The sequence below is a fragment of the Phacochoerus africanus genome, chromosome 11, assembly GCF_016906955.1.
Source record: "Phacochoerus africanus isolate WHEZ1 chromosome 11, ROS_Pafr_v1, whole genome shotgun sequence".
NCBI lineage: Eukaryota > Metazoa > Chordata > Mammalia > Artiodactyla > Suidae > Phacochoerus > Phacochoerus africanus.
The window spans coordinates 98,063,132-98,351,489 of NC_062554.1; positions in this window are offsets into that span (position 1 = coordinate 98,063,132).

Consider the following 288,358-nt stretch of genomic DNA (forward strand, 5'->3'; position numbering starts at 1 on the left):
TTTAATATATTGTATTCTTTTATTAGCCATAATAGTCTATATAATAAGCATGATACTTTGCCACATCCGTCATACCTTAAAAGTAATCCACACTCCAATATGCATTAAATGTGTGATATTCAAAGTTCTCTACTTTTCTTGATTAGTCATGATGGGTAGGCATGCTAACAAAAAATAACATGGTACTCAGAGTGATACTGTGACTAGATTACTGCCATAATACACCATATGAAGTGATGAGAACAGCAGTTATGGTCTCCATATCTGCTATTAAATTTGCAAGCATAGCAAGAATGCAGCAATGGACAGTACATAAACAAGTGGGTAGGTATATTTTCTTTTTTCTTTTTTTTTTGTCTTTTTGGCCTTTTCTAGGGCCGCTCCTGCAGCATATGGAGGTTCCCAGGCTAGGGGTCTAACTGGAGCCGTAGCAACGCGGGATACGAGCCACGTCTGAAACCTACACCACAGCTCATAGCAACGCTGGATCCTCAACCCACTGAGCAGGGCCAGGGATCAAACCCGCAACCTCATGGTTCCTAGTCAGATTCGTTAACCACTGAGCCATGACGGGAACTCCTATTTTCTGTTAATAATTTATAAACACTGAAATTAGAATTTCATGAGTCACATAATATTACTCTTTCTTTTGATTTTTTTAACCATTTAAACATGCAAAAAACATTCTTTGCCCAGAAGATCATACAGCCTAGATTTGGCTCATGGTAGTACTTTGAAGACTCATGGAGTAGCAAGATGAAGGCCATTTATCAGCTTATTTCAGTAATTGGGCCAAGGAATGGTATAGTTAGGCCAAGGAAGGTGATGGAGATTAAAAAAAAAGGATAGGCTTGAGATATTCAAAGGGTAAATGAAGCTGGCTTTGGATAGAATATAAAGGAAGAGAAGACTCTGATGTTTACGATTTACATAACTGGTTTGGAGATTCTCAGTTAAGATAGGTAAATCTAGAAAAAGATCAAATTTGGAGAGCAAAATTATGGGTTCACTTTTGAACATGTCATGTTTGATATGTCTTTGTTATATCAAAGGAGAGATTTTAAGTAAGCACTGGAGCTCATAGGTCTTGCCTAGGGCTATAAATGTTTTGTAATTGAAAACATGAACTTGGATGAGATTACTTAGCTAGAGAGTAGAGAATTAGAAGTAAGGAGGGCATGGGGCCAAAACTTGAGGAACTCCTACATTTAATGACATGGGGAAGAAGCTCAGCCTGCCAAGGAGAGTAAGGAACAGCTAAAGTGGTAGTAGAAAAAAAAAATAGGAAAGATGTGCCCTGAATGGCAAAGGGAGAGAGTGTTTGAAGAGAGTGCCAGTGGTTAGTAGACTTGAATTCCACAGTCAGGTAAGATGATATTGAAATAATCACTACATTTAGTTAGTGATATGGGGAAAATAAAATCTAATGAGCCCACTGAGAACTATTTTTATTGATGTTATAGGAGTAGAAGCCAGAATGTAGCAGAATGAGGAGTGAAACTGTTAAAGTAGAAACCATTTTTTTAAGATATCTGCCTATGAAACTAAAGACAAAGCAGCAGCAGAACTATATTGTTGAATGATTTGTCTGATGCATTTGGCTTTAAAGGGAGACTCTTGGCTAATTTTACAAACACAGGGGGAGTATCCATTTGACTTGGTGGATAAACATACATGAAAGAGAAAGTAGGAGAAAGATACTAACAAAGTCCAGGTAGAATAAAATTAATCACTTATCAATCTAACCTACTATCTATCAATTAAACATTTAAATGTCTATAGTATTTTTTTTCTATTTTTCTATTTAAAAAATTCAAAATATCCTGAAGTTTTGATTTTTCTCCTGCCAGATTGTACTTTCAACTCTAATCTCTGAAAATCAACAAGTGATTTGAGGGTCCCAATTTATCTGGGTGTACACCTGACAGAAATTTTCTTTATGATTTGAAATAAAACAATATTTTGAAAACACACTATTATTCATTAACATAACATCTCACTATATCAACAGACATGTCCACCAAATAGAAAATCAATAAGGAAACACTAGCCTTAAAAAATACATTAGATAAGATAAACAACATATATGCGTAGAACACTCTATCCAAAAGCAGCAGATTATACACTCTTTTCGCATGAACATGGAATATTCTCAGTGATGTATCACAACTTAGGCCACAAAACAAGTCTCAATATTTTAAGAAGACTGAGATCGTATCAAGCATCTTTTCCAACCAAAACGCTAAGAGACTAGAAATAAACTATAAGAAAAAAATTGCAAAAGAACACAAAAATGTAGGCTAAACAATATTCTAATGAGTAAGTAATGGATCTCTGAAAATCAAAGAAGAAATTTTTTAAAATACCTGGAGACATATGAAAACAAAAACATGACTATCCAAAATTTGGTATGTAGCAAAAGCAGTCCTAAGATGAAGTTTATATGATACGAGTCTAAGAGGAAAGAAGAAAAATCACCTAAACAACTTAATCTTATAAAGGGACCAGAAAAAGAAAACAAAACCAAAAAGTCAGTAGAAGGAAATAAATCATACAGATGAGAGCAGACATATATGAAATATGAAACTAAAAAAAACAACAGTGGAAAAGATTAATGAAACTAAGATCTGGTTTTCTGAAAACATAAATTAAATTGATAAATTTTTATCCAAACTCATCAATAAAAGCAGAGAGAGAAGGAGGATCAAGACCATGGAGGAGTAAGACATGGAACTCACCCTCTCCTACAAACACATCAAAAAAAAAACAAAAACAAAAACAAAACCTATATGTAAAACAATTCACACAGAACAGATACTAAACACTGGCAAAATACCTCAGATTTCCATAAAGGGCAAGAAGCTCTCCAACTTACTGAGTAGAACAAAAGGTAAAAAAGAGAGAGAGAAAATAGAAAAATATGAATCATGGAGTTCCCGTCATGGCTCAGTAGTTACTGAATCCGACTAGGAATCATGAGGTTGTGGGTTTGATCCCTGGCCTCGTTCAGTGAGTTAAGGATCTGGCGTTGCCTTGAACTGTGGTGCAGATGACAGACATGGCCCGGATCCTGCAATGCTGTGGCTCTGGTGAAGGCTAGAAGTTACAGCTTGGATTAGACCCCTAGCCTAGGAACCTCCATATGCTGGGGTGTGGCCCTAGAAAATACAAAAAAAAAGAAAAGAAAAGAAAAAAGAAAAATATGAATCACAACAGTACTAGCATTCCTGAGAGGGATGTGAGAAAGAATAAAGGAATCTGCATCCTGGAAGGCCACCTAACTGATTGAGAATTAGCAGGGATAGAGTGGGAGCCCTCCAGAACTTTACATGATACTATATATAGAAAACCCTAAGGACTCAACCCAAAAACAAATTGAACTAATCTTCAAGTTCAGCAAAGTAGCAGGATATAAGACTAACATTCAGAAATCAGTAGCATTTCTGTATATGAACAATGAAATATCAGAAAAGGAATACAAAAATACGATACCTTTTAAAACTGCACCCCAAAAAATCAAATACCTGGGAATACACCTGACCAAGGAGGCAAAGGACCTCTATGCCGAGAACTATAAAACATTAATCAAGGAAATTAAAGAAAATGTAAAGAAATGGAAAGCTGGAGTTCCCGTTGTGGCGCAGTGGTTAACGAATCCGACTAGGAACCATGAGGTTGCGGGTTCGGTCCCTGCCCTTGCTCAGTGGGTTAAGGATCCGGCGTTGCTGTGAGCTGTGGTGTGGGTTGCAGATGCAGCTCGGATCCAGCGTTGCTGTGGCTCTGGTGTAGGCCAGTGGCTATAGCTCCGATTAGACCCCTAGCCTGGGAACCTCCATATGCCACAGGAGCAGCCCAAAGAAATAGCAAAAAGACAAAAAAAAAAAAGAAAGAAAGAAATGGAAAGCTATCCCATGCTCCTGGGTTGGAAAAATTAATATTGTAAAAATGGCCATACTACCCAAAGCAATCTACAGATTCAATGCAATCCCTAGCAAATTACCCAGGACATTTTTCACAGAACTAGAACAAACAATCCAAAAATTTATATAGAACCACAAAAGACCCAGAATTGCCAAAGCAATCCTGAGAAACAAAAACCAAGCAGGGGGCATAACTCTCCTAGTCTTCAGGCAATAGTACAAAGCCACAGTCATCAAGACAGTGTGTACTGGTACCAAAACAAACATACAGACCAGTGGAACAGAATAGAGAACCCAGAAATAAATCCAGACACCTATGATCAATTGATCTTTGACAAAGGAGGCAAGAACATAAAATGGGAAAAAGGCAATCTATTCATCAAGAATTGCTGGGAAACCTGGACAGTTGCATGCAAATCAATGAAACTAGAACACACTCTCACACCATGCACCAAAATAAACTCAGAATGGCTTAAAGACTTGTATGTAAGACAAGACACCATCAAACCCCTGGAAGAGAACATAAGCAAAACACTCTCTGACATCAACCTTACAAATGTTTTCTCAGATCAGTCTCCCAAAGCAACAAAAATTAAAGCAAAAATAAACCAGTTGGACCTAATCAAACTGACAAGCTTTTGCACAGAAAAAGAAAACAAAAAGAAAACAAAAAGGTAACTTACAGAATGGAAGAAAATAGTTTTAAATGATGCAACTGACAAGGGCTTAATCTCTAGAATATACAAGCAACTTATACAACTCAACAGCAAAAAAGCCAACAACCTAGTGGAAAAATAGGCAAAAGCCCTAAATAGACATTTCTCCAAGGAAGATATACAAATGTCCAACAAGCACATGAAAAAATGCTCAACATCCTTGATTATTAGAGAAATGCAAATCAGAACTACTATGAGGTACCACCTCACACCAGTCAGAATGGCCATCATTAAGAAATCCACAAATAATAAATGCTGGAGGGGCTGTGGATAAAAGGGGACCCTCCTGCACTGTTGGTGGGAATGTAAGTTGGTACAACCACTATGGAGAAGAGTTGGAGGTACCTTAGAAATCTATACATAGAACTACCATATGACCCAGCTGTCCCACTCTTGGGCATATATCCAGACAAAACTTTCCTTAGAAAAGACACATGCACCCGCATGTTCATTACAGCACTATTTACAATAGCCAAGACATGGAAACAACACAAATGTCCATCGACGGATGATTGAATTAGGAAGATGTGGTATATATACACAATGGAATACTACTCAGCCATAAAAAAGAACAAAATAATGCCATTTGCAGGAACATGGATGGAACTAGAGACTCTCATCCTGAGTGAAGTAAGTCAGGAAGAGAAAGACAAATACTGTATGCTATCACTTATATCTGGAATCTAACATATGGCACCAATGAACATTTCCACAGAAAATAAAATCATAGACTTGCAGAATAGAGATGTGGTCGCCTGGCAGGAGGGAAAGGGGAGTGGGAGGGATTGGGAGCTTGGGTTTAATGGATGCAAACTATTGCTTTTGGAATGGATTAACAGTGAGACTCTTGTGTATCACTGAGATCTATGTCTAGTCACTTATGATGGAGCATGACAATGGGAGAAAAAAGAATATATACATGTATGTGTAACTGGGTCCTCATGCTCTACAGTGGGAAAAAAAACTGTGTTGGGAGACATAACAATAAAAAAATAAATTAAAAATAAATTATTTCAAGTATCTTCTCTGACAACACTGGCATGAAACTAGAAAAAAAAGTGACTACATGACAACATGCTACTAAAAAACCAATGGGTCAATGAGGAAATCAAAGGGAAATTTAAAAAATATCTCAAGATAAGTAACAATGAAACACAACCATTCAAGATCTATGGGATGCTGCAAAAGCAGTGCTTAGAGGGAAGTTTATAGTGATACAGACCTTCCTCAAAAAAGAAGAAAAAAATATTGGAGTTCCCATTGTGCCACAGTGGAAATGAATCCAACTAGTAATCAAGAGGTTGTGGGTTTGATCCTTGGCCTTGCTCAGTGGATTAAGGATCTGGCCTTGCCATGAGTTGTGGCGTCAGTCACATTCCTGTAGCTGTGGGAACCTCATATGCTGCAGGTTCATAGCCTGGGAACCTCCATATGCTGCAGGTGCAGCCCTAAAAAGAAAAGAGAAAAAAAAACAAAAAACAAAAAACCTCAAATAGACAAATTAACCTACCACCTAAAAGATTTATAAAATAGGAACAAACAAAACCTAAATTCAGCTTAAGGAGGGAAGTCATAAAGACTAGAGAGGAAGTCAATAAAATAGAGATTCAAAAAATAATAAAAAAAATCAATAAAACCAAGATTTGGTTCTTTGAAAGGGTAAACAAAATGGACAAACCCCTGGCCAGACTCACCAAGAAGAGAGAGAGAACACAAATAAGTAAAATAAGAAATGAAAAAGGCAAAATCTCAACAGAATTTGAAAAAAAAATACAAAAAAAAACCCGTAAGAGAACACTATGAACCACTAATGAAAACAAATTTGACAACCTAAGAGAAATGGACAACTTTCTAGAGACATACAGCTTGCCAAAACTGAATGAAGATGAAATAGATCAACTGAATGATTGATTACTAGAAATGAAATTGAATATGCAATTAAAATATTCTCTACAAACAAAAGTCCAGAACCAGATGGTTTTGCATGTAAATGCTACCAGGAATACAATGAAGAACTTACACCCATTCTTCTTAAACTTTTTGAAAAGGCTGATGAAGAAGGAACACTTCTGAAGATGTTCTATGAAGCCACCATCACCCTAATACCAAAACCAGACAAGGACACCAACATAAAGAAAACTATAATCCACTATCTCTAATGAATATAGATGTAAACATTCACAACACAATTTTAGCAAACAGAATACAACAACATATAAAAAATTCATACACCCTTTGTAGTTCCCATTGTGGCTCAGTGGTTAATGAATTCGAGTAGGAACCATGAGGTTGCAGATTCGATCCCTGGCCTTGCTCAGTGGGTTAAGGATCTGGCGTTGCCATGAGCTGTGGTGTAGGTTGCAGATGTGGCTCCATATGCCATGGGAGCAGCCCAAGAAATGGCAAAAAGACAAAAAGACAAAAAAAAAAAATCCACCCCAGCCAAGTGGGATTCATCTCAGGTTCACAAGGTGGTTCAACATACACACATCAGTCAGTGTGATAGACCACATTAACAAAAGAAAAGTAAAAAAACCCACGTGATCATCTCAATAGATGCAGAAAAAGCATTTGACAAAATCCAACACCCATTCATAATTAAAAACTCTTACCAAAGTGGGTATAGAGGGAACATATCTCAACATAATGAAAACCATTTATGACAGACCCACAGCCAATATAATACTCAACAGAGAAAATCTGAATACCACTAAAACTTTGAATGAGATACTCTCACTACTTTTATGCAACAGAATATTGGAAGTCCTTTCCAGAGCAATCAGACAAAAAATAAAATAAAATAAATAAAATAAATAGATAAGTAAATAAAAGAAAAGAAAAACAGAAAAGAAAGAAAGAAAAGTTACCCAAATTGGAAGAGAAGAGGTAAAATTATCACTAATGTAGATGATATAATACTATATATAGAAAACCCGAAGGAATTCACAATAAAAACTATTCAATTTCAGCAAAGTAGCAGGATACAAGATTAACATTCAGTTGCACTTCTGTATACTAACAATGAAATATTAGAAAAGGAATAAAAAAATCCTTTGAAAAAAGCACCCCCTGCAAAAAAAATACCTAGGAACAAACCTGATCAAGGAGGTGAAAGACTTATACACTGAGAACTATAAAACATTAATCAAGGATATTAAGGAGGATTCAAAGAAATGGAAAGATATCCCATGCTCCTCGATTGAAAAAATTAGTATAATTAAAATGGCTATACTACCAAATGTAATCTAAAAATGTAATGTAATCCCAGATTACCCGAGACATTTTTCATGGAATTAGAACAAAATACCCAAAATTTTATAGAGAACCATAAAGGACCCAGAATTGCCAAAGCAATCCTGAAGGGGGGAAAAATATAAGCAGGAGGCATAATTTTCCCAGGCTTCAGACAATATTATAAAGCTATAGTAATCAGGACAGTGTGGTACTGGTACAAAAACAGACATACATATCAATGGAACAGAATAGAGACCCCAGAAATAAACCTAGACACCTATGGTCAATTAATCTTTGACAAGAGTCAAGAATATAAAATGGTGGAGGGGACAGTTTATTCAGCAAGTGGTGCTGGGAAAACTGGATACTGCATGTATATCAATGAGAAAGGAACACATTCTCACACCATGCACAAAAATAAACTCAAAGCGGCTTAAAGAACTAAACATAACACATAACACCATAAAACTGCTAGAAGAGAACACAGGCAAAACACTCTCTGACATCAACTGTACAAATATTTTCTTAGGTCATTCTTCCAAGGCAATAGAAATTAAAACAAAAATAAACCAATGGGACCTAATCAAACTTATAAACATTTACACATCAAAGGAAACCATAAAAAAACCCAAAAAGACAACCTATATTGCAAAAGATGTAACTAAGAAAGGCTTAATCTCCGAAGTAGACAAATAATTCATACTATTCAAAAACAACAACAAAAACAACCTAGCTTAAAAATGAGCAGAAGACCCAAATAGACATTTCTTCTAAGAAGAGATATGGATGACCAGTAGGCACATGAAAAGATGCTCAATATCACTAATTATTAGAGAAATGCAAATCAAACCCCAAATGAGGTACCATGTCATTCTGGTCAGAATGGCTGTTATTAATATGTCCACTAATAACACCTGCTGGAGAGGGTATGGAGAAAATGGCATCCTCCTATACTGTTGGTGGGAATGTAAATTGGTACAACCACTATGGAAAACAGTATGGAAGAACCTAGGAAGACTGAAAATAGAATTACCAGCAATCCCACTACTGGGCATATATCCAGACTAAGCTTTCATTGAAAATGATACATGCACTGCTATGTTCATTGCAGCACTATTCACAATAGCCAAGACATGGAAATAATGTAAATGTCCATCAAGAGATGAGTGGTTTAAGAAGATGGAGTACATATAGGTAGTGTAATACTACATGGCCATAAAAAGAACAAAATAATGCCATTTGCAGCAACATGGATGAAACTAGAGATTCTCATACTAAGTGAAGTAAGGCAGAAAGTGAAAGACAAATACCATACTTTATCAGTTATATATGGTATCTAAAATATGCTACAAATAAACTATCTATGAAACAGAACAGACTCAGAGACATAGAGAACAGATTTGTGGTTGCCAAGGGGGAGGAGGAAGGGAATGAGATGCACTGGGAGTTTGGGTTTAGTAGACGCAAACTATTACATTTAGAATGGATACTCAATGAAGTGACACTGTATAGCACAAGGAACTATATCCAATCTCTTGGGATGGACCAAAATGGAAGATAATATAAGGAATGTGTGTATGTGCATATGAATAGAAAATGAATGTGATAAATAAATATATATATATATGTATAACTGTGTCACTTTGCTGTACAGCAGAAATTGGCACATTGTAAATCAACTGTATTTTGATAAAAAATAAATTTAAAAAAAGACAGAAAACCTAAACCAGAAAAATAAAAAAGATGTTATTTTTCATGTTACCAATACCACAGAAATACATTTTCATGAGACATTAGTACAAACAATTATAAGCCAATAAAATGAACCATCCAGAAGAAATGGGAAAAAAATTTCTAGAAGTGTATAATTTCCCAATACTGAACCACTAAGGAATGGAAAACATGAACAGACCAATTATCAGGATTTAAATTGAATTGATAATAAAGAAACTTTAATCATGCAGAATATCCACTCTAGATGGGTTTACAGGCGCATATTACTAAATATTTAGGAAAGAGTTAACACCTATCCTACTAAAACTTCCAAAAACTGCAGAGGAAGGAACAATGCTAGATTCATTCTATGAGACCAGCATCACCCTGATACCTAAACTAGAGAAAGCTAACACAAAGAAAATTATAGGTAAATATTACTGATAAATACAGATGCTGAAATTTTCAACAAAATATTAGCAAACCAATTTCAACAATATATTACAAGAATCATACACTACAATCAAGTGGGATTTATCCCAGGAATGGAAGTGTTTTTTTTTTTTCACATTTGAAAATCAATCAATAATATACACCACCTTAAGAACCTAAAGAATAAAATCATATGATCATCACAACAGATACAGAAAAGATTTTTGAAAAAAATTCGATGTTCATTTATGATAAAAATGCTTGGAACCAGTGAGTAGAGAGAGAACATACCTCAATATATAAAGGTCATATATAATAAGCCCATGGTTAACATCATACTCAATGCTGAAAGCTTAAAGGATTTCCTCTAGCATCAGGAAAAAGACAGGAATGTCCAGTTTTGCCACTTTTATTCAAAATTTCATTAGAAGTCCTAGGCACAAGAAATCAGACAAGAAAAGACAATAAAAGGAATCCAAAAGGGAAATGAAAATGTAAAAGTGTCACTGTTTGCAGATGACATGATTAAACATAGGAAATTCTCAAGACACCACCAAAAAACTACCTGACCACACCAAAGAATTTGGTCAAGTTGCAGGATACAAAATTAATATACAGAAATTTGTTGTATTTCTACATACTAACAATGAGTTATCAGAAAGACAAATTAAGAAAACAATCCAGGAGTTCCTGCTGTGGCTCAGTGGTTTACAAACAAACTCAACTAGTATCAATGAGGATGTGGGTTCAATCCCTGGCCTAGTCCAGCGGGTTAAGGATCCCTCATTGCTGCGAGCTGTGGTATATAGGTCACAGACTCGGCTCAGATCCTGCGTTGCTGTGGCTGTGGTGTAGCCTGGCAGTTGCAGCTCAATTTGACCTCTAAACTGGGAATTTCCATATGCCGTGGGTACGACCCTAAAAATAAAGCAAAAAAAAAAAAAAGGTGGAAGAAAAAAAATAAAGTAAAAGAACTGTACTCTGTACTCAGAAATTATAAGACACTGATGAAATAAACTGAAGATAACATAAATAAAGGAAAAGAGATACTCTGTTCATGGATTAGAATTAATATTGTTAAAATCAGCATAATACCCAAGGCATTCTACAGATTCAATGCAATTCCTGTCAAAATACCATTAGCAGTTTTCCTAAAACTAGAACAAACTCCCAATTATAAGATAAATAAGTTCTAGGGATATAATTTATAGCATGATAATATAATTAACACTTTCTGTAAATTCTTATGACTAAATTTTAAGAGTTATCACAAAAATTTTTATTTCTTTAATTTTGTAACTATATGAGATGACAGACATTCATTATACTTACTGTGATAATATTCCCATGATGTAAGTCAAATTATCATGTACACCTTAAATTTATACAGTGCTCTATATCAATTATATCTCAATATAACTGGATGAAATAATATACAGTATTTTGGAAATGTGCCTTATTATCTTTGCTTTGAAAAATCATGAATGCAAACTACAAATTTTTTAAAATATAAAATAAATTTTAAAAATTGTTACTTTTTAGCTTGGACCACATGAAACAAAACCAATTATTCATTTAATTAACTGTCATATTAAGTATCATATAAGCTGATTATAAAAATAAACTATGATTTTTCTATAACATCTCTAATATTTTTTCCTTTAATATCACATTCTTAGCTGTAGATTTTATCACACTGATTACGTTCAGAAATGTAGTGTTTATGATGCTGACACAAAAGCATTCTTCTAACTTTCACTATTAAAGGCAATGCTATTTCATACTATGTGCTGTGATTTTTCAAAACAAACATGAACACACAAATATATACATGTTCAATAATGATATTGGTTATGGCTGTGAGTAAGTAACTAGCATCTTTATATAGTCTTGGTTTTTGTTGTTTTTGTTTTTACTTTTTTTTTGGCTTGTTTGTACCTCTCTTGATCAATTTGTAAGATGTTAAATCATCCCTCCCAAGCTTTCCTGGGCCCTGAACCCCCATCTGTGTCACACTAAGGGTGTCTGAGTCTTTCCTGTTTTCCATTCCCACTGCTGGCTCTATCCAGGATATGAGGTAGTGAAAGGTTTGCAAAGATTACAGAGTAGGATGGTAGCTAAAGGAGGCTGTAGGTTATTAAGAAGTTGCTGGTTAAGATTTGAAAAGCTGTAAGAAGGACCTGAGAAATTAACAGGTATTCAAGAACCATGCTACATTTATGTTTCCCAGGCAATTTTTCCACAGGTAACAAAAAGTTTAGAGCAGATCCTACCGATTTGCAAAAATATTCTTCTGCCAAGAGACAAGAGTCCACTGTGCAATGCCAAAAACAAGTTAAATAAGATGGACACTGAGTATTAATTGGATCTGTCAACATAGAGGCTTTTGATAACTTTTGGGGGAAAAAAATTGGTGTTTGTAGGGGGTCGGAACCTCTAATAGTTTATAGACTGAGTGAAGAAACATACAAAACTCTAGATGGCCCTAACAGATAGTAGAGACAGAGGGGCCAAACTAAAGTGTGCTTAGGGTTAGGGTGCTTTTCTTAACAGAAGATATTTGAGCATGTTTAAGTGGTAGCGCAAAGTAGACAATAGTGAGGGAGTCTGAAAGTGGGAGATAAAAATGCCTGAGAATGTAGAAGGGAGACACCTCCCAGTGGAGAGGGATTATCATTAATAACAAGAAGTTTTTTTCTTTTAACTATAAAGGGAGGGGAAAACATGCAGATATAAAAGGAACTACAGATCTTAGGAAAGAAAGTGAACTCTCATTAGTCTAATGATTTTTATTTACTCTGTGTTGTAAGAAGAGAGATCTTCTATGGGAAGTGAAATAGAAGCGAAGGGCTAAGAGGTTTGGGGGGAAAAGTCAAGATTTGAAATAACCATTGTAGAAACATGAAGAATAAATAGAATAGGACTTGCTTAGCGACACCAATGTTCCAATAAACTAACTCTTTTATTAATTTTCTTTGCAATCAATAGTTAAGGCTAGAACTTTTGCAGTGTCACAAAATCTGACTTTTGTCTAAATGTTGAATAATGAAAAAACTTTTAAACTCAATTTTCTGACTATTTGAGTCAAAGATTACAGATCCCAGTATACTCTAGCACACATTTACTTTACACATTGTTCTGTTTAAAAACATTTATTATCATAAAGTCACTTTTGTTTTTATTAAGAAAAATAAATAAATTTTGGGATATGAACTTGCTTTTTTACAATTATGTATCTCCCTATAATACTAAGTTGGTATATTCAATATAGTAAAAGTTTTGGGATCTCTCATACTTTGACTTACTCTTTCTGGCAGTAAGTTTACATGAATCTTAGGTCTATAGTTTGCTTTACCCTTTGCTTTTACCAAAAGCTTTTATGTATCATCTTTCCTAGATAAAAAACCTCAGCGTGGGATGGAAACTTGAGATATTATTTGACAGAATTTGTTGTTTGTTTCTTTTTGTTTTTAAAAACATTAAAGTTAGGACAGGCTTGTGTGTAATTTTATTTCTTTTTCTCTGTTTTTGGAGCAAATATTGAGAAATCAGCTTCTAGGCAGCTACATTATCATCTTATTATCTTCACCTACACTGACATTTCCTTGTCATTCACTTTAAACCTGATTACATTAGAAAATACAAAAATTAAACTTAGCCGGGCACCCTGTTAAAATTTAAATTTATTATGATATATAAATTTGGTCCACAAATGTATGTGTGTAAGAAGCAGACAAAATTTAAGTGTCATATTACCCAACTTGTGGGCAATTCTATTTGAAACTCATACTCCATGGATTCTAATCACTGCACCCACCCACACACACACACACACACACACACACACACACACACACGAGATATACAAAACACCAGAAAGCATATAAAACAAGTAACTTGATACTCTTCTAAGGCCACCCCAACCATGTTACATTGTAGTCTGTGTTTTTTACCCATGGTCAAGGCTACAGGGAGATTTAGAATATGTGTGAGCTGGAAGTTAATCACAGATGTCCACAGATGTGTTTCTACACGACTTGCTCATGCATGGATGGCCTCATTAGGTCTAGAAATTGGAGTACAGGAATCTTTTTTGAGATTAGCTGGCTAACTTCTCAATGGACAATCTGTCAGTGTACATGTCATGCTCTTTTTGTTTAAGCTATAGTTGCCACAGTCGGTACTGGGAAGTAAGCAAAAGTACTCAGGAGGGACAGGAAAGAAGGCAAGAAGCCAAAAGGAAAAATTCAAAAAATAAGAACAAATAAATAGCTGTCTTAAAATATTATTCCAGCCTAATTGTTCAATCTAAAGTTATTTTTGTTCTGTTTTTATCATATAAAGAGCTAACGAAAGCATCATATATGCTAACTTTTGACACAACATGTTTTTTGCTTCACAGCTACCTTAGAAATTAGTGAGGACTATCCATTATATCAGTCCATTTATAGAGTGAGAGCCACAGACGAGGACTCTTCAAATGGTGACTGACTGATGGTAGGTGGTGATCATTGTTTGAGATGGCAGTGCTATGCTTTGGAGATATTTGTCAAGATTAGTAAACATACTTACTTTGATAAATAGAGCATAATGAACTTGACAATCTAATGCAGTATTCATGTTAATGCCATAAATAACACTTCTAGAAGGCATTTTCTTGATGAGGACAAGAAATTATTCAACTTCTAAAGGAGGTGGGCAGCTGCGAGGAAGATGTCAATGCTGAGCTCAAACTGGGGTTTTGTATTTTGTATTCTATTCAGAATTGTTCTACTTTCTAGCTGTTTCAATGCCACATGTGAATCTGATTATATTTTTTTTGATGTTTCAATATCCTAATTTCTAGATATCTAACTGTAAGAGACTTGCTTGTCTCATAATTGATTCTTGGTTGTAAAGTCTCTTAGACATTTTGGCAAAATAAAAAAGACCCTATAAAGCTCTAAATGGAGAATTTAGCAGGACAATGGACTACAAAAGTCAGCATGCTTACTCTGCAAAAGTCAGCATGCTTGCTCTGCAGCTGTTCTTTTAAAACATGTATTGAATGAGTTTACTTTTAATTTAGTAATTCACAGTATGAAGTAATGGCGCTTCAAGTGACTTGAATCAAGTTATGACTTTACCAATCACCTGTGGTATGATCCTAGGAAAGTCACTTAATCCCTCTTGCCCTTGATTTTCAGTTAACCTTCAGTGATATATGCACTATTGTCAGTCAAGATATTCAAAATCCCTGCTTAAAAACATTTTTTTATGTGTCAGCCAATATGAAATTAATATGAAATTGTTAAGAAATATGACACATTCCTATAAAGATGTCTTTTCAAAAGATTTAAAAGAAAATTTATGGTTCAGCTGAAAATAATTACCAATTCTGTCGTCTGTAGGAATAGAATCCAACAGGTGATTGTTTTATTTCTATTTATTTAGTATTTTTAGGGCCGCACCTGTGGCATATGCAGGTTCCCAGGCTAGGAGTCCAATCGGAGCTCTAGGCACCAGCCTGTGCCAGAGCCACAGCAACACAGGATCGGAGCCATAGCTGTGACTTACACCACAGCTCATGGCAACGCCAGATCTTTAATCCACTGAGCAAGGCCAGGCCTCAAACTCATATCCTCATGGATGCTAGTTGGGTTTTTTAACCACTGAACTACAATGGGAACTCCAATTGTTTTAAAATGTAGTGTTTTGTGAAATAGTACATTGGTAGAGGCTAGATCCTCATCAAAAAATTTAAAAATATGAGGTTCTAATTGAACTTTTCTTTAATCAAGTTTTATCTTATTTCAAAATAAATTTTTTTCATATACTTTTGAGAATAGACTTCTTTACTCTTACCACTTCTCAGGCATGGTGGCAAATAAATAAAAGGTGCAATCAAGAAGATAAATTATAAACTGTATTCAACTGTATTAATATTTGAAATTGGTTTATTATTGTAATTCTTGTTTTCTTTCTAAAAAAATCAATGACAGTGAGTCTATTTTGCACAGTGTTTTAGAGATGTATTAATTTGTAAGATCAGATTTGTTTTTTTTTTTGAAAATTCCCTTAGAAAAATATGCATAGTGTTTATCAGTTCCATAAAAAATATAGCAAATCCTCTGGATGTGCTAATAAGCTAAACAACAGATCTTTCCTGTATTCTGCATCAGTATACGCCAAGAGTTTTAATACATGCTTAATTACTAAAGAGAGAAATTAATCAATGTGAAAATCAACTTTCTACATATTTATTCCTTTACTGTATCTTAATGATCTTCAAAATATCTTTTATTTTGGTGAGAGTAACGTGTATTTTATTTTTCTAGTACTCCATTGAAATACAGTTATCAGAACTAAATAAAGGAGCAAATTATTTTGGAGTGGATTCTATAAGTGGCATTGTTAGTGTCAGAAGCAAAGATTCCTTAGATTTTGATACTGGATATCATGTAATATATATATTTATTGTTTTACAAAGAATTTTTTTAAGTCTGAACTCTGCCTGAAAAAAATTAAACACAGTATTATTTTAAAGGAAGGGTAATACTGTGTGTGATTCATTAATGAAGATTATCCTATTTAACCAGATTTCTAGATCCAACCTTTGTGTATGCTTAAAGCATTGAGATCATGTCTTAATTTTTTAGATCTAGCTAAAGAAGTTTTAGCAAAAATTCTTTAAATAGCTTTCTAATCATGGAAACTTAAATAAATTTTTTTCTTTTTTATTGTTATTCTGAACATCACAGAAATGAAAAAAAATTAGTTTTCTTATCGAAACAATTTGAACATTCATATCCTGTCCCACTTAGAATGGCAAAAACACTTAGGGAGCCAAGGTAAGAGGGATATAAACCTTACAGATGAATTTGAAACTAATGTGATAGGAAAGAACAATAATCTCTGATATTTCCATGAGAAAGATAAGGAAATTGTTGTTGGGAATATTTTTCTGAGTGGGGAATAATGTATTAATATGAACAATTGATTGGAAAGAAAACAGCTAGAGGGCTACTGAGATAATCTGTGCTCACAGAAATGGGGTGTGAAATAAAAGTTATTATTGTTATCATTATTGGTATTGGTGAAACAGTTCCATTTTCAGAAATCCTCTACATGTATTATTTCAGTAAGGTAACTGAGAAAATACTCATTAGAGAGAAAATGCAAGAATTTATAGAAAAAATAGATAATTTGGTGCTGAATAGATATTTAGGGGAAAGAAGTACCAAAAACTGAAGATGATCTCAACTAGCGCCTACAAGAACATAAAGAGCAGAAGAAAGCCATTGATTTCTATTTCAAATTCAATTTGAAAATGTTAAATGACAAGGATGATGGAGAAGCTAATGATACATACATTTTAAGAAATTTGAGTGTTAGGACTACAATAGAGAATGAAATTAGGTGGGAGAAAATGGAGATTATGAATATGAGTTAAATATTAATCAGTTCAACTCCATCATTGCCCTGTCTCACTTCCCCAGCTTGCCTCGATTCACACATTCACAAAGGCCCTTTAAGATCTATTTCATCTTTCTACTATGTGACTAATTAATTTTATGTTACTTTAATATGTTAGTTCCCATTTATGAGATTTAAGCACAATCGCTGTTAGCCTCTAAGCACAGGCTCTTGTACATTGTAAAGGCTTATTGAATGTTTGCTTAAGAAAAGTTTTAGTGGATATCTTACTGCCTCAGGAGTGTTTTTGTTTGTTTGTTTTCTAAAGGACATTTACTGATATGTCTGAATAAATAGTATCTAAAAAGTGAGATGTATGACAGGATGATGAAGAAAATATTTGAGATCTGATGACATTCTCAACTCTTTTCAGAAATTACCTTCTATTCCTGATCATAAAGAGTAACTCATAGTCCTGTTTCCAGGGGTTAGCATTAAATAGTCGGCTTTGTGAATAGTTTTAGTGTATTGTACTTTTGAGTTAATGACTGAATCTGTGATGCCCTTATCTTGTTTGTTCAATTTTATCTATATTTAGGAATACAGCCAAGCTACACCGAATTTTCACTACCTTTGAGTGAAATTTAATGGCTATGAAATGAGGCTACTTTGAAATATATAACTAAACTAGTGAATTTAAAAAGTACTTATATTTCTTATAATTGCTTAGAAGAAAAACAAAAGTCTCTAATTAGAGAACACAGTAACAAAAAAAAAAACAGGAGACACATTATAAAGATATATATGTATTACTAAATAGTATACTGTAAAAGTTTTACAATATGTCTTTCAGGTTTTACAGCTTACACTGAGAGCAACAGATACAACGGATTCTAATTATCAAAATTAGAAACATAAATAATGAGAAGCCTCAATTTGAGTAAGCATATTTATTTTAAAGTGTAACCATAAGAGAATAATTTTAAAATATTCACATAGATTATAAATAATTATATATCTATATAAAATATTTTATGATGTTATATTGAAATATATATTATTATACACATAGTTGATACATATGCTGATAGAAACTAAAATAGAGGTTAGAAAATACTAGAAAACAAATAAAAATGGTGAAATAACTTTTGTGTATCATTTTCCTTTTGTTTTCTTCCCAAAAGTTTTAAAAGTTGTTGTGTTGCTTTTAAAAAAAATGTCAATTTAGAATAATGGGAAGAGTAGACCTTAAAATGTAGTTTGAAATACTTAAACTACTTCACTTCCAAACTCTGAGGTATAATTTTAGCATCCAAAACCATTTTCAGATTATGTCTGTTAGATGTTTTTCTATATTTCAAAATATAATAATCAAATTTATTACTAAAATCTAAGAAAAATAATTACTTCTTATATTGATGAAAAGAAAAAAAATAGTACTATTCAAGTTATTTTCCTTCTGTCACTAAATTATATCTTTGCAGATTGCTAAGGAGTGACATTGTTTGAGTACCCAGATTCATCTTAACTTATCTGAATAATAAAAGCAAATATGGAGCTTAGTTTTTCTCGTATTTGGGGGAATATTTACCCTATCTGTCCACCTACATTTATAGTAGATGTGCCACCAACTTCTTGAAATAATTTTCTGTTACCTTCATGCCATCTATAAGCATGAACTTATCGTTTTGCTTATTTAGTATAATTCACTGCTAAATATTATAAGCAATACCAAAATTATTAAAATACTGCACCCAAGTTTTTGGGTCTCTTAAGAGATATACAGTATGTTATATTACAATTAATGAAACAGAGAAGGGAATGATTTAAAATGGTCCAGAAATGTAAATATTGTGAGTTATATTATGTACAAAGGAGAAACCACACTAGAAAGGAGAAATTTATAGACTGTGGTGTCTAAGAAGGTTGTTCAGAGGAATGGCTAATCTGCTCACCTCCTTTTTTTCTTTAACTTCCTTCAACCTTACACTTAAACCCAGATTTAGTCTTTCCTTCCCTTTAAAATCTGTGGTAAAATTATGGTATATATCACACAGCCCTGTAGTTATTTATACCTGTGTTCTCCACCAGCAATGAGATCTAAAGAGCAGAAGCGGTCTTATTCATATGCATATAAACTGGAAATAACATACCACATACCGTAGGTTACTGATAAATGTCTGATGTTTTAATATAAGGCTGAATAAGAAAGAAATTTAAGATTCAGAAATGGAAATTGATCAGGGACTTTAAATACACTTTAAAGAGATGAACAATAAATTTGTAAGAAATGTCCTGATAACTTGCTTTAATAAGTTATGACTTTGGACAGCATTTCATCATACCAGATAACAAGATGAAAATGAATATATTTAGTCCCTTATGTCCAATTGCCAACTATTCCATACATTTGATTTTTGGAATAATAGAGGTGCACTATTTCAATTTGTTTTTCAATTTTTATCTCTTTGATGTTATATCTTTGATGTCCAGCATAATGCCAGAGACTAAATGATTAAAAATTAATGAGTATGCAAAAAAATCCATAATTCTGTGCCAGAAATGGATTTTTTCAACATTTGAATACTTTAGGAACTCTTAGATTCTTAACATGAAGTTAGTATTATCATAAGTCAAGAGATTTTTTTTTTGTCTTTTTGCCATTTCTTGGGCCGCTCCCACAGCATATGGAGGTTCCCAGGCTAGGGGTCTAATCGAAGCTGTAGCCACTGGCCTACACCAGAGCCAAAGCAATGCAGGATCCGAGCCACATCTGCAACCTACACCACAGCTCACGGCAAGGCCTGATCGTTAACCCACTGAACAAGGGCAGGGATCGAACCTGCAACCTCATGGTTCCTAGTCGGATGTGTTAACCACTGCGCCACGACAGGAACTCCCCAGTCAAAAGATTCTTTACAGCTTATCATAACATGGAAGGTATGCATATGAATTTGCATTTGCAATATTTTTTCATCACCATATTTTTTCTTTAGATCATTTTCTCTGAATTCTATTAATTTCACTGAAAAAAAAGACCTGTTGAAGAAATGAGAGCAGGAGTAAAAGCAAAAGATCGAGATGAAGATGAGAGCATCGCTTATTTCCTTAAAACACAGCAGTAAAAGTTTGTTTTGAACCCTTATAAGTTTCAAAATCATATTTCTAGCCTACTTCTAAACATTCACTATCTAATGTCTGCACTTCCTTTAGAACTCAGGGTAGTTTTCTACCCTTTAAAATTAAATTAAATATGGAGAAGGAAACATCAAAAATGTGTGGCATGTGACAGTTACTATTTTTCTACTTATAAAAATGAACTTGTGAAATAATTACTGTCATGGTACCTTATTTTTATAACTGTCTATTGGCTTTCAATAAAAAATGTTTCTGTGAATCCTTGTACACCATAGGACAAATAATGGACGACATCTGTTTGATTTCACTTGTGAAAATTGGAACTTTTCCTTAATAATTGTATTTTAGATTCTTGATTATGGATACATTTCTACCTATGTGGACAGAATTACTACTCTGAAATAATTCTTTCCTATGGCTTGTTATACTACTTGATGTAATTGGCCAGATTCAACCAGAGAAAATGAACTACCATTTAACATAACTATGAGAGCTTCTTAAGCAGATTCTGTATGGCTACTGTCTCTGTGTCTGATGCTTGAGCTTAAAGTCCACAAGCCCAGAAGTTGAGAAGAAAGATGGAGATAAAGTGAGGGAGATTAAGTGTAGACTAGAACACACAAGAAGGTGCTGGACTCTAGAAAAATGCACTAAAACCCATGTCAGTTCTTGTTTCCCCTGATGGTGGTGGTGAGGATATCCTGCAGAAGCTGGAGCCTTTCATTATAAGGCTGTGCACAAACACCAAGAAGTTTTCTGAAAGAGGATCCAAAACTGCGTAGAGCAGTTGCAGACTGTTGCTACCTCATGCCAATGGTGAGACAGTGGGCCAGCAAAAACATGTAAGAAATTAAATAGCTGATGATACCTTTCAACTCTCCCAGATGACCAAGACTGTAACTCAGAGGCACCAGGGGTGAAGAGTCATTTCTGTCCTCCCAAATTTTCCTAAGTTTGACCCTTGAGCTCATTTTTCATCTTTGTATACAAACAGGAGTTAAGTTGGATGGCAGAAGCAATTCATGGATAGCATATTGATACGGTTTGGCTAGTCTTTTCAGGCTTAAAATCACTAGTAACTCTTTATTCTTACAATTAAAATGAGATGTTGTGGTTTGTGTCTGGTATTTTTAAAGTATAAATGCTACCTATGCTTTGTTAAATCCATAAATTACAATTTAGAGACCTGGAAGAAAATATGATGAAAACATTGTTAATATTAAATTATATTTTTAAAGTAAGCATAAAGCAAGTGGGCACTTTTCAACAAATATTTTCAATGAATGTAGAACTGCTAAGTATCATTTCCTCATTAGTTAAAAATGCGTATTATTAGATGAATTAAACCACCATCAATATAAATATAATTACATATGCTTAATTATTTGAGTTTGGTAATTTTTGTTTTATCTCTTTTCATTAATTTCTGGCATAATCACTCTTCTTCAGCCTTGGAATCTTGACAACCCAAATAACTCTAAAACCTACTCATTGGAAACTGAGGCCATAGATAATGGAAATAATACCAGTAACTGTATCTTTACAGTGTTTGTGGAGGATGTAGATGATCTTATTGACTGTGCCTCAAATTTTTCATCAGGAGCAGGTATATTACAAGTTCATTTTACCGATGACACTCATGAAACAGTAGAGTAAGAGTATTTTAAAATAAAATTTCGAATAGTAAAAGTGGTTGTTTTATTTAATAAAAATAAATAAAAGAACTGAATAAAGTGAGAGATATACTCCTAAAAAGAAAACAAAAAGAGTTGATGTCATTTAAAATGACATTCAAATAATTATTTCTTTGTGTGGAAGATTAGGTGTAGAAGGAGGTACAAAATTATGTTAAGTTTATTGTAACATGTGAGTTAAGAGGTTGCCTCTAAAATTGCATGAACACCTAAACTATAAAATACAATTCTAATCTATTAAATTGACCAAGGTTTAAAAATAAAAGGGGAAAAAAAGCAGTGCTGGCTAAGGTATAAAAAACTAGAAATTACAATGGAATACTATTCAGCCATAAAAAGAATGTGATTTTGCTATATGAAGCAACATGGATGTACTTGGAGGCCATTATGCTAAGTGAGATAAGTCAGAGAAAGACAAATACTTTATGTTATGACTTGTATGTGGAATTGAACAAAACAAACTAGCGAATATAACAAAAAAGCAGACTCACAAATATAGAGAACAATTTAGTGGTTACCAGTGAGGAGAGGAAAGACACAGAGAGGCAATATAGGGTTAGGGAATTAGGAGGTAAAAAGTATTAAGTGTAAAATAAGCTACAAGGATATACTGTACAACATGGGGAATATAGCAAATATTTTATAATAAATACAAGTAGAGTATAGACTTCAAAAATTGTGCCGCTATATTATACCTTATATAATATTATACATCAACTCTACTTCAATGATAAAAGAAATGAACACTTTTATAAATAAAGTGAAATTTTGATTATGAAGAGTATTAACTTACTCATGAAGAGTATTGTTATTACCATTATTGCAATATTTCTATTCCTTTTTACAGAATTATTAGAGATATCATTATTTATGTGCAAAATTTATAGTAGCAAAATATTTGAAATAAAATTTCTAACAGTAGGAAGTTGGTTAAAAGATAGTATATCTATTTGATGGAATGCTGTCTACCAATTAAAAACTATCTTTTCAAAAAATATAATCATGAGAATTTATAAACTATTAAATTTCCTTAATTTTGTTGTATATAATGCCAAGTGATACTAACCAATGATAATAAATATCATTAAATGTATGAAAATTGTTATCTTTTTTGTATAATTATGAAAATTATTCTCTATTCCAAACATTTTTAATAAACATTCTCTACTTTTTTTTTTATGACCACACCCATGGCACATGGAAATTTCTGGACCAGGGACTGAACCACAGCTGCAGCTGCAACCCTCCCTGCAGCTGTGGCAACACAAGATCCTTTAACCCACTGCAGCAGGCCAGGGCTCAAACCCATGCCTCCACAGCTACCCAAGATGCTGCAGTTGGATCATTAACCCACTGTGCTGCAGTGGGAACTCCTACTGTTAATTTTTTTAAATGTTTATCAAATTAAAACTCTAGTTACAGTTATAAAATTTCAACCTCTTGAATAATCACTATTATTACTTGCAGTAGAATTTAACTATTTCATCTGATATTCTTGATCCAAAAGAGTACTTACTTAAAATCAGTTTTCAATTTTATGAATTAGAATAGTTAAAGTAATGTATGGAGGTACCCTTCCATGAGTAAAATAGATGTTCCTAAAATTTTGGTATAAATTAAAATTTTGTCAATTGCATTTTATTTTAAAAATTTCACAAATTTTTAAAGGGAATTCTCTTGTGGTGCAGTGGGTTAAGGATTCACATTGTCACTGTAGTGGCCCTGATTACTGTTGTGGTGTGGGCTCCATCCCCAACCTGGGAACTTCCACATGCCATAGGTGTGGCCAAAAAAATTCCACCCATTTAAAAAATATTCATAATATATTAATTAAAACCATTACACCCAAATGCAAAAAATAATGAAATATGTTCTCATTAGTGAGAAGCACAACCTCATATACTTCTCCCTGACTGTACCCTTATGTGTGTTTGTGTTTTTCATAAATTCCTCCTGAAAATAAAAAATTTTAAACATTTAAATATACTTGAGACTTTTCAGATAGTAGGATCATAGAAAATCCAAGTTGACTTGGTTTGAATTTGGTTGGGTCAACTCGTGCTCATCAGTTATACCTGTTCTGCTGAATTAGTCTTTCCATTATTTTTCCTCCATTTATCTTATCTTATTTGCTTACTTATCTGCCATATTAAAATCCTCTCTATTCCCTTATCTTCTCCTTTTCTTTCTCTCACTGTTTCTATTAGGGGAAACTAACCAGTTAACTGGAAGACAGTAAGAACATAACAAAGTTGAGGGCAAATTAAACAAGGCAAATTTTATCAAAATAGGTTGTTGTTGTTTTTTCTGGATTCCTATCTACTATTGGTCCCCATCCATTTCACACAGGTAGTATTATCCCTTCTCCATTTTTGAGAAACAGCATTCATTTGGAAACTGAAAAGTTCCCCAACACACACACTTCTTACTTTGACCCAAAACATCAATTCTACTATGTGATAAATCTACCTGAAATAAGAGTTTGTATTAAAGGGACTTGTTCACAGAGGCTAAACTTAGGAAAGAATATTCTTCTAGTAGGCCTTGGCAATGCATCACCTTGTTTATGAAAACTTTATCTTTTGGATCACTTTTAGACAATTTAGCTGATGTTCTTCGTAATTTACTCTTTTTGGTCTCCTTCAAATCACAGAAAGCTTTAAAAAGATACACATGGATCCCAAGGAGGTCATTCTGACCTGATTTCTCCCATAAATTTGGCTGACCTAGCATAAGCTGCTTAGGAAGGATCAAAATCCAGATTCCCTTCCCTTCCATCTTGTGAATTTATAGTACTTGTGACAAAGAAGTAGCAGAAAAGAAAATATTATATTTTATCTAAAATAGGGTAACTCTGTGGCTCTCTGTGAATTTTCTCAAGACAAATTATTGACACAATTTCAGGTGGCTGATGTGATACATACAGGTTTAATTCACTTGCTGTGTTAAATTATCCAATGGCCTTAATTAATTAGAACAAACCATTCCTTTAGGGAATCTCTTTACAGAATTCAGTTTGAAACAAAGTTCAGTTCAAAATAAACAAGACCTAACAATGACAGAGCAGAAAGAGAAATTAGGGAAGCAATCCCATTTACCATCGCATCCAAAAGAATAAAATACCTAGGAGTAAACCTACCTAAAGAAACAAAAGACCTGTATTCTGAAAACTATAAGCCACTGATGAAAGAAATCAAAGATGACACAAATAGATGGAAAGATATACCTTGCTCGTGGATTAGAAGAGTTAATATTATCAAAATGAATATACTACCTAAAGCAATCTACAGATTCAATGCAATCCCTATCAAATTATCAAGGACATTTTTCACAGAACTCGAACAAAATATTTTAAAGTTTGTTTGGAAGCACAAAAGGCCCAGCATAGCCAAAGAAAGACATCCTGGAAAAGAAAAATGGAGCTGGAGGAATCAGGCTCCCGGACTTCAGACTCTACTACAAAGCAACAGTCAACAAAACCACATGGTACTGGCACAAAGACAGAAATATAGATCAGTGGAACAGGAGAGAAAGCCCAGAATTAAACCCACACACCTACAGCCAACTCATCTATGACAAAGGAGGCCAGAATATACAATGGAGAAAGGACAGCTTGTTCAATAAGTGGTGCTGGGAAAACTGGACAGCTGCATGGAAAAGAATGAAATTAGAACACTCCCTAACACCATACACAAAAATAAACTCCAAGTGGATTAAAGACCTAGATATAAGACCAGACACTATAAAACTCTTAGGGGAAAACATAGGCCAAACACTCTCTGACATAAATGACAGCAACATCTTCTCAGATCCACCTCTTAAGAGTATTGACAATAAAAACAAAAATAAACAAATGGGACCTAATCAAACTGAAAAGTTTCTGCCCAGCAAAGGAAACCCTAAACGACACAAAAAGACAACCCACAGAATGGGAGAAAATCTTTGCAAGTGAATCGACTGACAAGGGATTAATCCCCAAAATTTATAAACAACTTCTGCAGCTCCATACCAAAAAAACAAACAACCCCATCAAAAAAAAATGGGCAGAATGTCTAAACAGCCAGTTCTCCAAAGAAGACATACAGATGGCCACAAAACACATGAAAAGATGTTCAACATCACTCATTATTAGAGAAATACAAATCAAAACCACAATGAGGTACCACCTTACACCAGCCAGAATGGCCATCATCAAAACCTCTACAAACAATAAGTGCCAGAGAGGGTGAGAGAAAAAGGAACCCTAGTACACTGTTGGTGGGAATGTAAATGGGTGCAACCACTGTGGAAAACAGTATGGAGAGTCCTCAGAAAACTAAAAATAGAACTACCATTTGATGCAGCAATCCCACTCCTGGGCATCTATCCAGAGAAAACCATGAGTTGCAAAGACACATGTACTCAGATGTTGATTGCGGCACTATCTGCAATAGCCAAGATATGGAAATAACCTAAATGTCCATCGACAGAGGAGTGGATTAAGAAGATGTGGTACATATACACAATGGAATATTACTCAGCCATTAAAAGGAATGAAATACTGGCATTTTTAGCAACATGGATGGACATAGAAATTAACATGCTAAGTGAAGTCAATCAGACAATGAGACACCAACATCAAATGCTTTCACTGACATGTGGAATTTGAAAAAAGGATGGACTGAACTTCTTTGCAGAACAGATGCTGACTCATAGACATTGAGACACTTATGGTCTCCAGAGGAGACAGTTTGGGGGGTGGGGGATGTGCTTGGGTAATGGGATGGAAATCCTGTGAAATTGGATTGTGATGATCATTATATAACTAAAGATGTGATAAATTCATTTGAGTAATAAAAAATAAATAAATAAACAAACAAGACCTAATCACACAAATATTGTTCCATTGCATTCTTAGAAATAGTCAAACTATATGAGGATTTTACAGGCCTACCTAGTCTAGACTATAATACAATATTCCCTGAACATTATATTCAAGATTCAAGTGTACAGGAAGCAGGAATAATTTTTAAAAAGTATCATTTGTAGGAGTCCCCGTCCTGGCTCAGCAGAAATGAATCTGACTAGTATTCATGAGGACTCAGGTTTGATCCCTGCCTTGTTCAGTGGGTTAAGGATCCAGAGTTACTCTGAGCTGTAGGTCGCAGAAACAGGCTTGGGTCCTGTGTTGCTGTGGCTGTGTTGTAGGCTGGTGGCTATAGCTCCGATTCGACCTCTAGCCTACTTTAAAAAAATTCTCTTTAGAGCAAACTAAGCTTTTTCCATTTGTTCATACTAGTTTATCGACATCATTTGGAGAATAAAATTAAAATGAAAGCTTATGTGTGTCAGCTTGTTGGAGAGTTTAGTCTACATATCATTTTTCTGGTTACCTGATTACAGTGAGGCATTGATCAATTGTCCCAATTTTATTTCTTTTGCTCATGTGAATTTTAGACTGAGGACGGAAGACGACACCGGAAAAATGTTGTTTCTGGTTTACCAGGTTCAGAAGCTCCGTTTATGTGGGTGTGTAAATGTGGTGGGAGGATAGGGTCAGGAGATGGGGATTAGGTTCATTTAGTATGTGTAGGTATCTGTGTGGGTTTGGGCCAGCATTTGTGCATATGTGAGGAGGATGGAGTTCTGTGTAAATACCAGCTATAACTTTATGTGTTTATATGTATATTTTTCATAACTAAGTATTGTAAAATCTGGATATATTGTAAAAGTCACTGTGAAACAAAAACAAATATCTGGAAAATGATAAATGTCTAAAACAAATCCCAAACTATAATAATAAAGGGAAAAACAAAATAAGATTTTTCCATAAGAACTCTTAAAGGACTTTAGTCTAACATAAGCCAATTTTGGTTGTTCACTTATAGACAAATAAAAATCAGTCAGTATCACCATCAAAATGGCTGTGATGTCTTTTTGGAAATGGCATTGGCTATGTCTCCCAGGTTTTATTGTTTTTCTTTGGAGCAGAAACTGAATGTAAATTTCTTTAAAAATGGTGTTTTTTACTAAGTCCTTTAAAAATATTTAATATTCATCTTGAAACTTAGCCTAGATATAAGCATGGTGATAACAACGGAAAGGAACATGCTGATGCCCATAAAAAATGTTTGTCTGAAGCAATACTTTATTGTGCTGTACAGAAAATCAATACACATGAGATCTAACAGCTTATTCCAAACAATTCAGTGCATGGGCCTCTTGAGTATACATGAGGGAATAACTTTCTCATATATTAGAAAAAATGTGTAAATGCAACACTATAAAATAATTATAAAACTAATGATAGTTATCAGAAATGCTCTGATACTTAAATATTAAAATCTTTGGAAAAATACAACTAAAAATGTTAAAAAGTTTTTAGATTGTTTTTGAAGTTTCAAAAAGAAAGTTTAGCTTTTATTTTATGGGCACTGTCTTCGAAAAATTAATTTTGGTTTAATTAGGTCTTGCCAAATAATTACATCAAAACTGGCTCTTTAAAATCCATGCTTTTAAAATAATCTATTAATCATTTTTGTGTCTTTTTTAGTTTTTAATACTAAATTCTTCAGTTAATGCCACTGCCTACTTTGCTCTGGATTTACATAATGGTGTCATTTCTAAAACCATGAAACCTCTCTTGGATTATGAAACAAATCCTAAAGGTGGGAATAAATATGAAACCTAACATTAAAATAATAAACATATTTAAATACTCTTCAATAATAATTTTTGATATTTTCAAAGATAATGAATTTTTTAAAATTACTTAAATTGAAATGAAAAATACCAAATTTATGTAATTGCATATTTTTATTCACATAGATCAAGCAAAACTTCACCATAAGAAAAAAGTTTATGGAGTTCCCTTTGTGGCACAGTGGAAATATGTGATTGCGGGTTCAATCCCTGGCCTCGCTCAGTTAGCTAAGGATCTGGTGTTGCCATGAGCTGTGGTGTAGGTTGCAGACATGGCTTGGATCCTGCATTGCTGTGGCTGTGGTGTAGGCTAGCAGCTGTGGCTCCAGTTGGACCCCAAGCCTGGGAACTTCCATATGCCACATGTGCGGCCCTAAAAAGCCAAAAAGAAAAAAAGAAAAAAAGAAAGAAAGTAAAAGAAATTTAGAAGTTTATTTGATTCATTTTACTTTTTCAGTTAGATTTTTTTAAAGTAGTATTTCAATTTTTGTGTTTATTTCTTTAAGTGAACATAAAAGTTAGAGAAGGGATTATCGCCATATTCAAAAGCATAAAAAAGTTGGAGAAGGGATTGCCTCTATATTCAAAAGCACAGGACTGAGGCAATGTTCTGGGTAATTAAATAAAATTGTCCTCCTTTACAGTCATGAATGATCTGGAGTGTTGCCTCTATCCTTGGCTTTACCTGACTGCAGAGATTCGGCCTAAGCCCCAATGTCCTTGTCAATTGTCAAATTTGCAAACGTTTGGAAAGAAGAGAGAGGTCTAAGGAGATGGAAAAACCTGAAAAATCACTTTTCCTACAAAGCCATTATGGGAATTCGGACCACTTAAATTTCAAATGTTTTCCAGTGTCTTTAAACACTTTTCAGCGTTTCCAGTAGTATACTTATCAGGCATTTTTAAAAACATTACCTAGATAAAACCTTTAGAAGCTGCAAATATTTTGACCAGGACTTTTCTCACTGAGAGTTAGAGAAAAAATTAAAAGTAACAACTGATGCTCCAGTACAATTGGTTAATGGTTTCTAATATTACTTTTCACTTGGGTATTATGGATCATCTCTCATATTACCAAGTTTACTGTTTTCTAATCATTCCTAAACAAAGTGCCTCAGTTCTATTTGTTTCTTCTTCATATGATGTTAAAAAATTATGAAAAAAGCTCCATTCACACTATGATTTTAATTTCACTGAACATATAAATTAGATTGAAGAGACAGCATCCTTATCATCTATAAAGATAATAATTTCTTAATTTATTCAGAACTTCCTCAAGTTCTTCCATATGTTTCATATTTTCCCCATGAGATTTTATAATATTACATATTATATGTATGCCATTCCTAAACAACTTTTGTTGCTAAATATTCAGTCCCTAATTGTTCTTGAGGGTTATAGAGGAAAAATGATTTTTATATCTTAATGTTTAAAACAGCAATTTTGCTAAATCATATTGATGCTAATAATTTGTAAATGATCTCTTTTTTTCCTTTTATGGTCGCACCTCTGGTATATCAAGTTCGTGGACTTGGCGTCAAATCAGAGCTGCCAGCTGTGGCCTACAGCATAGCCACAGCAACACTGGATCCAAACCACCTCTGTGACCTATGCCACAGCTTGTGGCTATGCCAGGACCTTAAGGCACTGAGCAAAGCCAGGGATCAAACCCATATCCTTACAGAGACAATGTTGGGTCCTTAACCCACTGAGCCACAACAGAAACTATAATCGTTCATTTTCTTTGTGTTAACAGTCACAGTTCAATAACTGTGAAGGGTGACAATTATTTCCTTCTCTTTAATACTCATAATACTTATATCATATGACTTATTTTTCTAATGAGACTTCCAGAACAATGTTTACTAGAAATTGTAATAGGAGACATCCTTGTTTTTTAATGACTTTAAATTTATTACTAAAATGTTTCTAATGAGAATGGTATATCTTATAGGGCTATGTAGACATCTGTATTAAGTTTTTGTTTTTTTTTTTAAACCCCTAGTTTGTTGAGGGTTTCTATCAGGAATTTGATGTTGAATTTTTAATTTTTTTTCCATTTGCTTCAAAAATTAGTTTCTTTTTTAATTTATTAAAGTTCTGAATTACTTTACTACATTTTATGTTATGTAATCCTTGTGTTTCTGGTATATAACCTACACCATATAAGATATTTTTCAATAGATTATATTAAATTCGCTAATGTTTGTATTTAATTTTGGGACTGTAATCCTAACTGTTCCCCCTGACTTTGTTGACTAAACTCAAGGTGGTTTGTTCACTCATTTTTTTTCCCATGTGGAAGTTCACCTGTAAAAGAGCTTTTCCATGTTTACATATTTGAACAGTGTTGGGGAATTTTCACTCCAAAGAGGTATACCTTTTGACATTCCTAGGTTATCATTTAAGGAAATTTTTTTTTTTTTCCCACTGTACAGCAAGGGGGTCAGGTTATCCTTACATGTATACATTACAATTACATTTTTCCCCCAGCCTTTCTTCTGTTGCAACATGAGTCTCTAGACAAAGTTCTCAATGCTATTCAGCAGGATCTCCTTGTAAATCTGTTCTAAGTTGTGTCTGATAAGCCCAAGCTCCCGATCCCTCCCACTCCCTCCCCCTCCCATCAGGCAGCCACAAGTCTCTTCTCCAAGTCCATGATTTTCTTTTCTAAGGAGATGTTCATTTGTGCTGGATATATTTAAGGAAATTTTATACGTTAATTTCATGACTTGTCTAGTCTTAGACCAAATGTGTAGTACAGCCTTACATCTATGAATTTTTTTTTCTCTCTTTCTCACTCACTCTTTCTCTTTTTCTCTCATAATTTTATTTCAGTGGTATTCTGGAAGGATTATGGCAAATTGCTTACTCTGTCCACCAACCTGATCTTTAACAAATCTTAATCTGATAAATATTCATCTTCCTTTGGTTTGATTGTTAATCTTCCCCAATAGAATGTAATTTTCTCAATGATAAGGTTATTTCTAACAGAGTTCTTGTCTCTAGTGTACTGCACAGTGTACCATGTAGTCATTCAAGAAATATTTCTTAAAAGAAAATATGAGCTTTCTCCTAATTTCAAGGGTCCATGTGCTTTGTTAAGACTTAGAGCAGTGGGAAACAACAGATGCAGTAATTTCACATCACTTTTGAATTGCCAAGTATTGTGTTGGTACACTTACTTTGATTTTTAAGACTTTATATATTATTTTTTCATACTTCTTTTCTAAAGAAACGAAACGTTTACAATATGCTGAGTATGTGTTAGGCACCTGTAAGGGGCTTTACAAATAATTGGCCTATTTAATGCTTATGAAAACCCTGTGAGGTAGATCCCAGTTTTACTTCCATTTTATAGATGAAGACAGTAAGTCCAAATAAGTAATCTACTCAAGACCATCCAGCTGGTAATGGTTGGATCATGATTCTAACACAAGCAGACTAACTTTATTATGGGTTCTGCATCACTGTGCTACCTTGCCACTGTTGGTGTGTCATGCCTTCAAGAAGCTGTTACTATCCTCCCTCATGCTTTCATGCTCTGCTATAACCTATATGCAGAAACTATGCACTGCTCATTTTAAATATCAGGGTTTGGTATTTAATGATAGTACTAAGATTGAATGAGCAAATAAATGAATGGTTAGTTCACCACAATTTCACTTGGGTATTATGGATCATCTCTCCTATTACCAAGTTTACTGTTTTCTAATCATTCCTAAACAAAGTGCCTCAGCTCTATTTGTTTCTATTGAACACAACAGTTGTGTTGTCATAGGGAACCCCATTTTTAAGATAATGTCAAAGAAGGGGAAAACTGATATATTTGAGGGTAAACTTTTCATTTTAAATCATCCTTTCCCTTGCTTTTTCAGGAGATTATACATCTTTTTGAATAAGCTGTTTTAATAAGATGTTTTAAGAACAGACCTACCTCAATGGTAATTTGTTTTTGGTCAAGCCAAATTTTTTGTTAAATATTCCTTGTAATTTTCAGTTTCTACTCATTTATTTTAAAAAATCCTGAAATAGAAGGTATAATAAGTTACAATCTTATAGAATTAAAAGCACTTTGAATTTTTTTTACATAATATACACCATAGAATTTAAATTTAATAAAACAAAAATTAAAATCATTCTTTGACTTCATCAAGCTTTTTGCTTACTTCCTTGTTAGATCATGTTTTAATTATTATATTAGTATATCAACATTTTACATAAAATTTTACAACTTTTTATGAAGTTTCTAAAATTCTTGATTTCTAAAAATTTTCCCCCAAATAAGAAAGCTATTTAGCTTCACATATTTTTTTCTAAACACTGAAACTTAAGTTACTCTTCTAGTTTGCTATTTTAACAAATTTAAATTGACTATGTTGCCCTAAATGGAGCATACAAAAACCCATGTTTAAAAACATGGTCAAAATTTCATAAAAATTGGCAGGTAGCATTAAACACAGAAATATGTGTTACAGTGCAAAAGATATCCCTTTTGACAAATAATCTTAAGATGTTTTAAGAACAGATCTATATTCTTATGCTGCAACTTTTTTAAGTTTTTCAATTTCATTTCTAAAGAATTTTTGGTAATGGGAAATTGCACATTTTAAGCACTCAAAAAAAACATATTCTGTCATCTTTTATTTATTTTAGCATTTCCAGATAGTGGTTGCTGTGGGAAAGAGAGAGAACCTGTCTCTGGGGTCATGCATTGGCACCATCACTTTAAACATCAGGAATGTTAATGATGAGAGTCCTGTTCTCATGTAAGCAATGGGTAATCTAAATATTTAAATGCTAAGATTTAACCATTGAAACTTTTAAAATAATGGGGTAGATATCAGAGTTTGCTATTATTTCCATTGTCATTTTTTTAATAAATATTCATAGTGACCTAGAAGCAAATCTCTATTACTGCTCTTACACACAGTGAAAGTCGGTTCATTCATATTTTGTGCTTGAAAGCATAGAAGAGAGGATTTTGTCTGTTTGTTTGTTTGATGGAGTAAGAGTTCAAATCCTTCTATTTTCCTGTTAGGTAATATACTATATAAATATTCCTTACTAAGTAAAATATTGTAGAAAATGCACATGATGCATTCATATCGAAGCGAGTTAGGACCTGGCTCTGGTTTTGGCTTTGGAACATAGGAATGTTGTGAGGCTGGTTTGATCCTCCATCCAGACCACTAAAACTTTTCCATATCAACAATAAGGCGATTTCATTTTCTTATCATTCATGATTCACTGGAGTAGCACTTTTATTTTCCTTAAAAATCATTTCATTTGTATTCACAACTTGGATAACTATTTGGCACAAGAAGCCTAGATTTCAGCCTATTTTGGCTTTCTACATGGCTTCTTCACCAGGCTTAATCATTTCTAGCTTTTGATTTAAAGTGAGAGACATGTAACTCTTTCTTTGGGACTTACACATTTAGAGGCCACTATAGGTTTATTAGTAGGCCTGATTTCAGTATTGTATCTCGCGGAACTGGGTGGCTGAGGAGAGGAAGAGAGACAGAGGAATGGCCAGTCAGTGGAGCAGTTACAGCACAAACAATATTTATCTGTTAAGTTCACTCTCTCATACTGGCAGAGTTTGTGATTTCCCCTCCTCAAATTACAACAGTAATATCAAAGATAACAGATCACCATAACACATATAATAATGTTGAAATTTTTTTGAAATATTGTGAGGATTACCAAAATGTGTCATAGAAACCAAAAGTGTGCAGTGCTGTGGGAAAAATGGCACTGACAGACTTGTTAAGTGCAGTGTTGTCACAAACCTTAAATTTGTAAAAAACTCAGTATCTACAAAGTGCATTAAAGTGAATGCCATAAAAATGGTATGCATGAATATGAAATGAAAAAGGTGATTTCAAAATTGAAGTATTTTGTTATCTGGGATAAAGTACAATTTACCAGTCACTAAAGGACCAGAGAAGGGGTATAGGTAGAAGAAAACTTTTAACTTCACTTTTAAATACTTAAGTATCCTCTAATATATGTGGTATTTTTAAAAAGGAGATTTTTTAAGACTAGGGGCTTGAAACTGTTACAAAATATGTATCATATAAAATTTAAAGTATCTTTTGTATGACATAGATGAAAAGAGATATCTGTTTACCCTAAGTGATAAAAAAAAAATCCCTTTTGTCCCATAGATATGTACCAGATGCACCTATAAATATTTATGAAAATCTGCTTACTGGAACAAAGCTAGTCAAGCTGACGGCAACTGACAGAGACATAGGGGACTGGATACATTATGAATTTATAGGTACACAAAAAGAATTTTCAATGAATGAAGGTATAATTTTGGTTGCTAATAATTTTCTAAAGTATATTATAAAATGTTTTTCACTAGTTAAAATAAGCTTGATTGCCATTATATTAGGATTAAAGAATTTTTAAAATATTCAGCAGCATATTTAGCATATTTTACATGAGGTAAAAATCATTCTTTCCTTCTCAGAAGTATGAAAATAGTCTGCACAATTTGTTTGCTCCAGGGGACTCTCAAAACAATTCAGCTCTACAGCACCATTCCCTGGGATTGTACTGTATAATTTTTCTCTGAGAAGTAATTTTTCCCATGGAAACCATAATACTAGTCAAATGAATATTTATTCTCTATCATACGTTCTTATAATCATTTGCATATATGTAACTTCTTTGTTTATTACCCTAATCGTCATCTAACATATGATGTCTGGAGAGAAATCTTAATTTACGCAAGCTTATGGAGCTAATTTCCATGTCAGAACCTGCACGTGAATTCAGTATACCTGACTGAAAGATGAATAACTGTAAGTACATTCTATATGATCACAAGTTAGGAGTTCATCCCTCTAACCTTAGGCATAAAGCAAGAGGAGGGGAGAAGGAAAGTTTTCTCCTTTTAAGGGGTATTGTACATTTTCATGCATAAAAACAGCAGAATTAAACAAACGCTATCATATCAGTGAAGAGTCCCAAGTAGAGAGTAGAATCTGAGAGGTGAATAAGGACTTCTGTGGAGGAGAAGACGTACACCAAGGCAGAGTTAAAGCAAGAAGAGAATGATGTTTAGGCCAGAAGGGAGTGACAGCAAAAAAAAAAAAAAAGATTAGTTTTATAAAGGAGGAGTAATATAACAGCTATGAATGAAGGATGAAGGGTGGTTTCTTCTATCAGACGAGGATTTACAGAAGAAACTAGAATGAATATTAGGATAAATGAAAATTCAAGGTGTTCCAATAAACGTGTTTTTCATTACATGTATAGGTACAGGAAGATGTGTGTTTATGTTCCTGTGTCTAGTGTGGTTACAAAAATAGATATTGATGCTATTTTATGTGCACATACATAGACACAAATACACTTCTATAGTTATGTTTACTAAAAAAGCAATGGATGCTACCACAATAGGCATCAGCACATCTAGTACCCAGACAATGACTTCTATATACCATTTTACCCTATAAGCACCTGCTAGAGAAATGATTCTCTCTCTGAAAGTGATAGTAGTTAAAATACAAGATGAGCTTGGAACATCTCATTGTGACAGAAAGCAAAAACATACTCAAAGAATGGGAAGGTATGTTTAAAAAAACACAGAAATCAGCTTTTCTAGCCAAGTCAAGGGCAATCTGAACAGCTAATAAATGAAAATAATAGTTGCAGATGATAACTCATTATAAAATGGGGTGCCATGAGTCCACAGAGATATAAATACACAAATAAGTTGACAATTTGATGGAGAAGAGAATGTTTACGTATTTTTAAAATACCTCACCACAAAATATTTATTAATTGTGAAGGGTTAAATAGCAACTTTGGAGTGGAAAAAACTTGTAGACACCACCATAGTCAAGTCATTAAAGTGGACATCACCAGTGATGAGTCAAATCGATAGCACGCCATGAGAACATACTGTAACTTTTGTGATATTTAATCCAAAACTACATAATCCCAAATTTATCATCAGCAGACATCAGGTAATTCCAATTTGAGGAAAACTCTCCAAAATTATCAGCCTTTAATTCTCAAAATGGTCTTAAAAATTAAGGGAGAACTGAAAGACTCTCCAGATTGAAGGAGATTAAAGGGACTGACAACTGAATCTTTTTGCTATTAAAAACATTACTGAGATAATTGTTGAAACCTGAAAGGGCTCTTAGTATTAGGTGTATAACTTCTGGATTTTGTTGTTTTTATCGTTAATGTTGGAGAATGTTCTTAGGAAATATACTTTAAAGGATTTGGAGAGGATGAGACATCAGGTCAGCAACTTATTCTCAAATTGTTCAGGAAAAAAGAAAATTTCCCGTATATTTGTGATTATTCAAAGCTTTTAATAAAGACTAAAAAAATAGAAATAAAGAAGGAAAAAAGATGATTGATATAGAAGATAGGCAGAAAAGAGGCAATACCTTAAATCATATTCTAAACATTCCTGAAGAAGGACATAAAAAGTAAAGCAAAATAGTGAAAAATATCTTTAATTCAAGAAAATGTGTATAAAATAAGATTTGAAGATACATGTTTAAAAAGGCAAACTAGGTTTCTGGAAAACCAATACTGAATCATTGCTTTCTAGAAAACCAATGGCTGAATCTTGGTCATATTCTAGTAAACCATTAGATGTTAACGAAAAAGGAGAAGAGGAGTTCCCGTCGTGGCACAGTGGTTAACGAATCTGACTAGGAACCATGAGGTTGCGGGTTCGGTCCCTGCCCTTGCTCAGTGGGTTAAGGATCCAGCGTTGCCGTGAGCTGTGGTGTAGGTTGCAGACGAGGCTCGGATCCCCCGTTGCTATGGCTCTGGCGTAGGCCGGTGGCTACAGCTCCGATTCAACCCCTAGCCTGGGAACCTCCATATGCCGTGGGAGCGGCCCAAGAAATAGCAACAACAACAACAAAAAAAAAAAAAAAAAAAAAAAGGAGAAGAAAAATTGAACCCATTAGCAAAAAGATTAAGTCCCTTGTAAAAGCGTGATAGTCAGTTTTTAAACATTTTTAAGCAAACTGTTTGTACAAACTTTTCTACAAGTTACAGAGTAACATATTTAGGAAACTTAAGGACACAATTTGTGACTTTAAAAATTTATACATAGGAAAATGACCTCATATATAAAGAAAGCAGATAACATTTTAGGAACACGGAGGCACTCAGGAAATATTGTTCCTATGAGCTCTTCCTGAGGAATCCACTAGAGAACCACTCCAGACAACCAAAATAACTGGAGAATTATTAGCATAAGAAATGACGGTGAGAATTAAATATATATTAATTTAAAAACTAAAAATAAATAATGTTTATAGAGTAGAATACACATAAAGTCTTCATTCTCTGCTAATATAGAGGTAATAATATTAATTGAAACAATTAATTAAAATATTATTGGTTTTTATTTTCATTGATTTTTGTTATTGTTTTCATTCTTCTTTTTCCAGATAGCTCCCTATACTAACTCTACCCTTCCTGAAGGTAGAACTAAAAGCATTTACAGTAAGAAAAAAAATTGGAACAGAGGAGCAATGAGGGGAAACTGCTGTAGTGAATATTATAACATATTATAATGCCTCTGAATAGCAAACTGTGTGATAGTGACAAATAAACATATGGAACAGAATATAAAATCCTGACAAGAATCTCAGATAATCATGAAAATGTAGTATTCAGTAAAAGTGCAGAAAGATTAACATTTTAAAAAATGATGCAATAACTGGATAGCCTTAGTTAAAATAAACCATTTCTGTACTGTATACCAGAAAAATTCATATTGACAAGATATTTTCAAAAAATTCAATCATGTGTAATAGAAGAAAATATAAATGAATTTCTTTATAACTTGGAGGTAGGAAAAACTTTTATAACTGTAACTCAAAATCTGGAAACTACATGGGAAGAAATTGATGAATGTGACATAATTATCATGTGATAATGATCATTATCACCATTATCACAACAAAACCAACAACATTTTTTATGACCAACAAAATTACCATAAGGAAAGTAAAAGTACAAATGAGAAATTGGGGAAATATTTGCATACTGGAAGTAAAAGTAACAATCATATATGAAAATGGACTAAAGTTTAGAGAAGTTGCGAATAACTCTCAAACATCTGAAAATATGTTCAGTTTAACTCACAATAAAATTGAAATAATACTACATTACTATTTGTAACTTATAAAATTACCAAAAATTCACATTTGATAATATCTTCTGCTGGTGAGGCTCCATGAAAAAGATCTCATATAACTCTTGGTGAGTACGAAAAATACTGCACTCCTGATTGAGAGAAATATGTTAGAACCTAGGAAAACTGCAGATGCATTTACATCTTGATGCTGCAATCTCACCTCTAGGAAACATCTCAAACTACATTGTCAAAAATATAAAAAGATGTATGCACATGGTATTTGCACCATTACTTAATAACAAGATTGAAAATAATCATAGGGTACTCATGGTATAAACTCTGATACACACAGACGATGGAATAATACGTCCCTAGAAAAAGAAACAAGGACTCTCTCTCTATATTATTACATAGTGGTCTCTGAGATATATTAGGAGGAAAAGGTGAAAAAAACTGTACATAATGTGTTAACATTAAATTTATCAAGAAAAGACACAATTATATAACTTTTTTTTTTAAATCATGAAGAATTTTATAGATTAAAGAGTTAAGAGACATATCAACCAATTAAAAGTGTGGACTTTACTTAGATAATGATTTGAAAAGCCACAAAATATCATAAGTAATTGAAAACATTTTGTCATTACTAAATATATAATGTTGCTAAGGAATTAATGTGATGTTTTGGATATGCTAATTTTATCATAGTTATATCTTTAAAAAAGAATCCTTTGCTTTTAAGAATAGGTAAGAATATTTATAGAAATTCCTAGTGGCCTAGAGGGTTAAGGATCCTATGTTATCACTGCTGGGGACTGGATTTGATCCCTGGCCTGGGAATTTACACATGCCTCTGATACAACAAAAATTTTTTTTAAAAAATGAAATAATATGTTGTTTGGGATGTTCTTCAAAATCATCCAACCAGGGGATAAAACAGGCAATGCTACAGATGAAACAAAACTGTCATATATTGAAATTGTTGAAGCTAGTGATATGTACATGAAAGTTTATTATATTCTCTTGGATTGAATATATATAAATTCTATATAAAAATGTTTTATTAAGAAAAATAAATGCTCCATCATAATAAAAATATATACTTTATACTTTCAATTGCAATAAACTATATCTTGAAAACAACATAATTTGAAAAATGGACAGTGTATGGTAAAGATATTAAGAATTTCTCTCACTGCCTTCACTCCACTTCTGTTGCTCCCTCCAAAATACAAATGTCCAGTCAGGTAGAATATATGTTTATCAATTCTATCTGCCAAATTTGAATTAAAAATCTTTTCTTTCCATCACTATTTCAATTCAATATCTCTCACCCAGTCCTCAACAATGCAATTTACTTTTCTCAAAATACTCTGATCTTGCATGTATTTCTGCCCTTCCATGTGCTGTTCCATTCACCTGGAATTTCAATACTAATTCTTACTTTTGGGTTTCCCCTTGCCATCTCTTTCCTTGAAGGCTTTACTCCACCCCAATCTTACTTAGATTTCCTGTGCTTGGTTTTTAACACTCTGCATAGGCTTCATTATGTATCCATCATTCCAGCCACCATGACCTTCCTAAGAAATATTTTCTCACCTAAGCAGTTCAGAAAGTTTTCTCCTCCCTGTCACTAACTATTCCACACAGACTCTCAATGGAGACATTTTTACAAGCTTCACCAGGTCAATAACTGTGATTTGTCCTTTAATTTATTCCTAGAGTTATTTTTTCCATGTCACTATTTTAATTTATAGCATTTAATTTTGTCAATGTTGAAAAAAATTTGCATTGTCTGTCTTTTAGATTCAGGAGAGGACACAATTGCCTATCCTTTGGATTATGAAGATGCGGCCACCCCACATTCTTGGATATTACATTTTAGAGTTTATGACAATGAACGAGTGCATTCCACAACTGGAATACTTACAGTGATTCTACAAGATGTTAATGACAATCCATCTCAATGCATTCAGAATATTTACATGTAAGTTATTACAGCAAATTTGGTCTTCAGCTTTTGGCATAGAGAAAAATAAGCAGGTAAGAAAAACAATATTCCCAGAATGAAGAAGGCGGCTTTCCTTCCTTCTTTACTGTATTTTTAGCCATTTGCAAATTCTCTGGTATAATCGGACCTGCTTTTCCCTGTCTCAAAAAATTACAAAAATTAAAGTTAGAAAGTAACCCAAAAGATGATATCTGTCTAGCCCTTTTGCTTCCAGGAATGTAAAACAACTATCATATTTAAAAAATTATATATATGTGTGGATAGTCAATTATAATTCACTTTAAAATATTATTGGCATTAATTTAAAGAGAGCTTTAAAGCCATATACAAACTTACCTTTATTAGTGTGGCTTTTTAATTGCATAGAGATTTTAAAACACAGGTGTGATATGTTATTCCCATTATAAATGGAGTACCAAATCCATGAGATTTCATTTACTTACAAAGTTTATATAGTTAATTACAGAGTTAAGTCTACAGAAAACCACGGAAATGTGTGCTTTATATGTTCAAGTCATAGAAGACAATCTAGATGAAACTAAAATCAACCACGTGGAATAGAACTTAAATAGTCCTGAAAGCTGAACAATAGGAGCTCCGTCTTAATTAGAATTTTCTCTTACATAGCAGAAAAAATGTTTTATACAATACTATAAAAGGATTTTGGTGGTCTGCTCCTAAATAACTTATGTCCCACTTAAGTTATTCTAGGAATACTATTGCTGGCATACATTTGATAATTGCAGAAACAAAACACTGTCCAAAATCTGCATATAGAAACAACGGTATTGGTCTATTGTACTTCAAAAATCAACTTTTAGTTTGTAAACTTTTTGCCAGATATACATTTTTTTAAAAAGAGGTAGAAAGAATAAAACACAATTCCGTAGATAGTCTAACTCTAGTTTTCTTCCACTTCCTATTCTAACTGGTAGTTTACAGATTCTCATTGAAGGAATATTAGAAGTTTTGGTTTCTAGGACATTCCTTCTGTTAACAACTTCAACAGCTCACCTTTTATTCCACTATTTTCTTTTTCCTTTTTTTTTTTTGGTCTTTTTAGGGCCACACCTGCAGCATAGGGAGGTTCCCAGGCTAAGGGTCCAATTGGAGCTGTAGCCACTGGCCTACACCACACCACAGCAATGCCAGATCCAAGTCACGTCTATGACATACACCACAGCTCATGGCAACGCCAGATCCTTGACCCATTGAGTGAGGTCAGGGATTGAACCCACAACCTCATGGTTCCTAGTCAGATTCATTTCTGCTGCACCACGACGGGAACTCCCCCACTATTTTTTCAAACAAAATATATTTTAAGGAATTAAATCCATGTAATACACTACATCAACAAACTGAAGAATAAAAACCATATGGTCATTTCAATAGATGCAGAAAAATCTCTTGATAAAATCCAGCACTCATTGTTGATAAAAATTCTCCAGAAACTTGGCATAGAGGGAACCTATCTCACCTTAATAAAAGCCCTATCTCATAAACCTACAGCTAACATCTTTCTCAGTGGTGAAAACTGATAGCATTTCCACTGAGATCAGGAATAAGACAAGGATGTTCATGCTCACCTCTTTAATTCAATATAGTTTTGGAAGTCCTAGCCATGGCAATAAGAGAAGAAAAAGAAATAAAAGGAATCCAAATTGGAAAAGAAAAATTAAAATTGCCACTGTTTGCACAATACATGATACTATACACATAAAATCATAAAGATGCTAGCAGAAAACTACTAGAACTCATCAATGAATTTAATAAAGTTGCAGGATACAAAATTAATACACAGAAATCTCTTGCATTCCTATACACTAACATCAAAAGATATGAAAGAGAAATTAAGGAGACACCCTCTTTACCATCACATTCAATCTTTGGCCTGGGAACTTTCATATACCATAGGTGTGGCAAAAAAAAACCCCACAAAAAACCCTCAAAAAATAAAAAAAAGGGATCTAATTAAACTTAAAAGCTTTTGCATGGCAATGGAAACCATGAAAAAAAAAAAGACAACCCACAAAATGGGAGACAATTTTTGAAAATGAAGTGACTGACAAGGGATTAATCTCAAAAATATACAAATATCCCATATAGCTTTATATTTAAAAAATTCAAAAATGGGCAGAATACATAAAGACATTTTTCCAAAGACAGACAAATGACCAAAAAACACAAGAAAAGATGTTTAACACCACTAATTATTAGAGAAATGCAAATCAAAAATATAGTATGCTATCATCTCACACCAATCAGAATGGCAATCATCAAAAAGTCTGCAAACAATAAATGCTGTTGGTAGGAATGTAAATCGGTACAACTGCTATAAGAACAGCATGAAGGTTCTTTAAAAAATTAAATACAGAGCTACCATAGGATCTAGCAATCGCACTTGGGCATGTATAGTCAGAGAAAACCATAATTTGAAAAGATACATGCACCCCAATGTTCACTGCAGCACTATAGCAAAGGCCAAAATATGGAAGCAACCTAAATGTCCATTGACAGAGGAATGGATTAAGAAGATGTACACATATACAATGGAATATTACTAAGCCATAAAAAAGAATGAAGTAATGCCATTTTCAGCAACATGGATAGACCGAGAGATTATCATGAGTCCCGTGAGGTAAGTCAGACAGACAAGGACAAATATCATAAGAGATTGCTAATATGTGAGATTTAATGAAAAAAAAAACAATACAAAGGAACTTATTTATAAAACAGAAATAGACTGAAAGATTTAAAAGCCAAACTTATGGTTACAAAAGTGGAAACAAGGGGAGGGATAAATTGGGAGGTTGAGATTGGCATATACACACTACTATATATAAAATTGACAAGTACAAGGACCTACTGCACGGAGTAGGGAAATCTACTCAGTACTCTGTGGTAGCCTATACAGAAAAAGAATCTGAAGAAGAATTGATAAATGTATATGCATAACAGATTTACTTTGCTGTTCATCTGAAGCTAACACAACACTGTAAGTCAACTACACTCCATAATTAAAAAAAAAAAATACACATCCCAGGTTCACAAGGATGGTTCAACATACGCAAATCAATTAGCATCATACACCACATTAACAAAAAAAAAAAGTCAAAAATCATATGGTCATCTCAATAGACGCAGAAAAACCATTTGACAAAGTCCAACATCCATTCATGATCAAGATCCTCGCCAAAGTGGGTATAGAGGGAACATTCCTGAGCATAATCAAAGCCATTTATGATAAACCCACAGCAAATATAATACTCAATGGGGAAAAACTGAAAGCCTTCTCACTCAAATCTGGAACAAGACAGGGATGCCCACTCTCACTACTGCTCTTCAACACAGTTTTGGAAGTCCTAGCCACAGCAATTAGACAAACAAAAGAAACAAAAGGCATCCATATAGGAAGAGAAGAGATAAAACTGTCACTGTATGCAGATGACATGATACTATACATAGAAAACCCTAAGGACTCAACCCCAGAACTACTTGAACTCATTAATAAATTCAGCAAAGTAGCAGGATATAAGATTAACATTCAGAAGTCAGTTGCATTTCTGTATACCAGCAATGAAACATTAGAAAAGGAATACAAAAATACGATACCTTTTAAAATTGCACCTCACAAAATCAAATACCTCGGAATACACCTGACCAAGGAGGTAAAGGACCTATATGCCGAGAACTATAAAACTTTAATCAAAGAAATCAAAGAAGATGGAAAGAAATGGAAAGATATTCCATGTTCCTGGATTGGGAAAATCCATATTGTAAAAATGGCCATACTACCCAAAGCAATCTACAGATTCAATGCAATCCCTATCCAATTACCCAGGACATTTTTCACAGAACTAGAACAAACAATCCAAACATTTATATGCAACCACAAAAGACCCAGAATCGCCAAAGCAATCCTGAGAAACAAAAACCAAGCAGGAGGCATCACTCTCCCAGACTTCAAGAAATACTACAAAGCCACAGTCACCAAAACAGTGTGGTACTGGTATCAAAACAGACAGACAGACCAATGGAACAGAAGAGAGAATCCGGAAATAAACCCTGACACCTATGATCAATTAATCTTTGACAAGGGAGGCAAGAACATCAAATGGGAAAAAGAAAGTCTATTCAGCAAGCATTGCTGGGAAACCTGGACAGCTGCATGCAAAGCAATGAAACTAGAACACACCCTCACACCATGCACAAAAATACACTCCAAATGGCTGAAAGACTTAAATATACGACAGGACACCATCAAACTCCTAGAAGAAAACATAGGCAAAACACTCTCTGACATCAACATCATGAATATTTTCTCAGGTCAGCCTCCCAAAGCAATCGAAATTAGAGCAAAAATAAACCCATGGGACCTCATCAAACTGACAAGCTTTTGCACAGCAAAGGAAACCCAAAAGAAAACAAAAAGACAACTTACAGAATGGGAGAAAATAGTTTCAAATGATGCAACCGAAAAGGGCTTAATCTCTAAAATATATAAACAACTTATACAACCCGACAGCAAAAAAGCCAATCAATCCATGGAAAAATGGGCAAAAGACCTGAATAGACTGTTCTCCAAAGAAGATATACAGATGGCCACCAAACACATGAAAAAATGCTCAACATCGCTGGTTATAAGAGAAATGCAAATCAAAACTACCATGAGATACCACCTCACACCAGTCAGAATGGCCATCATTAATAAATCCACAAATAACAAGTGCTGGAGGGGCTGTGGAGAAAAGGGAACCCTCCTGCACTGTTGGTGGGAATGTAAGCTGATACAGCCACTATGGAGAACAGTTTGGAGATACCTTAGAAATCTATATATAGAACTTCCATATGACCCCACAATCCCACTCTTGGGCATCTATCCAGACAAAACTCTACTTAAAAGAGACACGTGCACCTGCATGTTCATTGCAGCACTATTCACAATAGCCAAGACATGGAAACAACCCAAATGTCCATCGACAGAGGATTGGATTCGGAAGAGGTGGTATATATACACAATGGAATACTACTCAGCCATAAAAAAGAATGACATAATGCCATTTGCAGCAACATGGATGGAACTAGAGAATCTCATACTGAGTGAAATGAGCCAGAAAGACAAAGACAAATACCATATGATATCACTCATAACTGGAATCTAATATCCAGCACAAATGAACATCTCCTCAGAAAAGAAAATCATGGACTTGGAGAAGAGACTTGTGGCTGCCTGATGGGAGGGGGAGGGAGTGGGAGGGATGAGGAGCTTGGGCTTATCAGACACAACTTAGAACAGATTTACAAGGAGATCCTGCTGAATAGCATTGAGAACTTTGTCTAGATACTCATGTTGCAACAGAACAAAGGGTGGGGGAAAAAATGTAATTGTAATGTATACATGTAAGGATAACTTGATCCCCTTGCTGTACAGTGGGAAAATAAAAAAAAACAATTATAACTGCTTTTATTTATTTATTTATTTATCTTTTTATCTTTTCTAGGGCCACACCTGCGGCATATGGAGATTCCCAGGCTAGGGGGTTAATTGGAGCTATAGCCACTGGCCTATGCCAGAGCCACAGCAATGCAGAATCCAAGCCGTGTTTGCAATCTATACACCACAGCTCTCAGCAACGCCAGATCCTTAACCCACTGAGCATGGCCAGGGACTGAACCTGTAACCTCATGGTTCCTAGTCGGATGTGTTAACCACTGAGCTGTGACGGAAACTCCATAACTGCTTTTATTGATCAGGATGTTAACACTAGTTGCCGTAACACCAGCAATTGTTTTTTTTTAAATCAGTGGCTAAACTCAGTAAACATTTCTTTTCCCCTTGTGCAAAGAGCACTGAAGTTGGTTCACATTACTGACTGACACTCCTCTATGCTGGGACCCAGGGGTCCTGGCTTATTGGATCTTCTGTCTTGATCATATTGTTGCCTTTTTCTTCCAAACACATGGAGAGAGAAATCATGTAGAAAGTACCCTACATGTTTAATCACCTGGCCTATATTGAGAAACAGCCTTTCCACTTAAATTTGGATTAGCAATGAGATCCTACTGTGTAGCACTGGGAACTATGTCTACTCATTAATGACGGATCATGATAATGTTTGAAAATAGAATGTGTACACATATATGTGTAACGGTCACCATGCTGTACAATAAAAAAAAATGTATTTGGGAAATAACTATTAACAAATAATAATAATAAAATGGAAAAAAGAATTCATTTGCAGCTTAAGCTGTGCATGGAGCAGATCAAACCATTTGTTCAAGACTAGTATTAATTCAAGAATTTTCTAACAACGAGACAGTTTTAAACACCAAGAAAACAAAAAAAAATTATACTACACAGAAGGTAGGAAGGTAAGAGGTTTATTTTTCTACCTCCAGTTTTTTCTTTTTAATTGTTATTTAAATTTTCTAGTTCTTAGTTTCCTTGATTTTAAAATGGGGACAATGATAACTTATGTGCCTAAAGGCATAAGTATAAAGCAAATAATTTCAGATAACTTTCAGCTCTAGGATTTATAAGTGAAAAATTGTGAAGCTGAGGTATAAACTGCCATTTTTCCAATAATAACATATGTGTCTTACTAAATTTGCTGCTTATTAATCTAATATAACAGCAGTTCATTTTCCCTGGGCAAGAATGCCAAAAATTTTCTTATCTTCCATAATTTTTCACCAACACTATAATTTTATTATTGGCAAAAGTGGTTATTTAAAATATGAGTATATGTTAAAACATATTTTAAGTTAAATATTATCATCTGCATAAATCCAAATTAATATGTTATATCACATTTTTCTCGTATTTTAGTTATTACAGAATTGAACTTACTGAAAACATCCCTGTTGAAACTCTTTTAGTCTCTCTAACTTGTACAGATAAGGATAGAACTATTCCCAATAACAATAAAAAGTTATCATTTTATTGTGGATACTTTTTCAAATGAAACCTTTATCCTTACAAACAATGAACTGAAAGTAAGTATTTTAAAGATTCTCTCTGATCATGGTCCTGTGACTGACCTTAGAAAAACATTTTATTTTTATTATTATTAAATTTTTAATGAACTACAGTAGTTAAAATAGCTGACGGCAGATTTGTCCCTGTATTTCAACTGAACCTTAAATTGCCAACAAAATATTTTAGTTTAGGATGAATGCTGGAATGCAATTTTGATCTTGGGAACTGAACTAGGAAGTTTATAAATTTCCAAGAGCAAATGGTTCTGTGATAAAGTACTGGCTATTCCTTTGGAATGTGTTAAAATTACCGTAATTGCGAAAGGTAAGCATATTAGAAACTATCAAACATTATATAAAATAAATATGCAACTTTATTAGTGAATCTGAGGATATACAATAGCTTAAATATTTTACCAATTCAGTAAATCTCATTATTAATACTTTTTGAGATAAAAATCAAGCTGTAAGTTGCTATATTGACAGATTTTTTTAAAATTTATTATTTAATTTTTAAGTAATAAAAATTTATTGAGAATTCCTGGGGTAGTAGTTACTGGCTATTCACAAATTTTTAAACAGAATTGACAGGATTAATCAGGTATTGGTTCAACCAGGATTTGAAGGTAATTACTAGATGGCATTATGATTTAAAAAAAAAAGTGCTCATCTGACCAATTGGCTAAGATATCAGACATGGTCTGAACAAGTAAGACATAGATAGGTAACAAATGGTTTTCTGGCCCTGTTTTGACACAGCCCTTTGCAGTTGGACTGCTACCCAAGCCCTAAATTGCATTTCATACCAACACTAATAACTTATCATTTGCTGCCTTACACTCTGTAATTGAGGTACACAGAATCACTTTTATAACCTTAAAACACTATGCTGTCAGCTCTGGCTTTTAATCCTGCTATTCACACTTTTCCACTAGAAAATGCTCTCTAGTTATTTTGTTACCCAATTACCCACATACTTTTGCACAGCCTTCATAACTTTGTTTAAACATCATTTCTTTTAGGAAGCTATCCATGGTATTTCTTTCTGTCTTGTCTGGGTCAGGTGATTCTCTTTGTGTTCTCATAGCATTTTATGTCTTGCCCACAAAAGCCCTTATCACATCATTGTCTCCCCCAAATAAACAGGGAAAGAAAAATTTATGTTATTAAACTAATGTCTGGCACATATTCGGTACTTCTTATATATATGTTAATTAATGATTGAATTAATGAATAATGAACAAAATTAAACTATGAAATAGGTTTGTAGTATATTGATAGGATTTAGTAACAAATTACCCCCAAATGTATCAATACCACATTTTCATGCAACTAGAAGATATGTTAACATGAACAGAATGTTAAAACAGATCATTACAAGCTATATATACCAGTTTGGACCTTATAATGATGAGAATATCAAAATACTCATTAGGAATATGAAGATAATGGCACTGTACAACATTTCTTTTAACAAATAATAAATAAAACAAGCTCACAAAATATATAAACAAACAGATTGTTGCATTGGAGCTGCTCTAATTTTGTCAAAACCCATAAATTCTGACATATATTTCCAAGAAGCAAAATTTCTGAATCAGAATACCCATGATGGCTTTTCCTACATTTTCCTGTATATTATGGAATTGAAAACTCATTGGTATATAGTATACCCTCTTCTCTTTTTAAAGACATTATTAAATTACTGGAATGGGAAAAACAGAATTTTTTTCAAAAGGTCATTAAGTTCAGAAAGAGTATTAAAATGACAATATTCTTATCTTCCAGCATCCAAGGAAGAGAAGCTAGTTTGTAGAAGAAAGTGACATAATTTTAACTCTTAGTGAGTAAAACTTTTATTAAGAGAACACAGAATATTAATTGGGTCTCCAACAATGAGTTTTAAATTCAGAAAGGGGTATAATTAAGATACTAATTAAAAAAAATAAAGTTGATTTGTTCTAAGATGGCAATATATTTGCAGAATATTATGCAGAGGGGAAAAATACAGTCTTAGTAATCACTCAAAACTGAGATTTATAATAAACACCAAGAGTTTATGTTAAAATAATGAATAAAGCTCTAATAGATTAGTAGATATCATTAACTCAATGTATTTATCTTAATTCACTGAAGAGTAAAATTCATCAGGGTGATAGCCATGTGATTTTAATGTTGAAAAATGAATTACTACATAACGAATCCAAACTACTTCATATGTAATATACTGAACTTAGTAATAAAATAATGAAAAATGAGTGTTTCTTTATATTACTATCACTAATCACATATTTTATTAGATCATTTCTCTTTAATGAGTATTGACTGAAAAATAACCCCAATATATTTTTATTAGTCAATTCATTTTAACTATTTTAAGATGTAATATTTGATACTTGTAACATATCTACATGTTATTACACATAGGAATGGAATGAAACCTGAACCCACCACCCTTCTTCAGAACTAGAACATTACTAACAGCTGTGCTACGACCCTTTTTCATCCCTCTGCTTGTCCTTTAGAGGAAACAACACGATTTATATTTGTCATTGTTTAGTGGATTTTATAGTTTTCTCACATATATGTATGTATACGTATAGATAGATAGATAGATAGATAGATAGATAGATAGACAGACAGACAGACAGACAGACAGACAGATAGTATTCCTGGGCAATATTTTTGATTTATTTACTTTTTGAGCTTTAAAAAATGGCATAAGATTCGATTTAGTCTCCTGTGACTATTTTTTTCTTTTTACTTACGTCTCCAAGTGTCATCTGTGTATGCTATTTACCTACCTACCTATCTAGATGCTGTGATGTTCCACTACATGCCTTAATATTCATCTATATAAATATAATAGCCATTCTCCCATTGGGATTTGGATTTCCTCCTGAATTTTGCTTAAGGTTATAATAAATATTCTTGTATGTTTCTCTTGGTGCCTATAGTAATACATTCTCAAGGGTATATATTTAAGGACAGAACTGCATTGTCATAGCGTACGTTAAAAGTTAGTTATATGAAGTAGTCTCAAGTTGTTTTCCAAAGGGGTTGCATGACATTACACTCTCACCAGCAAGGTATAGATTGTTCTTGGTCAATATCCTTTTCATGATAGCTGGTACTCTCACACAGTTTATAACATGTTTTCGCCTGATTAATAATGAGGGTGCACATCTCTTCATATATTCATCAACTGCATGAAAAAAAACATGAAATATGTGTTTCTTTTGTGAGAAAAGCATAAATGTGTATTTGTCCATTCTTGTTTGTTTCCCTTTTTCATGCAAATATTTTAACAAGTAGCCTTTCATATTTCAGTTTTCTTAACGCAGGGAGACTAACTTTGTGGTTTGGAGTGAAGTAGGAATTAGATCAAGTCTTTTCTCCACTTATAATCCCAACTTGCACAGTGACATTTCTACAGTGACCTATAGTGGTACCTCTGACAGAATTTCTTTGTATGTTTGTATAGTTGGGTATTTTCTTATTTTTGTTGTAGTGCTTTTCATGCTCATATTATTTTAATGTAAGTAGGATTTTAAAAAGCACACAGCAAATTAACAGGAACACGACCAGTGTGGTTGCTGTCTGGTTCAGTGCCATCACTTCTCTTTATCTACTTAGAAAATAGACTACAGAATTTTATCATTAAAAAGTACTTTAGAAATCACCTAATATTATACTATATTCGTGCAGAAACAATTTTCCCATTTAACAATTAATTTACAGGCCTTGAATCTATAATTCTCAGAACATTGCAGAATCCTAAGAAAATAATGCTATACGCCTATGCTTTTCTGCACCAGCCTATCACATAGTTGCTACATATAACTTTTCTCTCTAGTAGGTGTTGGTTGAGGAACATAGTTAATGTGAGTAAGGCTAAGGCATAAAAAGGACCTTAGAAGAAGTGAAGACACAACATGCAATCACAGTGCTCCTACTCACTCCTTTTGGATGGCCTCTGACCTGCTCTAGCTATGGTTACTCTGAGGAATGTGTGATTATTCATGAGATGAGAAGGAGAAGATTCTAGTACTCTTTAATTTAACATTATGAAAGATCCTGAATGCATCATACCTGCCCTGTACTTACTTCCCAGAAGACTAAAGTGAAAGAACAAAAATATGAGATGCATTGATCTCTTTCAGAGTAGATTTCAAATTCTGTTTTTGCATGATTTCAAAGCCTCCAATTTAGAGCTTCCAATATTACTCTTGATAATATTAACTCATACTAACTCACTTTTGAAAAGTGCAAATAAATCTTTAACAATTCTTTTTACAAATATTAATTATATACAGCAAAGTTATATATGAGGAGAATGTAGGAAATAGGAAGAATACAGTCTATGGCTAATCAATCAGTGTGAACAAATGCATATCAAATATGAAACCCTAATAGTCTTACTATTAGTGTACTTTTACAATATGAGGTAATAATTACAAAGCGCAAGAATATACAGTAATATTATCTTAGTTTTCGCAATAAATCTATAGTTTTTATATTATAAAACTTTGCTCTCCAGTATGGAAATCACTAGCTACATGTACTTTTGAGCACCTGAAATGTGTCTTCTCTGAACTGAGATGTGCTCCAAGTGTGAAGTAACCAACAGAGTTTAGGGAATTAGCATGAACAAATAGGTGTAAACATCCTATCAATATTTTCTGGTGTTGATTACAAGTTGAAAAGATACTGTTTGGACATGCTTGATTAAATATAATACTTTATTAAAAATAATTTTACCTATTTACTTTCACTTGTTTTGTCTTTTTAGGGCCTCACCCACATATATGGAGGTTCCCGGACTAGGGGTCTAATTGGAGCTACAGCTATCTGCCTATACCACAGCCACAGCAATGCAAGAACCAAGCCACATCTGCAACCTACACCATAGCTCACAACAATGTCGGATCCTTAACCCACTGAGCAAGACCAGGGATCGAAGACGCAACCCGATGGTTCCTAGTCGGATTCATTTCCACTGCCCCACAACAGGAACTCCTGCTTTTACTTAAAAATGTAGCTACTAGAACTTTCAGTACAATGTCAAAGAGGAGTGATAAGATATAACATTCTTGTCTTGTACCTAATCTTAGCAGGAAAGCTTTGAGATTCTCACCATTTAGTAGGATGTTAGCTATATTCTTTATAAATATTCTTTATCAACTTGAGGAGGTTATTTTCTAATCCTCATATACTGAGAGGTTTTATCATTGAATGGGTGTTAGATTTTGTCTGATCATGTGATTTTTCCTTTTCAGCTTATTGATGTGATGGTAATGTGGCTTCTAGAAAACTAAAATTATATATGTTGCTCATATTCCTATTGAATGTATCTCTATTAAATAGAATTGTTATATAATATTATTTCACACATTTTTTTAGAAAAGGTTTCACAATTTGTTTTCTTTTTAGGTACACACCTGTGGTATATGGAAGTTCCTGGGCTAGGGGTTGAATTGGAACTGCAGCTGCTGGCTTACACCACAGCTATGGCAACACCAGATTCCACCTGCATCTCCCACCTATACCACAGTTTGTGACAACACCAGATCCTTAAACTACTGAGTGAGGCCAAGGATCAAACCCACATCCATGAGCATACCTAAACCACTGGGCCACAGTGGGAACTCTAGTTTCACAAATCTTAATTTCAGACTTACCTAAGTGCTAAAATAAATGTTTAATAAAAAATAAGAATCAATGTGTTATTTTACATCTGCAGATTGGACCTACACATCTAGATTATGATAATGTTATTTTTGCAGAAATCCAATTCAAATATACATTATTTGTGAGAGTGTCTGATGAAGGAAGTCCTGTACTATCAAGTAAGTTATTAATTTGAAATATTAAAATATTCTGAGTTATATAAAATAACTTTAATAATAGTTATTAGAAGTTATATTTGCAAATATTCTGATTATCTGTTATAATAAAGTATAAAAAATATTACTTAAATATTGTTATTTAGTGTATAAATAACTACTATTGTTTTTTGTTTTTTTTTTTTCTTTTTAGGGCCACACCTGTGGCATATGAAGTTCCCAGGCTAGGGGCTGAATCATAGCTGCTGGCTTACACCACAGCCACAATGGTTCTGAGCCACATATGTGACCTATGCTGCAGCAGCAGCGAATCCTTAACCCACTGATTGAGGCCAGGGATCAAACCCACATCCTCATGGATACTAGTTGAGTTCTTAACCCACTGAGCCATAATGGGAACTCCTATACTACTATTTATAAAAAGAAAAGTCCAAATAAAAATTGAATAATAAGTGAGAGAATGATGTCCAAGTAGTACTTCAGCACATAAGAGCTATTCAAATGCAATGTTAAAATTGAACTTTTTGAAATTTTTGTTGTTTAAAAGAATTTTAAAGAATTAATTTATTGTACATTAGAGATAATACTAATATTCACATTCATAATAAATTGCATTTACTTTATATTATATTGTCATGCTGAAATATTTTAATTATATTTCAACTAACAATGTCTACTTTTGGAAACTATGATCTTTAATTCAGAGTAGTATCGTTATGCATAAACACATTATTAAAGAAGCTTGCTTTGACAGGTATTCAAAATCAGTTAATAGAGTGCTTTAATCCGAGACTTATTTTCCTGTGCTCTATAATTTAAAGGATAACTTAATAATAAAATATAACAATAGAGATGTATTTGTATTATTTACATACTTATACAATATTAGATGTTGTTTTAAAAGAAAAGGAAATATAAGAATTATAGAAGACACATGATCACCTTACAGGTTTATGTATTTTTTTTCTCCATAGAAACTCTTATAGTCATTATGAGAGTGAACAGCATAAATGAACTGAATCCAATTGGAACTACAGCAGCATTTACATTCAACATATTCGGCAAGAGTCCAGTTGATAGCCTTGTTGGAAAAATAACATTTAAAGATGCAGACTGGCCATTTAATAATGTAAAATACACCATTGTTGGAGACAATTTAGGATCACCTCTGAAATTTTACATTGAGCCATACACAGGTAATGTAAAAATGCTGATATCAATTAGTAATAAAAATAAAGAGCTCATACATACTCAGAATTTATTTTACTGAGAAACTGTGAGTATCAGAAAGTTTTAAAAGACAACTTTTTCTTATGGTTTGTTAGCTTATCTTTCTTAGTTACTGCAAGAAAAGCACGGAAACTTTCATGTTTGCTGTAGAGATCTTTAGAAAGCTTATGTGCATGTATTTCTTCATATATTTAAGAATATATAACAGGTGGCCAAGATGGTATGTGAATGAATGTCTACTATAATTTTGCTGATGAATTACATGCTGGGAGTATGAACATAAAAACAAAGTTGACTGTATTAGTTCATTTCTATTTATTATTATAGCAATTAGTTCATTGATATGGTTTATAATTTAGCATAAATTGAAGATGTTTGGTGATTCTGGGATAACAGTTCTCCCTTCACCTTTGTGTCAGGAATGATAAAGTTACTGGATTCACTGGACAGAGAATTTTATCACAGTGCAAGATAGTCGTGAGAATAACAGACTTGGGTAATGATGCTGTCCCTGACCCCCTCAGACAGAGAAGTAGTACTGCCCAGGTGATTGTCAACATTCTGGTAAGAATGAATCACTGCTTGTAATGCTATTATCTCTTAGGAGACATACCCTTGTGGAATAAAAACAGGGGAAAATTATGAATGCTTAGAGCTCAGTCCCCTGAGCATGTTCCTAATTGAGAGAGTAACACCTGGGTTCAAAAACATTCTAACAGTAACAGATAGTGATAAAATTGTCATTGTATTGAAACTGATCTGTGTGAATTATTATTGGAGTATCTCACAAATCTGAACCTTCATTTAGAGGGTTTGATACCTCAAGTTGTATTTAAGCAGTTGTTGGAAGAATCATTCTGCTGTTACACATACTTCCATAAGCGAACAAACAAATGTTCTAGAGTTTTAGGAGTTACTCCGTTTGATCATTAGAGGGGTAGGAAGTGAGATGGATTGGAAGCTTGGGGTTAAGAGATGCAGACTATTGCCTTTGGAATGGATTAGCAATGAGATCCTGCTGCGTAGCACTGGGAACTATGTCTAGTCACTTATGATGGAGCATGATAATGTGATAAAAGAATGTATACATGTATGTGTAACTGGGTCACCATACTGTACAATATGAAAAAAAAAATGTATTGGGGAAATAAAAAATAAGGAAAATTTTTAAAAATCAAAAAAAGAAATTATTTGCTCATCTGGTTGTTCTATCTCTCTCTGGTTTTCACTCAGCAAATATATTAATATTTTCAATAGTAAAGATTTCAAGAGATCAGCCCTAGATCATCAGAATGAAGTATGGAGGCAAGAACTTCTAACTTATAAACAATTTTTAAATATTCAAATTAAAAACCTATTTGATTTGGCTTGTTGAAGACTTACATTAACCCAATTTTGTATACTACTTTGATTAGGAGAACTACACAAAAGGAGAAATTCTCCTTTGTAGATAGTGCCAAATTTTCTTTATCTTATGACCTTATTTGTACCCCTTCTTGCTACTTGAGATCAGGGTGAATTCCAACAGAGATCCTATGAAGCAGGCAATGACTTTTAATAAAATGATTTAAAACCACAAAGCACTGTTTAGAGTATATGTATACTCCTCCATGGTGAACACTTTCATATGTGTTCTTGGTAAGCTAAAATCCTTAGTGGGCCCATGACTCAGTGTTACAATTGCCCCTATAGGATCATTATGTCTGGAAAACACAATAAACCAGGCCAAAAATCTTTGTGGAGAAAAATTTAATGAAGTGACTTGAGTGGTGTCAACCAAGATTCAGAAGATGTCATAAGTTAATGAATGTGCTATCTTTATGAAAGCTTTACTCCAAAAACACTTTCAGTTACAGTCTAAGTTTCAGTAGATGTCTTTTGCATTTGCACTCCTATAACTAATTTTTTCCACTTCTATTTGTAAACTCCTATATTTTTTTCTTTTCTTTTTTTTTAATGGGGGTCACACCCACGGCATTTGGAAGTTGTCGGGCTAGGAGTCGAATTGGAGCTACAGCTGCTGGCCTATACCACAGCCACACAACACCAGATCCAAGCCATGTCTGCGAACTTCACCACAACTCATGGCAATGCCAGATCCTTAACCCTTAACTGGGCAAGGCCTGGGATCAAACCCAGGTCCTCATGGTTACTAGTCAGATTCGTTTCTGCTCAGCCACGATGGGAAACTCCCTATGAATTCCTATATTGATAGGTACAGAACAAAACATCTTTTCTTCAGCTTTAAAAACAGTCACATTTCTTTCTTTTATGCAGCTAGAGGGATTTATTTAGTAATGAATACCTGATTCTTGGGACTAGGTAAAAGCCTATACATTTCCCACCATCAAATGGTATGGTAAACTTTTGCCTGAGATGTTGCCACTGAATTCAAATCCTTCTACTAAAGATATTGCCAACTAAACTTTGGGGAAAGGTATAAAAAATTCAAAAAAAATAAACTGAGGCCACAATTCCAATATACAATATAACTATTTTTTATACTATAGTTTGTTCCAAGAAAGATTAAAACTCACATAAAAGATAAATATAGCAATACTACTTAAACTAGAATTAGATGAATGAATCTAAATTTCATCTGTAAAAAAATAAGAAAAATTTGTATATTTTATAAAATAAAGGATGACTACTATTATGTACTGAATGTTTGTATCCCACCAAAATTCTTATATTCCCTAAACCCCAGTGTGAGGGTATTTGGAAATGAGCCTTTTGGAGGTAATTATGATTAGATGAGGTCACAAGGATGAGGCCCTGGTCTGATGGGATTACTTTTCTTATAAGAAGAGACACCACAGAGCTTATTTTCTCCCTCTGTCATGTAAGGGGCAAGATGGTGACCATCAGTAAGCCAGGAAGATGGCTTTCACCAGAAATCAGTACTTGCTGGCCTATGATCTTAGACTTTCTAGCCTCACTTTGAGAAAATAAATTTCTACTGTTTAAGCGATGTATTTTGTTATGACAATCCAAGCCGACTAAGGCAAATGCATTTTGTTTTAACAAGCATAAAAATGTTGTAAACAATGCCTTTAAAAGATATATTCCTAGTAAACAATAGATATATAGCTAGATCAATGGAACATACTAGGAAATCTAGGATTCAAAATACAAGATAGTAAGTTAATGATAAAGTCTTACAAAAATTGTGTTAGAATAACTAATAAATTTGGCAAAAAATTAATGCTGTTTCCTACTTTAACCAGGGAGAGTAAAGAAATAAATGCAAAATAATACACTTTAAATTTATATATGAAAAAAGTAAGTAAATATTTATAAAATCTTGAGCTTGAGGAAGAATTTCTAATAAGCATCATAATGAGTCATTATATACAGTAAGATTGCTAGATCTAACTACAAAGATATTCAAACTGTCTGCATTTCAAAAATAGCAAAAAGCAAACTGAAGTGCCAACAAAAATTTTGCAAAATAAATTTAGATCACATATAACAGAATTTCAAATACTAACATTTTCAATCAATACATCTTTAAAAATTAGAAAAAACAATCAATAGGAATTACAATTTAATAAAGAAAACATTAGAAACTTTACTAGCAATCAAGGAAAGAAAATGAAAACAACATCATTTTTGTGTATTAAATAGTAAAAAAAAAAGTAGATGGTATTTTGTGTTGGAAATTATATAAAAAACAGAACTCATTTCTGTGGGAATTTAAATTGTCACAATTTTTCTGAAGGGTTTTTTGGCAATGCACATAAATTAGTACATACATTTTATGAGTGAAGAAATTTATGTTCACAGAGGTAATTAACCCAGCCTTAGCATGGTTACCAAAACCACAGCCAATCTTTAGCACTTTAATCACTAAACTCTTCAAGTACTTTTTCAAATGCATCAATTCAGAAACTATTTATAGCCCCAATTCTTGTGATGGAAAGTTATCTCAAATCATGTCACTTTCTAAATTGTATTTTTATTTGAAAATATGTCATGTAGATGTTTCTGTGTCATTATTCTTCTTGCGATCATATCTATGTCTTTTGAAAATTTTAATTGAAATAATTATAGTAAAAATTTAATTGAAATAATTATAGTACAGAATGTCTGTATCTGTTTCCAAAACAAAGGGACAATCAAAACCTGTCCTGGTGCAAGACTCAAAGAGCTTTTTTTAATACAATCTTTGGCTATACCATCCAAGATAAATTAGTTTCAAAATATATGTCAAAATATTTTAGTGAGATGAATTTTATAGGAATCATTAGCTATTGCCAAATTCAAATTTGTCATTATCAATTGGCTAGTTGAGCTGCAGTTCTTTTTTCTGGAATTATTATCTTCTTGAGTCATATGTCTCTAAGATATCTCTTAGGTTATGAAAATAAATTGCATCATGATGATACACTGGTTTGTTGGAAAATGCCAAATTCCGTAAGAGCAAGAGTCAAAGAGCATGCTTTCACTTTGACAAAATTGGGCACCAAACTTTCAGGACCATTTTAAAAAGAAATGAAGTGTCAACGCATCTTATTTTTATCCTATGGGGAATTATCTGTCTTATAAAAAGATAATCCCTAACTACTATGACTCCCGAGGAAATAGGAAAACATCTGTTGGCTACAGTCATTACCTAATGACATCTATTCACCTACTGTGCTTCATGCACTATAACATGTGCTTTTAGGCTTCTGGATTTTGTTCTCAGTTTAATGTGTCCTTTATTTTATTCTGCATCTGTTACTATTCTACATACCCTTCAGGATCTAGCATATTACTTCTATATGAAGCCTTACTTTTTAAATAAAATGCAAGTATTGTGTGAAACAGTATGACAGGGCCTATACTCATATCTGAACTACGTTCTCTGCTCTCTAAAACTTGTAGCCTGAACCAGTTATTTTTATCCAGGGTGCATATGGCTCACTAAAGCAACAGCATGAAAGATATTCCTCCCAGGACTGTGAGACCTACAGATTTGTTCAGAATGTAAATTACAGAAAATACAAATTGTGCCATAAAAAACCAAATAAATGCATTTTGCTGCTGCTCAGCCAAGGACTTTCCAAATCAGTAGAATTACTATTTACATAATTTACCGTTTATTTCCATTTTCACTTATAAGATAATGTGAATACCCCAAAGAATCTCCTCACACTAAACATCTTGAAATGTTTGATAAAACTTAACAAATAATACTTTTAAGTAGAAAACTGACTTCCAAAGAAATTAAGGGACATTTCCAGGAAAAAAAAAATGAAGAGGCACTCAAAGCTGCCAACTGTCCTAGGGAAAGAACATCTTCTGTTCTCTGTAAAGAAGAGGCTTACATTTCCATAGCTACTTGAACAGGAAATAAAATTTGAGAAGCAAGAAAGACAGGGAGCTGGAATCCCTTGTAACAATAGGGCCTTTCTAATGATTAAAGAAAAAAAAAATGAAAGCACATGTTAACATACTGGCCCAGGTAGGGAACAACAAGGCTTACCCATCTAGGCCTGACTCTGAGTAAGGGGAAAAAATGTGTTTTCCTGAAATTCAAGGCAAATATATTGGGTTTGAATTATACACACTGCAAGATATCAGAAAACCCAAGACTAGACTTTAGAAAAAAGTGGTCCTGGATGTTTTGTTTTGAGGAGTTCCTGGCAGAAATAGAATCAAAACTTCTCTGGAGAGGCCTAATCTCCACATGAATGGTAAAAAATGCTTATAGTTAAAACTTGGCTGAATATCAGCTCAGGAAAAAGGTCACGATATTCAGGGTATTAATTTCACCTATGAACAGTATCTCATGCCCAGTTTACCAGCTGTAAGCTGGAAGGACTGAGGCCTAGGTGAGATTTACAGACTAGCACACTTTTTTTGAAGTGATGCCAGAACCAAGAATTGTTGACTTCCTTGTGTTTAGGAGTCTATTTCTAACTCATGTACAAATGACAATATGACAATACTTTGGTTTTGTTTTATATTAGTTAGCTGTTAACTGTTATGTCATTTAGCTACTAATTATTAACATATTGTTCAAATGTTTACTTCATATTAAATCTGCATAAAAAATCTAGGTGGCATTGGCATATTTGGGGATGTCTTTTGTAAAAGAAACATATGTGGAAAATAACTACATTGTTAATAGATCATCTATACAATGAAAATAGTTAGAACTTAGTGACTACAATGTTTACCTAGTCTCAAGTCATTAAGGCATTCTGAACATTTTAACAAAGTTAACAGTAATAAAAATTAGACATGGTCCTGATGTTTGGAAGGGCACTATTTTATTACAATGAAAAAGCTAGAAGTCATTTAGCAATGTGTTGATTGAGAAGTTATTGCAAGCATCCAACCAAGTTGCATTTTTATGTGATAAGGAGCCTCAGGTAGTACCTAAAAAGTTAGAAAAAAAAATATTCATTGGAAAACTGAAGAATAGTGCTGAGACTAGATGCACCAAAGAAGTTTCAACAAGTTTTATTATCAAATGGTAATTATGAGCTGGATCATTCTATCTGAAACAAGTTTTTGAAAAGATAGAAAAACTAGCACTTTTAGATAGTCATGACCAGCTTGAATGGCTTCAGTCAGCTGCTAGCATTGTGCCTTATGTCAATTAGAAAGAGAGCATAAAATGAGGCCTGTCCAGTAACAGAATATAACCAGAATGAAATGTACTTTTATCTAATCAGAGTCAAAATGTTTGCACCTGTAACACTCAAGGTAAGTAGATCAGTATTCACTACAGCTTGATTTGAAGTGCAACAAACCAGGAATTTCTTTACTGATGTAAAAAAAGTAATAAAAAACAATGTCCTAGCATGATCATACATTGTCTATTACACCATCGTGTACTTGCTGACAAGAATTTGCATACAAAATTGAAGGCTGTTTTGTCTCCTGCAAAGAGCATGATAAATTTCCTCAGAGGATATATTCAAAATTATCACAGACTCTTTAGTGATTCTTTTGAAGAATTATTACCAAACGCATTCCCTTTATTTCCAAACCAGAGTACAGTGGCTCTGCACAGCCAAAGGCTTACTTCATTTCTAGAACATGTAAACATATAAGCCATTTTTTTTACCTCTAAAATACTAATAATCAATGACTTATGAATTAATGTGTATCCTTCCCTGAATATAGTAAAGAGCAGTCAAACTCTTAGAATTTGTTGCTATTCTAAAGGAACTAGAATGGAAGAGCATGATAATTGCTACACTAAAAGCATCTGGTTTTATAAATAAACTGCCTAGTTAGTAGGCAAATTTTACTAACTTTGCTTTCTAACAAACAGGTATTAAAAAGCACAGAAATAACCATTTGAAATGACAAGGCATTACCAAGTGTTAATTGTCTCTCCATGGCTATTTTTCTCTTGGAGAGCTTCTGATGATAAACAACTAGATATTGGATCTTTATATATTTTTTAACCTGGATGCCTGTTACCCACAAGAGCCAGCAACTATATCCATGTCTTTAGAGATGACAGCATCACAATATTACCTTTATCCCACTGCATGGTGTTTAAGCTGTGTTTGCGACTTAGGGCAAGTTATGGATCTCTTAGGCAAGTTATTGAAAGCTTGTCTCCTCATTAAAAAATGACAAGAATGTTGCCTACCCCAGAAGGTAGAGATAAGATTCTTCAAAGTGAGCATTTATAAAGTACCGGTTGGCTCGCGGTAAGCACAATATGAATATATGGTAAAGGAATAAACTAGAAGAATTTCCACAACTGGGAAAAAAAAAATGATGGAAATTGTTCTGTTGAGTCTACATACTTGATTAGGATTGTATTTTCAACATTTAATCATTAAAACAAAGGCCAGAAACCATTTAAATGTGACTGATACACACTTCAAAATGTTCTTATTTTTTGCATATTACAAAGTTACAGCATGAAAAATCACTAAGCTTGCATATTTTTAAAAAGCATGTTTCTTGAACTGTTTATATTATTATGAAACTGAAACTATAAATCAATTTCTTTCATGTACTAAATATGGCATAGTTTAAAGAACTTTAAAGTATAGCGTAAAGAACTTAGCACAGATTTTATTTATAACATGTATGAGATCATACTTTGAGAAAAAAATTTAAATGATGCAAGTTGAAAGATACAAAAGGAAAAAAAAATCACTGAATTAGAGTTCTCCTTGAGCATATAACTCTTCCTCCCATCCTTCCTCCCTCTTTCTTCCTTCCTTCCTCCCTTTTCTTTCTTTTGATTTATTATAAAGAACGAGTTCTCGGGATTATGGAGGAGGCAAAGCCCCATGGTCTGCTGTCTGCAAGCTGCAGACTCCAGAAAGCTGGTGGTGCAGGGCCTGTTTGAATCTGAAGAACTGAAGACCAAAAGCACCATTGGTGCTGGGTCCCAGTGTGATGGCAGAAGAGGACAAATACCCCAGCTCAGCAGTCAGGCAGAAAGAGCAATTTCTCCTTCCCCTACCTTTTGTTTTAGTTGGGACCTCTACACATTGGATGATGTCCACCCATACTGGGGAGGGCTATCTGCTTTACTCAGTCTACCAAGCCAATCCCATCTAGAGACACACTCTCAGACACACTTAGAAATAATGTTTAACCAAACATCTGGGCATCCAGATGGTAATCAAATTTCAGGTTTTAATTGTTACTGCAACAAAGTCTAGCTTACTGTGTGTGCCCTATACACAAATTTTCTGGATGTAAGTTGGATTTTCCCAAGTAGTTGGAATTCTCACAAATCTCTTCCCATCTCTATATCCCTATCACTTTGAGAGTAACTGACAATCTTTTTATAATATCCAGACAGCCTTCCTTGTCTGCTTTTATGGTTTTATTTAGGTTATAAGAACATAAACATTTATATGGGGAATATTTTTCTTGGAAAAGTCATCAATATAAATTTTTACCAGCCAGTTTTCTGTAAAACTACATGCTCGGCTAATTATTTTATAATTTTCCAGTGTCAGTGAATGATAAAATAAAAAGAAACTCAAAAATTTCTTGATAAAATTTAATAATTACTTATATTAACAATGATTATTTCAGCTTCAACAATAATAAGAAATGTGTTTGAAAATCACAAAAATTAAAATGAGACATTTGTGCAGATTTAAATTTATTACCTATATTGGCATTTTTATTACAATATTAAGTGATTTATGGGATCAACTTCTTGAGATGAAAATTTTCTATAATTTGTCTTCATCTTTTATTTTTACTGGAATACAGTTGTCCTGGGAATAACGACTCAATGTTATGTAAGATTTTATAGTTTCGTGTGTGTGTGTATTAAGAAACCAGTATATTTCTGGGAAAACACAATATTTTTGGAAAGAGAGAGAATTTTACTATTAAATAAAAACCATAAACGGCATAAAAATGACCATAAAATGGCATTTCCTGTCTTGACAATTTGAAACTTTTTCTTGGAGTTCCCATCCTGGCACAGCGGAAATGAATCTGACTAGGAACCATGAGGTTATAGGTTTGATTCTTGGCCTCGCTCAGCGGGTTAAGGATCTGGTGTTGCTGTGAGCTGTGGTGTAGGTCCAGTCATGCTCAGAGCTGGTGTTTCTGTGGTGTAGGCTGGCAGCTGTAGCTCCAATTAGACCCCTAGCCTAGGAACCTCCATTTGCTGCAAGTGTGGCCCTAAAAAGCAAAACATAGCTGAGTAGTATTCCATTGTGTATATATACCACATTTTCCTAATCCAATCATCAGTGATGTACATTTGGATTGTTTCCATGTCTTGGCTATTGTAAATAGTGCTGCAATGAACATGCGGGTGCATGTGTCTTTTTCAAGTTTTGTCTGGATATATGCCCAAGAGTGGAATTGCTGGGTCATATGGTAGTTCTATGTATAGTTTTCTAAGGTACCTCCATACTTTTCTCCATTGTGGTTGTACCAGCTTACATTCCCACCAACAGTGCAGGAGGGTTCCCTTTTCTCTACACCCCCTCCAGCATTTGTTATTTGTGGACTTACTAATGATGGCCATTCTGACTGGTGTGAGGTGAATGAATAAAATAATGCCATTTGCAGCAACATGGATGGAACTAGAGACTTTCATACTGAGTGAAGTAAGAAAGAGAAAGACAGATACCATATGATATCACTTATATCTGGAATCTAATATAGGGCACAAATGAACCTTTCCACAGAAAAGAAAATCATGGACTTGGAGAATAGACTTGTGGTTGCCAAGGGGGAGGGAGAGGGAGTGGGATGGATTGGGGTTAACGGATGCAAACTCTTGCCTTTGGAATGGATTAGCAATGAGCCTACTGTGTAGTACTGGGAACCATGTCTAGTTACTTATGATGGAGCATGATAATGTGAGAAAATAGAATGTGTACATGTATGTGTAACTGGGTCACCATGCTGTACAGTAGAAAAAAAAATTGTATTGGGAAAATAATTAGAAAAATAAAATTAAATTAAAAAATAGAAAAAAAAAAGAAATAAAAAGCAAAAAGTAAAATAAAATTTTTCTCTAAGTGTTACCTGGGCAAGTGGGGGAGAAATTAATTGCAAGACTTATTCCTTACAATATATTGTTAATGAGAAATGCAAAATCTTATTTAAATTTAACAAAATTGATAAGTAGGCATATATGATGCATTTTTAATGAAAATATGTATATTTCCTGAATGAGAATTTTTATTATTATAATAGATCATTAACTTGAAAATGGTTTTAATTATTTTAAATTGCACTGCAATTTGGGATGGGATTTATACTCTATATTAATCATTTCCTAATAATCTATAAATATTTTTGCAAATAGGAGAAATATATGCATCCTATTATATTTCAATACAGAAATTTAAATGTTCACTATTATTAGTTTTCTAGGACTGCTAAACCAAGTACCATAGATGAAGTGATCTGAAGCAAAAGAAATATATTCTCTCTCAATTTGGAGGTTAGAAGTTTGAAATAATGGGGTTCCCAGAGCCATTTTCTTTCTGAATGCTCTAGCAGATAATCTGTCCTGTGCCATGTTTTAGCTTCTTCTGTTGTCAGTAATCCTTTTCCTTTTGTAGCTTGTAAATGCATTTCTATAATCTATACCTTCATCGTCATGGTCATATACTCTTCTTCCTTATGTAACTCTTCTCTGTGTTTTTTTTTTCTCCTCTTCTTATAAGTATACCACACTGGATTAGGGCCCATTCTACTTCAGTATGACTTCACCTTAACTTGATTTCATCTGAAAGACTCTAATATATTCCAAAAATAAATCAGATTCACAGATATCAGGGACAGGCTTTGAACATATCTTTTAGGGGCTGCACAATTCAACCCATAACAATCACATATATCATCTTGGTCAATTTGAATTTTGAGAGGAAAGTTAAAATAATAGTCAGAAACATAGATACTGGTATTAGATACACAATTTTGCCCTTATGGAGACTATATACCTTAAGAAACTTAAACTCTGTGAGCCTCAGTCTCCTCAGAAGGAACATGTGCTAATAGTATCCCTTAAAACATTTAGGGGATAATTATATCCAAAAGAATTCCAGGGATATAGTAAATGCAAAGTAAATTTTAATTTCTATCTTTGTTTTAACTATTACTAGAACTACTTGAAAATTGTAAACAACTTTCACAGAATGGTTCTTATACTGGGACTGAAATTCTCTCATATATGTAATATGTTCATTTACATATGATAAACATATGTTTTGCTGAAGACCATTTGGAAAATTTGGCCAGGTTTTAATAACACTGATCTGTTTAGAACTAAACAAAATTAAGATACATGGGTAGATAAATAGTAGATAGAAATATAGATAGATAGATATAGGTACATATAATATAAAATCAATAACAGCAAAGAATTTTTTATCCTTTGCTCAAATTCTTGGGATATTTAATAGGCTAATATACATTTTGAATCTCTGAGGGGGTTGGAAATGATAGTAGATAGTAGTTCCCAAACTCATTTTCCATGGACCAAATTTTTATGGCATATCTTGGGAAAGTTATGTTCCTTAGAACATGCATTGAGAAATAATATCCACAGATAATAGATAACTGAGACAAAAATAAAGAAATTTAAGTATAATATGGCTTAAATTATACAGATATTAGTAAATAATCTAGTCTCTTAGACATACACGTTTACTGCTAATACACATAAAAACTTTATGACAGTATTCAGAATGACAACATTAGAGATTAGTGTTAGGGATTTTGCTGCTGAAATTATTTGCACTAAAATCTACAAACAGCATGCTTTGGTTGGAAGACTCAATATTGTCAAGATATCAATTTTTCCCAACTTGATCTATAGATTCAATGCAATCCCAATCAAAATCCCAGCAAGTTATTTTATGAATAAAATAAACAAAGTGACTCTAAAATTTATATGGTGAGGTAAAAAAAATAGCTAACACAGTACTGAAGGAAGCAACAAAGTTGGAGGGCTGACATCACCCAGATTTCAAGCCTTCTAATAAAGTTAGCAAGATAGTGTGATAGAGGTGAGAGAAAAGACAAATAGATCAATAGAACTGAACAGTGAGCTCAGGAATAGACCAACATAAGCATATAAATTGATCTTTGATAAAGGATGGAAGGCAATACAGTGGAACAAAAATGGTTTCTCATCAAACGGTACTAGAACGATTGAACATCCACACGCAAAAAATGTACCTAGATATAGATCTTCCACCTTTTATGAAAAATAACTCAAAAATGGATCAAAGTGTAAAACCTTAAACTATAAAACCATCAGTAGATAACATAGGAGAAAAGCTAGATGACCTTGGGTATGATGACTTTTAAGGTGAAGCATAAGAGACATGATACATAAAATAAATATAATTAAGCTGGACTTCATTAAAATTAGAAATTTCTATCCTGAAAAAGAAAATGTCAAGAAAATGAAAAGACAAGTTACAGACTGGGAGAAAAATCTTTGCAAAAGACATATCTGATAAAAACAAAACAAAAACCAAACTGCTACTCAGCATGTCCAAACAACACTTAAAAATCAACAGTAATAAAACCATCAACCTGATTTTTAAAAATTGGCCAAAGACTTGAACAAACTACCTTACGAAAGAAGATAATACAAGTTGCTGCCTTGTTTCCTTGCACTAAACTCCCACTTTTGGGGGCTCTATGTGCCTAATCTGTGAAATAAGAATAACGAACAAGAAGGTCACTTCCATCTGTAAAGTTAATTAATTTGAGGATACTTGAAAAAATTAAAGGAGAGAGAGAGATATTTGAGAGAGTAATGATGATTGTTTCCATAGGCATAAGAAAGTTCTGAATATATTGATAGACAGAAAGGAAAAAATCCAAGGTAGAGTAGGTAGATTGATTATTTAAATAGGGAGACTATTTTTAGAACAGAATGGGAAAAGGAATACAAGTAAAGTAGGCATATTAGTACCGAAAGAGACTGGAAAAAAATCACCATTTTTAGGAAATAGTAATAGTTAACATTTATTAAGGATAATACAGGTATTTTTCTAAATGCTTTGTATGTAAATGCTTTTTACATATATCTTTTAATCCTCACAAAAATCTAAAATATAGATTTTATTCCTATTTTACAAGGAACTGAAAGGTTGCTTGACCAGGACCCTGTTATGGAAACAGCATTTTTAACCCAAAACTCTGACTCCAGATTGTGCAGGATGAATCCTCTAACTAGAGATCTATTTGCTTGGTACCTTACCCAAATCATTTACTACTGTGTCCTCTTTGTTTCTTTATTCAGCAAACAGGCAGTGTTTTCTTTCCCACCTAAATTGTAGAGCTATTTTTAAGCTTACTTGAGAAACACTACTTTATGAAAGATAAATCATAATAGACATGTATCATTTTTTAATAAAACTGGACAAAAGGACATAGGAATGTTTACAGCTTAAAAATTAAGGGGCTTAAACCTGAATGCTCTTGTTTGCTTCATTAATGTGGACAGGGCCAAATACTAAAAAGGAAGAGACATAGCATTGAAAGCTTAAGGGGCATGGAAAAGATTTAGACAAGTTAATACTGGATAATCCCAGTAGTACTACCACTTTTACTCTAGTTTGATAATGGGAAATTTGCCAGACCATAACAAAGGAAATTCCAGATTATTATTTAGTAGATACTTTTACGTTGGCTTCAGAGCCATTTTGCTTTCTATATAGTCTGTCAACATTCATACCATCTTCTATTAGTGTGTCAGACATACAATTGCACTCGCTGTGGAAACTAAGATTTCTCACGAGATTTTGAACATTAGGATGACAACAACATTGGATACACATACCCACATAGAGCTTTTGTTTCTGAGTTTTTTCATTTTCTTCTTTGGCTGAAACAAGAAAACACAGAAATAAAGCCTGAGGGGTTTGGGTTTTATTTTTGCTATTTGTTTGAACCTGAATATGAGTTTGCTTCTATTTTCAATGCTATTGTTGTTTAGTCCAAACGACCTTACGTTTTTACAATGCAGCAAATCTTAACAGCATTATGAAAGCATGGGTGGGAAATATTATTATGTTTTTTTTTGTTATTTTGGCTCAAGGAATATGTGTGAGGGAAATAAAAAGTAAAGGGAAAATTACGTCTATGCCCACCCATAAATGGAATACTCTCCTAAGTTTTTAAAGTAATTAAAGTCCAGTCTCTGGCTGGAGGCTATGTGTATAAATCCCAGAGATAATGTAGAAATGACCTTCAGGGTATCCTTGGAGACAGAGGATGTTCAATCAGATTCCAAGAACTCAAGAACATGTATTTTACAAGAGACAAAGCCAAACCTATAAAAGTTTGCCTTTTAGAACCACAAATACAATATGGAAAATTGACCCAACAAACTAAGAAGAAAAACATAATAAAGGAATGACTTTTGAATCCCACTATGCCAGTTAAGAGATACAGTCCTTTTAGTCTCAATTTTTTAAAAATATGATTGAGTTAAAGGGGAAGTTTTGGCTAGTAATTTAGGTACCATCTCTTTTTCTCTTAGTAAACCTGGTACAGACTGCTACTTTGTTTTGTTATTTGCAAAAATAAAAATAAACCAGTTTTTGAGAGGGAGAGGTATTGGTTTCCTGTATTTCAAGGAATTTGGGGTTAGTGTTTTACTTTTTCCTTTTTTTTTTTTTTTTTTTTTTTGGTCTTTTGTCTTTTTAGGACTGCACCTGCGGCTATGGAAGTTCTCAGGTTAGGAGTCAAATCGGAGCTGCAGCTGCCAGCTTATGCCACAGCCGCAGAAACGCAGGATCCCAGCCACGTCTGCAACCTACATCACAGCTCACAGCAATGCCGGATCCTAAACCCCCTGAGAAAGAACCTGCATCCTTACAGACACTAGTCAGATTCATTTCTGCTGAGCCACACAGGAATTCTTGTGTTTCCTTTGAAGTAAAGCTGTAGAATGGAGAATGGTGGTGAATTTATCCTGCTGAAATTGTTAAGCAGTCTCCCAATGCTCCACCAGGGAGAACAGAAGCCACAGTTTCTATATTTGGGAGCTTATGTTTTTGCTTATAGTTACTAAGGCAGCGTACAGTTAAATGATGAGAACATAAGCTACAATGAATATAAACTCCATCTTTATATTCTATAAAAAACTATTGTTTTGCATCATTTTTATTATTATTTCCAAATGAAACAGGAAATGAAACAAGAATAATGGTGTTTTATCAAATCTTACATTTTTATATGGCCTTATGCTTTGCTTGTGGTTTATAATATTTAAAATATTTAGTCAGTTTATTTACTTTTATTGTGCTTTTCAGATAATTATGTAATTTCTTGGAGGATTATTTCTATTTGTGTTTTACAATTTTTCATTGTGTGCTTATCTTTTGCAGTGATTTTTTTAAATGGAAAGTCCACTGACAGTCTTGTAAAATTATACCTCTAAAACAGATCTGCCTTTATGTATGCTCTGCACTCTTCAATTATCATGTGTTCTGGATCTTATCTTCAGATTTCCCATAGTATGCAATAGCGTAAATCTGAACTCCATTCTAGATCAAAAACAAAATTCTGGGTTTTATTTCAATGAACTTTGGATTTCCTTTCCAGATCCCTGGGGAGAGAAAAGCTTTCTTGCTGTGGATAGAATGTATGTATTTTATTTCTAATGAAACTACCAACTTTGATGAGTTCTGAGTCTGCACAGACTTTTCATTTTCAACTCCTTGCCTCATACACTCTCACAGTGTATTCTTCCATATTCCCTGTGCAGACAAACTCTAAGCTTCTTACTTTTTGGGCCTGTGCAAATCTGATGATCCTCCAAAGTCTGGGCAAAATGAATTTGCACCCTTTCTGCTCTGCCTGTCAGTTTTATTCCCACTGGTGCCATCTCTAGACTTACTTTTACTTCTTTTGTTTGTTTTTATTTATTTTTTTGTTATTTCCCCAATACAATTTTTTTTTCCTACTGTACAGCATGGTGACCCAGTTACACATACATGTATACATTTTTTTTCTCCCATTATCTTTATTTCTAAATTCAATTCAGTAAGCTCAAACATAACATTTTAGGCAATTTATAGATTTCCCTGTCATTTTCCTAGAAATCTAAAAGAACATTTTATTTTATAAAGTTGACATCAATCTTGGACACTTTTGGAATTCTTAGTTTATAACTCTTATCATTGGTCTTCCATGCCCTGCTTTTGTCATTTTTAAATAATATAATTAATTTGTTCAAGATTATCACTAAATAATAATCAGGATCTTGACGATAAGATAGAACAGTGGGAAAATAACAATGTAGCAGTTAAACTGAATGACTCAGAGTAATGCCAAGCCATATGCATGGATCTTAACAATATGCTATTGAGTATTAATAAATTTCAAAAGTTTATACCATTATACTCACTTTCAAAACTTATGAAAACAAAAAAAGCAAGATAATATTGAGTACTAGTTTTAGAATGAAGATTATCTTTGGTGATGTTATCTTGAAGCAAATGTAACGGTAACTCCGTGGGAGTAGGGAACACTACATGGTTAGATATTGATTTTTTTCAATTCAATATGTAAAATTCAGACTACTATACTCTGTTATCTCTGATTGTGGAATTTCCTTTTTATTTGTATTCTCAACCAGTTCCAGAAAGTTTACCATTTGTGCAACTGCAAATAAAAGTGCCTACTTCAATAGCACTGAGAATGAATAAGAGACTCCACCAACAATAAGCAACCTTTGGAAATGCCTTTTTGTTGGTTGCATCATCAAGTGCTCATTTAGTAGGCCTTTTTCCTGTATGTGATTTTTGGTTTTGACTCATATGTGAATGATTCCACTATGAAGGAAACCTGAAGTGAAAACTGAAGATGCTTTCTTCCAAAGAGAATTCACTTCTTGCCTCTGCTTTGAGAAAGAGCTTACTACCCACCAAAAAACACTATGATCTTCTTTATGCAGCTTTGTTTAATACAGATAGCTTAGGTTCAGTTCTCTTAGCCCAAATTAGTCTCAGAATCTCAGTACCAATTTGATTACTGCCAATTTAGCATATACTTACAGAGTTGAATGCATTTCTCTTTCTCTCACTCTCATTTTATCATAAAATATTGATTATTTGGAGACCATAGTGTATTATCATATTTTATCTAGAATCTATTTACTTGAACTGGCCTTATTACCATGCAGAGTTAATTTCACAAATAGACTTTCTGATTACTTAAACTCAATTAATATATGTTGGAGAATCTGCAACAATTTGGGGGCTGGGAGTTACTGGTGTACATAGTCAGGGAACTGAAAATTATTTCAGAGTGAAATTTTTTCATTTTGCTTAAAATTTTTAAAGAACTATCCACAACTGTTCTTAATTTTAACTGGATCAGCATAAACATTTTCATTTTTTTTGGCTGAGTTTTCATCTGAGTTTTTTAAAAGTCAGTTTAAAATATACTGATATCTAACTTGAAAAGATATTTTAACGCATATTCCAGATAATTATTTTTAATATCTACCTAAATATTTTACCACATAGATAAAAAAATTTATTCTATATTAAATTTAGTAAGAATTAGAAGCCAAATTCAAGTACATAAATTTATGAGAACAAATCATTCACTTCAGAACTCTACTGAAACTTCATTTATCCTAAATGAAATGTGTCATATGGATAATAATACTGCAAATATACCTCTTCTTGATATAGGTTAATGGTCAGCATTCAATCTTGTATCCACATAATGTGTTAACGTCATTCATTATAAGAGCAATAGAAAAAATAAAGCCATAAAGCATTCACAAACTATATTTTATATTGAAAATTTTGTAACTTTAAAAAAGATAAATACAAAGTACACACAAAAAATAAATACAAAGTCTTAAACCTAAATCTAATTGAGAAAGTGAAAAATTTTTGGAATCTGTAACTGTGTTTTGAATCTAGAACCCTACTGCAATGAGTTAGAATTTTTCATCAAATCTTCAAACATATTTCCTAGAATGTATTTAACAATTCATTAAATCAGTGGTTTCATGCATAGTGCACATCACAATCTCATGAGTAGCTTGTTCAAAATAAGGATTCTTGGAAGTCATCATAGACACACAAAATCAGAATCTCTGAAGATGGAAATTGGCTATCTTTAGTTAAGAGTTTCAGGTAATTCTAGAATAAACAATTTGAGAACTCTAAAACTAGATGATCTCTAACCTATTTCTTCCATTCAAATTATATGGTATTTTTGGATCCTGTATTTATCAACAATTGGGCATATATATTTAAATAAAATCCAAAAAAATACATTTATGGAGATGATTACTGATCAAACCATTCACAATGGAAAAAAAAAAAAAGAAAGAAAGAAAAGAAAAAAACAGCTATATAAATCAGAAGTATTCCAGGTTCCATACCAGACCATGGCAACAGAGGGAATATTGCAGTAAAATGAATCACATGAATTTGCTGCTTCCTGGTACACATTAAAGTTAGGCCCACATTATAGTATATTTAATGTGCAATAGCATTGTTTTAAAAAGTGTCTATTCCTGAAGGTCCCTGGTGACCTACTTGTTGGTTAAGGATCCAGCATTGTTACTGCTATGGCTCGGGTCACTGCTGTGGCCCGGGTTTAGTCCCTGGCTTGGGAACTTCCATATGCCACAGGAGCAGCCAAAAAAAAAAAAAAGTACATTCTTTATTTAAAAATACTTTATTGCAGAGTTCCCCTAGTGGCTCAGTGGTTAATGAACCCGACTAGGAACCATGAGGCTGCAGGTTCCATCCCTGGCCTCACTCAGTGGGTTAAGGATCCAGTGTTGCCATGAGCTGTGGTGTAGGCTGCAGACGTGGCTCGGATCCCATGTTGCTGTGGCTCTGGTGTAGGCTGGCAGCTACAGCTCCGATTAGACCCCTAGCCTGGGAACCTCCATATGCCACAGGTGTGACCCTAGAAAAGGCAAAGAGACCAAAAAAAAAAAAAAAAAAAAAACTTTATTGCTAAAAAATGCTAACCAACCCATAATCTTTCAGCAAGTCATACTCTTTTGCAATAGTTACATCAAAATCACTGATCACAATTCACCATAACAAATATAATAATGACACTGGATATATTATGAGAATTACCAAAACATGACACAGAGACTCTAAGTGAACAAATGCTGTTGGAAAAATTGGTGCCAATAGACTTCCAACATGCAAGGTTGCCACAACCCTTCAATTTATAAAAACACAGTATCTGCAAAGTGCAATCAAGTGGAGCACAATAAAACAAGGTATGCCTACATTTTTTCCTGACCTATTATAAATTTCTGAACTATATCCCTCCCCTACTTCCTGTAAGAATTATTTTTCTAATTATTATCTACGTGTCTTCGAAAGTTGTAACAGTCCCTAATCACATTTATTTCCTGTAGGTTTAACATAAAAACTTTTTATCTCACAGCTAGAATGCTGACTTCTTGGAATTAAGCACTAATGCCATATATCATTATGCTTTCACACAATTACTAGAACAATATATTAAAAGTAGATAAATGTGATTTGAAATGGGTAATCTTATAATTGATTATATATGTAATTACATACAAACTTAAAACAATAATTAAATTTAAAATTTTCATTTAATGGAGAGCATGCTACATTAAACTAAAAATCACATTTATTGTCCAGTTTAAGAGCTTGGGAATTAGGTGCTTTCATCTATTGAACACCACTATACCCCAGACAGCTTCTGGGGTATCCTTCCTTTCCAAATCTTGGTTCATGTCCTTTTTCAGAAATTAAAGCTTCCTCACCTATAGGTATAGTAAGTGTAATACAGCCTTCTGCTTATTTTGAGAAACAAGATCCCTAACCTGCCCTTATGAAAAAACATTTCTTCTATTCAGTTATTCCATGTCTTTAAAAATATTGAACTAGAGTTTTTAGAAGGTTTTTTAAAATTATAATTCATATATATATAATCTCCCTTTGAGTTTTTAACATATGAATTTAAACGGATTTTTGAAATGATAAGGCTTTCAAACCGTAAGTACAAATTTAGTCAGGGAGAAGATATGAGTGGTTTGAGTAGCTAAGTTCTAAAAAGTCTACCTCTGGCTTCTTTATGTAGAGCAGTTAATGACTTCTGATACAGAGAATCTCTAACTTTCTTCTAACTTTCAAATCAATGAAATAACTGGGTTTGCATTAACTGATAACTGCACATACATTAATTTTTAATATAATATGTAATCAAATCCTAATTTTGTAGAGGTTTTCTTTCCTGATTATTCAAAATGCCAACAAGCCACAAGTATGTCTATGAGATTGTAGCATAAATTTCTGAATTGTATTGCATCCCTACATCTTTTAAAAAGTGTTCCAAACTATTATCACTGTCCTTTGCGCTTCAACAATAAAACACGGTTTAGTGCATAAGTTGTTTTCCTCATGTATCCCAGGTTTATGTTATACAATAGAAACAACCTCAAGTTTAGGCACTGTGTTATATATTAATTTTGATTATTAAAGTTCTATCTAAAACTAAAACATTAAATTGCTATGGGTAACAGAAGGTGATCAGTTTCAGGAATAATTTCAATAAGAATTAAAGCATATTAGTTTATATTAACCAAAATTTAAAGAGTCACTCATCTGAAGTAATGTACAAATGCACGAATGACTTTGTAAATTTGTTTTTTTTTTTTCTTTTTTACAGCCTCATCTACAGCATATAGAAATTCCTAGGCTAGGGGTCCAATGAAAGCTGCTACTGCAGCCTACACCACAGCCACTGCAAAAACAAATCCAAGCCGCTTCTGTGACCTTTGCCACAGCTTGCATCAACACCAGATCCTTAACCCACTGAGCAAAGCCAGGGATGGAACCTGCATCCTCATGGACACTGCAGCGGGATTTCAACCTGCTGAAACATAATGGGAACTCCTGCATTTGTAATTTTTATAGGGTATAATTATCCATAACTTTTGAAGATGGATTTGTTCTTAAGAGGTTTTATGTAAAACACAATTAAAATAACATGAAATACAGTATGACTCATCACTAGAATTGATCATTTTATGAACTGGAAAATTTGTAAATCAATTTTCCCTATTTTGTAAGTTCAAAATTCGACTCTTTTTGTGGGGGGATAATAAATGTTTAGAGACCAAAACTAAAACTTGAAGAATTTATCACAAACTTCCATGTGTTATAATTTATAGAATTATAATATGTAATTAAAAGGCCCTTGTAATTTCCTGAATATTATCATTGTTTATTTTGCCAATCTGTGAGAAGTAAGATTTTTAAAACATTTTGGATAATATATAATCTCATTTCTCTCTCCATGAATTCCATAAACAATCAGGCAGATAATTAGCTATCATTTTAAGTTAGATATTAAAGATTCACACCTTTTCTCAACATTTTCGTGGGAAACTACTTTGTCTAAAGATACACAAGCTTTTAATTTCCCCTTGTAGAGTTACTCCTTTCATTATTTTACATGCAGTACACTGTTTTGGATAATAAGAATCAGTATATAGAACCCATATTAGCATAGCATGTAACTATTAGAAAATTTGCTAAGTTTCCACTTAACATTTATTTAACTTCAGTTATATTAAGAATATTGTTCATAACTACCCAAATGATCCATTAGCTTATTTGTATTTTAACAATTGACACATTTTTACACTTAGAAAGAAAACCTCTATCTCCAGAATACAAAATAAAAATATTATCAGTAATTAAAATTTTCACATTGACAATAATAATTTCTTAATTAACAAAAAAGTAATATAGATAGCTTTGGTTTTTTCACTAACAAGAGAGAAATTTTAAATGATGTTTACTTATTAGTTAACGATGATCTTAATCTACTTGTCTTTAATTGGGAGCAAGTTTGATGGAATTTCCCAGATAAAATGGCTAAATTTGTTTTAGTTATTGAAATTTGGTTAATAAATATAAATATATAATAAAATTCTGTAGTATGAGCAATATTGTTATAAATCCTATTAGCTTAACTTATCATTGACTTTTTATATTGCAAGTTAAGACAAAGGTGAAATATTAACTACCTTTTTTTTTCATGAAAAGAACTTGTTTATTCACTTACCATGTTCAAAGTTTAATAATTTTAAGTTTTTTGAAACGTACAAAAGCTAAAACTTAGTTTTTCTCTCTTTTGTAGACTTGATATTGAGCAAATTTCCATAATCCAACAGTTATATTTCTAATATTTTAATTGGGAACATTTAGAGCAGTAAATATGTTACATTATCCTATAATTGGAGATTCAGTTGGTCAGGATAATAATGGTCTTTGGCTACAATTATTCTGACAAGCAACATTGGCATTATATATTAAATGTCAGGCCATAGAAACAGCATCCCAGAAATAGGAGCTGATGATTCAAGCTTGGCAGAATCTCCTGTGCTCAATGTTAAGAACTAGCTTAAAGGCTGATCATAATAATGTTGGAGAAAAAATAATTCTTCCTTCCAACGTGTTCCTCAATGGAGATATAAAAAAAGAGCGCTGAAAATTATAGGTCTAGAAAATAAGGTAAAGTGATGAACTTGAAAACCACCAATAAATAAAAGCCATAAACTATAGACATTTTGAAAGATTTTAGACACGTCTATCTGAGGACTGTTTGTGGGTTTTTATCCTCTAACCTTTTCAGTAATGTTTTTACTGTTTTTAGGTTTGTTAATTCCTCACTAAAGTTATGAGATGGATTGACTTTTGATGGTAACAAACTTTACAGTAAACTTAATGAATAATTTCAGTTTATTTAATTAACTCATGCCCTTTCCAGTTGATCTTGTCCTTGTAACCAAACAGTACTTTTTTTTAAAGTTCTTAAATAATTTGGTTACCTCTTTATAAATTCACACTACCTCTGAAGTGCTGGTACCATGCTAGAACATAAGAATAAAATTATCAGGGGTTCTAAGTATCATTTTATACATCAGTGAAATATTTTAAAGTTAATTAATACATTTTTCCATATAATCTTTATGAAAGAGCTATCGCATATTCACATCAATGGTATTTATAGTCCAGTATATCTCTTTTAAGAAATAGTACTTTGAGGAGAGAGTGAAAAGGTAAGTGAATGAATGAGTCCAATAGGAAAATAACAGGAACTTTCTGCAAAGAGAGTGTAATGTGCAAAGTTGTAGAGGTGAAGAAATTGGCCTACATCTGGTTTTGAGCATCTAAACCATATAGCTATTCCTCAGTCACAGGATCTGAGCCATTGTAGATAGATATACATGTATTATGTGTTTAGCTATATATTGCTACATATGTATTTCTATATATATATTATGTGTGTGTGTGTGCGTGCGTGCACGTGTGTGTCTGTAATTTGCATGTAAGTATCCACAGAATAACTGAGCAGACTAACTCTCAAAAGGCAGAGAGCTGCATAGACAACTTGATCCAGATAATATGGTTCCCTGAAGGACTCTCTCCACTTACCCAAAGTTAGCTTAGTAATAAGCAGCGCTCATTACATGGAAGGAGTGTCATCTTCCTAGCATGGATTTTAAGGATAATATGAAGAATAACAGCATCATTGCACATGACAGTCTTAGATATTATTGAGTAGAGTTCAGTGTACTGAGTCTTAATATGGTGTTTCTATTAACAAAATGAAAGCAGTTTTTATGAAATCATCTATTCTACTCCAGGGGAAAATCAAACTATAAGGACATAAAATAATACAGAAAATGATGAAGAAAAAATTATTTTGACATAACTTCTGTCTATATCTTACTATATCTTAAACTATAGACTGATTTTCCATTTCTGCAGTGTTTTCTGTTTCTGCCTCCAATTTCTTTTCTATACCTGTTTTTCTACAGACTATTTTTCCAAATATATCTGTATTTTTTTCCTTTTCATCTAATGGAAGTAAAATAAATAGAAAAAAAATGAGAAGTTAGGTTAAGTATTGGACAATCATTTTTCTTTTCCTAGAGCTATACAGATACCTATATTTGTACTTAAAATGTTTCATAATCATTGTATCAATTTAAATTGTTTAAAATATGTTTGGCTAATTTAAAATATTTGAAAAGCAAAGGAAACCTATCTGGGATTTTATTAAAATTTCAGCTCAAATATGAAGAAGTTATAAAACACACACTCCACTGTTTCTTAGAACTAGAAATGCTTCAAGGGTGCATATAAATGGAACAATCATCTAAAAGATAAGACTTCTTCTTTCAATAAATTAAAACCATTCAGAATATCTTTTAATGAGTAGACACATATACACATGTATGTCTATATCCAATGTCTCAGATCTATGACTGAAGAATAGCTGATATGGTTTAGATGCTCAAAACTGGATGCTGGCCGTTTCCTCACCTCTACAATTTCATATATTATGCTCTCTTCACAGAAAATTCCTGTTATTTTTCTATTGGACTCATTCATTCCTTTACCTTTTTTCTTTTAAAGAACATATAACAGAGCAGGATAATGTTGCAATAGTGTAAAGTCTGATTATGATTAATTAGAAGGCAGTATTAAATAGAGAGACAGTATAACACATAGGTTAAAATCTTGTTTTTGAATTTTGGTAACTACACATTTATAGCTGAGCTATTTTATCTCTTTTCATGTTCTGTTTTAGAATAACAATACTAAATTTTCTTGAAGTTGTTGAATATATACTAATGTGGGTAAATTAGAGACTAGCACATAGTATGCATTCAAAAATATTAGTTGTAGTTGTTATTTTATTTCATTTTATTGTATTGTATTGTCTATTATTACAAAAGCAGCTATGAGAAATTATTCAAGAAGAGATAATATCTTTCCCTTTTTTGAACCATACTTGGGCACAAACAGGGAGACTAATGATGATCCATTTTCAGGGAAATATGATTATAATGGATTTAATTTTTCAAAAAAATCAAAATTTAATTAGTAAAATATGACCTAAATATTAGCAAGTACCACTTTATGGCCTCCAGTTGGCAATCCAAACAAACCAAGCTACACTGCACTGAAGAGGAAAAAAAAAAGGACAGTGGATTTGCTCTGCACTCTCAGGTGGCTTATAAGGAAATGCGTGTTCCAAGTAAAGGAGCCCAAGAATGCTCAAGAAATATTACTAAGGAAAGAAAGGAGAGCCTAGGTAGAACAAGGCATTTCATTTTCCTAAAGTAAGGATATAAATTGGTTTATATACATATATATATAAAGTCCACTGTCCTTTATATATATATATATACACACACACACGTACATATACATACACATATATACACACATGTACATACACACGTACATATACATACACATATATATACACATGTACATACACATGTACATACACATATACGTGTGTATTTTTAGTGCTGCACCTGCAGCACATGGAGGGTCCCAGGCTAGGAGTCGAATCAGACTTGTAGCTGCTGGCCTATGCCACAGCCATAGCAACGTGGGATCCAAGCCAAGCTGCATCTGTGACCTATACCCCAGCTCATGGCAATGCTGGATCCTTAACCCACTGAGCAAGGCCAGGGATGGAACCTTCATCCTCATGGATGCGAGTCAGATTTGTTTCTACTGAGCCATGACGGGAACTCCCATAAATTGGTTTTATTCCACATTCTAGTCTAATAAACTGGGAGTGTCTTCATTGAATGATATTTCAAAAACATCTTTGAGACTATGTTTATATTCTTCAGGAGAGTGTATAGAATGGCAATGTCTATTATAGGAAAGAGGGAGAGGAGTAATAGCGGCAAATAGCTTATCGTACCCCTCCGATACTAGATTATTGAGTCAAAGAACTTCAGAATTTGAATATTCCCAGAAATAATATCATTGTCCTTTCAATCTAAATGCTGAAATTTAAATTTAATCCCATGGTTGAAATTTAAATCCCATACTCTACTAGATTTTGAGTTTCTTCAGAACAAAAACTAGAAAAAGGTTGAATGTGTAGGCAAAAAAAAAAAAACTCATACCCTTGAGATCAAGAAAAATAATATTTCCAACAGTGAAATATTTCCTTTAGATAATAAGTACACTTTCTGATGAACTGTTTTCAACATGAGACTTGATGTTACATATCTTCTGGATTAAAGGGAAGTAATTAAAGTACACAACAGTTAGTTTTCAATCTGACTGTAAAATTCAATAACCTCATGAATGTCATGAATTACCTGTCCAGGCAATATTATGTATAAAATAGACATTTATTAAAAATTAATTCATTATTCATAAATTAAAAATAGAACATGATCTATACTAATGGATAACTCAAAACAACAGTTTCCATGATGAAACACTAAAATATGGGCTTCAAATATAAAATAATTAAGACAAATTATAAAAGCATACTTTAACAATATTATAGAGATGCAAGTAATAACAAAAATTCAAGTGATGGATTAGATATAGCAAGGTTTTTAAGACATAATCTAAAATAGATAATATTCTTGTGTTATAGAATATGAATGATGAGCCTCCTGTATGCAATCCGCCACATGTGGAAACTTGGATTAATTCTACTATTAAGATTCCTTTTATTCAGCTCAACTGTTCAGACAAAGAGTCTCCACAGGAACAGCTGAGATATTCAATTGTGGGAGGTAAGACAAATAATTTCAAATAAGTCACTTTTATGCTATTTTAAAAGATACCCATATGAGATATTTTATAACCACTGAAAACATATTATCACTGAACATATTTTTAAATAAGAATGTTAACAAAACAAGGGAAATAACAAAGTCATTTTATTTCTGTTTTATTACCTCATCATTCTCAGGAAATACAAATAATCAATTCACACTATGGAGACTAGATGTTGATCCTCCTTCTCTGACCACCACTCAGAATTTCCAGTATGATGTATTTCAAGGAATTCAGGACTCTAAGACTTTCCAGCTATTTATTGAAGTTACTGATGAATTAGGTGGGAATAAAGCTAGTCAGCTGTCAGCCACTACAACAATCATAATTCATGTGTTACACTGGACCACAACACAGCCAATTTCTTCCACAAAAACAACTATAACTACAGTAAGTACTTAGTGGTGAAATATAACTCTAAAGTTGTCTGAATTAGTCATAAACAGAGAAGTATGAGGACTCTCACAGGATATATCCTTATATTTTGGCAATGAAAGGCATTAATAAAAGTTACTTTAACACATTTAGAATTTCCATCATCAAAACAAGGAGAAATTATTATAGCTGTCATAAATTTTGAATCAAGATAAATATATCATTTTTATAGCCCCCTTTTCTATTATCAGTTTTGATTCTTAGTAATTCCATTGATTCTGGTATTAGTATAATTTTCTCTAATTAAATGAATATTCATGAAAGTTTTCTAATGTACATATAGCACCATATAAGGTTTAAAAACAATATTTGACAAGCTTGATTCCTTAAATGCATACAGTCTCACTGGAAGACAAGATGTACACTTAGAACAATTTAAATAAATACTAGACAGTGCCAAATAACAGTGTAATTGTTATTTAACTTTGAGGTTGAAAATAAGGTAAGTTTATCTGGGCCAAGCTAGGCAATAAATTCTCTATAAATACAGGAGGAAAATAACATAATTCTTTAAGAATAGATTTTTTTAATGTAAATAAGAGCTTTTCAAGTAAAAGGCATAGAACTAACCTAGAAAGAATATATCATTGAGAATGTTGAGAGTATAATATATTCTTGGGAATGTTGAGAAGGCAGTGAAGCTGGAGGCGCCATTTAGTGTCAGGAAAGATGAAGCTGATGGTAGGGCTGATATGTAACATATTTGAGCCTAAGACATCTTGAATATGAAGATGAAAAATTTGATCACAGAAAATAGGGTATTATATAACATTTTCAAAGCAGAAAAGATAGACTTACAATACCTCATAAGCTTTGCTAATATAAAGATAAAATAAGTGATGTGATATAATTGATTTTTATGAACTATGTGGTTTGATTTCAAACAAGTAAAGTTTAAACACTTAGTTAGGGCCTGATATCCAAACCCTCAGTAACATTATTATGATCCTGTCTATGTAGCTCTCTGTATCACTGAGCTAACACAATAAAAGACATCTGAATTAAAAGAGCCATTTGTTAAAGAGGTTATAGAAAATTTCTCCAATTGCTTTACTTCACAGTCAAGAAGCTTTGGAATTCCTGTTGTGGCTCAGTGGATTAAGAACCCAACTAGTATCTATGAAGATGCGGGTTTGATCCCTGACCTCACTCAGTGTGTAAAGAATCCAGCATTGCTGCAAGCTAAAGTGTAGGTCCCAAATGTGGCTCAGATTTGGTGTTGCTGTGGCTGTGGTGTAGGCCTGCAGTTTGATTTAACCCTTAGCCTGGGAACTTCCATATGCCACAGGTGCGGCCCTAAAAAGAAAGAAAAAAAAGAGAGAGAGAGAGAGCCAAGAGAAAGAAGAAGCATTACATTATCCATTAGCATACAAAAATCATCCTAACACAATGTGAACTGCTTAGTCCAAAACAAACCCCCAAAATGGATTAAAGTGGTTTAGGACTGTAGGACTGGTAATGCTCCCAAGTGTCTAGCAGAAGGAAATTGTAATTCACTCTGTGAGAAGGCAAGAGTACCCTAAATTTCCAATTATTTCTAACAATTTTTTAATCCAACAAATACCATGTGATTGAATATAACCAGGCACATAAGGAAATAAGGTATCATGACCGAGAAGCAGTAAAACCACAAAAAAACAGAAACATTCAAATTATAAAATAATTATGCCTATTAAATTTGAGATAATAAACCAAGTTTAAAATTTAGTCAGAGTACGGAGTACTATGAAAGTAACATAGAATATTTGAAAATATATCAAATAAATCTAGAAATTAAAAATAAAATGACTGAAATTAAAACTTGACCATATTGTCATATAGAATATGTAAACACTACACTCAATGATTACTAAATATACCTTTTTTCCCAGTACATGTGAACATTTACAAAATTTAATCAAATATTAGAGGCTATAAAGCAAGTCTCAACAGATTTCAGTTGGTTGAAATCATTCTGAGTATTATCTGTAATCTTAAGTAATTATGTTCAAGATCAAAACAAACAAGTATCTAGAGTATTTCCTAAATATTTAGAAGTTAAGGGAATACAGGATACTTTTACACGAATGAATGAAAATGCTACATAATGAAACTGTGATGTGCAATTAAAATGAAAGTGAAGGCTATAAACTCCCCTAAGTACCATTTTTACCTGCATCTCACAAATTTTAAAATTCAGGATTTCTGTTATCATTCATTTAAAATATTATTTCCTTTAAAACTTATTTTCCCTGCATGTTATTTAAACATGCATTTTATCTGAAGTTAGAAGAAAAACAGCAAAATAAAGTCAGAGATTTTTTAATGTAATAAGCTAAAAACTGAAGTTAATGAAATAGAAACATACCAAAGTAAGGCCCTAAGTTGGTTATTAGAAAATAATAAAATCTATATTACTCTGAGTAAGCTGATTAAGCAAAGAATTAAGGCACATTTTACCAATTTCAGAAATGAAAAAGGAGTATCACTAGGACCTGCAAGCCTTCGAAAAAGAAAAAAATCCTAAGAGAATATAATAAACTATTATGAACAACCTTGCAATCTTGTTTATAAATTTGATGACGGAAATTCAAGAGGTGAGGTCTTGCTCTACCCCAAATAAAGAGTCAATATAAAATTCAATAGTTAAAATAGTGTGGTACAGGGTCCATGGAAGACAAATAGGCAAGAGAATAGAATAAGGAGTGCAGTTAATATTCATGACATATGGGTCTAGGATTTATATCAAAAGTGGCAATACTGAGGAGTGGTAAAAGGATGATAATTTCAATAAATTATACTGGGCAACTGGTATGCCAATTAAACAGAAAATAAATTAAAAAAATAAATTTTAGAAAAAATAAATATGAGACCATCTTAATAATACGGGGATAGGGGGAATTTTCTTATATAAGACAAAAATAGCCATAGGAAAAAATTCTGAAAAAGTGCATACATTAATAATTTACTATGGATGAAATGGTAAGATATTTGACTATGTCATTTTTGCTTCAGAATAATTTAATGGAGAAGATTAAGTGTAAGGACATTTAAAGAAAACTGGGCATACTTGATAACTACTGAGATTGTTTTATGGGTATCTGGGGGTTACTGGACTATTATTTTATACATTTGTGTATATGTTAGGTATCACAAAAAGTAGACGTAAAATAATGGAAAGGAAAATAATATGAGAAGTCTATGTAGTTTGTTAAGAGATTAGAATTAATGCTGTAGGAGTTCCCACCATGGCTCAGTGGTTAAGGAATCTCACTAGGAACTGTGAGCTTGCAGGTTCAATCCCTGGCCTCGCTCAGTGGGTTAAGGATCCGGCGTTGCCGTGAGCTGTGGTCTAGGTTGCAGAAGCAGCTTGGAGCTGGTGTTGCTGTGGCATAGGCCAGCAGCTGAAGCTCTGATTAGACCCCTAGCCTGGGAACCTCCAAATGCCAAGGGTGCGGCCCCCCAACAACAACAAGAAAAGTCTGCTTTAATTTAATCATGAATTTTACAGTAAAACCCTATAGTTTATTATTTTAAACATAAATATTCCATTCTCCTCAATAAATTACTTCTTATTCCCTCCTCCCACCCTAGAGTATGTGACCATGAACTTTCTTCCACACTCCACAAATAGATATTCAAATCATTTCATAAATCAGGTACATGTTGCTTAAGACTAAGCTACAACATCAGTTAATTTAAGATGTTATAACAGCATTTAAAACAATGAAAATGCATTGTTTTTCATTTCTGGATCAACATGAACCCCTCCTACCTATTCTGAGTCAGTCTTCTCTGCTAAGTGTTGCTCCTTTGAGAGAGATAATTTCAGCCTCCATTGTTGTGAAAAAAAGTCTAACTTATATTAACACATAGATTTCCACTATCCCAATTCCTGATTAATAAAGAAAATCTATTTATGTGAAGAAAGTGAAAACACTAACTGAAAAAATCTATTTGCATCTTTATGTTCATTGCAGCATTATTTATAATATCCAAGATAGGGAGGCAACCAAAGTGCCCATCAAAAGATGAACAGATAAAGACAATGTGATACATATATACAACAGAATATCACTCAGCCATAAAAAAGAATGAAATCTTACCATTTGCAACAATGTGGATGGACATAGAGGGTATTATGTTAAGTGAAATAAGTCAGAGAGAAGGACAAATACTCTATTATTTCACTCGTATGTTAAATCTAAAAACAAAACAACATAATAAAATGAAATCCGAGTTCAGATTTGGAAAACAGACAAATCATAGCTAGAGGGGAGTTATATGGGGGAAAGAAAGAAATACGTGAAGCAGATTAAGACGTATAAACTCTCAGTTGCAAAATAAATGAGTCACAGGAAGTGTACACTGTGGGGAAAACAGTCAAAAATTCTGTGATATGATGTCAGAACATAACTAGATTTATCATGATGATCGTTTTGAAATTAACAGATATACTTAATCATTACATTGTGTAATAAGAACTGACAGTGTCATAGGTTAATCATGTTTTAAAAACAAAAAAAAAATTGACTCAGAAAAAGATCAGATCTGTGGTTACCAGAAGCAGGGGGTGAGGTGGGGGAACTAGATGAAGGCAGTCAAAAGGTACAAACTTCAATTTATAAGAAAAAATAATTAATACGGATGTAATATGCAACATGATAAATACCATAAATACTGCTTTATGTTATATATGAAAATTAAGAAAATCCTAAGAGTTCACCTCACAAGGAAAAAAAATTATCTATTTAATTTTATATATACATGATATGATGTGTATTCACTAAACTTATTGTGACAATCAATTCATGATGCATGAAGTCAAATCATCATGCTGTATACCTTATACAGAGCTGTATACCTTATACAGAGCTGTATGACAACTATATCTCAATTAAAGAAGAAAATAAAGCAAAATCCAGTAAACCAGAATATTTGTAACAAAAGATAATAAACAAATTCTCCAGCAAGATGTGAAAGAATTTTTCAATTCGTAACTGAGTAGTACTGTAATCCTTATAATTCTCTTGCAAATTTTATCAGGCTTGCTAAAAGAGGCAACCAATTAATGTTGCCCAGAAATGATTACTAACCTGTGACTTATGGCTTTACTCTCAAGAACTGTGGTGAATAGTCTTTGCTATTATCCATAAGCCATATCAGCTTTTATGTTTATATATGTATGCATATAATACAAATATCTCAGAGGGATATATGTGCCTTTCTTTGCAAAAAATATTAGCAACCCAGAAGTATCCTCAGAAAATCTATAGTTCAATTCACACATTGTGCAGGAAGAGGAAATGATACCTACACAGGTTATAACTTTCACTTTCTTGAGAGCACAAAACACACAGAAACACCTGCATATTTTAAGATAGATCTTAAAATATCATCAACTGCATGACCAAGTTTGTGCTAGTTGTTGGAGTACAAAGTTGAATAAGTGAGAGAAAAACTTTCCAGCTATAAATGGTAGAATATCCAACTAGAAATGGCTTAAATAAAATCAGTTCAGAAAAGGAGTAGACTATTAGGGCAAAAATAAAAGTGAAGGGTTTTTTTTTTGTTTGTTTGTTTTGGTTTTTTTTTTGCAGAAGAATTTTTTTTTTTTTTTTACTTTTACTAGGGTATGATTGATTTACAATGTTGTGTTAGTTTCAGGTATACAGCAAAGTGATTCAGTTACACATATACATATGCCCATTCTTCTTCAGATTCTTTCCCCATATAGGTTATCACAGTATGTTAAGTAGAGTTCCCTGAGTTATACAAAAAAAAAAAAATTCAAGGAAAGAAAAAAACATTGCCTTAAAACTATTACCAACGCAGTGGAGGTAATTTGTGAGAAATAAATGTTGAAGAATAAAAGGAGTAAAAATAAAGATGACATAGCACACACACACATTCACTTGAAAAAAATAAAAAATAAATACAAAATAAATATGAAGATTTCTGTGTACCATCCTAAGGAATATAAACTTTATCTTCCATTCAGAGAAGATTTAAATGGAATTGCAAGAGAAGGGTGATAGGATCAGATGTGTCTAATAAGTGAGTGATTTTAGAATAAGTGTGGAGCGAACATGAAGGGAAGATGGGTGAATGGAGAAAGCAGTGCCCATGAATCCGATTAGGATCCTATTTTCATCCAGATTAAGAGAGTTAGGCCCTAAAATAAGGCAGTGATCCTTTATGTGGAGGTGAAGAGCTACATCTGAAATGTACATAAACAATAAAATTCATCATTAACTGTATTTGAAATTTTTGTGTTGTAACATGGGAAATAGAATTTCTCTTAGGATTTGGCCACTATTATTACACTGCAGTTTTTCTGTTAATCATAACAGAGATCTTTCAAATTTAGAATGTTGAATGAGATATAAAAACTTAAAAATATTTCTAATATTGCCAGAATTTTATCTGCTTCTAAGATAAAACTATAAAATCTCATTACAAAAGCAATATTCTTAAAGCCAAATTGCTAACAATATGTCTATGAGTTACAAAGAAATTAAAGTTTGAAGATAAAAACTCAAAGTAATTAAAAATGAACTCAATCACATAATAAATATTGTAGGAGACATCTTCGGTGTGAAGTTCACTGTATATTCAGATTTTTAAACAAAAAACTCTTTTAGGTTCTTGAAAAAAATACAGGACTTCTCACAAACTGTAATCTAATGATGGTATTCGATAAAGACCTTTGCATCTTTTATGATGCCAAGGACGATACTTGATAAATAAAAGGACATATGCCATATATTACACAAAATGTATATGATAGCTGTTAACTGGGGAGGGAGGATTTATGTCCTGTTGCAAAGTATGATGAAAGCTATGGAATAGCTCTCTCCAGAACAATGCATACATGTATATGCACAAACTTTTTTTTCTTTTTGCTTTTTCAAGCCTCACTCACATCATATGGAGGTTCCCAGGCTAGGGATCGAATCAGAGCTACAGCTGCCAGGCTATGCCACAGCCACAGCCACGCAGGATCCAAGCCGTGTCTGCGACCTACACCACAGCTCACAGCAATGCCGGATCTTTAACCTACTGAGTGAGGCCAAGGATTGAACCCACATCCTCATGGATACTAGTCGGATTTGTTTCCACTGCGCCATTAAGGAAACTCCCTACACATACACTTTTATATTCAAATTTAGAAGCTTGTCAGACTTGTCCATGGAACCCAGATTAAGAAACCCTGACTGAAAACAGGGTTTATTACTGCTTCTCAATTTGAAAAAAAAAAAAAAAGTTTTCATGCAAATATATTTCCATTATTATAAAGTAAACAAAGCAATATGTCACTAAAATAACCATAGAGAAAATTTTACGTAACATTTTCTTTTAGACACAACAATAAGTAACATAATACCTTGAAATTTAGAAAGAAAAATAGGAAGACATTATTTTAAGAAAGAAAGAAAGAAATCAAAGAAGCTAATAATAAGACTAACCTTAGATTAAGTAAAATAAACAAAACTGCTATAAATTGTTTCCTAATTATCCTTTGTCTTTAAGCCCATACCTGCCTATCCAGAGGTCCATCTCAGGGCAGGTTGAGAAGAAACTAAGCCATGTTTCATGAACTGAATTAAACTTGTCCAGTTTAAGTCTAGATTGGCTAAAGAGACAATGAGGTAACTGGCTAGACACCATTTCCTGCAAATATAATCCCCAAAGAATTATGAATCAAAATTCCTGAAACTATCTGCATACAGCCAATTGAGTTCATAATAAAAAGTCCAAAATTAACATCAGCTTTCAAAATGTGGAAGATAGTAAAAACCTTAAATCATACTAATTTGTAATTACATTTTCACACTGATTTCAACCAAAACAGTGTATGGTAAAAGAGTAGAAAGGAGGTCTCCATAGTAACTGTCCAGCCTCCCCATCAATCAATTCATTCTGGTAATCTACCCATGTTCCGTGATATTTATCAGTATAACGAAAAGATTTTTAACCCATCACAGAGTAACTGGAAAAAGGCTCAATTCTAACATGCATGGAGTGACAAAGTTAGAATTGTTCAGTGTCTTTCACTTTACCTGAACTTTAAAGACTAATCCTAAAGATATTACGGCTGCTTAGAGATGAGGGGTTATGTCTTTATGAACTTAGATGTTTCTACACAATTGTACCCACTGCAGAGGCATATTATTTTCCCAAGGCTGATTTCAACTCATCAAAGACCAATCCTTTATTAGCATATAGCTCACAAGATAATTTGCAATAAAATATGTTTGAAATTTCATTTTCACTAATAAAAAAAATTTGGAACAGTGGAGTTCTGGAGCCAGCTCATTTAAGTGAATGAAAGCTTATTGTTAAATATTCAGAAATTTTGTAGGCTCTTTATTAAGCATTTAGTAGCTTGAAATCAGTCATAGTGGGAATATTATCACTGCATAATTGGTAAATGTTATACACCAGGATTTAAATCCACCCCCCATCCCCTCTTTCCCTCCTTTCTATTTTCTTTGTAAGAGTTTATCAGCACACTACTTGTCCTATTTATCTTATTTGTTATCTAGGAAAGTAGAAGAAATTTAAATTGGGTAGGAAGAAAATTTTAGCGAGATTAGCAAATCCATATGTATGATAAGCAAAACTTAGCCACTAAAAAATGAAAAAGCATTTATTTTCTGTCCTCTCATTTCAAGGGACAAAACAGCACTATGGCCATGTTTTTAATAGGTCGGAATATCCATTGAAGCCACTGCTAGCTGAGTCTAATCTTTACTTTTCATATCTATCAAAATTACAGAAGAAATTAGGGAACTACGTTACTCACTGTGAGCTGTGTTTTAAAAGCCATTCTGCCTTATGTGTCTAGGGAGTGGAGTGAGTTGTCATATTTTAAAAATCATTCAACATTTCCCATCCCTGAACTAAGTTTCTCATGTTCTTCTTTGTCTTTTTTTTTTTTTTTCGTCTTTTTGCCATTTCTTGGGCCGCTCCCTCAACATATGGAGGTTCCCAGGCTAGTGGTCAAATCAGAGCTGTAGCCACTAGCCTACGCCAGAGCCACAGCAACGTGGGATCCGAGCCGCATCTGCAACCTACACCACAGCTCACAGCAACACTGGATCCTTAACCCACTGAGCAAGGGCAGGGATCAAATCCGTAACCCCATGGTTCCTGTCGGATTTGTTAACCACTGAGCCACGACAGGAACTCTTGTTCTTCTTTGTCTTGTTCTAATATGAAGATATAATAACATAGTAGTACTCATCAATAGTGATCAGTTATTGATTAATAAGTAGTAGCATTATATTATTTTATAAACATTTATTAACTGACTGAAAACACGGAAAAAGACTGTTTGAAAACATTAGGCCTATGCCTATATGGTTAGCAAAATTCTTGAAGGGAAATAGAACATGTTACCCCAAAAGACGCTTCTTTGATATAAGGATTATAGACACAGGGAAAGCTCTGAAAACAGAGTAAAAGTTATTCTTTTGCAAGAGTCAGTAACACCTGTAATGGAAATCTCTATTTGTAAAACTATCTCCCTCTCTGAACCAAGAAGAGGAGGATGACCAAACATCTAGAAACTTGTTATGGAGAAAGCAAAGACTAAATCTGCATAGCCACCTTACTCTTGTTTACTGTCCCTTTCTGGATAGACCCCCATAACTGGTTTCCCCACCCCCAACATCTTTTGTCTTTAGGTGGAAATGGTATTTAAAGTGGTGCCTTGGGCCATTTCAGAGAGTTACTCAGTTTTCCTGGGTATCTCTCATGTATACAGGAGGGACACATGTTATTAAACTTTTTCTGTTAACCTGTCTTTTATACAGGGGTGTCTCAGCCAAGAATCTAGAAGGATAGAAGAAACACTGGTTTTCCTACCCTGCACTCTACTTTTCATTTGCAGTTCTCACTAAAGAAAAAGGGAATCGTTCATATTTTCTTTATAATACTAATACTTTAAAATTTATTTAATAGTATTTATTAATTTTATAGTAATTTTTTGGCAAATAGGAAAAAAACAGCATTTCTCTTTATCACTGTTTTACCACTAAAAATCACTTATTATCTTTTTAAACCTGGTCTATATTTGACTCAAATTATTTAGGCACAGCATGAGAAGCAACTATTATATAAACCTGAATCAATTTCTTATTGACAAACTTTTAAAAATTCTTTATTAATGAGAGAAAGATGAAATAATCTGAAAGTCAGCAGAAATATATAAATTGTACTTTGCTAGGTTATAGGCTTGCACATCTGCTGTGACTCTAATACCCACCGATCAGAAATTTCATGACAGGGAAGAATACTACTATTGTCTTTTCTGTAAAATATAACAAATTAAGTAATTAAGGTTATGAATCAAACTAAATTAACTGCCCACAGCTGTAAGAAGCTTAGTACACGACCAAATAACAGATGGGAAATTCTTTTGTTTTCACTGGTGATTTACCTAATAGTAAGATAAATGTCTGATGACATGTATAGTCCAGTGTCCTGTCAATCTTTAACCATTCATTTGATCACTCATCATGTTTGTGACAGAGAGGAATAAAACTAATCAACTATTCAACTTTAAGACTATCTTCATGGTTTCTGCTTAAGCAAGCCCATAAGCAATAAAAAAGTCTCCAACCTATATTTAAAATATAAATATAAAAAGAGAATACTCTGCACAGTCATCTAAAATGATTTTCAGAAATTTAAGATACTATAATTAAATCAAATATTAATATTTTTAAGAGAAAATAGTTCCATTAACATAACAAAAATTTCTATCTAGTCATAAAATTTGTTTATAAATTTATAGACATTTATGTCTATTTATAAAATTTTCACATGGTTAAATAAAACCATTATATGATTTAATCAAATTCAAAGTTTCAATTATTTTTGTCCATGTTACAAAGGAGAAAACTGAGATTCCAGAAGTTTAAATAACTCCCCAAATCTGAGACCTAGTAAGTGGCAGAACCAGGAAGATGGGCAAAAAGATAGAGAAATGGTTGAAATTTGAACAGTCTTCTGACCAGTGTGATGAGTTAAACGCAAGAAATAAAGTGGAGAGACTGGCGGAGGTCATATCATGCAAAATCCTATAAGTCAGAGTAAGCATTTAGATTTATTTCCAGTTAATCAAATGACAAGTCATTATGACAGGTACTATAAAGCAAGAGTAAACAAATGTATGGTAGTACAGACAATGCCATAAATTCTGGCTTGGAGAATATAAGAAGTTCCAGGAATAGTTATCTGAAATTTATGCAGGCCTTTGTGAGAAGAGTAAGAAGCAAAGATATTTAGAAAGGCAGAAACTGGACTTCCTTTGTGGCACTGGGTCAAGTATCTGCAGCAGCTCAGGTTACTGCCATGGCAAGGGTTCAATCCTTGGCCCAGAAACATCCATGTGCCATGGGTGTGGCTAAAAAAAAAAAAAATAGAAATTGAAGAACACAGGTTGTGAGAATATATGGTCTGCTTCCGAAAGGAGAAAATCCACGTGTGTCGAGAATATGTGAGGAACGTTGGACAGAGGTAATACCAGAAAGGTAGATACTAAGTAGACGGATACAGGTCTAGGGTCAATGCTATGGATTTTGGACTTTGTATTAGAGACAATACAGAATCAATTTAGATTTCTGAGAAGTGCTAATGAATAGTTTTAGAATTATAACTATACCAGTAGAATGGAGGACAGAATGGGAATGAGGAGAATATAGGGACAATACGGTCAGTTAAATTGCTAACATAAGAAATAAGGCAAGAGTGAATGTTCTCACCCTCAAGATTATTAGAGATGGGGACTCTAGAAAGTTTAAAAACAATTAAAACAGATGGTGATAATGTAGTAACTATGGAAGCCTGGCAGTGTCAGATGCTAAATGCCAAGTTATTTTTTTTATTGCTTTGAATCACCAATTAATAAGAGTATATAACTGAGAGCCACGTCTTCACATATTACATATTTAAATATTTACTCTGTGTATAGGGATTACAAAAGAGATTAAAATCGCTGTAAGCATTGTACACAAGATATTGCAAGGATCAAAAGAAACAGGAGACATGAAAGACAGTATAAACATGTTATATAATACAATCCATTAATATTCCATTTAATCTATTTAAGCCCTGTAGAAAGATTTTGTCCTTTTTACATAATCACTGAAAAAATAACCCACCGTATCTTATACTTTGAAATATTTTTAAAATACTACTTTACTTTAAAATTTTTTTTACTGTTATTTCTCCAATATATATTTTTTTCTATTATACAGCATGGTGACCCAGTTACACATACATGCATACATTCTTTTTTCTCCCATTATCATGCTCCATCATAAGTGGCTAGACATAGTTCTCAGTGCTACACAGCAGGATCTCATTGCTAATCCGTTCCAAAGCAATAGTTTGCATCTATTATCCCCAAATTCCCAATCCAACCCCACTCCCTCCCTCTCACCCTTGGCAACCACAAGTCTGTTCTCCAAGTCCATAATTTTCTTTTCTATGGAAAGGTTCATTGGTGCCATATATTAGATTCCAGATATAAGTGATAGCATATGGTATTTGTCTTTTCTCTTTCTGACTTACTTCACTCAGTATGAGAGTCTCTAGTTCCATCCATGTTGCTGCAAATGGCATTATTTTGTTCTTTTTTATGGCTGAGTTGTATTCCATTGTGTATATATACCACGTCTTCCTAATCCAATCATCTGTCAATGGACATTTGGAAAAAGCTTTATTTTTGATGTGTGTGCTTGAGAAGGGGAGGGGAAAAAGACAAGACTGAAAAAAAGAATAAAGAGACTGGGAAATCCACTCTTAGTAGGTGGCCAAACCAAGTATAAAAAGTAAAGATGATTCTTTCATCTAACCTCTAAGCAATTTTCAAATACCTTTAATTGGATCTATACTGCTGAATTTTTCTGAAAAAGACTATATAATTAATTTTATATGACAGAGGAATTGATTTTTTTTTTCAAAACTCTCACAATGCTCATTGTCTACTAGAAAGAACACAGTCTTTAGAGGCATACAAATCTAGACATGAACACTAGAGTTCTGCCACAAAGTGACTGTGGAACTTTAGATACCACACAGAACCTCCCTGGACCTCAGTTTCTCTTTGTAAATTAAAGCAATGAACACCTTTTTTTGCTTTTTGTTTGTTTGTTTGTTTAGGACATGCATTAGGGACAACTGAAACAATATAGCTACAATGCCATCAATCGTGGCACAGAGTGGCTGTTAAATAAACAATACTACTCTGCTCAGGTTACAAGTTTTTGATTTCCTTTACATGGTGATCCTGATGCATTCTACTTAGGATATAGTAATTGTTCAAAAGAATTGGGGAGGGGGGGAAGAGAGGAGGGGAAGGAGGGAAAGAAAGGGAGAACTGGGGAGAGAGAGGAAGGAAGGAGGAAGGAGGGGTGCAGGGGAAGGGAAGAGGGGAGAGAAGGGAAGGGAGTAAAGGTAAAACGGAAAGCAAGATATTTAACCTAGGTTTAGGCTTTGGGTCTTTTAGATAGATAGGTAGATATATAGATAGAGATTAGATATATAGATATAATAACCTCTCTGCGTGAAGAATATAACTATATATATTAGTAGTAGCATTCTTTTTTTTTTTTTTTTTGCTTTGCTTTTTAGGGCTGCACTTGCGGCATATGGAGGTTCCCAGGTTAGGGGTAGAATTGGAGCTACAGCTGCCAGCCTACATCACAGCCACAGCCATGAGTGATCCAAGCCATCTCTGCGACCTACACCACAGCTCATGACAATGCCAGATCCTTAACTCACTGAGCAAGCCACAACCTCATGCTTAGTAGTAGCATTCTTCTCAAATGTAAGAATATATCATCTTCTTGAGCTGAAAACAGAGCTACATGATTAAGACATAACCAAACTGTCATCTTGGTTATTGTTTATTTAGGAAAACTCTAGACCACAGTATTTCAACTGACACTGCTGGAACCAAGTGTGATTTCTTGATCTTTCTTTGTCCAGACACACTCAGACTTGTATAAAATAAAATGTAGAGTCATATAATACCTGATCTCAACAACTACCAGAATTCAACAAAATAAATAGGATTCCTCTCTCTGACTTATAAATAGGGCTATTTCTGTTAGCATCTCCGTTGGTAGATCCTTATCTGCAAAGGTTTGTTCTCTCCCTTTTTCATTTCTGCGACATCAGCCCCTTGACAGAGGTTGCCTTAAGAAATGGCCTAATGACTGTGTTCCCAAAATTTATCCTATCCTATACTGCCATCTGCTGGGGATATGTGGCCTAGTCATGGGCATTAAGTTAAAACATATTAAACGTATTATATTTTTTAAAGGTTGTTAGGCACTTAATACTTTACTTTGTAAATAATCTGCTGACTCACTTGATCTGTCATTTAGCTAAAATTCATTAATATTTTCTCTGTGTGAAGAATTCTACAGAATCTATGTTGATATAAATAAGCAAGTAATGGTTCTTGTTTAACAGGATTGTACTTCCCAGGAGAAGAGTCATGATAAAAGGAATTAAATGTGGTAAATTATTTTACATGTTACAGCAGATATATGAACAAGGAGATGTGATCATTTCTAACCAGAAGTCAGGCTTGCAAAAGCAATGATGAAGGATAGCCTTGATAAATGAACAGGTATTCACCAGGAGCTCACCCTAACATGAAAGAGGATTTGAAGGCAATATTATAGATAAAGACATGTGTTTCTAAAGAAATATATTTGCTTTTTATGGCATAAAGAAGTGTTAGTCTATTATGCCTTGCAATTATGTGTTGTGTTTTTCATATTTCAAATATTTATCAGGTGATAATTTTACTAGTATAAAAAGAAGAAACAGTAAAATTTGCAAAATTCTCTATTCAGCATGTTGTTCTTCACTTTTTGTAATGCAATGTTATTAGTACTTTATAAATACTTATTATATTTTTCAGATTACTACTTCTATCTTAATAAAGATTTCATATTATTGGAGCCCTGATAACTGGATACCTGCAGTACTAACTTTAACGGGAGTGCTCTTTGTGATGTGTCGCTATGCTATTGCATGGTGCCTCTTCCAAGAGTAAGATTTGAATTGATGTTCTATTTGAATTTGTTCATTGCTCATGAAGTCTATCAAGAATGTAATAAAGAGGTCATGGTGTAAATGGAGAGAAGAGATCGGGAAAAATATATCGAGCACCTATTGCTTGTATACATTACTTATGTTATCCTTGCTGATAATCACAACAAAGCTGACAGACAGATAATAGCATCACTGTTTTAGATTTGGATACAGGATGTTAACCAGGATCTTCTGGTTCTCAAACTTACGCTCTTTCCCTAGGTAACTAGGGAAAAGTAACTAAGAAAGTATAATAAGTGGGCTTAAAAGTGTGCTGCATCCATTCCCCTCTCATAATATTTCTAATGTGAAATCCAGTATCACATAAGGGGATGTGCGGATATGTTAACACCAAGAGGAGCATGACAGAATTATAATTGTATTACATAGCATCTCTTAAACTAGAAACATCTCCCCAAGTATTTCAACACCATCTGCCATATTCACAATTCTTTTTTTCTCATTGTAGAAATGGCAGAGTAATTTGAAATACCTTTAGTATCTAAGGAGCTTATATTTTTATGGAAATTTTATTAAATGTTTTAAGGATATTATTTTCACTTTCATATATAAAATATATACTTAATAATTAGCATTGTGTTTACACTGTATGTGAATGTGTGCACACACACACATACACAATGTTAACTGGGAAGTTCAATGCTATTTGATTAATATCAAATTAGATAACTGATTATATTAACCTGACAATTTTTAACAAAAAATAACAGGCACTCAGATTCTTTTCAAATTTTTCCATTTTTTGTTCCTTTATCTATCGTACCTCTGCCTGTTCAAGATTCTTTCCCCACAGTCGCAAACAGCAGATTCAACCACGTCTCACTATCAAAGAGACTGGACAGGTACCAAGGTAAAAGCTAACTTGATGCTTTAAAGAAAGATTTTAGGCTTTAAGATTTGGGTCCTTTATGCTTCCATTAAGTTTCAAGCTTAGGCTGTAAAATGTTGATTGGTATTTTAAAAGGTTCAATTTTACCTCTCAATTCCTCATGAAAACAGTTTTTAAGTAATTCTATTTAATAGTATTTATTGACTACCTAATTCTATTGCTCGTATGAGGATTCAGCAGAAAGGAAAACTGGATTTACAGATGAGCACTAAGATCTCCTACTGTTTTCTACTGCCAACTGTATAATGTTATAACTATTTTTTTAAAAAAACTTGTTTACTTAATGATGAGGAGGCATAAATGCTACAGGTATAAGAACAAACACCCTTTTTTCAAAAATCCAAGATGAAACATACAAATTTTTGTCTTTGAATAACATCAAAATCCATTCTCTCTCTCTAAAATAAGAGATACTGATATTATTATTAATAATAATACTTCTATTAATCAGCACTTAAGAACATAAATAATTATGATCTATTATATGACAGGCTATCAAGGGCCAACTGAAATCTTATTTAAATATAGTATTACATAGTTTGCTTACCTACTTATTTATAAAGGTAAACTATCAATCATTTATTACTTATCTATATAGGCACTAAAATATATACATATATTTCTGTATTAGGAATTAAAACAAATGTTTCCATTATTTCTTTAATGTTTTTTTATAAGCCTGGAAACTTACTGAATAATGACCCAAAACCAAACATAAAGTCAAACTTGCTGCCTGGAAATCATCAGGTAAGGGCAAAGAGAAACCATGTCATAGGTATTACAATAGTTACTCTTATTTTTTTCATAACATCTAGACAATAAAGAGCATTTGCAAACAAATTACATGAATGGTAACTCTTAAGAAGAAATAAAAGAATTTATGGAAATGGAAATTAAAAGAGAAAAGAGCAAACATTCAATTTTAAGTAACTGACTGTCTCAATATCAGTGACAAGGAAAATAATATTCTAAAGTTGATATATCTGTGTAAGTATAAATTGAAAATGTGTATTGGTGAGGTGTCATTCATATTTACATTGCTCTTTGTTTTGTTTTTTGTTTTTGCTTTTGTTTTGCTATCTGCCCCCCACCCAAGAGGTAACATCAGGTTACAGAGAAAATCTAGGGAGTGTGTGGCTAAGGATGACTATAATGCCCATGCATCCTTATATCATGCAGATATTCAAACAAATATGTACCACAGGACAAACCATTGTATAATGATTCTGCAATTATGATATTCATTTAGCATATATTTTATTTCAAATTGGAGGTAAAACCCTGAAATTAAAGAACAATGTTTCACTGAATTATAGAACTAATTTTTATGTAAAATTATTTTTGGCTCAATTACTTTGGGTAGGTAAGAATTTTTTTAGTTAATAACAAAGCAATTTCCACTTAATTTAATAAATTAAATTTATTCAATAGGCTTTATGCAATGCTTAACTGAGGAGTTCACCTGCAAGAATTTAAAGACATATGGAAGTCTTCACTCACCAAGAACCCATTCCACCTGAGAAAAAAATATAAGTAAAATATTGTAGGGAATAACATATGACAGTTTATTAATTCCTACCAACATGTACAGTGGATATAATAAGCTTCATAGATACTCAGAGACTGATGAGGTCCTTGTGAGCTAGACCAGTCAAAGAAAACTTTGTAGAACTACCACTGGAATTCACATGAAGAATATGTGTCTTTTTATAGATGGAGAACAACGAGAAGGAGGTTGCACAGTCTTGACATTGAGCATAAAATACAAATTCCAAGCCTTTTCACAAGCTTTCTCTCTATCTGAACCAGCTTTTGCTTCTTTGCCTTTCTGATAATTTGGAACTATATTCACATATTCTGTCACCCTCTTCAATCACATTATATTGTAAAAGCTAGACCCATCTATAGAAACATATATATACTTAATCATAGCATTTATGACACTGTATTAAAATATGTTTGCTGGTCTCTTCAACCATGGCATTCTCTTCATCTTCTTGAACTAACTGATCTGTTTTACCTTGAGGAACACTGCTGCAGATGTTATTTTTGCAACCATTCTAATATCTCAGAACCTAGAGATGGAGTAAGTGACTTGCCTTCTATTTCTTCCTTTCCTAGAATGTGTCTCTTTCCTCCTTCACAAATTGCTGCCCTGGAGGTGTTTATCACCATATTTAACAGGCATTAATGTCACTGTTCTGCTCAAATTCATCAATGATTTGATCTGGTTTATTTCCGCCACTTTTCCTGGCATATTTCATGGCATATTGAACCTCCAAAAAAATAATCGTTCAGTGTTATGGCTGATCAGTTCTTTTAACTATGGCCCTACTCTGCCCTTCCCATTCCAGATACCCATTCCCATAGTTACTTACTTTCAGAACTTTGTCATCATCAATAATTGAAAATTAGAAAATCTAGAGGACAAATATCCTATTCTGGCCATTACCTAACTTAATCCAAAATATTTATGTATATCTCTATTCATCCAAAACCCTTCATGCTGACGGCCCTGCTACTTTATGTATTACTACTCTCAGGTGTTACCTCTCTTCTTACTTGGCTTGGGGCCATTGTCCAGTATTATCACTCTATTCGTAAATATTTAACTTTTTTGTCCGCTGGCCTCCTTCAGACTTAGGGAAAAAAACTTCAATCCTGATTAAATCCGATTATTACTTGCTTTATGACTGCACCTAAGCATCAGTATGTTCCTGTTGAAAATAACACAACTATGCATTCTGGACTCACTACAGATTTATGACCATGGTTTCAACTGGTAGCTCAGAACAAACATATCTGTCTACGTGTCCCTAATAAATTCACGTTACCACTTTCAGTGATGACAATTTCAGAGCTTTTCTGCTTTCTCAAATCTCCAACATTTTCATTTCTTCTCACTCTGAAGTGTGATATCTCATCACATTTCATAAACAAAACAGAGACAATTAGATTTAAAAAACTCTCAGATTCCTAGAACCAACTCCATAAATCATCTTGTATCAGTTCTACATGGCCTGACTTCTTCCCAATCCAGAAGTGTCCCTGATCCTATCTAAGGCCATCCCTTCCAGGTATGTTTTGAGTACCAATCTCTCTGATATTCTCATAAGAAAAAAATGTTCTCTCTCTTCATTTTAGATCATTTACATTGCCTGACATGACTTATTTCACTTTCAAAATGCCTCCCATGACCCCTTTTCCCCCTTCAGTAATCACTTCATTTCTGTTATTCTTCATAATAATATCATTTAAAAGAATTATCTAGCTTGGCTGTATGCAATATCTTGCCTCCAAATACCTACTTACTCATCCAAAGGGGAGTTGTTCTCTTAACATTCCATTGAAACAGCTCTTATCCATGTCTCCAATGACCTACAATTTAGAAAAGTGTGGCCTGTGATTTCTCCAACAGAAAGGTGACAGTGCTCACTCCTTCTAGCTGCCCTGGAAACATACTGTAATAGTGATCAGTATCTTGGATATGCCTGAGTAAAGCTTTAATATCAACAAGTAAATTGCTATGAGATGAAAAGGAAGTGTTCAGAATGTTATAAGTATTAATACATGAATAAAAAGAGTAAACAGGACAATCATTTTAATCAGTTGTCTAATTTCTTGTTGAATAAAAGACTCTAGTACAGTGTATTTGTGAATTACAAAGTCTTAATACTATTAGGAATTATAAGGTCATTGATAATGTCAACATCCATATATAGGAATATAAATTTAGCACTGAATAATAATTATAAATTATTTTCTTCCAGCCATTAATAGTTTATGATGAAAGTGCAAATTATCCTGGTAAGAAGCACAATATAATATCAATGTTCTATGTTTAAAAAGTGTTCTAAAAGCATGGAAAAGGCTTCACAATACTAAGGAGAAGCATTATAGGGTGATTAATTATTGTACTGTCAAGTTTTAATTATGCAAATTTTGCTTAAATTAAGGGAATTGTAAATGCTTTTTTTTGCTTAAAGATCCAAGTACATTATGATAATAAATTGCTCTACTATTCAAATATTCATTTTTTAATTTTTCTTAATCACAATGATTCATGAATTCTTGAGGTACTTTTTCTTGAAACTTATATTCTAAAATTCACAAACCCCATCCAAAGTAGATTCAAATGCCTTCTGTTATCCCTCATTAATCTCCATTACTACCTGAATGGTTTTAATTAATCACTTTTTACCTGCCAAGGCAGTAGGCTCTTAACTGGCCTCACTGTTTCTATCCTGTATTTCCTTCAAATCTTCAAATACTGACTCCATTGCTACTATATAATTTCAAAATATTTATGAACAACATTGTGTGAGCATGTATACCAGGCCTGGTGTGCAAAAAGCATCCTGATATGCAATACTCATGAAATCATCAGGAAGAAGCTAATATTATTCCATTACTAACCTATAAGGAAACAGAGACTTGGGGCCAATTTCACATCACCAAAATTCCAAATTCTTAGCTAATGAAAACAATTCATGTTCTTTACTATCCCTCAAGTATACAATCCTAGATATATACTATTAATTCTGAGAATACAGTACAGCTTGTAATTTACCAAGTCTGCCATGATGTGTCATGCCCTTATTCCTCTGCATAGGACTTCACTGCATGAATTTGTTTACACTTCCTTTCTCTTTTATGCCCTTTCACCCTTCTTCAACAACTAACTCTTAATTGCAAAGCCAGACAATTCATACATCACCATTCCCTGGATAACCTGCCTTGAATGCGCATGCCCCCACTTTACTTCTAGAACACTTATTGCCATATATAACATCACTGACTTCACTTGTCTTTCTTACTATACACTTCTGGGAAGACAGTTAGAAATATTAATTTGATGTTTATCTTCAGGGCCACCCAAATACCAGGCACTCGAATCACGTTTGCTTAAGGGGAGATTTAGTGCTGGTAACCTTTCAGAAGGTAAATATCATGTTTCAAGGAATTAATGACTTAATGGAAATAAATGAGTAACCAGGTGTAAACTGTTCCTTCCAGAGTTTTTTCCTAGCTGAAGGTAAGAAAGACTTGGGATAGTAGTGCAACATAAATAACTTCAAGTGATAGTTAATATTTTTGTTCTTGGAGTTCCCATCATGGTGCAGCAGAAACGAATCTGACTAGGAACCATGAGGTTGCGGGTTCGATCCCTGGCATTGCTCAGTGGGTTAAGGATCTGGCATTGCCGTGAGCTGTGGTGTAGGTCGCAGACACAGCTCAGATCTGGCATTGCTGTGGCTCTAGCATAGGCCAGCAGCAACAGCTCTGTTTAGACCCCTAGCCTGGGAACCTCCATATGCCGTGGGTGCAGTCCTAAAAAGACAAAATACAAATATGTATATATATTTTCATTCTAGAATAAAGTAGTACTGTGCATATCTTTATCTCTCTTATATGCTGTGTGTATAATAAGTTAAAAAATAAAATTTTACTAGAATCATGGATAGAGTACACAAAAGATAATATGTAATTTAGGTATTAAAGAACTAGAAGGGGGAGTTCTCTTGTGGCACATCAAATTAAGGATCCTGTGTTGTCACTGCAGCAGCTGAGGTCATTGCTGTAGTGTGGGTTTCATCGCCGGCCTGGGAATTTTCACATGCTGCAGGTGCAGCCAAAAAAAAAAAAAAATGTAATTCTAAAGACCTAGAAGGAAGATTGTGGGCTAGGGAATGAGTAAGTTACAATCAAAACTTAATTTCCATATAATCTTGGTCTGTCTGAATCCAGTTTCCTCATTAATAAATAAGTAGCAGCATAATTCTTATAAAAAAAATGCTGATGCCTGTATCCTACTCATAGAACTTCTTGTTGACTAGGAACTAAGTATGTTAAAAGCCTATATGCCTCTCAGGTAATTATAATGTACAGCCGTGATTAAGAAACAGCGCTCTGTATGCAGAGAGATTGACAATATCTTCCTTGTTCAAATGCTGATTTATGGCTTATGATTGGAGTAGGTGGACCCCATAAGAATATAAGCGAGCAGAACTCTAAAAGGTGAAAGCAAACGAAGTGAAGGAGGATCTAATAATAGGAATGAGAGTAAAAGAGCCAACAGTATGAAGGAGTTGTTTGTTCCTTAAGTGCTAACTTTATTTGAAGAGAGACAACAAAAAGTTGATGTGTAGGAGTTGCCTATAAAGCCTGTGTCTTTACAATAGGGATCAGAAGCATCTCTGGAGTGCTGGGATACAGGTTCAATCACTGACCCAGCATAGTGGTTTGGGGATCCATCATTGCTGCAGCTACAGCTCAGATCTGATCCCTGGTCCCTTAAAATCATCATAATAAATATATATTGAATACTGCTTATCACTCCATCTCACTAATGAATCTCCCTAATAAACCTGACACAGTCACTCTATATTCTTGAATGCTCAGCTTATCTTTTTAAGGATTCTTCTCTCAATTGCCACTAACATCTATTGACTCCACCCCTCAAGACCCTGAAGAAATTTCTCATTCCAAGATTAGGAAAGAGATGAAATCTTTAAAATGATACAAAATATAGTAGGTACACACATAGTATACCCAAACAATATTGTGAATTATTTAAAGTATCCTAATCCCCATTCATTCATTCATTGAACATCATCTTGAAAAGGTTGGAATTGTGGCCCTGGAGCTGATCATTGGAATTTGAATCCTTTCTCCACCATTTACCATCCATATAATGTGATACAAGTTATTTGACCTTCTTCTGCCTCATTTTTTTTCTTAAGTGGAAAATGGGATTGGTAAATAAAAGATGAAAGTGAACATTAAATGAGTTTAGACATATCCTGGTACAGAAAGAGTAATCAATAATATATAGATTTTTTTCAATTTCTGATAGAAGTTCCTTTCTCTTGTGTGCATATCATACATAGCTACTCATCTACAAAACTTGAAAGGTTTGTCATGTACACCCTTAATGAAAAATTAAGCAGAATAGGCATGGAGCGGGAAGAATAAAAAAATAATAAGACAAAGATTGAGAAAGCAGTGAATTTGACATTTGATATAGGAGATGCAGTCCTAGAATTGGCGGCATTCATCAAATGGGTATTTTATGGGATTGGGGCATTTCAATTTCTTTGTATAATGTACCCTGGCATTTAACGTTGAGAATCACTCTTCCTCCTTTTCTCTTGAGAGTAAAATGATACATTTTAATAGAAAACTTGTATACTTAACATACCACTTCATTTTCACTAATTTTTTCTTACATAAAGGTCACAACAAAGGAAGAAACAAAGGAAGAGAGGCCCTAGTGAACAGATAGAGATGAATTAATTGCTTTCTAACAAAAGAAAGCACAATATACTGAGTTGGCCCTCACTGGATAAGACCGATCATTCTACCATACTGGCTATATAGAAACTCCCCTGTGGAAAGGTTCATTTGTGCCATATATTAGATTCCAGATATAAGTGATAATCATACAGCATTTGTCTGTCTCTTTCTCCCCTGTTTAGTAGTAAAACACACACAAACGTGTGAAATAACCATTAGTCTTAATGGGACAGCATTATTCTGGGTCTAATTATAGTGAAAGTAAGCATAAGATTGGAAACAGGATTATCATAACAATTGTTCCAGATTCCATTGAGGGGTAGATTGAGAGCTCTAGAAGGAAAATATTTGGGGGGGGGGAGGTTGTATTGGAGTTGGATTCTATAGGCGCAACTAGAAATAAAATCAATTTGAGGAACTGATAAAGCATGTTATTTTGGGGGGCAGTAAGAAAATAAAAGTCAAGGAGAATTCCCTGGAAAACCCAAAAGCTATATAATGAAGTCATACTTCACATATGAACACCCTAAAACATGCCTTAATTACTGGAATGGATAGAAAGTATGAAAAAGAATGATTTGACTTTGATGATGACAGTGGCCTTCTTCACGAAGCACAGGGCCCATTTCATTGTGTCGGTAGAGCAATGGCTTCCAAGGATGGGAACATAATAGGATGTGCGCAAAACAGTCCAATGACTGTAGATAGTACATCAGGAATTTTTTTCTTGTTATAAAAATTATATTTTGCTATGTTTTTGATGCATAAAATAGGACAGTACTGCACACACAGTGCATCCATACATAATGTGCAAAAAACCACAAATGTTTATTGAAATTATTGCTCAAAATTTACTTTCTGATAGGCTTGCATAATGAAAAAGGTTTGAAGACCAATAAGGTATGAAATAAAAGGACACCCTTGCATATTATTTGCCTTTTCACCAAAGGGTATTGATAAAGTCACAATATAGCATGGCTTATCATTTATTAAGTTTTGGAATTGAATTTTTTTTCAGAGACAGGAATACAATATCTATTCAACAGCGAGACAGGTGAAGTCAGGATGTTGAACAATTAAAAAAAGAAAGTGATTCCAGTGGAAGACATTTGATTTTACCAGCATAAAGGTCAACATATCATCACGTCACTTGCTATATTTGAAAAGGTCTTCTGAAAATACAGCTTTAACAATGAAACAGGATTTTTTCAAAATAACTGTCATATTTTTATAGATATAACTTTTACTACTGCAATTATGCTAAAGTTTATATGCTATAGAGATGTGATTGTTTTCAGCTAAAAATTTTATAATAATAGACTAATCACCAATAGAAAATAAACTGAGGAATTCAAATTGTGTTCAGATTGTGATTGTATTTCCATTGCTAATATTAAATTAAGGCATTTAAAAATAGAAATCATTCATATGAAATAATTTCTGAACTTAAAAATGTATCAGGAAATAAGGCTGAATTATTTATTAGACTACTCAGAAACTGGCTTTCTCTTTTTCCAATCACAAGATCAAATATCTAAGTCATAAACAATTTCATACCTTTTTCATGATGAACTTGTCTGAGACTAACCCATGTGCGTACTTAGTCCCACTATCCTAACATACTTCAAAAGCTTTAGTGTTCTACTACAAAATTGGTGCTATTTTATAAAAGTAGCAATATGGAAAGAAACACACACACACAAAAGAACAAGTCTGCACTGCTTAGGTTTTCTCTAAGTCAGAGAATGTCTTAAAGTTAGGTTCCCTGAAAAACAATTCTTACCTAGAAATTTGTTTGCAAGAGATTTAATGCAGTAGTACTTTGAGAAAAACACTTAAGGCAGTGGAAAAACACTTAAGGCAGTGAGAGAAGTAGAACTGTAATATACTTCAATAGAGGACTCATCAGAGCTTCAACCTAGAGTAAAATATATCTAAAATAGGTAGTAAGGAAGGGAATTATGAAATGGAAGTTGTGGCTTTCAAACAAGCTGCAGCAGCAGATGTCCCTTTTCTGATTGCATTCATATACTGAGCTAGCTCACCAGTGAATCGAAGAGCCTTTTTGCTCCTCCAACACATGCTGCCTTAGATGTAGGCTGAGGGAAGAGTATCAGTACAATAGTAGTGAAAGACATGGAGGTATGGGCCACCAGACCATGTACTTAACATGTATCCTCTGGCTCTGTATATGCCCAGTCACATCTGTAATTATGTTTTACCCTGAATTGTTGTCAGTTCCACTCAGCTTTTATCTTGATTGGTCCAAAAGAACTCAGCTCATGATAGGCAGCTGTAGCTCCATGATCACTTGGTATTCTATGATCAGATGGTTTATTTCTAGTACGTCAGGACCTATTTTTCTTCAGGATGTAGGGCTTTCTCCTGCAGATAGCATGGTCTTGCCATTAAACACTATGGATTTGCATTGTTTTTCTTTTATTTGCATTTTCCACAAATGCTGCATGATGCCTAGATGCCTTTCTCACCCCAGATTCCTTCGGTATTATGGATTCCTGCTAGGACACAGTACAAGAGGCAGGGCTGCTTACTTTACAGCCAAGACTTGTTGCAGAGCCTTTTTTTGCTCTGAGGCCCACTCATATTTGTTAGCCTTTAATATCATCTATAAAGAGAAAGGTTGGGGATGTACAAAGTGAAATAATTTTCCTTTAAGTGGAATGTTCTCAGCTACTTCAATGTCTCACCTACTCTGGTGGGAAGTCTAAAATAGCCAGCCCCTGAGTCTTCGTAAGATTCACTTCCCATCCTCTGATGTGCTTGTGTCTTACTAAGGCCTCCAACTTTCTTAACACTTTTTGCTCTTTGACATAATAAATATGATGACATAGATACAATGAGTTTATGTCCAGACATTCTTGGACCCTTTGGCGTATATGATGACAGAAAGTGAGATTAACCTAAACCTGAACAAGACCATGAATATGTTGCTGTTTATTCCAGAAATGTAATCTCATTTATCGTATGAATAAAAATAATGCATTTGCTAAATAAATATCCTTATAGCATTTACTAAAGACTATGCTGATCTACCCTAGGAGAGTTATCATATCCAGTCAGGCAGCTAAAAACAGGGCTACTTCCTGGTTGAGTTTGAGTTTTATCTCATACATAGGAAGGTATCTAATTTTTGTAAAGACGTGAATTAAATGGAGCTTGTATGGTGACAATCACCATCTTTTGTATTTTTAAAGGTAGCACTAATCCCTGTGAAATCCTATCTACTTCTAGATTTTTTTTTATTACTCAATGAATTTATTACATTTATAGTTGTACAATGATCATCACAATCCAATTTTATAGGATTTCCATTCCAAAACCCCAGCACATTCCCCAACCCCCATACTCCCAGATTATGATATTGCTTTTTATTTACTAACTTTTCCAGGGAGAGGGCAGTTTCAGAGACTAACATTTGGCCTCTGCAACAGGCCAAGGACTAATGTCGTAGTTTTTCAAACAACCAAGTATATCAATTGTAAACACAGTTGTGGGCATCACAGATAAGCGCATAATGTGCGAGTGAGCTGAGCAGGCCAAAAGTGACAAGAACATGGGCTGGTACTCCATTTATTTTACCTGGCCTCTCTAAGCAATAAATGTGAGGCCATGGTGATGCTTAAGACCCTAGGAATTAATTTTAACTTCAACTTTGTATCCAGCAATTGTAAAAATGACTGGTTCCCCTTTTACACTGGTAACTTAAAGGAGAAGATGACCTAAGTTTTCCTTGGAGAAAGAGCTACTAGGGGAATTATTGCCACACATACATTTTGTAGCATTAATTTTTTTTTAATTCCACCTGAGGAGCCAGCCATTCATTCATTTAATAGGTTCTGGATCTTCAAATTATTTCAACTCTGAGAACTGGGAATGGGATCATAACTTTTTATTGAGATGGTGGCCCTAAATCTCCAGATCATGGATCTTTGAATTATCTTAGCTGTACAAATTGTGAAATACCCACATTGGCTCTCCATCTATCTTGAACAAGAAATAATGTGTCCTAGTAACCATCTCCATAACTCTCTGACTACATACCTTATTACAATGTTTCTTGTTTCTGAACCTTTCAATACTGAAATAAAACCCCTACTATCAGCTCTGGCCTACCAAAAAAAACAGGTACCACTGTGGTTCTCAATGAGATGCCCATCTTACCAACGGATTCCTTATTGACTTAATAAATGCAGTACCCTCTGGGGTCTCCTATGGGATAATAGCTGGGAGGTAGATTTTCTGCCCTTACATAGTATATCTCCTCTAGACTATCATTTGGCCCCTTCCTGAACTTTCGAAAAATTCTGCATTTTTTACATCATTTAGTGTAGCTCTTTATTTTCTAAGCTTTCAGGAACATGTTAACAGTGTTTCCTGTGGTCCTTGCCTGTTGATTAATAATCAATTAATCAACCTTTGTCATATCAATAAATTCTCCCTTGTCAATTTTGTTTCAGAGCTCTAGATCCATCAACCTCAGCACTCTCAGGAACTAGAGTCAGATACACTTTTGCGGCTTCTGGGGGCACATGCTAGCTAGGTGCTATGGTCTGAATGTTTGTGTCCCTCTCAAAATCTACATGGCATTTTGTTTTATCATTCAAAGTGTACAAAGATACTAGGTTCTGCAGCTTCTCTGATGTATAGTCATTTTTCTTCCTTGGAATAATCAGTGTTTCCCCAAGTGAGTTATATTTTTATTTGAACCTAATTATTGGTCTGGTAGCTAGTTGAGGCAGAGGTCAATCCTAAATGACCTGCAAATTAAACTGCAAGATGGTCTTCAAGCCAATAGGGAGCGCTAATCTTCAAGAGGGAAGATGGGCCACTTCTATAGGCCCAGATATTCAGAGGAGACCTAGCTGTAAGTCCATCAAGTGTATCATCCCAGATATCTTTTTTTTTTGTTATTTTTTTAATTGTTATTTCCCCAATACTTTTTTTTTTCCTACTGTACAGCATGGTGAACCAGTTACACATACATGCACACATTCTATTTTCTCACATTATCATGCTCCATCACAAATGACTAGACATAGTTCCCAGCGCTACACAGCAGGATCTCATTGCTAATCCATTCCAAAGGCCATGGTTTGCATCTATTAACCCCAACCCCATCCCCCTTGGCAACCACAAGTCTATTTGATTCCGGTTTTGTTTTTCTCCTCAGTCAAGGTCCTGACATTGGTGGACCAAACCTACATGGATTGAGAATTAAATTTTCACTGGAGCTCTGCTACCTATAAAGATACATCCTGGGCCTGAACCTGGCTTTATTTTACCTCTAGCTGCTGAAGTTGACAGATCAGAGTCTCTTAGGAATTTAGTGATTGAATTTTTAAGCTCTCAAATGGTGTTCCATCTATCTTCAATATAGTACAAAGCTCTGGGTATAATATTTTCTTCCTTCTGTCTTTGTTTTTCTTCTCTCAGGATAAGTGAGAATTATCTCCATGAATGCATATATATATATGTTAACACTTATTGTTAAGAGGAGCCCCTCACATATTTTGTGTTTTTATGGCTATATCCTAAACAGAGACAACAACTTCAATTATTCAAAGTAAATGATCCTCAAAAAGATTTCTTGCTAATTATTACCTAAATGACAATCTTTTAATATGATTATTTCAAAAAAGTAAAGCCTTCCCTTCATTTCTAGTAGTAACTGGTAAGATTTATGTTTTATTTTTCAAGACTTCCTCCAAATTAGCCTACTTAGCCAACAAACATCAGAAAATGTCTGATGGTTTTTTTATAAGAAAGGGTAAGAAGAAATCCTAGAATTCTCCCTGTGGCTCAGCAAATTAAAAACCCAATGTAGTCTCCATGAGGATGTGGGTTCCACTGCTGGGCTGGCTCGGTGAGTTAAGGATTTGCCATAAGCTGCAACATAGGTTGCAGATAAGGTTTAGATCTGGTGTTACTATGGCTATAGTGTAGGCCTCAGCCATAGCTCTGATTCAACTTGCAGCCTGGGAACTCCTATATACTGCAGGTGCAGCCATAAAAAGGAAAGAAGGAGAAAGAGGAGGAGGAGAGGGAGGGGAAGAGAGAGGAGGGGGAAGGGAAGTTTATTAATTTAAAACAATACAAAATTGTAAAGTATGACAGCAAAAACAGTTGTGAAAGTATTGAATACTCTGGGGAAACAAGTTATGTTAGATCTAAGCTTTGTTCAATTTAAATGGGATTTGCAGCTAACATATGCCATCTAGTGGCACTAAGGTTATATTTCACTTACAAATTCTTGATAACACACTATCCTTTTCTCAGTGTTCTCCCCTTCTCAGTTTACTTTTGTGAATACATATGTCACCCTGTGGGAAAAATACAACAGTATATTTTCCCCTAAAGCTCCTTCAAAGCACTGTTCATTGATAAAATTTATAAGGAAGTTAAAATTACTATGTCATTAAATCAAAATGTAATCTATTTAAGCCTGAATTTTTCCCCATGAAATTCAACTATGAGATTATCAAACCAAAAACCTTTTCCTCCTATTACACACTAATATACTTTTAGGTTAATACAATAAATAAATTATAAAAATGTTATGTTAGAAACTAGAAATTTATTCACTTTCCATACTATTTATAATTCCTTTTTTTAAAAAAGGTATGAAATTAAAATCTTTCAAGTTTAATTTTCACGGAATTCCTTCCCATACAACCTGTCCAGCTGTCTTGTCTAATATATAGCACAGCTTTGTAGTTGTATTTGTTTTTATTTTTGTGATATCACACCTCAGAATGAAAGCAATGGTCATCCCCATTTTTTCATGCCTCACATTATTTCTGAAAAATTCTGTGACAGAATAAAGCCCTTCAGAAACTTAGTCTGAAACAAAGATTTAATACCAAGGAATATGGTGATTCTAGCTCTTCCCTTAGGACCAGGTGACCTAAGAAAATGACTAGGTCTGTAACAAGTAAATTACCTCTGTAGAGAAATAATGAATGTAGAAAATGGAGTTATAGCTCCAAAACAAAGCTGGAGGGCAAGTCATTTCTAAATAAATTTTAATAATCTCAGAGTCATTTCTAAAGATTGGTGCTAAAGAAACTGTGAATTATATTTTAATGCCGCAGGAGCGGCCCAAGAAATGGCAAAAAGACAAAAAAAAAAGTGATTTGAAGGTAGTAAGACATTCATACAATGACTGATGACTATAACCAGATATAAATGACAGCGTTAGAAAACAGAATTTGGGGAAAGCTAGAACAGACTCTTCCCTCATACTCAAATGAGCTTGTGCAAAAAGAGTAAATAACAACAATAACAACAACAAAATAATATCTTAATTTAGACGATATGAATTATTAATATATTTAAGCTAATGTAATTTGGAAGAACAAATCTAACTCCATATTAGATTTGTTTCTTTAGTTCTAACCACTGTACTCTACTGTCTATGCTTAGTCACGCTGGTTCTGCACCTTTTGTAAAAGAATGTAGGCTTCAGTTTTAAGTATACAGGATAGCCTATTCTCAAGGCTCTGATCTTTAAGTGGGTTCATATAGTGATATAAAGTTGCAGAACAGAAAATAAGCTTTGTCTTGTTGGAGGTTTACAGGAATATCATGACCTGACCTACATGGACAGCTGCAAAAACAAAGAATTCTGACAAAAGTTAGTTTGCAACAACTAAGCACACCCCTCCCTCCCATAACTTGCCTTTAAAAGGGCTTTGCTGAGATACTTCAAGGAGTTTGGGGCTTTCTGGAAATGAGCCATTCACTGTCTCCTTGCATGGTCCTGCAATAAACCTTTCTCTGCTTCAAATTCTGATGTGTTTGGTATTATTTAGCCTCACTATGCATAGGGCACCCAACTTGTGTTCATTAACACAAGTATGATTTGAAAACATAGAACATAAGAAATGGAAGCAAATACCATATTTTATGATTTGGATATTTACACATCATAGCTAAAAAATATAAATGTTCCAAGATTTCAGTAAGTTTGCTTTTTTTTTTTTTAAGTTGATCTTAGTTAAAAATCATGACATATTGATTGCTTCCAAGTTTTGGCAATCATGAATTAAGCTACTGAAAATATCAGTGTGCAGGTGGTTGTGTGAATTTAAGTTTTCAAGTGCTTTAGATAAAAACCAAGGAGCAAAACTGCTTATTCACATGGTAAGAGTGTATTTACTTTTTTAAGAATCTGCTTAATTGTCTTGCATTTCACCAGAAATGAATGAGAATCCTATTGCTTCACATCCTTGCCAGTATTTGGTGTTGTGTTTTAGTGTTTTCAGAATGGGTGTCACAGCATTCTAATAGATATGCAGTGGAATTTCACTGTTATTTTAATTTGCAATTCCCTAATGACAAATGATGTTAAATCTCTTTTCTTATGCTTAGTCGATAGCTGTTTATCTTCTTTAGTTAAGTGTCTTTCCAGATATTTGGTCCATTTTTCAATCTGGTTTGCTGTCTTGAGTTTTAAAGTTTTTTGAATATAATGAATGACAGTCCTTTTTCAGATATGTTTTTTGCAAAGAATATCCTCCCAGTCTGGCTTGTCTTCTCATTCTGTTGACACAGTCTTTCACAGAGCAGAAATTTTTAATTTTAATGAAATTCGGGCTATCGATTATTTCTTTTATGAATCATCCCTTTGGTGTCGTGTATAAAAAGTCACTGTCATACTAGAGGAAAGTCTAGTTTTTCTCCTATGTTATCTACTAGGAGTTTCACAGTTTAGCATTTTACATTTATAGCTATGATAATTTTAGCTAATTTTCACAAAGGGTGTAATGTAATGTCTGTGTTTAGATTTTCTCTGCATGTAGATGTCCAGTTGTTATAGCACCATTTGTTGAGAAGACTATCTTTGTTTCAACTATATTGCCTTTGCTCTTTTATCAAAGATCAGTTGACTATATTGGGGGGGGGGTCTGTTCTTGAGGTCTGTATTCTTTTGCATTGATGTATTAATCTATTCTTTTGCCAGGACTGCACAGTCTTGATTACTGTAGGTTTATAGTAAGTCTTAAGGTAAGCAGTTGTCAGTCCTCCAACTTTGTTATTATCTTTCAATATGTGTTGGCTATTCTGTGTCTTTTGCCTCTCCATATAAACTTTAGAATCAGTTTGTCAATATCTACAAAACAATTTTCTGGGATTTTGATTGAGATTGAATTAAATCTGTATCTCAAGTTGTGAAGAATAGACATCTTAAAAAAATTGAGCTTTCCTCCAAATAAACATGGAATTTCTCATTTAGTTCTTTTTTGTTCATCAGAATTTTACAGTTTTCCTCACATAGGATCTTGTACATATTTTATTAGGTTTATACCTAAGTATTTCATTTGAGGGTCGCTAGTATAAATAGCATTATGTTTTAAATTTTTAAATTCTACTTGTTCATTGTCAGTATACAGGAAAGTGATACTGACTTTTGTCTATTAACCTTGTATACTGAAACCTTGCTATAAACATATATTAGTTTCAGGAGTTTTTGGTAATTTATTTCAGATTTTCCACATAGATGATCATGTCACCTATGAACAAAGTAGTGGTAAGAGGGAACATTCTTGCCTTGTTCCTAATCTTAGTGAGAAAGCTTCAAGTTTCTTGTCATTAAGTTTTTATTTGTTCAGTTTTGCTTTTTAGGGCTGCACCTGCAGCATATGGAAGTTCCCAGGCTGGGGGTAGAATTGGAGCTGTGGCAGCTGGCCTACATCACAGCATAGAAAAGCAGGATCCGAACCATGTCTGAGACCTACACCACAGCTCACAGCAACACTGGATCCCCAACCCATTAAGCTAGGCCATGTCCTCATGAATACTAGCTGGGTTCATAACCAGCTGAGCCACAATGGGAACTCCCTATTTATCATTCAGTACTTAACTGTAGGTTTTTGCAGATATTCTTTACAAAGTTGAGGGAGTTTCCCTCTAATCTAGTTTGCTGAGAATTTTTATCATGAATGGGTGTTGGGTTTTATCAAATGCCCTTCTTCTATCTATTGATATTATCATATGATTCTTCTTCTTTAGCCTGTTGATGTGATGAATTACATTATGCACTAACTGTTTTTGTTCCTTTCAAAAAACTGAAGTATAACTGACTTCTAATATTATATTAGTTTAATGGGGTAAATATAGTGATTCCATATTTTTATACATTATGAAATGATTAACACTATAAGTCTAATTACCATCTGTCACCAAAGTTATTACAATGTTATTGACTATATTCCCTAAATTATATATTACATTTCATGACCTATTTATTTTATAACTGGAAGTTTGTACCTCTTAATCCCTTTCACCATTTTTGAATGTTGAACCAGCCTTGCATACCTGAGATAAATCTTATTTGGTCTTGGTGTAATTGTTGTTATACACTGCAGGTTTGCTGGCAACAAATTCCCTCAAGTCTCATCTGAAAAAGTCATTTCTCCTTCACTTCCAAAGGATAATTTTAGAGGGCACACAATCCTTTTTTTTCTTTTTCTCATTACTGTAGATATTTCACATTCCTCTCATCTTGCTTGCATGGTTTGTCAGAAGAAGTTGGATAAATTAGCATATTTTGTTTCTTCACAGGTAATATTTTTTTTTCCATCCTGCTTCTTTCAGAATGTTTCTTTTTCTTTGATTTCTGTAATTTGAAGATGATATACCTGGGTGAAGCTTGTTTGCTTGTTTTAACATTTACCTTACTTGGTGTTCTATAAGCTTTATGGATCTGTGATTTTGGTGTCTGATTTTAACTTGGGAAAGTTCTCAGTCCCATTATTTCTTTTTTTTTTGTCTTTTTGCTATTTCTTGGGCCGCTCCTGCGGCATATGGAGGTTCCCAGGCTAGGGGTCTAATCGGAGCTGTGGCCGCCAGCCTACGCCAGAGCCACAGCAACGCAGGATCCGAGCCGCGTCTGCAACCTACACCACAGCTCACGGCAACGCCGGAACGTTAACCCACTGAGCAAGGGCAGGGACCGAACCCGCAACCTCATGGTTCCTAGTCGGATTCGTTAACCACTGCGCCATGACGGGAACTCCAAGTCCCATTATTTCAAGTATTTATTCTGTTCTTTCCCTTTTCTCCTTCTTATATTCCCATTATGAACATATTACACCATTTGTCATTATCCCACAATCATTCGTTACTCTGTTCTGTTGTTTTTTTTTCCAGGCTTATGTTCTCTTTGATTTTGCATTTTGGATGTTTCTATTGATATATCTTCAAAGTCAGAGATTCCTTCTTCAGCTGCATCCACTGAATAAGTCCATCAGAGGCATTCTTTATTTCTGTTATAGTACTTTCAACCTCTAAAATTTTGGGGGTATTCTTTTTTATTTACATGTCTTTCCTTACACTGCCAAGCTATCCTTGCTTGCTATCTACTTTTTCCATTAGAACTCTTAGTGTATTAATTACAGCTGCTTTAAATTCTAAGTTTGATACTTCCAACATCTCTGCCATGTATATTCAGATTGTATATTTTTGCATTTTAGTATGATTTGTAAATTTTTTTCTTGATAGACATATAATGTGTAAAATGAACTGCCATAAATAGGCTTTTATCAATATGGTGGTATTATGCAGGGGATGTTCTACAGTCCTATGTTTAGATCCCATTTCTTTAATGAACCTAAACCTCTGGACTATGAACTGCACAAGTGCTTCTCAATTTTTTTCTGCCCCTTAGGTGGAACAGAATGGGAATAGTGGGCTGGAACTGGGTGTTTTCTTTTTCCCACATCAAAGCCTAGACTGGGGTTGGTTATTTTCTTTCTATAGTCAGCTAGGCTCTTCTAGCATGTAGCATATTAGGCTCTGATTATCTGGTTTCTCCTAGAACAGGCCTTGTTAAGAAAGACAGGGTCCTCTGATTTATTTCTAGACTATTACTATCCTCCTTCTCCTGCTGGACTCACAAGGGAATTTTCTCTGTTATTTACTGTGGGAATCTGGTCAAGCTATTGGAGGTAAATCTCACAAAAGTGTGGGAGCTCCCTTATGGCTAGGTCTCCCTGGAATGTTAAACTTAGATATGTATACACTGAGACACCAGCAATTTGTCAATTAAAATTGAGGTTTTCCTACCCCTGTACTGGTTGGAGGCATTTTTCACTCATAAATCTTAGTCCAGGTAAGTCATGTTACTCTGTATTCACCTTTCTAATTCTTAAATCTTGGGGCAACCATCTGTCCTGTGTCCTCAACTCTCTTACCCAGGAAAAGTTGTTATTCCTCAGTCTGTTCAGATTTTTACTTGTTAGAACAGAGTGGCCACATCCAAGCTTGCTTACCTAGCGAATTTGGAAATTGAAAGTTCACCTAGAGGCTTTTTACAAATGCTTATTTATATTCTTTACATATGGTCAGCATCCAGTATAGAAAATTCCATTAACTTATGAAATAATAATAAATTTTTATTTAGTTATTTTTTTAAAAAGTTGCATAGACTGTTAACAAAGAAAAAGTATTATCCTTATTGGTTATAAACAGTACATATACGTCATTGGATTAAATTTTATCCTCATGCATAAATTATCCTTTGTGGCAAATACTGTTAATGCTCTTAAGAGTCTCCTTACCCTCAGTGTACACTGCCCCAACTTTCAACTGACTGCACCTACATGTATCTGCCTAAGGTCTTTTTAGTGATCCAGCAGACAAGGATTTCTCTCCCTCAAGATAAGCCCTCAACTAGTGACTGGAATGATGAAGGTATAAATATCCAACTTACTTCCTCAGCCTTGGTTAGGATAACTCTGAGATGCACATTTTATCCTACTCCTAGTTCCCTAGCAGGATAAGCTCCATTATTATGATAACATATTTTATAGTGAGACTTGTACTGACTGTCTTCCCTTTCCTGTCTCACTTTCCCAGTATTTCTGGCCATTACCTCCAAAGTAAATTAGTTACCTCTGAATAACCATTTCACTGTCTTCTTCTGGTGTCCCTTTCATTAAGAAACTACTCCTGTTCAGATGTTTGAAAAGAAATATTGCTTTAGCTCCAGCTATTAAAAAAAGTTTTAGGAAGGATGGTTTGTCTTAAAATCTCAAAAAAAAATCTCTGAGATGCTTTATGTATTATATAAAGCCTACAAAGAATACTCCTAACTCAATGCTGGTGACCTTGCTAATTGCTATATAGCTGTTATTTAATCCTTCTACAATGTTTTGAAATTAGTAAAATTGTGATATTTATTTTGTAAAGAAGAAAACAAAGCATTGAGAAGTCTGGATTGAAACTCAAGAAGTTGCATCTTCACTCCCCAAGCTATCAATTACTTTGCTATGCTAACTCTTTGGTTCCACATGTGAAATCAACCTATTTAAATATCTGATTCCCAAAGGAAGGAAAAAATATATCTCAATTTCTTATATCAGAATTATTCATCCTTAAGAGCCCTCTCCAGTTCCCTCTCTCAAAATTTTTACCTCTGGTTCTCCTGAGTCATTCCCAGGACTCAGTATCCCATGGGGATAATATTTTCTAACCACATTAGGATCTTCTTTCTTATCAACATAATTTTCTTATATGTGATTGTTCATCAGTTGTTCACCAACTGTTTTAATAAGCTTTCTGTTTCAACATTTCATTACAATCATAAATTTCTTGAGGTCAGAGAGTTCCTAATTTTCAACTACTCTAGTCCTTACATTTAGTACATAAAATTGCAAAGCAAAAATCATTAACTCTTTGATGTAACTAGGCTGCCTTACATTCACCTTAAGGCCAGAAACAGCATGTGACATTAAATCCAATGAGTTCTTTCTTTCCATAAAAAATCTGTAATGAGTTTTTTCTGTGTATCCAAAATTTGAAGAGCAAGTAGTTTTAATAAGTCTGTGTGCATTCTCTGTGCTGGTGCATATGCATGGTCTCCCACACCATACAAAACTCTTCTATTAAGTCAATATTCCACTGCAGGGAATTGTCTTAAATAACAGTCTCATTTTCATTTTCCTATCTTTGCAACAGAAATGTCTCTGCCAACCTACTCCTTCTCTGCTCTTGCTATGTTCTCCTCTTCTTCCCCATATTCAGTGTTCTCATTGTGACGTGTCTATTCTTTTTTGTCTTTTTTTTTTTTTTTGCCATTTCTTGGAGGTTCCCAGAAACCTATATGGAGGTTCCCAGGCTAGGGGTCAAGTCGGAGCTGTAGCCACCTGCCTACACCAGAGCCACAGCAACACAGGTTCCAAGCCGCGTCTGCAACCTTCACCACAGCTCACGGCAACACTGGATCCTTAACCCACTGAGTGAGGCCAGGGATCGAACCCGCAACCTCATGGTTCCTAGTTGGATTCGTTAACCACTGAGCAACGATGAGAACTCCATGATGAGTCTATTCTTTTTCAGTCAAATCTATTTAGCTTACTCTTGTTTTCTACAATTCACATTTTCATTCATGATGCCACCGGGACCAAAAAAAAAAAAAAAAAAAGGTTTTGTTGTTTTTTTTTGGCCCACTTTTAAATCACTGCCTCACTATCATTTTCCTAAAAGAACATAATATATCTCAGTTACTATTTAAAATTTGCTTATCCACTCACTTTTATATAAATAGGTAGACAAATAGATCTTTAAAAGGACCCACAAATCTAATTATTTTAGCCATGCTTCTAATTGATCAGATGGTTCCTATTTCTATAGCAAATGCAAAAAAAATAAAACTATTATTATGTATTAAAATATAGTGTTCCTCACTTAGGTTACCTGAAAGGATAAATTATACTAACTTGTATTCCACTTTCAGTACCAGTCAGAAAATAGCTGCTCATATCTACTATTATTTTCTTTATGAAATATGAAGCTTTTATAAAATCAGATTTTACATATTAAAAAAACATTATAAATGATTCAAAGAAGGAACATTATACTGACTTATGTTTCAAGGTTGTTTTAAATGAAATATTACAAAATTATGATTTTTTATGGTGGAGTCTTATGTCAGAATAAGTGTTAAGGAGTCAAATATGTAAGGAATTATCTTCTTTAAAGAGGATACCAGAGTTTCACCTACTAAGCCTCTAAAGCATCTTCAAAAAAATCCTATAGCTCAGAATAAATACAACTTGCTACTTCATTGTCATTGCATTTCTCAGCTTCAAGAGAGTTATATGCTTGCAAACATTAAAAAAAGTTCCCCCTAAAACTTATTTTATTGTTTCAAAGTCCTCAAATCAGTCGGTCATTTGAATTAAGACACTGAAAGCCTCTATTAGTATGCATCTTGGAAATTTAGGGGTTTTGAGAGGCTTTTGGTTGGCATCTTTTCCTCATTTTATGTAATTTCATTTCTCCCCATCACCCATGCCTTCCCTCAATCTTCTTCCTGCAATAATGATTATTGTAATGTGTTTAATATAGGCACAAATTGAAAAGTACACAGTGATATCTTGTATGTATTTTTAATATCTGTAAATGAAATTATGCTATGAAACTCATTCTGTTGCTATTTTAAACACATAATTATTCTTTTAAGAGCTATGCATATTGCTTTATATACCTGTATGCATATCTATATCTATACATCTCCACATAGATGCTTTTGATATTGTGCCTACATTGTTACTCTTTCTTTTGCAGTCACCAATTGTATTTACTCACTTGCTTAGTGATAGCCAGATATGTTGCCTGAAATTACCATATAAAGTACTGAAAAAAAAGTTTATACATATTTTCTAATTCATCTATGGAAGAGTGTTTCTAGGTGAGATATTTTTCAGAAGAGATATCAGAGAAAACTGAGATATAAACAAACTTTAATTTCACTTATAGTTCAAGACTCTACAATAGCTTCCCAAGTTTGTATTTCCATTTCACATCCTCATAAACATCGGCTTATCCAAAACTGTATTCTCTGCCTATAAAATGTGTATTTAGGAGTTCCCGTCATGGCGCAGTGGTTAAGGAATCCGACTAGGAACCATGGGTTGCGGGTTCGGTCCCTGCCCTTGCTCGGTGGGTTGATGATCCCGCGTTGCCGTGAGCTGTGGTGTAGGTTGCAGACGCGGCTGGGATCCCGCGTTGCTGTGGCTCTGGCGTAGGCTGGCGGCTACAGCTCCGATTCAACCCCTAGCCTGGGAACCTCCATATGCCGCGGGAGCGGCCCAAGAAATAGCAACAATAACAACAACAACAATAACAACAACAAATGTGTATGTGTATTTACAACAACAACAATAATATAATAACAACAACAAATGTGTATACTTAAATGTGTATTTAAGTAATTTCTTCATTTTTCATTTTTGACTTTTATTTCTCATTACTAATGAAGTCTAATATCTCTAAAGAATTTAAGTTGATGATACTTAACCGAAAATTCTTATTTCCTCTTCAATAAAACATATATAAACATTTATTTTAACAGCCCTTTGCACAACTGCAATATTTATCTGTAAAAGAAGATTTTATTTTTATGTAGTCAAAACCACTAAATTTTATTTTATAGTTTGTGTTTGTGTTTCTGATATGTCTAAAAAACATTATTTTAATCACTTTACTTTTTGGTGTATTTCTCCTATTTATATTTTAAACAAGCTGGGAATTAATTTTCAAAGATAAGAGGTAAGGAAACTATTTTATTTTCATCATATTGTAAGCCAGTTTTCTCAGTTATTTTTCTTACAACATTTAACTTTTTATGCTGCACAGATTGAATACTAAGTTAATATTTCTACTGCTGGCTCAAAATGGAGCATCCTAAGTGTTCTAAGGACTTAGACTTTTAGTGTTATTTTGTCCCTTTAGCCCCCAGCTACCTATTTTTTCTCCCTTATCAAAGCATAGTTAAAACTCTGAAACTTCTCTTTCACAGCAACTATTTCCTTCATAGGATATGCCCTTTGAGACACTGTTTAGAACCAACCATAATACCAGAAGGGAGAAGATTCATGCCTTTTTAAAAAAAAAAAAAAAAAATCCCCATGTTACTCTACAGTTTTCCATCAATGTGATTTATTTTACTGCCTTAAAGGTTACCTTGATTTCCTAGGAGTGTGAATACCATGGTATAACAAAGAAGTAATTATTCAATTATGATTTCTGAATTATATTACTGAAAAGATAAGGTTGAATGAAAGACTTTTTTTTTTAAAGATATAAGTATTTTATCTGTTAAGAGTTGGGTTTATATGTCAACATTGAGCCTAGAAACAATAAGGTTCATTCTGTGAAGCCTTATAAGAAGAAATGCAGAGTATAGTGTAAGGGAAGTGTACTACATAAAGACTAACTGGAGGGACTTTTTTCTTTACTGCAAATAATTATAGCAGCCAATGGATGGGCCAAAAAGACATTCCATCGCTAATCTTCCCTACATAAAAATACTGTCTGAAGTGTTTCAGATTATTCCAGTTCAGGATTTGTTGTTAAACTTTACTTGGATCATATTACATTGGTTTTATTAAGTCACTTGGGCAGAATCTCTGAGTAGTTCCAGTGTTATTGTTATCTAAGATTACTTTTTTTTTTTTGGCCTTTTTTCTTTTTAGGGCTGCACCCGTGGCATACAGAGGTTTCCAGGCCAGGGGTTGAATAGGAGCTGTAGCTGCCGGCCAACGCTGCACTTATAGCAACTTGAGATCCAAGCCATGTCTGTGATCTACACCACAGCTCACGGCAATGCTGGATCCTTAACCCACTGAGCAAAGCCAGGAATTGAACCTGCATCCTCATGGATACTAGTCGGGTTCATTAACCACAAGGGGAACTCCTATCCAAGACTAGTTGGGCCCAAGAGAGTAGCTGCTACAAACTCATGTAAAACCAAGATGACACAAGGGCCAGGCTGGCTATACCATTTCCATTTGATTAGAAGGGCTTGCTGGAACCTCTTTACTAGTCATTGAGACTAATATGAATCAACCTAAAATGGGATGCCAGTAAGACCAGGAGACTCAAAATACTTGAGTTTCAGAAACTCAGCTTCAGCAAGAGAAAGCTTCCCAACCCTCTATTCCTTATAGAAGCAACTTATAACTGGCAGGCAAGTGGTACCCTCATACTCAGAAATTGCCTCTACTTGTGCAACCATTGTCATCTAAATGATCACTAAAGCTATGATTTCCCATTTCTTCCTGGATTCTATATTGTTTCACTAGACCACACACAAAAAAAGGTGGCATCACTTCTCCACATCAGGCAGTCACTCTACCCTTTTTGAGCATTTACAATACAAGCATATTATGAAACATCACTTATAATCATACATGCAACATTAGAAGCTACAACAACAGCATAATTAATAGTTTCAAAGGCTTCATCCAGGACATTGCTTTAACTTTTCTTCTCTACTGCAATTTACCCAAAATCTATCAGTTGAATCCAAGTGTATTTTTCCTCCTCCAGGACCCAAATCAAGGGGTTTATCACACATTTGTGGGAGGCTATAGACACAGACACTAGTTGATTATGCTGTTCTTCTGAAACATGGGGAATGCAGGGTTGGTAAGGCCATTCTAAGGGGAACTGAGGTGTGAAAGGAGATCTGTGGGGAATTTTCACCTTGGTCCCTAGCTCCAGGGTAGGCATTTTCTCCTTTCATGCACCTCCAGGCTCTAGCAAACATTCAAGTCCAGGGACCCTTTTCTGCATACCCACTTCCCAATGCTATGGTCTTGCCTACAGTTCTTGGTGCTTTGGCCGCCCAGGAACTTAGCACCCACTCCATGATGGAAGCAGGTAGAGTGTGACCTGGGTGTCTGTATTCAACAGACCTATGTACAACTTTGAGTTCTTCTCCTCCACCAAGTTCCTCAGCATACCCATCCCTTCTCTGAAATCAGGTGAGATCAGGATAAATGGGAGAAGAAGAGGGTAAGGGTATGTGGAAGGGGAAAGCAGCTCCAACTCCAGTTAATAATTCTGTGCATTATTTTCAGTTTTAAGGGGCTTTTGGTCTTTTGTTTTCTCAAGAATCTTCTATATTTTCCACAGATTTAAAGTCCTATATCCTTGTTACGGACATCATTTATTTTAAGCTATAGGGTCCTTCACTGCACTCTTGTCATCATAACGTCCTCTCTCTTCCTCCTAGCGCTTGGAGGTTTTGGCGACTTGTTTCAATCCTACTTCTTGCTGCTCACATTCATTCACAGCAGGACAGTGGCCAGGGGTGGGGGTGAAGATCCTTACTCTTTTATCTTCTCCACCTTTTGGCAAAAGCATATATTAACTATAAATGTAATAAATGATCTTATGAAGCCTTCCTACAGCCCTAAACCAGTTCACCCAGGCCCTCTCTTTCTTCTTCCAGAAAGTTGTATTTGTGTCAGTATCTCCTCTCTGTCAGAATCGTCAGATTTTAAGGTCTCATCCTACCTAAAAGCTAACAAGTTAGCCTGTTACTGTTTCATGCATGCTGGCAGAAGACACAAGACCAGGATCAAAGACAAAAGACTATTAGGTATAATACAGCCAACAGCATAAGCACCTTATTTGCATAGGTTCCTATGGAATGGCCCAGGAAGATAGTATGCATTCAGTGACTTTCACTGCAGCTGAGGAACACCGAGCTTAAGAAATTCACTGTTCTTTCAGAAAGCAGTAGACAAGCTTGATCTCTGTCTGGGGACATAGGTTACCTTATTAGTCAAGATTGCTGCCTGCAAATCGAACCCTGAGAAAGGCACGGATAAAGAGTGTTCAAAGCCTTAATTCTTGCATACCTGGCAAGAAGTGAAGGGAGTTCAGGGCCTATGGTAGGTTGATTTTTGTAACAGAGAGAAGAAAGTAAAGGAAATATTATGGTTGTTGATATGTGAATACCAAGGTTAAAAGGCCTCGAAAGCAACAGAAGATACTACAGATGAAAATATCAATATTTTGAGTAAACATTTAATGTTTTTTTGTGTCCAAACCACTGAAGTGATTTGAACATAAATGCAAATATATGAGATAAAGATTTTAATAACTTTAATCTATTTGGAACTAATTCAAATTGGTATGATAAGCCCCAACATCACAATAGATAACTGGGTAAAGGATAAATGGGTATTTTTAAAAAAGAACTGCAGTGTCTAGAAATGCTGGAAAGTATTTCGTTGTTAATCTCAAGCATACGATGTTTATCAAGTTATTATTTTTAAAGAAAAATGTCTAATATTGCAGAGAGTTCTGAGAAAATATTTTCATACAGTTTCTTTGAGTAAAACTATTTTGGAACATGTCAATGTTTATCAAAAGTCTTAAAATGATTATGTTTCTTAGTAAAGGAATTCATATTAGGGAATCTAGTCTAATGCCTTATTAAAGAATAAGCATTAAATGTACTATATGGGTTTTTTGGTACACTCTCAAACTCTATTTGGAAAGTAGCAAAGAATAAAGAAATATGTGGCTCCTATAGAAATGTGAAAATAACATAAAACTTATGTTTTGTTATCACCAAAATTAAAAAAAAAAAGAGGTTGAGAGAAAAGTTTAGGAGGTAATGGATATGATTATGGCATAGACTGTAGTGATGTTTTCCCAGGTGTACACTTATTTCAAAACTCATCAAATTGTCTACATTAAACATACACAGCTTTTGTATGTCATCATACCTCAATAAAGTGTTTTAATTCATTAAAAAATTATACATAAAGAAAAAAAATACAGAAAAGGACTTAAATGATTACCAGTGGGAAAATATACTTTTAAAATAGTTTGCATAGAGGCAGATATTTTTATCACCAAGAAAATTCTTTTTGCAAATAATCTGCATTTTACGTAGGAAAAAGGAGGATAAAGGAGGATAAAAACCTTCATATATGATATAGTAGTTGGTTTGTAATATTCCTAGATAAATATACCTAGACAAAAGCAGGATAGGAACTATGATGAAATGTTAAAAGTTACTGCCTCTGGGCAAAGGGAGTTTATAGTCACTTTGCACTTTCCAAACATTCTAATATCATGATGTGATTGATGCCATATTTAATTACTTGATATCATAATATACTATAAAATTTTAAGAAAAACTTTATGTAAATGTTAAAACATTCATTTTAATAATATATAAATTCTTATTTAAAATGCACAATTCACAAACAAATGGGACCAAATTATACTTAAAAACATTTGCACAGCAAAGGAAACCATAAACAAAATGAAAAGAATGGGAGAAAATATTTGCATAGGATGTAAAACACAGGGGTTTAATTTCTAAAATATATAAACAGCTCATAAAACTCAATAACAAAAAACCCAACAACCCAATCAAAACATGGGCATAAGACCTAAATATACATTTCTCCAAAGAAGACATACAGATGGCCAACAGGTACAGGAAAAAATGCTCAATATTGCTTATTATTAGAGAAATGCAAATCAAAACTACAATGATGTATCAGCTCACACCAGTCAGAATGACCATTACCAAAAAGTCTACAAATAGTAAATGCTGAAAAAGGTGTAGAGAAAAAGGAACTCTCCTACACTGTTGGGAATGTAAATTGGTGCAGCCACTATGGAGAACAGTATGGAGGTTGCTTAAAAAACTAAAAATAAGAGTTACAATATGATCCTAAAATCCCACTCCTGGGCATATATCTGGAGAAAACTGTAATTCAAAAAGATACATGCACCCCAATGTTCATTGCAACACGGTTTATAATAGCCAAGACACAGAAGCAACCTAAATTTCTGCTGATGGATGAATGTATAAAGAAAATGTGGTATATTTATACAATGGAATATTAACCATCAAAAAGAATGAAATAATGCCATTTGCAGCAATATGGATGGATCTAGAGATTATCATGCTAAATAAAGTAAGCCAGACTGGGAAAGATAAATATCACATGATACTGCTTATCTATGGAATCTAAAAAAAATATACAAATTAACTGATTTGTAAAACAGAAATAGATCCACAGACAGAAATCAAACTTATAGTTACTAAAGGGGAAAGGGAGGGGGACAAATTAGGAGGTTAGGATTAACATAAATGCGAACTCAATAGCATTGAGTTATTATGTATAAAATATATAATATATATAAAATAGATATCCAAAAAGGACCTACTGTACAGCAAAGGGAACTACACTCAATATTTTGTAATAACCTAAAAGGCAAAAAGACTCTAAAAAAGTATACACATATATATGTATATGCAAAACTCTATCACTTTGCTCTCTACCTAATAGGACCTTATAAATCAACAATACTCCAATTAAAAAAAATTCAAATGTTAAAATGAATATACAATGTTATCCAATTATTAATGATTGTACATATTCTTTTTTAATATACATTGAAAAAATTAAAAATTGTTGAAATATGCTTTCAAGAACATGACAACTAAATTTAATATCATGTTCCAGATGAGATCCTGGAACAGAAAAGGACATTAGGTAGAAAGAAATTTCAATGAAGTAGGGACTTTCATTAATAATAATATATATCATTTTATTAGTTGTGACAAATACACCATACAAATATAACCTATCTTTATAACCTTTTGGAAGACTAAAACTATATAAAAGTTCTATCTTTATAACCTTTTAGAAGGCTAAAACTATATAAAAGTTCTTTTCAAAAAATGTTTCTGAGGGAAGTCTAAAATTCATAAAATTTTTAATGGATTATGTAATTTTGAAAGAAATAGTCCATAAATATGTTATATGATTACAATAGTACAAATGAGATGATTTTATCTACAAATTACTCTGTCACCTATATAAATGCAGGACCCATTTTCTATTAATTTATACCTAGCTAACTTACACACAGGCTCTGGAGAATCATTAGCCATTTCTAAAAACTAATGCAGAAACCATTGTTTCTACCCACACAAGAGTTTTCTCAACAATGAGAAGTAGCTTGATTAAAAAAATCGAAGACAGTGTGATCAGATTCATTTAAGTTTCAGATGTGGCACCATAGACCACTCCTGCTACAGAGCCCTAGGAAATAAACCAGTAGATTGCTAGTCCAGGAAACTATAATGCAACACAGATATTTTATATACATTCTAAAAGCACAAATTGGCAAGCAGTCCTTTAGCTGGTCTCTAAGTTTGGTGGTACTGAAAACTTGAAGGCTCTGAACAACCATATCCACGTATTTAGTACTTTGATCCCTGCCTGTGAACATTCACTTTTTTTTTTGTCTTTTTTTTGTCTTTTCTAGGGCCGCTTCCCACAGCATATGGAGGTTCCCAGGCTAGGTGTCCAATGGAGCTGTAGCCACCAGCCTGTGCCAGACACAGCAATGTGGGATCTGGGCCGTGTTTGTAACCCACACCACAGCTCACGGATCCTTAACCTACTGAGCAAGGCCAGGGATCAAACCGGCAACCTCATGGTTCCTGGTCAGATTTGTTAACCACTGCACCACAACAGGAACTCCTGAACATTCATGTTTAAAGGATAATATTGACAAGTATGGAAAGACAAAAATAGTAAAAGGATAGTTAATCACATTGAATTCATAGCAAAGACAAAAGCTGATCTGATCTTCTTTGACTAGATACTGTAGCCATGGATCTTTTGAACCACCATTTGATGGCTACAGAGTTTATGTAAATGGAAATTGTCAGTGTTAGTACCACAGGAGATAAAGTAGCAAACACTATGACAGACAATGTGAAGGAAGAGGTGCACATACAGGGAGCATGTATGAGAAAAGGTTTGCCTCTTCCAAAGAAAGTGATCATTTATTAGGAAGTGATGTTGAATTAGGAAGATTCAACAATTGACAATTTCTGCCACTAAAATGAAGTTTCTTATGTAAGAAAACTCCTAAGACTTCATTGGTGGGAGAATGTGTTAAATAACAGAGTTTGAGAGCTAAATTTAGGCTTTATTAGATGCCATGTGGACTGTGCTAAAATTTGATTTTTATTCACTATTACAATGATATATGAAAAGCCTCCTTTGACTTTGTCTTGAACTTCTGTGTTTTATTAAACATTTATTTTGGCTAGAGTATTTGCTATAGAAATTTAAAAAAAAGTACATCTTTTTTTTTAAGGGAAACAGATTTCTTCTAAGACTTTTTTCTTCTCTTTCATCTTATTTATATTATTTCTACATAATCAGAGCTTGTAATATTTAGTTTGTTGTGTATTGGAACCCTCAGTTATGTTAGGCTATGTTTTACCATACTTAAAATACGTCAGTTCTCAAATCAGTTCTATTCAAGATGTAGTAGCTAGGACTGGTTTTACACACCTGACAAAAACAAAACAAAACCTAAAATAACAAAATAACATATATGATACAATTGTTGCCTGAAACACTGGACAACAGGCAACACAGAACAGTGGTGTCTCAGGGAAAGGAAACAAAGTCACTCTTGAGATCCTCTTAACTCATGGACTAGAATTTCAGTCAACAGCATAGAGAGGTGCAACCTAAACAAAGCCTGGTGATCTGTCTGAGTTAAAGGGATGAGACAGAGTAGAGAATTTGGAAAGGTCAATATGGCTATAATTCACAGAGTTGAAAATGAGACAGTAAAGAAAATGCAGAACCAAACATATTTTCTGAGATTAATTCAACACAGAGTAACATGCTCAGTTGAGTTCTTCAATCTCATAAAATTGCTGCATAATCTTATTAAAATGTAATAAAATGATGTTTGAGTATGCCAGAGCACTTTAATTAGACTTAAAATTTAATTTTCTTCCTTTTCTTTGTACGTTTTATTGAAGGGCTCTAACAGGACAGCTACAGCCATAGAAAGAGGTTATCTTTTCTAGGAGAATATAAATATACAAACTAGCCAGCAATGTGGTTCTGACAGGTAAGGGCAGAACGAGGCAAGGGCACATGATAGCTACATATGGTTGCACTGTGTTAAAAAGTCATTAACAGCCTTCTGTTTTGGAGTGGAAGATTGTTTAAGTTTAGATCATATAAGGAAGTTTGTTCAAAGCTATGAAGCTAATGAAAAATGGCTTATATATTACAACTCACTAGATATACACAGTTGGACATCTACATTGTGACAGAATAAAGAACAGAATGTTTCAATAAAAGCAACCCATGGAGATTTCTCTTACAAAGCTTGTGAAGTAAGGTCATTAAAAACAAAAAAGAAAGAAAGAATGCTTGAGATCTTAGTCATATTTCATTTCTTTTGTTCATTATTCCAATTCCAGAATTCTTAAAATGTCATAATTGATTAAATAAAGATGTTCCCAAAATAGTTCAAAGCTATTCAGGTAATAACAGCCAAAAAAATATTCTAAGGTTAAAAAATAACTTGCATTCCTTATCCGAGGTTGGAATTTGTTAAGACATTCATATTATGTTTAGTTCATTTTTCTAACTGACGTTTGGTTTCAAACAGTTTACTTAATCAGATGTGAGCAGGAGAAAAGTAACAGTCTCCTTTAATTGAGTACGCCACTAGATATTCTATGTATGCTGCCACTTAATCTTTCTCAATAACTATGAGAAACAGGTACCATGTCTTCATTTTCATGTAAAAACCCCAGAATTTTAGAAAGACCAAGTAGCTTACCTACCTAAAACCGCAAAGTGAGAAAAGGTTAGATGCAAGACAAACCTGGATATGAAATGTAGGATAAGAAAGAGAAATGAGAAAGGCCAGACAGGTCAAAATATTTAAGAGTTTTAAGGAGTGAAGTATCATCCCCTCCAAAAAAAGCAGAGATCCAGAGTGGTAAGGACTGAACATCTATTGGACTAGGATATGGAAGTTGTTGCTGATATGCCAAAGCTGTTTATGTAGAGTCTGGGGACAAAAGTAGAAGTGGAATTGGAAATAAAAAGTAAAGAAATGAATAACTAAGAGCAGATATTACACTTAGAATGGATAAGTAATGGGGTCCTACTGTACAGTACAGGGAACTATGTCTAGTTTCTTGGATTAGAACATGATGGAAGATAGCAAAAAAAAAAAAAGAATGTATGTATATGTACAGCTGGGTCATTTTGCTGTACAGAAATTGAAGAAACATTGTAAATCAACTATAGTGAAATTTAAAAAAAAAAAAAAAGCTGAATTGAAAATGGTAGAAAAAAAAATATATGACCAGCATTAGAAGCATGAGCAGATTCAAAGAACACTTACTCCAAGTTTGGTTTCGGATTATTTATTTATTTATTTATTTATTTACTTACTTATTTATAAAAACTAAGACAGGAGGGACTTAGACATGTCTATATACCACTGTGGAGAAGACAAATCAGTAGTACAGAATTTAAAGGAAAGCTCTGGACTAAATCTTTACAATAAGAAGTTTATTTTCTTTCTTTTCTTTTTTTTTTTCATTTATAATGATTTTTATTTTTTCCATTATAGCTGGTTTACAGTGATCTCTCAATTTTCTACTGTAAAGCAAGTTGACCCAGTTACACATACTCTCATTTTTCTCATACTACCATGATCCATCATAAGTGAATAGACATAGTTCCCAGTGCTATACAGCAGAATCTCACTGCTTATCCATTCTAAAGGCAACGATTTACATCCATTAACCCCAAATTCCCAATCCATGCCACTCCCCCTCCCTCCCCCTTGGCAACCACAAGTCTGTTCTCCATGTCCATGATTTTCTTTTCTGGGGAAAGGTTCATTTGTGCCATATATTAGATTCCAGGTATAAGTGATATCATATGGTGAAGTAAGTCAGAAAGAGAAAGAAAAGTTTATTTTCAAAATTAAGCACTTGCAGAGTTCCCGTCATGGCTCAGTGGTTAAGGAATCCAACCAGGAACCATGAGGTTGCCAATTGGATCCCTGGCCTTGCTCAGTATGTTAGGGATCCAGCATTGCCGTAAGCTATGGTGTAGGTCGCAGATGCGGCTCAGATCTGGCATTGCTATGGCTGTGATGTAGGCCGGTGGCTACAACTCTGATTTGACCCCTAGCCTGGGAACCTCCAGATGCCACGGGTATGGCCCTAGAAAAGACAAAAAAAAAAAAATTTAAGCATTTGCAAGAAAGTGCAGCTTTCGTATCAACAGGCTCACTGGAAAAGAGAAAAATACTGATAGTTTAAATTTTTAATACTGATAGTTTAAATTTTTATATGGTAGTTCAAATTCTTGTTATATATTGACTGAGTCAGCTATGATAAAAATCAGATATTATTGTTTTTGGAAACATGGTCTGCTGGCCTTTACATAAGCTTAGAAATATTATTTAGGTAAGAACAAAACATGTAAGACTTCTCTCCTAAAAACAACAAAATTCACAACTAAAGACTGAACAATCTCCACCCAAATGGACTGGAAACCTTAAAAAAGATATCCTACTCCAGAAGAAAAAGAGGAGGACACATCAAGAGGTAGGAGGGGTGATTTCGTGATATAAACAACCCCATACCTCCTGGGTGGGAAGCCCCACAGACTGGAAACTAACTGGTTCACAGAGACTCACCTACAGGAGTGAGAGTTCTGAGCCCCAGAACAAACTCTCTTGTGTCGGTATCTGGCACGGGGAGAAAGAGCCCTGGAGCATCTTGCATTGAAGGCCAGTGGGGTTTGTGTGCAGGAACTCCATGGGACTGGGGGAAATGGAGACCCCATTCTTAAAAGGCGCACACATTTTCACGTGCAGTGGGTCCCAGGGCAAAGCAAAGTCTCCATAGGAATCTGGGTCAAACCTGACTGTAGTTCTTAGAGGACATCCTGGGAAAACAGGGGTGAACGTGGCTTGTTGTGAGGAAAGGACATTGAAAGCAAAGCTCTAGGGAATATTCAGCAGCCATGCCTTTCCCTGGAGGTGGCCATTTTGGGAAAATCCGGCCCCACCCACCAGTCAGCTGCTGAGAAACCCCAGGACAAACAACAACCCAGGTGGGATCACAGTCCCACCCCTCAGTAAACAGGCTACCTAAAGACCCCTCAGGCACACAGCTGCCTCTAATCCCATCCAGAGACTAAGCCCCACCCACCAGAGGGAGTAGAATTGGCTCCTCCTACCAGGGGGCAGGCATCAGCCCCTCCCATCAGGAAGCCTGCAGCAAGCCTCCATACCGACTTCAGCCACAGGGGGGCAGACATCAGAAGTAAGAGAGGCTACAACTCTATTATCTGTAAAAAAGGTCACCACACCAAAAACCTATAAAAATGAAAAGACAGAGGACTATAACTCAGATGAGGGAGAAAGGAAAAACCCCAGAAAATCAGCTAAGCCATGAGGAGATTCTTAGCCTCCAGGGAAAAGACTTTAGACTGTTGATGCTGAAGATGATGCAAGACATTAGAAATAAACTGGAGGCAAAGATGGATAACTTACAGGAAACACTGACCAAAGAGATACAAGATATAGAACTTAAACTTAAGAACAGATGCAAAATACAATAACTGAAATAAAAAATTCACTAGAAGCAGCTAACAGCAGAATACAGGAGGCAGAAGAATGAATAAATGAGGTGGAGGACAGATTAGTGGAAATTATGGATGCAGAACAGAAAAGAGAAAACAGATTGAAAAGAAATGAAGAGAGTCTCAGAGAACTCTGGGACAATGTGAAATGCACCAACATCCGTATTATAGGTGTGCCAGAAGAAGAGAGAGAGAAGGAGAGAGAAAAAATATTCCAAGAGATAATAGCCAAAAACTTCCCTAATATGGGGAAGGAATCACTCACTCAAATCCAGGAAGCACAACGAGTACCATATAAAATAAACCCAAGGATGAACACCCCAAGACACATATTAATCAAACTGACCAAAATTAAACACAAAGAGAAAATCTTGAAAGCAGCTAGGGAAAAGAAACAAATCACATACAAGGGAACCCCAATAAGGTTATTGGCAGATTTTTCAGCAGAAACTCTGCAGGCCAGAAAGGAGTGGCATGATATACTTAACGTGATGAAAAGAAAAAACCTCCAACCAAGATTACTCTACCCAGCAAGGCTCTCATTCAGATTTGAAGGAGAAATCAAAACCTTCACAGATAAGCAAAAGCTGAGAGAATTCAGCAACACTAAACCAGCCTTACAACAAATACTAAAGGAACTTCTACGGGCAGAAAAGAACAAGAGAAGAGGGAAAGAAAAAAGAGCAGCAAAACCAAATCCAAAGCAATTAATAAAATGGCAATAAGAACATACATATCAATAATTACCTTAAATGTGAATGGACTAAACGCCCCAACCAAAAGACAGAGACTGTCTGAATGGATACAAAAACAAGACCCATATATATGCTGTCTTCAGAGACCCACTTCACTTCTAGGGACACATACAAATTGAAAGTGAGAGGATGGAAGAAAATATTTCATGCAAACGGGGATCGAAAGAAAGCTGGAATAGCAATACTCATATCAGACAAAATAGACTTTAAAATGAAGACTATTTTAAGGGACAACAAAGGACATTACATAATGATCAAAGGATCAATCCAAGAAGAAGATATTACAATTTTAAACATCTATGCACCCAATGTAGGTTCACCACAATATATAAGGCAACTGCTAACAACCTTAAAAGGAGAAATCAACAATAACAAATCATAGTCAGGGGACTTTAACACCCCACTTACAGCAATGGACAGATCAACCAGGCAGAAAATCAATAAGGAAACACAGGCCCTGAATGAAGCATTAAACCAGATGGACTTAATAGTCAAAGAATATACCTAAGTTATATCTAGGATTCAAATTCATGTCTGCTTATCTGCAGCAAGTCATCTGCCCTCACAGAAGACTTTCTTGTGTCACCAACCCTACACTCTTTCTCCAAAGAAGACATACAGATGGCCACAAAACACATGAAAAGATGTTCAACATCACTCATTATTAGAGAGATGCAAATCAAAACACTCTGAGGTACCACCTTACACCATGCATCATTTCATTTTCTCCAAAGCCACACTGAGAGTCAAAGTCCAAGTCTCATAATTCTTCGTGGGCTGAGGAGGAAATAAGTGACAAACTGAGCTTGGGAAAGTTAAGTGACTTGCAAAAATGTCACAGAAAAGAAAAAAACAAAACAAAACAGAGGCAGACATTAAATTCTTAGCTTATGACTCTTTCTTCAGCTCTTTCCAGGGTACCATGCTCTTCTCTTATACAGTAAACTCCATGTATATTTTACAATTTTTAAAAAAAGGAAAGAGCACTTACTATGCCTCATATTTGCTTAGCACTTTCACATAATAAAGTAATTCAAACATTTCCTTCCTTCCTCCCTTCTCCTCTTCCCTCCTTCCTTCCTGTCTTCCTAGGGTCCTGGGCTGTATGCGGAAAGCAAAAAATATTTTGAGTGCTTCCTCTAATTTTGCTTCTGTTCTTTCCATGCCATACTCACAGTATTTTTTACTGGCAATAGAAGTGTTTGTCTCACAGAGTGTCAGTCCTATACTTCCCAAGAAAATTAAAAAGTACCTTTTGTTTTATGTGTGTTTCCTATTCTTTCTTTTAGTTTTAATGACGTGGAGAGTGTTTCTCTTTACAAACACAATTTTCTTAGGATTCACTTATTTTCTTGAGCTATTCTGAATAAATAAACTCAAAACTGATTTCAACTCAAGTACAGTATCATTTATGCTAGTCTCTGCTGTAAGTTTTTGTCACCACCTCTCACATCCATGCACTTGTTCTTTTCATTTTCCTGACCACTGACATTCCCCATTCAGATGTTAGAACTTAATCTTTTCTTTCCCCCTCAGTAGCCTATAAACTGGGCTTACTGCTTCCTGAAATACTACTCTTAGTGATATTACACATACTTATAATCCATTGTCTCTCTTGAAAATATCGATTTTTTTTGACATGGGGGTTCCCATCGTGGCTCAGCAGTAATGAACCCGAGTAGTATCCATGAGGAAAGGGGTTTGGTCCCCAGCCTTGCTCAGTGGGTTAAGAATCTGGCATTGCCGTGAACTGTGCTGTAGGTCACAGACCCGGCTTGTAGGTCACAGCGTTGCTGTGGCTGTGGCCAAGGCTTGCAGCTATGGCTCTGATTTGATCCCTAGCCTGGGAACTTCCATATGCTGTGGGTGTGGCCCAGAAAAAAAAAAGTGAACTCCTTGGTTAGATACTTAGGATTCTTCAGATATACACTGTCACTTCTTTTGTACATTTTTTTTCTCCCTAGTTCCCAATACCAACATCACTCCTCAGCTGCTCTGAATTACTTGCTCAAATCTATTACATATAAACATCTATCCATATCTTGCTTAATCAGTTCTTTTTGCATAGCATGTTTCCTCATATTTTTGTCTGTGAGGCTTTTTTTTTAATGATTTTTATTTTTTCCATCATACCTGGTTTACAGTGTAGCTATCATTGATTTTCTAAAAAAAAAAATAAAGCATTTAATACTAGAATCCCTCTCCTTTCTTTGAACTACCTTTAAAGTTCAAAAAGGGGAACATGACTTAAAATGTAATGAAAAGCAAGCAAAACATATGTATGTGTATGTGTATATATATATATATATATATATAAACTTAGGAAAGAAAAATGTGCATGTATATGTATAAATGTATATCCTAATATATAATCTTGATATATTTCTCAAAGTATATTTTATATTTGAGGATGCTGAAAGAGTCCCTTCTTGATTTACCCTTAATTTTTTGGATTAAAAAAACTCTTAAAATATCTAGATATAAGCTTAGATATTTTATGATATTTTATATAAGATATAAGTTCCTGAGAATATTAATTTAATTACAAGATACTACAATGTTATTAAACTTACATGGTATATTTATTAAGATTCTGACTTTTTTCCTTCAAAGACTGGAATCTTAAGAAATGTATAGTATTTATAAAAAAGCAAGCTGCAATAATAAGATGAAGCAGCAGATGGAGCTCTAGAGTGTATTAGCACTTAATCCTTCTGGCACTTTTATTTCTGAATCTGAAGTAATTGGGAATTCTAGATACACATAGAGACACACTTATTTTTCCTACTCCTTGATGATTCTATTTTAATACTATTCATTCATTACTGCATTCTTGCATTTCCAAAATTAATGAATAGGTTATATTTATCAAATATTTAATAATGACATAGTATTATTGTTAGCAATTACATTTCAACATTTATGCTTTTATGATGTTAATGCGCTCTGCTGTCCATTCTTAAAATGTATACATTGAAAATATATACAATGGTTGTTTTACCTGTAAACTGCCCTTTTTTAAGATACAATGTAATAGTTACCTTATAGGTGTAACACAAGAGAAAGTCAATCCATATATTCTTACTATCCCATCCTCTTACTATCCACATCCCAACTTATCTCCAACAATTAATTTTTGAATGATTTCATTTCATCCTCATTAAGCCTTCTTTGACAGGAAAAATTTATTGGTTTTCCTAAATGCTCTATTATTACCAACTACAACAATTTAATTACAATTAATAATTTAATTTTATGTCCCCTTGCTGGGCCATGAACTTGCTATATTCACAGAATCTAGCACAGAGTCTGGCATGTGGTCTGTACTCAATAAACATCCACATCATTGAATGAAGCACATTAGAAAGAAGCATAGAGGAGAACAATGAGAAAAACAGGAACTCTGTCTGGACAAAGCAAGGTACATACAAGGAAAGTAAGTGCTAGAGAAGGAATGGTGGCAGATTTGTAAGTGTCTCATTTAAATCCAAGAATTACATGATTATCTTTGGTAAACAGAATGGGATTGGAAGCTTGGAGTAACTCCTGACTACTTTTGAGGCTATAATAACACTTTGAAGAGACACATTTGTGAGAGTCACTATCAAAGTTCGGGCAGGTAAATAAAATGAGTGAAAGAGGGCTGTACAAAACTATGGAAAACAGAGCACATGCTGTATCTAAGGGATATCATCTACTCAGTTTCAAAAGATAATTACTATGTGGAAATATGGACTAAATATTTGAGATCTTTTAACTTTATGGGAGAGGCAAAAAAATAAATCCTGCTATTTTATCAATTGTTAAACTGATTTTTTTTATTTTATTTTTTTAAATGATTTTTATTTTTTCCATCATAGCTGTTTTACAGTGTTCTGTCAATTTTCTACTGTACAGCAAGGTGACCCAGTCACGCATACATACATACATACATACTTTTTCTCACATCATCATGCTCCATCATAAGTGACTGGACATAGTTCCAAATACTATACAGCAGGACCTCATTGCTTATCCATTCAAAAGGCAATAGTGTGCATCTAATTCCAAATTCCCAGTCCATCCCACTCCTTCCTCCTCCCCCTTGATAACCACAAGTCTGTTCCTCTAGACCATGAGTTTATTTTCTGTAGAAAGTTTCATTTGTGCCATATATTAGATTGCAGATGTAAGTGATATCATATGGTATTTGTCTTTTCTTACTTCATTCAAGATGAGAGTCTCTAGTTCCATCCATGCTGCTGTAAATGGCATTATTCTGTTCTTTATTATGGCTGAGCAGTATTCCATTGTGGATATATACCACATCTTCTTAATCCATTCATCTGTCGATGGACATTTGGGTTGTTTCCAATGTCTTGGCTATTGTGAATAGTGGTGCAAAGAACATGTGGGTGCATGTGTCTTTTTCAAGGAAAGTTTTGTCTGGATATATGCCCAAGATTGAGACTGCTGGGTCATACGGTAGCTCTAAATTTAGTTTTCTAAGATACATTCATACTGTTTTCTGTAATGGTTGTACCAGCTTACATTCCCACCAACAATGCAGGAGGGTTCCCTTTTCTCCACACCCTCTCCAGCATTTGTTATTTGTGGACTTACTAATGATGGCCATTCTGACTGGAGTGAGGTGGTATCTCATGGTAGTTCTGATTTGCATTTCTCTAATAATTAGTGATACTGAGCATTTTTTCATGTGCTTGTTGGCCATCTGTATATCTTTCTTGGAGAAATGTCTGTTCAGGGCTTTTGCCCATTTTTCCATTGGGTTGTTGGCTTTTTATAAGTTGAGTTGTATAAGTTGTTTACATATTTTTAGATATAAAGCCCTTGTCATTTGCAACATTTGAAACTATTTTCTCCCATTCTGTAAGTTGTCTTTATTTTTATGGTTTCCTTTGCTGTACAAAAGCTTGTCAGTTTGATTAGTAATCATGACAGTGTGGTAATGGCACCAAAACAGACATACAGACCAATGGAACAGAATAGAGAACCCGGAAATAAACCCAAACACTATGGTCAATTAATCTTCAAAAAGGAGGCAAGAATATAAGATGGGAAAAAAGCCTTTTCAGCAAGTGCTGCTGGGAAAGCTGGACAGTCGCATGTAAGTCAACGAATTGGAACACACCCTCACACCATGCACAAAAACAAACTCAAAACGGCTTAAAAACTTAAATATAGGAGTTCCCGTCGTGGCGCAGTGGTTAACGAATCTGACTAGGAACCATGAGGTTGCGGGTTCGGTCCCTGCCCTTGCTCAGTGGGTTGACGATCTGGCGTTGCAGTGAGCTGTGGTTGCAGACGCGGCTCGGATCCAGCGTTGCTGTGGCTCTGGCGTACGCCGGTGGCTACAGCTCCGATTCGACCCCTAGCCTGGGAACCTCCATATGCCGCGGGAGTGGCCCAAGAAATAGCAAAAAAAAAAAAAAAAGACAAAAAAAAAACCTTAAACATAAGATAAGACACCATCAAACTCCTAGAAGAGAACAGAGGCAAAACATTCTCTGGCATGAACCTTACAAATGTTTTCTCAGGTCTTTCTCCCAAGGAAATAGAAATAAAAGCAAAAATAAACCAATGGGACCTAATTAAACTAAATCCATATTTTAAAGACAGTATTTGGTTTAAAAAAAATCTGTGCACTTGATCTGTTTCAATAACAATCAGTTTGCCTTTCCTTGACTCAGCTAGAGCAACAGCGACAATGACGGAAAGGCAGTGGTGGCATCCAGGAACAACTGGGAAGCAGATTGGATGGGGATTAATAACTGTGATATACATACAAACATACATAGAAATATTTATAGTTACAGTTGTACAATATTTGAATGCAATTGTTTAGCTGAGCCATGGCAATTTTTCCTATCTTCTTGTTCTGCCTGTACTTAATTCCTAATTTGTTTTAAGCCATATGTTCAAAATGCAATGTTTTGTTTTTGAAATTGTCAGTTTCTCCTTATTCCAATTATTTAACACATATATGCTAGTTCATTACAAAATTAACATGTGCTCCTTGAACATCCAAAGACGTATATATGAAAATTCCTCCTCCTACCCAAGTTTATTCTACAGAAACAACCACAATAACAGCTTGATTTATATTCTTTCAAATTCTAACCTCTAAGTGTGTAACTCCTTAAACATATAAATATATACATTATACTGTTTTATGGATAATTTAATCTTTTTTGTTGTAAATTCTTTTTTCTTCCAATTTTATTGAGATATAATTGACCTACACCACCATGTCAGTTCCTACTACACAACAGAGCAATTCAATATTTCTACACATTTTAAAATTAAGTCCTTATGTTACCAAAGATATTACATAGTTATTGACCATATTCCTCACACCATACATTTCACACCTGTGACTCATTTATGTTGCAACTGGAAGTCTGTATCTCTCAATCTTCTTCACCTATTTCTTTCCTCCACCGGCCTCCTTCCTATATAAGAAAGAGACACATTTGTGTCTCTATAACTCTATTCTGATTTGTTTGTTCTGTGGATTTATAACTCTATTTTGTTACAGAGTTCATTTTTTTTGGATTCCACATATAAGTAAAATCATATAATATTTTTCATTTTCCTATTTGGTTTATTTCACTTAGTATAATACCCTCTAGGTCCATTACAATGTCTCAATGGCAAGATTTCATTCCTTTTCATGGCTGAGTAATATTTCATCACACATATCTTCTTTTCTATCCATTCACCTATTGAAGAGCACTTAGGTCGCTTCCTCATTTTGACTATTTTAAGCAATGCTGTAATGAACATAAGGGTGGGTGAATTGACCTTTTCTAATTAGCGTTTTTGTTTTCTTTGGATAAATGCCCAGGAGTGGAACTGCTGGATCACATGGTAATTGTAGTTTTAATTTTTTTGTGAAAAAAATTTTTTCCATAGCAGCTATACCAATTTACATCCCCACCTACAGTGTGCAAGTTCTCCTTTCTTGCCACGTCTTAGAGAGGAGTAGTGTCCTTCAGTTTCATTCTTCTTCAGGAATATCTTACCTATTCTAAGTACTTCCAGGTGAATTTTATTATTAATTTACAAAATTAAATTAGCTTTGTCAATATTCTGAATAAAGGTGAATTAAAATTGGTAAATTTTTTTGGTCTTTTTAGGGCTGCACCCACAGTATGTGGAGGTTCCCAGGTTAGGGGTCTAACTGGAGCTGTTGCTGCCAGCCTACACCACAGCCACAGCAATGTGGGATCCAAGCCGCATATGTGAACTACACCCACACCACAGCTCACAGCATTGCCAGATCCCCAACCCATTGAGCGAGGCCAGGGATTGAACCCACAACCTCATGGTTCCTAGTTGGATTTGTTTTCACTGCGCCACGAAAGGAACTCCTAAAATTGGTAATTTTACTACTGTTTATTAAGTTCCTCTTTTGGGCCAAGGTCCTCTTTCTGGAATCATTTAAATCTCATTATTGCATTGCTATTACAAATATTATACAAGAAGATCACTCAGACTCAGAATCATTAAGTAATATTGCCTGAGTCACACAGCAACTAGTCCTCAGGACTAAAATATGAAGTCTGGGTGTCCCCACTGTGGCACAGCGAAAACTAATCCAAATAGCATCCATGAGGATGCCGGTTCAATCTCTGTCCTTGCTCAGTGTGTAGCGGATCTGGCATTGCCATGAGCTGTGGTGAAGACTGCAGATGTGGCTCCAATCCAGAGTTGCCTTGGCTGTGTTATAGGCTTCAAGTCCCCTTCAAGGAAGTTAAACCCAAAAGCCTCTGGCCATGCCTCATAGTAATGTCCCTTCCCCCACCTTGACCAACCTAGGCTGCTCACTCCCTGCTAGAGAAGGAAAGTTGCCCCTTCCTCACCCCTCCACCAGCCACCAACACAACCTGTTCCCCGTGCAAATAAGGTATTTTGCCCAAGACCAATCACAAGATCAAAAATTGGATCTTCATTCTGGTTGCATTGTGGAGTATAAAAACTATTGCAGAGTGAGTCAGGCCCTTCTTTTTTAACCTGAGGGCACATGAGTTCTGTCACTCCCTCTCTGTAAATGTCCTTTCACTTCAATAAATTTCCGCTGTTCCAATGATTTCTTTTAGAGAGACAGGGACAGAGGAAACCGTGACTGCATCATATTTTTTGGTGCTGCGTGACTCAGATCAAGGTAGGACTCCCCCTGTCCCTAGGGAGATCCACTCTCCATTTTCCATTTCTATTGCACCAAGCATGGGGAGGAGGGGGGAGACCCGAAGTGGAGGTACTGAAATGTTTTCTCACTGCAGGCCACTGCTTCATTTGCCTCACTCGCTGAGCCACCTCCCGAAGTAATCGTGATGGGATAAGAGGTTGGAGACTGGGCCTTAGCAGACACACTGGCGCCTATTCCTGGCAACCACCTCCCCCGTGATGCTGAAGATGCGGCAGCGTGAAATGGCCTGCTGGGTTCCCCAAGCCTGCAAGGCTCCATGGCCGCCTTGGGGCATAAAGTCCAGGGCCATGGATGGTGCCTGCCTCTGGAACTGCTCTAACAGGAGCGCAGGCAGAACAAGTTCTTTGCATGAACCTGTGGTGCATTCCAGCTTGGGAGAGAATGCACTGCACAAAGGGGGAAAAGTCTCTAGTGCTATACAAGTGCTGGTGTGTTTTGGGGGTGACCTGCGATGTCTAGAAATAAAACCAAATGCAGGGAGTTCCCATCGTGGCTCAGTGGTTAAGGAATCCGACTAGGAACCATGGGGTTGCCGGTTTGATTCCTGGACTCGCTCAGTGGGTTAAGGATCCAGCGTTGCCCTGAGCTGTGGTATAGGTTACACACGCGTCTCGGATCCCTCATTGCTATGGCGCTGGTGAAGGCCAGGGGCTACAGCTCGCATTAGACCCCTAGCCTGGGAACTTCCATAGGCACAGGAGCAGCTCTAGAAATAGACAAAAAACAACAAAAAAACAAATCCAATGCCTTTTCTCTCTGGCTCATGGATTGTTCCTCTGAACACATGTTTACCTCTGCTCCCCTACCCCACAGACCATCTCTCTGCATACCCTTCCCTTCACCCTCCCACTCTTTTCAGGGGCAGAAGCTCAGCAGGAGCTCCACCTGTTTCCAGATAATTTAAAACCAACTTAGCTGGTCTATAACTTGCACCTTCTTTTTTCTTTTTCTTTCTCTTTTCCCCTACTCCTCTATCCAAAACCCTCTGTGAACTGGTGACTGGCTATGGAAGCAACTGACAGTTTTGGTCAAGGCTATACCCTAATGCATTCAGAAGGCCCCAACAGCTCACTGCTTTAGTAACCATTGCCTCTTTCCCCCAGCCTTTTCTTTCTGTTACTCTCACTTTACCTTAAACTCCCCACTCTTGGTCCTGGGCTATTTTATTTTTTAAAAATATTTTATTTTATTTTGTCTGCCAAGTTGTGTGTGTGTATATATATATATATATATGTATATATATACCACATCTTCTTAATCCATTTATCTGTCAATGGATATTTAGATACTGTTTCCATGTCTTGGCTATTGTGATGAACATAGGGGTGCACGTATCTTTTAAATGAAAGTTTTGTCTGGATGTGTGCTTAGGAGTAGGATTGCTGGATCATACGGCAGTCTTATATTTAGTTATCTGCGGTATATCCATACTGTTTTCCATAGTGGTTGTGCCAATTTACACTCTTACCAACAGTGAAGGAGGGTTCCCTTTTCTCCATACCCTCGCTAACATTTGTTACTTGCTGACTTGTTAATGACAGCCATTCTGACTGGTGTGAGATGTTAACTCATTATTGTTTTGATTTACATTTCTCTAATAATTAGTGATATAAAACATTTTTCTTATGTGCCTGTTGGCCATATGTATGTCTTTGGAAAGGGCAGGTCTATTCCCTTTCCAAAAAAGACCTAGGGACGCCAACTCTCAGAGACTATCTGCCAGAGACTATTTGTTAGCTTCTTTAATCTATCATCCTCTCTTGCCACAACTGTCATTTCACATGGGAAATAACCAGTTAGCCCTGCTGAAGATGCCTCGAAAATAACTGGGCTCTCTCCTCTCCCTGAATTATCTCATTAAACTCTAGTTTCTCTCCACCTTGAGTTTAAATATACATCTCTCTACTACTACTTTAAAACAAAAACTATGAGGCCTCTGTTTTGCGTTTTTGTACATATCTATGTGTTCACTGTGTGTGTACAACACTGCCAAAATTAATTCATAAAAGAGCTCTAGTTAATTGGCTTAAAGGAAATTAAGCGCTTACACGAATTCTTGTAATACATAAGACAACTGGCCAGAATTAACCGTAGGTTCACCTGAACTGGAAATATTCAATACTAAATTAATATCTGATTTTAAAGTTAGCTTGCTGATATAATTAAAGTAAACATATACTTAATGTCATCAACATTAAGTATAACGCCTTTAATGTACCTATGGTTTAATAAAAAATAAGATCTTGTTAATTTTATAAAGTTGTCAGCAAGAAAAATAACTTGGTATAAATAAGAGCTTTTGGGTAAAATTGTAGGAATGATGGTTCTAGGAATATCTAAGAATGATCTCTCCAGATATTTGGTAATGTAAAAATTTAGAGTTGTACTGAATTAAGCTAAACGATGGAAACTTAGTGAATAGCTGGGTCGTCTCCACATAAAATAACATACTGAAACACGAGTTCCCATCCTGGCACAGTGGTTAACAAATCTGACTAGGAACCATGAGTTGAGGGTTCGATCCCTGGCCTCATTCAGTGGGTTAAGGATCCGGCATTGCCGTGAGCTGTGGTGTAGGTCACAGACGAGGCTCAGATCCCGAGTTGCTGTGGCTCTGGTGTAGGCCGTCGGCTGCAGCTCCAAATAGGCCCCTAGCCTGGGAACCTCCATATGCTGCGGGTGCGGCCCTAGAAGGAAAAAAAAAAAGATACTGAAACATTAACTACTGAGCATTGGTTTTATTTTACAGAGAAACTTATAGTATGTTTGGTGCCACACTGAGACATTTAAGAATAAAAGGTAAACTGGTACAAAATTTGGATTTGGTCTCTCTGTTAAAGTTGTCTTAAAATGCTGCCTTAGCTTCAAAAATTGTGAATTTCTCTGCCTTTAAGTGACTCCTATTTACTTTTAAGAGCTTTTGTTACTATGATTGAGTAAATAAGTATTATTTCACAATGATCTATGATTCTATTTGACTGAGTATTTTAAAACATTTTGACGTTTTTGACAAACTTTTCAAATGTCAAATTCTGGTTAAAGTTCTTATGACCTCTACCTAACTTAAAATACTTAAGAGGGCCCCTGAGGCATCTCAAAATTCATATATATATATATATACATATATATATATACGAATATATATATGTGAATATATATATATATATATATATATATAAAAACATTAACTGGGATTACTTTACAGGTAAATCAGGGAACACTGTCAAATAAAAGATACGGTACATATGGATAAAGTTTATTCTACTTCTATAAACAATTAACTTCTCATTGCCAGGCTTCTGTAATCCAGATGTCCTTATAACATGGCAAAAGTCTGTGCTGTTAAATCAAGAATTAAAAATGGGTAAACACATAGCTAAATTAAACAGTCAGGGCTATGGGAAATCCGAGATAGCTGCTTGGCATTTCCTGGCTCCCTGGGAAACATAATTCTTATTTGATGGATTAAAACTTTCACTGGCTATAGGGCTGATGCCCTCACAAAAATGATTAAAAATGTGTTTTCCATTCAGGGTATACTTTCTATAATTTCCAGTAATCCAAACACCTGTTTCACTGGACAAATCACATAAGCCTTACATTTTTTTTCTCACAGGCTTCTTAAAATTATCACTGTTACTATCATCCTCAATCAACAGGCAAGATCAACAAAACTAATAAAAAAACTAGAACTGTACAGAACAAAATTAATAACACAGGATAAAATCTGCTAAGTACAATTATAATATTGTAACTTTTGTTTGACATATTATTGGCTTTTGATCTTTATTTTTCAGACATAAAAAACTTTCCCTTCAAGTTACTTAATGAACTACAACAATTTGGTGATTTATGTCTGTGGATAAAATTAAAACATTTTTCTTTTTTCTCTGCCTGGTCCCTCCAAAAATTGGAGACCTCTGGGTTCTGCAGTCCTTTTAGGTAAACAAAAACTGTCTCCTGAAATGTAAATAATACCTGCTCTGACCCTGAACATAAATATGGATTTTCTTCTAAACTCTACTGAGTTTAGTGTATGTCTAAAAACTCACTCCTGAATAATTCTTTACTGACATGCTACATTTCTGTAAAGTTTAAATGAATTATTTTAGAAATACTCTAAGCAGGTTTTTGAAGTTGATTGCTATAATCTATGTTTGGATAAATATCAGATGCCCTATGACAACCAGGGGCTATATGTACAGGAAAGGTATCATTTGAAAGATTGTCTCCAATCTAGATAAAAGGTTTATTTTCAGGTGTTCTTAAGTGCTTCATGCATAAGGAAATTTAAAAATTAACTCTTAAATTTATATTTCTCTCTTAAGAAGGGCCTTATCTTGGACTGGTCTATAAAGAGAAATACTAACTCCATACTCACCTTAAAATAAGGTTTAAAAAACAAAACAAAACAAAAAAATGCCAAGGCCAGGACAAAGACTACTTCAGAGGCAGACAGACAGCCATCCCAAGGAGGTTGCCGTACTTAACAACATGGTTACTTTCCTCGGTTTCTTTCTGTTTTACACACAAATCAAATGTTTTCTATTACGTACAAGATCCTATGTAAACTTTAAAAATCAATCCAGTTGTTGGGTTTATAGTCATTACCTACAACTAGCACTTCTGATTTACTTTGATGGGTTTCCTCCTCCACGGCCCTTATTAGTCAGCTCTTTGGAAATTTATTTAAAAAAAATAAATAATTCTGTTGAGGCCACTGTTACTAGGGACAAAGCCAGCATATAATTTCCCTTAAAGATAAGGAACAGAAAAAGTCAGGTGAACTGGGATATACTGGACTACATTTGGTAAAACTCTTAAATTCCTATTTATAACTTTTATTAATGCGACCAATTATACCATTTTCTATTAACTTTTTGTAAAATTGCTATTTCTTACCTTGCCAAATGTATAAATAAGTCTCCAAAATAATATACAGTGCATATGAGATTGGGGTAACTCTAGATATGAGAAAATGCAACAAAAGGGAGTATTCTCCTGGACCATAACAGCCTAGTAAGTCAGGTGGTCCAGAGACTTTTGGCTACTGTTAGTAAGGCCAAGTCCAGTAATAGTACATTGAGTGGCCCATCAATGAAATCTTTGCCAGGCCTAGGAATGAACATTCCTAGCACTGTGGGACAAAATGGTCATAAAACGCCTCCCAAGGCTACAGTCGAATTTATGACCATGGGGATCCCTGTGAACTGGAGATGGGCACTTGCCATCTGCCTCTACATGGATTAAGTCATGCACTGCTGCAGCTTCTGACCCTCAGCCTCCCCTGAAAGGAGTTCAGGGCGGAGATAAGGAATGAGGCACTCTGTGCTCTGGAAGGGCTGACAGAATAGGTCTTCAGATAGCTAGATATTTTCAGGTAAAGATTTTTATGAGCCCAAATTCTTGCATCTTCTCATGTCTAGGTAAACACTAAGATCATTAACAGTTACATCTGCTTTAGTCACTTAGGAAAAAAATAAAATTGAAAGACAAAATGAAGTAGCTGTGGTTCAGACATCCAAGGTAATACTAGACAAGTGCTTGTACTGCCAAGAACTTAAGATTTATACAAACTTGATGTCACCAGTCATTCTCAAAACAACATCAGCTGGCAGCTGGGAGGTGCAATCTTACATTTTCAAGGTTCCCTCTGCTAACAACAGAAAGATAAAAACATAATAATAGCTCTTTGTTATTTATAAATCGATACCGATTAACAGTTAAAATCTACTTAGATAAAATTAGACAACTATCTACCTGCTACAAGTCTCCCTGAAGTGCCAGGTCCAAATTGGGTTTAAAGCCTATTCAAAAATCAGATTTAATTTGTCTATTAACATTCAAACTGTCACTTCTCCAATTATTTCTGACTTTCTGTTATGCCTATATCAAATATATAACTACATTAAGTGGCTTCATTACTTTACAATAACTCCCTTACTGATCTCTGGCCTTGACTTTTAATCTGCTTAAGTTTATTTCTTCTAAAATACAACAAATGGTCTCCAAATGGTAATTAAATGGAGACATCAACCAGTCAACATCCAAACAATACTGGAACAAGCCATCCCATGAAGCCACACTTCCCTCTTCAAGAATGCCCTGTTTGAAATGAGGCAGAGGGAACTCAGAGCCCTACAATGCCCCAACTCAGCAGGAAAAAGCTAGAATGGTCGCCAGCCATTTTCCCTTATGATCTGGGTCCCCAGATGCAATAGAGTAAAATAGGCAGGTAGTTAGACATGAGAAAGGTATCATAGGGGCCAAAGATTTGGCCCTCAAGAAAAGAAGGGGGAATGTTATAGGCTTCAAGTCCCCTTCAAGGAAGTTAAACCCAAAAGCCTCTGGCCATGCCTCATAGTAATGTCCCTTCCCCCACCTTGACCAACCTAGGCTGCTCACTCCCTGCTAGAGAAGGAAAGTTGCCCTTTCCTCACCCCTCCACCAGCCACCAACATAACCTGTTCCCCGTGCAAATAAGGTATTTTGCTCAAGACCAATCACAAGATCAAAAATTGGATCTTCATTCTGGTTGCATTGTGGAGTATAAAAACTATTGCAGAGTGAGTCAGGCCCTTCTTTTTTAACCTGAGGGCACATGAGTTCTGTCACTCCCTCTCTGTAAATGTCCTTTCACTTCAATAAATCTGTCCCCTGTTCCATTGCTTTGTTAAGGTGAGACAGGGACAGAGAAAACTGTGATGGTATCAGCTGTGGCATAGGCCAGCAGCTATAGCTCTAAGTCGATCCCTAGCTCCAAACTATTAGATTTTTATATAATATTTATTATATTCTGTTTTGAAGTTAGTAAGACTGTCTTCACAATATTGAATTTTCCAAACTAAGAATATGTTATCTCTACTGGTATTCAAATAACGGCATTCATAATAATACCAATAATGCAGTATCTTTCATTAAGGTATTGTGATTTTCAACAATATGCAATGCATTTATTCACCATTTAGATACATTTTTATGTCATCACTTTTCATATCATTTCATGACTATTTTCATCATTACATTTACCAATTTTTAGCCTCAAATACAAATTGGTTTCAGAAATAAAGCACTTTAATTAAGTGACAGTGAATTTAGTCTTTGTAAAAGTAAAGCTATATTTCACTCTAGAAAATCCTAAAAATAAAGATGGGTTTAAAATATCAGCAGGCAAGATAGAGAAATGAGCACAATTTTTAAAAATTGCTAAATAACCATATTCAAATTGAATGATCTGATTTAAAATTTTCCCTAGAATAGGATACAAGCAAAGTGTTTCAAATAATTCAGATCCTAATGAGAAACCATTGACATTCATCCTGGTATTCTGAGGGCAACTTCCTTCCCACTACCATTAAATAGCAGATGAAAGTAAAGGATACTCCGTCACAGGAAAAAGGTAACAAAGAATTTACAAAACATGGTGACCACTAGGGGGCATGTTCCACTTTCTTATCAGAAAGATTGCACTAAATTCATTTTCTTTTTCTTTTTTTCCTTTTTTTGCCACACCCATGGCAGGTGGAAGTTCCTGAGCCAGGGATCAAACACGCACCACAGCAGCAACCCAAGCCTCTCCAATGACAATGTTGGATCCTTAAACCACTGGGCCACAAGAGAACCCTTCTCATTTTCAATTTAAAGCAGCCCTGGTAACAGGTGAAGAATTTCAAAATCAGCAGCAATTACAAAAATAGCTAAAAGACTTATTTTTATTATTAGAAGAGGAATGCATGCCTTTTACAGACAACAATGTAGTAGAAATTGTAAGGAGACAAAATCCAAAAGCAATTTTTATGAATAATTGGCAAACTTCGTCAAGTGGCATACAAAATTATTTTCAAATTGCACATGCATTTTTCTAATATGAAAATGTGATACTGCTTTCATACATTAATTTCCTATTCTAAGCATTTCTATCACAATATAATATCTGATTAAATTCACTTTTCTTTTTATATTCCATGTTATATCTATAATTATGTGTTGTTTAAGCTTCCCTTTATTATTAGACATTTAGGTTGCTTCCAATTTTCCATTAATATAATCCATACCCTGAAAAGCACACTGGTAAAAGTGTAAGTTCGGGCAGACCTGGATCATGTCTCAACCATGCCATTTACTACTTGAAATGTTGGGTAGGTTATTAACATTTTTAACCTGCAGGATTTTTTTTTTTATTCTTAAAATGATGGATAATAAATAGCATCTAATGGCAATGGCTGTAAGGACCAAGTAACTTAAAACCCACAGAAGAGCATGAGCTCCGTATATAAGAAATATTAAATACATGCTAGCTTGTATTATAATGTATAATTGCTATAATTTCTGTACATGAATCTGCTTTTCAGATTATTTCTGGAAGTAAATTTGCTCAAAAGTCAGTGTTATTTCCAAACTGCATTCCAAAATAGTCTGATTTATAATCTTTAAAGTTATTTTTAAATGTAACTTTCTTTATCAATACAAAGACAGTAAATAATTAGAAAATAACATGGTTTTGAGAGCCATTGAAATGCATATCCTCTTTAGATATAAAAACTACACACGTACATGAGAAAGCATTATGTGCATCTGATTTTAATTTCATCTTTTTTCAAAATCAGATAATCTGAGTTTCATGAGGTCTATTAAGCATTTTATGTATATATACATATGTCCTATTTTCTTAACTACGGGAAAAATAGTCCTTGTAAATCTCAGGAAGCTCTGTATCTCAAGAAAGGTAAAGAACTACAAATCTAAACATAACTCTACTAAAATGTGGGATCTGCTGATATGCTTGAAAAATTTCAAGCAATCTTGTCTTGATTCTCTGGGCCAAGTATGTTATTCAGTGTAAACATGTGGTGTTAACTTTTAGCCTATTTCCTTTGCCTTATATTGTCTATAACGTCTTCTAAAAACTCAGAGTTAAAACATCTACTAATATGTTGTAAAATGACTACATTACTATTTTAAGTTCACTTTAAGTATAACTCATTGAAAGCTTTAAAATAAGTTTCAGCTACTTATATCTATTGCAATGCATTCACTAATGTACTAAAATGTCTTATTCATTCAGTTTAGAGAAATGTTTGAATTCTTTCAGACTTTTGACTACATCTAATTAGAAGACATACTGAAATATAAAGTACAACACTGTTTACATGTATCTTTCCATTTTTGGGGAGTCTGCCAACTACATATTTGCTAAGAGCTAATCAAGAACCAGTTATTTTTAGGTGCAAATATATTTAATCTTCTATTTCTCTGTACATTCATCTGTCCAGAAAGCAGAAAGCCTTCAAGGTTGAATATATTGGGGACATTTAGAAAATTAAAGGTAAAGTAGTAAATAAAAAGAAACCAAATGAAGTTAATCTCACCTTTGGGGTTTGGGGATTAAAACAAGCAAAAACAATCCTCAAATAGAGAGCTTTTGATTAAGTTATTCATATAAAAATCCTTAAGAGGTTTGACTACTTTCAAGAGAAAGATGTGGTTTCCTTAAAATGATTTTCCTTAACCTTCACTCTCCTAGGGGCTTTCTGGATTTTAGATAAGAATGTCAGCTATGCTAATGTAAAACTGTTTAAGAACGATCAGATTAAAGGTCTGAAATACAAACAATTATTGCAAAGTAAATTGCTGGACATTTACCCTACTTATCTGTTTCAACTTTGGGTTGGGCAAACATCACTGGTAAGAGAAATGAGACTCTTATCTATTGAATTCAGAGTTCTTGTTGAATTTGATAACTTGTTTTCAGTCTTATTCAGTTGATATTATATAGTCCAAGGAAAAAGACTGTGGGTGAAAAGTAGAGCATATCAATCAGTAGTGTCTAGTGGAAAGCTAGATGGAGAGATCATTCATAGGCCCTAAATTTCTGCTTACTAGCAATTTGAAAAGAAAATCGTGAAATAATAGAACCGAAGACATTTCCAAGAAAATAATAAATTTCTCATTTTTTGAATTTTCTCCACCAAGCCAAGAATTTGGAACAAATACTGTGACTCATCAAAAAGTTACTCAGGAGTGAACTTCTAATATAATTTGCAACATTAAAGAATGAAAAAATTTTCTTCCCTAATTTATCTAAAAGGATATAATTTAAGTAAAAATGAACTATCATATTACTAGTGAATCAGAGAGTTAGAGACTTATCAGTGTCTCATATTCTTTCTTAATCTTTTCTGAAGGAAGTGTCTTATGAAAGGTGCTCGGTAAATAAGGTTTCCTGCCCTTTGAACAGTATCAGAGTACCTCCTTGGAAGTGAATCCAAGTGAAAGTAAAAAGAGACTTGCATTCAGGATTTCACCAGCTTCTTCTGCTTTAAAATTAAGACTCTCCCCCCACCCCCAGTCCCCACCAAAGGAAATATTTCTTTATTAATGAACAAAGATTACCACAAGGTCCTGGAAATTAATCACCCAAATATAAGCAATTACTTGCTCAAAATGATATTATTAGCCTAGCCCTAAAGTAGTCCTAGACTCTAAGCTCTTTATGCTTCAGTATACTACTGTCTTGTTTGCTTTTTCTCAGCACGAGGGCTACTTGACAAATATCTGTTAAATGAATGACTAAATCTTCACAAATACATAGACTTGGCCCATGTTGAATAACCACATTTATCTCAATTTTAATTGGCTAAAAATTGTGATCACATGCCCTTATTAAATTATTCCTGTCAAGCTTTTATGCTTCCATAATTTCCTATCTTCATATCATCAAAACAGCTGTGTAAATTTTCCCCCTGCCCCTGGTCTAAGAAAAATATTCTTTTTTTTTTTTTTGTCTTTTTGCTATTTCTTGGGCCGCTCCCGCGGCATATGGAGGTTCCCACGCTAGGGGTCAAATCAGAGCTGTAGCCCCTGGCCTACGCCAGAACCACAGCAACTCTGGATCCGAGCTGCGTCTGCAACCTACACCACAGCTCACCGCAAAGCCGGATCTTTAACCCACTGAGCAAGGGCAGGGACCAAACCCTCAACCTCATGGTTCCTGGTCGGATTCGTTAACCACTGCACCACGACGGGAACTCCAAAGAAAAATATTCTTTTAATAATATTTATAAATTTTTAATTTTTCATGTTCTAGGTCACACTTACAGAGAATATACTTTTCAACATAATTTATTTTTCCTTTATTCTCTTCATTAGAACAATGCCTTAAACACTTCCATGCACACACACATATGTACAGACAAACAGGCACAACCAAATTTACAAGAAATATGACCCTTATCTGGAGAAATTTTAAAAATTAAGTTTACCCTGCATTCAGGGAAACAGAAACCTTGGTCTGAACATATGCATACACACTGACCTAAGGCTTTTTAATCAATGTGAACTCCTTTACAATTCCTTGGGCAATCCAGAGAAGTTTAAAGACATCTAATACTGGCTAAATGGAGAGTGAAAAAGAATAGAAACAGTTTTCTGAAGAGGAAATAGAAAGAAGGATTATAAATCTCACATTGGAGGTTCCTGAGGAAGGGCCAGTAGTCATACTCAGACAATTCTTACCTTTAGAGTTTTATGGGATGGTGAAGCATGAGTAAATAGGATTAGGGTACATTACAGCAGGTAGTAAAGCTCATGATTACAGGGATGGAATTGGACAAGGCTTAGAACATAAGTACTAAGCCACATTTATTTAAACAATACAAAATATTACATGCAGAAATAACATTATCTATAATTTAAATATTTTAAATATTTTTCAGGTTTCTTCAGTGGAGAAAAGCTAAAGACAAAGTAGAAAGTTTTCAGTTACTAAGAGATTTATATGGTCTTTCAGGGTTAGAATTATAACAGAATATAAGCATAGAATGTTAAAAAAAACCCTTTAATTCTACATGTAAATATATATGAGGCAGTCCCATTCAGATATTGATTTCGGAGATGCAAAAATAGTTTCCGTATATGTAAAAACCATTCTGTGTATGGTTTATCTTATCAGTCATGGTTGTATGTTAGGGTCCAATTCTATGTTAAAAAAAAAAAAAAAAAGCTTTCTGGTTGTACATGTCAGAGACATTTATTTTCTGTACAGAGGCCAGACCTACTGTTTTATTGGAAGAATCTTGGGTTTCATTTGATTCTCCCATCATTATTGTAACAAAATCACCGTGAAGTCCTCACAATGTACTTCCAGACATTCCAACAAGAATTAGCCCCAGTAAAGAGGTTTCTTTTCTTCAGGGCTTTAATCATTGCGTAGTTGAAAAAATGTCCCTGTGTATGTCATCCTAAAATACTTTAAATTATTACTTTCCCCCCTAGGTTAGATTGCTTTTCTCAGTCTTTAACATCTTAAAAAAGTTATTTTAGGAGTTCGGGTCATGGTGAAGCGGAAACGAATCCGACTAGGAACCATGAGGTTCTGGATTCAATCCTCGGCCTCGCTCAGTGGGTTATGGATCTGGTGTTGCCTTGAAGTGTGGTATAGGTCACAAACACAGCTCAGATCTGGTGTTGCTGTGGCTCTGGCTTAGGCTGGCAGCTGTAACTCCAATTAGACCCCTAGCCTAGGAACCTCCATATGCTACGGATGTGGCTCTAAAAAAGCAATAAAAAAAATTTGTTTTATATTCAGGCAAAGATTAAATATGTTTTTTATATCAAACAATTGTCTTCTTTTGAAGTTATTTTATTTTTTAAGAGCAGTTTTAGGTTTACAGCAAAACTGAGTAAAAAGTACAGTAATTCTCTATATAGTTCCTGCTCCCATGTATCCAAAACTTCCCTATTATTAATATCTGCCACAAGAGTGGTACATTTATTACAAATGATGAACCTACATGAAAACATCATAATCACTCAAAGTTCATAGTTTACCTTAGTGTTGGTTCACTCTTGATTATACATATTCTGATTTTGAATAAATGATAGTGACAGGCATCCACCATTATAATCTAATAATAGTATAATCCACTATTATAGTCTAATAGTTGCACTGACCTAAAAAATCTTCCATGCTTTGCCAATTCATCCCTTCCCCACTGCCACTGCCCCCCACTAATCCCTGTGCCTGGCAACTACTGATCTTTTTACTGTCTCCACAGTTCTGCTTTCTCCAGAATGTCATATAGTTGGAATCCTACAGCATGCAGCCCTTCCAGATTGGCTTCTTTCACTTATTAAAATGGATTTAAATTTCTTCCATGTCTTTTCATGTTTTGATAGCTCACTTATATTTAGCACTGAATAATACTCCATTCACAGTTTATTTATTCACCTACTCTAGGAATCTTGGTAGCTTTCAAGTTTTGGCAATTAATGAAAGTGATTATGAACATTGTGTGCAGATTCTGTATTTTTTGTTTTTATAGAAATATTTGTACTCAACCTTAAGAAGATAACAATATATGCTAATTATAAATTAAATCAGTCCTTAAGTATAAAGGGTAAAATAAGAGACTCTCTCCACCCTCCATCTGTCCATCCTTAGTTCCACAGAACTAAAGTTAGCTACTCTTAACATTTGCATCATATATGAGCCAAACGTAAATAAAGATATTTTTTAAAGTGGCAGGACAATTCAACAACAAGTGACAAAAATATATTGAGATCTGAGAATTTCTTTCAGTGTGGAAAATATGTGTAAACTGTCTGAATTAAAGAACTATATAGGCCATCCAGGTATATTGTGTAGATTTATCTTGTTTGTCTAGATGTATTCTAGTTTAGATGGATTAATCCTAGAAAATGTGTGAGTTTTCAAGATCTGTTATCTGGACACATGTAGTTTGTCTATTCTGTTTTATCTGTGTATGTGCATGCATGTATATTCTAAAAAATACTTAATGAGAAAGTATCATAAAATGTCATAAACAGATTTTTCTTAGCAAGAAATTACTGATGTCAGCTTTATACTTAATAACCAACTTAGAGATTTAAAGTAGCTAGGCACTAATATATTATTTTACAAAAATAGTCTCATTCCTCCTATCTTTTTAAATAACAAAAAGTGTTCTATAACCCAAGATAATGTCTTCAGGATATTAAGGGCCATCAATAATTTTCTTTAAATACTGTAATCATTTTCTATAATTTAGTAATACTGAAGATTAAAGTTCATTTTTAAAGTTAGGTTTTAAAACATTTAATTTTGAGCTATGTTTTAAAAGAATAAGAGGTGAAAGTACTGTATGTTTTTGATATTTGAAAATTGAATAGATTTATGATTTTCCTTCTCTTGGAGTCTATTTATTTTACTTTAACTGAAATATTCCCTCTCTGACTTATCAGTTCATGGGTTCTTAACTCCAACAACTTTCCAGGCCTGAAGAGAATTCTTAGTTCTTTTTTTACAGTTTACCTCATCATTTGCTAACCATATTTCAAACAAGCTACCGTGTTTACTTTTCATCTCCTGCTTCAAAATTTTCTGTGGTTTCTCTTCTTTCCTTGTAGAAGTTTTGAAAATAAATCTTCAGGGTATTAGAGCATAATGTCTTCTTTTGAAACCTCAGAAAAATAATTATGTACAGTAAAGGATTGGCTTTCTTACTACATTTGGGCAGAAAATATCAAATAAAGAACATTTTAGCCACAGAAAAGTAAATTTAGCTTAAGAAAAATATTTAAAATGGAGAGAGTCTAATTTAAGAAGTTAAAAGTAAAAAATAAGTCTAACAAGAAAACATTAAGTATATATACTTGTTTCATCATGACTCTAAGTGTATTATTAAATATTTACAGTTGTCCAAATAGTGTCTTAAGCTGTTTTTTTCATAAATGCAAAATATAATTGTCCAAAAAATAGTAAGATGTCTTCAGTGATCTCTATAACCTTAGTCATAGCTATCTCTAGACCCCAACCATGATCTATCTCACCCACAGGCATTCTCTTTGTACCTCAAATAAGTCAGCTACTCCTAGGACTTTGGGCATCACTGTCCCTTTCTCTTGTGACTTTCCTGCCCTAGGTATCTATACTGGTGACATCTTCTTATCACTTAGGATTTAGCTCAAATTTCATTTCTCTTGTGACTTTCCTGCCCTAGGTATCTATACTGGTGACATCTTCTTATCACTTAGGGTTTAGCTCAAATTTCATTTCCTCACTACATTCTTTCATTAGCTTAACTTTGCTCTCCATCATCTTACTCTGTTTTACTCTTTAACAGCCATTACATCTCCCTGAAATTGTCATGCCTTTAGCCTGTATTTCCCCTAGATTTAACCTTTATGTGAGTGGGATCTTTTTTTGTTGTTGTTTCTTTCCTTTCTGTAGCCAAATTCCAGAAGACATGTCATATAGTAGTTACTGAATAAATATTTTTAATTATTTAATTCCATTAATACCCATAGCATCTTAATAGTATCAACTCTCCTTAATCGGGCATAGAGGATAGGACATTTTAAATGGAAGGACTTTATGTTAATAGAGCACAATTATCTTTTCAATGTTAGCAATACCAGTAAGTAGGTGTCTAATCTGAATAAACTGCCTAGGTTGAATTTTCTATTATGTGAACCCATTGCCTCTCCATGAGTGTTGTTTTTTTTTTTTCAGTATTATTACAAAGTTATTTCATAGGGTAAACCTAAGTTAATTTATTAATTGAATAAATATTTATCTAATACCTATTATGTGCCTGGGAATTCACTGAGGGTTGGGATATATCATTGGTCAAAACAACAGCAGTAACAATTTTTTTGTTCTCATGGACCTAACCTTCTAGGAAGAAGAGATAAACAAATATAATAAATTTATAAATGTCAATATATGTAAAGCTGGCATATAGAACAAGATGAGTGTGATTCAGTAACAAGAATTTACAGGGTCAGGGAGGTTGAAATTTTTAAAAGAATCTTCAAAGCAGGCCGTCTAAAGGTGAAAGAGATATAAAGAGAAATGTGGGAGTCATTCCAGACAAAGAGAACTGCCATCATAAAGGTCTTAAAGCAATGAAAAGGCCTAGACCTGTGGAGGAACAGCAAGAAGGTTAGTATGACTAAAGTTCCAACAGTCATTTGAATAGATGAGTAGGCAAGCGATATGTGTATGTGTTGTGAAAGAGAGATTAGGATGACAACAGATTGTTGGCTATTGTAAGAACTTTAGATTTTCCTGTAAGTAAAATGGGATGACTTCGCACTGTGCACAGTAGCAATGCTATCTTTTTTATGATTTTAAGAGCACTCCAGCTATTGTGTTAAGAATATGTTATGGAGATCAAGGGTTGAATGTTATGGGCAAAGCCCACTAACAATTCCCAGGAAATAAAAACAGAATCTGGGTGATAAATCGTTTTTTTTTTTTTTTCTTTGTGCTTAGTTTCACTGGCTCATAGGGTGATACCTACAAATGACTGGCACCTGGCGCTGCAGACCAGCATGCCTAGTGAAAAATGAATGCACCTGACACTTCAGCTTGGTAGGCTGTGTGCAGAAGTGCACACAATACCTTGATTCAAGGTGGTGACAGTGTACCCATGTGTAGAAATGCTGCACCTGGCACTGTGATAAAGAATACCATGAGCAAGACTGCTGTACCTTCCCGAGAGAAGCCCTGGCTGACACTGGACATGAGGGCAAACCTGTTAAATTCTTAGTTGACACTAGTGCCACTTATTAGTTTCTGAACACCAGATCAAGCAAACCTGGTCACAAGAGTTGTAAAACTACAGAGGTAGGAGGGAAGGCCCAAGAATGGGCATTCATGGGGCCATTAGGCCTAACTAACCAGGGGCCTTTCAAGAACTGAAAAAGCAATTACTTTAGACCTCTGCTCTGGCCTTCCCAGATTCAGCTAAACCCTTTTAACTTTTACTTTCATGAAAGAAGGGTAAATGACCTTGGTATATACTAGCTCAAAAACTGAGACCCCCTTCCTCAGTGGTTGTTTCTTTCTCTAAAGAATTAGATCAAACTGCTAAGGGATGGCCTACCTTACAACCTGAAAAAGGAGGCTAAAAAGTTAATATTTAGTCAGCCAATCACCACACAGACTTTACAAAAAGTTCAGGTTTAGTTAGTTCTACTAATGAATGGCCATCCCCTTGAAGGTTGATTCAAGTTCAGGCTATGCATCTACACAACTCACTGACTACCATAAAAACCTACCACACACTAAATCCTGCCACCTTACTGCCCTGAGAAATAAGGCCCCTGAAGCAAGATTGTGTAAAAACCACAGACATGCTCTACTCCAGTTGCTCTGACCTAGGAAGTAACCCTCTCCCAAACACTGAAGAGGAATGGTTCACAGATGGGATCAAGTTTATGAGAGAGGGAAAAAGCCTGGTGGGGTACATGGTAACCTCCCAGACACAAATTACAGAAGCAAGAAGCCTACTCTCAGGGACTTCTTCACAAAGGTGGAGCCAACAGACCTCACATGAACCTTAGAGACTGGGACAGGGAAGACCTTAAATGTTTACCCAGATTCCTAGTATGCATATGCCATTCTATACATACACACACACACACATACAGCTCTATATGGAAGGAAAAAGGTATGTTTACTGAGGAGAATTAATAGGTGAAACATGGCTTAAAGCATACTGAAGTTCTTTGAAGCAGTACAACTTCCAGAAAACTACGGCAGTGATTTCTTATAGGGGTCATCAAAAGGAAGATAAAGAAGTATAAACAAGGCAGATGCAACTTCCAAAAGGGTAGCCCTAGAACCAGTAACTTGGCAACTACCCCTCCTCATATCCACCCAATTATTCCCCGATGTGCACACAGGAAGAATTAGACATATACAGAAAATGGGGCTTTGATATAGATTTAGGAGGCTATGGGTGGCTAGCTAATGGACGTGGGCAATACTTCTTTCCCCAAACTGCAGCTTGTCAAGCTATCAGGGAGGCTTATCAAAGAATTTACTACAGGAAGGAAGCCCTACATAATTGGTTACTTGAGGCCATGGCAACTCCCAACATGAAAAGTATAATAAGACAGTTGAAACATGCCCCATCTGCACAATGAATAGCTTCAACACCAGACTCCCTAGAGGTCTCTAAATAATGCCATTCAGAATAGAGCGACACATCCTATATCTCTATATCTTCCATCTCCTGGAGAAGATTGCCAGATGTATTTCTTAAAACAACACCATGCGATTTCAGTTATTTCTTGCTTTAGTAGACATTTTCTGGGTAGACTGAATCATTCCCTGCTACAACTGCAATGGCAGCTGAAGTAGCTAAGGCATTATTGAGAAAAATAATCCCCAGGTTTGCGCTCCCAGGATTTCTACAAAGTGATAAAGACCCAGAATTTGTGTCTCAAGTGATGAAGGGGATAATCAGTGCCCTGGGCATAAAAAGGACCTTGCACTCAGCCTGGAGAGTCCAATCACTGGGAAAAATAGATCCAATTAGACCCCGACACAAGCCTCAGCCAAACTTTGTTAGGAAACCCAAGAAAATTGGATTAAGTTTCTTCTAATTGCCTTTTCTGCATGTAGTTAGCTCCAAGGGATAAATTACAGTTAAGTGCATTTGAACTTCTGCAAGATAGACCCATTCCCCAAGCCCAAGTGAAGCGGACACACTAACCTCTTTGAAATCGAACAACTCAATATGCCTTCCAGGTAGAAGAAACCATGAAAGCTCTAACAGAATATGGTAACCCAATGCTGCCCACACCCATGGACCTGGCCTTTCACTCCATCTGGCCAGGAGACTAGGTGCACCTAAAAAACCTCGGAAACCAGGAGCCTGCAAAGTCAGGCACTCTCTTAAGTTGAACAGACCCCACGTGGGGGTGTGTGTGTGGTGGGGGGTCTAAACACCCCTTCTGCTCTGAAGTAGCAGGAGATCACTTGAGGGTACTACAACCCTGGGAGAGACAACTAGAGGCAGTGGACCCCCTAGCCCACTCATGTGAACCTCTCTTTGCCTTGAAGCTTCTCTTCCAAAAAATAAGCAACGCAGGGATATTCAGGCCACAGCAGAGCCTCAACATCAGGGCACACTTTTGCCCACAGGCATCAGACCTAGACAACTTCATTTTCAGGAAAAAGAAAATTATATGACCTTTATTCTCTGGCTAATATGGGCATGTGTTAAACTTTCTACTGGCCTTTGTCTCCAAAAGATGAGACGAATGGTTATGGTTTAGGCATATGAATAGGGCTGACACCTGGCAACAACCATGCATAACAAAGGGCAGGTGGAGACGTTCTACTCTTTCACCCGGGTTATGACAATGCTCCAAATCAGCAAGAAGTAATTCCAGAAGATTTGCATGCACCCCATCAACACCCCCTGAGAATGAGAGGCAGGAAAAAAGGCAGAGGTATTTGTCACAGGCAAAACCCATTTACAATTCTCTGGCAATAAAAATACAATCTGGGTAATAAGATAAAGTCTAACCTTTTTTCCTTTGCGCTCAGACTAATTTGACCCGCTCATAGGGCGCCACGTGTAGAGGCCTCGAATCTGGCACTTTAGACCAGAGTTCCTGGTGTCATATGGTTCTGCTGACCCCCCAGCTTCGTGGAGCAGCGTGAGGAAACAAGAAGCACGGTACTCAATTCAAGATGGCGGCAGGGCCGGGCATGCGCAGAGCTGTTGCACCAGGCACTGTGATCTGGAGCTCGAGCAGCACAGCGGCACCTGCTTCTGAGAACTCCACACCCTGCCTATTGACAGATCCCTTAAAGCAGCCCTGCCTCCAGTTGCTCAGGCAGAGCCTGTGCTTTAGAGCCTGGGGTCACACCTGTCTGTTCTTTGATCAAAGAGTAAAGCTTTCCTTTGCTTGGGAACCTGAACTTGATCTTGTCTTATTAGCTTGAAAGACACAGAGCAGAAGGTCTCTTGTCTGGGCCCAACTCTGGAGGTCAGTAGTGTAAATAGGGAGATTAATTAGGAGCATGTTAATCCTGGAAGAAGATAGTTACAGCTCAAATCACAGTGATTGTCGTTAATCCCAACGACAAGGTATAAGCATAAGCAAGGTACCTGAGGCAATTTATTCATAAGAAGAAATATCGAGAATTGGTAACTAATTTGGTGTTTGCGGGTGCGTGTGATAGGAAATGGGGTGTGGTACTGACTTGCCAGCATTGTCATGAAGAAAATTTGGGGATAGCAGTATGCTGAAAGTTAAAAAAAAGAGAGAGAAAGAGCAAGCAAGAGAGAGAAAGTCATATACATATTTTTGGGCAATTCTACTCATCTTACTCACCACTATAAAATAAATTTTCCTCAAGTACAACTCCGATTATGTCCACCTTCTCAAGAATCATGTTTATACCCACAGGACAAAAGTCAATCTTGTTAAACTAGAACCCACAGCTTTGGATTAAACAATATTTCTATTTCATTTCCTCTAGTGTTTTTCTATCCCATGAGTCTATGAAGAGCAAAAATCTCTTTCCTTTTACTAATCCCACCATTTCCTATTTCCATATGTATTTGTCTAAACAGAAAGCTTCTTCCTTGTGACCTTTCTCTTCAGTGTTTCACCCAGCCTAAGTGACACTTCCTTCTTAAAATCTTCTCTCATTACTCTCAAGCCTTTGACACATGCGCTTTATTTTAGGACAAATTGTTTTATGGCTTCTTATTATTTTTTCAGATTATATTGTCAATATCCATTCACTATGTCTACTTTAACTATATGTAGGAATTTTCAATAAATAAAGGGGAGGCAATGTATATTCTAGCCAGAAAAAAAATCTATAAACTCAAAGATAAAAATGAAATTCTATGAAATTAATCTAAGATGAAACTTAAGTTACATGTTTAACTCACACAGTTGGTATGTGATGAAGCAGGGATTTTATCATTATACTCATTACCTTATACTATATTACAGCATTCCTTGGTGATTTGGAAACATTTCCTCATGACTGAAATTTTCTTTATATATGAGTAGCAGGGACCAAACGGTCAAGTGACTCAAGTACCACAAATTATTTAGATTTTTATCCTGAAGTAGGGTGGGGAGAAATGAAAGGGTAACATAAAAGCCCTTCCTGTGACTGTTTAGGTTGTGCCCTGCACAAGCGTATCAAAACTCCATGGATGTCACTTTATAAGGCATGTTCTACCTGTGTGAGGGCTTTGGAGTAAGCACATAAAGTTCTAGCCCTCATAACTAACTCAGTGAGGGAGCACCCTGCACTATGTCACCCTACAATGTAACATGGCCATGTACACACTCAGAAGAGCATGGACACACAGACCCATTGGCACAATCAAGTGTTCCCTGTCTGGACCATGTTTTGAATATTCCCCAAGGTCACTTTCAGTTCTTCCTGTTACAAACATTATGTTACATAAAGTGAGGGTAGAATGGCAAGTGTGCTTGCTGCTGAGAGTATTTGTGATCCCACAGGGTACAGGCCATAAATGCGCATATCTGGCACATATGACCTATGGCTCTGAAAATCTTCTCCATTGTGCAATGGGATTCTAAATTTAATTACTTAAAAATTGTTAGGTTTGCTTTTATTTATCTATACTCAAAGAAAGAAAGCTTTTGCTAATTTTCATGAAGGCACCCATGGACCTAAGATGTTGTTTCAGGTAACATAATCAGAAGCTGACTTTATTTAAGCCTTTAACTTCTTCCACAGGATGTATTAAATGCCTGCTTTGAGTCCAAACAAAAGATTTGGTGATGATGTGAAAGAGAGAGTTTGTGGAGTTTTCAATATGCAGAAAGAGAATTTAAAAGGGTGTCACAGAGCCTAGATATATAAGAGAGGGGAAAAAATGGGAATAAAGATGATCAGACTCCTGAGATATCTCAGAGCTAAATTTGACAGAATTTGAAGGTTATTTGAATGAACATACGATTAGGGGGTACAGGGGAAGCAGGGGATGAAAAAACAATTAAGCATCTCTAAAATTCTAATATCATGTTTTTGATCTTTGGGAACATGATGACAAATTCAAGAAAAAGCAGGATTTGTGAGCTAAAGGATATCAGAATTCAGTTTTAGGCATATTGTGCTTATACCTATGGATCACGTATGTATGTGAACATATGTGCATTTTTGTGTATAACCAAATCACGAGCTCCCTCTGCATTGTACTTCTAGGAGTTCCTGCCATGATGCAGTGGGTTAAGAATCTGATGGCAGCAGCTCAGGTCTCTGCAGAGAAGTAGGTTTGATTCCTGGCCTGGTGCAGTGGGTTAAAAGGATCTGGCTTTGCTAAAGCTGCTACATAAGTCACAGCTGTGGGTCCAATTCAATCCTTGTCCCAGAAATTTCCATATGTTGCAGTTATATCCATGAAATAAAAACCAAAAAAACAAAACAGCAAAAAAATTATACTTTGTATGTAAAAATTATTAAATAAATACTATTGAATTAATGGAATATCATGACTTTTAATGTTATATGTTGCTATGAGTATTTTCTGAACACCTGTTTAAGCAAGGGGCTATATCTGAATCTGTGGTGCTATAGAAAATCATCAAATTTCACTTGATAAGAAAGTGTTAAACAACATAATGATAACAATGATAAGTAACACACAAGCATTCATCATGTTCAAGATACTTTGTAAGCAATATATAAAATTATATGTTTTCTCCATTAATTTTCACAAGAAGTCACTTTACAGATGAAGAAACTGTGATAGAAAGAAGTTTTAAAAATTCACCAAACTTGGAGTTCCTCTTGTGTCTCAGTGGGTTATAAACCTGACTGGTATCCATGAGGATTCAGGTTTGATTGCTGGCCTCACTCAGTGCGTTAAGGATCTGGCTTTGCTGTGAGCTGTGGTGTAGGTCACAGCATGGCTTGAATCCTGTGTTGCTGTGGCTGTGTCATAGGCTGCCAGCTGCAGCTCCGATTCAACCCCTAGCTTGGGAACTTCCATATGCCACAGATGCGGCCTTAAGAAAAGAAAAACAAATTTACCAAACTTACCAATTTGAAAGAGCGGTATTGAGTAAATTTTTAATTTTAGGAAATTAACTTCTGAGCCTCAGCTCTTAAACTTTACCATAGAACAGTAAACATATAAGAAAATTAAAAGTTGGAATGTTTGCCAAATAATGGTAAATAACATAAGTGCTATTTAAGTTAGTAGAAGCAGATGGACTGAAGAGAGTCTAGGTAGGTTTCTCAGAATACAAGGTACTTGAAAGGTCAGATTTTTATAGAACTGGTGTATCTGAGACTGCATTCCAAGCTGAGGGAAAGTATGATGAAACAGTGTTATGAATTCTCAAATGAGATATGGATAAAAATATTTTTTGTTGTTGAAGTTGCCAATCAGGTTGGCATTAGTTGGATGTAAACTGTTACGGGTAGTTTGAGACTGATAATAAAGAGCTTTTTATTTCATGATATGAGACTGGATTTTATTCTGTCACCACAGGGGAAACACTGAAAGTTTCAGCAAGGGAATGACAAGTTGATGGAGTGTTTTAGTAATCTGCCAATAGTGCAGGGGATGATAGGAAAAGAAGGGGGGCCGCTAAGACTAGGTAGAAAGCTATATCTATGACACAAGGACTGATTGATTATCAATCTAATACCAATATGGCAATGCAAGACATTGGGAAGAAAGATTCACTGAGACTGGTGACTTCGTGGAAAGGTTAAAAATAAGAAGGGAGTGAGCTCAAAGTGGGAGAAAGTTGTCCAAAAAAGGTGGAAAACCTGGAGAACTGACAGAAAAAGAAAAAAAAAAAAAGAGAGAGAGAGACTCTTTGAAGTACAGGATAATTTTGAAAAATAAATTTTAGATGATGGAAAGACACTTGAGTAGATACATATATATCAAACCTCTCATCTCAACAATCCCTCACATCATTTTCAGGAAATATCCATACTTTGATTCATCAAAAGGAAGCCTCTTAACAGCTTGACACCGGTATTGCAAACTGATCTGATCTGCCAGGGTACCCCCTCCTTTTCTCCTTGTCTGAAAGAGACTTCCTTCCTTACCTAAAGCCTGTGTCCTGGATTCCATTTTTCCCAGAGACTTTACTTAGATTTTCTTTTCTTTCTAGAATTTCAATCTCTCCCTTTCCTTTGGCTACCTCCCACTGGTTACTTCAACAGTCACAAACTCCTTCCATTTTAAAATGAAAAGCATAAAATGAATCCAAATACATAGCCTTTAACCACCGCCTCTTTCATGAAACACCTCTCCTTTCAGCTACTGGTCCCCTGGATTTTTTTTATTTAAAGTCTAAACCTTACTGTCCAAGGTGAACATATTTCACAAACCCTCAGCCCACTGCCATCTATATTTGCCCTTTCACAAGACCACTGCAACTGTTCTCTACAAAGCATAACATTATTGCCTTGCTCCCAATTCTAGGGAAGACTTTCAGACCATATCTTATTTGATATAATAGTAAGGTCTAATAATGTTGACCTGTTTTCTTTTATGAAGGGGTTTCTTTTCAATCTTGTGAAATTACAACTGCCTGTATCCTATCCTATTGTTGGTCCCTTGGTCTCTTTTTATATCGGTGCCTTAAAAGTTTCATGTTCAGGGCTTACTCCTTTGTACCCCCCTCTTCTAACTCTGTCCACTCTCCCCTTATCTTGTCAATCCCTTTGGCTTCAGTTACCATCTTTATGTTGATGAATCCAATATTATTTCCTTCATCGCATTTTGTTCATCTAAATTCCAGAACCACATGAATCCAGTGATTTCATGGAAACAAGTCCTGGATTCTCATCCAGGCATCACATTCCATCCAGTTGTCCAAGCCAAAAACATTTAACCCCCACCACACTATACAAATTAAGCATTGAGTCTTGCTTTAACAATACTGCATATCCAGGAGTTCCTGTCGTGGCGCAGTGGTTAACGAATCCGACTAGGAACCATGAGGTTGCGGGTTCGATCCTTGGCCTTGCTCAGTGGCTTAACGATCCTGAGTTTCTGTCAGCTATCGTGCAGGTCGCAGACGCGTCTCGGATCCCACGTTGCTGTGGCTCTGGTGTAGACTGGTGGCTACAGCGCCGATTAGACCCCTAGCCTGGGAACTCCATATGCCATGGGTGCGGACCTATAAAAGGTAAAAAGACAAAAAAAAAAAATACTGCATATCCAGGCATCTTGAAATATATATGCACATATATATAATATATATATAATTTTTTGATGCTTGAAAATGTAATTTAGAAACTGCTACCAATTTTTGGATACAGAAATTAAACTTTAGAAAAAATCAATTTGTTCTGGCAAAATCCCTAGACTTATTCTTGATATTATATAAATATAAAGCAATGTCTTATCCACTGTTCTTAGAAAATACTATAAAGTTTCTACTAATCTCATATCATATGTAGGCAGTGACTATGACTTAAAATTTATTGAAATAGCAATTACATTCAAACATTGGGGAGTTTATTTTGCATAATTACTTCCTTTCAGAGTATGAGAAATATTCATTGTTTTCAGTTTATGGTTTTTTTCCTTAATTTTTAATATATGTTTTGATGGTACTATCTCTGATAAGTATTATTCATGGAAGAAGGGTTGGTGGCTGTGTGTGTGTGTGTTTGTACACATGCGTGACTGGGAGTGAATGCACATATGAGTGCATATGAGTGTGTGTATCATATTTAAGAGTTATGTAGAAGAGATAAGAAGCAGAAATGTAAAGACAGCAAAAAAGAGATGGAGAAATACCTTCACCCCATGCAGATGGTGCAGTCTTGAGTGAAAGGCCATAGCCCCTTTCTAGATTGAAACACCTCATATCTCTCCTGTCTTGGTCAGTCCCAGACAGGATGTCAGCATGATCTGTTTTGATTTTTTGTTTGTTTGTTTTGCCTTTTAGGGCCGCACACCTCCAGCATACAGAAGTTCCCAGGCTAGGGGTCCAATTGGAGCTGTAGCTGCCAGCCTACGCCACAGTCACAGTAACCCAGGATCTGAGCTGTGACTGCATCCTATACCACAGCTCATGGCAACAGTGGAACCTTAATCCACTGAATGAAGCCAGGGATCAAACCCGCATCCTTGTGGATACTAGTTGGGTTCATTACTGCTAAGACACAACAGGAACTCCCAAGCATGGTCATGTTCTTGGAGAGGGCCTACCATCTGACTCACAGGCAACTACCTTCTCCCTGTATTCCCACATGTCAGAGAGAAAAAGCTCTGGTTGCTTCATCTCCTGGTAAGGGCATTAATTCCATCATGAAGGCTCTACTGTCATGACTTAAACTAAACGTAGTCATCTCCTAAGGGCCCTTCTTCCAAAGACCATCATATTGGGGATTAAGGTTTTAACATATGAATTTTGAGGAGACACAAATATTCAGCCCACAGCATCTGCTATTTTTAATGGCTATAGAATAGTCAGGAAAAAAAAAAAGTTTGTTAACTGGAACATCTTCTTAGGCATTTTTATCTTTGGTAAAGTTATACTGAAATTTCCACTCAACTGTTCAATAAATCCAATCAATTAACTTTGCAGTTATAGACAGGAGAGCTCAGTTCCAATTCAGGTTCTGTCACTAAGTAAGTATGAGCCACTGAATAAGTCATTTAGTTTTTTTTTGATGCTTTAGTGTTTTCTTCTACAAATAAGGCTATTAATCTGGATAATTTCTAAGAAATTCTTCATTTGTAAAGTTCTGATTATATGATTAAAAAATGTAGCTTGTACTATACAATGGTCAGTAATTTTTTTTATTATTGCAGTTACTTCACTTTAAACACTTTAAAGTTCCACAAAAAGAGTTTTAATAATAAGTATTTTAAAAAATTAAAGACAAAAATATTTTTAGAGAATTTTTTTTTAAAAAGACCTTAATTTTTTTTTAACTTGTACTAATTGTTCTGCAAAACACTGGAAACTCTCCTCATGCCAAGAAGCCAGGAGTCCTGCAGGCTACAATATTAGTACAATCTGTGCTGTGAAATAATCCCATAAGCACAGAACTGATAGGGGTTTTGTATGCCTCTTTGTGCTGTGGCTCTGGAAATCGTATAGGGCTCTAAGAATGAGAAATCATTGCCTTTTAATGCCACTGCAATCTTTGGCAGGAATGCCAAGGAGAGAAAATAGCCAGGGCAATTTGGTAAGGATGAATATCCTCTCAGATAGGGTATATGATCACTTGAGCTTTTCTTCCCCTGAGATGACTTCTAGCCAAAGCATAAAATCTCCTCTAAATATTACTAAACCCTGGTAGGTCAATGATTCAGACTCATATCAGAAATACATAAAATCTAAGTTAATAGTATATATTTTCTACTGTGTGTATTCTCAAATTTTGCAGCAAAGAAAAATAGTTCCCTAATTGAAAGGTTATATGTTATATGCATAGTCTATAAACTTAACAACAGGGAAATCCAAACACTTTCTTCTCATAAGCCAGCTTTTCCCCCTAAGATACCCCAGGCATGCTTTCCAAAACACATTTTATAAACATTTCCCAATCAAAATTGACATAGATATTAAGATGCCTTAGTGGCTTTGCTCAAGGCTTTCACATGAATAAGTAGACTACACAAAAATCAAGTGAAAGCTGAGATGTTAGCATTAATCTAAACTGTCCAGTTTTTAGTTAATGTCTAATTTGCTCTGTGGGTTGGTGGGGTATAGCAGCTCATAAAAAGCAAGAAACATTTTTTTTAATTTAACTCCATGTTTACATATGCATTTTTAAAATAGGAGATCTTTATGATATGGAAAGTATACAAGGAAAAATATTAACTATAAGGGCCGGGACTAGGGTGAGGAAAACATTGCACCTTGGGTGCAATATTTAAGAGGGTGCCAAACCCTCAAAAATCAAGATAAGTAACACTTAATGCAATATTTAAAAAATAACAATTAATGCCAAAATTCCATGATAAAATCTAAAAAAATTAAACAAGGGTATTTTTCCTTTTACCTCAGTCTATAGTATGGCTTGGCTTTTTATCATTTAATACTTTAAAACTTAGAAAAAATGCATAACTTAAGATAAAAGAGTCTAGCTTCAGTGTAACATTCTAGTATTATTCTATTTTGGCACTAAACACATTTTGCAGATATAGATTATAGTCTACCTCACATACTCTAAATATATTAGTTATGGCTCTCCAAGTATATACTAAAATCTTCAAGGCAGGAATTATGCCTTCTACTTCTCTCATTTCACATATTGTCTCATAGCATTATATATGTAATGACTGCTTGATTAATCCATATTAATAAACTGGTTTGATTAAATTAATGCTGATATTCTACATGGCTTCCATCATTAATCCTCAAGCATTCTTTTTATCAAGTAGCGAACCAAAATAAATACAGAACAAGAGAGACATACGTTAAGGGACAACAACTTATTTTTTGATATGTGTTTTGAATGAATTGTATATGTTTCATTTTTTTTTCAAAAGAATTTGAGTTGGCTGTCAAATTATATGAAAGTTCTGTACTTCTTTGGAAACAATAAGGAAAAAGATTCTATATTCCTAATCCATAAATATCACCAAGGTAGATTATTTTTGGAAAAATAGTCCAATGTGAAATAGAAAATAAGGAGATATCCAACATCCATTCATGATCAAGACCCTTGCCAAAGTGGGTATAGAGGGAACATTCCTGAATATAATCAAAGCCATTTATGATAAACCCACAGCAAATATAATACTCAATGGGGAAAAACTGAAAGCCTTCTCACTCAAATCTGGAACAAGACAGGGATGCCCACTCTCACCACTGCTCTTCAACATAGTTTTGGAAGTCCTAGCCACAGCAATCAGACAAACAAAAGAAATAAAAGGCATCCATATAGGAAGAGAAGAGACAAAACTGTCACTGTATGCAGATGACATGATACTATACGTAGAAAACCCGAAGGACTCAACCCCAAAACTCCTTGAACTGATTCATAAATTCAGCAAAGTAGCAGGATATAAGATTAACATTCAGAAGTCAGTTTCATTTCTGTATACCAGCAATGAAACATTAGAAAAGGAATACAAAAATACGATACCTTTTAAAATTGCACCTCACAAAATCAAATACCTCGGAATACACCTGACCAAGGAGGTAAAGGACCTATGTGCCGAGAACTATAAAACTTTAATCAAAGAAATCAAAGAAGATGGAAAGAAATGGAAAGATATTCCATGTTCCTGGATTGGGAAAATCAATATTGTAAAAATGGCCATACTACCCAAAGCAATCTACAGATTCAATGCAATCCCTATCAAATTACCCATGACATTTTTCACAGAACTAGAACAAACAATCCAAACATTTATATGCAACCACAAAAGACCCAGAATCGCCAAAGCAATCCTGAGAAACAAAAACCAAGCAGGAGGCATCACTCTCCCAGACTTCAAGAAATACTACAAAGCCACAGTCATCAAAACAGTGTGGTACTGGTACCAAAACAGACAGACAGACCAATGGAACAGAAGAGAGAACCCGGAAATAAACCCTGACACCTATGGTCAATTAATCTTTGACAAGGGAGGCAAGAACATAAAATGGGAAAAAGAAAGTCTATTCAGCAAGCATTGCTGGGAAACCTGGACAGCTGCATGCAAAGCAATGAAACTAGAACACACCCTCACACCATGCACACAAATACACTCCAAATGGCTGAAAGACTTAAATATACGACAGGACACCATCAAACTCCCAGAAGAAAACATAGGCAAAACACTCTCTGACATCAACATCATGAATATTTTCTCAGGTCAGTCTCCCAAAGCAATCGAAATTAGAGCAAAAATAAACCCATGGGACCTCATCAAACTGAAAAGCTTTTGCACAGCAAAGGAAACCCAAAAGAAAACAAAAAGACAACTCACAGAATGGGAGAAAATAGTTTCAAATGATGCAACCGACAAGGGCTTAATCTCTAGAATATATAAACAACTTATACAACCCGACAGCAAAAAAGCCAATCAATCCATGGAAAAATGGGCAAAAGACCTGAATAGACATTTCTCCAAAGAAGATATACAGATGGCCAACAAACACATGAGAAAATGCTCAACATCGCTGGTTATAAGAGAAATGCAAATCAAAACGACCATGAGATATCACCTCACACCAGTCAGAATGGCCATCATTAAGAAATCCACAAATAACAAGTGCTGGAGGGGCTGTGGAGAAAAGGGAACCCTCCTGCACTGTTGGTGGGAATGTAAGCTGATACAGCCACTATGGAGAACAGTTTGGAGATACCTTAGAAATCTATATATAGAACTTCCATATGACCCCACAATCCCACTCTTGGGCATCTATCCAGACAAAACTCTACTTAAAAGAGACACGTGCACCCGCATGTTCATTGCAGCACTATTCACAGTAGCCAGGAAATGGAAACAACCCAAATGTCCATCGACAGATGATTGGATTCGGAAGAGATGGTATATATACACAATGGAATACTACTCAGCCATAAAAACGAACGACATAATGCCATTTGCAGCAACATGGATGGAGCTAGAGAATCTCATACTGAGTGAAATGAGCCAGAAAGACAAAGACAAATACCATATGATATCACTTATAACTGGAATCTAATATCCAGCACAAATGAACATCTCCTCAGAAAAGAAAATCATGGACTTGGAGAAGAGACTTGTGGCTGCCTGATGGGAGGGGGAGGGAGTGGGAGGGATCGGGAGCTTGGGCTTATCAGACACAACTTAGAATAGATTTACAGGGAGATCCTGCTGAATAGCATTGAGAACTTTGTCTAGATACTCATGTTGCAACAGAACAAAGGCTGGGGGAAAAATGTAATTGTAATGTATACATGTAAGGATAACCTGACCCCCTTGCTGTACAGTGGGAAAAAATAATAATAATAAATAATTTAAAAAATAAAAAAATAAAAAAAAAGAAAATAAGGAGATAGATAACAGAAAAATAAAATTATGGCACATTGTGCTTAAACATTTCCAATAATAAATTCCTTTTAATAGAAAATAAAATATAGTCATTATAAAAATATAGGTTAAATATGTTTTAATTTTTATCAAATGCAAATCAATATGAAGACAATGAAACCTCTCAAAACCACAGATATGGACAATGTCGGTCATTCAGTTGATTAGTTTATATAACTATCTTTTTGGTTTTCTTTTGTCCATTGCTTTTTCTCATGCTTCACTTACATGTAGCTATAACTATTACTGAATCAGTAAGACTTTGTCTAATTTATTTACAAAAAAATTCTAGTGTTTGTGCAAATTTTTATAATTTGAACACACTGACATTAGGTCATTTGCACTGTACTTCTGGCCTCTGTCAAACAGGCATGCCATTTTTGACATTCATAAGTTGCCTTCTTTAGCTCAACTTTTTTTGTGGCATATAATCTTCTATTTCATATATTTTAGTTTTACCACACAGTGAGTGTTATTAGTTGAACTGTGTCCCCAAAATTCATATGTGGAAGTCTAACCCCCAGTATCTCAGCATGTGGCCTTATTTAAGACAGGGTCTTTACAGAAAAATTCAGCTAAAATGAGGTCATTATAATGGGCTCTAATCCAATATAACATGTCCTCATAAAAAGGGCAAATTTGGAGATAGACACACACAGGGAGAATGTCATATGGAGAAGAAAGCAGAGATAACAGTAATGCTTCTACAAGCTAAGGAATGTCAGAGGTTTCCGACAACAACCAGAAACCAGAGGAGAGGCATGGAACAGATTCTCTTTCCAGCCATCATAAGGAGTCAGCTCTGCTGACACTGATCTTGGACTCCTAGACTACAGAACCGTGAGAAATAAATAATTGTTATTGTTTAAGCCACCCGGTTTGTGGTACTTTATTATAGCAGCATAGTACACTGATACAATGATGAAATCAACATTTAATTTAGATCTAAAGCAACTGAAATTTTAAGAAGTGCTTAATCAATGGGCTTGGCAAATTTGATGACTTTTTTCTTTTTTTTTGAGTTTTTACCTTTTATTTTCTTTTTCTACTGTACAGTATGGTGACCCAGTTACACATACATGTATACATTCTTTTATCTCACATTATCATGCTCCATTATAAGTGACTAGATAGAGTTCCCAGTGCTACACAGCAGGGTGTCATTGCTTATTCATTCCGAAGGTGATAGTCTGCATCTATTAACCCTAAACTCCCAATCCATCCCACTCTCTCCCGCTCCCCCTTGGCAACTACAAGTCTGTTCTCCAAGTCCATGGTTATCTTTTCTGTGGAAAGGTTTGTGCCCATGTATTAGATTCCAGATATAAGTGCTATCATATGGTATTTGCCTTTCTCTTTCTGACTTACTTCACTCAGTGTGAGAGTCTCTAGTTCCATACATGTTGCTGCAAATAGCATTATTTTGTTCTCCCTGGCCTTGCTCAGTGGGTTAAGGATCCAGCATTGCCCTTAGGCCTGCGGCTATAGCTCTGATTAGACCCCAGCCTGGGAACCTCCATAGGCCGTTGGTGCGGTCCTAAAAAAGACAAAAAGACAAAAAAAAAAAAAAACTCTAATGGAAGGTTAGAGGACAACTGGGTAGAGTATAGTCACCTGTCATTATTGTAATTATGATCATCTCATAAATTGTGCCCATTTTCACACACTGACTGCAATGTGCACTGCTGCATCCTGCAGGCAGTATTTATGGGGAGAAACGAAGGCCCTAAACTGATACAAAGAATGGACTGTGAAATGTTAGGAAATAAGATAGAAATAAAATGGAAGACAATTGGATGTTGGGGGTAATTAGAAGGAGGGATCTAAATGATTTTTGGTATTTCGTCTTTAATTGCTATGAATATTTCAATAAGATAGGAAACACAGTAAAAAAAGTAGTTTTGGTTGCAATCTGCAGAAGGCAAACATATTCCGTTAGTTTCTTTTTTTCCCCTCACATCCACAGGTTAATATTGAAATGGATATATTAAAAAAAACAGCATTGTGTTCAAATTGATTTTGAATTTAAATACTGTTCCACTTGTAAAAGAATCCTCGCATATGGCATACAAGTGTCAGTTTTAAAATATTTTCACCATTGGCTCTCATGCCTTCCCCAAATGCTAGACTAACTGCTTAGAATAAAGAAAAAGGGAGTTCAGTAGTACAGTTAACAAATTTCTCCTTTCAAATATTGCTTAAATCATAGTGAGTACATTTCACTATAAAATCTATTCTGTAGCTAACGGATTTTCCACTATTGGTGAATTTTTAGTTGCTGAAATTTTAAAAAACATTTCATTCAATTAATTTATTCTAAGTGCTCTTTTATTAAAAGAATACATAAAAAGGATAGTTGGATATTTGGCCACACTATAATTATAAATAAAAATATAGTTATAAACACAAATATAGTTATAAACAGCCAAGAGCTTCTTAAAAGGAAATGCATATATACTAAGTCAGTGAAACTGGAATGTCTGGCTACGTTGTTAAAAAGGCATTGTTTAGGTGTATTCAGATGAGAACTGAGCTTCCCAGGTATGAAGAATTCAAATAATTTTTCAGAAAAAAAAAAGACAAGAGGAGAAACATGCAGGCAGACAGAAGTAAGTTTAACACAATACTGAAGATTGTAAGTAAATACAAATGAGAACATGAAGCTGTCCTGATGGCAAACACATTGACAGAATATCTGGTTCCTCTCTCATTCACGAGAACCATTTAGAAAGTGTGGTTTTTGAAAAGTTGGTGGGCCAGTGGGATTGAGTGCTATACTTGGAACAGATTTCTTGCCATGGTGCCAGATGAGAAAATGGACCAGGGGTTTTAGGAACCTATCCAGTTTGGTGGTAATATTTTCCAAACTTAACATGAAATACTTACTCGGTCTTATTTTTACTAGCTCAGATCCGAATGAGTTTACTTTGTTGTCTCATTCAGTTGGTTTGAGTCTTGTTGATACGGTACATAAGCAAAATATCTATTTCCCTTGTATAGGAAGAGATATTAAAAGCATAGAAATTTAATTTGAAAAACAGCCCCACTGCTGTTACTTTCTTTCCTTCACCTCCATGACAGGTTTCACTGTAAAAATATACATACCTTTTTCCAGGGTCAAATTTATTTAGCCCAAGATTATCATTATTTACATGAAAATCACACCCATAAATGTGACCTGGACTCTCCATTAGAGTCATTTCTTAGTTCATAGTGTGAAAGAAAACTCATTTAGATCCATATTAGGTTTTGCATTTAAATTTCACTTAACACCAAACAACATAAATATCAGATACTGAGTTCTTTAAATATTTAACTTGAATATAATCCAAAATTTTTGACTTTCTAAATCTCTTTAACGTTTATATTGTCATATGGAATATTCTCATAGTTGCTTGACCAATACAGAATGGAGAATTTAAAACGCTGGCAAAAGTGTTTTTAAAATGGCTTAGACTTATAAAAGTCAATATTGCATGTATCTGACGCTTGATCTCTTTAGTCTTGCTGGCTCTTCACAAGTGTTGTTTTGTTTTTGTTTTTGTTTTAAGCTTATATGATGTGGAACCAACTGAATTATCTGAGCACTATCTGCACTGCCCTTATCTCACCATGGAGGTGAGGAAATTGTACATTCTTTTCACATGGATAACAACTCATAACAAAATAAATGAAAAAACATTCACCTCATGTCTCGCTTTCAATGTCTTACCATACTTTAACTCCAATAATACAGTTCAATAATTTAAAGCTCATTATAAATCAAAATTATTCGATCTGTCATTTTGTTTGCACCAATGAGTTTTTTTTTATTCATCTTGAATTTACTATGATACATTTGAATTCACTTTATTATTTTTTTAATTTTTCTCTTTTTGCTATTTCTTTGGGCTGCTTCCGTGGCATATGGAGGTTCCCAGGCTAGGGGTCTAATCGGAGCTGTAGCCGCAGGCCTACACCAGAGCCACAGCAACGTGGGATCCGAGCCGCGTCTGCAACCTACACCACAGCTCACAGCAACGCTGGATCGTTAACCCACTGAGCAAGGTCAGGGATCGAACCCGCAACCTCATGGTTCCTAGTTGGATTCGTTAACCACTGCGCACGACGGGAACTCCTGCACCAATGAGTTTAAAGTTTCCCTTTTTGGGGGGCTCAGGCCAAGAATTCATATATATTAACATTTGAAGTTTTCCAGATATCATATCAGCTCTACTACTCTGTGGCCTACAGACATATTGCAACTCCAAGAGCATGTGGTTGACAATGTTGTAGAGCAGCTGGTACAGAAGAAAGCTGGCAGAGTACATAGCAGAGAATAAAATGAGTCTTTGCTAGTTGCCACTGTAAGCTTTTTTGTCTTGAATATAAATTGTTACTAGAGATGTCTTGTTAGTAACTCTATTATAATATTTGAATGTCTATATTTATGAAATAAAAAAGTAAAGTTTCTATTAATATTTATATATCCTCATTTCAATAATGGTCCTTACATTAGTCTCCCATCTAATCATATATACCTTATAGGAAGTGTTACCAAATGATTTTAGGCATGATATTAAAACTTCTGGAAAAATAAATCAATTAAAATTTTAAAAAATATCAACCATCCAACATAAAACTTAATGCCGATAGATCTTAATTTTCAAATACATTCATATTTAGATTGAATTTAATTAATTTCAGTTATTCAGAGATGTACATAAAAATCTATTAGTTGAATTGAAAATTCAGGTACCTCAGAGTAATGCCTTTAAAAGAGGATTTTAACTAATCCCTATATGGTCTACCTATTTATTTTAAAGATTTCTTTGTGAACAGCAAAGAAATAATATATCTCCTATTGTTTATAATTAAGTAGCTTTATCAGGTGTTGAATAGTCTCTAACTTTTTTTTAAATTTTAAGTTAATTCTCTATTAATTCCATTAAAATTTTTTGCCATTGGTTAATCTTCGACAAGAGTTGATACATCAAACATTTTTGAGGTTGCCACCCCTTGACCCACTTTTGCTGAACTGGTTATACCCAAAGCAATGTCTTCTTAACTTCTTCTACAGGTTATGGTTTATTGTATTTTTATTATTTGTGTAATTACCCCTTCTCAATACAAAATGATTTTATAGGGAAGACCATATCCAAAAACCTTATCCTTTCCCTTTCATAGCCTTCTTTAATGGCCAAGCAGCATCAACAGGCATTGCTTCACATGTGAAATCACAAATTCATAAACTTCTCAGACTTCACCTCTTATTTTATCAGTCATTTGTAAATGCTTGTTGACTGACTTTACCAGAACACATTAACCCTTAAACTCCTTATTTCAAATAAAACCTCTCCTGTTTTTATATTTCTCCCTGCCCTCCTTGGAGACCTGCTATTAGTATTTTCATTACTGTTTTTCCAGTATCATTCGCAACTTGGCCCTTAACACTGATCACGCACTGATCACAATTACTGTTGCAACTATTGCCCGTTTCCCTTAAAACTGACACCAACCAATCACTTGGCTTCTCCTCTTAACAGAGAAGATTCTGTAAGTTTCTTTCTCTAAAGCCCAAATTGTAGCCATGTCCTTTACCTACCATTATAAAGAAAAGTTATTCTTCTAGCTATTTATAAAATACACGTTAATGTAGGTATATACATTTTGGGGTATAGTTCCTACCTTATTTCCCATTTTCAACATTCTGGTTGATTGTTTTATTGACTCAACACTGAAATGCTTATATTATATACTATATAACACATATTCAATGTTCAATTTCAATACAATTGAGTGTTATTAAGTCAATGTTTACTGAGTATGACAACTCATATGAGCTCAGTAAAAATTATTATTATTTATTTCTTAAAGGCAATAGAGCAGTCAAAGCAAACAAACAAACAAAAAACCCCTTTTCTTCCTAAAGGTTATTTTTCATGGGAAGATAAAAGCTAAAACAAACAAATAATTAAGTAGAATATATATCATGTGAAAAGGCAATACGCACTAAGGAGGAAAACAGCAAGGTAGGTGACTAGGCAGTTCTGAAATGAAGTTAATCTAGTTCTGAACAGAGTTGTATCTGAAAGTCACAGCAAAAATTGTAGCCTTTGAGTTTAATGTTGAAAGTGTTAAAGGAGATAGTCATAAAGATATTTGGAAGGAGTGTTTTCTGGGCACTTGAAATGGCAACTGAAAAATTCAGAAGCAAGAAATAATATGTACAGCAAGGGGACTTGTGTAAAGGAAGCAGAAAGATTAAGAAGTGAGAAAAGCTAAATTCAGGTCAGAAAGGCAATGGGACTCCACAATAAGAGATCAGTGACATGTTCAAACTTTGGGTTTTAAAAGGACAATTATGTTTACTGTGTTGAGACAAGACTGAAATGAGCAAGGGCAGAAGCAGGGGAACTGTTCTAGCAGCTATTACAGTTACCCATGAACAGGAGAACAGTTGTGGAGGCAGTGAGACACTACAGAGATCTGGAAATATAAATTCACAACCACTACTATGCACTAAAAGGGAAAAAGGATTCAAAAATGAGCCTAAGATTTTAAACACATGGAATTATCAATTATTTTGTAGGGGAAACTGTGAGGAGCAGTTTTTGGAAGGAGTTTAGATTTTGGCTTGTTACTTATTAGATGTCTGTGCATTGTCCAAGAGAAAGAATGAAACAGGAAGTAGAATAAAGGACACTGGAGTTCAGAGGACCGTTCTGAAGATTTATTTGCCTGTTCCTCCCTTATCTTTCCATCCACTTCCCTCTCTGATCAGCAACTGTCTGAGCTCGCCCCTTAGAACTCAGGGAAGGCCATAGGGGCTGAACGAGGCCCATTTCCTAAAAACAAGAAATGGGGCAGGAGTTCCCATTGTGGCTCAGTGGTTAACAAATCCGACTAAGAACCATGGGGCTGCTGGTTCAATTCCTGGCCTCGCCCAGTGGGTTAAGGATCCAGCATTGCCTTGAGCTGTGGTGTAGGTCGCAGACGAGGCTCGGATCCTGCATTGCTGTGGCTGTGGCATAGGCCTGCAGCTGCAGCTCCGATTAGACCCCTAGCCTGGGAACCTCCATATGCCATGGGAGCAGCCCCAGAAAAGGCAAAAAGACCAAAAAAAAAAAAAGATAAAAGAAAAAAAAAAGAAATGGGGCACACGGAAAGGCTTTTGTGCCCAGGAGCCACACAGGGCCCTGCTTAGTTACATCCTTTTTTTCTGATACTCAATCTTGAGGAGAATAGGTATAGGGCAGGAAAGGAAATAATCATTTTGGTTAGAGACATTAATCATAAACTTGGCAAAGGAACTCAGTTTTGTGGGGGGGTTTAATTTTAAATCCCACTTCTGTTTTATCTTTCCAGGTAATGAGAGGACAACTGCTCTGGCTACTTCCTGCTGAAATGGGGCATAGTCCTGCCTCAATTTTGGGAGAGAACACCAAATTAGAAATATTCCTGAGTGCCAAGTTGAGGCTTACATGATTAAGATCTCAATCCCTTGACTATTTTGGTTCAAGAGACCCCGTTAAAAATAGGAGGAGTGACAACTGGAACTTTAATAGACAAAATAGATCTCATTCCCTGAGGTATTCAGGAGAATTAACCTGAAACCCAGTCTGGAAATGGCACTTTGGGGAGACCTGTAGCCAGGTAGACAGTTGTCCACTTTTATCTAAGTAGGGTTTAACTTCCCATGTGGTATTAACATATGCATAACAGGAGCTATTGGTCATTACATATGTCCTCCTTTTTTTCTGCTAATATCTGATCTAGAGCAATTTCATTTTCTAAAAACTTAATAGTTGCAAGAGGACACCTTGAAACCATAAGTTTGCAGCTGCTGCCAGCAGACACTACTTTAAGAACGGCTGGCCCCATCCCAAGTCTGACGCAGCTCAGAAAACTCAAGTTCCCAGCAATACAAGGACTTGTCTGAAATCACAATTATAATGCCACCTAGTATTACTTTGGTTGTCTGAACCGTAGCCACTTCATTTTGATTTTTTTTTTTTGTCTTTTTTGTTGTTGTTGTTGTTGTTGCTATTTCTTGGGCCGCTCACGCGGCATATGGAGGTTCCCAGGCTAGGGGTTGAATCGGAGCTGTAGCCACCGGCCTACGCCAGAGCCACAGCAACGCGGGATCCGAGCCGCGTCTGCAACCTACACCACAGCTCACGGCAACGCCGGATTGTTAACCCACTGAGCAAAGGCGGGGACCGAACCTGCAACCTCATGGTTCGTAGTCGGATTCGTTAACCACTGCGCCACGACGGGAACTCCCATTTTGATTTTTAATAGTACTTTTACTTAATGGCCAAGACAGATATCACTGTTAATGATTTTATTGCTTTTCTGATACAAGAAGATATAAGAATTAGACTCATAAAATCTTCTTCTGAAAATATATGACTATCTGAAGACCTGTCCTGATGGTTTTCTCAAAGCACAGAGTGCCTCACTCCTGATCTCCAACCTGTGCTCCTTCCACAGGGTGTTGAGGGTCAGCAGCTGCAGTGGCTCATGATTCAATCTGTGTGGAGCCACATGGCAAGTGCCAATCTCCAGTTCACAGTGCTCCTCCATGGTCATAAATATGACCACGGTTTTGGGAGGCATTTCATGTCCATTTTGAAATTTTCAAAAGAGTTTCACCTAAACTCATTTTGTCTGGAGTCTAAAAATACTGTGGCCGCATAGGGTTATGATAAAATATCTTACTTTTCTTAGTCATGGGTTCATAGGTACAGGTCAATCAGTTTGTCAAAAATCTTTCCTAGGGTACTGTCAGATAGAACTGGAGAAGCACTTCCCATACTGAGTGGAATTAAACACTCATGCACAAAACTGAAAGCAAAACTGGGATCCTTGCCAGCCCAAAAGGAAGCCACAACTCAAACTGGCTTCCAAGTCCTGCTAAGCCTGGGACCTGATTCTGAGTGGTGCCTTTACCAATAGACTTCCCAGAAAGAGCCTGGAATTCTCAAATTAACCAGATCCAAGAGGCCTAGGTGTACATACCAGAGGACTTACTCAGACGCTGGCAGAGTTGCCATAATGTTCCAGATGCTACTTTTCTTCTTTACCAAAATTATTTCTCCAAATAGGATGTTCGTGTCGGTGCAGGCAGAAAAGAGAGAGATGTCCTCAAGGCAAGATGCCTTCATAGCTGCTAGGGCATTCTCTCTCCTGTCTTCCTATCCCAGAGGTTCAACCACAGAGTTGGCAGGACGGGTGTGATCAGGGCATGGCGCTATGGGATCTCTGGTGATCTGGCCTCTGGAATTAAGCTCCAACCCTCCTCTTTCCAGAAGGAGGATGGCTTGGAGAGAAACCCCAAAGCGTCAGATTAGGCCTAGGGACCACACTGGGCCAGCTGCCAATCAGTAGAGCCCAGAGTAGCCTCCCAAATTTGTTGGTGAAACTTGGCTTCTGTCCACTGGTGCTGAGTAGAAATGGGGAGACAGAGTTTTGGGTGGAGGGGAAAAAATAGCTTTTATTGCTTTGCCAGGCAAAGGAGGCCATAGCAAGCTAATGTCTTTTAAGATTGTGACCTCCTTTAGGGAAGAATTACAGGGGGTTTTATAGTCTAAAATGAGAAAAACAAGGTTTCAGATAAGAATCAGGATTGGGGCAAAAACACATTCTTCTTTCTTTGGGGGAATCTTAATCATTAAAGCTAGCATCAGGAGATCTCACTAGTATCAGGAGATCTTAGCATGATCCTGGTGGTGGTCTTCTGGGTTATGTCCTAGGATAACACTACTTGTGATAAGGTCATATTGATCAGAGATTAGAAAAAACTAGGAAAGGTCCTGAGAAATATCATGTGTTAATAATCTTTAACCCACAGGCAATTTTTAGCTTACAGGTGATTATGTTTAGGGTGCAATCAAATGAGGGAGAAGTACAAGGAAGGGCTCCAAGCTGTTCAATTTCAAAGTATTCATTACTAAAAGAAGCACAAGTAATATAACTTTTCTCTTAGGGGTATAAGATGCCTACATCACTATGTGTATCCCTTGAGAGGCAATAAGGATCCTGCTTCAAGACTGCACTATTGTTGTTTAACTGTTCTTCACTTGTCTTTGCATCCCCTTCCTTCCCTGATCAGCAACTGTCTAAACCTACCCCTTGGAACTCAGGGAAGGCCATGGAGGCTGAATGAGGCCCATTTCCTAAAAACCAGAAATGAGGGCCTCACAGGGCTCTGCTTGGTTACCCAAGTGCAACGTGAAAAAAAGAGCATGAAGCTGATGAATGTAATTTGCATAGATAATTAGGGTAGTTTTCCTGGAGGAAATAATTTTGAAATTAAAACCTAAATAATAATTGAGGGTTAATTAAGTGAAGAACAACTTGGGGATGGTTGAGATAATTCTAGGCAGAAGGAATTAACAGAAATGTGATAACATAAAGTAAAAAGAGATTGGTGTAACTGATGAATTAAAACATGGCTGAAGAATTGAGAGCTAACTTTAGAAAGTTATGATATGAGCTAGAGAATATATTAAATTACAGATAAACTTTGCTATTCATTTTAAGGCTAATGAGAAATCTTGAAGAATTTTACATGAGCTCTTAAACACTTCAGATTTGTATGTCATAAAGCTAAACCTGCTTGCATTTTTGGAAATTGACTGGAGAAAAAAAAGACTAGAAGTGTTAAATACCAAACGACAACAACAAAAATACCAGAAACAAAGAGTTACCTAGAAGGTGCATGGAAGAGTTTAAAAGATAACAGGGTAAGTATTACTGATAGAGAGAAATTGATGAATAAGAGAATTTTGGAGTGTTTTTTTTTTTTTGGTAGAACTAATAAATTATTGAATCAGTTTGGTTGTGAGGCAAAGGAAAGAAAGAAGATTTATGCCTAGACATTTAACCTGAACAACTATTAAAACATTGGTTCTATTTATTCAGCAGGCACATATTTTGTTGGTTGAAAAGATGAGTTCAGTACTGGACAGGTTGCCTTCTAAGAGCACTGTAAAAGCTCTGTATGCCAAATCTAGAGATCAAAAGAGTTATTTATAAATTTTCCAGGGGAAATTTATAAACAGTTGCATCTATAAATGATCTTACAAGGTCTGAGAAAAAATTTAAAGTAAAAAAAAGAAGACCGCATAAAATAGAGGCCTGAGGAAATTCAGTATTAAATGACATATAGAGGAAACAGAGTGTGCAAAGGAGGTTAAGAAAAAGCATCCCACTAGATGGGAAGAAAAAGAAAGAACCATGGTGGTAGAGAAGCCTGGAGAAAAGAAACAAATACTATTAATAAGATAGTACAGGGAGAAGTGAAGATCTAGAAGAGAAAGGTCGTTTTTGCAGGAAAGGTTTCTGAGAAGAAAGGAAGAGATAGATGGGTAGTTGGCACTTTGTTAGGAGAAAACTTGGAACAGGAACGATTCCAATAGTGATACCAGTAGATTTTTAGATTTTGTAGTTGGGAAGCAATTAACACATTTATTTGTAAGAGAAGAGGTGACATCAATAGCTAAATAAAGATGACATTTTTGGAACATTGTTAGACTCAGGACAACGGAGAACTTCTTAAATAGTAACTAAGAAGAGTGGGAGTGAGAGAGCTAATTACACAAGTATGAAGTTGCTGGGCATGTTAAAGACTCAGCTGAGGTTGGTAAGCATGTCTGAATGTTGGTTTATAAACCACATTCTCTTTTCATTCTATGTTTAGAGACTGTCTAAACATAAAAGTTACTGAAAACAGTCAGTAACTTAATTTATCAGTGACCAGATGATTTCTTCCAACATTGTCATAAAGCTTTAGTCATTCCCATTATAATACTACATATTATAGTTTTTCTTCCTTCCTTCCTCCCTCGCTCCCCCCTCCCTCCCTCTCTCCTTCTTCTTTCTTCCTTTCTTCCTTTCTTCCTTTCTTCCTTCCTTCCTTCCTTCCTTCCTTCCTTCCTCCCTCCCTCCCTCCCTCCCTCCCTCCCTCTCTCTCTCTCTCTCTCTCTCTCTCTCTCTTTCTTTCTTTCTTTCTTTCTTTCTTTCTTTCTTTCTTTCTTTCTTTCTTTCTTTCTTGTTATATTATAGTGTTATATTGTTAACTACAGGCACTGTTATAAGCAGATCTTTAGAATTTATTAGTCTAATTAAAACTTTATACATATTGAACAACTCCTTACTTCCCCATCCTCCATCCCATGGCGACTACCATTGTATTCTCTATTTCTGACTTTTACTATTTTAGACTCTTTATATCTAAATCATGCAGTATTTGTTCTTTTGTGACTGACTTATTTCACTCAATATCCTCTAGATTCAATCAGGTTATTGTACACGGCAGGATTTCCTTCTTTTCTAAGGCTGGATAATATTCCATGTATGAGCACACCACATTTTCTTCACATATTCATCTACTGATGGACACAATTTATATTCATAATTTTGGCTACTGTGAACAGTGCTACAATGAAAAAAGACATACATCTTTGAGATCCTGATTTCAATTCTTTCATCTACAATTCAAAAAATAGGATAGCTAGATCATATGGTAATTGTATATTTAATTTTGGGGGAAACTTCATGATATCATACTCCCATTTTCCATTACTACTGCACAATTTCACATTCCTACCAACAGTTTGTAAAGTTCTAATTGTCCCACAATCTGGCCACCACTTATTATTATTATTTTTTTTAATAACAGATGTGAGGTGACATCCCATTTTAGTTTTGATTTGTATTTCTCCGATAATTAATGATTTTTTTATCTTTTCATATATTTATTGGCCATTAGTATCTTTTTTTTTAAAGAAATGCCTGTTCGAATTTGCCTTGCCCAATTTTAAAAATCAGAGATTTTTGTTGTTATTTTGGTTTTTTTTGTTTATTGCTAGTCAGTTGTTATAATTCTTGACATATTTTGCAGATTAATTCTTTATCAGATACATTGTCTGCAAATATATTCTCACATTCTAGAGTTTGCCTTTTAATTCTGTTGTTTGCTATGCAGAAGATTAACATTTGATGGCATTCCACTTTTCTATTTGGCTTTTGTTGCTTGTGCTTTTTTTTTTTTTTTTTTTTGGTCTTTTGTCTTTCTAGGGCCAGACCTGCAGCACATGGAGGTTCCCAGGTTAGGGGTCTAATCAGAGCTGTAGCTGCCTGCCAGTGACACAGCCACAACAACACCAGATCCGAGCCACATCTGCGACCTACACCACAGCTCACAGCAACGCCAGAATCTTAACCCACTGAGCAAGGCCTGGGATTGAACCTGCAACTTCACGGTTCCTAGTTGGATTCGTTTCCTCTGTACCACTTTCAGAACATTTTGTTGCTTGTGTTTTCAGAGACATTTGCAAAAAAAGTCACCAAATAATTAATTGTATTCCTATATACTAAAAATTAACCATTTAAAAATGAATTTTAAAAAATCATTTAAAATAGCATCAAAAATAAGATATCTGGAAATAAACTTAATGAAGAGGTAAAACACACACATTGAAAACTATACACATGGATGAAAGAAATTAAAGGAGACATAAATAGGTGGGAAGACTATCCCATGTTCATGGAGCAGAAGATTTAAGTTTGCTAACATATTCATACTACACAAAGCAATCTACAAATTCAATGCCATCCATAAAAATGACAATGGAATTTTTTTTGCAAAAATAGGAAAAACATTCTAAAAGTCATATGATACTACTAAAGACCCAGAAAGAACCAAGGAGGCATCACACTTCCTGACTGCAAAATATATCCCAAAGGTATAGCAATCAAAACAGTATGGTATAGACATATAGACCAATGGAACAGAATGGAAAGCCAAGAAATAAACCCTCACATACATAATCAACTGATCTTTGACAAAGGTGTCAAGAACACACAATGGGGGAAGAAGAGAAGAACAGTCTCTTTATAAATGGTGTTGTGAAAAAGGGATATCTACATGCAGAAAAAAAAAAGTAAAATTCAACCCCTAACCCAACATAATATACAAAACAACTCAAAATGTATTAAGATTTAAACATCAAAGTTGAAACCATTACACTCTCAAAGGAAAACATAAAGGAAAATTTTAAATGTCTACTGTATGAAGGTTTACATCATTTTAATCATCAGAAATAATACCTCTAATCAAATCCATTAAAAAAGGAATTTGTAAGATTTTCATCTTTTTTGTGTTAACCTAATGATAATAAATCTCCCTAACAGAATAAAAAAAAAAAATCTCCTAAGTCTTAACAGTTAAATTTCAGCATTAGATTAAGGTTATATTATTAATACATCATAAATAGGCTATGCACTTAAAAACATATATAACTTGGTAATGAATAAATTCACATTTTTTGTCTTTTGCATTTCATTAATAATAAAAATATCCATAAAGAATTGAGAGTTTGTGATTTGAAGTAACTAGCTTTAAAGTTATGCCTGTTGGGCTAAAGTATGAGAAATTTGAATATTTTTTATCATTAACTAGCCTAGTATAATCTACTATTTAATGCTGTTCCCTGAAGTCTATCAAGACTATAAATCAATTATATTCTAATAAAAATAAAATAAAGGAGTTCCTGTCATGGTGCAACAGAAATAAACTCAACTAGGAACCATCAGGTTGCAGGTTTGATCCATGACCTCGTTCAGTGGGTTAAGGATCTAGTACTGCCATGAGCTGTGGTGTTAAGTCTCATGCAACTCAGATCTGGCATTGCTGTGGCTCTGATGTAGGCCAGCGGCTACAGCTCTGATTAGACCCTAGCCAGGGAACCTCCACATGCTATGGGTGCGGCCCTAAAAAAGGACAAAAGACAAAAATAAATAAATAAATTAATAAAATAAAATAAAAGGCCTATTTCAAAAAAAGAAGATCAACATGTCCTAATTTTGTTATACATTTGTGTAGTTCTCATATGAATTGAGTGTAATTCTTCATTAATGCTTCTAGATAAAATTATAAAAATAATGGAGTGGACATTTAATATAATTGTTAAACCATGCTATTTTCAGAAAAAAAACTACCTAAATTTTTTTAAATGACAGCAAATGAGCTTTCAATATCAAGATAATTATAGTAAATTTTTATAATAATATGTTGGTAACATCATAATACATGCATTTCATTAAGGGCTTTACTTATATAATTTATTACTTAGAACTCTCTGAGATATTTTGGTATCATAAATTATCTCTATTTTCAACATATAAACTTTGAGATTTATAGAGATGAAGTAATTTGTAGGAGTTTATAGCAATATAACTTATACATTACTTAAAGACTAAAATCTTAAAAATTCCATATTAAACTATTAAAATTTTAAGTAACTTTTCTAAAAAAGTCTTTATGCACTTGGTGATAATATGAGGAATTTTATCACAATTTACCCACATGAATTATTCCTTTCTAAAAGTTATTTTTAGAACATTAAAAAGTATTAAATTTCAATACCTTGTTAAATAATTAAATTGAATTTTACATTTTATAAACCAAATTGAGTCATTAAAATGACTCAGTAATCATACTGATAAATTTACAAGACATATTTTCCTGTTTTTTTAAATTAATTATGGTTGATTTATAATCTTTCTTCAATTTCTGTTACACAGCAAATTGACCCAATCACACACAGTTCTCTGTGCTGTACAGTAGGAGTGTTTGTTTTTTTACAAATAAAATTCTAAGTGTTGAAATTAAGCCCTGCTGAGTAAAAACAGCTTAAATTACATACATGTGCTTCATTTATGAAATCAAAATACTGAATATGCATTTTATAAGATTTTACATGTTACTGCATACATTGACCATTCAACAAACATTTTTTGGAGTTCCCACTGTAGCTCGGGGGTTAAGAACTTGATTAATATCCATGAGGATGTGGGTCCCATCCTTGGCCTCACTCAGTGAGGCAAAGTTCAGAGATGTGGTTCAGATCTGATTTTGCTATTTCTTGGCTATGGTGTAGGCCGGCAGCTGCAGCTCCGACTGGACCCCTAGTCTGGGAATTTCCATATTCCACAGGTGCAGCCCTAAGAAGAAAAAAGGAAAAAAACCACAAATATTTATTGAACCACTATACTGAGGCAAAAACTGTCCAAAAACTGGGGGTGTAATGGAGGTTAAAATATTATCTCTTTTTCCCACCAGATATTAAGCTCTAAGACCAGTGGGAAAGATGGACAATCGTTTAAAGTATATTGTGCCAATTTACATTCCCATCAACAGTTAAGGAGGGTACCCTTTTCTCCACACTCTCTCCAGCATTTATTATTTGTAGACTTATTAATGGTGGCCATTCTGACCTGTGTGATATGGTACGTCATTGCAGTTTTAATTTACATTTCTCTAATAATTAGTCATTTGAGCATTTTTTCAGGTGCCTATTGGCCATCTGTGTATCTTCTTTGGAGAAATGTCTATTCAGATCTGCCCATTTTTCCATTAGGTTGCTGGTTTTTTGTTTTGTTTTCTTTTTTTTTTTGCTGTTGAGTTGTGTAAGTTGTTTGTATATTTTAGATATTAAGCCTTTGTCAGTTGCATCATTTACAACTATTTTCTCCCACTCCATAGGCTGTCTTTTTTTTTTTTCAGTTTCCTTTGCTGTGCAAAAGCTTGTAAGTTTGATTAGGTCCCATTGGTTTATTTTTGTTTTTATATCTATTGCCTTGGGAGACTGACCTAAGGAAATATTTATACAGTTGATGTCAGAGAATGTTTTCTCTACGTTTTCTTCCAGAAGTTTCATGCTGTCTTGTCTTATGCCAAGACATGGAAACAACCTAAATGTCCATCAACAGATGAATGCATTAAGTAGATGTGGTATATATATATACAATGGAACACTACTCAGCCATAAAAAAGAACAAAATAATACCATTTGCAGCAACATGGATGGAACTAGAGACTCTCATACTAAGTGAAGTCAGTCAGAAAGAGAAAGACAAATACCATATGATATCACTTATATCTGCAATCTAATATATGGCATAAATGAACATTTCCACAGGAAAGAAACTCATGGACTTGGAGAACAGACTTGTGGTTGCCAAGGGGATGGGGAGGGAGTGGGATGGACTGGGAATTTGGAGTTAATAGATGCAAACTTTTGCATTTGGAGGGGATAAGCAAGGAGACCCTGTTGTATAGCACAGGGAACTACATCTAGTCATTTGTGATGGAACATGATGGAGGATAATGTGAGAAAAGAGAGAGAGAGTGTGTGTGTGTGTTTATTCATGTACAACTGGGTTACTTTGCTGTACAGCAGAAATTGACAGAACTTTATAAATCAACTTTAATAGAAAGAAATAAAAATAAAATATATTGTGAAAAGGCCATGGGAGCAGGAATGCATGATACCAGGAGAATAAGCTGAAATATAATCAAGGGGTAAGGTAAATGACAGGAATATTGCCCTGAAAGAAATGCTGACTAAGCTGGGACCTAAACTCTCTGTGACATTTGCACTAAAGAGTAAATTGTAGAGAGAAAGAACAATTTTAACAAAAGTCTATACCTATACTAAGAGAACACAGAATAATCACATAAATGAAAGTAACCCTATATATATTTCCTCCAGGGTTTCTATTGAGGAAATTCGACGAGCTATAACATTAACGATATCTCATTTTTCTAACAACTGGCCATGTCACAAACAGTACTGGATACAGAGCTAAAACAAGTTAACATATAGATGACATAACATGGAAGGATAATGTGGTGTATTATGCCCTTTCCAATTAACTTAAAATGACTAAGTTTATATAAAATTGTTTCTGATTTTCTCCATAGAACCTGGACCCCAGTAAAAGCTGGTGAATCACAGTAAAAGATGGGTGTTGACCAAATATGCTCATGTATGGGAAGCATGGAGCACAAAACAAGTCGACATATGGGAAAATAAAGTAGAGAAAGGAGAGTGGAGTCTGAACAGGGCTCAGCATATATTCAGAATAAAAGAACAATGAGATTAGCAAGTACTCTTTCAATTGAAGTGGGTCTAGGAAGGGAATGGCAAAAATTTGACCTGCTACTGTTCAGGAATGACAATGTCTCTGGGTATAGCACGGGAGGAAGGGACTGAAGTGAACTGGATAGAAAGAATGTGGACAGAGGCCATCAAGGATCATCTACACAGGAATATTGACGTTCTCCAAAATAAGACTTAATGAAACTCTGAAGGAAGAAAGTCATTCAGGTTCTAAAGTCTCACTGAATAAGAGAAGATGACTATTAATTCAGGAAGAAAAAGATAATCACATGATTATATAGATAGCTTGAGTCTCAAAACACAAACATTTCATGATAGGGTGAAAGAGAAATATTTTGAAAATGGCACTGTCAATTTCATGATTTATGGGGACAATTTTAGAAGAGATGGAAGTGGGAACTGAGAACAATGGCATAGAGAGGAAGAAGAAATCAACATGAAGATGAGAATGTAATAGAACTTAATTACTGGAAAGGAGTTGATAAGGCAAATAAATAAATGAGCTATAGAGGAGTGGTAATAGTAAAAAAAAAAATTTCTCTATTCATTGTTTCTTGATTGAGAGATTCAGATTTGTTCTTTGGATGTAAGAGAAAACCTCAGTCTTGCTTCAGAGCTCCCAATATGAATATATGGAGTGATAGAACATTCATATCCTAAGGCTGGCAAATGGAAAAAGTACCACTGATCATGGCCTACTCTCTCAGACCTGAGACCGTGTGCAGCCTGTTGGTATGTTTGACATGTGTATATACTGAGTTTATATACATCTGATGTGTACTTAAGTTAAAAATTTCAGGAGTTCCTGTTGTGGCTCAGCAGTTAACAAACCCGACTAGCATCCGTGAGGACACAGGTTCGATACCTGACCTTGCTCAGTGAGTTAAGGATCTGGCATTGACATGAGCTGTGGTGTAGATGGCAGACACAGCTTCGATCCCATGTTGCTGTGGCTGGCATAGGCCGGTGGCTACAGCTCCAATTGGACCCCAACCTGGGAACCTCCATATGCTATGGGTGTGGCCCTAAAAAGACAAAAAACAAAAAAACAAAAAAAAACATGAATTTCAGATAAGCATATTTCCTCTAGATGAAAAATTATGGATAATAGAAAATGAGTAAAGAGAATATTTTTCTTTTACTTTTATAACCATTATATATAAATTAAATTGGTTTAGTTTTTCCCTTCTTCTAAATTTTCCACTTATTCCTAGCCTTTTAGTTTCAAACGAAGAAAACAGGAAACAAAAAAAGATGATCTATTGGAAAGTGTGTGTTCACTATTACATAGAATTGCTTGTGGTGAATGTATTTTCCAGCCCTCTTCTCAAATCACTGGAGCTAGTGGTTTGAGTCTGAATTAGGCATGTCTATTCACGAGATAGGCATGTGTGAAGTGAACATAGTGAATTATTTATTTTGATTTAGCTGTAATGGCTTAAGAGTTTGCTTGGACTTAGTACCTATCTTCGGTCCTCCACAGAGCAGAGCCATTATATTGATGTTTACAACTTGATTTATTGGTTTAATTCCATATTCATTAGGGTAAATGAATAAATAATATGGTGCTTTGAATAGATAAAGTCAGCATTTTAATAGCTGAGCAGTATTTCATTATGTATATATACAACATCTGCATAATCCAATCATCTGTTGATGGACATTTAGGTTGTTTCCATGTCTTGGCTATTGTAAATAGTGATGCAATGAACATGCAGGTGCATGTGTCTTTTTCAAGGAAAGTTTTGTCTGGATATATGCCCAAGAGTGGGATTGCTGGGTCATATGGTGGTTCTATGTATAGTTTTCTAAGGTACCTCCATACTGTTTTCCATAGTGGTTGTACCAGCTTACATTCCCACCAACAGTGCAGGAGGGTTCCCTTTTCTCCACACCCCACCCCAGCATTTGTTTTTTGTGGACTTATTCAGGATGGCCATTCTGACTGGTGTGAGGTAGTATCTCCTGGTAGTTTTCATTTGCATTTCTCTAATAATCAGGGATGTTGAGCATTTTTTCATGTGCTTGTTGGTCATTTGTGTATCTTCCTTGGAGAAATGTCTGTTCAGGGCTTTTGCCCATTTTTCCATTGCGTTGTTTGCTTTTTTGCTGTTGAGTTGTATAAGTTGCTTATATATTCTAGAGATTTAGCCCTTGTCAATTGCATCATTTGAAACTATTTTATCCCATTCTGTAAGTTATCTTTTTGTTTTCTTTTTGGTTTCCATTGCTGTGCAAAAGCTTGTCAGTTTGATTAGATCCCACTGGTTTATTTTTGTTCTTATTTCTGTTGCTTTGGGAGACTGATCTGACAAAACATTTGTAAGGCTGGTATCAGAGAATGTTTTGCCTATGTTCTCTTCCAGGAGTTTGATGGTGTCTTGTCTTATATTTAAGTCTTTCAGCCATTTTGAGTTTATTTTCATCCATGGTGTGAGAGTGTGTTCTAGTTTCATTGATTTGCATGCAGCTGTCCAGGTGTCCCAGCAATACTTGCTGAAAAGACTGTCATCTTCCCATTTTATGTTCTTGCCACCTTTCTGAAAGATTAACTGACCATAGGTGTCTGGGTTGACTTCTGGGTTCTCTGTTCTTTTCCATTGGTCTGTCTGTCTGTTTTGGTACACTGTCCTGATGACTGTGGCTTTGTAATATTGCCTGAAGTCTGGGAGAGTTATGCCTCCTGCTTGGTTTTTGTTCCTCAGGATTGCTTTGGCAATTCTGGGTCTTTTGTGGTTCCATATAAATTTTTGGATTATTTGTTCTAGTTCTGTGAAAAATGTCATAGGTAATTTGACAGGGATTGCATTGAATCCGTAGATGGCTTTGGATAGTATGGCCATGTTTACAACATTTTTTCCAACCCAGGAGCATGGAATATCCTTCCATTTCTTTACATCTTATTTAATTTCCTTGATTAATGTTTTATAGTTCTCAGCATATATCTTTCACCTCCTTGGTCAGGTGCATTCCCAGGTATTTGATTTTTTGAGGTGCAATTTTAAAAGGTATTGTACTTTTGTATTCTTTTTCTAATATTTCATTGTTAGTATATAAACATGAGACTGATTTCTGAATATTAATCTTATATTCTACTACTTTGCTGAATTTGTGGATCAGTTCAAGTAGTTTTTGTGTTGAGTCCTTAGAGTTTTCTGTATATAGTATCATGTCATCTGCATACAGTGACAGTTTTACCTCTTCTCTTCCTATATGGATGCCTTTTATTTCTTTTGTTTGTCTGATTGCTGTGGCTAGGACTTCCAGTACAATGTTGAATAACAGTGGTGAGAGTGAGCATCCTTGCATTGTTCCAGATCTTAGTGGGAAGGTTTTCAGCTTTTCTCCATTGAGTATTATATTTGCTGTGGGTTTGTCATAAATGGCTTTGATTATGTTAAGGTAAATTCCCTCTATACCCACTTTGGTAAGAGTTTTGATCATGAATGGTTGTTGGACTTTGTCAAATGCTTTTTCTGCATCTATTGAGATGATTATGTGGTTTTTGACTTTTCTTTTGTTAATGTGGTGTATCACTTTGATTGATTTACATATGTTGATTCATATGTACATATGATTGCTTACATATGTTGATTCATCCTGGGATGAATCTCACCTGGTCGTGGTGTATGATTTTTTTATATGTTGTTGGATTCGGTTGGCTAAAATTTTGTTGAGAACTTTTGCATCTATTTTCATCAAAGATATTGGCCTACAGTTTTCTTTTTTGGTGGTTTCTTTGTTTGGTTTTGGAATTAGGGTGCTGGTGGCATCATAGAATGTCTTTGGGAGTGTTCCTTCTTCAACCTTTTGGAAAAGTTTAAGGATGATGGGTATAAGTTCCTCTTTGTATGTTTGGTAGAATTTGCCTGTGATGCCATCTGGTCCTGGAGTTTTATTTGTAGGGAGTGTTTTTATGACATATTCAATTTCATTTCTAGTGATTGATCTGTTCAGTTGATCTATTTCTTCTTGATTCAGTTTTGGCAGGCTGTAAGTCTGTCGAAAGTTGTCCATTTCTTCTAGGTTGTCAAATTGGTAGCCTACAATTGTTCATAATATTCTGTCATGGTTTTTTTTGTATTTCCATAGCATCCATTTGACTTCTTTTTCATTTCTAATTTTGTTTATTTGGGTTTTTTCTCTCCTTTTCTTGGTGCATCTGGTCATAGGTTTGTCAATTTTGTTTACCTTTTAAAAGAACCAGCTCTTGGTTTACTGACTTTTTCTATTGTTTTTTGAATTTCTATTTTATTGATTTCCTCTCTGTTTTTTTAGAATTTCCTTCCTTCTGCTAAGTTTAGGTTTTGTTTGTTCTTTTTCTAATTCATTTAGATGGTGGATTAAGTTGTCATTTTGAGATTTTTCTTCTTTTCTGAGCAAGTCCTGTATTGCTAAAAAAACACCTAATACCAAATTTTGTGCCATTGATTTCATGGGACATAAGAAATCAGTGAAAGAACTATCTATATTTGCTAGAGACAGAGCAAGCTTCGTGGAAAACATAGATAAAAATTCTAGGACCAAAGACATGAGGGTAATTGCATGGGTCACTGTGAAGAACAACATAAAACATGTGAAAAACAGGTTTAAACTTGACCAAATAAAGAAAACATAAACTCAACATTTATGTGTCCCCCTGAGATATGTAATATAGAGCTTTTGCTTTGTTTATTATATATACAATGAAGTGTATACAGCATATATTCATATACACTACATATGCATATATACATATATATATATACACACATACATATAAACCATATAACAGAAAAATACACTGATCCAAAATGTCCCAAAAACATAGCCAACTCTCTGTTTAGACCAACAAATCTAGACTTTCAAACTATCTAGGAAAAGAGCTGACTCTTTAAAGAAGTTCTTGCTCCTACCTCTCCCCGCCATGCCTCACTCTCTGCCTTGCACCATCTTTCATATTTCCCTTGGAAAAAAACTGAAAAGTGTGATGCAAGGATTGTATTATAAAACAACATTCCAAACTTCTTGGTGCTGCCTTGAAACTGCCATGAAAGAACTCGTTTCAAAGGGTAGTGAAAACATTACAACAGGCAGCATTTCCTAGGGCCTGTAAATACACATTGTATATCACAGAGAATTAAGTCTTTCCAATGCTCACTCTGAAATATTTACATAAGTGTTACTGTTCCTTGGAAGTGGACACAGATCTGCTTTGGTTGCCTTTTATTTTTTTGCCTTTACATTAAAAAGCACAATATTAAAAATTAGGTGAAAATAGTTTTAAACTTGATATTGAATTGATGGATAGAATTTATATTCCTAAAGATTTAGATATATTGAACATCAAACAGTGTTAAAATGAAGTAAATGGAAAAGGTAACATCTTTCTCAGTCTCAGAAGGCACAAAGCTCTTGAGAGGAGAGGGAGAGACAGAGACAGATGGATTTCCTAAGGACAGTAGTTTCAATGGTTATTTTCATATACAAATGTTTTCAAATAATTTTAAGTAATGTGAAACTCCCTCGCTGGCAGACTAGTGTTTTGTTTTTCCTGAAACAACTGGAACCACAGTCATAAATAGTATTTCACCTCTTGCCTGGCTTGTCTCCATTTGGAGACACAGACAGGTATTCATAACGCTCTGAGATCTGGAAAAGCTGAGCACAAATCTGCTTGGCAGAACCTCAAATTCTCCTTTTATTGTTTTTTGAAGAACTGAACTTTTATTTTAAAGCCATATTTGTGGCTAGAACTTAATCTATACCATACAGAATTGTTTATTCTAATCTAATCCAAATATCATTTTATAGTAAAATTTTTATGTGCAAAATGTCAGACATTTTATTTGCATAATACTGATTTGTTTTGTGAATGGCCAAATAATTTCTTTAAAACACTTTTTTTTGCAAGAACTTCTGACATTCGGTTTTTGAAACCAAGTAAATATTTCTGAAACATAAAGTTAAAATGCTTATCCTAGCCATACTATTTAACATACCTTGTGAAAGTCACAGCTTATGTAAACAAGGCCATATAAATATCCTCTAATAGCTATTAATGTGACATATACATATATATTGTGATTTTATATATATATATATATATATATATATATATGCATATATATATTACTTAGTTAATAGCAAACATACCAAAGTTATTTGTTTCTTTGCAGGAAGAACAAACTTTGTAATTTTCTCTCATTTTTCTCCTATACTTATAAAAGAAAACTATATTGAGTAATTTGAAAAAAAAGTTCAGAAATTTTAGAGGTATAAATGAATTTGAAACTTTAAATTTTCCTTTACTATTTTTTGGGGGAGATGGGAATAATAAATATTCTGTACTTCAACAATAAAGGTACAAATTACCTCAACTCTAATCATTTTGATTTAAAGTCAAAGTTCTCTATCCTTTCCTCAGCTCAAGATTTTGAAACTACTAAAAAAATAAACTCTTGTTTTAATATTGTCACTTTTCTTTGTGCAACTCTCTTAGAAAGTGCTTTTGAGATTCACTCAATATTTTTTGGTACTTGACTTTTCCATTTCCTTCCAATTCTTTCATCTTACAAGTGTCAGCTGGCTCTTTTACCTAATAGAGAACGAGTAAAATTCTGGGATCTTTTTTAGTCAAGTTCTTTTCAGTCACTCATTGGCATCTGGAGATGTTTAGGCACAAAAATAAAACTAGTAGGAAAATATTTCTAATGTCTCATGTTTTAAACTTGATCATAAACAAATAGTTGCTAATATTTGAATCAAAAGATGAGAAAAAATCTGATGAATGCGCAGAAAAATCAAGTTTTTGTATTCCATTGCTATTCAATGTAGATTTAAGCGCTAAATTTGGGGCTCTATGGAATTAACTTTTTTAAGAAATTGGAATATATAGATTGGCCCAGATTTTGATTAGAAAAAGGTCTTTGCATGCCATTTTTTCCTTTAGCAGCACCATGAGAATGTGCTTTCCATAGCCAAACTTCAAAGTGGAGATTGAAATTATTCCTTATTGTGGTGTGTTTTCCTCCTCTCCATTTTCTTATTGTGATGTGTTTTTCTCCTCTCCATTTTCTTTCTGCCTATTCATTCCACAATTCCTTGACTGATCTTCCTTAGATCCTTTGCTTGTTCTCTTTCTTGTGCATATAATGAACAGTTGGCCTTAATCTTTCTTAGCTAGCTTTTTTCCTCCATGCTCTTTTCCCAGACCACAATGTTCACAGCTCATGGTTTTCTCTACTACCTACAGGTTCTAAAGTTCCTGATCCCAACATATAGCATAAATCAGAGCTCTCCTAAGTTCCAAGGTCTCTCTGTGTTATTTTCAAGCACCATGATCATTTCTAACTGGAGTTCTTCCTTAAATTGACTTCTCCCACTGCTTTCTCTTGGTCTAGAAAAATTTCTCTCCTCTGGATTCCCTAAATAAATCAACTTGTGCTTTTGCACCTCTGGGCAAGATCTCTTTGCCTCAAAATAGACACTTGTAAGACAATATTTACATCATAACTTTACACAAACCAGAGAAGAAGTTCAGGCTTAATTACTCCTCAATATAATTCATCTTGAGTAGAGGAGCTATTTGTTCATTTCTGCATTTGGAACTCCTCATTAGCAGATATTAAATGAAAAAGTAGTATCTGTGGAACAAATGGATAAATGTAGGTTTATTTATCATCCATTAGACTTTTCAAACCCATACTGATTCCTCACTCAGCTAATAAAATGCATCATTTATTTCCAAGGATATAGGAAGCTAACCAAACTTTAGAACATCATAGATGAATGCTTTAGTTCATTTATTATTTCAATGGTTATAACTATTAATGAGAAATAAACTTTTTAAATTATTGAGGAAAATATCTTAACAACTTTGTTTATATATAATTGGTAAACAAACTGCACACACATTATTCATTTAATAAGCTTTGGAATATTATATATCCGTGGAACTATCACTTTATCAAGATATTGAATGAATCCATCACTTTCAAATTTCCTCAAGCCTTTACGTAAACTTTACCTCCTATTGCTCTTCATTCCTACTCTCCCAGGCAACCAATGATTTATTTTCTCTCACCATATATTAGTTTGCATTTTCTAGAATGTAACATAAATGAAATTAAACAGTATGTACTCTGACTTCTTTCATTCAGTATAATTATGTTGAAATTCTTTGTTCTTTCACATAACAACAGCTCATTCCCTTTGAATTTTGAATGGAATACAATGCTATTCCATTGTAGGGGCATGGCATAATTTTTTTTAAACCTGTTTACTTGTTGATAGACATTTGAGTTGTTTCCAGCTTGGGACTCTAAAAAACAAATCTGCTATCATCACTCTTGCGATAACCCTTTTTAAGGGCATATGTTTTCACTGTTCTTGGGTAAATTCCTAAGATTGAAATGGCTAAATCATAGGTAAGTAAAAGTTTGATTTTTAAAGAAATTATCAAAATGTTTTCCAAAAGTTTGTACAATTTTAAATTCCAGTAGTGCATGAGAGTTCCACTTGTTCCATCTCCACACCAGCACTTGGTATGGTAAGTCTTTGTAATTTTAATATTCTAATTGATGTGTAGTTGTACCTTATTATGTTTCTAACTTGCATTTGCCTAATAAGTAAGGATTTGAACATCCTTTTAATATACTTATTTGCCAAACATATATCTTTGATGAAGTGTCTGAATGTTAGAAACAAATAAACACATGAATCACTGATACACAAGGCAATATGAATAAATCTCAGAATGCTGAACACTATAAACCAGACAAAAGCGAGAGTATACTCTATAACTCCACTTACCTCAAGTTCAAAAACAAGAAATTTAGTCTACAGTGATGAAAAAAATCAGGATAATCATTAACTTTGGGGCTGTTTACTAAATACTTAGCATAACTAAGGCTTCTTGGGCTACTGTTATATTTATTTCTCTATTTGGGCAAACGTTATTAGGATTTTAATTTATTTTGCTTTTGAAAGTTTATCAAACTTTTCACTTATTATTTTCTAACCTTTATGCATTGTGCTATAGTCAATGAAAAGTTTAACCTAAAGTAATAATTAAAATAATAGCTTATCTAACAACAACAAAGCGACAATAGCAACAAGTAACTTACTAAATGTTTCTTATGTGCCAGATTCTATACCAAATGAAAGCGAAGAAAAATAAGGAGGATGAGAAATGGTAGAGTAACAATATCCTTATACACACAAAGTGTTTAGATCTGGTGTTCATAAGTCAGGAAAATAATGTACTTGGTATTTGTTGTCACAAAGTATCTTGCATTGAAAAGATCTGAAACCAATGTGATGAAGAAACCCTGGTTAATTTCATTATGGTGTGTAGGTAGTAAATAAAGTTAGGAAGACAAACTAGAAATATCAAGAAATTTGTTTTTAAGAAATTTGTTCATTCTTACTGAAAGTAAGAGTTCTTGTTGGTGGTGGTGTTTTCATTTGTTTTGGTCTATTTTTTCATTGAATGTTGTCAGAGGTTTTACATCATTATTGATAGCCAGGACACAAAGAACACTTTTATAAGCATTCACTCTGCTTTTCTTTTCTTTTTTTTTTTTTTTTTTTTGTCTTTTTGCCTTTTACTAGGGCTGCTCCCGCAGCATATGGAGGTTCCCAGGCTAGGGGTCTAATTGGAGCTGTAGCTGCTGGCCTACTCCAGAACCACAGCAACGCGGGATCCGAGCCACATCTGTGATCTACACCACAGCTCAGGGCAACGCTGGATCCTTAACCCACTGAGCAAGGCCAGGGATTGAACCTGCAACCCCATGGTTCCTAGTCAGATTCATTAACTACTGCGCCACAACGGGAACTCCTGCTTTTCCATTCTTTTAAAAATCTAACAAACACATTTTTGATAAGCAAAGGATGAATGACAAATAATTTCCATATTTTTGTTTTGAAAAGTGAATTCAGACTGCATATCTTTTCTGAAATAATCAATCGTATATAAATTTTTGATTAAAACTGAGCACTCAAACATCTTTCAAATTCATCTATTTTTTATATAAAAGAACTGAGAAAAGCTTAGCTACGATTTATCTTTAGAAACAGAACAAACTGTTTTGGCAAGCTATCATAAGATTTTAAAACAGTAATCAAAATCCATACATTAACATTTTTGTTAGTACACTGTCATAAATAAAATATATCAGTTCACTAGGTCACACTAAAAGTATTTGTTGAACATCATCTTGTTGGAAACATTCATGTGCAAATCTACTGATGCATACATGTACACAATTCTGTTGGGTATATACCTGGCAGTAAAATTTCTGAGTCAGAGTATATGTATATTTAGCTTTAGTAGATTCCATTAAACAATTTTACCAAAACAAAATGTTAAACAAATACATTCCCTGCCTATCCTTATCTAGAATACACAGGGGAAATAGGGAAGTAAGCAACAATTTCAGAGTATGTTGGTAAGCACTGCAATAGAAGTTTACAACAGAGAGGTAAATACTACAATGTGCTTTTGCATATATATATATACACACACATAAATATATGCTGAAACTTCTAAAATAATATAGTATTTTTACTACCATCTTATTAGATATCACTGCTTCTGTGTTGTAAAATAACTGAAGTCTGATAATTGATTCTCATGTGAAAAAGTAATATTTTAGTTTTATTTAGGAATTTGCTGAACAATGCCCTATATGCCATTTGCTTGAAGTCCAGAATAATAAAGTTCAGTTCAAATTGATTCCAGATGTTTAGCTCTACTGAATTATTTTCAAGGTAAAGTGTTAAGCTTTTTATTGCCCCTTTGCCAGATTTAGATACCAATTCTCCGGCTTCTCTGATTATAGAAATTATCATAATTTATTTGTCAGAAAAACAAATCGTGTCAGGAGTCAGTATGTGCTAATTAGAGAAAATTCTCCTGATCCAGCCCTCTGTCTGTCCCTGGCACACCTGGGGAAAAATGGTTTTGCATGTGAATATTGAAAGGTAGATTACTAAAACTATAATTTTGAGGGCAAAGGAAATGTTTGCTGTGTGATAAACCTTAATGAAAGTTACATTTGAAAAATCACCTCACTCATACTGTAACAAGCACCAAGACTTGAAAAATCAGCACTACCTGGAGGTGACGAGTAGGGAACTCTGGATAGTAAAGAACAGCCACAATGGTTCCAAACCATATTTCTCTGAGCTGCTTCAACTGTCTGGAAACCAGCCAAGAACATCAGGGCTCTGTTCTGGCACCCGTAACATAGAGAGACTTAGACGCATCCCAGTCTAAGAAGAGGGCTTGCTCAGAGGTCAGCAGTTCCAGAGGTTTGTTGTGAGGGACACATCTGAGTATTACCAGCAAGAAACCATAAGCAAACTAAAGATTTCTGGCCCAAAGAACAATGAAAGGAGTTCTAGTTGTGAAGGCAGGGACCATATTTTACTTGCCATTGTATTTTCACTATCTTTCATGGAAGGGTACAATGTGGTTACTTGGCATATATTTGATGACTAGTAGAGTAAATGAACTTCCTAATGAAAGAAAAAAAAATCTATGATAGAATAAACATCAAGCTGAATGAGCTAAAGTAGGGGTCAAGATAAATATATTGGGCTATGTGTAGGAATGTGAGGGTGTGTGTATAAAATCACTTTGGAAAAAAAAAAACTCATAATGTATAGGATTGGAAGGATCTTCTGAAGCCATTTAGCATGATTCATGTCATGGACCTAAGCCTCAAAGAGTAAAGTTCCAGGCTGCAAGTCACACAACTAACAGGTAATGAGTGTTGGGATGGTGAGTTGATTTCAGAATTTTGGCTTCTAGTTTAGCTACATTTTTCAACGAGACAATGATGTTTCCCTGGGAGCTATAATAGCAAGTACTGCAGAATGTAATATCCTGGTCTTTTCATATTGTGTCTACATATTTATCATCATATAATATAAATTTAGGGGAAGTAAAAAGCATTTAGGGATAAAAGTAAAGATTTATTAAAATAATGAGAATTCTATTATGAGAGCAATAAAAACATAATTGAATTACTGAACCTAAAAATTAGTACATTCAACATGAATGTATTCTCTTTATAAAATAGATTAAGACTAATCTGTAAATTACTTCCAATGAAATATTATACATAAAATAAGTATATTTACTTTCCCATACCACATGTTCACAATTTATTTATGAATACTATCAAAATATAATTTACATTCTTTTATAAGGTGATAATTTTTTAAAGTACAGAATTTACTACATTACAGACATCTTCCTAAGTACTGTTCCCACATTAACTCTCAGGAACGGAAACAAATTTATATGTGGACTCATTCTGCCTCTAATCTATCACTGGCCAAATTTTCCTCCATATAGTATTGCCATCAAATCCCCAGCTCTTCGAGATGTACCTCATACTGCAAGGCAACCCTTGATCAGAGTCTGAAAGTAAAGGGAGGTACCCAGACTTTTTCCATTGTTCTTTCATGGAGGACTCTTAGATTTGAGTAATTCAAATACAACCAGGATAATGGAGGCTGTTCTGTAGCTCCTATGGTTACCCAGGGGAAAAAGAGACAGCCAGCAGTGTTAAGAGATGAAGTGATTCTCAGGCAGTAAGGGACAAATAAAAACAGACTAGGTACCATTTTATGAGGATGAGGTCACAGTGGCACCCACAATAAATAAGTAACTTGCTTAAGATCATATAGCTGGAGAATGCCAGAACCAGGGCCTGAACCCAGGTGCTTATGACCAAAGCCAGTGCTCTTAATTTTAATGTGAATCACCATTTAAGCTCAGCAGGATAAAATAATAAATATTTATGGAGCACTTTCCATATGTCCAACAAATTATGAAAAGTCATAAAGTTAAAAGGGAAATGAATATGAAAATAACTCTAAAATAATTATTATCTAGACTACAATGCATAGGAGATCAAAGAGATATTCATATCACTTCGCATTTTTTTGGTGTGTGGGGGATATGGTCTGTATAAAGTGGATTGAACTTTTTTAAGAGTCGTCATTAAGGAATGAACAAAAGTATATGCACGCATGTGGAAATAGGATCTCTATGCTTTCAAAATGAGAAATGGAAGCTGCAGAACAATATATTTGGCAATACCATCTATTTAAGAAAGAAATATAAAGAACAAAAATCAGTCACAACTAAGTGAGAAGTGCTTCTGCATTAGGAAGCATAAGGAAAGAGCTGCACTTTTTGTATAATACACTTTTGTATTGTTCGTTATTTTGAATAAATATTTCAGATGGTTTAAAATAACATTTTACATGTTTATGTTTTAGTTTAAAAATTAATATCCATTATTTGAAATTAAAAAGCTATTTTAAATTCAAAGAAATCAAATCTTTGGGTTATTTGTGGGTCTGTTTACTATGTGATTTATGAAAGAAAGTATGATATTTCATTTCTCTCTTATGGTTCTTAAATAGTTTTTTAAGTGTAAGATAAGATGTCTTCTTATCTTTCTTCAATTTAACCTTCTCAACTTAATTCAGTAAGTTCACTATTATATTTACCCTTCCTAAATCTAGAAAATCTAAGCATATTTTAAAAATCTAGAGGATTCTGAAGGTCAGAGAGCTCTCGGAAATGTTTAGGCTACACGTGAGGAGTGTTAAAATAATTATTTTTCCTCCATAAGACAAAAAATGCAGTATGTGCTACTTAGAAGAAACTTTGATTTTTGGAACAACTAAGTTTGTATTTCCTAGGCTAAATCAAATTGAGTAGCACATCAAGGTCATATTATCCCTAAGAAGACAAAATATCTTGAAGCCTTCATTGGCCAAATTTGAAAAATTTCAGACTTCTCAAATACCTCTAGGGTCACTGAAGAAGTTCACAGAGTTTGCTGGAATTTCTCAAACAAGATTGCACACTTGATGATCTTGGAAATTATAGGTACCACCCTCCCTTAGTACAAGAACCGGCTGCCCAGGTCCTAGCTGGCTTTGATGAGACTTGTGTGATTGCAGCAACTGTGCCAGCTGGATTTCAGAAGTGCTGTTGACCAACTGACTCCTGTGTGCTTCCCATATTTCTTCTTTTGATCAGGACTGTTTTGTGCAGTTTTGCTATGCCTGTTCTGTGTTGAGTACACGGGAACCAGATAACCAGACCTTTTGGTTCACAGGCCTTCAGATCAGGAGGAAATGGATCCAAGGACCAAGGGGACATCTGGTACTATTATAAAAGATAAGATCCTTGAATTTTAGTTAATGATTTATAGGGTGGAGACTTGGGGGCCTTGGGATGGGGTGAATCTATTTTTTTCCAAGAGAGGGACATGGATATTTGAAGAAAAGAAGGTGAACTCTGGTAGTCAGACGCATGGTCAGAAGTTGGTTGGGAACTTACTCTAGCTCCAGTCAAACCTTTTGATAACTGCATCCTCAGCCAACATCTGACTGTGAACCTCATGAGAAACACTAATGCAGAACTACTGAACTGACTGCTTTGAACCCTTACTAACAGAAATCATAAGAGATTATAAATGATCATCATTTTAAGACAGCAGCCACCAAACCTTTTTTTTTTTGTAAATGGCCAGAAAGTATAAACTTTAGGCTTTGCAGAACATAGGTGTCTGTTGCAAATACTCAATTCTGCTTTTTTAGTGTAAAAGTAGCCTTAATAGATAATAATTAAATAAATAAGCATGGATATATTCCAGTAAAAATTTATTTATGGACACTGAAGTTTGAACTTTATAAAAATTTTACATGTCAGAAAATATTACTTATTTCTACTTTTTTAACCATTAAAATTTAAATATCATTATTAGCTCACAGGCTATATAAAAACCAGGTGGCAGGCTGGATTTGATAAGAGGAATGTAGTTTGCTGAACTCTGTTTTAAGCCATTATGTTTTAGGGGGATTTGTTATGCAGCAATAGATGACTAATACAGGAACCATAGAATATCCTAAATAAGAAAAATCCAGACACTAAATAAGAGCAAAGACAAAGTCCTTGAAATGATATTGGTACCTGTGAGGGCTTGAATGTAAAAGTACAGAACAAAACAAAATAACATATTACCCGAAATAGTCCCTCCACTCTGCTATTAATTTGATCAAGATTTATTATTGAAATTCTTACACATAACACTCCCCATAAGGCATGCCGAGAACTGAAAAATCTATTCAGCTTTCCTCAATTTAAGAAATCCTTTCCCATTAACTTACTGCTTTCAAATTACAAATTTGAATGATTAGTTTTATAATTCATGTTTCCCAATTTATCATTTGTGAATACAAAACTTTGGCACCCCATTGTCTTATTCTGTCTGCCAAGGAAGCACTGGGGTAATGGAGGTAACTAAGATTTGCAAAGTAAGAGGTTCAACTGTTTGGGCAGAAAAGGGAGAGATTCAAGTTTTTACCAGTGTTATAATCAGCAATGGTGGTGCTCAAGCCCAAGTGTACCTAGGCATCTAATGTATTCCTTTTTTTCTGATTATACAAATAGCCTTTTCTTTACAGCATAGTCACATGATTAGGGCCAGAAGCATGATTACAAGATATTCCAGCATTAGCTCTTAAAGTCATCAGAGCAACCTTTCGCTTACATCTACATAGGCTCTGTTTTTAAAAGCCCTGAAAACTGGTTTGGCCATCTTCCCTTTGAGTGACATTGTCCTTGAGGTCTTACTTCCCTTCCTGTGTGATTAGCCAGGACCAATTCATCATGGCAGAACTAAACTGATGAAGTGGAAACTCAAAGGGAAAGGGTGGAGATCCCTAGCCTTTTTTTTTTTTTTTTTAAACTGAGGTCCTCTTGGCCTCTATGTAAAATTTATCACCACTTTCCCAGAATTCTTAAAAGTTTCTAAACCAGCATATGTGAGAAATGGATATCGAGACTATATTTTTGTATCAACCTTGAGGTCCATGTGTTATCCCTGCCAAAACAAAATATATTAACAATAAAATGTGTCTTGTAACATATATCATCAAGGATAATGGACCATTTTTACCTTAAAATTGCATAATTAAGGGACCACTACTTTTTCTTAGAAAATGAAGTAAGTTTTGTACAAAGGCATTTTCTAGAAATCCCTCTGAGATTCAACTAGGGACTACTAATTGTTCATTTGTCTATCTAAAATCAATTTAAGAAACCAAATACTAACCATTAATTCATTAAATCAACAAATACTAATGGAGCATCTAATATTTGACAGATGTTATACAAAGTGTTAAAGAAGAATACACTTAAACATTCAAGTGTACTAAAGAGTACACTATTAAAGAAGAATATGACACAATTTAAAAATGACATAAAAATGATGTTTGTTTGTTTGTTTTCTAATGCCAATATGGAATGATGAGATTTTTCACTTGAAAATATGTCATTTAAACAAGGCTCTTTGAACTCTGACTTTACTGAGAAAAAAAGACAAATTAGCTTCGGGGAAATTAGAAAATTGTAAAATAAGCTGTCTGGATTGATCAGAATCTGTGTCTATTTCTGTGGTTTCTTGACTTATTTCTAGGAGAAAGAATAAAAGGAGTATTGTCAAGTTAATTCACAATACACCTTCTCTCTTTCCCACTCTGTGCTTACTATCTGAATGAAGTATCATTCAGGCATCTGAATGAGGTGGCTTTGAAAACAGCAACATATGATTAAGGACTAAAAATATATATTCCAGAATATCTTTGTAACTACATGCAAAAAATTCAAATAATATGTTACTTTTTCTTGACAGATTTACTATCCATAAAAGGAAACATTCAAATCAAGAATTGAAAACACTTTCACACTGATATAAATGATACCACAGAGGAGACAGAAAGAAGTTTATTAATTTATTAATTTAATGTAAAAGTATTTCTGTGAATTTGGAAATTCTCAGTATGAATGTGGTCATTATTGGATGCAGGACAATTTTAGAGCACCTCTGGTACTTTCAATTCCACTACTCTGCATATTTGACATAAACTTAAAAGTAATTAAGAGTTATAATTTTGAAAGGAAACAAAAAATGCTCCAAAAGTAAAAACAGAAATTACAGAGCAAATGATTCAAGTAAATCTTAATTAATCATTCTTCATTGGTGGAGTACAAAAACTTAGAATGAGAGTAGTCAATCAGTTTCTAGGACCCTTTCTCACACAAAATAGGTGATCTTAAGCAAATCACAAAAACACTCTTGGTTTTTATTCTCATTAGTGAGATGTACATATGACCAAAACACTTCATGAATATGTTTATCCACCTTGTATTCTTTCACTTTTGCATGAGCATTACAAGTAAAGTTTTGTCAAGAAGCTGGTTGCTCTTATGTGGCTTCATGAGATGTTATGTTTTTAAAATTTTGCAAAAGTCAAAGCATTACTTATTTTTTTTTTGCAAAATCTATGACTATATTAAATTCAACAATAAGAATTTACCACTGTCTCTAATTCTATTTCAAAAGCTTTCTCTCTAGCTTACATAAATATTGTAGTTTTGCATATTTCCAGGTGTGAACATATATATATATATATATGTTATGTATATATGATACATATATGATACATAATACAATTATTGAATTTTTTAAGCTGCAAATGTAAGGGATGCTCACTGTGACAAGCCAGCGAATAGAGCTTTGTAAAAACATTTATACTGAGACCTCAAACATTGACCCTTTTCAATTCCCTCTCTTACTGCTCCTAATTAATCAAGGTTAATAACTTGATTTATATCCTACCATATCTTCTTTATGTTCATAAGCTTACAGACCATGTATTTATATGCAAAAACGTGATTTTACCTTTCTTCTTTTCTTCTATCCATCTCTTTCTTTCTCTTTATTCCATGACTAATTAATTTTTTACTACACCCATAGCATGTGGAAGCTCCATGGCCAAGGCTCAGAACTGTGCCACATCAGCAGCCTGAGTGATAACTAGAGTTAGCACAGCAGTGACAACTCTAGATCCTTAACCCACTGCACCTCCTGGAAACTCCATTATTTTTTTATTTTCAAGTAAATTATATAATGTACACCAGCATTTTACTAATTGTGGGTTATAACCTATTAGCAATTTGTAAAATCAATTTAATGATTATTAGCAGCCTTAAAAAACTAGATATTAAACAAACAAAAATAATAGAATGGAAGAGAAAATATTAGAGTACATAAATAACAAACTGTAGTAAGGGTATTTCATTTCATCAAATTTTTATTTCCATTTACATATTTTCAATTGTGTGTGTGAATTTGTGAGTTTATATACAAATGCAGAAGTATATGTACTTGAAACAAATGTTCACATGAATAAATGCTAAGTTTAAATCACCATAAGATTAATTTCTCTTGGTGTGTAATAATAGAAAAAAATCATTAAAAGCTTTACTTGATAAATATTGTTTTTCTTTTGGTTTGCACACTAACTGAAATAAAGTTGTTCAGCATATTAAGCATTTATTATTTAAAATTCATAGAGTGCAGATAAATGAGCTATATAGAGCTCAGCAGTAGATGTGTACCTTGCACAGCAGTGCATTATATTAATTAAATATTTACAAAGCAGTTTTCATCCTTGAAATGCAAATATTTCTAGTATAGCTAAATACCTGTCTTGGAAATGTATCAACCTCAGATCTGATGAGTGTTAGACCATAGAAAAAAGGGCAGAAGGAATAGAATAATGGAGAAAAAGTAATATAATTTATGTAATATCAGTATGATTTTTTGATTTTGCTTTGTCATCATCAGAGTACAGTCATATTAGATAATTTTATATCTTTAGTTTTAGTTGGAATTCAGATCCAAAGAAGCATAAGTTTTCACACTTTAAGTCAGTCACTGGTAAACTTCAACAAAGAGGAAATAAAGGCATTTTCATAAAAGTTATTTGGTGAATATGAAAGATTTGAATTCATCTATCGATCTGATTCTACCTATATATGTGTGTATATATAGTGGGCATATATATATATATACACACACACACACACACATACAACTATATGTACACACATATATATTTATTATACATGTTTACTAACCACATCAATAATAACAGGAACATAAACTAAAATTTGGCCATAATTTATTCTTTATATTTCTTAAATCACTAAATGTGTAGCAGGGGCAAAAATATTGTAACAAAGTTTGTTTTTTTCATTCATAGCTAAAATATTTGAAAATTTCAGAGCTTTGACAAGATATTTTTGAAAATCTGAGCAAGCCTATAGAGGAAGAAATTGGGCTTGTGGTCTTAATGTAAGGCAAAAATTAATGTATGACTAAATTCACACCTATATGGTGGTGATTGGGAGAGATGAGAAATAACTAATACCCTGATTTCTTATTTTAGGGATTCAGCATTCTGGAATACAAGAGATAATTATCCATCTCTGGGATCATGATTCAGATAAAATGTGTCTAGAACAGCATGCAAATTTTGGAAAAGGAAGTTACCAGCCATATTGTAACAGAGAGCATAAGGCAGTCTGCCAGCTGCTCTGGTTTCAAAACTTGGCTTAACAAGTGATGAAAAGTAGTTTCATAGATGCCTTGTAAAAGAAAGAAAGAGAGAAAGGAAGAAAGAGAGAGAGAAAGAGAAACATTAAGACATACATGTAAATTGTAATCAGCCCCAAATCCCAGTATATGAATACAATTAGGCCATGGGTAATAGAAATACCACCATTCATTCATATGGTCACATCTCTCAAGTCTTGGCTCAGATGTCATGTTTTCAGTGAGCTATCTTCTTTCTCTTTTGAAAATTACTCTTATGTACCTTTCTTCTGTCTCTTTGCCAAACTTTGTTTTTGTTTAAAAAAAGTTTTTTTGCTCATTTTATTACTTTTGTTCTCTACCACTAGAATAAAATTTCTATGAAGAGAGAAACTTGGTCTTTCTAGTTTATAGTACTATCACCAACCTCTGGAACAATCTTGGCATGAAGCGAGTACTCAGTAAACTAAAAGGCACCAGTATATTTAATTGCAAAGTCAGAAACTTTATATTTATTTGAACTCCTTGACTTCTTCATTTTCTATATCAAGTATATCACTATTTATTTTTCAACTGAACAATGTGTCCTTTATCTTTGTCTTCCTCTTTATTCCTACTTTCACTACATTGATTCTAAATCTTCATCTGAAGTGATACAATTTTGCTTCTAATTTGCTGCAGTGATTTAGCAGTTAGCATAGTAATGTCAAAATATGAGGGTATTTTGAATCACAAATCACAATATGCTGTACAGATTTCCCTGATCCTATTCTATAAGCCTAAACTTTCCCCGTTCCCCTCTCCTTCCTTGGTATTTTTCTCTAACCACACATTAAATTAAAAGAAATTATATAAAATTAAATCACCACTACCCAAATCTGTGAAAATTCACCATTCTCTTTTAAACCAAGGTTTTTTTTTCCTCTCACATACTTGAAAACTTCTGAGGTAGCCGTTTCACTTTTATATAGGTTTATATTATTCTTATCTTCCAGAGTAAACTCATAGAGCCCAATGATTAAATTTTCAAATATCCCAATAGTCAGAATTCAGAATTCTGACTATATTTATCAATGACCAACTTAACTATGGTTTGTTTATTTTTTTGGTCAATAGCAATTCTTTCATAACCTCCTAAATATAAGATAGAAATAAAGGGTTTTGACTATGATTACGATCTCAATCATTTGTTTGAGCCAGATATACTAAAATGTGTTTCATTGTTCAGAATTATTTTACTTAAGACATAAAACACGCAAGTTATTTAGTAGTAAAATACATCTTTTTTCCATAAATTTTCTTATATTTTGGTATGCAAACAAAGATATTAAATGAATGGGGTGAGTTTGAGGGTTGTCAGATGTGCTCATAAAAAACATTCCTGATTAATGAACTAGACAAAAGATGAGAAGGGGAGTGTCAGTTAAGACTTTCTATCTTCCTATCTATCTGTCTATCTATCCATCCATATATACATATGTATGTATATCTATATATATCTAGAAAGATATATAAATTAATAAATCCATTAATCTCATTAATCTATCAACTGCTGGCCTAATCCACGAGCCACAGCATCAAATATACTGTGTCAAGAACGCCTCACCAGGAATTCCTGTCGTGGCACAGCAGAAAAAAATCTGACTGGGAGCAATGAGGTTGTGGGTTTGATCCCTGGCCTCACTCAGTGGGTTAAGGATCTGACATTGCGTGAGCTGTGGTGTAGGTTGCAGACATGGCTCGGATCTGGCATTGCTGTGGCTCTGGCGTAGGCTGGCAGCAACAGCTCCGATTTGACCCTTAGCCTGGGAACCTCCATATCCCACAGGTGTGGCCCTAAAAAAGACAAAAGACAAAAAAAAAAGAATGCCTCACCAAAGTCTCATGTATATAGTCTCAAGCAAGTACTCAGAGTATTTTCTAACTTACCTCTATTTTTGCAAATGTTATCTTTCTTAACTAATTACTCCCCTACCAAAGTGATATAGCTAAAAGTCAAGTCTGAAAACTTTCAGATATAGTAGCTTTTCTGATGAAAACCTTTCAGTAGTTCTTCACTGTCTACTGTGGATAAAGCAAGGATGTTTTGCAGATCAGAGCATCACAGAGCCCATGTATCAGAGCAGACCATCACAAAGCCCAGGTTTTTTTTCTAGCTTTGTTTCCTACTATTTCCCTGCTTAGATGGTCTAGCCATAAAAATGTCTCTTCTGTTTCCTGAATGGACCATACTATTTTATGCTTCCAAAACTGTGGTAAAGTCAGTCTACTCTTAATGGATGCAGAAATTTGAACAATAAAATTTCAAGCTTCTTCAGAAAGAGAGACGATTAATAGGCAACACTATGGCATCTATGTATCTTTGCAGTTGGATATCTGTTTTTGGTTAAATATCTGGAAATTACTCTTTTATCTCAAAAGGCCAGGAAAAACAGGACTTCCTTAATTTAGTAAAGCAAAAAGCAGACAAAAAAGGTAATCAGCTAACAGCCAGTGTTCAAAAGAGACATAAAGCTACAGGTCTATATAAATACAGGAACAATTTCTATGATAATGAATAACAGGTGAAAACATTTAATGGAATGTATTTGAAAAAAATACAGCATATTTTAAACATATTAGGTAATGTTTCCATATCTAAAATCCAAATATTTAATAATGTCCCACAAAAACACCAGAGTTTTCAAAAATTAGGAATAAGTGTTCTGATGGGATAAATTGACTATTCCAGTACAGAATGTAATGAATTGAGAAAGAGTAGAAATCAATGAAATGGAACAGCAATGTGGAAATAATGCAGTATGAGAAATTAGCAGATCTGAAAAGGGCAATCTGTTTTCATTATTCAGAGTAGAAAAAATTTTTGAAAGCTACTATACACTATTTATAGCTGTTGAATATAATGATGCTAACAAACTGTTGAGACTAAGGATATTATTTTTCCATTAGTGTTCTTCTATTGCTGTTAGTTCTTAAAAATTCTTAGCTAAAGAATTGACTCTCAGTCTACTGTAGATATTTTTCCATGAATTACTCTAGTACCTTGAGTGACAAATAAGTGAAAATCGCTCTTACAAAATGTTGTCTTAGCAAAGTTCATTCTTACCTATATTACTAACTACTTCTACATGTGGTATTTACCAGACATTTACAGGTGTTTAAGTATTGTTCTTTGCTTGGTGAATTGTTATTCCTTCTTTTCAACCATATCAAGCAGTATTTCCTTGGAAATTTCTATCCACCACCCTCATACATGGTCCACATTCAGAGCATTTAGTTCATGTTATTTTATGTTTACATTGTAATTTCTCTCAAAGAACACTGAATCACTAAATAGTGATTTACTCATAGTAAGAACATGACACAGGAATATATAAAAGGTGAGTGGAAGAAGGAAAAAAAAAGAAAGGAAAGAAATAACAGGAAGGGGGAAAAAAGGAAAAAGAGAACAAAGGGGGAAAATGGCAAAAAAAGAGGAGAGAGACAAAAGAATATTCAGTGTTTCAACTCACAAACCACCTCAGAAGTGTTTCTTTTAATTGTCACAAAATGAATGAAAATAAAGGTGAAAAACAGAAAGGCAACAATTTACCATTCAAGCGAACTTATTTTTACTGAGTCAAACAAATTACAAAAATGTGACCTTCTTGTTTAATTTTGTTCTATTAGTTTGAAAATTCTATGCTCCAAATACATAAAGTACTTGAAAACATTAAATAATACTTTATCGTGCTTTAATTATATTGTACCATGTCCAATGCCTTTTCAAAGCACTTGATTTCTAATAGTAATAACAAGCCATAAATACTCTTCTTAGTATCTTTTCAAGTCTAACCATTTACATAAAAATTAGGTAATATATAAATACCCTTTGCGATCCTTTTCAAGTTTTAGTGTATTCACAGACAAAAACAAATTAAAAGTTTTTTCTCAAAGAAAATATCAACAATAATAAAAATAATGTGCCAGTTGCTTTCTATTTAGTCCCTCTAAAATGTAATTATTTCTACCATATTACCATAAAGATGGATGATCACTAGTAATCATCCATCTTTTTAATATTAATTTTTGCTTTTTAATTTTAAATTCAAAATATACAAAATCATTTTTGCCATTTAAAATAAATAATAACCACCTAAATAATTATTAGGTGGTTATGAAGAAAATAAAATATAAAACTTAGGTAATTTATTAAAGCCCTGGTAAAATTCATCACTGGGGCTAATGCATTTTAGAAGGGGAGAATACACTAATAATGACATATATTTTACCAAAATACTTTCATACAATTCATAGATTTCAGAATCATGAAGTGTACATGGATGTTTTTAAGCAGCTGTTGTGGACCTCTTTAATAGTTTGCCAATGAATACATTTACTATCAATTCATTTTTACTGAAGAAATCTATTGCACTGGCTGTGGTAAAAATGTTTCCCAGATTTATATATTTTATATATTCACCTTTGATCATTTATAATGTAAGGTCTATTTTTTTTTTTGTCTTTTCTAGGGCTATACCCACAGCATATGGAGGTTCCCAGGCTAGGGGTCTAATCAGAGCTGTTGCTGCTGGCCTACACCAGAGCCATAGCAACACGGGATCTGAGCTGTGTCTGCGACCTACACCACAGCTCAGGGCAACACTGGGTCCTTAATCCACTGAGCGAGGCCAGGGATCGAATCCGCAACCTCATGGTTCCTAGCTGGATTCATTAACCACTGAGCCATGAGGGGAACTCCAAGGTCTATTTTTTTAAGTCCATCTTGTTAATGTCACTCAGTGATTTACAAAAATGAAGCGCAATAGCTTCCATCTCTAGTACAAATATCCCTGCAAAAATTTAAAGAATATTAAAATAGAATTTATTAAACTGTATGTTAATTTTGAAATGATAATTCAGGATTTTATTTGGACAGAAGGTGAGTGTGCTCAGAAAAATAAAAGTCATGAGAAGAAAGTTTGAAATGGTAAATGACGAGTTTGTCTCTGGATAGTTTGAGATTGTCGATTGTAAGAGGAACACATGGATAAAAATATTCCATGATAACAGCTGTGAATCTGAATCTTGAGAGACTGGAACTAGAAAGATACATTATGGTATCCATATTAATGGAATTAATGCAGAAAGTATAAGAGGTGAAAAGCTTGACGGAAGCAGGAACATAAGAATGGAAGAATAGTGAAAGAGAACACAGAAGAGAAGGAAAAGTATAAGAGAGGAACTTGGAAATATTTAGAGAACAGGAATGAGAATGAAGAACTGGGGAAAGGGGGGTTAGACATATAATAGACAGATCTAGCGCACACATGGTAAGAACCATGGGGGTTGTTTTATACTGAATCATGTCTGTCAAATTCATATGTTGAAATCCTAATTCCAACGACTACATCTAGAGACATGGCCTTTAGAAAGGTAATTAAGGTTAAATTAGGTCATAAAGGTGGGGTGCTAATCCAACAGAATTAGTGTCCTGATTACAAGTGAAACGGCACTAGTGGTGTGAGTGTATAGAGAAAAGGCCATGTGAAGACAAAGCAAGAGGTGGCCATCTACAAGCCAAGGAGAGAGGCCTTGGGAGGAATCAAACCTGATGACACCTTGACCTTGGATGTCCAGTGTCTAGAACTGTGAGAAAATAAATTTATGTTGTTTAAGCCATCTAGTCAGTAATATTTTGTTGTAGCAGTCCTAGAAAACTAATATAGGTAGAAAAGGGCATTCTAGAATAAAAAGTGCTGCAGAGGAGTAAAGGAAGAAAAAAGATCAAGGAGATTAATTCATTAGAATGCTCAGTTCCGTAGTCTGTAGAAGAAGTTGTATCCTGAGTGGATGGTGATACAACATGGATTGTGAAGGGAAAATGATTTTATAAAAGTTTGGCAAATTTAACTAAAAAATAAAGAACTTGGTACAAGGGATACTTTCAGAATAATGGAGTAGAATTGACAAATGTTGGCATCTTTGAAGTTTAATTTATTTTTACAAGAATATGAAGTGCACATACTGCACAAATTTGTATTTTTTTAGTATTATTAAAGTGCAATCTTATTAGATCCCCAAACCCTAGTGAAACAATTACTTTTTTCTAAATAAAATTTATTTTATTAGACATAAAATATTAAAGTTATATTAAATATTCTTAATTTCAGTAATTAATGCACTTGTGAAGTCATAAATTGTATTTATTTTTGCTTTGAAAATGCATGTAAAAACCTTTGTCAGTGTAAAAAAGAAGCTAAAATAAAAATGATGAACTTTTGCAAATCTAAGTGAAAAATATCTCCCCTTTTCCAGAATCACTAAATAAATATAATCATATTACCAAAAGCAGAATGTAGAATTTTGTAGCCATTATTCATAACAATTGGTCAGTTAAGCGTTTTACATTTATAGTATTTAAACATAAAGTTGAAATAAATAAAATTAGTGTCAATCCTGACTTTTTTTTAAGTTTGACTTTATTTGTTTATTTTGCTTTTTAGGGCCACAGCTGTGGCATATGGAAGTTCCCAGGCTAGGGGTTGAATTGGAGCTACAGCTGCCACCCTATGCCATAGCCACTTGGGATCCGAGCGGCATTTGTGACCTACACCATAGTTCACGGAAACACCAGATCTTTAACGCACTGCGCAAGGCCAGGGTTGAACCCACGTCCTCATGGATACTAGGTGGATTCATTAACTGCTGAACCACAAAGGAACTTCCCCTTAAGTTTGACTTTTAGTGTAAACTTTTAAGGGGAAATAAATTTATGCTTTTTTTTCCTTCCCCTCTTGATAAGTAAATTAAGTAAAAATAAAAAAAAATCATGAAAAAATTGTGAGACTTTGAAATGGACCAAAAAATTACTGGGTGCCTTCAATGGAAACCTGTGAATGTTCTAAAGTGTATACTGATTTATCTGTTTCTAGTTCAGTTAAACCATTTTCTTTTAGCTCTTTTACAATTCTGTGCAAATGTAAACAACTGATAGCAATGTAAACAACTTTTGTTTACAGAAAACAAAATAACTCTCTCCAGTGTAGGGCAAATGATTTTCCTCAATTCCCTATGAAAAAAGTCAGCTTTGTATCTATTCATAAATTAACAAGTATTCCTGATGGACTTACGTAAGTATGATGCTTTGAGTTCTCCTTTGAAATAACTAACATTTTACTCGCTTAATGTGTTAAATAATATCTTTGACAAATGTTCATTTTATGTTGGTATGAATCATTACTTCACCTTTGAAAATCATCTTTTAATAATGTTTACTATCTTCTTGGAGTTCCCTTCGTGGCTAAGTGGTTAACGAATCCCACTAGGAACCATGAGGTTGCGGGTTTGGTCCCTGCCCTTGCCCACGGATCTGGCATTGCCGTGAGCTGTGGTGTAGGTTGCAGACGCGGCTTGGATCCTGTGTTGCTGTGGCTCTGGCGTAGGCCAGGGGCTACAGCTCTGATTCGACCCTAGCCGGGGAATCTCCATATGCTGCAGGAGCGGCCCTAGAAAAGGCAAAAAAAAAAAAAAGAGTTTACTATCTTCCTATGAAAGTCATGTGCTAAAATGGTAGCTAAACTGGTGGTAAAAATTCATATTTTATTTAAACTACAATTTTTCAGGAAAATAAATACAAAACATTATATGAATATATAGTAGGCTGAATAACACCCTGCCCCCCAAAGGTGTCCACATCCTTATCTCTGAAAACTATAGATAGGTTACTTCCCATGGCAAAAAAGATGCTGTAGATAGTATTATGGTCAAGATTTTTTTTTTTTTGGCTACATCTATGGCACATGGAAGTTCTAAGGCCAGGGATCAGGCTGTGCCACAGCGACAACCCATACCACTGAGTGACAATGTTGGATCCTTAACCTGCACCACAAGAGAAATAACTCCCAAGAATCTGGAGATGAGATAATTATCCTTGATTATCTTAGCATGCCCAGTGGAATCCAAAAGGTCTTGTAAGTGAGAGGCAGGAAAGTCAGAGAAGGAGATGTGAATGAAATGGAGATCAGAGAAGAGAAATTTTAAAAAATTATTTTTCCCATTATGGTTTATCACAGAATATTGAATACGGTTCCCTGTGCCACACAGTAGGACCTTGTTGTTTAACCATCTATATATAATATTTTGCCTCTGCTAATCTCAAACTCCTAATCCTTCCTTCCACTCCCCACCTCTTCCCCATGGCAACCACTATTCTCTGTATCTGCGAGTTTGCTTTTGTTTCATTCATATGTTAATCTGTGTAGTATTTTAGATTCCACATATAAGTGACATCATATGGTATTTGTCTTTCTCTTTCTGACTTAATTTGCATAGCATAATAATCTCTAAGCCCAACCATGTTGCTGAAAATGGCATTATTTCTCTTTTTAGTTACTCAATAATATTCCATTATATATGTGTGTGTGTGTGTGTGTGTATATATATATATATATATATATATATGTACACTTCTTTATCCATTCATCTGTGAATGGAAATATAGGTTGTTTCCAATCTTGGCTATTGTAAATATTGTAAATATAGGGATGCATGTATCTTTTCAAATTATACTTATGCCTGGGAATATTCCCAGGAGTGGGATTGCTGGAGCATATGGCAACTTTATTTTTTGTTTTTTGAGGAACGGCCATACTGTTTTCCATAGTGGCTACACCAATTTACATTCCCACCAACAGTGTAAGATGGTTCATTTTTTCCCCATACCCAGGGAGGAGAGAAATTTAAAGATGCTTCACTACTGACTTTGTAAATTAAGGAAAGGGCCATAAACTAAGAAATGTGGCAGAATCTAGAAGCTGGAAAAGGGAATAAACAGATTCTGCCTTAGGGCCTCTGGTAGGAATAGTGCTCTGCCAACACCTTGATTTTAGTCTGTAACACTCATTTCAGACTTCTGACCTCTAGAATGAACCATCATTAATTTGTGTTGTAAAAATGTGATAGATTTTTTAAGCCACTAACGTTGTAGTAGTTTCTTTTTTTTTTCTTTCTTTCTTTTTTTCTTTTTTCTTTTTTTTTTTTAATGGCTGCACCTGCAGCATATGGATATTCCAGGCCTAGAGGTCGAATCAGACATCCAGCTGTCAGCCTACTCCACAGCCACGGCAATGCCAGATCCAAGCCACATCTGGGACCGACGTGTCACAGTTTGTGGCAACATCAAATCCTTAACCCACTGAGTGAGGCCAGGGATCAAACCCACATCCTCATAGATGCTATGTCAGGTTCTTAACTTGCCCAGCTACATTAGGAACTCCTATAGCAGTTTCTTAAGAAAGTAACGCTATTTTCCCCTTTTTCACAGTTTCACTTTTTGCAGTTTCAGTTACCCATGGCCAATTGTGGTTTGAAAATACTAAATGGAGAATTCCAGAAATAAGCAATTCATAAGTTTTTAATTGTGTAGGATTTTGAGGAACATGATTAAATTTCTTACTGTCCATCTCTGTCTCAATTTATTTCATGATATATTACGGTTCTAGAATTCAGTATCTGTTTCTGATTTATTCTAACTATTAAAATTTGTCAAAAGTCCTTGTGATGGTTATTTCTTAAGTAGCTTGGTTAGATAATAGTTTCCAGTTATTTAATCAAACACAAACCTAGGAGTTCCTGAGGAGGTATTTTGTAGATGTGATTAAGATAAAAATGCAGTTTAAGTAAAGAAAGTTACTTCTAATAATGTGGATGGAGACTCATCCAATCAGTTGAAGACCTTGAGAGCAAAAGCTGATGTTTCCAGGAGAAGAAATCTGCCTCAAGGCTGCCACATTCACTTCTGCTTGTGTTTCAGCCTGAGTTTCAACTGCTGTTACCCTATGATTTCAGACTTGCCCCTACGATGCTAAATGAAGATGATCTTCCTGACTTTCAAGAGTATACTTCCCTTAGCTGTCAGTGCCACAACATCCTTCCCTGAAATCTGTAAAAAATTTTCAATTTAAAATCAGATCCTCAAACAATGCTGAAAGAACAGATGAATTAAATAAAAATCATTATTAGCATGTATTGCTAGTGTTATGCATTTGCCTATTTTTTCTTTTAACTCTGATTTCATAAAAATAAGTCATTTTTACTTGATACTTGATGGAACATCTAATATAAGCCCAATACTGATTTATGAATCATCTGAGATGACTAGCAACATACATTTTAACTTATAAAATGTATTGCTATATGTATCAAAGATTTGTAAATAGCTTACTCCTTTTATTTTTGGAAATTTGTATAAAAGAAACTATATTGTGTATGTATAAATATTTTTCTGTAAGGCTAATTATCAAAGTATGTATGTATGTATCAGTACCCAGCAACAAAGGATTGGTTAAATAAATGATAGTACAGCTATGCAATAAGCCATACAGCAAATAAAATGAGTTTGTAGCAAAATACTTGATTATGTGACTATATGTTAATAGTATAGTGATAAGAGGAGAGTTAGGTTATAAAAATAAATATAAGGAGCTGCCATTGTGGCTCAGTAGGTTAAAGACCCAATTAGTATCCATGAGCAGGAGAATTCGATCCCTGGCATCACTCAGTAGGTTAAGGATCCCACAGTGCCGCAAGTTGCAGCATAGGTTGCAGAGTCAGCTCAGATCCGTCTAGGCCAGTGGTGGCAGCTCCGACTGGACCCCTAGCCTGGAACGTCCACATGCCACAGGTGTGGCCCTAAAAAGAAAAAATAAAATAAATAAAAAATAAATAAATGCATGTAGGAGTTCCTGTCGTGGCTCAGTGGAAAAGAATCTGACTAGTATCCATGAGGACACAGGTTCACTAACTGGCGTTGTTCAGTGGGTTAAGGATCCAGTGTTGCCAGTGAGCTGTGGTGGAGGTCGCAGATGAGGCTTGGATCTTGCATGGCTGTGGCTGTGGCTTAGGCCAGCTGTAGCTCTGATTCGACCCCTAGCCTGGAAACCTCCATGTGCCACAGGTGTGGCTCTCCAAAAAGCAAAATAAATAAATAAAATTAAAAAAATACATGTATTTTACCAAATTTTCAAGAAAATTAATGAATTTTACATAATAATAGTAAAAATAAGTCATAATCTTTTTATAAGCTCTAAAAGGAATGATACATTTTTTTTTCTTGTGCGTTTTTAACTATTAACAGCTTTTTAAAGAAAACATGGAACAAATTTAAATTTAAAATAATTTGTCTGAAGTTCCTTTGTGGCACAAAAGGTTAAGGATCCAGTGTTGTATATATAGCAGATAGGACCGCTGCTGTGGCATGATGTTCGATCGATTGCCTGGGAACTTCCATATGCTGCAGGCATGGCCAATAATAATAATAATAATAATAATAATAATAATAATAATTTGTAAAAATATGACAATGAGCTAACATTTTGAGACATAAATTTTTATATTTCAAAATTATTTCCAGAGAAGCTAGATCTTTTGAATAACCTTAGTATCTTAAAATTGCCACATATTTCTGGGAAAGAAATGTCTTCACAAACACCATTCTAATTAAATTCAAATAATATAAATAATTAAATGCTCCCTAAATATGTGGTATTTTGTTAGCCCAGGATACTCCCTTTTACTTTCTTCCTTTTTCTGGTCCCTAACATAGCCCCCTATTTTGTTGGCCTTAGTAGATGGTTCAGGAATGACCCCTGACACAGCCTGGAGCAATCAGAGAACTCTAATGGATAATATTCTATGTGGAGCTAAGATGAGTGTTTTGCACACACACACTTTTTTTTTTTTTTAAACTCAGTATAACCTTGAATAATGTTAGCTTAAGCTTGCCAACTAATATGATTTTGGGGTAATGTAAGCCTATGTGAACTAGAAGAGAATGATGACAGCGTGAGGCAAAATTCAAACACACAGTTACATTCACTGAGCTTCAACTGGTTGGGGATGGTTCCTATTGATATGTGTTAATTTGGTGATGTACCACCTCATTTGCCCAGTAAATCTCCTTTTTTCTTTTTTTCTTTTTTTTGTCTTTTAGGGCCACACCCACGGTATATGGAAGTTCCCAGGCTAGGGGTTGAATCAGAGCTGCAGCTGCCCACCTACACCACAACCACAGCAACACAGGATCTGAGCCATGTCTGGGTCCTACACCACAGCTCACGGCAACACCAAGTCCTTAAGCTGCTAAGTAAGGCCAGGGATTGAACCTGTGTCCTCTTGGATACTAGTCAGATTAGTTTCCTCTGAGCCAGGATGGGAACACCTAAATCTCTTTCTTACATAAAATATTTATAATAGTGCTAGCAAATTAAAATAAGTATTAAATTAAAAAGACCTATTTCATGATATTTCTTAACCAAAACAATATATGAATGTTGCAAATTACCTACTGGAGAAATACATATCTGCTTGATTATTTGGCAGATAAACACTTCTCTCCCATGTTTATTCTACAAAATTAGTATTTGAAAAATAGCAAAGAAAATACACTATAAACAATTCATATTTAAGTTTTAAAATTCAATACTTGCTCGTTTTCTTTCCTATTCCAATGTCTAGCCAAATACTTGGGAAATTTTCTTCTGTGCCCTAAGATATGAGTCAATGGTTCTAACAAGATACATAAATCTAGTTTAAAAAAATGTCTTTCATACTTCAAATATTACAGTTGCAACATACCATTTAAAAACTGTAATATAAAACTAAAGTAATACAGGAATATGCTGTTTTCCTTTGGATTTAAAAATTAGCTCTCTTAGGAGTTCCTGTTGTGGCTCAGAGGAAACGAATATGACTAGTATCCATGAAGACATGGGTTCAATCCCTGGCCTCACTCAGTGGGTTAAGGATCTGGTGTTGCTGTGAGCTGTGGTGTATATTGCAGACATATCTCAGATCTGGCACTGATGTGGCATAGGCCAGAGTCTACAGCACCAATTCGACCCCTAGCCTGGGAACCTCCATATGCCATGGGTGCGGCCCTAAAAAGACAAACAAACAAACAAACAAAAAAAACCACCAAAAAACAAAACCTCTCTTAGATGAATATACATTGATTGATATAATTTGCTACTGTAAAGCAAAAATAAGATGGCTTTTTTTTGTTTTTATTGGATCACAGTTGCTGTAAATCTGTGTTCTTCATAAAACAAACTTTATAACATGATAGAAAAGAGCATATGATAGTATCAAATGATAAACAAATAAGATTATTTTAGAATTACTAAGTTCCCAGTAGAATATTCTCAAAAGACAGTAAAACAAATACCACTGGGTTTCACTGTAAAGTGAGCTTTTCTAAAGAGAAATTTGAATTTGAATTAGAATTTCAAATTATTGAGGTAGATGGCCTGGAAAGGTAGTACTATATCTTGGAACAACAACAACAACAACAAAATAACCAAACCTCAAAACCTAACAAGAAAGTGAAAAACAGGGAATGAAGAATGAAGAGCAAACCAAGTCAAAATCAGCCTGGTGTGAAAGGCGAAATCTAAAGACATATCGCAGGTTGATCTGAGCCAAACCTCATTATAACGTTTTTTCTGGGTGGCCTAAGATCAATGGCCACTTTATAAGGAAGCACTACAGTTCATTAAGGAAAGATGATCATAAACATTTACATACATTTTTAAATTTAGAAACTGTATCTCATAAATACGTCAGTCATTCCTGAAACCTCATAAATATATCGATAAGCAAACTCATTAAATGCACTGAAATATAGCCACCTTGTATATGTATATATACAAAGATTTCAGCACAGAACTAGATCAGAAGTTGAATAATAGAGAACAGGTGCTGTAAAGGAAGAAATTACTCAAATAAACTCAGCAGCAAGTTGAGGGGCTGAAAGACAAAAAGTTTGCAAGAGAGTTTAACAATGCTCAAAAATATATATGGGGCAGGAAAATACACACATACACAATGACCTGCTGAAGAGTAAATGTGAATATGAAACAGATAAATTTATATCATGGATGGCCATTTTCAGGAAAAGTAACCTCTCAGGAAGCCTCATTGAGGCAACTTCATTTGAAAACCATTTCACCACTATTTACCTTTGCCAAATCTACTTCATACTTTACTCTCAAATGCAACCCTACTCTTAAAAAAAGCTCCTAATTAGGTCTTAAATTTCGCTCCTCATTCTTTTGTTATTTTAGAATGGAGGTCTTGCTATCAAAAATAATATATATTTTTATTTCATTTTCAATTGTTCAGTTAGTATATAAAAATAAAATAAAATATTGTATATTGACCTTAAGCCCATAGCCGTTTTAGATATAATTATTAGTTCCTTCAGTTTTTTAACAGACTCTTTAGTATTTTGTACTGTTACATTTCTTAAATTTTTGCATTACTTGCAACCTCTGTTAATTCACTGAATAAAGGATAATATATTTTTCTTGATTCAATCTGGGGAAATTCTTTCAGTCTTTTACTTTCATATATTTTATTATATGTAGATTTTTTTTAGATGCTCTTCTATCATGTTGAGAAAGTTTCACTCTATCCCCAGCTTGGAAATAAAAAGAAGATATCATCATATCAAAGATAAGTGTCTTCTGATTTCTCAAGAGAAATAATATAAGCGAGAAGAAAATGCAACTACATTTTTTTTCCTCCAGATGCTTTAAGATTTTTCCTTTCTTTTTTTCTTTTTTTTTTTTTTCCTTTTTATGGCTGCACCTACGACCTATGGACAGTCACACGGGGCCAGTGGTTGAATCAGAGCTGCAGTTGGGGCTTCTTCCATAGCCACAGCAAAATCAGGTCCAGTCCACATCTGTGACCTATGCCACAGCTTAAGGCAAAGCCAGATCCTGAGCAAGGCCAGGGATCAAATCCATATCCTCACAGAAAAAACTGTTGGGTCCTTAACCTGCTAAGCCACAATGGGAACTCCAAGAATTTTACTTTCTTTTCGCTTTTGACTTTTTCAATTTGATTATAATATGCATTGCTATGGTTTTTTATTTATTTTTCTTTTAACTTGCTTATCTCTAATCTTTGGGTTATATTTGTTATCATATTTAGAAAGCATTCAGTCAATAGCATTTGTTCTTTCACAATCTCTTCTGGTACTTCAATTATACATATATGCATTCACTTGGTGTTTTTCTTTTTCTTTTTTTTTTTTTTTGTTTCTTTGCCTTTTCTAGGGCCGCACCCATCGCATATGGAGATTCCCAGGCTAGGGGTCTAATCGGAGCAGCTGCTGGTTTATGCCAGAGCCGCAGCAACGCGGGATCCGAGCTGCGTCTGTGACCTACACCACAGCTCACAGGCAATGCCAGATCCTTAACCCACTGAGCAAGGCCAGGGATCAAACACGGAACCTCATGGTTCCTAGTCAGATGCGTTAACCACTGAGCCGTGACAGGAACTCCTCACTTGGTGTTTTTCTACCAATCTCCTCTGCCCTATTTTTTTTTTTTCCTCAGGTGTTATTCTCGATACTTTAGTTTGTATGCTTCCACTGATGTATGCAATCTGATGGTGAGCTCATTCATTGAATGTTTCATTCAATTGTAATATGTTTTAGTTCTGGGAATTTAATTTTTATAAGTATATAGTTTCCACTTACCTACTGATATTTTATTTGTTTGTCTGTCATGTTTTTCTTTGATTCAAATTCTTGAGCGTATTTATGACAAATATTTATATTTACCTATAGGCATATTTATTTACATCTATAAAATCTGTTTTTCCATTAGATAGGCTATCATATCTGTTATTTTTACTTCTATTATCATTAATTGATATATTGATTTCCTCCTGGTTGTATGTCACATTTTACTGCTTCTTTACCACCACTACTTTGATTATGTATGGTTGATTATAGTTATGCTACATTAAGTATTTGGGTTTTATTATCTTCCTCAACAGATTGCTGAGGGTTTTTTGTTTGTTTTTCTGGAAGGCAGTTATTTTATTTGTGAGTCAGCTTGAACCATTTAATGTTTGGTTTTTAAATTTTTTTTTAGTAAAGTGTAGTTGATTTACAATGTAGTGCCAATTTCTGCTGTACAGCAAAGTGACCCAGTTATTTATACATATATATTCTTTTTCTCATATGATCTTCCATCATGTTCTAAGTGCAGTTATTGTGGGTCTTAATAGCCTTTACTTTAAAAAAGCTTAGATGCACTCTTAGGTATGGACTGCCTGGGATCACTACTTCGTAATCTGAGTTTTTTGGTGATATCTCTCCACTCTGGAAGTTCAGTATTAAACACCTCTAAGCTTTATATGAACTCAGGTATTTGTTCAGTTTACAGTTCTATACAGTGTTTCGTTTTTGATAAGTTTTTCCCAGGAGTTTTTCTTTGCCTAAACTTCTGAAGTCTCTCCCTGTACATACACAGAATGCTATTAAAAAACATACTCTAGGGGACCTTTATGTAAAATTTTGGAGCTTCATTTATACCCAGCTCCCTTCTCTTTTGTACCCTGTCAAGCAAATTCTAGTCAGTTAAGTACTGGTGATCAGTCTCCCCATTTTAGCAAGACCACTGTGAAATGCTAGGCTACCCTCTCCTGGTGTACTCTGGAAAGTGAGTCCCTGTGGAGGGCCAGGGGAATAATGTGCCTTCATTTATGAGCTTGCCTTCTCAGGGGTTGAAATACCGCACTAGCTGTATTTTAGTTTTTTGTTTTTCTTTTCTTCCCTACCCTCATTTCATCTGGTACCCATCTTAATTTCATAGACTAATTATACAGAAATGTCAAAATGCCTCTCTAAACAATACTTTTGCCAGCTTTTGGAACAATCTGAATTTTAGATTAACCAATTTGAACATTTTAAGATAAGCTGCTTAATTATGTCCCAAAGGTGCAATACCAATAAGACCTTATTTTGTAATATTAATTTCTGTGACATTATATTAAAGAAAATCTGGGGAACAGAAATACAAAAATGCCCAGGTAATGGTTTTATTTGAAGGGTCTCATGATGGATGGTGAACATACAGCTTTTTATTGTTTAATAATAATTTATATTTTCACATATTTGATACTGATCCATTTGATTATACTCAATAGTGAATAAAACAAAAATGAGAAGCAAAATACAATATTCATAGTAACTCATATGAATTTACACTAGTGAGTTGACAGTCAATTGTTTTAGGTAGGCATATCAACATATTTTGGAATGGACTAGAGGAAGAGAAAATTTCCCCAAATATGTTTGCTAAACTCTGAAGGCCTGTACTCAAGTATGGTATAATAAAAGGATCTCTAAATTAGGAGGTAGAAAGACTAGTATCAAGCCCTAATACTTAATTCTATATATTTATCTGTCTTATTGTTAGATTATCCCAGACAATTATTTAATTTGTTAAAAAAATTCACCTTTTTAACTGAAGCAGTTGAGGACCAGAATATATGGTCTCAATGTTTTTGCCCATTCTAGTTGAAAGAAGTCTTTTATGAACTGGTAAGGTTGATGCCATCTATAGGATGAAATTTTAACAGGGCAGATATTTTATAACTCATGGCATAAATGTGGTCATAGCAATTATTAGCAACTCTTTACTTCATTATAAAAGTCGTGTTTTCTCAGAGTCATGTTCTTGGTAAACTGTATCCTGACATTTCATACCACTAATTATATCTCCTCTAAGTACCCTCAAGAAGAATCCACTTATTGGAGTTTCCTCCATATCACGAGTTTCCTGAACTCTCAGCAAAGAAATTCTATCTTTGGGCTTGGCATTATACCTGTTCTGTCAAGAATTCTTCATTTTTAGTGTTTTATGTTAACTTTATCTCAAAAGTGTCTTAGAGATGAAAAAATATGTTTTCTCTATTTGAATATTATCAACCAATGTTGAGATAAACAGCATATATTTTACGATTAAATATCATAAGATTGATGACACAAAGATTTATGTTTGATTTAATAATATATTAAAATAATATGTATGTGTATGATAAAATATTAACAGAAAAAATAAATTTATTTGACCCATTGCATGAAAGAAGCTGAATACTACTATGTTATTTTTAGTTTATTTTTATGTAGTAATCTTGTGTTATAACATCCTTGCTATTTCACCTTCACACTCAAACATGCAAAAGAGGCACATTCAAAATAGCCACATTGGATTAGGAATATGCAGTATAATATACACGATGGAATACTACTCAGCCATAAAAAAGAATGAAATAATGCCATTTGCAGCAACATGAATGGAACTAGAGACTTTCATACTGAGTGAAGTAAGTCAGAAAGAGAAAGACAAATACCACATGATATCAGTTATATGTGGAATCTAATATAAGGCATGCATGAACCTTTCCACAGAAAAGAAAATCATGGACTTGCAGAATAGACTTGTGGTTGCCAAGGAGGAAGGGGAGGGAGTGGGGTGGTAGGGGATTTTGGGGTTGATAGATACAAATTATTGCCTTTGGAATGGATTAGCAATGAGATCCCGCTGTGTACTATGCACTGGGAACTATGTCTAGTCACTTATGATGAAGCATGATAATATGCGAAAATAAAATGTGTACATGTATGTGTAACTGGGTCACCATGCTGTACAGTAGGAAAAAAAAACTGTATTGGGGAAATAACTATTAAAAAATAATAATATTAAAATGCAGTGGCCCAGGAGAAGAAAAAATAAAGTATTTGTCATGTGTCAAAAAAAAAACAAAACAAAACAGCCACTCTTAACACATTTGAGGATCTAATAACAGATTGATGTTCCTTTATCCAGTTATCCCTGCAATATCCCTTCAATCGCTGAAGTAATAAATCTTTTCTTTAAATCAATAATATTTTAGATTTTTATTATTAAAATCTATTTCCAGCTTGTTCTATATGCCAGGGGGGCACTGTGGCTCAATGTTGTATTTCTATTCATTCTCTATCTCGTTTGAATTCAGTTGCTCATGGATTATTACAGTATTTTACATGCTACTTTTTTTTTCTTTCATTCATTGTGAGGACATCCCTGAGTGAATTTACAGAAATAAAAAAAATCATGTTGATGACCTGCTTACTACTTGCCAGTTTATTTCTGCTAGCCTATAAGTACTTTGGTACTAAGAATGTATTCCTGTTAAAAACTATGAAAGAATTCTGTATAACTCAGTGTAAATTACTTCTAGTGAGATACTGAAACATAAACAGGGTCTCTGGTTAATATAAATACTTGGGAGCATATCAAAGACTTTGAGGTCTGATTACCTTTAACATTCATATGCTAAGAAGATTTTGTTCAATTGTTAAATAAATTAAACTGTGAGTCAAATTATAGGCTCCTGATTATAGACTCAACAGAGTATGAACTCTTAGGTTCTTCTAACATTGGTACAGAAAATACTCCATTGGTATAAAAAGAAGGCAAACATTAAATTACATTTTCAGGCCTCTAGCTTAGTACTCTTGCTAGTCATCCTGTGATTAAATATATTTAATTTAATGCATCATTTCAGTCCTTTCATATTTTTTTTTCTTCAAAAAAGTAGTGGATTCCTGAGTTAACACCATTGTTTAGGTGTCCCTCAGTGTGGATGTGGCACAAGGTGGGTGCTTCTGCAGTGCATACTGTTTAGTTTCCAACATCTAAGTGTTCACTGATGATAACAATGACCATGATGTAGAACTAATCCTACATGTCACAGTTTAGAAACTAGTCTTGCCAACAGCTATTAAATCTACTTGTGTGAAAACTTCATATTAATTTGATCAATCTCCATACCACCTTTGTTGAGAGTGCCTGATTGTTCCAGGGACTGCCAAACTGGAAATTTCATCTTTTATAATCACTTAAGGTTACGATTCTGGCGACACAGAATAAAATTAGATGTGTTCTCATAAAAATTGGAAGTGAGGTGAAAATATCTCCTGGACTCTTTCGACACATTCTGTCTAGCAGTTATCAGAATAGACAATGACATGTGGAAATTACCTGGTACCCAGCCATGATTTTAGCAACACAGTCTTGTAATTAGATTAGGAGTACATTCTTCCAAAATAACATTCCTAGTTTTTTTAAACTTCACATCAAAAAAGTTAACTTTAATGATTTCCTTGTGAGTATAAAGATAATATTATTGTGTGGAATATCATATTCTTTCCAAGTATTAAGGCACAAATTCATTAAGCCTTGGTGTTCAATTTTAACTGAAGTTGTACAGTCCTGTCTTATAAGACCTTGAGTGAAGCTGGGCCAGAATATCAAAACTATGCTGATCTTGTTTAACATTATTACTCCAGGGGTAGTTTTCCAATGCCCAAACCATTAGAGGACACATCTCTTCAGGGTTCTAAGACACCAAGTTTGGAATAGTACCTGCTAAAGAGTCAACAGTCACCATTTAACATTTAAATATTCTGTTCTCTTCTGTTTGTTTGCTACAGCTAGAATAATAAAGCTAAAACTTTGAAAAGGGGAAATGCCTTACTGATACATGTTAGATAAAGGTGTTGAGAAGATTACTGGGATGGTGGTAGGGCACGGCTTAGAGAGGGAAATTGCCGTGTCTCACTGGTTTCTTTATCTTTTAAACTTCCTATAGATGCATACTGTATTATTTTTAGAATAGTTTTAGCCACGTCCCACTATAATTTTACAATGCTAAACTATCTTGTCTTATTTCTTATTTACTGTTATTAACAAATATAACCTACAGCCATAAAAGAGTCGAATTGATTTGATAGATTAATTGTTCTTAAAAACCAGGATTGTTTCTATTTATGGAAATCTGGTCTAGGGAGAGAAATAGAGAGCTAAATGGGTATGATTAGGCCTCTTGTCAAGAGTTGCTATGTTTTCATGGAAATCATGCTTATATGCAATTGTTTCTTTTTTTTTTTTCTTTTTAACAGCTGCACCTGCAGCAAATGGAAATTCCCAGGCTAGAGGTCAGATTGGAGCTGCAATTGCCAGCCACAGCAACAGCAACACTGGATCCAATCTGCACTGCATCTTGGGACAATGCCTGATCCTTAATCCAATGAATGAGACCAAGGATCAAACCTGAATCTTCACAGAGACAGCATTATGTCCTTATCCTACTGAGCCACAAGGGGAACTACCAAGTTGCCAATTTTTTTTTTTTTTAGATTACATTAGCAATTAACAGCTAAACACATAGTTTCAAACAAAGTACTAATTATTTCTTATGTGTATAAGATATATGGGATTAAATTCTTATTAAAAAAATAAAACCACAATGAGAAGGCCTCTGCTTAGAGAAATCAAGTCCTAAGCAAGGGGATTTCTCTGAAACCTATGCCTACATATGGAATTTAACCAAATTATAATCAAAAGTTTGGTCTTTTTTGGCAATAAAATTAATAAATGAGTAATTCTGTGGGTGATTTTACCTACTGATTGAATTGACTTGGGAGTGAGTGACTTCAGATCCTATCTGCTGTCAAGTAAAACACTGGTGAAAAAACACACATGCCTATATTTAGCTAAGGCTGAAGACACAGTCAAGGAAGCTTTTGTGACTGAGCTCACATAAAGACAAAAATTAAAGACTTAAAGACTTTGGAAGTGATGGGTGAAGTTTTTGCTGGAGACCTCTCCAGTCACAATGTAACTGCTTCTAGACCATGTTCCAGAACAATCTTACTGGCATTTTTGGCTGAGGAATCATCCCAATTTCCAATTTAAGTAGGACTGGTTACCCTAACATCTTTAGCAGATTCTTTGGTTAGCGTTTTTAGATGAAGACAAACCCAGCCTAACTTTTTTAAGCACAAAGAGATTTATTAGAGCATACCATGTGGCTTACAGGATCCTTAAAGGCATTAGAGGTGGGAGAGTGGTTAGAAACAGCCTAGAACAAAGGCAGCCAAGGTAAGCAATTGCAAGACTGTTACGATGGAAACCATATGGACACTGGCTCATGCCAGTTGGCACCTATGACATCAAGAAACAGATGCTAGAATCTCTGCTTGAGCTGCCACAGAAAACACCTCCTTTTATGTATTTACAAAATGTACCTATCTCCTCCTGTAGCTCAAGTTGTTCCTGCTCTCTTCCCAATTCCCGACTAGAGTTTCTGTCTGGAAGATTCTAACATAGTGGATGCAAAGGAGTCTCTTGAATTTACTTTTTTTTTTTCTTAAATTTTTTTTTAAGCATTGCCCATATTTAGACAGGCATGTGAGAAGGGAGTTGAGTGGATATTGAGCAATCAAACACTCAATATCTTCTGGAAAAATTTAGTTCCATATCAGATACTCTGTTTACATAGAGAAGTATAATGGGGGGATGTAATCAAAATGGTCCAAATACCTAAATATAAATATTTTTCAGTGGTAATAAGAACACAACAATAAAAACTGATAAACCACCGAAGCTCAAATAGACTTGTGAATATGAAAGCTTAAATGTTTTTGTAGTGAAGAATTCTGTTGAGTAGATTAAGCAAGGTAGAAAAGTATGTACTTTTTATTTTTTTATTTTTATTTCTTTTTGTCTTTTTGCCATTTCTTGGGCCGCTCCCACGGCATATGGAGGTTCCCAGGCTAAGGGTCAAATTGGAGCTGTAGCTGCCGGCCTATGCCACAGCCACAGCAACTTGGGATCTGAGCCATGTCTGCAGCCTACACCACAGCTCAGGGCAACGCCGGATCCTTAATCCACTGAGCAAGGCAGGGATTGAACCTCATGGTTCCTAGTCGGATTCGTTAACCATTGAGCCATGACAGGAACTCCAAGTATGTATGTACTTTTTAAATTGAGCTGTTAAACATTTCAGATTATTACAAATAGAAATGGCTGAAAACTAGAATAAACCTAATCATAAAGAAAAACATAAGTTTGGACTGTTTTAAATTGTTTCCTTAAAATTATGAATCATTGAAGAAATTATTTAATCCATTACATTAATATTTCTTTCATCTTTCACACTGCATAAAATTTTACATTTTTAATCTTTTCCTTTTTTGCCTTTTACTCATAAATTTTGAAAATTTTATTTTAAAAAATGAATGATCAATATCTACAAAATCCAAGTTGGGGCATTCGGATTGCACGAATGAATGCAGAAAAATACAAGGAATGTACTCCACCCTGGAAAACTACTTAACACTGTGTGGAAATACCCTTTGGTTTATATAAAAAGAATTTTAGAAAGATGAGTAATGTGTTTTTTTCTCCCTTGGAAGTGATTACTTTTTCCCTTGCTGCATAACTCCAGTATGAATCTACTAAAAAAAAATTATTTTATTTTTAAAAAATTTTAATATAGTTGATTCACAGTCTTCTGTCAGTTTCTGCTACACAGCAAAGTGATCCAGTTACACATATATAAATTCTTTTTCTCATATTCTTTTCTATCACTTTCTTTGGCAAGTGATTGGAAATAGTTCCCTTTGCTATACAGCAGGACCTCATTTCACATTCATTCTAAATGCAACAGTTTGCATATACTATGCCCAAATTCCCAATTCATCACATTCTCCTCTCCCCCTTGGGAACCCCAAATCTGTTCTTTATGTCTGTGAGACTGTTTCTGTTCTGTAGATAGTTCATCAGTGACATATGTTAGATTCTACATATAAGTGATATTGCATAGTATTTGTCTTTCTCCTTCCGACTTACTTCACTTAGTATGAGAATCTCTACTCCCACTCATTTTGCTGCAAAAGGCATTATTTTTTCTTTTTTATGACTGAGTAGTATTCCACTATATATCTAACACATCTTCTTAATCCATTCATCTGTTGATGAACAGTAAGGTTATTTCTATGTCTTGGCTATTGTGAATAGCACTGCTATGAACACAGGGGTACATGTATCTTTCTAAGTGAAAGTTTTGTCTGGATATATGCCCAGGAGTGGGATTTCTGGATCATATGGTAGTTCTATTGTTTTCTGAGGTATTTTCATATTGTTTTCCATAGTGGTTATACCAATTTACATTACCGCCAACAGTGTAGTAGGGTTCCCTTTTCTCCACACCATCCCCAGGATTTGTTATTTGTAGACTTACTAGTGATGGCCATCTGACCTGTGTGAGGTGGTACCTCAGTGCAGTTTCGATGTGCATTTTTCTAATACTTAGTGATGTTGAGCATTTTTTCATGTGCCTGTTAGCCATTCCTATGTCTTTGGAGAAGTGTCTATTTAGGTCTTCTGCCATTTTTCAATTGGGTTGTTTGTTTTTTTGGCTATTGAGTTTTAGAAGCTGCCTGTATATTTAGGAGAGTAAGCCCTATTGGTTGTACTGTTTGCAACTATTTTCTCCCATTCCATATGCTGTCTTCTCATTTTTTTTAATAGTTTTCTTTACTGTGCAAAAACATTTAAGTTTGATTAGGTCCCACTGGTTTACTTTTGCTTTTATTTCTGTTGCCTTGGGAGACTGCCCTAAGAAAACATTCATAAGGTTGATGTAAGAGAATGTTTTGCCTATGTTCTCTTTATTTTCTTTAAATAGTGATTTTTATTTTTTTCCATTATAGCTGGTTTACAGTGTTCTCTCAATTTTCTACTGTACAACATGGTAACCCAGTTACACATACATGGATACATTCTTTTTTCTCATGCTCCATCATAAGTGGCCATACATAGTTCCCAGTGCTACACAGCAGGATCTCATTGCTAATCCCTTCCAAAGGCAACAGTCATGTTCTCTTCTAAGTGTTTGATGGTGTCTTGTCTTATGTTTAAGTCTTTAAGCCATTTCGAGTTTATTTTTGTGCATGGTGTGAGGGTGTATTCTAGTTTCATTGATTTTCATGTGACTGTCCAGTTTTCCCAGCACCACTTGCTGAAAAGACTGTCATCTTCCCATTTTATATTCTTGCCTCCTTTGTTGAAGATTAATTGACCATAGGTGTTTGGGTTTACTTCTGGATTCTCTATTCTTTTCCATTGGTCTGTATGTCTATTTTGGTACCAGTACCACACTGTCTTGATGACTGTGGCTTTGTAATATTGCCTGAAGTCTGGTATAGTTATGTCTCCTGCTTGGTTTTTGTTTCTCAGGATTGCTTTGGCAATTCTGGGTCTTTTGTGGTTCCATATAAATTTTTGGATTGTTTGTTCCTAGTTCTATGAAAAATATCATGAATGATCTGTTAGGGATTACCTTAAAACTATAGATTGCTTTGGGTAGTATGGCCATATAATGATATTAATTCTTCCAATCCAGGAGTATGGATTATCTTTCCATTTCTTTGAATCCTTTTGAATTTGCTTGATTAGTGTTTTATACTTCTATATAGTTCTGTTTCCTTTGCCTAAGGTGAGTCTTGTAGGCAGCATATTGTAGACTCTATTTTTTTTATCCAGTCTGTTACATATGTCTTTTGATTGGAGCATTCAGTCCATTGACATTTAAGGTAATTATTGATAAGTATGTATTTATTGCCATTTTATACATTGTTTCCCAGTTGATTCTATATTTCTTGTTTGTTCCTTTTACTTTTTCTTTAAGGGCCGCACTTGGGGCATATGAAATTCCCAGGCTAGGGGTCGAATCAGAGCTACAGCTGCTGGCCTACACCCCAGCCACAACAACACAGCATCTGAACTGCATCTGTGTCTTACACCACACCTCACAACAATGGTGGATCCTTAACCCACTGAGCAGGGCCAGGGATCAAACCCATGTCCTCATGGATACTAGACAGGTTTGTTATCCCTGAGCTACAACAGGAATTCCCCTTTCTTTTTATGTTTTTGCTTGGATGATTTCCTTTTACTTTATGCTTATGTCTTCTTCAGTGAATGTACTGTTTGGTTTTGACTTGTACTTGCCCAGTTTTCAAGTATGTTAACACCTTCCTATATCTGCTTGCTTTAGACTTATATAGGCTCAAATGCATTCTAAAAAAAAGTTTAGATTTTCTTACCTTCCTTCCCCATATTTTATGATTTTGATATCCTTTTGTACATCTTTATGGATACTTTTGTTGTCCCTTGTGGTTATCACTGCTTTTACAATTTTTTTTTCCTTTTAGATTTGTATATTGGCTTATTTAAGTAATTCCTTTCCAATTGTGATTTCCTCCATCCTGTATCTTCTTACTTCTTTCCTATTTAGAGGAGACCTTTCAATATTTCTGGGTTTAGTATTGCTATTTTCTTTTAGTTTTTGTTTATTGGAGAAATTCTTTATTTCTCCTTCTTTTCTTTGATGTGTTTGTGGGAGGAGGTGGGCTCCCAATCCCATTCCTCCCACATCTTGATCCCACCCTTAAAAAAAAATTTATTAGATACATATAGTGTGCAACACACTGTGCTAAATGTTGAATTTTAGAAGAATTCATATTTTATTATCACAAAAGGTTAATTTCCTTAAGTGTTGTATCAGGATTAATTACAAAATATGTATTTATAGTTAATACATAATGATCAAAAAACAACTGGGAGACTATACAGTTTTAATAAAAATATCAGCCTATTTTAGCAGATCATATGTTATGATATATGATGTTATTTATGATATGTGATTCTTTCTTAAATCACAGAAATTATTATTTTAAGAAATTTTTCCCCTAAAATGTACTAATGCCTTTTGTCTAAAGAAATGCATGTGTTAGTCTATGCAAAATAAGAGTTTCCATTTATGAAGTTAATTCCAAACCATGATGAATTTTTGATCATAAAATGTTCCATATAGTTTTCCATTTGTAATTTAATATGTCTTTTTCTTATCTTCAAAAATTTTATTTGTTACTATCAGACAATTTTTTTCTTTCTCAAATGAATTAAGTTGTCCAAATCAAGTCTTCAGGGTGATTAAAATCACACTTAACTTTTATCTAGTGAAAAATATACCTAAAAATAAAATCTAAATTTCTATATATACTCCATTTTTAATTATTATAATAAATACTATTCTAGATCAGACTCATGGGTTCAACAGTATTCAAGATTTTATTTAACAGAGATGTGTTTCTAAGAGGACTGGTTTTCATACTAAGCAAGTGATCAAGCTGGTTGCATATTAGATTCACCTGCAGATCTTTCAGTACCCAGAAATTCTGATTGCATAAGTCAAGGAAATAATCTGGACTCTGGCATTGTCTTTAAAGTTTTTAAAGTGGTTTTACTGGGAGTCAGAGTTGAGAAATGCTGTGCTGGCTATTAATCTTAAAAGGCTGTAAACACAACCTAAAATATCCTCAATTTCTAGTAATAAAGCTATCATTTTCCCATGAATTCACCTAAGCAGTTCTTGAACCTTTAGGTTTCCAATCTGTATTTATTTTCAGCATTTGTCACTACCAATTAACAAGTTTAAAATACTATTACTTTATTTTATTTAATGTCATTGTTTTATACACTGGTAGATGTTGGATATCATATAAATACATGCTTTTGGGATTTTAAAAAATATTATGGCATTCTGTATGGATAGGGTAGATTGGCTTCAATAAGTATTCTACTTTTTTTCTTGTACCTCTTGTATTTAGTTGATGGAAAACCATAGAATGCACTTCCCAGACCTTTTTGGAACTGGGGTTGCAAATGGGATTTAAATTCAGGCACTAAAACTTGCTGTCCACGATACTGGAAAATGGATGTAAGTAGTGGCAACCTTTTTTTTTTTTTTTTTTTTTTTTTAGGGTCACAATAAGGGGGTTCCCAGGCTAGGGGTCTAATCAGAGCTGCAGCCACCAGCCTATGCCACAGCAATGTGGAATCCGGGCCGCATCTGCGACCTACACCACAACTCACAGCAATGCTGGATCCTTAACCCACCAAGCGAGGCCAGGGATCAAACCCACAACCTCATCATTCCTAGTTGGGTTCATTAATCGCCAAGCCACGAAGGGAACTCTAAGCAGAGGGCAACTTTTTGATGCAGCTACCACTTCTGTTGGTAAGTAAAAATATGGAAGTACTTAGCTTCTGAAGCAAATGAACAGTGGTTTCAATATCTAGTCTTATGTTTTGTGAGTATTAAGAGGCAAAGCTAGGATAGTTTTGTGGTTTATAATAAGTGAGATGTAGTTATGTAAATAGCAGTAGTAGCAGCTAAGGCTTTCTGATTATGGAACCTAACTATGTCAAGTAACTTATTCTGGTAGTGAAGCTGTATTTCTGGATATGTTAGATTCCCAATAGTAGAAGTGACACTGGCACCTTGGTGGTTGAATTGAATGGTGTGTCTTTGGTAAATCATTGCTGGCAGGTGAGCATAATATAATTGTTCAGTCCGCCCAATGATTCTATAATTTATTATTTAATTACCGCTAATAAACTTCCTGCTTACACTAGCTAGTATTGATATTATATGCTAAAATTAAACTTTGTGTAATAGCTATCTTCCCACATATGACCTATTTTTCATACATACACATGTGTATATTTAAATCTGTGTACATATATTTAAATCTGTTCTGAAATGTCCTAAACTGGGAAGTAGGCTTTTGGTTTCCTTTATCTGAAACCTGTTTCAGTTTATCAACTCGACATAAATTTCTGTTTGTAACTCCAAATTATATAAATCAGGCCAGGATTATGGTAGGATAGGTAAACAGAGAAGATCCTAGGAGAAGCTTCTATAGATATAGTACACACTGATGATAATATTCAGGTGATATTGGCTAGCTCTAATTCTGGTAAGTAAATTCTGGTATAAGCTGAGGACTAAATTGGTTGTTAAAGCCAGAAAGGCCTGCTAGTAGGTTCAGCAAATAAAAAAATACTGGAGATCCAGTTAGATTTGACTTTCAGATAAAGAAAAAAAAATTTTAATATAGGCAGCATTTGGGACACACTTATACTGAAAACTTAAAAAAAAAATTGTTTCTTTGAACCCAAATTTAACTTGGTATATACTGTGTGCTATCTGGCAGTTCTATCTTGCAACTGGTAACAATAACCAAACAAGAATGACCAGGTTCAGATGCATTGTCTTCACCTCTAAAGAAAACAAGGAAGGCTTGCAATTCTGTATGAAACAAAGTACTCATCAGATGTATAAGACTGAGGCCAAGTTTTTTGAAGCAAGTCTCAAAATGGTTTTGTGTTGTCAAGAAAGATAGTGAAAAAGTATTACTCAAACTTCCTTTTTGAGTTATTAGAGGAGCCTGGCATGTTGTCACACCATTGGGTTTTTGATTCCTTAAAACCCTTGGATAGAAGCAACGTTAATTTAAAGCCTAGGGCTAGAATAAAACATATGGGAATCAAAGTGTACTCAATGGCAAAGCTTGGTCACTAATGAAAGTAGGGAACCAGATTGGTCATTGCACTTAAAAATTTCCAAATCTTAATAATTTACTTGGATTTTAGCTGATACCCTTTATTGGGCTCTTGTCTCTCCATATACACTTGTTCCCTTGACTATACACTTGTTCTCTTGTCTCTCCATAACCAGCTATTCCCTTGACTGTTTGTTTGTTTATTTATTTTTTTTGTCTTTTTGCTATTTCTTGGGCCGCTCCCACGGCATATGGAGGTTCCCAGGCTAGGGGTCCAATCGGAGCTGTAGTCTCTGGCCTACACCACAGCTCACGGCAACGCCGGATCGTTAACCTAATGAACAAGTGCAGGGACCGAACCCGCAACCTCATGGTTCCTAGTCGGATTCATTAACCACTGCACCACGACGGGAACTCCATTGACTGTTTTTTATTTGTTATTTTTATTTTATTACTCATTGCCTTGCTGAGTCTCCTTCTGAATTTTAACCTTTCCTAGTAACAATTATTAACATTCTGGTGTGACATCTGGGATATATTTAAGAAATCAAAGGCTATGACTTTATAAGTCCAGGATGCACATTGCCCTCCTAATTGCACTATTTTTGCTATTTTCCACCCCAGACTTCATTCACTATGGTACCATCTTTCTTTCAGCTCATATATAGAGCTTTGAAAGGTCTGAGATAAAATACCTTTCTGAACTACATTTAAGAACATTTAACAGCTTTGAGGTTTTATTTTTTTTTACTCTGTGTTATGCATGATTCATAAGATTTCCATATAAAACTAGGATAAATAGGACTATTGTTAAGTGATGTCTGTAGGGTGTTCTCCGTTTTGAAATTGCTATGTGCATACCATTGCTTTGATTTTGGCCACTGTACACCATTCCTTCCTGATTCAAAATGTAAAACAGTTTTGCATAGAAATTTGTCAAAATTTTTTGAAAGTCTAAATACATTTCACATAATTATTTTCCTTTCCAATAAATATCAAGTCTTATATTCAAATTTGGCTTGATCAAAAAAAAAGCTCTATTTCCATTTTTGCCTTTCTCATAGTAAACTGAATGAACTATATGTAGCAAATAAATATGACATTAGAAAGTTTAACCTTTTTTTAGGTCTTAAATTAATCTCTAAAGTATATTCAGTTATGTATTTCAGATTACACCTCTGCTCTGAGTTCTAGATTTGTGTGTAAACTATTAGACTTACCTTTTTGTATTATAATAAAAAATATAAAATTTAATGTTAAAAATTGAGTTCCTGATATTTCCTTCACTGCTTTTTTTGTTGTTGTTGTTGTTGCTCAGTGTCAAAATACAAGTATATTTCCCTTTGTTTAAATCCTATCTATAATCAAATACTTTAACTTGTCCCTATTTCCAAAGAATTTATCATATCTCCCACACTGCCATGTCTCTACTACTGTGAGCCTATGCAGGGTAAGTGTCTGACATTAAGTTTTGATTGCTGAGGCATCCTTTTAAAAAGACATCTATGTCAAATAAACATACCTTTATGTACAGGACACAGCTACTAGCAAACAACCAGATAAGGAATTAGACTGTCCCATCCACAAACTTCCTTCTTTCAGAAAAATCCTGGCAACCTGGATAACTGACTGCATGAGTGACCACACTTCTCCCTTTGCACCCTAATTTCTGCTCTTATGTTGTAAGGATTTAAATTAGCCAATTAAGAATGAATACTGAAATCCTAGGTACATGTTGAAACCTTTTTTTTATATATATAATGATTTTTACTTTTTTAATTATAGCTGGTTTACAGTGTTCTGTCCATTTTCTGCTGTACAGCATGGTGACCCAGTTACACATACATGTATACATTCTCTTTTCTCACATTATCTTATATGCCGATAAAGGCAGAGCCCCAGATTCATGTTCTCTCTCTCTCCACCTGCTACTTTGCTGTGTGGCCCTAGGGCTTGCTGTGTACTATTCAGGACCTGTGAGTAATAAATCTTCTTTCTCAAAGTTTCTGATGGTTTTTGTTGCATTGTCTCCAGCAATCATAATCAGAACTACAATGGAGGGTCCAGATACAACACTGGAAGTTTGGGAAAAATGTCTGTAGGGGCTACTAGAAGTAACATGGGCTGGGTGAAGGCTTCAGGCATTACCTCAGTAGGCTGGGACCTGCAACACCCCATCTTGGTTCATACTCTACCTCCTCAATTCATTTGTATTCATCATCGAAAAGAAGCTTTTTAAAATGCAGTAAGTTCATAACAGCAAATCTCTACCCCCACAAAGCCTTCAGTGACTTTTGTTGCACTTAAACTCGTTACCAAAACTGTACAAAGCTTCCTCTGACCCAATTCTTTATTGTCAACACATACCATTTACGTTTAGTTGTTCACATTGCTTCAGCCACACTACTTTCTTTCTAGTCTAAAAAAATGTGGATCCTTTTTACCACCTTTCAGCCTTGAAACTTACTGTCCCTTAATCATAGGATGGTATTCTCCCAGAGCTATGCATGACTTGCTGATTCCTAATCTTTAGGTCTCAACACAAATATCACCTCTTAAAAAAGTGTCTCTGGTTACATTCTATCTCATTGCTCTGTTAATTTCCTTCATTGCCCATCTTGAAATCTGTAATTATTATTTTTTTGCTTATTTTTTTGGTTGGTTATTATCTCTATTCTTAAAGAGAACATATGCTCTATGCAGATAGGAAATCATATCTCTCTCATTTACCAAAACTGTGCTCAGCCTCTAGAATCCTGCATAGAACACACTTGAGAATTAATAAGTATTAAGGTTACAAGTGAAAAATTCTAAAAAGCAAAGGACTCTAATTTATTGAGTACTTAAATGGTTTTTATATTTCCTTGAAAATACTGTCAAATATTGCAAGAGTAACAAATTCACAATCAATAGATTACCAACTATTTAATTTTAAAATATATGTTGCATCTTTTATTATGACAACTGTGTGAAAAAATAATTTTAAGATAACAAGGAAAATAATAATTTCAAATAAATTCCCTTTTATTTTTAAAACATTAAATTTGATATTGTATCTTAAAAAGCAGATTTTACATTTCCAAAAGTGTAGAACCAAATCATGTATTTACTATTGGAGGTTTTTTGAAATAAATTAATTTGTATTTAATCTTAAATATATTAATACTCATTGTGTATCAGAAAAGTCAGTTCAAATTTTGTGTTTAGGTATTGCCTATGATTTTAGAAACAACTGAATCTGGTTTTATTTGCTCTTAAGTGCCATTTGGTTAAGGCTCAAAGCATTATGCACAACTATACTAGGTATTTTTTTCTTTAGCTTTAAAATGAAATATTTGCCTTTAAGAAATACAAATGTTTTAGTATTTTAAACTCAATAATTATAAATAAAGAATAGCAGGTGCTTCCAAAGAGCCATAATCCTATTAATCTCTGAAATAAAACATCCTTAGTGTAAACTGGAAATAAATCTAGTTATTATTAATCTATTCATCTTGAAGAATTATGTTGTACTAGCCATATATAAGTATCTGCTTTTGGCACAAAAACATACTTCTCTGAAATTAATTATACCAGTTAATTTTTTTTTTTTTGGTCTTTTTGCCATTTTCTTGGGCCGCTCCCATGGCATATGGAGGTTCCCAGGCTAGGGGTCCAATTGGAGCTGTAGCCGCCAGCCTACGCCAGAGCCACAGCAATGCCAGATCTGAGCCACGTCTGCGACCTACACCACAGCTCACGGCAGTGCCAGATCCTTAACCCACTGAGCAAGGCCAGGGATCGAACCCTCAACCTCATGGTTCCTAGTCGGATTCGTTAACCACTGAGCCAAAATGGGAACTCTAGTGGGGTTGGCCAGTTAAATTTTTTTTTTAAATTCTGCATTAAACTTCAGGAGTAATAAATGAGTGTAGGATTAATATAATCATGTAAACAAATCACTTTTCTTCATAAATTTGTTATACTAGCTTAAGTAACAAATACTGATTTTAATATATATTTCCTTTAATAAGAGGCAAAATCACAGATATATTTTATAATTACACAAGAAAATAATCAATTACTTATGTCTAGAATTTGACTTCAACTAGACTCTCAAAATACTTGTTGTACTTTATTTTATTCTTATTTTATTCTTCATTTAGTCTTCATGTCAAAATGAAAGTTACAAATGCATAGCATATTTTGGTAGAACAATGCAGATAATATTATTGGTGAAAAACTGGATCATTTAAGTAGCTAGCTAACATTTTATAATTCTACACAGTTCATAATTTACAAAAAGTAAAACTGTTTATAGAAATCATTCAACAGCTGATAAGGTGATCTTCAATCTTTTTAAAGCACCAGTTGATCACATTTCCATCAGTTAAAAATTACTCTTCAAGATAATGATTCTTCATGGGATGAAACTTAGGTGGAGCTGTAGCCAGCTCTCCTGAGTAAAGCAACTATCCAACTAATTCTAACTTCTCCACCTATCCACTTTTCCCTTTCGCTTCCTTTATTGCGTGTGACTGTGTTAGTAGTGAGCATCTCTATCATACCGAAATTGGGGCTATGATATGTCTGAGAAGTTTAGGTAAGTGCATTAATTTATATGGATGGTGGATCCTCTTGAAAATTAACTGAGGTTTCAGACAAGTACAATGGTGCCTACTGTATCTAGGCATAGCACGCACTGGAAAACAAAATTTAAGTTAGAGCCATGGTGGGGTGAGGGATATCAATTAATACTGAAACCCTTTTGGAAAATATCCATTGTAAAAGAAAGAATCCTGTCTGATGGACTGTCCATGACAAGATCTAGAAGAAAAAATACTTTCAGGTTCAGTATGGATAACCCCCTTGTCACACTTTGAAAGGTACTTATGTGAAAAAAATATATAAATTATAACACTAATATTACTTAAAAATAAGAATCCCAAACAATTCTTTTGTGGAATATCCACAAAGAAATGGACAGAGAGTATGGCATCCTATTGGTATGAGGTGATGCTGAGTAACTAGAACAATGGAACATATCACAGAGTTATGAATGATGGTCAAAAGGAAGTTCTGTGGTAACAGAAAAAAAGTTGCTCCTGGCTTGTGTGAAACTCTGAAAGGGTGGCTTGCTCTATGGGTTGTTTAGGAGAATAAGGCTGGAACATTAAAGAAAAGTAAAAGGAATGCCAGCAGTGATTCAGAGTGGTATAACAGAAGATATGAAATAATATTAAGTACTCCCTAAGAGAAGATAAGGACATCTGGCAAATAAGCTATTATATCAGAGACTATTGGATCTAACTGATAAGCTAACAGCATTTTTATCTCCAAGCAGGGAAGGCATGGAGGTTATTCAATTAACAACTGACTTTTTTGTATTATACTAAACATGGATTTAGTCTGTGTTTCATTCTAAATGAAGAACAAATTAGGCTTACATGCTTGAGTAGCTATATTTGTCAAATAGACTACAAAGAGCTTTTTTACTTGAAAAGAACTTTAAAAAGTCTCATATCTATCACAATGTTTCTTTGATAATTTATTTTCCTGATACTTGTCCTCCAATCCAAATGAAATTTCCAGTTCATGATTTTTAAACTACTCTTATGTGACAAGTTTTCAATCCTTTACTTGCAATTCCCAAATACAAAAAGTTCTGGAGACTTATTTTTAATGTATCCCACTGGTAGCAAAAACTAAGGAGGCTTCTCACTTGTTAAAAGAGAGAGAGAGAAGGAAAAAGAGAAAGATAAAAGATGAAAGGAAGGAAGGAAGACAAAGAGAGTGGATCTGATTTGGACTGATAAGCGGCTATTTACCAACTTTTACTTTCTTTTTCTTTTTCTTTTTTAATGCCTGCACTTGAGGCATATGGAAGCTCCCAGGCTGGGTGGAATAGAGCTGCAGCTGCCGCCCTACACTATAGCCACAGCAACTCTGGATCCTAGCCGCATCTGGAATCCATACCACAGCTCAGGGCAATGCCACTGGGATCCTTAACCCACTGAACAATGTCAAGTATCAAACCTGCATCCTCATGGATACTAGCCAGATTTTTAACCCATTGATTCACAATGGGAACTCCCAATCTTTTACTTTTTATATGGCTTCGTGTAAATATTTCATATGTAATTATTTTAATATTTTGATCTATAGCTCCATATATATTCTCATAAGGGGATGTTCCATAATACATAGCATATATAACTTTCTAAAATATTTTGCAAAATTGAATTTTGAAACCCATCTGTCCGCAAGGGTGCAGAGAAAGGGTCTTTGGATCTATAGTAAAATGGATTATAGAAGATCAGAATTAAGTAAATAAGGGCTGGAGTGGTTGCACTTAGGAGATGAATTAATAGCTGGAGTAGTCTGCTAGACCACCTTCCTCTCACTCTTCTCTAATTAAATATTTACTAAGTAGTAGATCAGTGTTAGCTACTCGACATACAACAATAAACAAGACAGTCACATTTCATGTCTTAGTGGGTCTTACAATCTAGTAATTAATTAGGCAATTTCATCAGAGTGTAAGTATTGCATCAGAAGATATTCAGCATATTTCAGGAACATTAAGAGAGATAAAAACCAGATATAAGAGTCTGGGGAGTTTAATAACTTTGCATAATAGAGTGAGAAGAATTTGGAGATCCTAGGAACTATGAAAGGGAAAAAATGGAGAAATAGGGCCATTTTAATACTTACATAGCCCTTACCTATGAAACAAGTACTATTATGAGATAGAGTGCTATTAATATCCCTATTTTATAGGGACTTGACACTAAAAAAACAACACAAAAAAAGAAAACAAAAAACAAAAACAGGCAAAATACAATTCCTTCACATACAAATCTGTTTTGGCAGTAACTCTTTTCTCTTGCCTGTGATCTTTTGCAAGTCCTCTCCCACATTAAATTTGATCCACCTAAAATGGATTAGGGCCGAGTTTCTGAAATGCCAATGAAAGGATGAGGCTATGATTCCTGTCAAGTTGATATTATCTGTTTACAAAATCATATAATCAGAGACCCAGAACCATCTGTCTTCAATTTTAATCTTGTGTAGAATTACTGGAGCTGATTTAATGCTATGAAAGTTATAACAATTCTACTACTCATTTAAAGGCAAAATAACTTCTTTGCGAATCCAGTAAGGTGATCTGTCAATCATAGCATTCATCATGTTTTTTAAGAAATTGATTCTGAGTGGGTACCATTGTATTTAAATTTTCTGAATATAAGTAGTATAAATGCATGACATTCTTTGGGGAATTTTAAAGAAAATATAAAAAGGCTTTGTAAAAACATTAAAACAAATTTTTTATTAAATATTAAGTACAAATATAAAATCATAGTTTAAATTTAAATATAACAAACACTTTTTTTTTTGTCTTTTTGCCTTTTCTTGAGCTGCTCCCATGGCATATGGAGGATCACAGGCTAGGGGTGGAATCAGAGCTGTAGCTGCTGGCCTACACCAGAGTCACAGCAATGCGGGATCTGAGCCGCATCTGCGACCTACACCACAGCTCACAGCAACACCGGATCCTTAGCCCACTGAGGAAGACCAGAGATCAAACCCGCAACCTCGTGGTTCCTAGTCGGATTCGTTAACCACTGCGCCACGAAGGGAACTCCAACAAGTACTTTTTATAATTGATTTTTTCCTTAAGATAACTACATTTAGAATTATATTTTAACTATAATGTATATCATAAAAAGTAGTACTGCATTGCAGTTTTATCCTTTATAAAATTCATAATACAAAAATACTTCTTACAGCTATAATGGATGATTGTATGGAGAATTAAATTAAAGGCAGTATATCCAATCTTAGTATTTGGTAGTTATCTTATAGACTTGAGACACAGTGTAGGTTATTGGATTTTATAGAACCTATAAGAGCATTAAATAACCCATTTACATATTTCCATATAAAACTATTTTATAATTAATTTTCAAATACTAACGACTGTGCCAACTTTCTAAGTTAACTTAGATTTCCACAGGAGAGAATGTTTATAAGTAAAAAATGAAATAGGACCCTTTTTTGGAATAAAAGTTTTCTTTTTTTAAAGGCATTTATTATGAAAAACTTGGCTAACTTCTCTTTAAATCTCATTATATTATATCATGGTTAGGTGTGGTTCTGAAAAATCATTTACTCTGTAGCCAACTTTTTTATTTTTTATAATAAATTCCCACATGAACTATTATTCTTGAGATGAGAAAAAGCCATATGGTTATAATGTATGCTGTCATATTCCTTTAGTGAAGTAAGATAATGCTGATAAAACTTGACCCAGAATTTTAAAAAAACCTAAGATGTGTTTCCATGAATGTATTTTTTCTGATCTATGGCAAAATTATAAGGATGAGTATTATTCATAGGTAACTTTAAGCTTTCTTTTCTAGTGGTTTTGTCAATAAACTTAAAGACAACTTTAGGAAATACTTCTAAGAAATATGTTTTTCTCTAGTTATATTTTTTAATGTTTAAATAAAAATATTAGAAATTCATGGAAAAATTAGTAGCATTGTGTATCAATTCTATTTTGAACTGAACTATTAACAGATATGAGTTGAGCAATGCTTCCCTGCTGGATACCTTACATACTTCTGTTTTTGCATTGATACATCTAAATTTCAATTCAGTAGTTTACTTGTAAACCTACTCTATTTAATTGCATACTCTTTGAGGACCAATAATGACAATGTACATTTTCCTTTATCTCTAGCATTTCTAGTGTTTAGAAACATTCTGTAAAGGTACATTGACCTAAATTAAATCATTGTTTAATCATAGAAAATTGTCCTGACAGCAAAATATAACTTTTTTCTTTATTTTTTGTAGTAGTGTTTCTTTTTCCAGACAGAAATTCACATCAGTAGTCTAGCATGAGTGTCTATAACTAGGCATAATTATGGAATTCTTATAAAAATCAATAAAAGATCCAGAGTAGAATCAAATCAGTAGCACAGCAGGTAAAATGCTTAACTGAAAATAATCAGAGGGGGAGAGGGTCCTGGCTGGTGATGGATAACATTCAGAATGATGTGGGAGGTAAATTTATATTAACATAGGTTTTAATTGACAATTAATCTTAATTTCTTTCCTGAGCTCTAGAGTTCTAATTTTCTACTGGCTATCTCCATCTATATATTTTGTAGGTTCTTTAACCTCAACCTCAATATTTTAAAACCTAAATTTGCAATCTGCCTCTGAATCATCATCTTCCTCCTTTATTTCTCATTTGAGAAACACCACCTCCACCCAGGATCACCATTCTCCCCCAGTCATCTTTAACTGATTCAACTCATTTGACCTCCTTAATATCTTTTTGATCTAGCTCTATTTTTACACATTTCTTTAATTTGCCTTAATTCAGGTTTTTATCATTTCTTGCTTAACTTGCCACAAAATCCTTCTAAATTGTCTTTTTGCTTCAGCAGTAACTCTCTAATTCATTCTCATAATCAGTTTAAGAGGAATATTTCTGAAATTCAAAGATAGCTCTCTGCTTAAAGCTTCTCTACTACAATCAGTAAAATCTCAAATTCTGCAAAAATATATTCTATTACTTCCAGTAAAACTACAAAATCAGAAAAATTTAAAATTTTGTGTACAAAAGCCTTTTATGACATCACCTTTGCAGCTATCTCCACCCTAACACTATCTTCAAACATTTACTCTATACTGCAGTCATAACTAAAGACACATTTTTGGCTTAGAATACTCTATTCATTTTCTGGGAATACAACAAGCCCACATTCTTTCCTCCACCCATCCTCATCTACATTCAGCAAAAAACATCTTTGAACTATCTTCCCAGTTTTCAAAGACACATTTTCCTCTCACATATGATTTTATAGAACTTTATGAATGCTGATTATTGAACTTAACATTTACTTAAATAGTTAATTTTATGAGTCTTCTTGCTAGAGTGAGCCTTTCAAGGATAATGAATGAAATGTAATCTTCGCATCTACAGTATAGGCAAAATGTTTGGTATGCCATAGATTAATGTCAGTGACTTCAAAATCCATGCTAATGACACATTTTCCTTTCTTCTTCTATTTCCTCTACATATTTACCATTTTCCAAAAGAACAAAAATCTCTGTCATTTTCTTTCTTTTCCTCCTTCCTTCCTGTGTCAGTTTGCTGTGTAGCATAAATTGTCACCACAACATTGTAAATCAACCATTCTTTAATTAATATTTTTAAAAAATATCTATTTATGGGAGTTCCCATCGTGGCTCAGTGGTTAACGAATCCGACTAGGAACCACGAGGTTGCGGGTTTGATCTCTGGTCTTGCTCAGTGGGCTAAGGATCCAGTGTTGCCATGAGCTGTGGTGTAGGTCGCAGATGCGGCTCAGATCCCGCATTGCTGTGACTCTGGTGTAGGCCAGTGGCTACAGCCCTGATTCCACTCCTAGCCTGTGAACCTCCATATGCCGTGGGAGCAGCTCAAGAAAAGGAAAAAAGATAAAAAAACAAACAAACAAAAAAACTATTTCACAGATATGTATATTTATTAGTAGTGAATATGAATATTTGTAAAATAAGTTAAGAAATTAATAATCTATTAACCCTGGAGTGATACAAACTGCAAGTAGCAAGAGAGAAAAAAGTTTCAAAGAAATGGAGTGAATTAGGAATATGAATTTTAGACAAGTCATTATTTCTTCTTCATATTAAATTGATTTTTTTTCATTTCTTAATGTTTTATTGATGTATAGTTGATTTATTTTTTATTTTTTTATTTTTTTGTCTTTTTGCCTTTTCTAGGGCCACTCCCATGGCATATGGCAGTTCCCAGGCTAGGGGTCTAATTGGAGCTGTAGCCGCCGGCCTGCGCCAGAGCCACAGCAACACAGGATCCAAGCTGCGTCTGCGACCTACAAAACAGCTCACCACAATGCCAGATCCTTAAACCACTGAGCAAGGCCAGGGATCGAACCTGCAACCTCATGGTTCCTCGTCAGATTTGTTAACCACTGAGCCACGACGGGAACTCCTAGTTGATTTAAAATATGATAATTTCCACCATACAACAAAGTAATTCAGTTTTACATACACACATATCCATTCTTCTTCAGATTATTTTCCCATATAGATTATCACAGAATATTGGGTAGAGTTCCCTATGCTATATAGAAAATCCTGTCAGTCAATAACTCCATGTACCCCAACATGCATATGCCAATCCTAAACTCCCAGTTCCCTCCTACAACCTGTCCCCTTTGGTAATCATAAGTTTTGTTTTGTTTTTTCATATTTGAGTCTGTTCCTGTTCTGCAAATAAGTTCATTTGCATCCTTTTTTTAGATTTCACATATAAGTGATGTTATATGATACTTGTCTTTGTCTGATTTACTTCAGTTAGTATGATAATCTCTAGGTCCATCCATATTGCTATGAATAGCATTATTTCATTTTTTTTATGGCTAAGTTCTATTCCACTGTATATATGTATCACATCTTCCTTATTCATTCCTCTGTTGATGGACATTTAGGTTGCTTCCATGTGCTGGCTACCGTAAATAGTGCTGCAATGAACACCTGGGTGCATGTATCTTTTCAAATTATGGTTTAGTCTGAATAGCTGCTCAGCAATCCAGGGATTGCTGGATCATGTGATAGTTCTATTTTTATTTTTTTGTGAAACCTCCATACTGTCCTCTACAGTGGTTGCACCAATTTACATTCTTACCAACAGTGTAGGAGGGATCCCTTTCTCTGCATTATCTTTTGTAGACTTTTTCATGATGGCCATTTTGACTGGTGTAAGGTTGTACCTCATTGTAGTTCTGATTTGATTTTTATAATAATTAGTGATGTTGAGCATCTTTTTCTGTGTTTTTTGGCCATCTGTATGTCTTCCCTGGAGACATATGCCTAAATAGACATTTAGATAGTCTGCCCATTTTTTGACTGGGTTGTGGGTTCGTTTTTGTTTTTGTTTTTTTTTATATTCAAGTGTCTATATACTCTGGTGATTAATCCATTGCTTCATTTGCAAATATTTTCTCCCATTCTGTGAGTTGTATTTTCATTTTGTTTGTTGTTTCATTTGCTCTGCAAAAATTTTTTAATTTAATTAGGTCCTATTTATTTATTTTTGTTTTTATTTTCATTACTATAGGAGGTGGATCTGAGAAGATATTGCTGTAGTTTATGTTAAGTATTCTCTCTCTGTTTTCCTCTACAAGTTTTACAACATCTGGTCTTATATTTAGGTCTTTGGTCCACTTTGAGTTTATTTTTGCATATGATGCTGAGAGTGCTCTAACTAAAATTTTCACAAAACTAGAATGCAAAATTTTAAAATTTGTATGGAAACGCAGAAGACCCCAAATAGCCAAAGCAATCCTGAGAAAGAAAAATAGAGTGTGAGGAAATCAGGCTCCCTGACTTCATACTATACTACAACTCTTATCAAAACATTATGATACCAGCACAAAACCAGAAATATACATAAATGGAATAGGATAAAAAGCCCAGAAATAAACCCAAGTACCTATGGTCAACTAATCTATGACAAAGGAGGCAAGAACATACAATGTAGAAAAGGCAGTTTCTTCAATAAGGGGTGCTGGGAAAACTGGACAGCTACATGTAAAAGAATGAAATTAGGCAAATTATTATTCTTTTTTTTTTTTGCCTTTTTAGGGTTGCACCCACAGCATATGGAGATTCCCAGGTCAGGGGTGAAATTGGAGCTGCAGCCGCTGGCCTACACCACAGGCATAGCCATGCAGGATCTATGTCGCATCTGTGACCTACACCATAGCTCAGGGCAACCCTGAATCTCCAACCCACTGAGCGAGACCCCGGATTGAATCCACATCCTCATGGATGCTAGTCAGATTTGTTTCCACTGAGCCATGACAGAAACTCCTGACAAATTATTATTCTTTAAGCGAGAGTAACTTTGCTTAATTAATTCAGAAGGGTAGACATACCATGAGGAAAGACTGTAATGCTGAAGAATCTCAAATTTTGATAACTTTTTAAAAATTTCAATGACTAAATAAAGGTCTATAATAATATGCAAAGTTTATTTTTCTTTCCTAAAATTATCCTTGTTTAAATGAGAGATTGTAACACATTAACTACAGAAATGGTAATCTTTCATAAAAAAATTAAACTCAGAAATAATCTTTATATTATATCTGGGCCATGAGGACATTTATTTACCACTTCTAAGTGTTACATTCTTTTCTACACTATATAAGTTTTGACATCAAAACTTTAGAATAAAGAATAGAAGTTACATAAACTTAATATAGCAAATAATCAAATTATGTGTCAATATTTTTATAAAAGTTATAAAGGATATAGTATATGAATGTTGCTTTCACTCTTTGGTTATCATATTGCTAAGAAAATATTTTTTGACTTTTAAGCTGAGTAACTCTATAGATCAGAGCTTTATACAAAGCCAGAACTAGCTGATTCATCAGAAAAATCTATTAACTATAAGATGGATATTTATTTTTAAATAAACTATTTTCTATGGACGTAAGCCATAAAATGATGCAGACTTATGGCTCAGAGGTAAGACCCTTCTACAATGGCCTGGTATCCTGGATTCAGCAGAAATATATTCTCTACTTAGTGGTTTTCTGAAAATCTTCAGGCAAAGTTTTCTTCTAATTTAAGGGATTAACGAATGTATGGAAGTAATTTTTCTTTAAATATTATTCTATCTTGACATAGACTTATTTTCTGAACTATCTGCATTTTCTCCTGCTATCACACACAAACATACATGAACACACAATATTTAATCATTTCAGAGTTGTCTACTTCATAATTCCAATTCTGCTCAATATATGTTATAAAATATCATGGTAATATTTAAAGATGAAGAATATATTTAAATCATTGAAATCTATGCATCAATGTAATGATTAGTAATTTGTAGAAAATCTAAACTGTTCTATTTAATTATCTTGGCACTGAATGTGTGCACGTGTGTGTGTACTAGATTCAATAATCAATCAACCACTGCAAATCAGAGGGGAGAGTACAGAGGCACCCCCTTTCTTCACAGTCAAGACTTTCCACATCAAAGCCCACAGTATACTCCAAAGCCTCTTTCAGGGTTTTTCTAGACTCAGGAAGACACATACTTCTGATGGCTGGGGGTACCTATAATTGCATTTCTGGGAATTGGCGAATTACTCTTAAGACTAGATACTATTAGAGGATATAAAGTTTTCCAAAAATTTAAGTGGATATTTAAACTGAGAAGCGTTCAATTCTCAGTATAAGAGAAAGGTTATACCTTATTATGCTAGAATGATAAACATAGTTCTCTAAGTTCTCTGTGTAAATAAATAATTTGAAGTTTGAAGTTTTTATATTCACATGCCTTTATAAATCTCAAAAGCACAACCCAAGCCCCAAACCACAAATAAACTCCATAGACAATGAAGATTTTAGACCTATAAGGCTGGTCAAAACTACTGACTTTAATGAATTAAATAGCGTTATGTAACTTTTTGAGATCTCACTGAGAGTGGTTGGATGTTTCACCCAATATTCTTACATCCCCTAGTCACTACTACAATCTACCTTTAAGGCAAGACAACTTTGAATTTTAGGCTTAAAGTGAGTAAGTCAGAAAGAGACAGACCAATACCATATGATATCACTTATATCTGGAATCTAACATAAGGCACAAACGAACCTTTATACAGAAAAGAAAATCACGGACTTAGAGAACAGACTTGTTTTTTTGCCAAGGGGGAGGGAGTGGGATGGATTGGGAACTTGGGGTCAATAGATGCAGACTATTGCCTTTGGAATGGATTAGCAGTGAGATCTTGCTGTGTAGCACTGGGAACTATGTCTAGTCACTTATGATGGAGCATGATAATGTGAGAAAAAAAAGTGCATACATGTATGTGTAACTGGGTCACCATGCTGTACAGTAGAAAATTGACAGATCACTGTAAACCAGCTATAATGGAAAAAAATCATTATATTAAAAAAATCACTATGAAGAACTGTTTCAGACATATTCTTTAAAATTTAACACATACTTTTAAGGTTTTTTACTCTGCATGAAAACAGAAAACACTCCAGTTTTTTTTAAAGTAAAACCAATTTGTATTCCTGGTTTTATAAAAATATAACTCAATATTATAAGCATAATTTACCTTGTATCAGTTCCATAGATCATGCTTACTAGGGATCAATTATTTAACCAGCTCCCTGGGTATAGGCAATAGATACTGGCATTCAGTATTCATTGAGACCATTAGAATGAACCAAACATTCCTTCAAATTCTTTTAGAATCTTTTTAGTGATTAAGTATTTTGAGTCATCCATTTAATATGAGGAAGATCCAAATACACTAGCATTGCTTAATGGACAAAATTAAATCTTGCCCTGATTTAATTATAGTGGGAATATTCTATATGTCTATAAAATCTACAGATCATTTTCAAATAAACCTAGGATATCTAAACAATTTGAAGACTTGGAATATCTTTCCAAGATATACAGTTTCAATTTTGTACAGCTTCAATTGTTCAACATTCTCATCATTTATTCATTTCTCTTTTCTCACTGAAGTTTAGTGTGGTACTAAATCTCAAACCTAGCTTGACTGTCTTTTTAAATTAAATCTAATTAGGAGTTCCCATCGTGGCTCAGTGGTTAATGAATCTGACTAGGAACTATGAGGTTGTGAGTTCGATCCCTGCCCTTGCTCAGTGGATTAAGGATCCCGCGTTGCTGTGAGCTGTGGTGTAGGTCACAGACACTGCTCAGATCCAGCATTGCTATGACTGTGATGTAAGCTGGCAGCTACAGCTCTGATTGGACCCCTAGCCTGGTAACCTCCATATGCCATGGGTGCAGCCTTAGAAAGACAAAAACAAAAATTTAATTAAATCTAATTAATAATTATCATATCAAGCATGAATTAAAATTACTCTAGAAATGAAAAAGAAATTCACTAGTCTTCAAGTGGGAGAATCTCACAAAAGCTCATGTATTATGTAATTATTTTTCTAAAATTAATTCAATTTCATTCAAGTTGCACTGATATGAACCAATCCTCAAATTACTTCAAATATTTAGATATCACTTTAATGATAAGCACCTAACTAAAAATGTCATTATGATATCAAAATTATTTCTCAAGAGGATAGATGTCATTTATCCATTGACAATTATAATCCATTACTATATCATGTACATTGTTTTATTTAATAATCACAACAATCTTGTCCATTCTATTAGCAAAGAAAAAACTGAGTCTCCAAGAAATTAAAAAATCTTGCCCAAGATCATACAACTCTTTTGTGGCTGAGTCAAGATTACTTTACAGGCCTTCCCAGCTTGAATTGGCAAGACCTTTGTATAGTGGTATATATCACTATTTCTGAGAAGTAAAGTTAAAACTGATGATTAACTATGAAAATTTTGATTAATTTGATAAACATAAGACTCAATCTCAAATCAAGCATTGTTCACAATTTACTTTTTTCTAAAGTAGTTTGTTTCTATATGATTTACAAATTGCAGTCCTTTAGAAGTGTGTATGTGTATTTATATGCGTGTGCGTATTTATGGTAGACATGAAGATATGAACCAATGTGACATTTTCTTTTACGGTACCCTACAAATACATGAGACGCTAAGGTATCTTGTAGACAAAGTCATGCCCTTTCTCCTCTACAACTACTAGCATGGTCATGACAACTAAGGTAAAAATAGAGGTTAAATTTAGTATCTCTGCCAACTTTTAATCTATATTCAGAATCCCCAGGGATGTAACATTTAATTGTATGAGATTAGGTAGAGGAGCACACAGCTCATAAAAAGCAAAAAAATTTAACATGCCAGTAATACATTTCACCATATTTGCAAGGGAAATAGCCAAATCTAAAAATGCACCCTTTTATGTGGGGTTTTGATGAAAATGCATCTCTAAGGCACTACTAGTCAGAAGGTAATGTCAAAAATCTCTTTTCTCAATTATATCAATCTTATGGTTTCTATCTGTTATTACAAAAAATCTTCTAAAGAAAAAGAAATATGAGTCTGCTGTGCTGCTATAAGACTGAGATCAGCTTAAAATGCATAAGTCAGACTGTATATCTAAGATTAGTTGTGTCTTCTTGATGATTTATAACCATATGGAATACTCCTTTCACACACGTTTTTGGACTGCCTCTGTAAACTATAATTTTAAGAATTAAGAGAAAAACTGAGAAATCTCAGGTACACTTTCCAGCATTTTCTAAATGTGCTGCCTTTTAACTAAATAGATTAAATATCTTTACTAAGGGTTTTCTTTCAGTTTGTTGTTAGAGAGCACCCGCACACTCCCTGTCCCCTCCCTGACATGCAACATATATACACACAAAAAGAAAAAAAACACAGTTCATTATGAAGTCTAGAACTCTTTTACCACCAAATAATATTGGATAGCATTTCAGATTGGAATATAATCATTTTAATTAAATTTGGGTTATTTTTTCAGGCTGGTAACATTTTAAATAAATTTACTTAAACAGAAAATGTACACACTCTACAGAATTGTGGATTAATCCTCCTTTAAATGACTAAGACCAATTCTGAAAATGAACAACAGTGAAAAATTATCAAGGGACCGGATATCTTGCAAAGTAAGTCTGTCAACCATAGATCCTTTAATGTAATGTAAGAATAGCACATTCCAAATCACACACACACACACACACAGAGCACACATACAAATTTGGCTGCCATATAAATAATGTATTCATATTTCTATTCTAGGAATTAAACTACATCACTATAAATATAAAATTGGCATATGTTTAAAGTATTTCTAAACTTTAGGCTGGAAGAATAGAATCACAGCTGTTGGTGCGTGATACTATGTATGTGTTTGTGTGAGTGTGTGAGGTATAAGAGAGATTATACTCTGTAAATTACCTAGAAACAATGAGAATGCTTACAAAGAGAACTGGACCAGGAGTTGAAAACAAGTTCCAAGTTCCAACCTTGCAGTTTTATATACTTAGGCAGCCACTTAATCTCTTTGAGACTCTGTTCTCCAGTTGGTATAAGTTATGTTTGAGATTCTTTGTCTTCTAAAATCTAAACTATGTGAGTTTTACACTCTTTGAATCTTCTTTCTTTTCTAGTAATTTCTAAAGGTACAACTGAATAGGGAAAAATGTAACAAAAACTTCCAGTAGGTGTTAAAAAACAAATAAAAAGAAGAAACAAACAATTCAAATAAGAATTATTCACATCCTACAAGATAGTTAATTACAAATTTTTTCAAATACATGTTCAAGTAAAGTAGCATCCTCACTTAAAAATATCACCACTGTTCTGTCTTTTCTCATATTTAAGTCTTTCAGCCATTTTGAGTTTATTTTCATCCATGGTGTGAGAGTGTGTTCTAGTTTCATTGATTTGCATGCAGCTGTCCAGGTTTCCCAGAACCATTTGATGAAAAGACTGTCTTTTTCCCATTTTCTGTTCTTGCCTCCTTTGTGAAAGATTAATTGACCATAGGTGTCTGGGTTTACTTCTAGGTCCTCTATTCTGTTCCATTGGTCTGTCTGTTTTGGTACCAGTACCACACTGTCTTGATGACTGTGGCTTTGTAATATTGCCTGAAGTCTGGGAGGGTTATCCCTCCTGCTTGGTTTTTGTTCCTCAGGATTGCTTTGGCAATTCTGGGTCTTTTGTGGTTCCATATACATTTTTGGATTGTTTGTTCTAGTTCTGTGAAAAATGTCATGGCTAATTTGATAGGGATTGCATTGAATCTGTAGATTTCTTTGGGTAGTTATAAAATAAAATTATTTATAAACTCCTTTCAAGACTCTCCCTAAGATGTACTTCAGCTGACTGAAAAGCAACCATAAAAATATGAGAGCAGATGTTTTGGACATTGTTAATGATAAAGGTACAAAAAATTAATTATAGAAATTTAGAAAACAGATATTACATAGAGCTATGAAAGTTCAAATTGGTATTCTTGTCAGAAAAAAAGTATGCTTTTCACTCTTGTTTAGTGAAACATGAAGTATATTTAATACCTTCTTTATAGAATTCTCCACCAGGCTGGTTAATATTACTCTGTTACCTAGTTCTGTGAGATGGATTGGAAGGAACATTAAATTGTGAATCAAGATGAGTGAGTCATTGTTTACCTAAAAATCATTACCCTCTGTTGCCTTAAATTTTCTCATCTGAATAAATAAACAAATTGGAGTCTAAGGATTTTTGGTTAAATTTGTATAACTATTTTACTAGAAAGAATGTGATATTTACATCTATAAATATACACATATGATACACATATAGTCATTCATATATGACATAAATATCACACAAGTTCATTGCTAAGTAGATGTTTTTTCCAAATTATAAGACTTTAAATTCTGTTTCACATTTGAGAAGACTTTAAATTCTGCAACATTTGGAATAAATAATAAAAACAAATTAGAAACATCCTTAGGTATGGTTCTTTGGTATTAAGAAATACCTTTCTAATGAAAAAAGAATACACTTTATTTATTGTAAGAAATAATAATCATACTATTACAAAGATTCTCAGTTGTACCCAGACTATTGTAAACAAAGGAGTTATCAGTTAACACATATCTGTTCACTGCTAAAAAAGCCAATTAATTTAACTTATATAGTTTAATTAGAAAATTTGTTCAGAAAAAAAAAATACTTATGTACGAAGCCAGTTATTTTTAAACTAGGAAATCATACTGAGATCAATAAGAAAAATTTCCAAATCAATGGAGGTATTTAGGATTATTTTCCTAAGTAAAAATATGGTATGTGTATATTTTCAACCTTTATAATAGCGTGCCTAATGGAAACATATTGAAATATAAATGTATCATTTGCTCACAAGTATTTTAAATAAACTTTTTATATTAGAACCAATTAAAACTTACAGAGTTATTGTGAAGATACTACATCGTTTCCATATATCCCATATATCTAATTTCCCCTATTATTAATATCTTACATAGTGTGGTACATGCAACATAATGAACTAATATTGAATCACTGTTATTAACTGAAGTCCCTATTTCACACAGATTTCCTCAGTTTTTCTCTACAGTCCTTTTTTGATCCCCAAATCCTATTCAAGATACCACATTACATTTAATAGTCATATCTCCTTAGGCTCCTCTTGGCTATGACACTTTTTTAGACTTTCATTGTTTTTTTGATGACCTTAACAATTTTGAGGATTTCTGGTTACACATTTTATAGAATGTCCCTCAACTTGGGACATAAATACACAGGAATAATATATTTTAAGGAGGAATACTGTAGAGTCCTAGTACCATTTTCATCACATCACACAGCAAGGGTACATAGTATCATCATGACTTACCACTTCTCATTTGTTAACCTTGATTACTTAGTTTGATAGAGTATTTGTTTGCTTTCCCCATATGAAATTATTTTTTTTTGTTTTCTCATTTTCCATACAGTATTCTTTGGAATAAAATCACTAAATGAAGCCAAAATTTAAGGAGTGGGTAACTATGCTCCATATCCTTCAGAGTAAGGTGGCTACATAAATTATTTGGAATTCTTTCTGAAAGGGAGGTTTATCTATTCTCCCTTATTAACTAACTGATTAATTAATTTACATTTTATATTTTATTTATTTTATTTTATTTATTTATTTATTTATTTATTGTCTTTTGCTATTTCTTTGGGCTGCTCCCACGGCGTATGGAGGTTCCCAGGCTAGGGGTTGAATCAGAGCTGTAGCCACTGGCCTACGCAAGAGCCACAGCAACGCAGGATCCGAGCTGCGTCTGCAACCTACACCACAGCTCAGGGCAATGCCGGATCGTTAACCCACTGAGCAAGGGCAGGGACCGAACCCGCAACCTCATGGTTCCTAGTCGGATTCGTTAACCACTGCGCCATGACGGGAACTCCGGAATGCAGAAATTTAAAAGAACAGTTTTATGAAGTGTTTTATCAAAAGTATTACCTGCTTAAATTTTTTTTTTTCTCACACACATCTGAATTTGCCAAGTTACTTTCTTTGCAAGTATTTCTGAATGGATTTCACAATAATTATATGGAACTAGAAAGAATGCTCAACTGGAAATCAGGAGCCCAGGGTTTGGGCCTGAACCCCTGGGCCTCTAGTCATCACCCCTGGGTGATCATCAGTAAGTTCCTAAAACTTGTGGACTTTAGTTTCCTCTATAAAATGAAGGAGTTCAACCAAATTATTTCAAAGTACTCTTTAAGTTCTTAAATGCTATAATACCATTTTTCTGAAAATTTGCTAGATATTAAACATGTCATTTTACTAGCAATATGGAAAGTAACAAAGTCAAAAATACACACAAAGTATTTTTTCCTATCTTGATGTAAGAATCTGACACCATTTTTGATGTTCAACCATTAACCTACTGAAAAAAAGCATTCAGGTTTCCACGCTTTGTCTCTCTACCAATATACATCCAGTACTTTCTTTACATTTTCTTTATATAGAAAAACTAATCACTAGTTACAAGTTTGAATTCTGTAGCCTTTGCCTTGGATCAATGATTGTCCAGTCCCATCCATTAGCCACCATAAAAGCCCAACCCTTTCTCTCCTCTTTGCATATGCCTTTCCACCCTGCTTTGAACTTACCCTTCATTCTCCAGAAGTTCCCTGTGTGAGCCACTTACTGCTTAAAAGGACATCAGCCTCCACATCTGATCTATTAGTTGGAATGAGATTCATTTCATCTCTGTGAAGAGATCACAAAACATTTGTAAATGTATATTATTTAAATTATCATACAGGAACAATTATACTAATCCACATTATGGACTCAAAAGATAGCCCTGTATCATCATCTTGAAATGAAAGATAATTTCACTGCCTTTTCTACTTCATAAAAATAAGTAATTTGTTGTTGCCTTTGCAAGTGTAGTGTAACACTGATTTTGAGTGTAACACTGTTATTTTGAGTGTAACACTGTTATTCTGCTATTCACTTGATTCCACTTATGGTTAGGTTCTTAAAATGTATACCTTTAATAGATGAAAATATGTACTCTGAAGAAGATTCTCTAAACCGAAGAATTCCATCTGGGAAAGTATCCATGATGTTAAAGATTAATGAACAAGGTTTAATAAATATATTTGTTGAGAGTTCCCATTGTGGGTCAGTGGTAATGAACCCAACTAGTATGCATGAGGACATTCAATCCCTGGCCTCACTATGTGGGTTAAGGATCCTGCAATGCCATGAGCTGTGGTTTGAATCACAGATGCAGCTCTGATCCAGCATTGCTATGGCTGTGGTGGAGGCCGGAAACTCTGCAGCTCTGATTTGACCCGAGCCTGGAAACTTCCATATGCTACAGGTATGGCTTTAAAAAGACGTGTGTGTGTGTGTGTGTGTGTGTGTGTGTGTGTGTGTGTGTGTGTGTGTGTTGATGTTTTTATTTGAGGTAATAGCATGCAAGCAAGTAAGAAGTTATGTCACATTACATCAAAATGATTTTGATTCTAGATGTTATTCCTTAGAAGCATCGTCATATGGTTAATGCTCATTCATTTAAAACCTATAGGGGAGTTCCTGTTGTGGCTTGGTGGTTAGCGAATCTGACTAGGAACCATGAGGTTGGAGGTTCGATCCCTGGCCTTGCTCAGTGGGTTAAGGATACGGGGTTGCTGTGAGCTGTGGTATAGGTTTCAGACACAGCTCAGATCCTGCATTGCTGTGGCTCTGACATAGGCCAGCGGCTACAGCTCCGATTCTACCCCAAGCCTGGGAAGCTCCATATGCCGCGGGAGCAGCCCTAGAAATGGCAAAAAGACAAAAAATAAAAAAATAAAAAATAAATAAAATAAAACTAATAGTGAGTTAACCTAAATTTTCAACAACATTTGGAGTTGTCAGGACTTTGTGAATAAGATCCAGCTAGTGTAATTAAAGTCGTCACACAACAATTTGTACCTCATGGTTCATGTGAAACTCTGATATCCAACTCTACAGTCAGAACCAGAAAGTAAAAATGTGAGAAGATTTATGGAACTTTCAGTGAAATGCCATAAAGAAAAAAGCAGAGTGAGATAACTTCAATGTAGTGTGAAAACATTCTATACAACCTGACCTGGTTAGCCAGGGGAAACTAAAAAATGATAATGGCTAATGATGGTAGATAAAATATGACATCCTATAAGAATATTACTTCTAGCTCCTCATCTGTAAAGATGATAGGATCAAGGATTCATGTGAGCTTTAAAATACTAAAATTTTATGTTATTTGTTTTGTTGTATAAGCATTGTTATAATTAATTTGAACCAGGTTTAATACATTCTATAGATTATATTCTAGTCTAGTTATATGACTAGATCATGTTAAATTATTTTTCAGTTCACTGCTATAATTACTTCATTATGTAGTCAAAGGGCAACTTCTTTATGGTGATAGCTTCCCAAACTGAAAGTCTGGGGCCTACGAATGGTAATCCACTTGAGTATTATAAGTAATGGATTTAAATAAGAATTTTTCAGTCAATCCGTCTTGTTTATATACTTGGAAGCAAAATCCGTAGTCTATATTTTATCTTTATCTCACTCTTTTTTAAATTTGTTCCATTAGACTCTTACTTTACATAATTGTAGAACATTACAGTTAGTTATCACTTATAAACTCTAGCCTTTACCCACTACTATATTTACCTGACTCCTTTTCTTTGAAAAAAAAACTTAGTTTACTCTTCTTAAGAACATCATAATATTCAGTCTATTAAATATTAAATAAAATGTATTTAATATTAAATATTAAATAAAATTTTAATTTTTATTTGTTATTTGATCTTTCCAAGGAACAGAGGAAGAAAAATTTGAGTACAACATGTTTTATATTGAATCACTACAAATGCACATTTGAGATATGTCTACTGTGACCAATATTACGCACCAAAAAAAATGGCATTAATTAAATCTCGTTCTCTCCTTTGTGTTCAATTAAATGATTCCTTTATGATTCTTGATGTTTATGCCTTTGAACAACATTGATGGATTCACAGACCAATGCTTGCTGCCTTTAGGCTTGGACTTCAACTGGCTGAGGTTGTTACATCATACTGCAATTTCCCATGGCACAGATCCAAAATAATCTTAAAAATTTAAAAGCACCTCTGGGAGTTCCCGTCGTGGCGCAGTGGTTAACGAATCCGACTAGGAACCATGAGGTTGCGGGTTCGGTCCCTGCCCTTGCTCAGTGGGTTAACGATCCGGCATTGCCCTGAGCTGTGGTGTAGGTTGCAGACGCAGCTCGGATCCCGCGTTGCTGTGGCTGTGGTGTAGGCCGGTGGCTACAGCTCCGATTTGACCCCTAGCCTGGGAACCTCCATATGCCGTGGGAGCGGCCCAAGAAATGGCAAAAAAATAAAATAAAAAAAAATAAAAGCACCTTTTAGCATTGATCATAAATGTTGTTCTTTATGGAAATGAATGAGTGATCTTTTCCTCATAGGTTTATAAAAGGTAAAGGAGACACAAACAATGGAAAGTGGTGAATGAGATACAACCAGCTGTACATATTTGGAGTGGGAGTAGGGATGGTATAAAGGGTAGACTATATTGTATCAGTATCTTTTGATAACAGTTTAAAAACACTTCATTCAGTAATTGCACTAGCATGATTAAGTAATTTTAAAGGACTTTTAAAAATAAACGAAAAATAGAGAGTTTATTTGAAATTGCATCTATTGAAAAAATAAAGGAAAAAACAATGGGACTACAATATTACATTGAAAAGAGGAATGGAACTCTTTCCTTGTTAACAGCATAGATGAATGTACTGTGCCTTCTCTTCTTGGACATGTCCCAGGCCAAATAGTGTGGCATCAATAAACGGTACTTAATGATTATGACAAAGTTGTGTACTATGTGTTTTACTGCTGCATAAGAATCATGTCATTTATTACTTTTGATTTGACAGTAAATAGGATTTTTCTTTATTTTTTAATTTATTTTCCTGATCCTTTGTTATTAGTATGCAAAAAATTTCAGTGTTAGTTTTGTATCCTGCAACTTTACCAAATTTATTGATGAGCTCCAATATTTTTCTGGTAGCATCTTTAGGATTTTCTATGTAAGTAATATGTTGTCTGCAAACAGTGACAATTTTACTCCTTTTCCAATCTGGGTTTCTTTTCTTTCTTTTTCTTCTCTGATTGCTATGGCTAGGACTTCCAAAACTATGTTGAATAAAAGAGGTGAGAGTGGACAGCCTTATCTTATTCCTGATCTTAGAGGAAATGCTTTCAACTTTTCATCATTAAGAATTATGGTAGATTTTTCATATATGGCCTTTATTATATTGAGGTAGTTTCCCTCTGTGCCCACTTTCTGGAAGCTTTTTATCAGAAATTGGTGTTGGATTTTGTCAAAAGCTTTTTCTGTATCTATTGAGATGATCATATGCCTTTTATTCTTCAGTTTGTTTATGTGGTGTATAACACTGAATGATTTGTGGATACTGAAGAATCCTTTAATCCCTGGGGTAAAGTACCCAGGAATAAACCTACCTAAAGAGACAAAAGACCTGTACACTTTAAACTGTAAAATACTGGTGAAAAAAAGCAATGCTGCAAACAGGTGGAAAGATACCATGCTTTTGAATTGGAAGAATCAGTATTGTCAAAATGTCTATACTACTGAAGAAAATCTATGGACTGCCAATTGCCAAAGGCATTTTTTTTACAGAAGTATAACAAAAAAAGTTTTAAATATGTATAGAAACATAAAAGATCCTGAATACCCAAAGCAATCTTGAAAAATAAGAGCAGAACTGGAAAAATCAGGCTCACTGACTTCAGACTCTACTGCAAAGATACAGCCATCGAAACAGTATGGTACTGGGAAAAAAAACCAGAAATACATATTAGTTTAACAGGAGAGAAAGCCCAGAGATAAACCCACATATCTATGATCAACTAAGCTATGAGAAAGGAGGCAAGAATATACAATGGAAAAAAGTATCTTCAATAGGTGGTGCTCAGAAAACTGGACAGCCACATATAGAAGAGTGAAAATATTATATTCTCTAACACTATACACAAAAATAAACTCGAAATTGATTAAAAACATAAATGTAAGGCTGGATACTATAAAACTCTAGAGGAAAATGTGGGCAGAATACTCTTTGATATAAACTTAGCAAAATCTTTTTGTATATGCATATCAAAGTAATGAAAATGAAAACAAAAATAAACAAATGGGACCTAATGAAACTTAAAAGATTTTGCACAGCAAAGGAAACCATAAAATAAAAAAAAAACAACAAAAAGAGAACTTACAGAATGGGAGAAAATATATGAAAATAAAGCAAATGACAAGGGATTACCTGTCAAAATATACATATATATTTCACACAGCTTTATATATTAAAAAAGTCAATTAAAAAATGAGCAGAAGGTCTAAATAGACATTTCCCCAAAGAATATGGATGAATTAAAAGCACATGAAAAGATGCTCAACATCACTAATTCTTAGAGAAATCCAAATCAGTACTACAGTGAGGTATCGCCTCACACTGGTCAGAATGGCCATCATCAAAATGTCCACAAACATTAAATTCTGGAGAGGGTATGGAGAAAAGGGAACCCTCTTACATTGCTGGTGGGAATGTAAATTGGCGCAACCACTATGGAAAAAAGTGTGGAAGTTCCTTAAAAAACTAAAAATAGAACTATATGATCCAACAATCCCTGGATTGCTGAGCATCTATCCAGACTAAACCACAATTTGTTTTGTTTCTGTTGTTGTTGTTTTTAATGGTTATTTCCCCAATACAATTTTTTTTTTCTACTGTCCAGCATGGTGACCCAGTTACACATACATGTACACATTCTATTTTTGCACATTATCATGCTCCATCATAAGTGACTAGACATAGTTCCCAGTGCTCCACAGCAGGATCTCATTGCTAATCCATTCCAAAGGCAATAGTTTGTATCTACTAATCCCAAGCTCCCCAACCACCCCACTCCCTCCCCCTCCCCCTTGGCAACCACAAGTCTATTCTCCAAGTCCATGATTTTCTTTTCTGTAGAAAGGTTCATTTGTGCCATATATTAGATACCAGATATGAGTGATATAATAGGGCATTTGCCTTTCTCTTTCTAACTTACTTCACTCAGTATCAGAGTCTCTAGTTCCATCCATGTTGCTACAAATGGCATTATTTTGTTCTTTTTTATGGCTGAGTAGTAATCCATTGTGTATATATACAACATCTTCCTAATCCAGAGGTCTCTCCATGGACATTTGGGTTGTTTCCATGTCTTAACTACTGTGAATAGAGCTGCAATGAACATGTGGGTGCATGTGTCTTTTTAAAGGAAAGTTTTGTCTGGATATATGCCCAAGAGTGGGATTGCTGGGTCATATGGTAGTTCTATGTATAGATTTCTAAGGTATCTCCATACTGATCTCCATAGTGGTTATACCAGCTTACATTCCCACCAACAGTGCAGGAGGGTTCCCTTTTCTCCACACCCTCTCCAGCATTTGTTATTTGTGGACTTATTAATGATGGCCATTCTGACTGGTGTGAGGTGATATCTCATGGTAGTTTTGATTTGCATTTCTCTAATAATCAGTGATGTTGAGCATTTTTTCCATGTGCGACCAGGTGGGAGTCATCCCAGGTGCACAAGGATGGTTCAACATACACAAATCAATCAAAGTCATACACCACATTAACAAAAGAAAAGCCAAAAACCACATGATCATCTCAATAGATGCAGAAAAAGCATTTGACAAAGTCCAACATCCATTCATGATCAAAACTCTTAGCAAAGTTGGTATACAGGGAACATACTTAACATAATCAAAGCCATTTATGACAAACCCACAGCAAATATAATACTCCATGGAGAAAAGCTGAAAGCCTTCCCACTAAAATCTGGAACAAGACAATGATGCCCACTCTCACCATTTTCATTTAACATAGTATTAAATGTCCTAGCCACAGCAATCAGACAAACAAAAGAAATAAAAGGCATCCAAATAGGAAGAGGTAAAACTGTCACTGTATGCAGATGACATGATACTATATATAGAAAACCCTAAGGACTCAACCCAAAAACTACTTGAACTGATCAACAAATTCAGCAAAGTAGCAGGATGTAATGCAGAAATCAGTCGCATTTCTGTATACAAATAATGATATATTAGAAAAGGAATATGAAAATAAAATACCTTTTAAAATTGCTCCCCCCCAAATCAAATACCTGGGAATACAGTTGACCAAGGAGGTAAAGGAGTTATATTCTGAGAACTATAAAACATTAATCAGGGAAAGTAAAGAAGACAGAAAGAAATAGAAAGCTATTCCCTGCTCCTGGGTTGGAAAACATTAATATTGTAAAAATGGCCATACTACCCAAAGCCATCTACAGATTCAATGCAATCCCTATCAAATTAGCCATGACATTTTTCACAGAACTAGAACAAACAATCCAAAAATGTATATGGAACCACAAAAGACCCAGAATTGCCAAAGCAATCCTGAGAAACAATAACCAAGCAGGAAAAATAACTCTCCAAGACTTCAGGCAATATTACAAAGCCAATCATCAAGACAATGTGTTAATGGTACCAAAACAAACATACATATCAATGGAACAGAATAGAGAACCCAGAAGTCAACCCAGACACCTATGGGCAATTCATCTTTAACAAAGGAGGCAAGAACAGAAAATGGGAAAAGACAGTCTTTTCATCAAGTGGTGCTGGGAAACCTGGACAGCTGCATGTAAATCAATGAAACTAGAATACACCCTCACACCATGCATGAAAATAAACTCAAAATGGCTGACAGACTTAAATATAAGACAACACTCCATCAAAATCCTGGACGAGAACATAAGCAAAACATTCTCTGACATCAACCTTATGAATATTTTCTCAGGTCAGCCTCCCAAAGCAACAGAAATGAGAGCAAAACTAAACCAATGGGACCTAATCAAACTGACAAGCTTTTGCACAGCAAAGGAAACCAAATAGAAAACAAAAAGGCAACTTACAGAATAGGAGAAAATAGTTTCAAATGATGCAACTGACAAGGGTTTAATCTCTAAAATATACAAACAACTTATACAACTCAACAGCAAAAAAGCCAACAACCCAATTGAAAAATGGGCAAAAGACCTTAATAGACATTTTTCCAAGGAAGATGTTCAGATGGCCAACAAACCCATAAACTATAATTTGAAAAGATGCACTCACTCCAATGTTCACTGAAGACATTTACAATAGCCAAGACATGGAAGTGATCTAAATGTCCCTAGACAGAAGACTGGATAAAGAAGACGTGGTACATATATATACAATGGAATATTACTCAGCCATAAAAAATTAAGGCCATTTACAGCAATATGAATGGACTTAGAGATTATCAAACTGAAGTGATTATCAAAGTGAAGTAAGTCAGAGAAAGGAAAATATCATATGACATCACTTACATATGGAATTTAATAAAAAGTGATACAAAAGAATTTATTTATAAAACAGAAACAAACTCACAGATTTAAAAATCAAATTTACAGCTGTCAAAGGAAAAACCATGAGGGAGGGATATTTGGGGAGGAAAGGAAAACACATGAACACTACTATAAATAAAATAGATGACTAGTAAGGACCTACGTATAGCAAAGGGAAGTCTAGTCAATGTTGTGTAATAACCTATATGGGAAACAAGAATGGATATATGTATAACTAATTCACTTTGCCATATACCTGGAATTAATACAACATTGTAAATCAACTACAATCCAATAAATTTTTTTTAAAAAAGAAATCATGTCATTTAGGCCTGAGTGTGTACTAAACAAAGCTCTAGATCTGCCATTGGAGTCATATGGTTGGAAATCACAGAAAAGAAATAACTAAACTAGAAAAGAAGCTCAATGTTTAAGATCCTAGAGAAAAATGTATTCCATTAATTTACATGAAATCTACATTTCACAAGCAGACAGGGGTTTATAAATTCAATAGATAGCAATGTCTCTGGATTTATCATAACTTGTAGAATCTGGGTACATGATGATTAGAAAACAAAGAATTTAATTTCTCCAAAATACCTAATGTTGTAAAGCACTATGTAACTAAAGTATTTTCAGTAAAATTAATCAAAGATTTATTTTTCAATTTATGAAAAATTGCATTATATTATCTTTCTTCAAGGATAGGCCCTAGAAGCTTTAATTTGCATATTCAAATAATTTAAGGTAGTAAGCTTAAGTTAGAGGAGATGCATTTCTCCATTCAGAGTCAATACTGTTCATAAGTACACAGAACTTTATGTTTATTAAATAAATTTTAAATAAAATTTTTAAGAAACAAATTATATATCATAGCATGTCATCAGTAAACTAGGCATGCATCATAAATTTATTTCTCCAAAATGGTAATCTGCTCAGTTGATTTATTGATAACTACCTTATAATTCTTTATTTTCTATGAGGTAAATCATTCCTCCCCACTTCATACCCCTTCTTAGAGAACTTGACCCAGGCCTAGTCTAGAATCAATAAGACTGAATACTGTACAGTTTTTGTATTAACTCTTCCTTCCATCATCAACCCCATTTGCTCTGTATCCAGATGGTTAGTTTATGATAACTATTGACTGACCCTGAGCCACCCACCCAAACAAATTTTCTAGCATAAATGTTTGAAAACGAGACAAAGATCTTAAGTTAGTTGGCCAGGATGAGTGAGGAGAAGCAAGGATGAGGACACTCCTTTCGGACAGCAATAATGAATTCGACTGCAAAAAAGACAATAACTGTAGAAGAGACATGAGAAAATGGTTTGATATCAGATAGAAATGAAGCCTAGGAAAGAGAGAAGTTGAATGAGAAAGAAAACTGCTCTCCAATAGTCCAATTTCCATTACAGTCAGCTTTCTTTCAGTAATTGTCTTTCATTACATTCGTTGTATCCTTAAAAATCAAAGGTTTCTAGACCTCCATTAAATGAGTTTTTAGTCCCTGTATTCAAACTAGGGTTAAAATACCAAGATGGCATCACAGTAACATGCAATGTTTGGCAACTGTGAGGCTCATTTGTATACTGACTACCTGTAGTTTGGTGTGAATTATGCAATCAATAGAAAAAGGAAATTGACCCTTCTTTTAGCTATTTGAAAATGTTTAACACTTTTTTCTCTATTTGATCAGAAACATGTAAAGAATTATAAATCTGATTTAATGAAGGATTTATACCAGGAACCTTTTGGGAATTAAAATTAAAGATAAAAAAATAGAATACAGAGAAACCTATAAGCATATATGTATATTAATAATTAATTAAATTTGAATAATTTTATCTAGGTGTTAATGCTCTCAGTGTCACCCACCTTCTGCCATCAGAAGCTGACTAAAACAAAGACCCTCAGAGACTCCCATTCTCCTGGAAAGCTACCACCAACACTTACAGCATTATAACAATAATTATTTCCTCTCTCTCAGTCAGTCCTGTAAATATATTTATTGATTACAATACACTTGGAAATGATGCTCCCAATCTCATCATATCACCATTACCTAATTTTCTCCCTGCCAATGATGTCATACCAACACTTTCTTAGGCATTTACTTCCATGTTTATAAGATACACTTTGCTAGATATAGTCTTCAGTCTTCCAGGACCTACAGACTTTTTTACTTTCTCACATCTGTTTTGTTCTTAAACCCTCCAGACGTAGCTAAGGCTCCACGGCCCATTTTTTCTAATAGCATCCTCATATGCTTCCTCAACTCCCTTGCCACACTCTTTCTTCATACCATTATATTGCCTTTAAAGTCATGATTACCTAACATCAATTTTGCTCTTACTGCTACGCAATTCAATTAAAATCCCTTAGTCATTTGTGGTTTAATTTCACAGTCTCTAGTTCCCTCCCAAACATCTGTTAATCCTTCCCTTCTCCTTTGCTCTCAACCCATGAATTAGCCTCAGAAACAATCAGAAGAGAATTGCTACATACTTTCCACAACCTTCCTATTGCTTGAATTATTCTTATAACCCATATAAAGCCAACCTCTGCAATCAGATTTCACTCTTTTCCTGACTCAATAAAGATACCAGTCTTGCAGGTGTCTCCTTGCTCCTGAAATGACAGTTTTTCTTTATACTTAGTCACTCCTATAAGCCTATGAATATGGTGCAATATTTTCCATCTTAAATTTAAAACAAAAAGTGGCCCCTCAAATGTTGCACATAAAATGTCCTGAGGTCAACTGAGTATTCTATTTTGAAAGAGTAAGTTGAACTGGATTCTTCAAATAATAAAAAACAAGTTCCAGGAAAACAAAAACTAGCAGGCTGTGAAAATTATCCATAACCCATCTCAACCCATGAACACATGTTTTACATTTCATTCACATACCAGTACAACTTTTATAAAAAATAGCAGAGTGATTTCTAAATCAGCATTCTGTAGAAATATAAGGATAGCATGAAAGTTAGGTGAAAGTATGATATGAATAATTTGCTGGTTGTAAAAAAAAAAAGCATCATATTATGCCAATGCCTCTCTTTTCACCTTGTACTGAGATTAATTTTTTTCAGAACTTTTATATATATACTTAGAGTGATCTGCGATGTTGGTCTGGTCCACCTATAGTCTTGGTAAAGCAATTTCTATTATTTTAAAGCTGGTGACCAGTGAAAGGTGCATATTTTTATATGTATTCATTAGTTTCAAAGGATTTCATTTTTGATAATTTATTATAAAAATAAAGAGAAAAAAGACATGGAACACAATTTGACTTTTAGAATCTGAATCCAGAAGTAATCCTTTGTACTACTAGGCTGCTTTGCTCTTTCTCTTGCTTGTTTACTGTATTATTCACTCACCTATATAATCTTTCTTTTCCAAATGTAGTTAAGAGGAAAGATAGCTATGTTTGGAAAGTACATAGCTGGGATCATGTTTTAGACATTTATCAGAAAATTTGATTTGTCCAAATTCCCTTTAAGGATATTTGAGCTTTGAATAAATAATGTAGAATTCCATTCCACTTACACTTTCAAAGATATTTAATAGCTAAACTAAACATTAACATAATTTTGTTTATTTTTCTATACAGGTGCTGACTATATATAAAGAGCACAAATAAGGATTTGTAAAAAGCCTCTAAATGAACTGTGGTTTCTCCTTCCACATGTAAAGAGTTCAGAAGTCACCATCTGTCCTAAAAACAAGTAAAAACCTGCTGAACAGATTGAAGAAACAATCTTTCTTGGAACCAAGAAGATGAAGACACAGGACAAATTCTACTCCAAGATTTGAGAAATAGGCAAATACCTGGTATCATGGCTACCTGAGCAGAAATACTGAGCAGAAATGAAAATTGCTTCTGCACCAGAGCAGGTGTAGAAATAAATGGATGGAGGTTCAGTTTGGACAAGTCTGAGAGTTAAATATTCCAGGTGGTCTTAGTTTTCAAGAAATACCTACATTTTATTGGACTGACCTCCAAAAGTTCCACCAGATTCTCACAGTAAATATCAGGAAAAAAATTCCTCTGTGCTTTCATCACAAGGAGGGTAAAAGGTGCAATTCTGAGATAAGTGAGAGCACTATGTTCTTTCTTTTTAAAAAGGCCTGTTCTCAGGAGAAACTAGTTATTCGGAGCCTAATCATCTGTGGTATTATCAGAGCCTATCTGACCTGGGGAAAGGAAAATACTCAACTACAGTCAACTCTATACTTCCACAAGGGAAAAGATAAATGCCCCAACTCCAGGAAATCTGTGCCAAAGTCTTGAAGCAACCAAGATATCATTCAATTGGTGAATGGATAAATAAAATGTGGGTACATCCAAACAATGGGATAGTATTAAGTGCTAAAAATAAATGAGTTTTCAAGCCACAAAAAGGTATGGAGGAAACAAATGTATATTACTAAGTAAGAGGAGCCAGTGTGAAAAGGCTACATACTGTATGATTCCCACTATGTGACATTCTGGAAAAGGTGAAACTATGGTAGACGATAAAGTGATCAACAACTGAAAATGGGAAAAAGAGGAAGAACACAATTTTAGGGTGGTGAAAATAATTAATATTGTTAAAATGGCTACACTACTCAACACAAACCTATCTACAGATTTAATGTGATTCCTATCAAATTACCCATGACAATTTTGTCAGAACTAGGACAAATAATCCAAAATACTAGGAACCAAAAAGGAGGCATAATGCTCCCAAGATTTCAGACAATATTACAAAGCTACAGTAATCAAGACAGTGTGGTCCTAGTACAAAAACAGATATATGGGGCAATGCAGCAGATTAGAGAGCCCAGAAACAAATCTAGACACCTATGGTCCATTAATCTTTGACAAAGGAAACAAGAATATAGAATGAGAAAAAGAGTCTCTTCAGCAAGTGGTGCTGGCAAAACTGGACAGCTGCACACAAAGCAATGAAACTAGAACACATCCTCACACCATGCACAAACATATTCAAAATGGCTTAAAGACTTAAACATAAGACAAGTCATAGTAAAATTCCTAGAAGAGAACTTGGCAAAACATTCTCCCACATCAACTGTACAAATGTTTTCTTAAGTCAGTCTCCCCAGGCAATAGAAATAAAAATAAACAAAAGGGACCTAATCAAACTTGCAAGCTTTTCCACAGCAAAGGAAACCATCAAAAAAGGAAAGGACAACCTACAGAAGGAGAAAATAGCTACAAATGATGCAACTGACAAGTGTTTAATCTCCAAAACATACAGACAACTAATATAACTCAACAACAATAAAACAAACAACCCAATCAAAAAATGGGCAGAAGACCTAAATAGACATTTCTCCAAAGAAGACACACATATGGCCAGCAGGCACATGAAAAAATTCTCAACATCACTAATTACTAGAGAAATGCAAATCAAAACTACAATGAGGTACCACCTCACAAGAGTCAGAATGGAAATCATCAACAAGTCTACAAATAACATGATGGAGAGTATGTGGGGAAAAGGGAACCCTCCTTAACTGTTGATAATGATGTAAACTGGTACAATAACTATGGGAAACAGTACAGAGGGTCCTCAGAAAACAAAATATAGAACTACCGTATGACACAGGAATCCCACCCTTAGGCATATATCTGAACAAAAACACAATTCAAAGAGATACACACACTTGGATGTTCATAGCAGCACCATTCACAATAGCCACATGGAAACAACTTAAACTTCCATGGACAGATGAATGGATTAAGATATGTGTGTGTGTGTGTGTGTGTGTGTGTGTGTGTGTGTGTGTGTGTGTGGAATACTACTCAACCATAAAAAAGAACAAAATAATGCCATTTGCAGCAACATGGATGCAACTACCTACAGATTTTCATAATAAATGATGTAAGTCAGAAAGACAAAGGCAAATAACATACTACATTTTTTATATCTGTTATCTAAAATATGCCACAAATAAACTATCTATGAAACAGAAACAGACTCAAATACCATATGATATCACTTAATGTGGAATCTAAAATATGGTACAAAGAAACCTATCTATGAAACAGAAACAGACTCATAGACATAGAGAACAGACTTGTGGTTGCCAAGGGGGATGGGGAGGGAGTGGGATGGACTGGGAGTTTGGGTTTAGCAGATGCAACTATTACATTTAGAATGGATAAGGACTGAGGTCCTACTGCATAGCACTGGGAACTATATACAATCTCTTGTGATAGAACATGATATAAGGTAATCTGAGAAAAAGAATGTGTATATATGTATGAGTGGGTATCTTATTATACATGATAAATTGACACAATATTGTAAATAAACTATACATTAATAAAAATTTAAAAAGAAAATACTGTGATAGTTTTGTGTCTTTATATATATTTGTTCAAGCCCGCAGAATATACAATATGTGAATTGGTTTTCAGCTTGAAAAGATAAATTAAAAGGAACATTTTGACATAATTCAGCATTTATTTCATCTAGATTTCCTTTGAAGACATGAAAAATTTTTACTTAATATATTTATAAAAATCATTTATTGCTCCAAGTTAAGTTGATTTTATGTTGGTGAAGATTTAAAAAATATTTTCCAAATTATCTTTTAAAATATGCATTTAATGTTAAACAGTTGAATGTATTATGGAATATTAAAAATTATAGTACTACTTTAGTATGTAAATTTCATTCACTTCATTTCTCAACTCATAAATGTTAATAATAATAGAAGCACTTAACTTTTCAAACTATAATTCAAATAGTTCTCCTATCTGCATTAAGAATACTATTAAACCAAAACCTGCACTTAACTAGTTTCTCCACTTCTAAGTCCATCCTATCCAATTCTTCCTATAGTCCAAATCCTTTAAATAATCAAATTCACAACAATATTTTGTACTATTTTCCTGATGAACTACTGTCTTCATAATGTTTATAAACAAAACTTAATCTTAGTCTGTCATCCCAGATTCTGAAATCTGTCTAATAGACTTCAGGAATAAACCAGATTTGATAAAATATAAACACTTACTAGTACTAGTTTCACACCTTTAATGTCCACTTTTATGATTTCCCCATTTAAGTGTTTATTATCTTAATGATACACTTTCTTGAACACTCAGTTTCCTCCTTTTCACAAGCATCTTTTCTCCACCACAATGTGTATTTTCACTTCTTATGAATTCTTAAGAACTGTATGAATATCTTAGAATAAGCATTATTGTTTTGTTGTTTTTAAATATTCTCACCAACTCTAATGTAAAAATCATCAAGATCAGCTAATGTGTCATATATCTCTTCACATGTGCATTATCAATCACATAGTAGGACTTTATTAAGGTTAAACAATTGTTTAGTACTAATTAGTTATGTGATTCATGGATTCATCCGTATCTTGATGAATCCACTTTACAATACACAGTGTTCCATGTGTAATTTGACTTCAATTGTTATTAATGATATATTCATCTACATTTTTTAACTTACTGAATAGAAAACATTTTAATAGTAAAATACAACCCTAAAATTGAGATTTTTTATAACTTTTGATGATATAAAACTCAGTATAAATAGAGACAATTACTTTTATCAATTGTTCATTATAACTGGGAACAATATACAGCTTTTAATTGTAAGAATGATGAATAACTTCAACAATTGCTAAAGTTAGACGTTTTACTTAAAGTGAACTAGATTTAAATATATCCCATATGTCTTGAATCTAACACCAAAGAAAAAGAATTTAAAAAAAACATGTTTTATACATGGTTTCATGTTATACTAGTATTACCCCTTGAGAGAGTCTATTTGAAATTGAATTATATTTCAGCATTGATTATAGAATGAGCTCATTATATTAAACAAAACCGTATCAGAAGAGATATTGAATTTCTTCTTATTGGTTATAAGTAGCTACAACAAATAGATGTATCTAGAGAAATGTCTTTAAAAAGTTAAAATTCAATCCAATCATTAATCCATAGTTAATTCAATTATAAATCCAAAAGTAATGGAATCATTCATATGCAAAGCAAGTTAAAGAACACAGGAAAAAATTCATTTTCAATTCACAAGCAGTCACATTTCCAATATCCAAATTTGATACATGAGCTCCCATTCCTCTGACAGTTTTGCATTTGTGTCTTTGATATGGATTCTATTTTGTAATTTTTGATGAATTTAGGATTTTGCTAAAAACCACTGAAAATTCAGATAGTCCTAAACATAACATCTATTAATTTGGGATTTTGTTCTGAGACATGTTTTTATAATATTTTCTTAGCCTCTTTGCTATAAACTCCATCTGGTCCTTCCTTACTTTGTCCCTTCTTCCTGCTTGAGAAACAGTCACGGTGATGGTAAATGACTTAAGCTTAAGAACAAAGACCTAAAGGCATAGGTCATTCGAGGGGTGAGCTGAATGAGGACATAATACATTGGTCTAGGCACGCAGGACCTGGGCAGATTGGCATGCCATTTGCACAAGCATGATATGTCCTCTAAAGAATAAGAGAAAGAGGAACCTCATGGCCAAGCGGTTTATGAGTGGTCGTTAGTAGAATATCCATTAGCAAAGAGAACCAAGGTGCAAACCTAGGCACACAGGGTTGCCGCAAATAGGCATGCCCTTTGCGGAAGCACAGTGAACATTCTCTGAAATGCTATGCATAGATAGCTAACTCAAATGCTAATGATTCTTAAATGCCTAAAGTTTAGAGTAAAAGTTTAACCATCTACCAGCTAAGTGACTTTTAAAATAATAAAAGAACTTATAAAATAATTAAAAACCCCTATATCCTGCACCTACAACCCCCCTTTTCACTTGACATAATCCTCCAGAGCACAATAAAAGCAGTGTGGTTTCTTGAGGCAGGGCTCTTGGTCCCCAAGACCTTGAGTCCCTGGTTCCCGCCTTTACTTAAGATAAATGTCTCTGTGCCTTGTTTTATGTTAACTTTTTTCCTTAAGTTCCACAGCACCCATTCTTCAGCCCCATCCTGCTGAGCTGGTCTCGGTAGAATTTGTTAAATATTTATAGGAGTATATTTAGGGCTATAATTAATTTACAACTCTGTTTTCTACACATTTTATTTTCTAAGTTTTGAGCCTTTTCCAGAACACAGGAAACCACTCCCCACTAAATGAATCAAGACCATGTACATTTCATGAAGAATCAAAACAATATAGTGATGTTTATTGACAACTGAATCAATTATACTCCTTGATATTTCTTTCTTTTTTTTTTTTTTTTTAGGGCTGCACCCACGGCATATGGACATTCCTAGGCTAGGCTAGGCTATACCACAGCCACAGCAACACCAGATCTGAGCCACATCTGCAACCTACACTGCAGCAATGCTGGATCCTTAACCCATTGAGCGAGACCAGGGAATGAACCTGCATCCTCATGGATACTAGTTGGGTTTGTTACTGCTGAGCCACAATGGGAACTCCTAGATATTTCTTATGATATTTATTTTGTAGATTGATTTACTCATACATAAGACAAGGACAAACAAATTATGTTGAAATGAGGCTCAGATTTCCATTCTAATGAGAACAAATGGACACAGCCAGTTTCAACATATATACTATGTTATCATCAAAACATAACTGTCAATTTAGGATAAAACTATTGTAAAATAAAATAAAGTGAATCTAAGGAATTTTGAATTATTTTGCCATTGCCATATAGCTGGTAGTGCATCTATTTACAGAAATAAGGTAGTTTTCTCTTGAAGAACGTGTTCAGGTTAAACGCTTCAATCTTTATTAAGTGGAAATCAGCCTTAAGTTAGATGTACTCAGCTTGTTGAAGGATCTTATATTTGAAGATATCTTTTTGGTGGCCTCTAAAATGTATTTTGTTAAACTGAGTTTGTTGCTATGTTTTAAGCCTACATCCTAAGAAGTTTTGATAAACAACCAAGAAAATCTTTGCTGTATTCAGTAGAGGCAAACATTGTTGAGGCAAACATATATTATCCAACTAGGTCATGTGCTCATATTTCCACTTGCCCTCTAAGTTTTTACATGTAGAACTCTATCCTAATCCTTCAGTTTTCAGGCTAGACCTAACTTTCTTTATTGATCGCCTAAATAACTTTATACAACAAGAGAGCCATGTATTTCCAGAGCAAACTATATCAGTATGCCCCCCCAAAAACAGAAATACATACTGTAATCAATGAATGATTTTTCCCCAGATGTACCTCCTTGAAATTTCTAATAAATATTTCACTAGGGAATCTTTCACTCCCTAAACTCTCATCCTCTGCCAACCTTGTTTGATAGAATCATTGTTTTGGTGGGAACATTACTGATGTAAACATGTTATGTCCCCAAGATGTGCTGGAACAGATAACAGACTGATAAATTCTGTTCAAGCTTACTTAGTTCTGCTGGCACTTCTTTACTTTCTGGGAATTTAGGATGGCCTTAAATTCATAGAAACAACCTGAAAATACATAATATATGTTTTGTTTGACTCTGGTGACCAACCACCTTAATTTGTTTAGCATCAGCTTCAGTTTAGCACTGCAAGTCCTAATGTTCCAGGAAACCTCAGAGTCCTGAGCAAATAAAAAAGGGTAGGTTACCTAATTTGGATGGAAAATATTTTGTTTTGTTTCATTTGAATTTGAAACAACATTTAAAAATCAGGTGATGTGATATTTTCAAAAGTCAAGATTGTAGGTGTTTCTTGAAAAGCAGATTTGGCAACTCTGATGGTTACTTTTATCTTTCAACTTAGCTGGCCAATAATTCCAAATTATTCAATCAACACTAATCTAGTTGTTGCTGTAAAGGTATTTTGTAGATTTGATTACCACTAAAAAGTCAGTTGACGTTAAATGAGATCATCAGGAATTACCTATGTGCTCCTGATATAATCATTTTAACAGATTATTAGCTGAACTGAGGTTTCCCTGAAAAAAAAATTCTGTCTGTGGACAGCAGCATCAGCTTCTGCCAAAGAGTTACAGTTTGCCCTTTCTGACATTCTACTCTGACAATGAATTTGCTTAGCCCCCACAATCACATAAGCCAATTCCTTAAAATAAATCTTTCTCTCATTCTGAGATTGATAGATAGATTGATAGATAGATAGATAGATAGGAGATAAGTTTGATTCTACTGGTTCTGTTTTTGTCCTGGCTGATACAACAATATTGGCTAAATATTTCTGCATGATTATGAATCATCTGGCACTTACTTTGCTTCTTTAAATAGGGTATAACTCTAGAATCACTACACTCAGTATCTGGTCGATTCTTAGAGGCATTGTGACTCACAGTGGAAATGACAATGTTTTTTACTGATGTAATAATATGCTAAAAAAAACTGTATTCAAATTTCAAAACCAGAGATTCAAATAGTAAAAGAGTTAGAAGTAACAAATGTTGAAACATAAACACAAATTATTTAATGCTAGGGTAGTAAAATAAAATCCCAAATGTTGCAACACTTCTTTGATAGGAAGGCAGGGGTGACATATCTACATTTAAAAACAGGATGCTATGCTTACAGATACTCACAGGACTTAACTGCATGGAATACAATCAATTCAATTTACTTCAGTTGGTTTAGGCTTAATGGAAGGCTTATGTGAGAGGATTTTTTTTTTTCTTTCTTAGAACTATAATTGTGAATAGCTTTGCTCTTACAATTTCCTTATACTTTTAGGACGTGGTGTTAATTATCTTAATCATCACTGTGTGAAAGACATGAGAGTTATTTGTTTCACTTATTTCACCCCAGCATCTAATTTATCCAATTATCAGCTACCTTCTCAAGTATAGTTTAAGACTTTCTCAAAACATAGCAAAAAACAAAATTGAAACATAAGAAGGACATCTGATTAGAAACAGAAACAGCCTCCATGATACAATGATCCAGAAGAGAAAAGGTGGCTCTATTAGGAAAAGTATTGGTTGGTCATGATCCTACTCTTACTCTCCTGTTGCTGTTCTCATATGTATAAAACAACGTGCTACTTCCTTATATGGGCAAATATAGTCTTCAAATTGCTTATCCCTTTAATTTTCTTATTATGTTATATATGAGGTTCCCAGTATCAGCAACAGTAGAGAAGGATGTCATTTTGAAAAAAGTGAAGCTGCTCGATATGCCAATGTGAAAAATATTACACCAATATAGAAATGACACAAAATATCTCTTATTGAGTTATTATTGAAGGTGTAATTAGGCTTGCAGAAGACTCCCAGGCGGGTAGATATAAGTACAATGACATTCCATTTATGCAGATTATCTATTCCCTTGATCATAGTTTTAAACTGCAACTGGTGTGAAGGAGGAAGTTACATTTCAGTGACTTAAGCTTTTTAAAGTGGCAAATTACAGAATCAGTAATGAAACTTTAAAAATGGCTTATCCATTTCAAAATTAAAAATACTAAAAGAAACTTCATCAATATATGTTTGAATGATGGAATAATGATTGTGTGCATTGATTTGAGAGCAGGAAGATTTCTATTTTCAGGAAACGAGGGGTTTACAAATACTGACTATAGTGAAAATTAGCCTACAAATAAATGTTTATGAGGTTTATAACTAAAATCAGACTTCATCCATTATTATTTGTGCCATTTTTGTTACATTGTTACTTAACTTTTTTCTTAGATAAAATATCCATTCATAGAAAACTCTAATCATATATAAAGCATTGAGAATAATATCTCAAATATGTGTATTTTAGCCTTTCCAAATAAATTTATTTAACAGTAAAATAAGTCAAAGACAAATACTGTATGCTTTCACTTATGTGTGCAACCTAATAAACAAAACAAACAAATGAATATAACAACAGAAACAAGCTCACAGATACAAAAAACTAACTCTTGTCAGAGGAAAGGAAGGGGAAAATGGGTGAAATAGGTGAGAAGGGCTAAGAGGTACAAACAACGAATTGTAAAATAAATGTCACAGAGATAAAATGTATAGCATAGGAGCTAAAGTCAATAATATTGTATTAATTTTGTATTATTTATACTGAATCACTATGTTATACAACTGAAACTAATACAGTAAGTCAACTATACTTAAAGAAAAGTAAGTAAATGAGTTAAAGAAAGAAAGAAAATATTTGTATTCAGGCATGGTGTTCGATGCTAATCACTATTGTATTTTCTTCTTGTGGTAAATGCCTTCTTTCTACATCATTTATTGTTTTCATATTTTATCCACCATTCAGGGAAAAGAAGCACAAAAACAAAACTGTCAAAAATATTTACTATGTATTACAAGAATTATATTAATCTAGATTGAGAAATCCAAATAGAATAAATAAAAAATGTAATAGATATTATTCTAATTTGAAAAATATAAATGAAATATTTATTGAGTGTCTTCTATGTGAGGCAATGTGCTTTTTCCATGCTCACTCACACTCAGTATTTAGAACACCCTGATGAATTCTCTTTATCCCCACACTATATATAAAGTTTAGACTCAGAAACTAAGTGTCCTGTCTAATACCACAAGCTGTTAACTGGCAATAGTGGGATTGATAAGGGTCTCGGTGATACTAAAATTGTTCTTCTTTCCAGTAAAACAATAAACTATTTAATCCAAGCTATAATTTAAAAGGTACCAGGATACTCAGACAATAAATAGATTTATTTTGAGAAATTTGTAGACCTCCAAGAAGTTTCTTCACAATAGCTTTAATAGCATTAGCATGCTATTAAAATATAAAACACTATATTGCTGGTATCATGCTCATTGCATAAACTTCCTCAAACTCCTGCCAGAATCTAAAAAAATAATTATACGCTTCAGGATGACTATATTTCCTTTTGCTGAATTATGCATGGCTTAGCTTTCTCTTTTCAGCTTTCAAGGACTGACCATTTTTTCTTATGTTTCCTACCAGAGTGACCTCATGCTATTTTGTTTTAGACACATCTATGCAAAAAAAAGTAGCTGTACAATCAGCTGTATAACTGGTTGTGTTTTCTAATGAACAATGTAAGAGAAATAACTAATGACAACCTTGAAAATGTCCAACCTTCATGGAAAGTATTATTTTAGGAATTGAAATGTTGGGAGTAGGTAACTCTAATTTAAAACATCTTACTACACTGATATATTATTTAGCCTATATAGAACTCATTTTTACATCGTGTGTCACCTGAAATACATTCATATGATACAGTGTTCATTCAACCAAACAACATTTGCTGTGTTTGTTACTGAGCAAGTTATTCAAAATTGAATAAGAGTGAAATTGAATCAGCAAAAATGTCAGAGAAAGGACCTTCAAAATACAGTCTACCATGAATGTAATTTAAAAATGGGAAAAAATCTGTCAGAATGAATAGACCACTGGAAATTGATCCAGAGTTGTATTAACCGTAGTAGGTAATATTCATTCAAGAAAAGAGCTGATTCCAGAGTTCCTGTTATAGTTCAGTAGGTTATGAACCCAACCAGTATCCAGGAGGATGTGGGTTTGATCCCTGGTGTCGCTCAGTGGGTTAAAAATCTAGTGTTGTTGTGAGCTATGGTGTAGGTCACAGATGTGGCTCATATCTGGCATTGCTGTGGCTGTGGCACAGGCCAGCAGCTGCAGCTCTGATCAGACTCCTAGCCTGGGAACTTCCATATGCCGCAGATGCACCCCTAAAAAGCAAAAAATAAACAAAAAAACCCAGCTGATTACAAGTAAGAAAGTAAAACTCTGGCATTTTAATTTATCCTAGTCCCATTTCCCATTCCTCTGCTTAGGAGTACCCCCAAAATAACAGACAAAATTCCTGGTACTAGAAGAATCAGATATTATTCTTAGCAGTACCCCCATTCACCAATAGATCTCATTCAAAAAGAATTTTAACTATTCGATTGTGATCTGGTTGGTACTCCCTGTAAGAATAGCTCAAAAGACTTATCTTTATACCTAATTCAGAACTAGTCCAGTGCTAAAGTTGTTTCCAAAAGCAGGGGAAGTCCATTTTCCAAAAAGTATTTCCAGGCTAATTTTAATTTTTTAGATGCTGCTGCCAGAGGAAATTTTTTTTTTTGTCTTTTCTAGGGTCACACACGTGGCATATGGAGGTTCCCAGGCTAGGGGTCTAATTGGATCTGTTGCTGCCAACCTATACCAGAGACACAGCAATGCCAGATCTGAGCAGCATCTGCGACCTACACCACAGATCATGGCAATGCCAGATCCTTAACCTCTGAGTGAGACCAGGGATTGAACCTGCAACCTCATGGTTCTTAGATTCATTAACCACTGAGCCCACAACAGGAACTCCTGCCAGAGGAAATTTTTAACAGGTGACAAATAACAGAATGACCAAAATGCTTAGGGGAAAAGGCTGAGGAATGATATACCTCTAAGGGCATTGAAATATCCCACCATATTTCTGGGAACCTAGAATGTCACATGCATGTTCATAGCTGTTCGCAAGCTCAGGAAAGACCTGATGAAGCTCTAAAGTTTCATCGTCTGCTGACCTTGAAGCTCTGTAGAAGCCAACGAATTAGGTAAACTGGATGAAATGGACAAACTCCTATAAGCACAAAAATCTATAAAAACTGACTCAAAAAGATATAGAAAATATGAATAGACCCATACAAGTAAATAAATTGTGCTAGTAATTCAAAAACTTCCATTAAATAAAGTCCAGGACCAGACAGATTCACTGGTGAATGTTACCAAACACTTAAGAAGAATTAATACCAATCCTTTCCTTTTCATACTTAGACAAAAATAAAATAAAATGGATTAGGAAATATAATTTTTTTGTAAAACAGATAAACAACAGGTCATATTGTATAGCCCAGGGAACTATATTCAATATAGTTTCTCATAATTAACTCTAATGGAAAAGAATATGAAATTATAACACTGGACACTTTGCTGTACACCACCAGAAACTAACACAGCATTGTAAATCAACCATACTTTGATTAAAAAAAATCAAAAACGTCTAGACTCATTCTATGAAGCCAATATCACAATACTAAAAGACATCACACACATGAAAAAAACACAAACCAATATCTTTTATTAATGTGGGTACAAAATCCTCAAAATAAGCTGAATCCAAAGGCAAAGATAAAGGATTATTTGCCATGACCAAGGGAAATTTATCCTTGGAATGTAAGAGTAGTTTATTTTTAAAAAATAAATCATGGGGTTGTGGGGGAGAAGATGGCAGCGGAGAAGTAGGACATGAGACACACCTAGTCCCACAAATCCATTGAACATGCATCTATATGTAGAATTACTTGCCTAGTAAACTTGCTGAAGGCTGACCAAAGAACCCAAGATTCCAATACAGAAAGAAAATCTTCATGAAATTGGATAGGACACAAAAGAGAAGGAAAAAAAAAGGAAAGAAAAGGAGAAACAAAGCAGGTTGGGACCCCCACCCCACACCCCTGGGAGGGAGCTGGAAAAGGAGGAAAAACAAACAAACCTTTGCACCTTGAGAAATCCCCCACACCGGCGGCGAGGAGGCCAGCCTAGACAGAGGAACTTTGGAGTACTGGAGAAGAACACAGCAATTGGACTAAAGCAGTTGAAATGGAAATGGTCCTCTACAAACAGTCAGTGTCATCATCCTGCATTTCCGAACCACAAGCAGAGGCAAACACCAGCCAAGAACCGAAATTACAGCTTTGGAGATCAGACTCGGACAGAAAACTGGAACTAGGCGCCTGGGAAAAACTAGAATTGGTAGCATGGAGACAGGCTGAGGGACTGGAGTTTAGAATATCCACATTTGAAGTTGTAAGCTGAGGAATGCCAGTCAGGTTTTGAGGCTAGACACCATTGCTGGGGGAGCTGGAGAGAAGGGGAGGGATCTACCATCACACAGAAAGTAGAACAAGGGGAGGGGACCCTTTGAGCAGTCAGGTGAAATGTGGAAGTAATGCAGTCCACATAGCCCCAGCCAGCAGCCAGGCAGGAGAACACCAAAGACTGCTGTAACGGAGCAGGAGGCTCAGGGAAGCATGGATAGCCCTTAGTGTGGGTGAAGAGCCCCATTTCCCCTTGGGAAAAGAAAACAGTGCGGAGGGTCTGGTATTTGGCATGAAGTCCCCTGATCTGCCAGAGACCTTGACATTCCCTAAGGGGAGGAGAAAGTTACTTCGGAAGCAGCACAGAGGGGTGGGATTCCTCAAGTCCCCTCTGGGACAGGCACAGAGCCACAATCTCCCCGATCTCCCTAACAGGGTGGAGAAAGTCACCTTGGAAACAAGGAAAGATCCTGGAAGTGCACAAGTGGCTTCCAGGCCTGTACAGACCTGCAATTGGCCTCGCACACAGACTGTGATTTTGGAAACAGTGCAGAGGTTGCAGATTTCGGCCGGAAGTCATTTCCTGAGCTTCCAGAGGACATCTGGATTTCCTAGGGGGCAGTGAAAGTCCCTTTTGAAGCAGTGGAGGGGCAAGATCCCATAAAAGCACCGTAGGGAGGGTATAGAGCTGCATTCTCCTTACTGGGATGGAGAAGGTTAACTTGGAAACAGGGGAAAGCTCCTAGGAGTTTACAAAGGGCCTCCCAGATGGGAGCAGATCCACAATTGGCCTGACACAGAGATTGCAATTATGGAAACAAGGGGGAGGGTTCAGAATCAGAGAAGGTCTCCTGCTGGAGCCCTCCAGATCTCCTGGAGGGTGGGGGAGAGAAAGCTATTTCTGAAGCGGCTTGAAGGGGCAGGATTCTGCAAGTACTCCCTGTTGAGGGTATACAGCTGCAACATCCCTACTGGGGTAGAGAAAGTTACCTTGGAAAGAGGGAAAGCACCTAGGAGTTCTCAAGGGGCCTCCCAGATTGATACATACCCACAAGTGGCATAGCACACAGAATGTGCTTTTGGAAAGAGCACAGAGGGCCTGGAATTCAGCAGGAGGTCTACTGAGCTGCTGGAGACTTCCAAATTTCCTAGGGGGAGGAGAAAGTTATTTCTGAAACAGCTTGGAGGGGCAGAATCCTGCAAGTGCCTTCTGTGGAGGGTATAGAGTCACAATCTCCCTACTGGATTGGAGAAAGTTATCTCAGAAGCAGGGAAAATTCCTGGGAGTCCACAAAGGGCCTTCTGGGTGAGTGCAGAACTGTAATCAGCCTAGGAGATTAACGAGGTTTTTGGAAACAGCACAGACTGTCCAGAATTCTTCAGGGGACCTCCTGAGCTGACAGAATCCTGCAGATTACCTAGGAAGCAGAAGTTATTTCTGAAGCAGTGCAGAGGGACAGAACTCCAAAAAAGGCCTTTGAGGTGGGCACAGAGCCACAGTCTGCCTGAGGGACAAAGGGTGATTGGGGGAACAGCACAAACTGGGTTCTGCAAGGGGCCTCCTGGGAGACA